The 288358-nt window shown below is 40.8% G+C and overlaps 1 protein-coding gene across 1 annotated transcript; it reads right to left on the bottom strand.

Moving 5' to 3' along the window:
• Window positions 1-88394: 88394 nt before the first annotated feature.
• chd7 (chromodomain helicase DNA binding protein 7) lies at window positions 88395-279860 on the bottom strand. The gene is made up of 39 exons (XM_078397437.1): window positions 279596-279860; window positions 269344-269437; window positions 253827-255659; window positions 223775-224133; window positions 198124-198259; window positions 183435-183551; window positions 178522-178581; window positions 177685-177740; window positions 171975-172092; window positions 165611-165697; window positions 158754-158891; window positions 155217-155338; window positions 152352-152595; window positions 148372-148548; window positions 148060-148203; window positions 145674-145929; window positions 140954-141164; window positions 138131-138326; window positions 137610-137777; window positions 137315-137494; window positions 137052-137162; window positions 136765-136967; window positions 128552-128751; window positions 123847-124006; window positions 123041-123130; window positions 115718-115821; window positions 113243-113372; window positions 113049-113121; window positions 112807-112864; window positions 109016-109244; window positions 107352-107560; window positions 103779-104540; window positions 101772-101932; window positions 100604-100828; window positions 98165-98611; window positions 96295-96519; window positions 93543-93683; window positions 91835-91939; window positions 88395-90971 (listed from the first exon to the last, which is right to left on the bottom strand). Exons 3-39 carry the CDS (start codon window positions 255471-255473, stop codon window positions 90063-90065), a joined length of 8958 nt encoding a protein of 2985 aa, XP_078253563.1. The 5' UTR covers window positions 255474-255659; window positions 269344-269437; window positions 279596-279860; the 3' UTR covers window positions 88395-90062.
• Between the last annotated feature and the right edge of the window lie 8498 nt (window positions 279861-288358).

Genomic DNA, 288358 nt, shown 5'->3' with positions numbered 1-288358 from the left:
TGACATGTTCTACATGCAGTAGATAGGTCCCTTGCGTGCTATAAGGTTGTCATTGGCTGTGTGTTTAGGTGAATATTCATAAGCTAAAGGAAAGTAATAGCTTGTGTTAATTAATTAAACAATAATCATACGCGTTATAAGAGAATTAATAGCCAAGGTTAGTATAGTATGCTATCTATGACCATACATATATTTGCATATTCATGTACCTTTCAGATATCAAGTACTTGTTATTGGGGGATCAGATTGAGTAGATGGACTGTGTTCTTGAGGAAGAGCTGGTGTAAGCAAATTTCAGGACAGAAAGGGAGGGAAGAAATTGCAACAAAGACCCAAATATTAAGAACTTAAATACTCTCACTTTTTTTAATGGGGGCATGGTGGTGCAGAGTTACTGTCTTACAGTGCCTACAGCGCCAGAGACCTCAGTTCAATCCTGGCTACGGGTTCTTTCTGTACAGAGTTTGTATGTTCTCCCCGTGACCTGCATGGGTTTTCTCCAAGAACTTCGATTTCCTCCCACCCTCCAAAGATGTACAGGTTTGTAGGTTAATTGGCTTGGTATAAATGTAAAAATTGTCCCTAGTGTAGGATAGTGTTAATGTGCGGGGTTCCTGGTCAGTGCGGGCTCGGTGGGCCTAAGGGCCTGTTTCTGTGCTGTATCTCTAAACTAAACTAAATAAACTAAACTTTGAAACACCTTGCCACCCTGACCAAAGTTTAGATAATTGAGAAAAGGTTGTTAGTCAGCCCTAATATTCCATTTTGCCAAATAGCTCAAGATGTAAGAAAGGTCACAAGCTAAAACAGTGAAGCTTTTAGGGAAAACAGATTCGCAATTATTGTGTCCCACTGAGTTTTGGTGTTAAAACAGTGTCATGGGCCACCATACAATTAATTGTAAAAGCAACATAAAGAGAGAAAATGTCAATAGCAAATTTTATAGCACAGTAATGTCAATTCTCCTCTGTAACATTGTGCTGAAGCTGATCATATCAATGTGATCTTCCCCACTAACCTGTTGTAAGTCCTTATAACTCAGCTAGTCTAGTCTTTGCAACCAACTCTTAGAGGGATATACCATGATAAAGGTAACAGTCTTGCAGTTACAGGGAAGTGTTGCTACTGAATGAACGAATGAAGATTGTTTCAATGAGAGCATAGTGGGAGAATGCTCCCAAGGGATCCTAGAAGGCAAATAAATAATAGTGCCCACACAGGTATATAATTTGTGCATGGGAGCCACGGAAACCCTCTGGGGCTAGAGTCAGGTGCAACTGGCAGAGCTTTGCCGGGGAGGTCTTTGTAAAAATGTACACAATGCCTGCACTTTGAGGACACCTGCGATGCAGGTGATTACCTGTGTCAATCTGCCTGCTCCTCTGGACTGAAGGAAAACTAGTTGAACTCTCATCTCCCTGAATGCGCAGAATGGCCGGGAAACCTCATTAAAGTAGTTCCAAGAAGCAAACTGTGAAAGCAAACTAATAAACCAGCAGCAGCAACCTGGAATGATGCAGATGCAGTTTAATGTGGATAAATGTGAGGTTATCCACTTTGGTGGCAAGAACAAGAAGGCAGATTATTATCTGAATGGTGTCAGATTAGGAAAAGGGGAGGTGCAACGAGACTTGGGTGTCCTTGTACATCAGTCACTGAAAGTAAGCATGCAGGTACAGCTGGCAGTGAAGAAAACAAATGGCATGTTGGCCTTCATAGCGAGAGGATTTGAGTATAGGAGCAAGGAGGTCCTACTGCAGTTGCTTAGGGCCCTGGTGAGACGGCACCTGGAGTATTGTGTGCAGTTTTGGTCTTCTAATTTGAGGAAGGACATTCTTGCTATTGAGGGAGTGCCAGGTTAATTCCCGGGATGGCGGGATTGACATATAATGATTGGATCGACTAGGCTTATATTGACTGAAATTTAGAAGGATGAGAGGGGATCTTATAGAAACATAAAACTCTTAAGAGATTGGACAGACTAAATGCAGGAATAATGTTCCCTATGTTGGGGGAGTCCAGAACCAGGGGTCATAGTTTAAGAATAAGGGATAGGCCATGTAGGACTGAGATGAGGAAAAACATTTTCAGCCAGAGAGTTGTGAATCTGTGGAATTCTCTGCCACAGAAGGCACGGTGGCACGGTGGAGCAGTGGTAGAGTTGCTGCCTTACAGCGAATGCAGCGCTGGAGACTCAGGTTCGATCCTGACTACGGGCGCTGTTTGTACGGAGTTTGTACGTTCTCCCCGTGACCTGCGTGGGTTTTCTCCGAGATCTTTGGTTTCCTCCCACACTCCAAAGACGTACAGGTATGTAGGTTAATTGACTGGGTAATGTACAAATTGTCCCTAGTGTGTGTAGGATAGTGTTAATGTGCGGGGATCGCTGGGCGGCGCGGACTCGTTGGGCCGAAGGGCCTGTTTCCGCGCTGTATCTCTAAATCTAAATCTAAAAGTGGAGGCCAATTCATTGGATGTATTTAAGAGAGAGTTAGATATCGCACTTAGGGCTAATGGAATTAAGGGATATGGGGAAAAAGCAGGAACAGGGTACTGATGGCTGTGCTGGTTCAAAGGGCCGAGTCGCCTACTCCTCCACCTACTTTCTATGTTTCTTTGTTTCTATGTCCTGAGGTTACGAAGCTGAGAGCACAGCACTGAACTCCCATGGTAGAACATTCTAAACACATGTCTGAGTTTGTATTTAGTATTGTACAAGGTCACAGATCTCATTGACGACAAAGAATGTTGTGTGTCCGTCAGTCCTTTAAATAGCACCATCGCAAGGTTACTTGAGAGTAGTTAATAGCTATTGTTTTCCAGAACATTGATGTTGAAAATCACATTGCAGATGAATTTCCATGTTGCATTACTTTTGATAATATTTCGGGCAATTTTATGCCAGTAAAAAGATGCTGAGATACATGAAAAATGTAGTGGGATAGTCAGATGAATTTCCTGATGGATATTCATCACCCAGAACCACGCGTAGAATCGCTCTACCCTAGACGAAGCTGATTTTCATCTACACGTTATTTTTGTCAGGCTTCTGTGAAAGAATTCTTCATTTGTGGAATATCGCAGGACATCAGAGCATTCGTCTCATTATGTCTCTCTCTGCCGCTCCTTTGAGAGAACAATCTAATCATGCCCATTTTTTTTCCTATCGGCATGGAAATTATTTTCCTTCAAAAAAATGGTATTTCAGTTCAAATGAGGATTGGAGAAGGCACATTCTTGGGAGGAGAACCAACATTACATCTGCAGAACAGAAGATAAAATGGGAAAATACTATATGCGACGACTACTATACAATTACACAAAAATAGGCTGATTAATGTATGGCTAATAAAAGCAATTAAATACTTTATTCCAATTATATTATGCATAGCGTCTTAGTACCATAGAAACGTACAGTATAGAAACAGGCCTTTAAACCCGTTCTACCCACGCCATCCATTATAGAATGTGGATATAATATGATTACATAGATTTGTATTAGACAATTCTATGACCATTATTTATCGGCCTGGTAAACGTAGTTTTGCACATATATCCTTGACAAACTGAAGACATTTTCAGTACACAATTTTGCACACTTCGCCGCAAATTGCGTGTCCGCCATTGTCAAGTCAGTCAAATCTCCTACGCCCGTCTAATAATAACTGGTAGGTACTGTCATAGAATTGTCCAATCTAAACCTATGGAATCATATCATATCTACTTTCTAAAATGGATGGCGTGGGTATAGTGGGTCTATGTCATATATCTTCATTGAACAATGTTGCAGTACGGTCATCTCAGCCTACTGCCATGGTGTTCACCTTAAGCAATAAAGTGACTCCCCCTCCTCTTTCATCCTGACCTCTATCTCGCCCATAGCAAGTGTACCCCAGAACATTAAGCTGACAGTCCTGTTCCTGCCTTCCCCAGGTTTCCGTAGTGGCTGTAACATGCCAGTCACATACACCTATCCATGCCTTGACTTCATCTGCCATACCTGTCAGGCCTCTAGCATTGAAATAAATGTAATTTTATACAACTATCTTTCCTTGCTCCTTGCTGTGCAAAAAGCTCAAAAACATTATGAAATCTCATCTTCCTGTAACTTGATCATCCCATCCTAAGGCTTGGGTAATGTGGCAGATTTTTGTGAGCGGTTTATGGATTTTTTTTCTGCTGGATATGACAATATTTTAACCTTCAAGATTCCTCTTATATTAGACATTGTGACAGCCTGTGATGTTGATTTTGAAGGCCTGTATCCTGAACTAAATGCCTTTCCATCAAGAGCAACATCTCCTTTGCAACCTGTGAATCAGGCTGGTACACTCATATTTGAGAAATATTATTCCCTGTTAATTATGGACACAGATGGTACCCAAAAACACATAGTTCAGGAATTTTGGAAAGAGTTCAATATTTATAATACTGTTACATTGATTGATTATTCCTGGGATGAATTATCTTGTGAATAATTGGCGATATACTGTTTACTGTGTGTTCTTTTACTGGCTTTGACAAGGTTGGTTCTCATTCTGCCACAGATCATGGAGACACCGTACAACTGTCAAGGGAAGCGGGCTTCAATAAAGTTGAAGAGGATGACGTTCATGAGTTGTTGGAACTGCATGGTTTGCTTCACACCAATAAAGATGGTGTCGTAATACACTTAAACAGACCCTTCAGCCCAAGTTGGCCATGCCAACCAAAATGTATATTTGTACATTTACCTTCTAGTCTTTGATATTTCCACCCAGAGAAAAGAAGTTTCACAAGGGAACATCCCCACTCTGACCTTATGAAGGAGGGAAGGTCTTCAATGAAGCTACTCAAGATGGCTGAGCCAAGGACACCATCCTGATGATCTCCTTTTGTCTATCCTATCTGTGGCTCTCATAACTTTATATACTTCTATCAGGTCTCTAGACAAAATAATCCATGATTGTACAAAACCCCCTTTTTGCTAATACCCTCTAATTCAGGCAGCTTTCTGATAAAGCTCTTCTGCACCATTTCTAAAGTCTCCACAAGCTTTGTGTAAAGGGACGACCAGAACTTCACGAAATACTGCAAATGCAGTTGAGGAAAATGGTATTTGAAAATCAAGACCTCAAACCTGGTACAAAACCCAGTGATCCTGCCCTCCTATAAATTTCCAAAATTTGGACTATCTGCAGCAGACGTCTCAAGGCACTGGAAAAATACCACCACGATCTCCATAAAATGCTGCAAACTCACAGGAGAATAAGCAAAACAATGTCAGAACCCTGTCCCTAACATTGAGGACCTGTTTAGAATCAGCAGGCTATGTTGGGCAAGCCACATCACTCTCATGGCCATCAGCTAACTACTGAAACAGACACTTTATTCCAAGCTCTCTGAGATTACCAGCTGAATAGAAAGAAAAGTGTCAAGGATATGCTTGAAGCTTCCTTGAAGTGCAACGTCTCCACTTACTGCTCAGGCTCAAAGTGGAGAAGGAGCATTCAGAATTGTATAAGGAACCTCGAGAGCAACAATTGGAGCAAATAGAGGCCTTGAATAGGGGGTGGAGGATACCACTCATTTGCCTGCACTGTCAACCAGGTCTGCCCAATATGTGGAAGAGTCTGAGGAAGGGTCCCGACTGAAACATCATCCTACCAGATGGTCCTGACCTGCAGTGTTCCTCCAGTACTTTGTGTTTTTCTCAATATACCAGCATCTGCAGTCTATTGTGTCTCCATGTGGAAGAGTCTGCAGTTCCACAAGCTATTCCCGATCCCAGGAGATTGTTCCTACCTTGCTGCACGGACTGCTTGATAACATGAATGGAATTGAACATCAAGCAATCACAAGGGAACACCCTCACTCTGACATGAAGGAGGGAAGGTCTTCAATGAAGTTACTCAAGATGGCTGAGCCAAGGCCACCATCCTGATGATCTCCTTTTGGTCTTACACCATTTTTCGTCTTTGATTCTCCACAAGGCATACATTTCACCAGTGGATTGCAACAAGCTTCAATAAAATTCTACACAAACGCATTAGAGCACACCCTTCTATATTGTGCACACTTCCCTAAAGATAAGACAATAACAAAATCAACTTTGGGGTGCTGATTGGCTGCACGTCTCCTTTGACCACATGTTTTCAATATTTTTTCCTTCAATCCCTTTAGGTTTGAATTGCCTTTAATGCACAATTGTCATGGTGAAATCACACAGAGTGAAACCTTTGTCCAAATCCTATAAAGATTAGTTTGGAGATACAGTATGGAAGCAGACCCTACAGCCAACCAAATTCACACTGACTGTTGATCACCCATTCACACTAGTTATAAGTTACCCCACCTCCTCGACCACTCTGTACACTCTGGGGGCAATTTACATAGGTCAATTAACCTACAAACCCACACGTCTTTGGAATGTGGGAGGAATCCAGAGCAGCCGGGGGGAAATCCACGCGGTCACAGGGAGAATGTGCAAACTCCACACAGACAGCACCCAAGGTCAGGATCAAACCCGGAGTCTCTATCACCATGAGGCAGCAGCTCTACCAGTTATGCCACTGTGCCACCCAGTGAATTACTTTTGCCCCTAGCCTTTAACTCCATGCCAAACACATGCCTAAGAGAGCTTCTATTAAGAAGTGATTGCCACCAACACACAAGCTAAAATACTGGTCGTGCAGAGATGGATGGTTCTGTGCATAACATTCGGTTTTAGTCAGGATATTGGAAAATACATCCTGCTTTGCCCATCAAAGGAATATATGACTGCCCATTCCGAACCTAGTTTAGTACAAGCTTAACAGAAAATGGATGCTGAGGTGTCGTGGCTTTGAAGCAATATATGTGACACCTGAACAGTGTGCTTAACAAGTCTTCTTATAATTTACAGAATGGTAAACAAGAAGTTTGCACAACTAGTTAGAACAATCATGTTAAAAGTTGTCGGGTCAGGCAGCATCTCTGGAGAAAAGGAATAGGTGACATTTCAGGCCGAGACCCTTCTTCAGACTGAGAAGGGTCTTGACCCGAAACGTCATCCATTTCTTTTCTCCAGAGATGCTGCCTGACCCACTGAGTTATTCCAGCATTTTGTGTCTATCTTCGGTGTAAACCAGCATCTGCAGTTCCTTCCTATACATGTTATACACTGTTATATACTCTTCCTATACACTGCTGCTGCTAACCTCCTGTCCCCCCCCCCCCCCCCCCCCATCCGGACCAAACTCAGATCCTGGGGGGACAGGGCTTTCTCCATCGCTGCTCCCACACTCTGGAACTCACTACCCCAAACCGTCAGAGACTCCTCCTCACTCACCACATTCAAAACATCACTGAAGTCCCACTTGTTCAACACCGCCTTCAATCATTGACCGTCACTCCACCTTATTCTTCCTTTTCTGTTTGTTTATTTATTTATTTTTATGTTTTATCTAATATGTAAAGCGTCTTTGAGTTTCTAGAAAAGCGCTATACAAATGTAATGCATTATTATTATTATCATTATTATTATTATTATTATTAAAAGTTGTCCATAATAAGACATATGAAAAGTTCAAAAGAAGAACTGCATATCTGAGCAAAAGATAGATACCAGCATTGCATAGTTTAGTATATCCTTGGTGCATTCATATATTCAGCTGCATAAGTTTAGTAGCCAGTTGGCGTTATGCATATATATCCTGGAGATGACAGTTAATATCACCCACTGATTACTCAACCAACAGACATGGCAATGATATACTTCCTTCACTGGCAATAGACGCAAAATCAGGAAAGTCCTGTAAATCCATTTATCAAAGCTATTGTAAAAAAAGACAGTCAGTTTATTGACTCTTGCACTGAACTGGAAATAAATGATTATTAAATCCATGCAATGTGTGCTGCGAGTTTTACAAGCGTTTTTTACTCAGCCGTGCAAAGGTGTTAGTTTTACAAAACCAATACGGATGGTATGCTGCAAAGATATGCAGAAACAATTTGAAATTTCTTCTGATATAAATGTTCTTTAATATTTTTAGAGATACAGTGCGCAAATAGGCCCTTCGGGCCCACCGAGTCCGCACCGACCAGTGATCTTTGCACATTAACACGATCCTACACACACTTGGGACAATTTTACATTTATACCAAGCCAATTAACCTACAAACCTGTACGTCTTTGGAGTGTGGGAGGAAACCGAAGATCTCAGTGAAAACCCATGCAGGTCATGCAGAGAACGTACAAACTCCATACAGTCAAGCTCCCATAGTCAGGATCGAACAAGGGCCTCTGGCACTGTAAGGCAGTAGCTCTACCACTACGGGGGGGAAATCCTGTTTAAAAAGTAACCAGGTTACAATATAAGAAAAATAATAATAAAGATGTATTCCCTCTCTGTAACTGTAACGCTATATTCTGCACTCTCATATTTTTCTCTACCTGTTGCACTTGTGAAAGGCTTGATTATACTTGTGTACTGGACAGTTTGACTGGATAGCACATAAACATCTTTTTTCATTGTAGTTCAGGACACGTGATAATAATAAACCAATACTATCTCCCAATCTACCTCATTGCGCCCTTGCACTTTTTTACTTTCACTGTAACTATAACATTATAGTCCACACTCATTTTGCACTGCCTGTTGTACCAATGAATAGTATGATTTGTCTGGATAAAATCTTAATGTATGTGACAGCAATAAACCAACACCAGTCAGAGTAGAGGTTGAGACCATTCAGCATTTGATGTATAATTGTGGTTTCTTCTGCACTACAATACAGATCAACTCACTAGTCGACACGGCCATTTAATAGCCTGAGAAAGGTGAAATAAAAACGATAAAATCCCATTAGCATTTGGAATATTTTGCTTTTGAATTAAAAACCTAAGCCAATTGCAGAGATTGAGACTTTTGGAAGGTAAACCAGGAGAAAAATGTTCACCTTCTTGGTCATACAAATAGATGAGGATATCACGCTGGCCCTGACCAAGATCACATAATGCAGTAAAGAAAATGCATCATTGCTTGTTGAGCTTTATTGTTTGGGAATCCAAAAATAGTACTTACTTCTGAATTAATTCACTGCAGTCCCACACTCAATGCACATTTACACAACTGATAAAAGACAACTGGTTTTCCTCAGAGAGTGAAAATGCCTCATTATAATATATTCATATATAACTAATCTATTCAATTATGAAGATAATTAATAGAAACCATCTGGGATATTTCTTTAGACAGTATTGTGTGTAATGAACTCAGCTGCTAAGCTAGATGCAAAATTGAATAAATTATGATGCATAAGTTTAATTCTGACCTAGAAGGCCTATAGTTTTTTGTACTTTACCAGATATACAATAGAGGTCTCTATTTTTACTCTTTCTCATACAGCTTTATATATGTCAGCATGATGTATGTGTTCTTTTATGCTTTGTTCTTCTCTGTGAATTCTTAGCGTTGCTGCTGGATGCTTTGATGTAGATAGTACAGTGAGAAAAACTGAAAGTCATTAATCAATCCCTGCAAGTGCATTGCAGCAGCTTCCCTGTGTTTTATCCACTGACCTTCATTACCTCATTGACTTGATGCTATTTACACACTCACAAAATTGATAATCCTTGGAGGAAGTGTAAATTTACATCAAAGAAATGGTTAGCAATGCTGCTCCAGTTGGGAAACAAAACAGGAAAACTGAATTTAAAAGATTTCTGTTTTAGTTAAACTAATTACAAGCTCAGAGAGAAAGCAGATTCAAGGTTATAATTCATTGCGAATCAGTCAAAAAAAAAAGTCTGAAAAAGGTTAATAACCTTTCACAGCAGCTCCGGGATACAACTCCATAATGAGTGGGATGACAGAGCTCACACGTGCCCATCCTATAGGCTGGGAGGTGACCTTGAATATCAAACTACAAATCAGCCACCAGCACTTGAAGGAGATGGTGACAGAAAACAAGGGTACATGATCATAACGGAGGAACTTAAAACAAGCAGTAGTATCAAATATAGAGGAGTCATTTTACCATTCATTTTTATTGTTTTCCTAACAACATAACCTTATGGTCTCCTGATGCCCCAGATATCACATCTCCGCACTCAGTGAATCAGCTGAATCCTTTCGTACTCAATTAAATCTGATCTTTCAGAAGCTCAGAGTGCATGTGAGAACTTTGAATTCAAGCCATTTATTTTAAATTAACTTAAGGAATAGTTTAGTTTAGTTTAATTTAATTTAATTTAGTCTACCAGGACGATACAGTGGCACAGTGGTAGAGTTGCTGTCTTACAGTGCCAGAGGCCTTGGTTCGATCCTGACTATGTGTGCTTTCTCCGGGTGCTCCAGTTTCCCCCCACACTCCAAAGGCCTACAGGTTTGTTGGTTAATTGGCTTCAGTAAAAATTGTAAATTGTCCCTAGTGTGCGGTGTGTGCGAATGTAATGAGGATCGCTGGTCGGTGCGGACTTAGTGGGCCAAAGAGCCTGTTTCTACGCTGTATCTCCAAACTAAACTAAATCTCTAAACTAAACCAAACTAAACCAATTACTGGGATGATTTGAGTGATGAAATTTAGGTGACTGTTAAGAAAGTTGATATGGGCAGAGGAATGCCGTGGCCCACAATGCTTGAGATGAGGAAGAGACTGTAGGTTAATTCACTCATATTTTTTTTCTCATTTTCATTTTCTGGGATAATGTCTTAACTAATTACCTCCACCATGATAAGTCACTGTGACTCAAAACTACTTTTGCTGGTTGTACCTTGTTCCCCTGATCTAGATGGACAGAAAGTAGACTGAAGATAGGTAATACACGAAGCACTGATTATTTAACCTCAGTTGTTTGTATTTTTCGGTGGGATTGTTGAAATAATTTTTCCTCATGTTGTGCGAAGCAAGGATGTGCATCCAGGCAGCATTTTCACACCCTCAGCGCATCCAATAGTATTTTACAGCCCAGAAGTCCTTTTCTATTTATAGTCATTATTGTAATATAGGAATTAGGCCAACAAGTTTAGACACAGCTCAATCGCATAAACAGGACAGCATCAAAGGTGCAGAAGTGGAAATGGTTGAGTTTTTCAAGTTCCTTGCCGTTAATATTACCAATGATCTGTCTTGGACTAACCTCAATGGCCCGACAGCCAAGAAGTCACAACAACGCCTCTACTTCCTGAGGCGATTGAGGAAATTCAGCACGTCTCCAGAGACTTACAAACCTCTATAGATGCAGGCTAGAAAGCATTTGGTCATTCCTTCTTTCAGCCCCACCTCTCCCCTTGCAGCACTTTTCCTGTTCCTTTTCCTCTAGAATATTTCTGGATTTCTGCATTTCTTTTTACATTTGTTACTCGTCTTTTCACATGCTTTCTGTTTGCCTCTCTTATTTCCTTTGTAACTTTGAACTCACTGTTCAGCAAGCAGGCCCTTGGTTTATCAGCTTTTTCAAAAGACAAGACAAACAACAGCTCACGTGCTTCTCAGCACTTCACCAGCATTAACCTCAAACGTCATTCTTCAATGTCCAATATGGGAAGTGAATCCACAATCATTGAATCCACAATCATTGCTGACTTGATTGAAAGGCCCCAAAAAACTGCAGGTACTGGAAATCTGAGGTAAAACTTGCAAGCATCGAAGATAATCTGCAGAGTAGGCTGCATAATTGCAGAGAGGGATAGGGTTAATATTTCAGATGAGTGAGTCATTTTTCTAAACCACAGGTGACATTTTCATTTATGTGGTAACAATTGAGAACGGTTGTTTAGATGACGAAGACATGTAGTTTAGTTTAGTTTAGTTTAGTTTAGTTTAGTTTAGACATACAGCACAGAAACAGGCCCTTCGGCCCATCTAGTCCGCACTGACAAGCGATCCCCACACATTAGGGGCTGGAGAACCTAGGGTGATGGAGGAACTGAAGGAAATCCACATTAGGCAGGAAATGGTTTTGGGTAGACTGATGGGACTGAAGGCTGATAAATCCCCAGGGCCTGATGGTCTGCATCCCAGAGTACTTAAGGAGGTGGCTCTAGAAATAGTGGAAGCATTGGAGATCATTTTTCAATGTTCTATAGATTCAGGATCAGTTCCTGTGGATTGGAGAATAGCAAATGTTATCCCACTTTTTAAGAAAGGAGGGAGAGAGAAAACGGGTAATTATAGACCAGTTAGTCTGACATCAGTGGTGGGGAAAATGCTGGAGTCAATTATAAAAGACGAAATTGCTGAGCATTTGGATAGCAGTAACGGGATCGTTCCGAGTCAGCATGGATTTACGAAGGGGAAATCATGCTTGACAAATCTACTGGAATTTTTTGAGGATGTAACTAGGAAAATTGACAAGGGAGAGTCAGTGGATGTGGTGTACCTCGACTTTCAGAAAGCCTTCGACAAGGTCCCACATAGGAGATTAGTGGGCAAAATTAGGGCACATGGTATTGGGGGTAGGGTACTGACATGGATAGAAAATTGGTTAACAGACAGAAAGCAAAGAGTGGGGATAAATGGGTCCCTTTCGGAATGGCAGGCAGTGACCAGTGGGGTACCGCAAGGTTCGGTGCTGGGACCCCAGCTATTTACGATATACATTAATGACTTAGACGAAGGGATTAAAAGTACCATTAGCAAATTTGCAGATGATACTAAGTTGGGGGGTAGTGTGAATTGTGAGGAAGATGCAATAAGGCTGCAGGGTGACCTGGACAGGTTGTGTGAGTGGGCGGATACATGGCAGATGCAGTTTAATGTAGATAAGTGTGAGGTTATTCACTTTGGAAGTAAGAATAGAAAGGCAGATTATTATCTGAATGGTGTCAAGTTAGGAGGAGGGGGAGTTCAACGAGATCTGGGTGTCCTAGTGCATCAGTCAATGAAAGGAAGCATGCAGGTTCAGCAGGCAGTGAAGAAAGCCAATGGAATGTTGGCCTTCGTAACAAGAGGAGTTGAGTATAGGAGCAAAGAGGTCCTTCTACAGTTGTACCGGGCCCTGGTGAGACCGCACCTGGAGTACTGTGTGCAGTTTTGGTCTCCAAATTTGAGGAAGGATATTCTTGCTATGGAGGGCGTGCAGCGTAGGTTCACTAGATTAATTCCCGGAATGGCGGGACTGTCGTGTGTTGAAAGGCTGGAGCGATTGGGCTTGTATACACTGGAATTTAGAAGGATGAGGGGGGATCTTATTGAAACATATAAGATAATTAGGGGATTGGACACATTAGAGGCAGATAACATGTTCCCAATGTTGGGGGAGTCCAGAACTAGGGGCCACAGTTTGAGAATAAGGGGTAGGCCATTTAGAACGGAGATGAGGAAGAACTTTTTCAGTCAGAGGGTGGTGAAGGTGTGGAATTCTCTGCCTCAGAAGGCAGTGGAGGCCAGTTCGTTGGATGCTTTCAAGAGAGAGCTGGATAGAGCTCTTAAGGATAGCGGAGTGAGGGGGTATGGGGAGAAGGCAGGAACGGGGTACTGATTGATAGTGATCAGCCATGATCGCATTGAATGGCGGTGCTGGCTCGAAGGGCTGAATGGCCTACTCCTGCACCTATTGTCTATTGTCTATTAACACAAGCCTACACACACTAGAGACAACTTACACTTATACCATGTATACAAACCCGAGCCAATTATCTACAAATGTCTTTGGAGTTTGGGAGGAAACCGAAGATCTCGTAGAAAACCCACACTGTCACAGGGAGAACGTACAAACTCCGTAGAGACAGCACCCGTGGTCGGGATTGAACCCGGATCTCTGACGCTACAAGTGCGGGAAGGCAGCAACTCTACCGCTGCGCCACAATCAGTTGTTTTTGAGCAATTTGATGTTACATTGGCAATAGTCTATTTAAAGTTAACAAAAACAATGGACATCAAATCTGAACAGTGGCTTACCTAAAATAATGAACTGTAACAGGCTGCCGGTATGAACATGCACTACTGTGTATGGACATGCACTACTGTATATGGACATGCACTACTGTATATGGACATGCACTACTGAGCACACAGCATGCTCATCCCCACTCTGCGAGACACTTTCAGAGCTGACAAGTATCAAAGCTCACTTCTATTCAACTGTTCGTCTCAATTCTCAACTTCACCCTTTCACTTGTAACGTAGGATACTGAAATGTTGTTTACATGATCAAATTTACACCCATGACTGGATTTTTTTTAAATCTCTTTTGATTTTACAGAGGAAAACGTGACATGGTCTTTGATATTGTCAGAGATTGTGGGAAGGGTCAAAAACTGAGTTACATCTCCGTTTTTCAGCCCGGTAACCTGCACAGTTCAAAGCAAACATGTTCTTATCTGTAGCCAGAAGGAAACCATAGTGTGTGTAAATAAATAAAAAGCCATGGTCAGAAGAATGTAAATCTTTCTCATGCAAGATTTTAACTGATTTTTCTTATATAACTGGGACCACCCTATGTCTACTAGATATAAATGATACAAAATTACAGTCCTAATTCATGTCACTAGATAGACTACTCATGGGAGTCAGGCAAAACAGAGGAAATGGTGGAGATACTCTACAGGTCAAGTAACACTTGTGTGGACAGAAATAAGTTACACTCTAGAACCTTGCATTAGAACATGAAAAAAAAAGAAATCTAAAATATTTTAAGCTGGAGGGAAAGGATGGGAGCAGAGGGGGACTATAAAGGGAATGTCAGTAATAGGGTGGAGACCAAGGAAGTATGAAAGACGTAGATGGTCTTGGTGTGGACAGTGGGAGGCTGAGGGCAGTGAAGACCTGTTAACTGCAGCTGCTCTTGTCTGGAGGGAAAGCAAATAGAGAAAAACGAAAATAAGGGAGAGGGAAGAATTGTGTAGGAAGGAACTGCAGATGCTGGTTTACACCAAAGATAGCCACGGAATGCTGGAGGAACTCAGCGGGACAAGCAGCATCTCTGGAAAGAAGGAATGGGTGACGTTTCGGATCAAGGTCTCGATGCCTGTCCCTCTGGGTTACTCCAGCATTTTGTGTCTATCTTTGAGAGAGAAGAGCTGCTGTAACTGTGAGACACAAAACGTTGCAGTTGTAAGAAATCGGAAATGAAAGGGAATGCCAGAAATATCTACCATTTCAGGCAGCATCTGTGGAGAGGGCTATGCAGGATGCATCGTTAAAAGATGAGATGTAGTTAAACAGAGAATACAATATAATGTAAACCTGGATACAATTGAACTGAACTTAGGAATGGCCAGAACTGCACAGCAACAAATGTCCTCATTGGATAACTAATACATCGCAATTACTTAATAGTGATTTTTGTTTAGTTTAGTTTCATTTATCATTCTGTGTGTATAATTTGTGTGTATAATACAGTGAAAAGCTTTTGTTGCGTGCTAACCAGTCAGTGAAAAAACAATACACGATTACAATCGAGCCATTCACAGTATACAGATACATGATAAAGGGAACAATAAAGACATTTCAATGCACCTCCTAAGACAATCATAATCAAAACAAATGCAAAGTCAGGAAGGTAAAGTTTGGGAACTACAGAAGCATAGAGTTATAGAATAGTGAGAGCACAAAAGGAGGATATTCAGTTCATCAAGTCTCTGCAGACTCTCTATCAGTGCAACTCATTTGTTCCATCAGCCCTGACCCTTTACCCAGAACCTTGTAAATTTTTCTCCACCATATATTCACGTAATTCTATTTCATAAATATCTTTTTTTAATGTATTAACTATTGAGTACTGTGTTTGCAACCAGTTATGCTGTTGCTTCAAGTAAGAATTTCATTGTTCTGTTTCGGGACATATGACAATAAAACACTCATGACTCTCTCTTGACTCTTTTGTCATTCCATCTCGAAGGCCACCATAAAACCCAACTCTATCACACTGCAAGTGCTTTCCACAAACTGCATAATAAACCTTATTCCCCGTGTCACTCATAATTCCTACTCTTCATTTCATGACTGCGACCTTTGGTCCTCGACGCTCCATTAACAAGCTCAGGCTTCCTCTATCCACACTGTCCAAACCCCTCATCATTTTAAATACTTCTATCAAATCTCCTCTCAGCTGTCCCTTCTCTGAAGAAGCATTTCTTCTATATCGTTGTAAATGTAGTCACTGATCCCAGGAACCATTATTGACCAAAAAAAGAACCAGGAATGAGTAGGTTAACCAATGATGAGCGTTTATCGGCACTGGGCCTGTAGTCGCTGGAGTTTAGAAGAATGAAGGGGGACCTCATTGAAACATACAGAATAGTAAAAGGCCTGGATAGAGTGGATGTGGAGAGGATGTTTCCACTAGTGGGAGAGTCTAGGACTAGAGGTCATAGCCTCAGAATTAAAGGAAGGAGATGAGGAGGAACCTCTGTGGTGAATCTGTGAAATTGATTGCCACAGAAGGCTGTGGAAGCCAAGTCAGTGGATATTTTTAAGGCAGAGATAGATGGATTCTTGATTAGTACAGGTGTCAGAGGTTATGGGGAGAAGGCAGGAAAATGGGGCTAGGAAGGAGAGATAGATCAGCCATGATTGAATGGCGGTGTAGACTTGATGGGCTGAATGGCCTAATTCTACTCCTATTCCTTATGACCTTATGACCTTATAACCACCTTTTTTGGACCATCTCTAATCTACTCTCATGTTCTTCCTATAATGGTGGTGACCAGAAATGGACACAAATTCCAGCTGCCACTGTACCAGTTATATAAAGGTTCAACGGAATGTCTCAATTTTATATTCTATGCCTATATTAATGAAGCCCAAAACCATGTATGTCTTATTAACTGCTTTCTCGACCTGCCCTGCCATTTTAGATACATGCACCCATACTCCCAGGTTCCTCTGCTCCTGCACCCCTTTCACAACAGGAAGGCTAACTGAAGGTGATAGGTTAAAAGGAGATTTTTAATAAATGGACAAAAGTGGCAAGATTTAGCAAGTAAGTTCCAGATAGTCTACTGGGACATCTAAAACTGGGACATAAGTAGAACTGCAGATGCTAGTTAATACCGAACATAGACACAAAATGCTGGAGTAACTCAATGGGTCAGGGAGCATCTCTGAAGAAAAAGAATAGGTGACGTTTCTCGTTGGAACCCTTCTTCAGACTGAAAGTAGAGGTAAGGAGGGAGGGGGAAGAAGAAACTGGAGGCGAGAGAAGACCAGAACTTCTGGGAACGTCACCTATTATTTTTCACCAGAGATGCTGCCTGACCCGCAGAGTTACTCCAGCTTTTTGTGTCTAAATCAAAATGATTGACGATAGGTCACGGGGAGGGATCAACGTTATGTTCGAAGTTAGGAAATATAGCTAGTAGAGATTGAAGATATAGGAGCCTAGAAATGCAATAATAAGCCATCCCAATATTTAGGTGATACACAATCTAATTTTGATTTTATCCAGAGTATCTTGCTCTGAAATTAATTTGAATGTGAAATCACTCCAGAGATAAAATTGGATTATGCATTTCCTCGTGCTATTCACATTGCTTGAAATGTTAGGGATGAGATCATCACTCATCTATTTCTGGAATGAGGGTGTACCAGAGATGGAATGGTCTGGAAAGTGATGCCGTTCTTATTGCGTGTTGATCTTCATCCCAGACAGATGAGGGTGAGAGGACTCTGGGCTGTCTCCAGACAAAAAACACTGAAGAAAAGACTGACTGATGGAAGGCGACTGATGGAAGATCATCAACTCAGTGAAAGTTGTCCCTGACCTGTCTGAAATTAAATGGCCTTCCAATGTAAAGAACTACCCAAAGAGTATTGTGGACTGGCAACTTCCATGTCCCTTGACTACATGTTTGTGTACACAGCAGCAGCAACTGCCACGAAGGTTTCACAGAGTGAAGAGCCTGCTGCCTTTGAGGGACTGGAAACCATGTAAAAACTCTTCAGACTATATGCCCAAGGAGCCCATGCAAAAGGAAAATTGATCTTATGTTGACATATGCTATTTGGAAAATAAAAACATCACTTTGCATTATATGTTTGAAGATGTTATGAAAAAGTACTATTTTTGAAGAAGAAATCCCTGTACGTGTTAAAAATGAGCATGAAGAAAGACAGCAGCTCGGATTCAATCTGGCCCCTTAGTCTCTCCTGCGGAACATGTAGAGATGTTCTTCAGGGCAAGCAAGGTTGAGGATGAGAGCAAAGAGATAGATCATTATCTAAATGGAGAGTGGTTGCAAAAGAAAGGAATGCAGAAGGATTTAGCTGTTCTTGCGCATGAAACTTTGGGATCAGAAGGTTGTAATATTATTTGCCTCCGTAGGTTTCTAATCTCAAGCGAGGTAATGAGGAGTGCGCAAATTAATACAGGAAGCAAAGAGAGCCCGAGAGATATCTGGTTCATCTGAGGTTCTCACGATAACATGATACACACATGGTCAAAACGTCATGCAGTGATATCACACTTACTTATATATACCACAATGCATTCTTCCCTTAAAATATGTGAAACTATGTTAATATTACTTTAAAAAGTGAAACGTTTAACTACAAAAATGAATTTTGATCTCTCTTCAACCTAACAAACTGTTTTTGTGTTGTTTGCATGGGTCTTGGATACACAAGAGCATGAGAAGAAGGAGCTGTGGTAGGTCAATAGACAATAGACAATAGGTGCAGGAGGAGGCCATTCGGCCCTTCGAGCCTGTACGCACCGCCATTCAATGTGATCATGGCTGATCATTCTCAATCAGTACCCCGTTCCTGCCTTCTCCCCATACCCCATGACTCCGCTATCCTTAAGAGCTCTATCTAGCTCTCTCTTGAATGCATTCAGAGAATTGGCCTCCACTGCCTTCTGAGGCAGAGAATTCCACAGATTCACAACTCTCTGACTGAATTTTTTTTTCCTCATCTCAGTTCTAAATGGCCGACCCCTTATTCTTAAACTGTGGCCCTTATTCTGGACTCCCCCAACATTGGGAACATGTTTCCTGCCTCTAACGTGTCCAACCCCTTAATAATCTTATACGTTTCGATAAAATCAGTTCACCCTTACTGTCAGCTCCACCATTCAGTATAATCACAGCAGAGTTCATCTTGACCTCAGCACCACCTGCCTGCTTTCTTCATGCATGTTACCAGCAAGAGAACTATCTGCGTTTTAGGTACTAACAATCCCAGATCCCTTTCATGCCAATAAATTAGTCTTTTTCCATTTGTCCACATGTTTTGTCCACATGGCTTGCCTACAGTCCGTCTGTCTTTTGTGTTTTTTGTTGTTTTTGTCTGAATTGTAGTTTTAATATGATGTAGTGTTGTATGTTATGTTTTGGGGGGGGGGGGTGGGAGGGAACGGGAACTGTAAAATTCTCTCTCCCGAAATGTCTTTGTTCTGTGTCGAGTCTCCGTTCCCGTTGCGGCCTACCACCGGCCATGCACCTGGGACCACCTGGGGCTCTGGTTCGCAGAACCCACGGCCCGGACTCACCACCTGCGGCGCTGGCTGCCTGCGGATGCTGTGGGCGCGGCTGCGACTCGTCTCCGGAGGCTCCGGCGCGGGCCGCGTGGACGTCGGAAGCCCGCAGGCCCCTGGATGGGGGCCGACATCGGGAGCTCCGGCAACGGCAGAGGCAGCGTGTTCGCCCGCCCCGAATCGCAGGGCTTGGGTCGGCCCCCCGCGGACCTTTCACCCTCCGGCGCGGCCTGAAATAGGCCGCGGGATTTTTCACCGCCCAGCGGGGGCTTCAATATCGGGAGCCCCGACCGCCCCGACGTGGCAACTCCAACAGCCTGACCGCGGGAGAAGACGGCAGGGAAGAGAAAAAGACATTTTGGCCTTCCATCACAGTGAGGAGGGACTGGAGGAGACTCACTGTGATGGATGTTTCTTTTTGTTTGGTGTTAGTTGTGATTGTATGTGTTATTGCATTTTTATTGATTAATCTTATTGGTCTTATTGTTCAACTGCGGGTAATGTTTCATTTCACTACACATTTATGTGTATGTGACAAATAAACGACTATTGACTATTGACTATTGACTATTGATCCTGTGATGAGGGATTGACCAATGTAAAAAGACTGACCCACACACGCCTTGCAAGACAACAAGTTTTCCTTTAGCTTCAAGATGAATGCCATTTTCCAAATTCGACATGTCTCCAGTGAGTCATAGATAGAGTCATAGAATCATAAAGTGATACAGTGTGGAAACAGGCCCTTTGGCCCAACTTGCCCACACCGGCCAACATGTCCCAGCTACATTAGTCCCACCTGTCCGTGCTTGGTCCATATCCCTCCAAACTTGTCCTATCCATGTACCTTTCTAACTGTTTCTTAAATGTTGGGATAGACCCAGCCTCAATTACCTCCTCTGACAGCTTGTTCCATACACCCACCACCCTTTGTGTGAAAAAGGTACCCCTCAGATTCCTATTAAATCTTTTCCCCTTCACCTTGAACCAAGGTCCTCTGGTCCTCGATTCCCCTACTCTGGGCAAGAGATTCTGTGCATCTACCTGATCTATTCCTCTCATGATTTTATACACCTCTGTAAGATCACCCCTCATCCTCCTTTGCTCCAAGGAATAGAGGCCTAGCCTACTCAACCTCTCCCTATAACTCAGACCCTCTAGTCCTGGCAACATCCTCGAAAATCTTCTCTGAACCCTTTCAAGCTTGACAATATCTTTCCTATAACATGGTGCCCAAAAGTGACCACAGTCCTCTAAATGCAGTCTCACCAACGTCTTATTCAACTGCAACTGCAACTGCAAATACAACTGCAACATGACTCTTATGACGGCACCATAGAATGCATTCTATCTCGTGCAGCTTGGCTTGGCATCTGCTACACAAAGATGGCAAGAAATTCCATAGAGTTGTGGATGCAGCCTTGTCCACCGCAACTCCACTGTCCCCTCCCCCTCCCCCCCCCCCACCCCCCCATCAACTTCATTTACATTGCAGGCTCCCTCTAGAAAGCAGCCAACATAATCAAGGACCACTTACTCCCAGGTCATTCCCTCTTCTCCCCTCTCCCTTCAAACAGAAGATACTAAAGCTTGAAAGCAAGTATCCTCAGTTTCAGGAACGGCTTCTTCCCCATTGTGATCAGACAATGGAAAGGGCTTCACATAAGCTAAGGGTGTGGTTCAAATCTCCCAACCTACCTCATTGTTGCCCTTGCACCTTTTTATTTGTATTTTCTCTGCAGCTGTGACAATATATTTTGCACACTGAACATTTTTCTCTTTGCAGCACCTGTTGTTTTTTGTGTATGGGATGATTGTAGTCATGCATAATATGATTTGACTAGATAGCACACAAACAAAAATTGTTCCACGGTATCTCAGTATACGTGACAATAATGAATCAATACCAAGACCAATTCGACTGTAGGCAACCTTTAAACAAACCTGTCCCACACAGACATACCAAAGTAAAGCATCATGTTTCCCAAAGCAACCAAGTGATGATCTGATTGCAACACAAAAATCTAACGTTCATTGTGGTAAACAAGTTGGGAAGTTTTGTCGCAACTTTATCGGGAGCTGATGATGATGACACTACGTCTGGTGTATTTGGGTAAAGTAGTGGTGGGAAATATATAAGGTTTGGAGGTAGATTGAATGGCTGCCCATTTCAGGCAGAGTTGAGGAGAAGTGTCGACTCTGAATGTTTGGAACTCTCTACCCCAGAGAGCTGTGGAGATGGGGGGAGGGTCATTGAATATATTCAAGATGGAGATAGACAGACACTTAAATTACAAAGACATTGAGTAGTATTGAGAGAGTGCAGGAAAGGAGTTTTGAGACCAAGGATGGACGGACATAATCCTATTAAATGGGGGCCACCTGCTCAAAGAGCTCACTGGTGTACGTACCTCTGTCCCGGTCTCTTTTTTCTTGTGTATGAACCACCAGCACAAAATGAGCATCAAAAGAAATATTAAACAAAGAAAGAAGGGTCAATTCTGGGAAGGAAATTAGTAAAGTTTGCCTTCAACTGGCTAAGCTGTTGTTTTGGGAGTTTTAGGAGACTACAGTAATGATGAGGTACATTATCCACCATTCAACCATCTCTTGCACAGTACCAGCATCCAGTTTCAGGAATTTGGACCATTGGCTTTTGAACTTTTGCCAAACCTAAGCCAGAGGTTATAAGAGTGGAACATTCTTCCAATGTTTGACTGCCCTCTGCAAAAAGGGGGTAAAGCCCCCCTCACATTCAAAGTAGTATTTAAATAGGTACATTATACCTCAACTTCTCCTCCCCCCTTGTTCTCCATCACGGCAGGCTACATATTAGCTAAGAGTTCATTTACTGGCTTTACACTGGAAATTCTCCATCAGACCACCTTTGCTTGCATCCCAAACACACCAGATTTCTCCACAACTGCCCATCCACAGTCTTGTGAGAATTGCCATCATTGGACATCAATGGTCTCTCTGAAATGATAACCTACTCCACCATCACATGACCAATCAACCGCTTTGTTTCTACCTAGCTCCTCCCACTTCAGTTATATTGAGTTTGAGTCTGAGTTTAGTTTTTGTTGTATACAGAGGTACAGTGAAAAGCTTTTGTTGTGTGCTAACCAGTCAGTGGAAAGACAATACATGATTGCAATTAGCCATTCACAATGTGCAAATACATGTTAAAGGGAAGAAAAGTAAGAAATGTTGCTGTTGGAGTAGACATTTAAAAGAGTGGAGCAAAAGTAATGCATGATTGCAGATCCACATCTGTGACCAGCACACAAAGAGTCACTTGGCTTGGGTGCCATTTTGGATCTTGGTTCATTAATTTGAAACCTCATCCCCCTTCTCACTAATGACTATACATAGTCTTCCTTCCTCGGCAATGACCTGAGGTCTGGATCATGATATAAATTAGGCAGTGTCCAATTAGCTGCTCATTAAATGTCACATTCAAATTCCTTCTGAAATAACTGGAAGGAACAGATGAATCAGTACATTAATAGAATGGTAGGGCAATCCATTGCTTATAGTTAAATTGATTTCTTCTGTATGAAATTCCCTGGTAAATTAGCTCCCATGGTAAGAAATATGAATAATGCTGTGGTTATTTATTTAGCCTAACATGGGCTAATAGAGCTTAACATAGCCTAATAGAATTATGAATTATGCTGTGGTTATTTATTTAGCCTAACATGGATGATAAGAAATGCTTGTTGTCCACAAAATTATATATTAGATCATTTACTTCAACACAACAGTTTACTTGAACAACGCTGATGATTCTTCCAATTAACAAGTGTATAGTTTTCATTTAAAAAACAATCATCGTTTTCAGCTACTTCAGTTTGACTAACAATTTCATTAACTACTTATAAATTAACAACATTAAATATTCTTGAGAAAATCAAATTAAATTCACTTCTGTGTGCTTAACTCCAACATCAGAAATATTTTATGACCCCTAAATGTGCTTTTATATGGGTAATGTTTCACCACACACCAACATTAATCCATTAGATTTATTAATTCTTAGCCAGACGTGAATGCAAGGGAAAGTAGCTAAGGTGGTAAAGAGACCAAAGGTGAGAACACCTTGAAATAATTTTCTAATAATTATTTATTTTTAACCGTAACTCTGACTGCTGTGTCCTGCTATCTTTAACTATTATACCATTCAGACATTTATGATCTTGCCCTGCAGAAATGGTTGAATGATAGTAAATGAAACATATTTGCAAGAGACCCGTAATTTAATTTGGTGATAGTAAAAACCAGTAAGTCAAATTATATCAAAGTTCTTTCTATGTCCATACTCCAGGAAGAAATGATTACATCAGCGGTGATGGATTCCATCAAATGTATCCTGGTTCTTAATGTGTCCCCTTGGTTACATTAGTCATCAATGATATATAAAGATGATATCAAGTTATGTAACCAAATAACTGGTGTAATGTGCTGGCATTCAAAAGAATCTGTATAAATTTAGCAGTTAAGCCAAAGTAGTGTGGCTAACTGTGAGGTAATGCACACAGCAGCAGTATGGGGCATTGAAAGCTATGAATTGCTTTCAGTGTTGACAAGAAATGAGTCGGGAAGATATTATTTGGGTATTTATTAGGTCTAGTGAATGTAAAGCTGTTGCCATCAAGGATTTTCAAGTGTCAAAATACGTCGAGGGATTCAGATGAAACAGGAAACTCATTATTGTAGTTCTACAAAATTATTTAGAGTATTACCAACAATATTTTACTTCCTTCATTGGTTGAAAGGACAATATTAGCTAAAATGCCTCGAACTTGCACCCCTAATTTTGTGGAAAATCATGTGGAACAAATAATCTTCACAAAAAAACACATATCATGTATGACAGGATTTAAAAATAATGGTCTGGTTATGACAATGTTTACTTAAAACACCCTTACTTAGTGGGCAGAGGTTGGGAACATGTTAAAAATAACAGACTTTAATGTTTTCACCTGTAAAGTTTTATATATCTCAGGATCTTCCTACAAATCTAGCCAATGTTCTACACACTGAAAATAAAGTTACATAGATATAATTTTAAGATTGAAGTTGGGAATTGTTTCTGCCCCCAAAACAGATATACCAGCGTTTTACTAATGAAATAAAAACTCTGTGTGACCTCTTTTGCTCCCTGATTAATTTTCCAGTTCCTACAAATAAGAAATAATAAGGGATAGAAACTGAAAAAGCTGTAAATACTCAGTGGATCAGGCAGCATCTGTGGAAAGAGAAACAGAATTAACGTTTCAAGTTCAAGACCCAACTGAAATTTCATTTACAGCAGAAAGAAATATTATTTATTTTGACTTTAATTCAGTCATGCATTGCTGGTGCTTCTGACAGGTTAGCATTCAATGATTATTCCTAATTACCCTGGAGGTTATTGGAGAACATGTTCTTGATGCATGGCAAAGTGTCTGTTGAAGTCATGACAACTGCAGTCAGGTAGGAAGTTGCAGGAGCAAAACAAATATTGATTGATTGAAAGATACAGCATGAAAATAGGCTCTTCAGCCCACCAAGCCCAGGCCAACCATCGATCACTAGTTCTATGTTATCCCACTTTCACATCAACGAGGGGTTATTTACAGAGACCAATTAACCTACAGACCCATGTGTGTTTCAGAAATATATTCTCAAATCATTACAGTCCATGACTTGGAAGTGAACTTACAGGTGGCAGAGTCTTTGTGCAATTGCTGCTCTTATCCTTGCAGATATAGTTTGTAGACTTGACAGATTCTGTTAAGGTCATACGGTCATAAGTGATAGGAGCAGAATTAGGCCATTTGGCCCATCGTGTCTACTCCTCCATTCAATCATGGCTGATTTATCTCTCCTTCCTAACCCATTTTCTTGCCTTCTCCCCATAACCCCTGATACCCGTACTAATCAAGAATCTATCTATCTCTGCCTTAAAAATATCCATTGAATTGGCCTCCACAGCCTTCTGTGGCAATCAATTCCACAGATTCACCACCCTCTGACTGAAGAAATTCTTCCTCATCTCCTTCCTAAAGGAACGTCCGTTAATTCTGAGGCTATGACCTCCGGTCCTAGACTCTCCCACTAGTGGAAACATCTTCTCCACATCCACTCTATCCAAGCCTTTCACTTTTCAGTAAGTTTCAATGCGGTCACCCCTCATCCTTCTAAACTCCAGCGAGTACTGGCCCAGTGCCGTTAACGCTCATCATATGTTAACCCACTCATTCCTGGGATCATAGGAGGTGAGATTGTGTATTGCATATGGTACATTGCTAAATACAGTTCCACCACCGATTTCCCAGCACCCTTGGTTCCAGAGCCTTGCTGGATTATTCATTTTGCCAGACCAACAGAGGTCATAGCCTCCGAGATGAGTCGAATGGTACAAGAACTGTCCGCCTAGGCCATGTATATTAAACACAAAGAATAATCGTCATCGTGGCCAATCCTCGAGGTCGAGGATGATGGTCTATGTTCCGTTGTAGCGATGGAATCAAGTATTCACCACTTCCATGCCGGTTCTTGACCAGGAGCTTCCAGCCATCACGTAGCCTGCTCCCGTCACCCTTCCCCGATCGCCGAAAGTCTTAAGTGAAGTTTTTTGCTGATCACAGAACGAAGACGCCTATGCCTGTGTTTGTTTAACATGTACTTGATGTTGCACTCAAGAAACACTTTATGTGTTAATAGCTCTGAGATCTTTAAGATGTCTAATGCTGTGGTCATTTCAAAAACACAGTCTCAATTTAGTGTGTTGTCCTAAACACTGACGTATTTTCAGAGCCCATAACTAAGATATGCATCTGGATTTATCCTTCTCTTCAAGCAACCTCACAGGTCACTTCTGAGCCCACAAGCTGCCACTAACTTTAATAGATGTGCTCCCCCCCCCCCCCCCCCCGGCCCCACCGGGAGCACCAGCGCCCATCCCAGCGTGCCCTGAGCCTGACCTTCCTCCCGTGGTGCAGCGCAGCAGCAGAGGCTCCAACAAGATCGCCGTCGCCACTGTTCGTCGCCAATCGCCGCCGTGCTGCAGGAGAGGTTTTGGGTCCACGGCTCGCTCTGACTGTAGCGGTCTACAGGTGGCACGGGGCCGAGGTGAGTGGCTCCCTCTCCCCTTCCCTGTCCCCCCACGCCCGCCCACGGCCGCGGGGGACTCCCTGCCTGGAAACGGGCTTCGTCAGTTGGGGGAGGGTTTCCCCAGGAGAGGCCCGCAGGAGAGATTTGGACCCAAAGGGGTTCAGTACAGTCAACGGGATCAAGTCTAGTATATTTAAAAGTCATAGAGGACTTAAAGCAATGTGCTGAGGAATTGTGAATTCAATTCTCAAGCAACAGATCCTAAGTGATAGGAGTAGAATTAGGCCATTTAGGCCCATCAAGTCTACTCTGTCATTCAATCATGGCTGATCTATCTCTCCCTCCTAACCACATTCTCCTGCCTTCTCCCCATAACCTCTGACACCTGTACTAATCAAAAATCTATCTATCTCTGCCTTAAAAATATCCACTGACTTTTCCCCCACAGCCTTCGATGGCAAAGAATTCCACAGATTCACCACCCTCTGACTAAAGAAATTCCTCCTCATCTTCATAAAAGAATGTCCTTTAATTCTGAGGCTATGACCTCTAGTCCTAGACTCTCCCACTAGTGGAAACATCCTCTCCACATCCACTCTATCCAAGCCCCAAGTCCCCAAGTATAAATCACAGGGCCACATGACGAAGCTCATGCAGCTTCAACCGGATCTCTGATGCCCTTTCCTCTTTCCTCTTTGTTCTTCTCTCTAAGCCAAATGCCTTCGACCCCTTCCAGTGTAATTCAACTATTCTCTGTGGTTTACTGATAACATATCTTCTCAGCTTGTCATAACCATGTTAACATTTTCATGTTGTTCTTCTGTATTTCTTTAAAATGGAGCAGGTTAGCTCAGCAGCCTTGAAGCATTCACAGCGTGTAGAAAGGAACTGCAGATGCTGGTGGATACTGAAGATAGACACAAAGTGATGGAGTAACTCAGCGGGTCAGGCAGCATCTCTGGAGAAAATGGGATGGGTGACGTTTCGGGTTGGGTCCCTTCTTAAGACTACTCTTCAGTCTCATGAGCTATTTCGTGTTCTCAAACTCTGGGATAATGACGCAAATTGTTCCACATTTAATGACCGTACCATCAAATGCCAAGCTCTAAGGCTTAAACCTCCCAATCGTAACCAGTCTACCAGCCAACCTTGCTCTCCTCTTTTCAGAGCCTCCTGAAACCCCAGCATTTGACAAGACCATTGTCATCTATTCTAACTGGCTCAGTGCCACCTTTTGTATATAACCTTGTAGTAAAATACCATGGAACATTTTGCTTCTTTAAAGTCGATGCACAAATGAAAATTGTTGAGCTTTTCATGACATGCAATTGAGAACTATTTAATTATGTAATCAATCTCTACAAATGCCACTGTTAGTTTTCCTGAAGCATTTTTGTTAGATCAATTATTAAAATCTATTAATTAATCAATGCACAATGGCCTATTAACCTATATTTCAAGTCCAGTCATTCAAGGTTGTCATAATGTCCTGGAGCTTGAGGAAGGTTCTTATATTAAATTGATATATATTCGTATATATAAATACACTGCTCAACTGAATGCAGAAATTATGAGTAAAAGAATGTCAATAGGTATGACACAGAATGGATTTGTTTCACTACTTCAATCTTCATGACACCAACATCTCTACTTCCTCGGAAGACCATGAAGATTTGGCATGTCTCCAACGATTCTTACCCAATTTCTACAAAGCATCCTATTAATATAAATATTGTGATAGTACCTGCCTTAACTACCTCCTCCAGCAACTCATTCCATATACCCACCACCATTTGTGTAAATAATGTTGCCCCTCAGGTTCCTATTCTTGATTCCTCTACTCTGGGTAAAAGACTCTGTGCATTTACCCATTCTATTCCTCTCAGGATTTTGTACTCCTCTATAAGATCACTCCTCATCCTCCTGTACTCCAAGGAATGGAGTCCTAGCCTGTTCAATCTTTCCCTCCAGCTCAGGCCCCTGAGTACTCACAACATTCTCTAGATCATTTCTGCACACTTTCCATCTTAACAACATCTTTCCTATAAAAGGGTGACCAAAACTGAACACAATATGTGTGGCCTCACCAATGTCTTGTACAATGGCAACATGACCTCCAAACTTCTATACTCAATCCTCTGACTGATGAAGGCTAATGTGCTGACAGCCTACTTGACAGCTGACTATCTACTTGTGATGCCACTTTCAAGGAACTAGTATTTGTACTCCTAGATCCCTCTGCCCTACGGCACTCTCAGAATCCTGCCATTCACTGTGTAGGTCCTGTCCTGGTTTGACTACCCAAAATGCAACACCTCACACTTCCCTGTATTAAACTCCTTTATTCATTCCTTAGCCCACCTGCCCAACCGATCAAGATCATGCTACGATTTTTGACAACTGTCTTCACAATCTACAATACCACCCACTTTAGTGTCATCTGCAAACTTACTAATCATGCTGTGTACGTTCTCATCCAAATCATTGATATAGATGACAAATAGCAATGGGCCCAGCACCGAACACTGAGGCACATCACTAGTCACAGGCCTCCAGTTTGATAAACAACCTTCCACCATCACCCTCTGCTTCCTTCCATGAAGCCAATTTTCTATCCAGTCAACTAGCTCTCCTTGGATCCCATACGATCTAACCTTCCAGAGCAGCGTACCATGCAGAACCTTGTCAAATACTTTGCTGAAATATATATATATATTGAGTTTTATATATAAAACATCTACAGTTCTGCCCTCATCATCCTTTTTGGTCACATATTTGAAAAAACACAATACGATTTGTGAGGCACAATCTCCCACATAGAAAACTATGCTGACTATCGCTAATCAGACCCTGTCCATCTAAATACATGTATATCTCATACCTCAAAATACTCTCGAGAAACTTTCCGACCACAGACGCTAGACTCACTGGCCTGTAGTTCCCAAGCTTTGCCCTGCAGCCCTTCATAAACAAAGGCACAAGATCTGCCAACTTCCAGTTTTCCTGCACCTCACCCTTATTTAATGATGTCTCATAAATCTCAGCCAGTCGTAGTAAATAGTAATATAAAATAAGTTAAAGGGAGCGGTGAGACAATAATATTCACAATACTATTGTTTTTTTTCCTTTAAAAAACTGATTTCACACTCTTATGGTGGGAACTTGCTGGCAGCACACAGGTAGGTGGGAAACAAAGAGTCTGCAGAGAGATAATGACGTTAATTGTGTGGGCAAAAAATTGGCAGATGGAGGACAATGTGGGTAAATATAAGATTATCCATTTTGCTGGGATGAAGAAAACATGGGAATTGCAGAATGCTGTTATTGAATGTTGTTATGCAGAATACAGAATGCGGGTTGCGTGGTGGCACAGAAATAGAGTTGTTGTCTTACAGTGCTTGCAGCGCCGGAGACCCGGGTTCGATCCCGACTACGGGTGCTGTCTGTACGGAGTTTTACGTTCTCCCCGTGACCGCGTGGGTTTTCTCTGAGATCTTCGGTTTCCTCCCACACTCCAAAGGCGTACAGATTTGTAGGTAAATTGGCTTGGTGTAAAAAAGTGTAAAATTGTCCATAGTGTGTGTAGGATGGTGTTAATGTGCAGGGATCGCCAGTTGGTGCGGGCACGGAGGGCCAAAGGGCCTGTTTCCGCGCTGTATCTCTAAACTAAACCTAAATTAAAAGACTTAGTTCCACTCATATATAAAACAGAAAGTTAACAACAGACTAGAAAGGAATGTTGGCCTTAATTGCGAAGGGAATAGCACAAGTTTTGGTAATCTTCTAACTGTGCAGGGCATTAGGGAGATCCCTCCTCATGGATTGCATTAAGTTATCTTTGTGTTATTTAAAGAGGAATTCACTTCGCATTGAAGTCATTTCAGAGAAAGTTCACTGTTAATTACTGGAGTGAAAGGGTTGACTTATGAGGAAAGACAAAGCAGGTTGTGTCTACACTAAATGGAGTTCAGAAGAACGCAAGCTGATAAGGCATATATGATAATGGCTTTTAAGAGACTTTTGGATAGGCACATGAATATACAGGGAATGGAGGGATATGAATTATGTGCAAGCAGATAAGGGGAGGTCTTGGCATTGTGTTCAACACAGGCATTATGGGCCGAAGGGCCTGTTCTTGTGCTATACTGAATAAATATTCTAGTTTAGTTTAGTTTATTGTCCGAGATTCAGTGAAAAGCTTTTTTTACATGTTAACCAGTCTATGAATATATAGGGTGAATGCACAGAGTCTTTTACCCAGAGTAGAGGATAATGAACCAGAGGGCATAATTTTAAGGTAAGAGTCGAAAGATTTAATAGGAATCTGAGAGGCAACTTTTCACACAGAAGACGGTTCTGGTTCTGGTTGATTACTGTGCAAACACCTCATAAGTGGTTATCTATCTCGCGCAGGTCGGAGTGAGTAGAGTAGTGCTTAAATTTTGAAGTGGGCCTTTTTGACCAAGTTGAGGAGATCTGGTTGCTTAATCCCCTTTTTAAATGACTGAACATCGGGAGCGGCACGTGTGTGTTGGGTGGTAACATATTCCATTTCCTTATCGTCCTTGGGTAAAGGGAATATTGGTAGCAAAGTTTATTGAGATTTAGCAAGTTGATGATATATTTTGTCTTGTTTCATGGCGGTTGGTGCTTGGGATGACGGAAGATTTGATGGCGTGATTTTGTGAATCTCCTTGTAAATTGCAATAAGTCTTAGTCGGATTCTGCAGAGCTCTAAGGTATCCCATCCGAGAGAAGTCAGCATATTATTCATGCTTGATTTGTGCTTGTGGTCATTACAAACAAAGCGAGCTGCTCGGCATTGTACTTTCTCCAGGGTGATCTTCTTGTTGTTGTCGAAAGGATCCCATACAGCTCCACAATACTCCAGTTTGGGCCTGTCAAGGACTTGTAGGCGTTCTCTTTGACGGATGTACTACATGCGTGGAAATTTCTTTTAAGAAGGCTGAGCGTTCCATTTGCTTTGTTAGTCACTTGACTAATATGCATCACCCAACTTAAATCTTTGCTTAATTCGACTCCTAGATATGGGTGATGGTCGGCAGCAAGCAATGTATGGCTACCCATGTTGTATTCCAATAAAAGTGGTTTAGTCTTGTGTGAGACATGCATGATATGACATTTGGTTGTATTGAATGACATCTGCCAGGTTTTTCCCCACTCACAGAGAGCATCCAGATCCTTCTGTAAGGACAAGCTGTCTTCTGGTGTTTTAATCGCTCTATAAATTATGGCATCAACTGCGAAGTGTCGAACTCTGGACGAAACTGCATTTGGAATGGTGGGCATATGGAACGAGCTGCCAGAGGAGGTAGTTGAGGCAGGTACTATAATAACATTTAAAAAGACATTTGGAGAGGTACATGGATAGGAAAGGTACAGCGGGATATGGGCCAAGCACAACAAGGTGGGTCTAGCAGAGTTTGGGCATCTTGATCAGCATGGGCAAGTAGGGCCGAAGGGCCTGTTCTTGCAGCTGCTGGCATTAACCTAGCACTTGCTATCATTACAGCCAGTTCTTAAGGAGGACTGTTCACAATATAGGCAAACACTCTTCAAACAATAATGGAATATTGTTATTTACTGAATGGGTTTTCTTTTTTGGTAGTCCCTTGGGACTGAGGATGGGCTGTTTCCACTGTGGTTCTGTGAGTTCTGAGGAGACTTATGAAGCCAATGTGGGCACTGGAACATTATGCACAGATGAGGCAGTGGGTGCCTGACAAGGTGTCCGGAGGAGACACAGGGAAATGCAGATGCTGGAATCTTAAGCAAAGCACAAAGTGTGTCAGGTGAGTAGTTTGTAAGGTGTTGGGCAACTTCCATCAGTTACAGAGGACTTCTATATGCTTCCAATGCAAAATCGTGTCCATTTCAAAATCAGGTCTCAAGAGCCAGTGAAAATGCTGCAATTTTTCCAAGGAGACTTGGAAAATGTGGAAGAGCACATTCTTAACTCTTTTCCCATGCCAGGGTTCGAAAAAGAGTGCTAGACAAAACGTGCTGGTATAACTCAATGGGTCAGGCATCATCTCTGGAGACGAAGAAAGGTCGTGACTGGAAACATCGCCCATCTTTTTTCTCCAGAGATGCCGCCTGAGCCGCTGAGTTATTTCAACACTTTGTGTCCATCTTTGGTGTAAACCAGCATCTGCAGTTCCTTGTTTGTACATTTTGAAATAGAGTGTCTGTTTGGGAACCTGTAGTCAGGCATGCCCAACAGAAGTATCTGAGGTGTATGAGAAGAGCTCCACCTTGCTCAGGAGCTTGCCGTTACTTTTTTGCTATCGGAAAGCAGTGTGCTGCAGTACAGCTGCTTAGAAGAGGATGTTTGTCTTGTAGCTGTCGAGTGCGAGATCCAACCTCTTGTATGTTTCAATGAATAAATTTGGCTTGGAGCTTGGCCAAGTGTCTGTAAAAACTAGCATCATCTAGACCACTGTAGCTCAACGACCAAGGTTGGGTTGGGTGCTGTGACAAAGGGAGGCAGCAAGGAGAGTGCTCTCGGAGTTTCAGAGAAGCTGGACCAGGATGTTTAGTTTAGTTTAGTTTAGTTTAGTTTAGAGATACAGAGTGGAAACGGGCCCTTCGGGTCAATGCCAACGAGCGATCCCCACATATTATCACTATACTACACACATAAGGGACAATTTTTACATTTACCAAGGCAATTTACCTACATACCTGTACGTCTTTGGAGTGTGGGAGGAAACCGAAGATCTCGGAGAAAACCCACGCAGTCACGGGGAGAACGTACAACTCCGTACAGACAGCACCCAAGGTCGGAATGGAACCCGGGTCTCCGGCGCTGCAAGCGCTGTAAGGCAGCAACTCTACCGCTGCGCCACCGTGCCACCCTTGAAGACTTGCCTTGGAGAAATGGCCTTTGTGAAAAGGAGAGCATCAAGTCTCTCCAACATCACCGCCCAGCTCCTAGGGTTCTGAAAGAACACAAGTACGTTTTATTATGTCTGCAAGCTGGGACACCATGCAATGCAAACCAGTCCCTCTCGCTCACTCTGCCTGCTCCTGTAGGCTGACGAAAAGGTCAATGAAGCCCCCTACCTTTCAATGAGGAGTTTGATTGTCCTCCCCAATTCTGCAGTGAGCAGCAAACTATAAGACTTGGAAGGGAACAGCGGCAGCAGCCTGGTGTGCCCCTGAGGCTAGGAAGCTGGGAATGAGGCAAAACATTCAAGGCACATTTATGAGGCTGTATTTGAGGTCAAAGGAGGTCACAGGCCTCAGTCAGGACAAAGAATGCAATTTGAGTAATGTGTATTTGAGTAGCAGAGTTTCACGGTAAACGGAGTGAGTAAAAGCTGGTTGTTCTGTGAGTAAACGATCGGAGGGGGTTTGACCGTGCTCAAGAAACAAGAGTCAAGAGAATGTTTAATTGTCATGTGGACCTAAAATGGAATAATGGCATTCCTACCTGCAACAGCATAACAGGCCGGAAAAACACAATACTCAGGTTCAGACAAGTGTGGTTGAAAGCCTTTGAACAATATACCACTATTGAATCCATGTGGAGGAATATTACATTGGAAATATCCGCCAGGTCCACGGAACTCCCACCAACAAGTCAGGAGTCACATTTCCAACAGCGCCACGACACCCAGAAATGGGCAGCATGTTGTTCTAATCCAAATTTTAGGATATTGCACAGCATCTTCCCTCCTTTGTGTCGGAAGGAACTGTAGATACTGGTTTGAACCGAAGATAGACCCGTTGTGTTACACCAGCTTTTTGTGTCTATCTTCTGTCCTATACCTTCAATTAATTTATTGCACTGGGATTAATGGGCAGCATGCTGAGGAGTAAGACTGCTATTTGAATAGTGTTCATGAAACCTAATCTCACAATGGAATCCTTGAAACACAGATTAATTTTTCTTCTAACCTCTCCACAAAGTATGTGAAAGTAAATATGACGTGTCAGTAATGTGTCTGCAGAAATTAGGTGGCTTAAGAAAGGTCCCGACCCAAAATATCACCTATCCATGTTCTCCTGATGCTGCCTGACCCACTATATTACTCCAGCACTTTGTATCGTGGTTTCTGCTTCTAATAAGTAGAAGTACTCAGTGGATTCTTAATCTGCTGTGCACACTGTTTTGTTAGTCTTCTTGGGATTCTACAATAGTGTATATTATCTTGCTGTGTTCTATCTGCCCAATGCATTGCCTCATTTCTCTGAATTAACCTTTTAACACCTAACCAAAATATTGATAAAGACAAAAAAAGACTACAGATGCTGGAATCTTGAACAAAAAAAACATTGGAATAACTCTGTGGATGAAGCAGTGTGTGTGGAGGCAGAAGATGCAAATCAACACTTGGAAAGTCCATCAGGCCTCTCACTCCAAGGATCACAGCACAACCCTTCTGGGCTGCCATCAGAGCCCAGTAAAATGAAGCCACCTCCATCTTGTCTTGCACTGCCATGCTTGGTCACATGATGCATGGAAGTCAGAGGCAGAGGTATAAACAGCCAAGAGCTGATGGTTCTCTACAGAACAGTCAGCTATCAATCCGTACATTGCCTTGCAACAGATAGATAGTGAGAACTTAAGTTGCTGTACACTTGGGAATACACATATCTCTTGGGAATACTACTTATCACATCTTGCCAATCAGAAACCATTCCCTTTATCCCTGCACACTGTCTCCTAACTCCCAACAGTATCAAAAGGTTATCTTCAATTCCACGCATTTTCAATTTTAGGCCATAAGGTCATAAGGTCATGATAGGAGCAGAATTAGGCCACTCAGCCCATCAAGTCTACTCTACCATTCAATCATGGCTAACCTATCTCTCCCTCCTAACCCCATTCTCTTGCCTTCTACCTATAATCCCTGACACCCGTACTAATCAAGAATCTATCTATCTCTGCCTTAAAAATATCCACTGACTTTGCCTCCACAGCCTTCTGCACACAATGGCAATGAATTCCACAGATTCACCACCTTCTGACTAAAGAGATTCCTCCTCATCTCCTTCCTAAAGGAACATCCTTTCATTCTGAGGCTATGACCTCCAGTCCAAGATTCTCCCACTAGTGGAAACATCCTCTCCACATCCACTCGATCCAAACCTTTCACTATTCGGTACATTTCAATGAGGTCCCCCCTCATTCTTCTAAACTCCAGCGAGTATAGGCCCAGTGTCGGCAAATGCTCATCATATGTTAACCCACTCATTCCTGGGATCACTGGTGTAAACCTCGTCTGAACTCTCTCCTGGGCCAGCACATCATTCCTCAGATATGGTGCCCAAAATTGCTCACGTTACTCCAAATGCAGCCTAACCAGCGCCTTATAGTGCCTCAGCATTACATCCCTGTTTTTGTATTCTACCCCTCTTGAAGTAAGTGTTAACATTGTGTTTGCCTTCCTTACTACCAATTCAACTTATAGATGAACTTTATGGGAATCCTGCACCAGCACTCCCAAATCCCTTTGCACCTCCGATTTCTGGATTCTCTCCCCATTTAGAAAATGGTCTACGCCTTTATTTCTACTGCCAAAATGCATAACTTCACACTTTGCTCCACTATATTCCCTCTGCCATTTCTCTGCCCACTCTCCCAACCTGTCCAAGTCCATCTGCAGTCTCTGCATTTTCTGCACTGCCTAAAGCTAATCCGCTTTTCTAATCATCTCATGTACAAACCCTATCAAATGTCTATTGGAAATTGACTTCATAACAAGATCCACAGGATTCCCCTAACCAGATAACTTCTGGCAGGCGATTTTTCAGCACCTGTTTAGGTTTTAGAGATGCAGCAAGGAAACAGCCCACCGAGTCTATGCCAACCTATACACCAACACTCTCCTACACAAAGGAATAATTTACAATTTTTACCGAAGACAATTAACCTACAAACCTGTATGTGTTTGAAGTGTGAGAGGAAACCGGAGCACCCGGAGAAAACCCACGCAGTCAAAGGGAGAACATACAATCTCTGTACTGACAGCATCCATAGTCAAGATCGAACCCGTCTTTGGCACTGTAAGGCAGCAACTCTACTGCTGTGCCACTGTGCCACTGTGCCAGCACCCAACTACAAATTTATTGTAGATTTTGCAAAACAAAAATACATTCAGAAGTTTTGAGATAATTGTACTCTAAAACTGTACTCTTAAAAACAAAACATCTTGCTTTATTTCATTAATATCCTACAGTAAAGAGAAGATCCAATTATTTATATATTTCACAATCCAAGCTTAGTTTATTATTGCATGACTCATTACATTTTGATGTGAATGCTGATATAAAATGCATTTTAACGTTATTGAAGCGGTATAATTCATCATAAGGTAGCACAAACTTCTTTTTAATTATGTGTTAATGTATTCAAAATCACAGATCCAGAACGGGCTACCCAATTCTAAATTGTGCAAAATGGTGCACATTACAAAGAAGGGATTACTGTCACTAGAGGGGGCGGGGGGGGGGGGGGGGGGGGGGGGAGAGGTTTCAACAGCTGTGATGTGGCTCTAGGATTAATTTCAGATGAACAAAGAGCACAGCTGTGACTATGAAGCCTGTACAATAGTCTAGGACCACTATCTTGTATTCCTCTTGACAAATAAAAAAAGAAGCCATTCTGCGACTGGATTTTAAACCAGCAATGAAAATGTTAACATCATAAATTTTGACTTTGACCGTCACAAACAAGAGCCATGAAGCTAGTGCATTGTGGGTCCTGCAGCGGCACAGTAAGTGCCAGATGTATTATTAATAATTGTGTTTTTCAAGTAGCCCGTTGTTGAAGGTTTCCTCGAAAGGTCAAAAGGTGAAAGTATAACCTTAGGTCAAAGGAACAGGGTGACGACAGCTTGTTTTTGTTCCTCTCTTTGGAAAGCAGATTAGTGTCACAGTGTGCTGTGAACTGTCAGTTTGAAAGAAAGAAACCCTCTTGAGAGCTCTAACCCTCTGAGAGAGGGTTATATTTTCAAAACTTGCTGGTTCCGACTCCCTCTTGTAGGGTAGTATTCTTATTTCAAATTGTAAACAAGCACTTTTCATTTTAAATTCTGCTCGATATTTCCAGGTTTCGTGTCGTGTAGAACTTCTTGAAAATATTTGTCTATTCTCCGGGCATATTCTTGGCTCAGAACAAACAGTCGGATCAATTTCCTTAGTTATCTGTTCTTGCGTTTGCCAGCAGCTTTCTGTTGTGACAGTGAATACTGATAAGAAGCTGAAATATCATAAGAAACGAAACTCTTTCGGAAGCTGTGCCACGTCGATCGATTTTTCTTTAGTCGTTGTAAATGTGCTGCGCAGTTATTAAGGAATTCTTGTAGGTGCTAGACAGTGTTAAAAGCTTCCCCGTGTACAGATGCACTGAGGCACACGTGGAATAAGGAAGCTTCACTGCTGACCTCTGGTCTGCTTTAAATTAGCTGACCTAAGCTCGAGGTGCCAACAGAGGAGTTACAGTTGGACTCAAAATACCAAAGCAGACTGAAGAGAAAATGTAGCGAGCTGTCTTATTTGAAGGTGACTTCTGTTGGATTGGGCCTGTCCGAGAGCTGATTTTCTTCTAGTTTTACCGTGAACTTTCAAGCTGGAAACATAGAGAGCCAGACAGATAAAGATACCATGCAATGTGTGTTTTCTCTTAGCACCGGATGGGAGGAACACCAGTGCATTCCTGGCATCCAGCAGAGCAAGAGCTACACGTACCTCCCTCCCAAAGGACCAGTAATTACTTGTTGGTCGTTTGACCTGGGGTGAATTTTTTTTAAACTAATCCCATTGTCCTGTAGGTATGGCCTTGAGACTTGAAGTCCTGCCTTGGGCTGTTGGAGGTACTGGAGAAGGCCTACTGCTGTGAACTGCCACTTTATCCCAAAACAAGATCCCCATTGTCTGAGCTCTTGAAACAGAGCTCGTCCCAGGAAGCTGGCTGAAATCATTGATAAATCCCCGGGGCAGGGAGCCACAGGTAGGAGCCCTGCCTCGATCACCGTTTAAGCAGTGCCGAGGCCTGCGAGGAAAATTCCTGCCCCTGGAAGACGGGGTAAAGCTCAGCTGTGTCCCGCCAGCAGATAAATAAAGCACCGGACGCCCACATAAAGAGTGGTGACTGTGGCGTGATCTTGGAACATCGCCAGTACCAGTGGAAATGTTTTCCTGCTCGAGTCACTGCCAGGAGTGGCAAGGGACATAGAATGGCGTGGGGGAGGGGACGGAAGATGCGGAGGGCTTTGTCTGGTCAGCTATTGACAGCTCAGAGATTTTGTGCGCCTGAAACGTCTCATGAAAGCCTTGCCGTTTGCTGAATGATTGAGTTCCCCACAATCCGGGGAATAAATAAGGAGTTAGTTTATCCTTTATGGATTGGTATTGATTCCAAACAAATATATTGCACTTTTTATCCAGTCTAGGATGTATATGGAAAGAAATTTAAAAATCCTTCCAGGGTTGCAACAGGATATCACCAATGCAATTCATTAAAGATTTTTCTTTACTGAGAACAGTTATCTGTTACAATTATTTCTCCTGGAGACTTCCGATAAATCAACAGAAGAGAATGGAAACTCCCCATTATTGTGCAGCTTTTGTCGGAATGCAGACAGGAATTCAGCAATCCCCTCCCCTCCATCCCCACCCCCCACTCCCAGAGACAACTGACAGGATTGTTCAGCCCCCTGACACCCTGGTTCCACCTCCTTTACCATGATTGACCTGTTTTGTGCGACTGTAGCCTTATCGTATAACTTCATAATGGTCCTTGGAGACAGTTACATCCATCCTGAGTGCAGCCTAGTGACTCTCAATCACTGCAGAACTACAAATGGTTAGTTTAGCGATTCCTTAGCATAAGAGAGAATCTGTGCGATCCAAAAACAAGCTCAAGATGGTCCGTTTTTAAATGGCCAAGTACTGTAGTATTCTGCCAGGCGGCCTTTTTTAAATTGCCAGTCTCTGTGCAGAAAATGTCAGTTAGTTAGCTTAAATCTATCTGGAATCCGCATGCCACTTCATCAGAAGTAAATGATTTTTATCAATTGATTAATAAAGATAATTGAGCCTATTACTGGGTGGTAGAGGTGGTGCATTGGGCAATGGGGGCGCAACCAATCAACCATTGCGAATTCAACTAGTTAGAAAATCACACTTCAATCAGATCTTAATCTTAATCATCATTCAGAAAAGGTAAGAATGCGGGAGATTTGGTCAAATTCTCAGTTGAACAGCGAGTCAAATCATTTCACCGCCATCTGAATCTCTCCAAAGGACATGAACAGCTGTGCCTGAGGTTTTGACTGCATTTGTATTCTTTGGTGTTAAGTCACTCTTCATTAACAATGTTTCTTCTCTTCCTCTTGGCAGCCCCTTGGATGGAGGTCGGCATGCTTCCACTCTGTTCCTGAGGAGAGGATGATGCTGGTGTGTGAATTATTTGACATGGGCGACACGGTCTTGACTGAACGAGAGCTTGATCCACTGGGAAGGTGGTCTGATAGTTGCATATTTAGCTCATACGTACTGGAAAGCAGGACAAACACGCAGGCTACAGGAGGGAGATTAATAATCTGATTGAATGGTGCCAGGACAACTATCTTGCTCTCAATGTTAGCAAGGCCAAGGAGCTGCAGGGAGCTCCCTGTTGACTTCAGGGAGGAATCGCAGAGAATCCATAAACCAGTCTTCATCGAGGTGATGGTGGTGGAGAGAATCAACAGCTTCATGTTCCTAGGCCTGCATATCTGTGAAACATAGAAACATAGAAACATAGAAAATAGGTGTAGGAGTAGGCCATTCGGCCCTTCGAGCCTGCACCGCCATTCAATGTGATTATGGCTGATCATCCAGCTCAGTAACCTGTACCTGCCTTCTCTCCATACCCCCTGATCCCTTTAGCCATAAGGGCCACATCTAACTCCCTCTTAAATATAGCCAATGAACTGGCCTCAACTACCTTCTGTGGCAGAGAATTCCACAGACTCACCACTCTCTGTGTGAAGAAATGTTTTCTCATCTCGGTCCTAAAAGACTTCCCCCTTATCCTTAAGCTTATCCCCAACATCGGGAACAATCTTCCCACATCTAGCCTCTCCAACCCCTTAAGAATTTTATATGTTTCAATAAGATCCCCCCTCAGTCTTCTAAATTCCAGCGAGCATAAGCCTAGTCTATCCAGTCTTTCTTCATATGAAAGTCCTGCCATCCCAGGGATCAATCTGGTGAACCTTCTCTGTACTCCCTCTAAGGCTAGAATGTCTTTCCTCAGATTAGGAGACCAAAACTGTACACAATACTCCAGGTGCGGTCTCACCAAGGCCCTGTACAACTGCAGCAGAACCTCCCTGCTCCTATACTCAAATCCTCTTGCTATGAATGCTAACATACCATTCGCTGTACCATACCAGGACAAAGATCTGTCCTGGCTCCAGCACATCGATGCCATCGCAAAGAAAGCCTTTACTTGCTTGAGAAATTGGGAAGATCTAGCATGTCACCATTGGACTTCTACAGGTGTACAGTGGAGGCAGACTGACTTATGGAAAGACATTAAGTGCTGGAGTAACTCGGGAGGCGAGGCAGCATCTGTGGAGGATATGCATAGGTGCCATTATGGGTCAGGATCCATCTTCAAAGGTTCTTCTTCAGACCCTTTTTCTTCACAGGGGGACATAACCCCTGACACCCGTACTAATCAAGAATCTATCTATCTCTGCCTTAAAAGTATCTATTGATATTGATTATGAATATGTTGAAAAATATCCATTGATAAATTAGTAGACGGAGCCTGGGTACTGACCTTCCCAGCATTAAAGGGATCTACAGGAGTCTCTGCCGCAAAAAGGCAGCTAATGTGAAAGACCCACACCACCCTGGCCATACTCTTAGCTTGCTATAACCAAAGGGAAGAAGGTACATGAGCAGGAAAACCATGACCTTCAGGATGAAGAATAGGTTATAAGGTCATAAGTGATAAGTCCTAGAATCCTGTAGGTCTTTGGAGTGTGGGAGGAAACCGGAGCTCACGAAGAAAACCCACATGGTCATGGGGAGAACGTCCAAACTCCGTAAAGACAGCACCCATAGTCGGGATCGAACCCGGGTCTCCGGCGCTGTAAGGCAGCAACTCTACCATTGCACTGCCTGGTTTGGCCTTTCCACAAATAGCTGGCAGAGAGAAGTGCAGGGTCAGTTACTCAGAAACAAAGTTTGTACGTAGAAAAAGAACGCAAAAAAAATTCTTCATGCTGGAAGGAAATATCCCTTAAAACACCTGACTTAGCTTGCAGTCTTCCATCTTGAATTAATCACTCAGCTAGCTACATGTTTTAAATACTTGGAATCAACATGTGAATCCTTTGAAATTTTGGAGCTGAAATGAGTTGTTAATTAGATTGTACAGTTAAATAACAATAATTGTGGTGAACCAAGTAGACTACAGAAATTGCAACTGGAAAGCTACATACCTTTGTATATTTTTGAGTAAAATAATCAGTGGCTATCAAGAAGCAAAATTCCACAGACAGTTCAGCAAACTCAGAATTGTTTCTTGCCCGACCCCGGGCTTTGGCATCTGAGATGGAAAAATTCCTGGGCTGGAACTTTCTCTAAAGGTAATTTCCACAGCATCGGCTTTGCATGGTTAAGATTGGAGATCAGTGCACAAAATGAGAAGAAATGCCTCGGCTTCTTGAAGGATAAAATGATGATCAATATCAGCATCCACATAAAGAAACATCCAATTAATTGCCTTCGGAGGCTCCGGCCGCGGGCCGCGTGGATATCGGAAGCTCGCAGGCCCCTGGGTGGGGGCCGACAACGGGAGCTCCGGCAGCGGCAGCGTCTTCGCCCGCCCTGAATCGGGGGGCTTGGGTCGGCCCGGATATGCATAGGTGACATTATGGGTCAGGATCCATCTTCAAAGGTTCTTCTTCAGACCCTTTCTCTTCACAGGGGACAAACTATTGACCGGTGCTGCTCTCCCACACTGACTCAGTGCCTTGTTCAGTAACTCAAACACCCAGGAATGAAGAAGGCTCCAGAAATTCATGTTCATATGAGTTAGGAGCAGAATTAGGCCATTCGGCCCATTAAGTCTATTCCGCCATTCAATCATGGCTGATATATCTCTTCCTCAACTCCATGAAAGGCGGACCTTTCATCGTCCGGCACGGCCTGGAACCGGCCGCGGGATTTTCTCCGCCAGGCGGGGGCTTCAATGTCAGGGGTCCCGATCGCCCCGACGTGGCAAGTTCCACAGCCTGACCACCGCAGGGGAAGAGAAAATAAATTCTGGCCTTCCATCACAGCGAGGAGGTGACTGGAGGAGACTCACTGTGATGGATGTTTCTTTTTTTTTGTTTTGTGTTGGTTTGTGATTATGTGTGTTATTGCTTATTTTTATTGCTCTTATTGTTGGACTGTGGGCAACGGAATTTCGTCCAAAAGACTTGTTTTTTTTGGATGACAATAAAGGTTATTCTGATTCTGATGGGTGGAGCTGAGAAACAAGAAAGGGATGATCGCCTTGTTGGGGGTGTATTACAGACCCCCGAATAGTCAATGGGAATTAGAAGAACAAATGTGCCAGAAGATTGGAGACAGCTGCAGGTCAAATAAAGTTGTTGTAGTTGGGGATTTTAACTTTCCCAATATAAACTGGGAAAATCATAGTGTGAAGGGTATAAATGGGGTGCAATTCCTCAAAAGTGTTCAGGAGAGTTTTGTTAAGAAGAATGCAAAGGCCCCCACATGTGAGAGTGCAACACTGGATCTAGTATTGGGAACTTGGGAAGGGCAAGTTAATGAAGAGTTTGTGGAGGAGCCTTTTGGGACCAGTGACCACAGTTCACTACCTCCTACCCAAAATCCACAAACACAATTGTCCCGGCAGACCCATTGTCTCTGCCTGCTCATGCCCCACCGAACTTATCTCTACCTACCTCGACTCCATCCTATCCCCCCTGGTCAAATCCCTCCCCACCTACGTCCAAGACACCTCACACGCTCTCCATCTCCTGGATAACTTCCGGTTCCCAGGCCCCCACTCCCTCATTTTCACCATGGATGTCCAGTCACTCTACACTTCCATCCCCCACAAGGATGGTCTCGAAGCCCTCCGTTTCTTCCTCGACCGTAGAACCAGCCAATCCCCATCGACCAACACTCTCCTCCGCCTAGCAGAGCTGGTTCTTACCCTCAACAACTTCTCCTTTGACTCCTCCCACTTCCTCCAAACCAGAGGCGTAGCTATGGGCACTCGCATGGGCCCTAGCTACGCCTGCCTCTTTGTCGGGTACGTCGAACAATCCCTGTTCCAGACGTACACTGGCCCCATCCCCGAACTCTACCTCCGCTACATCGACGACTGCATTGGTGCTACCTCTTGCACCCATGCAGAACTCACTGACTTTATACACTTCACCTCCAATTTCCATCCTGCCCTTAAATATACCTGGACTATCTCTGACATCTCCCTCCCGTTTCTGGACCTCACCATCTCCATCACAGGAGAAAAATTAGTGACGGACATTTATTACAAGCCCACCGACTCGCACAGCTATCTGGACTACACTTCTTCCCACCCGGTCCCCTGCAAAAAGTCTATCCCCTACTCCCAATTCCTCCGTCTACGCCGCATCTGTGCCCGGGATGAGGTGTTTCAGACTAGGGCTTCCGAGATGTCCTCGTTTTTCAGAAAACGGGGCTTCCCCTCCTCCATTATAGATGAGGCTCTCACTAGGGTCTCTTCTACATCCCGCAGCTCCGCTCTTGCTCCCCATCCCCCCACTCGCAACAAGGACAGGATCCCCCTCGTTCTCACCTTCCACCCCACCAGCCAGCGGATCCAACATATCATCCACCAACATTTCCGTCACCTACAACAGGACCCCACCACTGGCCATATCTTCCCATCCCCTCCCCTCTCTGCATTCCGCAGAGACCGTTCCCTCCGCAACTCCCTGGTCCACTCGTCCCTTCCTACCCAAACCACCCTAACCCCGGGCACTTTCCCTTGCAACCGCACGAGATGCAACACCTGTCCCTTTACCTCCCCCCTCAACTCCATCAAAGGACCCAAACATTCTTTCCAGGTGAGACAGAGGTTCACCTGCACCTCCTCCAACCTCATCTATTGCATCCGCTGCTCTAGATGTCAACTCATCTATATCGGCGAAACCAAGCGCAGGCTCGGCGATCGCTTCGCTGAACACCTGCGCTCGGTCCGCATTAACGCCACTGATCTCCCGGTGGCCCAGCACTTCAACTCCCCCTCCCATTCCCAGTCTGACCTCTCTGTCATGGGCCTCCTCCAGTGCCATAGTGAGGCCCGCCGGAAATTGGAGGAGCAGCACCTCATATTTCGCCTGGGCAGTTTGCGGCCCGGTGGTATGAACGTTGACTTCTCCAACTTCAGATAGCTCCTCTGTCCCTCCCTTCCCCTCCTCCTTCCCAGATCTCCCTCTATCTTCCTGTCTCCACCTATATCCTTCCTTTGTCCCACCCCCGACATCAGTCTGAAGAAGGGTCTCGACCCGAAACGTCACCCATTCCTTCTCTCCCGAGATGCTGCCTGACCTGCTGAGTTACTCCAGCATTTTGTGAATAAAAAGGTTTAATATAGTTCTGGATAGGGACGGAAAGGGTCCACGTGTTAAAATGCTCAACTGAAGGCCAACTTTGAGTGTATGAGAGAAGGTCTCACTCAAGTTGACTGGAGCAGGTTATTTGAGGGGAAAGGAACATCGGCCAAGTGGGATGTTTTTAAACGTATGTTGATGAAAGCTCAGGATATATATACTTTCCCATTAGAGTGAAGGGCAAAGCAGGCAAACGTAAGGAAGCTTGGCTGACTAGGGAAATTGAGGCGTTGGTCAAAAACAAGAATGCATGGGACAGGTATAGGCAGCTGGGATCAAGTGGATCCCTGGATGAGTTTCGGGAACTAAGGAGTAAACTAAAAAAGGAGATCAGAAGGGCAAAAAGGGGCCAGGCAATAGCTCTGGCGGGTAGCATTAAGGACAATCCCAAAAGAATTTATAAATACATAAGGAGGAAAAGGGTAACTAGAGAGAGAGTGGGACCCCTCAGGAATCAAAGTGGTCACCTCTGTGTGGAGCCGCAGGAAATGGGCAAAGTTCTCAATTAGTATTTCTCCTCTGTATTTACCGAGGAGAAAGACAGTAGAACGGAGGAACTTGGGGCAGTCAATGGAAGTGTCTTGAGAGCAGTCAATGTTACCGTCGAAGAAGTACTGAAGGTACTGTCCTGAATGAAGGTAGACAAATCTCCCAGGGCCTGATCAGATATATCCGAGGACATTGCGGGAAAGTAGAGAGAAAATTGCGGGAGCCCCGGTTTAAATTTACGAGTCGTCCTTAAATACAAGAGAGGTGCTGGAAGACTGGAGGGGGGCAAATGGTGTGCCTCTTTTCAAGATGGGCTGCAGGGAAAATGCTGGGATCCGTAGGCCGGTGAGCTTAACATCTGTAGTTGGTAAGTTACTGGAGAGTATTCTGAGGGATAGGTTATACAGGCATTTGGGCAGGTCAGGGCTGATTAGGGATAGTCAGCATGGTTTTGTACGTGAGAGGTCGTGTCTCACAAAACTGATTGATTTTTTTGAAGACGTGACCAAAAAGGTCGATGAGGGCAGAGCTGTAGATGTTGTATACATAGATTTCAGTATGGCGTTCGACATGGTTCCGCATGGTAGGCTGCTCTGGAAGATTAGATCGCATGGGATCCAAGGAGAGATAGCTGAATGGATAGCAAATTGGCTCCATGGAAGGAAGCAGAGGGTGATGGTGGAAGGATGCTTCTCGGACTGGAGGCCTATGATTAATGGTGTGCCTCAGGGTTCGGTGCTGGTCCCATTACTGTTTGTCATCTAAATCAATGATTTGGATGAGAACATACAGGGCAAGATTAGCAAGTTTGCTGATGATACCAAAGTTAGTGGTTTTGATGATAATGAAGATGGTTGTGAACGATTACGGCAGGATCTGGATCGATTGGCCAGGTGGGCGGAGGAATGGTTGGTGGAATTTAATACAGAGGTGTGAGGTGTTGCATTTTGGGACGTCGAACAAGGGCAGGACCTACACAGTAAATGGTGGGCCTCTGGATAGTGTTGTAGAGCAGAGGGATCTAGGAGTACAGGTGCATGGTTCCTTGAAGGTCAAATCGCAGGTTGATAAGGTGGTCAAAAAGGCTTTTGGCACTTTGGCCTTCATCAGTCAGAGTATTGAGTATAGAAGTTGGAAGGTCATGTTGCAGTTGTATAAGACGTTGGCGAGACCGCATTTAGAATATTGTGTTCAGTTCTGGGCACCATGTTATCGGAAAGATATTGTCAAGCTTGAAAGGGTTCAGAAAAGATTTACAAGGATGTTGCCAGGACTAGAGGGTGTGAGCTGTAGGGAGAGGTTGAGTAGGCTGGGTCTCTATTCCATGGAGTGCAGGAGGATGAGGGGTAATCTTATAAAAGTGTACAAAATCATAAGAGAAATAGATCGGGTAGATGCACAGTCTCTTGCCCAGAGTAGGGGGATCAAGGACCAGAGGACATAGGTTCAAGGTGAAGGGAAAAAGATTTAATAGGAATCCGAGAGGTAATTTTTTCACACAAAGGGTGGTGGGTGTGAGGAACAAGCTGCCAGAGGAGGTAGTTGAGGCTGGGACTATCCCATCATTTAAGAAAAAGTTAGACAGGTACATGGAGAGGACAGGTTTGGAGGGATATGGACCAAGCGCAGGCATGTGGGACTAGTGTAGCTGGGACATTGTTGGCCGGTGTGGGCAGGTTGGGCCGAAGGGCCTGTTTCCACACTGTATCACTCTATGACTCTATGACTATAACTCTTACTCACCTGGGCATTCAATGATGTTGTAGGAAGGAACTGCAGGTGCTGATTTAAACCGAAGATAGACACAAAATGCTGGAGTAACTCAGCGCGCCAGGCAGCATTTCTGGATAGAAGGAATGGGTGACGTTTCGGGTTGAGACCCTACTTCAGTCCTAATCAGGGGAGAGGGAGATACAGTGATAAGGAAATGCAAGGTGTGAAAATGAGACAAAGGGGTTGTAGATCAAGGAAAAATGTAGAATAGATCATTGAGAGCTAGGAGAAGGTAACAGCAAAGCATACAGAGATAAACTTTAAACAAGGATAGTCGGACTAGTCAGAGAACTGGGAAGGGGGAGGGATGGAGAGAGAGGGAAGGCAAAGGTTACTTGAAGTTAGAGAAGTCAATATTCATACCACTGGAGTGTAAGCTGCCCAAGCAAAATATGAGGTGTAGTTCCTCCTATTTGCCCTGGGCCTCACTCTGACAGTGGAGAAGGCCCAGGACAGAAAGGTCAGTGCGGGAATGGGAGGGTGTGTTAAAGTCTTTAGCGACGGGGAGAGCAGGTAGGTTTAGGCAGACTGAGCGGAGGTGTTCAGCGAAACAATCGCCGAGCCTGCGCTTTGTCTCAACAATGGCGTTGTTTATCAGCCCTCTTCAAAGAGAGCTGAGCCAGGACTGCTATGTTTGCTTGGAAATGCTGACATTTGCCTAGAAAGCTAATGATCAACCCCTTGAATTAACACATGAGTTTATCACTTTGTCACTTTGTCGTTGGCTAGATCATTAGATTGTGAGGATTGAGCAGTGAGCACAAGAGATTGTAGAAGTTCCAGCAGAAAATACTTTGACGATCTTTGTCTTCCTATGAAAGACTCAATGAATATGATGATGTATATCCAGCAAATACTTATTCTCGGTCTGCCAAGGCCTACCAGATCTCCCAGCTGCTAACCATTTTAACCCCCTCTTCCAATTCTCATACTGAGCTTTCTGTCCTGGGCTTCCTCCATTTCCAGAGTGAGGCCATACTCAAACTAGAGGAACAGCACATCGTATTCTGCTTGGGTAGCTTACAACCTAATGGTATGAACGTTGAATTCTCCAACTTTAGGTAACTAGCTTCTATGCCTCCCCCCTTTCCCTCCCCTCTCTTCCCTGTGTCCCACATGGACATGCCTCTATTTCTCACCTCTATTCCTTCCTCTGGCTTCACAATTTGTCCATCTATCCTAATCTCACACCTTTTGTCTTTTCATCTCTGGCCTTTGTCCAACCATCTCCCTACCCCCCTCCTATGTATCCATGTATGACTCGCCAGGCTTTGTGCTGCCCCTCCTCCTTTCCAACTCTCTCTCCTGCCCCCCCCCACCACAAACCACAATTAGCCAGAAGAAGGCTTCTGATCCGAAACGTCACCTATTCATGTTCTCCAGACATGCTGTGTTGACTCACTCCAGCACCTTTTGTCTTTTTTTTGGCACCATCATGTGTTTCTCCAACATATGGAAGACAATGAACATGTGCACAGTCCTTGGTGCAACAGCAAACTTCCTGCTGCACCCTAACTGGACCCTAACCGGACTCACCACCATAGAAGCGATCTATAGGAGACACTGCCTCAAATGTCTGCCGATATCATGAAAGAACCACATCACTCTTATTTCACTCACTATGGAGAAATAGGTATAGGAGTGTGAAAACCATGATGACCAGGTTCAAGAATAGCTTCTTCTCAACAATCATCTGTTTCTTGAACACAACACAGCATTAACCTCAACTATGAACTTCTATGGACTGTCTTTGGTTGCACTAAGGACTAGGAGTTTCTTGACACTAGTATTGTGGTAATACATTGATTGGATCTTTTTTGTTTATTTAACATTATCTGTGTGTATTGCGTTTACAGGCTTGTTATGCTGCTGCAAGTAAGAATTACATTGTTCCCTTGTCAATACACATGACAATTAAACACTCTTGACACCCCCACCCAATTTAACATCCAATGCTTCAGTTCCCCAGAGCCAGCAACACTCTAAGAAGCAAGGGCACCTCTGGATGAAAGAAAGCCTTGCATTGCTAAATATTTTGCAGCACTGATCAGAGAGACGAGAGCCTTCTAGAGATGAGAGACACCCATACTCATCCAGAATCTATCAATTTCTGCCTTAAAAATATCCATTGACGGCTTCCACAGCCTTCTGTAGCAATGAATTCCACAGATTCACCACCCTCTGACTAAAGAAATTCCTCCTCATCTTCTTCCTAAAGGAAGGTCCTTTTATTCTGAGGCTATGGCCTCTGGTCCTAGACTCTCCACTTGTGGAAACATCCTCTCCACATCCACTCTATCCAAGTCTCTCATTATTCGATAAGTTTCAATGAGGTCCCCCCCTCATCTTTCTAAACTCCATGTATATGCGAATCTCCATAACTTCACAGGGAAATATTTGTCTTTGCATCCAAAGATTTACATTATGGATATTTTTCAGCTGATTTTTGGGAGCAGCAAGCCCTGCTTACAAATACAACCACTCCCCCTGCCGCCCCACTGTCTTCTCCATTCTATTTACACATTGAAGCCCTGTCTTCCACATTCAGAGGCTCTGGATTTAAATTGTTCATCTACCTAATGTGCTCAGCAAAACAACTGCAGTTCAGTTCTTGGATTCCATCCATTTCCCAGTAGAGACTGGCTGAAGTCTAATCTGTATTTAGAACTGGAAGGCGCAACTGTTCTTTTTAGATGCTAACGTCAGTTGGGTGAAGGGTGAAGTCTTATTATTCAAATCATTCGCATCACCCGGAAAGAGATGACATTTCACTCAAAGGTGTAGCGTTTCATTCAACAGATGGCAACAGGAACAAAGGAACTCACCTTCACTAAAACTGGAATATGAACTTAGATTGAATACATGCTGAGGTCCTACCTGTCCTTGATATTGTGAAGTATGCATCTGGCTTTGTCATGTTCAGTTTAGTGTAGCTTAGCTTAGCTAAGTTTAGCTTAGTTTAGTTTAGTTTAGTTTAGTTTAATTTAGTTTAAAGTTTCAGCACAGAAACAGGCCCTTCGGCCCACCGAGTCCACGTCGACCAGTGATCCCCGCACACTAACACTATCCTACAAACAATAGGGGCAATTTACAATTATGCCAAGCCAAACAGCCGACAAACCTGTACGTCTTTGGAGTGTTGGATGAAACTGGATATCCCGTAGAAAATCCACGCAGGTCATGGGGGGGGACACACAAACTCCGTATAGACAAGTAACCATAGTCAGGTTCGAACCCAGGTCTCTGGCACTGTAAGGCAGCAACACTACCGTGGTGCCACTGTGCCACCCAGTCCACCAGTTGGACTTTCTGCACTACTTATCCTTCCCAGGAAAGTTTCTGCAGACAAGTACTTTTGTCCCGAAGTCCATGAGGCAATGATCAGCATGGAACATCCTGCAGCCCCTGTGGATAAAGGACACCATGAATCCTATGGGATAGTTCCCTGAGCAGGCTGTCAAAGCCATTTGGCAGAATCCTTCATTACCAGAACATACAAACAAACAGTAAGACCTTGCTTGGCTGGTGATGAGAGGGGGCCTCCTCATCAGATCTTTACTGCACAATTAGAGTCCCACTTTCAACACATGCTGTCCTCAGTAGAGTTGTGGTGAAGATGAGACAAATGTACACCTCTCTGTAGACTGTACTTTTGTCAAGAAGATCAGGATAAGGATGCAATGGTCCTTGTCGATGTTCATTTAGAGCAACTGCAGAACAGAGGAGATACACTGTTTTTATAGGCCAATACTGAGATAAACATCAATTTCTGCTGGAAGATCATCAACTCAATGAATCACACATATGGACTGCCCAAAATATATTGGCCTTCCAGTGCAAGAAGATATCCTTGACTGAATGCTGTGACTGGCTTATTCCAAGATGCAGGAAGTTTGGTGCAGCCACAACAAAGGATTTGTGAGGAAGGATGACAGTCTACAGTTACATAGAAAATAGGTGTAGGAGTAGGCCATTCGGCCCTTCGAGCCAGCACTGCCATACAATATGATCATGGCTGATCATCGAAAATCAGTACTCCATTCCTGCTTTTTCCCCATTTCCCTTGATTCCTTTAGCCCTAAACTCACTCTTGAAAACATCCAGTGAATTGGCCTTCACTGCCTTCTGTGGCAGAGAATTCCACAGATTTACAACTCTCTAGGTGAAAAAGTTTTTCCTCATCTCAGTCCTAAATGGCCTACCCTTTATTCTTAAACCGTGACCCCGGTTCTGGACTCCCCCAACGTGGGGAACATTTTTCCTGCATCTAGCTTGTCCAATCCCTTAAGAATTTTATATGTTTCTATAAGATCCCCTCTCAGCCTTCTAAAGGAGTTCTGCTACCAATGGACACCAAGAGACAGGGCCCTATGTAACAGCCTTTCGTGCACTTTTAATTTAGTTTAATTCAGTTTAGAGGTGCAGCACTTACATTTTTAAACCTTAGAGAAAATGCGCGGAAACATGCCCTTCAGCCCACCGAGTAAAACCCATACGGTCATGGGGAGAACGTGCAAACTCCATTCAGACAGCACCTGTAGTCAGGATCGAACTGGGTCTTTGGCACTGTCAGGCAGCAACACTACCGCTGTACCACCGTGCCACCCCTTTATAAGTATATTGTTAATAAAAGGAAATGAGAGTGGCATTGATGCATTGTAAATAAATATATTATTTTGACAGCACAGTGAATGTAAAGAAAGACAAGCACTGACTGTATTGTAATGCCTGCATATATTTTTTATGAATAAAGTTTATTTTTTGCAATTTAAAAGTTGTGTTCAAACCCTGGTGTACAAGCTTGCACTCATCAATGGTTCAATGGTTCTTTATTGTCACATGTACAGATGTACAGTGGAATTATTTTAATGCATACAGTTCAGTAAAGTATTGCCACACCTGAGCACAATCCCCGATTAGTAGAAGGTGCATAGAAATAATTCACTGACACCAGATGCATGAATTGGCACCATTTTCAAAGTGCAGCGCTTGGTCTTCTGGAGCGGCGTCCGATTCAGGCGAGCCCCAGGCTGCTGCAGGGCCTCCAGCCATCACCTCCGTCCGTATTGTCCAGCGAACCGTCGTCCCTCTCCTCACCCGGCCAGCTGCAGGCTTTGTGATCCGGGGACATCTCCCACAGTGGAAGGGTGTGGAAGATAAGGGCGAGGAAGATAAACCCCATTTTGTTCTCTTCTTCAGATTCAAAAGGAAGGAAGCAATCACAAAGGCAAGTGATGGCTACTTATATAGTTCCATATCATGATGGAATAACAATCCCTGCCTGTCCTAAACATTACAATGACTGGGTATTTCCTATCAGTAATTCCTACTCCATTGCCATACCTTAAATAGAAAGTCTGTTTGCACACGGATACTGATTTCCACCAAACTCTAGATTTCATTTTATGTTTACAATGGTGACTCAGTACTCTTCAGCCAAATGTCCCACTGCTACCATATTCCTGCAATTTATTCTGCCGTGTGTAATCATTTTCTCCACAGGCCCTAAGCTTGAGTTGTAATCTTCCTTTCCTTGTTTACACCATGGGTATTTAGCTGTGTAAAATATAGCTTTGACTCAGTTTCCTGCATAACCACTATCTAAAACCTCTGTCACCCCTTCCTTTTCCCACAGATAGCAAGTCAATTTACTTCCTTGTCTTGCTATTCCTTTTTTTATCTGCTCAAAACAGTTTGCTGAGATATGCAAGCAGGAATGCTGGATCTGAATTATGTTGTTTCTCAAGATCTGTAATTTTCAGCACACTGCAGTGAGGTCTATTTATATGACACTGTTGAAGTAACATTTTCCAAAAGGTTTCACGGCGGCAATGATGCACATTCTGAGAGCAGGCATGAAAAGTGAAACACCGATAGATCACAGCTCAAAGGTTTGAAGGAGGTTTCCAAAGGAGAGGGATCACGGAGTGTCAAATGGATCTCAGTTTTGCAATGTTTGAGAAGGTGACAAAGTTCAGGAGGATTCAGTCAGGATCCAAAAATTTACACAAGACTTTTAAAACACTCTGCTTTTCTTTAACAGTCAAATGCCGCAGTTGTGCGGCACGGTGGCGCAGGGGTAGAGTTGCTACCTTACGATACTTGCAGCGCCGGAGACTGAGCTCGATCCCGACTACAGGTGCTGTCTATATGGAGTTTGCACGTTCTCACCATGACCTGCGTGGGTTTTCTCCGAGAAATTTGATTTCCTCCTACACTCCAAAGACGTACAGGTTTGTAGGTTAATTGGCTTGGTAAATGTAAAAAACGTGGACCCGGTGGGCCGAAGGGCCTGTTTCCACGCTGTATCTTTAAACTAAACCAAATACTTCCACAACATCTAAAATTCACGTAACAGTGTTATGTTTCCACCATCCTGTCCTAACAAGGGATTTAAATGTAAAGACAGATCGACACAGATCATCAGTTCCAAGCCACATTCACTCAACATCTTCTCATTTAGATAACTGCTTGAAATTGCTTCCTTCCTGGTTTATACGGGCTTTGTGAATCTTCTCACAACCACACATCCAGCATTAAGAGATATCCAGTTCAAACACAGGTACCATTCTTGAAACAGTTCACCAATGAAGAATCAGCAACAAACTACTGGCACTTTCATAAGCATGAATAGAACATATAACATGAAACAAAGAACAGTACAGCACAAGAACAGACCCTTTGGTCCACAATGTCTGTACCGAACATGATGCCAAGACCGACACTTATTTACCTGCACATAACCGGTATCCCTCCATTCCCTGCATATCCATATGCCTATCCAAAATTCTTCTAAATGCCACTTGTAAATGTATTTGCTTCAACCACCACCCCCAGCAGCACATTCCAGGCACTCACCACCCTCTGTAAAAAAAACTCCCCCTTCAAATCTAAGCATAATTCTGGTAAACCTCCACATCCTTCCTATAATGAAGCGGCCAGAACTACACACAATACTCCAAATGCGGCCTAACCAAAGTTCTGTGAAGATGCATCATGATTTCCTGACTCTTATACTCCATGCTACGGGCGCCGTCTGAAGGCCACGGGTGCCGTCTGTGACCTGCATGGGTTTTCTCCGAGATCTTCAGTTTCCTCCCACACTCCAAAGACGTACAGGTTTGTAGGTTAATTATCATATATCATATCATATATATACAGCCGGAAACAGGCCTTTTCGGCCCACCAAGTCCGTGCCGCCCAGCGATCCCCGCACATTAACACTATCCTACACCCACTAGGGACAATTTTTACATTTACCCAGCCAATTAACTTACATACCTGTAAAATGTAAAAATGACTGGGTAAAATGTAAAAATTGTCCCTAGTGGGTGTAGGATAGTGTTAATGTGCGGGGATCGCTGGACGGCGTGGACCCGGTGGGCCGAAGGGCCTGTTTCCACGCTGTATCTCTAAATCTAAATCTAAATCTAAATCATGCCCTGTTTTTTCACAGAGAATTTGTAAGAGCGAATTTTCATAATATATCTCAGATTTTTGGTAATGATTTATGTATTCCGTAAGGGCACTTTTCCATCACATGAACTGCTGCAATGTGCACATAACTCCATCGTGCCATATTATTAGACTAATGCAGAAAACATTGGAAATTATGCAAGCTGTGAGCATCTGTAACATGTCTGAAATCAGGATGGAAATCAGTTGGTGAAAGAAAAGATTGATCAAATCAGGTTCGTGACAGGACCTGATTTCTGTCAAGTGGGGAGTTAATGGGTTAATAGGTATATTAACAAGCTGGAAAGAAATGAAAACTGGCAGATGGTATGCAAATATCATTTCAATGAGGCAATGAAAAGCAATTAAAACAGCAAAAGGGCATGAAAACTGCCAAAGCAAGGAAAAGGCAGATGAAATAATGACATGAGATTCTAAACTCTTGTTTAATATGGAAGAATTAGGAGGTATAAAACCATCCTCAGTTATTTGCATTAAATATGCAAAGTTCAGGTAATTATTTTTGTGGTCACATTAAGGTGTGATAGTCAAAGACAGCATTGATGTCAAACGCAGTTGTTCTCACCTTTCAGCTCCATCTGCATCTGGATTTTCAGAAGATAGTCAACAAGTAGCTTCAGAAAAGGTTATTAAACTCTGAGCACACGGAATTGGGATATTGTACATATACAGATCGGTTAAAGGGCTGAAATAGAGAGTGGGAATAGATGAGCTAGTTTTGCATTGGGAGGTTGTGAATAGTAGGCTACCATTGGGATTAGAGCACATGATATTGGGGGCAGGGTATTGACATGGATAGAGAATTGGTTGGCAGACAGGAAGTAAAGGGTAGGAATAAATGGGTCCTTTTCAGAATGGCAGGCAGTTGAGAGTGGAGTGCCGCAAGGCTCGGTGCTGGGGCCGCAACTATTTACAATATATATTAATGATTTGGTTGATGGAATTAGAAGTAATGCTAGCAAGTTTGCAGATGACACAAAGCTGGGTGGCAGTGTGAACTGCGAAGAGGATGTTCAGAGGTTGCAGGGTGACTTGGACAGGTTGAGTGAGTGGGCAGATGCGTGGCAGATGCAGTATAATGTAGATAAATGTGAGGTTATCCACTTTTGCGGCAAAAACAAGGAGGCAGATTATTATCTCAATGGTGTCAGGTTAGGTAAAGGGGAAGTGTAACGAGACCTGGGTGTCCTTGTATACCAGTCACTGAAAGTTGGCGTCCAGGTACAGCAGGCAGTGAAGAAAGCAAATGGCATGTTGGCCTTCGTAACGAGAGGATTTGAGTATATAAGTAAAGAGGTCTTTCTGCAGTTGTATAGGGCCCTGGTGAGACCACATCTGGAGTAATGTGTGCAGTTTTGGTCTCCTAATTTGAGGAATGACTTCCTTGCTATTGAGGCAGTGCAGCGTAGGTTCACGAGGTTAATCCCCGGGATGGCAGGACTGTCATATGAGGAAAGACTGGAAAGACTGGGCTTGTATTCAGTGGAGTTTAGAAGGATGAGAGGGGATCTTATAGAGACGTATAAAATTATAAAAGGACTGGACAAGCTAGATGCAGGAAAAATGTTCACAATGTTGGGGGAGTCCAGAACCAGGGGCCACAGTCTAAGACAGTTTAAAACTGAGGTGAGAAGCCACTTTTTCACCCAGAGAGTTGTGAATTTGTGGAATTCTCTGCCACAAAAGGCAGTGGAGGCCAATTCACTGGATGAATTTAAAAGAGAGTTAGATAGAGCTCTTGGGGCTAGTGGAATCAAGGGATATGGGGAGAAGGCAGGCACAGGTTACTGATTGTGGAGGATCAGCCATGATCACAATGAATGGCGGTGCTGGCTCGAAGGGCCAAATGGCCTCCTCCCGCACCTATTTTCTATGAAACTTTCCAAAACTATGCCGAAATGTGACTTTGAATTATCAACACCACAAATATGTTTTTCCAACAAAGCTTGAGTTGTTTTAGCCAGTCCTTTATGAAGAAGGGTCTCGACCCGAAACGTCACCCATTCCTTCTCTCCCGAGATGCTGCCTGACCTGCTGAGTTACTCCAGCATTTTGTGAATAAAAACCTTTATTAAATGCTTTTGTTTTCATGTATAGCTAAATTGATGGATGGCTGTTGCATTGCACTCTGCACCCCATTAGACCATTGGGCAGAGAGGGATAGATTCGTGAATCGTAAGGGTGTCAGAGGTTATGGGGCGAAGGCAGGAGAATGGGGTTAGGAGGGAAAGATAGATCAGCCATGATTGACTGGCGGTATAGACTTGATGGGCCGAATAGCCTAATTCTGCTCCTATCACTTATAACCTTATGACTCTAAGCTTTCCGTGTGGCACTTGTTCCGTGTGTCCAGTCAGCAGTGTGTTCCTGCTTGTTATCGAATAGTCCATAGCAGTATCAATTCACATGTCAATGCGCTGGTCGCTACTTGACACCTTCAGTTGCGAGTCTGTCTGTTTGCTATTGTTACTGCTTAGATATTGTACAATCATGGTTCCTCGCCGTGAAGGCCTCTATCTGGTGTCATTTCAAATTGCCATTGAAATTGCTTTTGTTGCATGTCTTAACCCGAGATCTGCAGGCTGTCAAATTGTGACCTTTCCTTTGGCAACTGAAACAATCGGCTGATCTGAACCAATGAGATTGAGGTGACTGATGGCCAATGCCATGACTGTGACTGACCGATGAATATGATGGCAGCTTTGACAGCTCTGGCCGGAGTTTAGAAGGTTGAGGGGGTCCTCATTGAAACATACAGAATAATGAAAGGCATGGATAGAGTGGTTGTGGAAAGAATGTTTCCACTGGTGGAAGAGGCTAGGACCAGAGGTTATAGCCTCAGAATTAAATGGCGCTCTTTTAGAAAGGAGGTGAGGAGGAACTTCTTTAGTCAGAGGGTAGTTAATCTGTAATCATTCCCACAGAGGGCTGTGGAGGCCAAGTCAGTGGATATTTTTAAGGCAGAGATAGACAAATTCTTGATTAGAATGGGTGTCAAGGGTAATGGGGAGAAGGCAGGAAAATTTGATTAGGAACCAGCAATCAACCATGATTGAATGGCGGAGTGGACTCAATGGGCCGAATGGTCTAATTCTACACCTATAACTTGTGAACTTGGGATGCTTCAGTCTTGGTTTTATGACCTTGAACTTTGTTACTGATCTCTGACTATGGCTTCGACAGTAGCGTGTGGGCGGCCTCCCATTTGAGCATTCCTGGACGCCATCTCCATCAACTGAACATTTGGATGTCTGGTCTTACATACTCAACACAAAAATGCATCAACATAAAAGGCACCAGAACTTTCATGAAACCACGAATTCACTACTTATCCCATAGGGCTTCTCACCCCTAGTTCCAAACTTGTAGCTTTCATCTTTGAATTAAAGTCATCTTTCGTTTTCTTCACAATATTTTTTAAGCAAGATGCTTTTCACCTTGACATGAAAAGACCTGTCAATGTGCCACCTCTGTCAGGAGTGCTGCCTTCTTGCGCTGACATATTGCACTGTTTTCACAGTGTCAGTTTTGCCTTCAAACTCCAGGACATCACCAGGGACAGCATCCACGTTGGCCCTCCCATTCAACTGTGGAAGATAAACTTGGTGTGTGCACTACGGCTCGCTGTCTGATTGATTGAAAGAAACAGCATTCAAACCGGCCCTTCAGCTCACTGAGTTCACGCTGATCTTTGATCACCCCTTCACACTCATTTATGTTATCCCATGTTCGCAGTCACTCCCTACACCCTGGGGGCAATTTCACAGAGGTCCAATTAACCTACGAACCCGCGTGTCTTTGGGATGTGGGAGGAAAGCGGAGCACCCAGGAGGAAACCGACGCGGTCACGAGGAGAATGTGCAAACTCCACACAGGCAGCACCAGAGGTCAGTGTTGAACCCGGGTCTTTGGTGCTGTGAGGTAGCTGCTCTGCCACTGCACCACTGTGCTGCTGGGGGTATGGGGAGAAGGCAGGAACGGGGTACTGATTGAGAATGATCAGCCATGATCACATTGAATGGCGGTGCTGGCTCGAAGGGCCAAATGGGCTCCTCCTGCACCTATTGTCTATTGTCTACATCCTGTGGGAGTAATGTGTTGGTGATAGATGAATGGAACCAGGTGGGGTTGGTGCCAAAATTGGGCAAGGAGGGACTCGATAGATTATAGCAAAAAAGGATGGGAGAAAAAAGGATGAGAAAAAGGAATAGGAATAGGAATACTTTATTGTCACATGTGACTAGGCACAGTGAAATTCTTTACTTGCATACCCAATGTGTACAAATAGCAGCCACCTACGGCGCTGACAAAATTACAAAGCACGCCGGCTCCCCCTTTTGTTTCCCCCCCCCCCCCCGCCACAGCAGTCCCCCACGCCGGGTCCCCATTGTCCTTTGTCCCCCCCCTATTGTCCATTGCTCTCCCCCCACCTCACCCTCATGGTGGTCCTCCATGCTCCCATCTCAAAGAGTGGGGGGTGGGGAACACATAGGTTTAAGGGTTATCTGAAGTTGAAAAATCCAATGTTCTTACAATCGCGTTGTAGACTACTCATGCAGTCATCTTCAGTTTTGAATGAGGTCTCACCCTGTCAGTGGAGAAGGCTGAGGATGGACAGGTCGGTGTGGGAATGAGATGGGGAGTCTAAATATGAGCTCTGGATGGCCATTGCAGACAGAGCGCAGGTACAGTCGCCAACCCTAGCCATGGTATCACAAAATAACACCAGCATCTGCAGTTATTTTCCAACCCTAGCCTTGGTCTCTCCGACGTACGGGAGTCCACAGGTATATCTATTTTCATTCAAAGCAATAGATTAACCATGGTACACATATGCATTTATCCATTTTAGTTCATGTCACAGATGGCTTTTAATCAATTTCAAACTTCCCCTCTTCCCCTTTCTGTCCCTTGGAGCCATCTGCAAAGCCAATAGATTCCAATACCATCAATAAATGCAACTAAACAAAATATGGATTATAATTCCACTATCACTAAAACATATGCATATTATGTTTTTTACTAGAAGACTTTAATGCACATGATCAATCAATGAAAAGATACCAAAGAGAGTGATGAAGGATTCTCAGGATATTATACATGGTAATAACACCAGGGTTAGAAATTCAGACCAATGTAAGGTTAATCAACCATTAAATTGACATCCAAGATGGTAGAGAAGCAAAACCTTGTTTATTCAAGACCGTTTTCCATTATTAGAAGGATAAATAAGAGAGCCACATACCTCTCCTTATATATCTTGTACACGCTTCAGCTCTGTTTACAGTGATTTTGCCAAATAGCTGGAAAAGGTTCACCCATTTGCTTTACCTGCCAATACATTTTTCATGGAATGAGTAGGAAAACATAGACAGGATCGGAAGATTGAGATTTAGATAGAGCTCTCGGGGCTAGCGGAATCAAGGGATATGGGGAGAAAGCAGGCACGGGTTACTGATTGTGGATGATCAGCCATGATCACAATGAATGGCGGTGCTGGCTCGTAGGGCCAAATGGCTTTCTCCTGCACCTATTTTCTATGTTTCTATGTTTCGATGATTGGATTGGTTAAAGGTTGAGCAGGTAAAATAAAGCAGATCAATCCAAAACGCTTCCTGTTGTGGAAAAAAACAATCAGCTTTCAGTGGATTTGTGTTTCAGTCCTTCAAGGGAGAAAGGGTTAATACTATCCGTAATGAATATTTTGGGGAAATGTGAATATATTTTTGCATCAGTGAAAGCAATCTGTCAAAGTCAAGTGAGTCGTTGAACCTCAATACAACTCACTTTCTTTTAAAATATGCGATTCTCTTTGCCACATATTTTGCATGTATGTTTTGTTTCATCAGCATCCAGCAGGTTCAGGCCATCTGCATTCATGCTGATGATGAATAATGTTATTGATGTCTCCAAGAAATGTATGCGTGGACAGAACAGTTTCTCCATCTATTAAGTTTAATCACCTGATAACATGTCTAGTCTATCCATGTTCTTCACTATTTTAAAACCTCTTATCTTTTTCAGGAGAAAAATATTAAAGTAAGGATTTTTAAGAATAGAGATGCCATACCAGTTAAGAAAAAATAGTAATGAAATGAGGGGATTGTGTCATCTGTCTTCTAATCCAATTGATTTAGTCTAGTTTAGAGATGTCACATGGAAGCAGGCCTTTCAACCCAATGAGTTTGTGGCGACCAGCGATCACCCAATACACTAGTTTGGTGCACCCAGAGAAAGCCCACACAGTCACAGGGAGAATGTGCAAACTCCATACAGACAGCACTCATAGTCACGATTGAACATGAGTCTCTGGCATTGTAAGGCGTTGTCGTTTAGTGCCCCAATTTAGTATATCTAACGTCTTTATTTTATCTTTACTGAATATTTAATTCTCCTAGTCTTGCACCTCTTCCCATGGTCTTCACCCAAGCAAACAGAGCCACAGGAGCCAAATTTCCTTGGACATTTTTGTACCAAAGTTTTTCTGGAGCAGCATAAAGGAGTGATTGAGACATACTTTCACCAAACACATAAATCCAGGACCCTCGAGGGAATTTGGAGCTGAGATCCTTCATCTCCTTTTCTGAGGTTTGGCATGATTTTGGTTGGGCATGATGTGATGTTACAATTCCCATCATCTTACATCTTTGGATGGTGTAGCCCATTCATGTTTTTTATTTTCAAATCGCAAAATAATTTATTTTCTGAATTTATATTGTCAAATTCTGTCATTAATTTTGCTGCTGTGCGAGTCCTCAGTTCTACTGAAAGAAAAATATACTTTTGGTCAAAAAGCAAACAAAAAATGCTTCTTCTTCTATTGTGTCCATCATTCAAATGTTGAAAATCTGAAATGAATAACAGAAAATACTGGGAATATTCAGTAGGCCAGTCAGTATCTGTGAAGAAAGAAACAAGGTAAGGTTTCAGGTTCATGACTTTTCACCTAAACCAACATCAGACACCAGTAATGTTAACCCTGTTCCTCCTTTTCCAATTATGCTTATTATCTCTTAAACTCTACTAATACTACATGGTATTACTTTAATAATGTAGAATGAAATGTTTGATGTTATTTAATGGCATGTTATAAATAAATGTCTAAAAAGCATAAATGTAGGGAATGGCCAACATCTCTGTTTGAATCAAGAGGACATGTCTCACAACTATATCAGAATCCTTAAGGAAGTAACTAACTACTGTGCAACTATAAGCAAAGTACATCGTTTATTGGGATTTAAAAGAAAATGAATAATAATAAAATAGTTATTGCATGCCTGGAGGCTATTTGGCCCATCAAATCCATGCCAGACCAAAATTTATACATAGAAACATAGAAAATAGGCCATTTGGTCCTTCAAGCCAGTACCGCCATTCAATATGATCATGGCTGATCATCCTAAATCAGTACTCCGTTCCTGCTTGCTCCCAATATCCCTTGATTCTGTTAGCCCTTGGAGCTATATTTAACTCTCTCTTGAAAATATCCAGTGAATTGGCCTCCACTGCCTTCTGTGGCAGAGAATTCCACTGGAGAAATTGAGTGGTTCTGAGCATCAGCTTATTTAGATGGATTGAGAAACATTTTAGCAGCGAGAGAGCACTGATAAATGAGAAGAATATGAATAGTTCTGCCCTACATTGTTTCACAGAGGTGTGAACAACGCACAATATTTCTGAATCATCTAAAGCAAAATTTCTGGAATCACAGAATTAATCTTGCTGTTTGCACTCAACGCTGATAAGTTATGAATAGATTATCTTCAAAGCCTGGATCAACCGTGTAAGTGGTCTGAGAGGTAGAATGTGGACGAGTGTAGAATTTCACATAAGGAATGAGGTGTCAGGCAATATGTGCACAAGATGAAAGAGTTTCCACATGCAGTAGCTGAAAAGAGAAAAGCACTTGGGAAAGAGGGTTGGTCACATATCAATTTTTTTACCACTACGAAAATTAGTTACAAGAACAAAACGGGTATACAGATTGTTACATCTTGTTACAATGTCCAGAGCACAGGTAATAAAAGAAAACTTGCAGTAGTACTCCACAACTCAGGTTTGGTTGTAAGTGACAGTCTGCATCCACAGCATGCCACTGCCTCACTGGTATTGTGGTAGCTATCATCTTTTCCTCCTGTTCTCTATTTCTGTTCTTGTATCTAGAGCCTGCACTGTAAAAGTTCCATCTTACTGATGTGAAAGCTTTCGGCAGGTCTAGATATGATGATCCCCAAATGTCTCAATCCACTAACCTTTCACCCACTTCCCTAAAATTGTACTTACGACTGTATTCCCATTCTGTGTATGGAAATCATCAACAAGTTCATTATTACCTTTTTGAAAATCGTGTCAAGATTTTAATTTTTGGCCTCATGCATTTACCAGTCATTGAAAATATTTTTTTTTCTCTCCTGCCCACCAGCTGGATGTAGTTGACCTTTTACTAATCACTCATCCCTTTCAGAAATAACTTTTCATTTCTGATTACATTTTCTAAATGTCTTCACAATGCTATTGGATTCCTATTCTATTGTAAAATTGAATTGTGCACAATAACCACTGTCATTTTCATGCAAAGGTACAGAGAATCGTCACAAGCTAGTATTGGTTTTGTTTTAAAATTCAGCACTTGCTCATGTGGTACAGCTGTTATTTTTCTTATTCACTGAACTGTTAGTTTGTTTTCTGGAACACTTGTTAATTAGATTCCGTGACTCAGATCTGTGACTTCACAATGGATTTGTTCTTCCAAAGTCAGGCCATGTGCTTGCTAAGTGTTACAGGGTGTTATAGCGCAAAGATTATAGTGCACCCTGTGAATGATACAGAATAACAAGTGCGAAATGGCGCATCTACACCTGGTGACATTTTATGAGCAAGAGAATTTGTGTAAAATTGGATGGCACAACATTCTCCAACATCAGTGCGGACAAAGCATAAGTGTGGACCGGAACGTGGACAAGTTTCTGTTATGTATAAGAAACTACCAATGATCCAAATATGAAATTTCAGAAAGGTTTAAATAAAATGAATATCACCATTCAAAAGAGCAATAATCTTTACTCAACCTCACGTAACTCAACGTTACTCAACATAACATTTGCATGGATGCCACTAGAACATACTGAATGTAGAAAGATACAGCTCCAGAGAATTATATCTAATTTTGGTCACATTATCTCAAGAACCAAATAGATGCATCAAAATCACCAGGATTATTCCATGCTGCATATGATTTTGAAAAAAGAATCACCAGAATTATGCACGGTGTATATGCCTTTTATCAAAGGAAAAAATCGGACTGCTAGAGAAAAACTGAAGAAATATAATGGAAATGTTTATGAAAAAGTAGAGGTCTTAGTATAAAGAGATCAGCATAAAGAGGAGAGAGTATAAAGATATGTGGAGCAAGAGGTGATGAGAGGTTGATTGGTCGATGGAGTCAGATGGGGAGGGAAAAGTGGAGATGGTGACAGAGCCTGGCAGGGGATGAGTGAAGCCAACAAAAGGCTACAGATTATGGATCTAATAAAAAAGGAAGAATGAAACCAAATAAGAAAGAGATCGTACTCAGATGCAAACAGTAAAGGGGAGAGAATAGGGGATTCACTGGGAGGAGGGTGTAGGTGATGGGCAGAGGAGGCACCCAGGCAAGGGGGAAATAAACTGGGAACTGGGTGATGGGGGCTGGGGTGGGGGGTTTGGAAAAAAGGGTGTGTATGTGAAGGCTTGGTTAGATCAGAAAGAGCAAAGGGATTAAAGGGCAGCAAGTAACCTAAAATTAGAGAATTCGGTGCCTGCAAAACAATCACCTAGTCTGTGCTTGGTCTCACTGAAGAAGAGGTCAATGTGAGTTACTGGAAAGTTGCCTGTGACAAATAATGCATCAAAACTGCATTACAGCTGTGAGGAATTTATCCCTCAAACTGCCCCCAACTACAAAGGAGCAAAAACGAAGTATAGGCAACATTTATCCCTCAGCAGACACGACTGAAACAGATTCAAGGGCGGCACGGTGGCTCAGCAAGGCGGCACGATGGTGCAGCAGTAGAGTTGCTACCTTGCAGCGCTCACAGCGCTAGAGACCCGGGTTCGATCCTGGCTATAGGTGCTTGTCTATACAGAGTCTGTACGTTCTCCCTGTGACCGCATGGGTTTTCTCCAAAAACTTCGGTTTCCTCTCACACACCAAAGATGTACAGGGTTGTAGGTTAATTGGCTTGGTACATATGTAAAATTTGTCCCTAGTGTAGGATAGTGTTAATGTGCGAGGATCACTGTTCAGTGTGGACTTGGTGGGCCGAAGGACCTGTTTCTGCGCTGTATCTCTAAACTAAACTAAACTAAACTAAACCTATCTGGTGCGTTATCCATTGCTGTGTGTGAGGAAATGCTGTGTTATACTGGCTGTTGTGTTTCGCTAGGAAATAAAATGTGACACACATTGTAATTGTTTAATAATAGGATATGAAGCACTTTGGTATATCCTCAGGTCACTGAAAGAAGTACACAAGTATAAAATTGCCCTTCAGTCCTTCTAAATATTAATGGCATGCTGAATCATTCTGGTCACTTTAATAATTTAAAGTTGATCAACTGGCTGTCTGTCTGGCTGTCTCTGTGGTCACTTCTGAAGTGAAACTTTAAATTGAAGCTTGATTGACATTTGAGATCCCCTGCTTATACTAGATGCATTTAACAATTTGTTAATCAAGTTGCTGTATGGAGCAGAAAAATATATATATATATATTTATGGTGGTTCAGACGCACATAGTTAGAAGAGGCTAAACAGAGAAGACAGAATTTTTAAATTGTTTTCTTAAAATCAAACTGGGTTATTGAGTACCTTTAGATATTGAGAAGGGGATTAGTTTATAGAGAACATAGCAACCAGTATTGTAACACAACTGAACTAGTGACGTTATCACATAAATGATTAATGCTTTCCTTTGCTGAATGGTGAGTCAATATTCACTAATATACAAAACAATTTCTCCTACGCAATAGGTTACAGATCACCCACTACTCAGCACATTTGATGAAATGGGAATCAGGGTTTGAAGGTTAACCCATTCAGTTCAATAGATCTCATTTCTATCTCTCATTTATATTATTCTCTGTTGCTCATCTCAACCACCATCACTCTTCACATATTTCCAGCATGATATTCTACCCCGTGACTACAGTATTATGTTTGCCCTTTTATCAATGTAAACTGATTATGTCAAAGGTGGAACACTGCGGGCTTTGATAGATTATTTCTTGGATTATTTTTCAGGTTCACACTTGCTTTATATTGGAACCGTACAGCACAGGAACAGGCCCTTCACCCCACAATGTCCATGCCGACCCCAATGCCAAGACCACCTCTTATCTGACTGCTCATAATCCACATCCCTCCATTCCCTGCATATCCATATGCCTACACAAAAGTTTATTAAATGCCACTTTAGTATCTGCCTCAACAACCACCTCCGGCAGCGTGTGTTTCAGACATTCACCACCCACTGTGTAAAAAACTTGCCCCGATCATCTCCTTTAAACTTTCCCCTTCTCACCAGAGAAAACAGTCCAAGTCCGTTCAATCTCTCCCTGTAGATAATACCTCCAAATCCAGGCATCGTTCTGGTAAACCTTTTCTGTGCTCTTTCCAAAGCCTCCACATTCCCATAATAGGGCTACCAGAATTGCACATAATACTCCAAATATTAAACTCAGTGCAACTGTTATTCCGTTTCACAGAGGATTTTCATGTCACCTCCCCTGTCTGGGAGCCACCACTAGACGTCTGCAGCAGTAGATGCATCTGTAGGTGGTATTGCAATAGAAGCTTTCGGTGTTGTAGGTGGCACACATTGCGTTCCACTGGTTACGGACATGCTTATTTTTAAGCTGCTTTCCAAGGGATTGGTGATTTTCGCTAACTACTGTGTTATCACACGTTTGCATTTGCTCCCTACACACCACCTACGGAGGCCAATTAACCTACAAACCCACACGTTTTTGGGATGTGGGAGAAAACCTGAGCAGCCGAAGGAAAACTATGCTGTCTCAGGGAGAACAAGCAAACTCCTCACAGACAGCATCGAAGATCAGGAATGAACCCGAGTCCCTGGCGCTGTGAGGCAGCAGCTCAACCAGCTGTGCCACTGTGCTGCCCTGAGCTTTGTGGGAGTTTTCACAAGTTTTGTGCTCCTTTGTTTGTATTGTCACTTCCTAACTGCCCTTATCATCGCTTTTCTTGCTGTTTGTCTGCTCTCTCTCTCTCTCTCTCTCCCTCTCTCTCTCCATCCCTCCCTACAGAGGTGCTACCAGAACCACTGAGTTGCTCCAGCACTTTATTTTTCTTTGTAAACTTGCACGTGCAGTTCCTTCACTCCCCGCCACTCTTATGGTATCTGCATTTTAATGGAGGCTTTGGGTGCCATGCAGAAATCTCAGGGAAATACCCAGTACTGTATATATGTAAAAGGAGAGGAAGAGTTAAGGGCTACATCTCCTGGCTGTTTTGTTCTATTTATTTGCAAGTTACTATTTGTGTGCTTAACCTGGAAATGCCAAACCTTAGGTTTGACGATATATCAGAATGTAGAATGGTGGACCTGTGGGACATTCAGATAATTTTGAATATATTCAACAGTTTTTAAAAAAATCTCCAAGTCTGATTAAATTTATCTGATTATTTAAAAACACACTTGGGCTCCTAGAAAGCACGATGACTGCATATGAAGGACGGATAATGCTGAACTCACAGGCAAGTTCTAGTGCTAATACTCGAGCATGATTTAAAGTCTTCAGCCACTTCAATCAATTATTATTGACAAAATGGCATCTTGCTCCTCTTGTTCCAGTGCTCTTCCTCTGACAGACAGGAGCCCATTATGGTGAAGGTGAATTCCTGTGCAGCAAGGTCACTGTTTATTTCTTGTCTTTGGAAATAAATGGGCATTTGGTGTGATCACTTAACTGTGAGTTTATAAGAAGCTGATTCTCAACGCTATCCTTTTGCCAGTTATAATGAAGACTGCAATGTTCCAATGTGTTGCAGCTGCAGTTTTGTAACAGTCTCTGGTAATTTAACTATTAAGTAGTTGCTATTTGGGATTGATTTTCAAATAAATACCAGATTTTCACATAAATTACGAGGTATATTGAGAAAATATTATCTAAATCCAATAAATGTGTTTGTGTGAGCCAGTGACACACATGACACCCTTGCTCTATATTGGCCAGATTTCAATTTTTGTTAATACAACAGTTAGCAAATAAATCATAGCCGAGCAGATGGTGAGACTTCAGTGCAGATCTCTGCCCAAAGTGGGTTCGGAATTGTGGAGTAAATGATATTTAGCCAAGAAAGATGATCCACCTACTTTTTGTCATGAGATTCAATCCTAAGTCAAGGCTCCAAAACAGGAAAAATAAATATACATTTGTTATTTTAAGGGTTATCATGGTCATTTACAAGGCCGCACACCAACAGCCTGGGATTTCTGAAGTTTCAATCTAATCGAGTCGCTAATCACAATGTGGTACTCATTACCATTAATTCCTTGAAGGTATTTATTTCACAAAATGCTGGAGTAACTCAGCAGGTCAGGCAGCATCTCAGGAGAGAAGGAATGGGTGACGTTTCGGGTCGAGACCCTTCTTCAGACTGATGTCAGGGGGGTGGGACAAAGGGAGGATATAGGTGGAGACAGGAAGATAGAGGGAGAACTGGGAAGGGGAGGGGAAGAGAGGGACAGAGGAACTATCTAAAATTGGAGAAGTCAATGTTCATACCGCTGGGCTGCAAGCTTCCCAAGCGAAATATGAGGTGCTGTTCCTCCAATTTCCGGTGGGCCTTACTATGGCACTGGAGGAGGCCCATGACAGAAAGGTCAGACTGGGAGTGGGAGGGGGAGTTGAAGTGCTCAGCCACCGGGAGATCAGATTGGTTAAGGCGGACTGAGCGAAGGTGTTGAGCGAAACGATCGCCGAGCCTGCGTTTGGTTTTGCCGATGTAAAGAAGTTGACATCTAGAGCAGCGGATACAATAGATGAGGTTGGAGGAGGTGCAGGTGAACCTCTGTCTCACCTGGAAAGACTGTTTGGGTCCTTGGATGGAGTTGAGGGGGGAGGTAAAGGGACAGGTGTTGCATCTCCTGCGGTTGCAGGGGAAAGTTCATATGTTCTAGGAGCAGAATTAGGCCATTCAGCCGATCACGTCTACTCCGCCATTCAATCATAACTGATCTATCTTTCCCTTTAAACCCCATTCTCCTCCCTTCTCCCCATAACCCCTGACACCCTTACTAATCAGGAATTTGTCAATCTCCGCCTTAAAAATATCCACTGACTTGGCCACCACAGCCGTCTGTGACAATGAATTCCACAGGTTTACCACCCTCTGACGAAAGAAATCCCTTCTCATCTCCTTTCTAAAGGTACATCCTTATATTCTGAGGTAATGGCCACTGGTTCTAGACTCCCTCACAAGTGGAAACATCTTCTTCACATCCACTCTATCCAGGCCTTTCGCTAGTCGGTAAGTTTCAATTCCAGCGAGTACAGGCCCAGTGCCGTCAAATGCTCATCATATGTTAACCCAATCATTCCTGTGATCATTCTCATTTCCTATCCATGTACCTGTCCAAATATCTTTTGCTATTTTAAATGTTGATACTGTACCTGCTTCAACTACATCCTAATAATAGGCAGCTCAATCCATTTACCCACCACTCTCTGTGTTAAGAAATTGCTTTTCGGGTTCACATTAAATCTTTCATACTCACCTTAAACCTATGCCCTCTTGACGCCCTTATCTTGGGAAAAGAAACTCAATGCATTTACCCTATCTATTCCCCTCATGATTTCATACACCTCTATAAAATCGCACCTCAGCCTCCAGTGATCCAAGGAATAAAGTCTTAGCCTGCCCAACCTTTCCCTGTAGCTCAAACCCTTGAGTCCTGGTAACATCCTCATAAATCTCTCTGCTCTCTTATACCCATTCAAGCTTGAAAAGCTGTTTCTGTCAAAACTTTTTTCCCCCTTATTTCTTTCTATCTCTATTGTGGGCAATGCATTTGCGATTATCTGATAGTCTGAAGAAGGGTTCCTTCCTGAAGCGTCACCTATCCATTCCTTCAACAGATGCTGCCTGCCCCACTGAGTTACTCCAGCGCTTTGTGGTTGGATTCAGATTCCACATCTGCAGTTCCTTGTATTACATTGGCCTGGATATCCTATTATGTAGAGGTTATATCGCAGCCAATCCACATGGAAACAGGTACCTGTTGTTCATGGTTTTCCCTTGCAACAATTTATCATATCAATAAAGATTTACTTACATACAGTATGATGGCTTGGGGACTGATATTTTTTCATTTAGTTTAGAGTTGCAGTGTGAAAACAGGCCCTTCGCCCCACAGAGTCCATGCCGACCAGCGTTCCCAGCACACTAGTACTACCCTGCACACACTTGGGATAATTTACAATTTCACCAAGCCAATTAACCAACAAACCTGTACATGTTTAGAGTGTGGGAAGAAACCGGAGCTCCCGGAGAAAATCCATGCAGGTAACAGGGAGAACAAACAAATTCCGGACAGACAGCACCCATAGTCAGGTAGACACAAAACGCTGGAGTAACTCAGCGGGTCAGGCTGCATCTCTGGAGAGAAGGAATGGTTGACGTTTCGGGTCGAGACCCTTCCGAACCCGGGTCTCTGGCGTGGAAGGCAGCAACTCTACCACTGCTGCACCGTGCTGCCCCAAATGCTGATATGCTGAGCTTATGCTGAGCAATAGGCAGGCAGCTCAGCTGCATTTCCTTTCCTGTTATTAGTAACAGGCCTCTTGACAGGATGCCATTGTAATAAAACATGTGGAGGAGTAAAGGATAATTGAGAAACACATTTCCATATCCTACCGTAAATCTGTGGACAGTGGACACTGCTTACTAATGTACCCCTTTATAGGAATGGGCATGATATCCTCACCAATACCGTTACTGAAAACCTGTGCTTTATCATTGTCCAGCCAGGCACCAGGGGAATTACCTTTGATTAATTTTAGCAAAGGATATTTGGAAACCTCCCCAATTTACCCTCATCCTGGTAACGTCCATTTCCTTTACTTTGTAATTACAACCCGTACCTGCCCCCCCTCCCCCCACATGTCCCCCCCCTCCCCCCACATGTCCCCCCCACCCCCACCCCCACCCCCACCACCAAAAGAAAATCCAGAACAGGAGTTTTGAATTTATCTTTTAAGCTTGGGTTAATTGTCACACCTAAATCATTTTCTTTCCCCAGTGTCATTGAAGGATAACCATCTGCCATTACTCACGTCATCTAATTAAATTGTGCGGAGCCCTGTAATTATTATAAACCTGATCAAGCAGCAACAACGGCTGCAATTCGATATGACTAAATCTGCTTTTCTCCAGATGTTTAGAAACAATGTACTCTGCGGAAGACCAAAGACATACTACTATAGAATTACATTGATCTTTACTACCAGTCTTTTAATGATTTACCTCACACTCTCTACCGATAAGCCATCCGTGAATGCAATGGGTTAATTTGCCCTTTATTCCATACAATTGTTTGAAACCTCACATGCAGAACAATAAATGCCCTCCATAAATCAAGTATATTATCCCCGCTGCATATTTGTCAACCTTTAATTTGGACACCCTGCTTATTGTTTCTCGGCTCACTATCCAAGATAAGAGAATGCTTCTGAGAAATGTCCTCACTGCCACTGTTCAACTGACTGGTTTGCAAGGTCCTGATTTACTGGCCCAGTTGGGTATCAGGGTGATTAGAGAGGCCTTAAAGATTCTGACATCCTCACACCAGACTGACAAAGCACTTGGGATCAGACTGTGCCCCAGCCCACTGCAAGACAGGCCCTTTCCTGACGCATACTGAACATACTAACGACAGTTTGTTCGTCGTTGGCACCATCTCTTCGCCTGAATACTTTGCGGTGATCTGGGTCAAATTAAAGAGAGGATAGACTCAAAGTGCTGGAGTAACTCAGCGGGTCAGGGAGCATCTCTGGAGAAAAAGGACAGATGACGTTTCAGGTCGGAACCTTCTTCAGAATCGATGTCTGAAGATTGAAGACTTCAGAGCCAGAGTCTGAAGAAGGGTTCTGACACGAAACGTCAACCATCACTTTATCTCTAGAGATGCTGCCTGGCCCGTTGAGTTACTCCAGTACTTTGTGTCTATCTTCGGTATAAACCAGCATCTGCAGTTCCTTTCTACCCACTTTCGGTCAAATTAACCTTTAGTAAGTGGGGATCGGACTCCCTGAGCCCACGATAATAAACAAAATACCCAGCATAAGCTCTGCCTGTTGCTACAGAGTTAATCATGGGGCTGTCACTTACCAGTGACACTCCAGGCTGCTGATTTTAAATGGACAGAGCCTGCTATCAAGGAATGATGTGAAATTGCCATTTGCCACCACCTGCCCTCAAAGCTACCCCATCCCCCAAGCCAGCCACCTCTGTCCACATGCACCAGTGAGCCAAGGACATACTAACTGAATCATGCAGCTTGCCTGCTGAATAGGCAGAGCTGACGTTCACTGCTCAATAGCAACAGAACTGTCTTTAAAGCTAAGTGCTCCCCAATCATTTTGATATCATCTTTGACAATGGTGTGAAAGGTCTGTTGTGCCACTTTACACTTAGTCCGCCCTGATGTCAAACTTTGCCTTAACCATACTTTCCTTGACTGTTTTTTTGTGGAAATGCTGTCAGTGTAATGTGCTGCAATTGCACTGCGAACCTGGAGGTCTGATGTCTAATTCACCACGAGCAACATTTGCAATTGCACAAATATTTGTTCTTGACTCCCATTGTCAGGTCATACTCATCACGAGATCCTTTGGCTTATTTGCTTTGCCTATCATTCTCATACCGCATACTGCACTGGATTTACAAACTTTAAACATTCTGAAACACAATTTAGCATTTTTATTATGTTGGCTTTGTCATTAGTTGTTAAGGATGATCTACAATCCTAGGCCTCGTGCACTGCCAAAGCTTTTAAAAGACGTCCCATGATATGTGTATTCATAATTCACGATCACAAATCCAAATCTATAAATTGTAGCAATTGTTTATTCTTCCAAACTGCAGTGAAATTTTAGATGTTATCAGTTATCGGCTTTAGTTTCTTTAATCATCTCTGGACCTTGGACTCATCATTTCCCTGCATATTTAATCAAGCAGATGATTAAATTGAATAATAGGCAGTAATATGACAACTGCACTAAAAATTAATTGTGACACCTATACTCCAGCAGGGACATCAAGCCTCTGCATGCATGGCTCCCAAAGTCAGTCACTTCTAAAGAAACTCGATTGCCGAGATATTAGATCCTGTCATACAAGGGTTTTTTTTCGGTATAATGGCATCAAAAATGGATTGGTGACTGACAAAATGGCAGCAGGTGCTTTCTTCCCCCACGTTTAGCACAATACCAGAAATTCAATTGAGTACTTTCAGCTAAGAATGACCTCACTTAGTTCAGTTTAGAGATGCAACATGGAAACAGGCCCTTTGGCTCACCAATTCCACACTGACCATCGATCACCCCTACACTATTTCTTTGTTATCCTACTTTCTCATCCTACACACATGGGGCAACTTATAGAGGTCAATTAACCTATAAGCCTGCACACCTTTGGAATGTGGGAGGAAACCGGAGCACCTTGAGAAAACCCATGCAGTCACAGGCAGAACTTACAAACTCCGCACAGACAACAGCCGAGGTCAGGATCAAACCCGGGCCTCTGGCACTATCAGGTAGCGGTTCTATCGTTGCACCGCCCATGTACTTTAGTGCCATTTGGAAAAGAGGGTGACATTTTTGTCATGTTGGAAGAGATTGCAGATCAGGCAAGTTCCTCTATTTACCTTTGTATGCAGACCTGACCTTATATGGAACAACACACTCCCAGCACCCACAAACCCTGACACCAGATCCCTCCAAATCCCTGACCACTTACTGACACTTAATCATCTCCTGACTCTCCAGTCTCCCCTTGACATTCCCATCATTGCCCAATCAGCCGATCACACTACAATCCCCATTGCCCCCAACTCCTCAATCATTCCCTGCTCTCTGATTACCCATGAGCATTCAATCAACCCCTGACTCCCCACTCTCTCCCCAAATCTCGAACTATACCTCAACTGCTTATCCTCTCCAACTCCATCTTCACCATGCATTGCTTCAGGAAGGCCTGGAGTATCGTTGAGAATTCCTGTCACGCTGACCACTCATTTTTCTCTCTTCTACCTTCTGGGAGAAGATATATATGGGTCCACAATTTAAACAGTTGTGGGCCAATTGTATGCTCTGATTGTATATCATTAGTAAGGCATTCTCCAATAATTCAATGCTGTTCTTTGGTTCATTGATGTCCATGAGAGACTGATATCCACCACCCTCATCCAATGTGGCCGATGCATGATTCCTGACCACAGAGTTGTGCTCGGCTTTTAACCACCTTTGGAACGCATTGCTTCAAGGGGTGGTTACTGAGTATATTCAAGACAGAAATTGAAGGTTTGTTGGATGCCAAAGGAATCATGGTAAATTTGGCTGGGGCAGGAAAGTGGCACTGAGGGAAAATATATCAATCATAATCTTATTAAACAGCAGAGAAGCTGCAATGTTTGAATGATCCACCTTTGCTCATTATCTCCTATATTATGGGCAATTCAGTATGGTAAATCGTGCTGGTGGAGTCTGAATTGCCACGAGTGAATAAAAACATGAAATATTTCACTCATTTGCTGCAAAATGCAAGTCAGTAAGAGAATGCAACTTATACTCAATAATGGACCATGTGGCACTGGTTTCAGTTTTAGCCACTTCCCAATAGTTTTCCTCACAGGGCTGCTGCACCTCAATTATTATACTAACATTGTTCTTTTATATTCATGTTTGGAAACTGTGTCCATAAACTGTCCCAGCATGTTGTTACAAGGAATTAAAGCAACTTATTCACAGTGTGCTGGCTAACACCAATTAACAAAAGCAATTTACACTTGTACATCATTTTCAAAAATGGTCGAAGGTACGTTACTGAGAAATGAAAACTTAAAATAGAACGTGAATGGAGCGAGAGACAATAATTGATCAAAAGCTTTGCTGAGTAGATGAGGCCTAAGAATAAATTTTAAGAAGAGGGAAGATGGAAAGGTTTAGCAAATTAGTTTCAGAGAAAAGACCACAATATTTTTCCTTGTCTGAATCTGGATGGCATTGGTTTAAGATAAAAGCGAAAAGATGTTTTATGATGACAATGTTTAAAATATACCAGTACAGGTACGGGGATAGGAATAGCTTGGAGGGATATGGACTAGGCTCAGGCAAGTGAAACAAGTTCAGTTGGGCAACTTGGTCTGCAAGGACCAGTTGGGCCGAAGGGCATGTTTCCCTACTGCATAGCTCTGTGACTCTGAAACTCCATGGCAGTCATCAACATGGGTGCAAAAACAAGACGATGCATGGATTGGTGAAATTGTTTTGAGAGCCAGCATAGACTCATTGGGCTGAACGAACCCATTCCATGTTGTACAGAAATGTAAAATTCGAGGAAATATGGGAAGTCTAGGAATGATACTTCCAGGGAGTTTCGTACAGCTGAGGAAAATGAAAGATAAAATTAATCTGTGGAGGATTTCTGAAGTGAGTATGCAGGAACAGAGGAAGAAACCATTGTTGGGGTCACCTAAAGTGTTCAGAATGGACCAGTCAGGAGCAGTGCAACAAAATTATCACTTCCACGCCATTTAGTGGAGAAACATATTGGATAAGCATAACATTCTATCATTACCTCTGAAAACAGAAAGCACTCTATCATACCACCAGATCTATGCACACACACAAATGTTCATTGGGAAATAGATTTTTGATGGTATTATGGTCAATAATTCATTAGCACTGGGCACTGAGGCATGCTGTTTGTCTGACGTGTGCACATCATCCAGTGTTCCATGTTGCGTGCCAGCTTCATTAAGACACCAAAATATAAATAGATTAGAACAATACACGCTTAAGTGGCTGAACCATTTGAACAGGGTTCCAGATGTGTTCAGCTCGGTATAGTTTAGTTTAGAGATATAGCGCAGAAACAGGCCCTTCGGCCCACCGAGTCTGCACCGACCACGTACACTACTATCCTCGGGTTTTTGATGTTAAAATAACCTCATTCCTTTGGAGTAGTCACTATTGTTAGCATTTAGTTTATTTTAGTTTAGTTAAGATATATAGTATGGAAACAGGCCCTTCGTCCTACTGAGTTCATAACGAGCAATGGTCATCCATGTACTAGTTCCATCCTACACACTACGGACAATTTACAGATGTCACAACCTACAAACTTGCACGTCTTTGGATGTGGGAGGAAACTGGAGCACCTGGAGAAAACCCACGTGATCACAAAGAAAACGTACAAACTCCGTACAGACAGCACCCATAGTCAAGTTCGAACCCGGGTCTCTGGCGCTGTAAGGCAGCAACTCTGCCACTGTGCTGCCCCAGATTCCCCCAAATGTACTTTTACTTAAGGTCTCCAGCACTTGAAATTTTTTACTTTTTTTCCTTACCATGCAAGAATCTTTTATCAAGATGTTAACGTCTGAGAGTACCATATATTTCTCCAGGAGATTGAGATATTCAGCTGCATTTGTGCAAGGTTCAAGAAGAGGCAAGAATTAATTATAGAATATAATTAACTTGTTGCCATATGCCCCAACCTCAATACTTCCCTTCAATCATTTCCAGGACCTGGACAGAGTAACCGTGAAGGGTTGCTTAGCATTTGCCAACCAATGTGTGTGAAGAGTAAGATAGTGAGGTGAATACTGCATGTGACAATACAACTCAGAACTACTTCCACATCTGATGATAGCCTATGTACTGCATGCTGAAGAGAGTAGACTATCACATCCTGAAACAAACGTTCAGATACCAGGATGATTTGTCATGAGAGCATCAGCAGAGAATGCCAGGATTCAAAACTGTTGCTGACTACCATGCCTCTCATGAAAGGGCTTTGCCATGAGCAACTAAGAGGTAGCTCTTAGTTGGCTCTTGGCTCTTAGAGAGATTAAGAGGTGGCCATGCGGTCACAGGGAGAATGTGCAGACCCCACACAGACAGCACCCGAGGTTAGGATTGAACCTGGGTCTCTGGCATTTGAGGCAGAATCTCCACCAGCTGCACCACTGGTCTTTCAATCTACCTCACTGTGGACCCTGCACTTCTGCTTATCAGCATTTTCTCTAATTGAAACACTATAATGTGTACCACTTGATTGTACTTATATATAATATTTGATTAGATAGCATATAAACAAGCTTTTCACCGTGTCTCCGTACACATGGTGTTAATAAACCAATACCAAACTCAATTTAACACTGGCGGTCAGTATTGAACCGGGGCTACTGGAGCTGGAAGGCAGCAGTACCACAAGCTGCACCACTGTGCATTATCTGCAATACATAAAGATTTTACCTCATCCTTCCTTCCTGTAACAGCATCCATTCTGGTTCCTTAATCCTTGATGCAGTTTGCTTAACACTCCTTTTCTCTTTCTGACACTTTTAGGAATTCAATCAGAGTCCTCACATCATTTCAAAATGCAATTGATGGTGGGCGATGAAGACTTGACAATGTATCCAACAAAATGCTTCTGAATTCTTCATCAAACATCCAGCAGTAAATGAACAATTAAATGTGATATATATTTATGCAACTTTCAATATTCTAGTTACTGTTAAAGATAATTAGGTACAGGGCTATCCACCAGGAAGGCCTCCAAAAAACTTGCCAACAGGCAATTTAATCGGCAATCAACCAGTTGACCTTTTTCGGAACACATGCTTCAAGGGGATTGTGCATGAAACACAAGATAACAAAGTAGTTGAGCTTATGCCCCCATAATCACCATCTTGTGTGCTCTTTATCACCAATAGTGTCAAGATAAAAAGTGCTCTCATAGGATGCACCTGTATAGTGGATAGCGCCTCCAGCAAGAGTTGTTCATCACACTGCAATACATTCTACTAAGGCCTGAAAGATCTACTGTTTAACAGACATCTGCACGGTTTCATGACACATCCCAATACATTTGCCAAACAAACCACATCTGTACATCAACGTCCAATGATAGAGTACAGCAACTTTTCCACAATTTACTTTATTCTGTTGCATCACTTAACCCAAATTTTATTTCCATTAACAGGGTGTGATCCAATCACACCAATGTATTTTGCTGTGTGTTTTCCCTTAGGGTGTGCTAAGTGGTCTAAATGAGAGGAGAAAGCAGAGTGGATGGCTCTCTCCTGGGATGAAGGTCCATTAGCAGCTTATTCTGGGCTGGTAGCTTATTGTGCAACTGCAGGTGTCATGGGTATTGAGGCGGTGGCTGCTTGTGTGATACAACCTGAATGGAGCAGATGGTTATCACGGATGTAATATTGTCCTGAGAGACATCACCATCATCTGTGATCACTGAGGCACGGCTACAGAAAAATCAGAATTTTGAATGAAATTTTGTTGGATTCATTTTGAGAAAATTGGGAAGGCAAAAAGTGAGTTTGGATAGTTGAAACGACTGGTGATAATAAATAGTCATGGCAAAGAGCCATCGGAAAGGCAGAAATTAACAGAGGTGAGAGATAAGAAAATTTCAAGTAACAGACGAACTAACCGTGAGAGGTGGAGGAAGAAATGTAGAAATAAATTAGAAAAATGAATCTCATCACAGAAAATAAAAATAATGAGATGTCTCAAATTTACTTGACCAGAGGAAAGAATTTCAAGCCCTTTAGCTGCAACGATGATGTCTGAGAGGTGGAAGGACCAAGTAGAAAGCACTATTAGATTGAACGTTGCAAGGTGGATTAGTATGTAATGTGGCTGACAAGAGAATTTGGGGAAAATTAATTAACATGATGGATTTAGCATTTGGTCAATTACGTTTACCAATGTTGAACTTGTGTGCATGTATATGGAAAGATTATGGCATCGTTTTATAAGTGCAAATGGCTTGACTGATTGTATGAGATTATTTCTTTTTAAAAGGGTACTAAATGGTGTATATATGTGGGGGACCTATCAGAACCAAGTGTACTGCATGCTCTGATGCTAATCAGTTGAGGATTTGTCTTTAAACAAAATGTTCTGTTTTCACTCTCTCTCAAATGTAATTGCTTCTATTTGCCACAGCATAAAAGGAATTTCCTGACACCATAAATCTCCCTGTGGAGTTTTACAAGGAAATGGTTGGAGTTGGAAAGTTTTAGTTCTGAGGCTAGGGTGGGATTGATTTCTGTGGAACAAAAGAGGCAGAGTAGACTTTTCATCATTTGGGATGTTGGCATTCTCAGGCACTTGTGTAGTACAATGGAAACTTGCTTCTAATCACCACAATTTTGTTGTAAAGATTCTGTTGCAGGTGGATACAGACTGCCCACCTCACCCTGGTCTCCTTCAGATGCAGCGGATATCAGCTGCAGCCTGGAATGTTCCAGGTCACTGATTCAATAATACTTTATTGTCACTTGTACCTAGGCACAGTGAAATGCTTTGTTTTGTATACCACCCAGTAAAATCATATAGTGGTCCTCACCCATGCAGTACACAAGTATATACAAGCATACAGTATACGCAGTATACTAAGAAGTTCAGGGTTATTGCAACTGTAGTGTGATGTAGACGATGTCAAGAAAATTGTCATCAGTGATTTTATAGATTCGACTTACTTGATTAACACCCTAGTGCAATGTGTAATCAAGGTTGTTAGAAACATTGGTGTGATAATGTTTAATGTAAACTGCTTAATGATAGCTTGTTTGCATAATGATTTTCGATTTGAGAGGAAGGGTATGTCATGTGACAAGAAATTGGCTGATCATGTACATCAGAAGATTTTTCACAGAGGGGAGAGCTTCACCTTTACACTGGCATTGTGAGATAACAAAGGCCATACATGGAGAACATGAGCTTACAATTTGCTGTTGCCAGGAGTCTTGAACAGCAGAAGGAATGTGAAGACATCATTTTACTGGAGGACTATTTGTTTCTTGGATCAATTGAGTAGACGTCCCTTTTGAAATGTGACCATTAAGGGTCATTGATGGCTCTTGCATTTGCTATTGTCAGGGAATCAAAGATGAAGGTTGTGTTTTAGCAAGCATTCCAGTGGAGACTGGAATGAATACATTTGTTATCATGGTCTGTAGCTTAGTCAGGAAATTATGGACTCAAAGCAGGCCCACAAATTCTACAGGTTCCTTGGCACACTCATGGGATTGTGAAATGCTGAAGTGTTAAACATATTTGCATTCAGTGATTGTAAAGAAACAAGCTGCACTTTGAGTTGCAAGGTTTCTTTAGCATCAGATTGTACTTCTGCCGCCTACCATAGGTTTCCCTCCATTGTTATGGACAATTTGATAACTGAGACAGGACTGTGCCATTAGATAGTTTGACATGTTTGCTTGAGGCTGGTTATTGAACTCTGGCATTGTCTCCTCTTGAGCAAATGGAAGACAGGAAGATGTTCATGTTTTGTGAATAGCATACATAGTATTTGTTGCCTGCAACATTTTATAGGCCATACAGCAATTACTACGTATTGCCAGAAGTACAATGCAAACATGGGATGGCAGAAGATGAACAGTTAAGTATCATGTCAGACAGTTAAATGTGGCAAACATGGGATGACATAGATGAATTAAATATCACATTAGACTGTTAAATAACAAAATATGAGCATTTTTACTTTAGAAACCTTATGCAGTCACTACCAGCAATTTTAAACGAAGGATGTTTAACATTTGTTTGGCGCTTCTGCCATCTTAACCAGTTGGAGAAACATACCATGGATAATCGGGATTTTCATAGGAGGGAATCAAAATATTTTACAGGCAGATAAGACACAAAATGCTGGAGTCACTCAGCAGGACAGGCAGCATCTCTGGAGAGAAGGAATGGGTGATGTTTCGGGTCAAGACCCTTCTTTAGCCTGTATCCTACAGGCAGACCAAGGAACCAAGATGGCACCACTGAATTGGGCCCACACTTGCACCAATGTGAAATGTAGAAACTTTGATTGAAAAATAAATGACCACAACTTGCTTTCTTTATATAGAAGATATCTTGAGGTATTACAAAATGTAAATTGTTCCAAGGAAAGAGATTAGGAAGGAGAACAGTAAAAGATTGGATTAAAGGGATGAAAGAAAGAGCAAAGGTACGATTGTTACAGTTACTGTATCAACTTGCTCTGCAAAATGTCACCGCCTTAATATATTATTAAAAATTCTGCATGTGCACTCTGTGTCCACAGACATTAGTTCCTGTAATCCATCTTGTGTCAACATTTATCATGGAAACTTTAAGCATTTATAATGGACTTCACTACGTCAACATGTTTTCAGGGGAAAACCATATGTAAACATTTGACCGTAATGGTTTATTGATGAAATAATCCAATTACCTCATGATTTAAAAATCATTACTATTTTTTCTGGGGGAACTTGCACCGTTTAAATTTGAATTTAGATTTTTTTTTGGAAACACGATCTCTAAATTACATATTTCAGAACATGTGGATGTGTCCCTTATGTCCCTATTTCCATGTTAGTGTTTGAAGGCTTCAGCCCTCTCAAGTTGTAGTTTGTACTTTTGTCCAAAGTGATGGCGTAGTTTGAGTATGTGCGGCCTGTATAATTCCCATGAAATCTGTGGTATATAGCCAGAGAGGTGACGTATTAATTAGAGAAAAGCTAGAAGGTAATTTTGCAGAGCTTTATTTATATTGATTCAAAATAATTATTGTGAATACATGTGCATCGATGATGATACAAAATGATGATCGAGGGTGAAGAATAGGCATGGAAAATAATATTCATAAAACAAATTGTTCAATGTTCAGGTTATCAACAAACACTTCAGATTATGGCTTTCTGAAGAACGCATCTTCACCATTTACATTATTTTGCATATGCTTGTTCCTGGTTAATGGTGAACAAAATAGTTTATTCAGTGGATGCAGGGCATTTACATTTTCAGCAAGTTTTTTTAAGACACAGCAAAATCAGAGCATGTGAATAGGGAATAATTGGTTTCAGAATTAGTTAATAGATGAAGACTGGGCATAAATGTATTTATCTCACATCGGTGAGTCTTTGGGTATTGACTCTTGAGGCTCAATTATTCACAATCTATATATCAAAGCCATGGCTGATGGAACTAAATGTCACATTTTCAAGATTGCTGATGGTACGAAAATTAGATGGGATTGTGTATATGGAAGAGAATGCTAAAAGGGTAAAGGAATGTAGACTAGCTGAGTGAGTGGGATTATGTGGAACCTGGTGGTGTGGGGCTTCAGGTTCCTGTACCTCCTGCCAGATGACTGTAGTGAGAAGAGGGCATGGCCCCAATGGCGGGGATCCTCGATTCGTAGATGCTTCCGATAGAGGGGAGGGCTGTGCCTGTGATAAACCAAGCCAAGTCCACCACTCTCTGTAGGCCACGTGATGGACGGTAATCATTATTGCAGAGGAGCAAGGGATACAACACTGCTTCATCCTGGTCTTCATTTGTTCAGTCTTCACCATTTAACCTTTTACCTTGGGGTTAACAACCAGGAGAACATTTTTACTGCTTTGCTCAAACAAGATAGGTTATTACCTGAACCAGGGTTTCTTAAACAATTCCTAGACTTGAAGCTTCCAGTTTTAGTTTCACATTGATCCCAGGAACTTCTTCCCATGAAGTTACAAAGCTGCAGTAGCTTTCCTGTCATTCATTATTTTAGCAACTATAGCGTATCACATTTTAACAGATGAACTAATTTTCCCAGTAATGTCCATGTCTTCACTTTGCCAATTTCAGAACTGAAAAAGTGATTATGATAATCTGCATGTCTACCCACCAAACGTATTAAAATGGCACGTGTTTAGTTTATGACGGACATGATACATTAAAAAAAAAAATTCAGATACCTGGAACTCATCACCTGGAATAAATAGAAAGTCAAAAATGAGGCAGTGTTCACATTATCAACCAGGATGCTACATGGGTCAGTTATGCTCTATCACTAAAATCATCCAGGAATCTGTTAGAATCGTGCTTATAATCTGCCACTAAATTTACTATGCCAACACATGGAGTATTGTTCAGTGGTGGGCGGGCATAATGTAAATGCAGTAGCTTTGAATAAGTGACATGTTGGGTCCCAATCCAAATGTCACCTATTAAAGGGTTCTGTCCTGAAACGCACTTATCTACGTTTTTCAGAGATGCTGCCTAACCTGCTGAGTCACTCCAGTACTTTCGTGTTTTTTTTGTAAGCCAGCATCTGCAGTTCATTGTCTCTCCAAGGCAAAATATATTGTTGTGATGAGGAAACAAATTATTGAAAAAATCAGACATTTACAAATTTATTGCTGCAATTTACTTGCACCAGGTCTTGGACTTGGTCAATATCTTTTAACACTAGCCAAGTAGAAATGAATGAATTCATGCCTGACATGCAATTGTTTACACACTTTTTCAGAAAATAGTTTAATGACTGAAAGTATTACAAGATTTTGCCCAGCTCATCAAATGGATCACATCTGGTTTCATTGCAGTTAGAGCTAACTTAATGCAGCTATTATTATTCAATAGAGAAAGGAACTTGAAGCGTCCATTGCTGTTGAAAAAAAGTAACTTGAAGCTCTGCGGTGCTGTTTTGTGCAAGAGAACAGTGGCTTTCAACATATAAAATACTGTTTATTACAAAGGGTCAAATTGGCTGAAAGGCAGCGAGAGGTCCCATGGACATAGGCAGTGGAAAACAACATAAATGCTGAAATGCTATTTGACGTGTACCTATCAAATACTACAAATCAACTTCTAAACACGAAGAGAACGCAACACTTTTAGCCATTTTCATTCTTCATCCCACTGATTTGTACTTTCGCTGTTAGTACAGCCTGACACTAGTCATATCCCATAGTCCTTATTTGCCACATCGCACAAAACCGTGTAATCACTTTCTAATTGCCCCATTAAACCTGGTCTTAGCTCTTATACATATTCCCTTGCCCTACTCGCTCTCCTGCACTTTCTCTGCCACTTAACTTTAATCTCTCCCCCTCTTAAATGGCCCGAGGGTCTTTAACTTAAAACACATTAGATTCATCTATTTCCACAAATGTTGCCTGACCTGCTGAGCCTTTCCAGCATTGTTTGAGCTATATTAGCCTAAGCATTGCAGTAATTTCCCTTGTATATGACAGCCATTCTGTTCATTATGACAGAACGATGAACAAGTGATTAATAGATGCTTTACTTTATCATGAAGTATGTAGCCTCCCGAGGAATCCAGACATTTGGTATCTATGAATATCTACTTTGGATTTGCAACCTTTTAATGAGAGCACGAAAAATACACACATTTCCAGCAAAATATTTACTCAGTGGTCCACATAGCAGGGAAAAAGTAGCAGTTATGGGCCAATTAGTAATTTACCTTTACTGGAAAACACTGAAGATCAATTCACGAGCAAAAACAAAGTGCTGGAGGAATTCAGCGGGCCAGGCAGCATCTGTGGAGGGAATGTACAAACGATGTTTTGGATCGGGACCCATCTTCAGACTGATAAGGGTAGAAAGGAGAAAGACTAGAAATGAAAATGAACAAACCTTTTGTCTCCTTTACACCCCCTGCCTTCATCACTTACTCAACCTATCTGGCAATCAAATATCACCTATATCCACCCGTCACTTGCCAGGCTATGTCCTACCCCCACCTATTTTCCAGCTTTCTCCCCTCTATCAGTTTGAAGATTCCAACCTAAAATGTATGTTAATTCCCTCCAGATACAGCCAGATCCACTGAGTTCCTCCAGCATGATTTTTCTGCACACGATTCTAGCATCTGCAGTTTCTTGTGTCTTCAAGATCAGTTCCACGTTATGTTCTGAGGCTTTCTTTATCCTCACTGCTGGTGCTTAGTGTCAATAATAGTACACATGCATTTTGGGTGGGACACAACAGTAGCTCATTTCATATGGCACTGAGGTGCTGTTCCAATTACTGCTTATGTGGCAAGGCATAAGCATCATCTGGACATTGCAGCATAGAGCTGAAGTACATGACTGAACTAGTGATGAAGGCATTCATACAAATATTCTATTGACCATATCTCAGTTATTGGTCATAACTACAATAAGCAGGTTCTGAATATAGTGATTTCATTTCATATTCTAAGGTCTTCAATAATTCTAATTGTTCATTAAAAATGTCTAATGATTAAATGTTACTTACAAAGTGAGTTTTTAAAAATTATTTTAAGTCAATTATTTATTATTTTAGAATATTCAGCTAAATTCCTTTTAAATTTCATTCCTAATTGAGTTTACTTCTATACATGAATTATTCAATGTACTTTTACTGATTATTTTCATGATCCCAGGTGTGGGCCAAAGTATCCACTCCCTTACTCCCAAGTAACTCTTGCTTTCCCTCACTTTCCGTCCCTCCCCATCATAGTTCTCAGACTAGTTTCACTGTCCTCCTGATTAATTTTACTGTTTGTATGCCTATTTGTCATTTTCACGATAGCCAACAATGAACCATGCTACATTTCCTTGATTATGTCTGCTTTGATCTGTTGTTTTCACACCTTGCCCTTCCATTTCTCTGGTTTCACTCCCCGCAGTCTCGACCCGAAACTTCACCCGTTCCTTTTCTCCAGATACTGCCTGTCCCGTTGAATTACTCCAGCATTTTGTCTATCTACTCCTTCAATTGGTTCCGCTTCTAGACAAGACGAGGAATGAGTGATTGGTGCATTGCAACTTTCATATAGAAATGAAAAGCTTGCACTCTGCACGAATGTTGGATTGGATCAGTTTGAAGAAGGGTCTAGACCCGAAACGTCAGCCATTCCCTCTCTCCTGGATGCTGTCTGACCTGCTGAGTTACTCCAGCATTTTGTGATACCTTCGAATGTTGGATTTGCTCAGTACCAGGTGACCAAAGGCCTTCACCGTCAAATTCAAGGCCATTTTTTGTGATCACTCTTCATGCCAAGTCATTTTTCCTGACAGCTGTTCTTAGCCATTTCCTTTCTTAAAAACTAATTATCTTGGACTGCCTTGAAGTGGCACACTCAGGTTACTCAGTCATTATCGTAGCACCTTGCTCGTGAAGAAATGCTGCTCCCCAATGCCTCTTTTGAAGTTTTAGTTTCTCTGGAGAACAAGACCAGAAACATTGTGGCACTGGACATATTGCATGTTTGGGGAGGGGAAGGGATAAAACCCAATAGCCCATACCACAGCTCTAGTTTCATTATGTTGATATTTCTTTTAGTATTACTTGCCACACTCACACAGAACTCAAAATAATTCAAAGCCTTCACTGCCTATTTCCACCTGTCACTTTCCTTTGGCTCGTTTAATTCTTTCTTGACATGTTATTCCCCAGATTTGGTTACCAAATTTGCATTATAAGCCCACAGCAACTTTGAAGACCTACTCCCACACTACATTCGACAAAGACTCCATTCTATTCTCGCAGTTTCTCCATTTCCATAACGTGCAAGCTGAAAAGTCTTTAGGAGTCTTTTCCTTTATCTGTGGCCACCACGCTACCAGAGTCCACAGGGTTTTCACCTGCATCTCTTCTATTTCCTTCACTTCCATGTTCTTCCCCGAGCCTGAACAAGGACAGTTCTTGTCATCATTCGCATCTTCTACTCAACCAACATCCACATTCAAATGTTTTCATAATTTCCACCATTATCAGGAACTCCAACACTGGACATATCATCTTTCTCCCAGCATTTTGAGGGGACTGTTCTGTCAGAGATTTCCTGCTTCACTCCTCATCACATCCTATATTCCCAGGCAACATCTGCTCTTTTACCTCTCCCCTTCAAGCTTTGAGATGGAGTAGCAATTCAATTACACCTCTTCCAATTTAATGTATTTATTCATTATTTACAACGTGGTCTCCACTACACTGGAGGAACCAAACAGATCAGGAATCACTTTGCAGAATACTTCCTTTCAGTCTGCATGATTCTGAGCATCCAATATAGCCTATCACTTTAATTCTCGTCACTTCAAGCTGCCGTTATTCTGCTTTATTCAACCATTTCTTAACACAAGCAGGATTGCGGGTTAACTGTTTATATTTGATTGATCTCCAGTGCAATTAACACTAAGTCTAGAATTTATACTGTAACGGCTGCATTGTAAGCTCCAGTACCAAAATTTGACATTTTCTCAACCTTTACATTTCCATGGCTGAAAGGAGCCGAATTCAGAGGACAACTTGACTAAACTTAATATTTTAATCTTAATCCAACACTAGTAAGTGACCTCAAGATGCCACATAGAAACATGTTATAGATCAACTGCGATCTAACTGAATGGGACCAAGCTTGAAAAGGGCTACTCCTCTGTTCTCACGGCACGAGGAATCACCTTAACCTAACTTCAATTATGAGCATGAACAAAGTGTTGGCAGAGTTACATCTGCTCCCATCGTCACCTCATGGCTACAGATTCCAGCAGGAAGTCAAAAGCAAGTAGGGATAGACACCTTAATTGATGTGCTCTTTTCTTGCTACAGCACATTTGATTCTGATCAACAAATCCAGCAGGTATTAAGTATCTGCATGGTTTATTCACCAGAAATCCAGTATAGGAATAAATCACATACATTGACGCAGCATTAACATTTCAATTACTGCTGATAATGACAAACAAATATACAATCCAAAAAATGAAAAACACCAACTGCTGGAAACTGGCTCTCAGAACCAGCCACAGTTGAGGATAATTATTTAAGACATTCTTGAAAACATCTACAAACTAAATGCTGCTAAGCTTTAAATTGCAAGTTGTGAAAATCAAAGGAAATTCTTCCCTAGTGTGCTAAGCCACAAGACCAGGAGAAACATGCAATAAAATGTTATGGCTCCAAGCAGCTCAAAAACATTAGGGGAGGCATTGCTAGATTTACTATTTGAAACAGAAGACATTTTTTATAGTTTGGGTAAAATAACATGAGAAACTGTACTTGCCTGTAAATACTTAACATATAAATTAGTGACTAATGTGTCTTTTTTTCAGGGCTGTTTATTACATTTGAGGTTGAACTGTTGAATATTTCTTTGCCTCTTTAATGTTCTCCTCTAACCATAACCAGAATAATACAGTTTGAATAAACTTTTAAATTCTTAGTAGTAAATCTTCAGGTGTCCAAGTTGCTGAAGAAAGTGATGAGAAGTATTGACAATAACTGAAAAATAAGTGATGATAAATGATTTACGGTATTTACTTCAAACGGCACAATAGTTCTCCAATGCATGACATTGTGAAGTAAATAAAAGGGTAGATTTGCCAACCACTGGGGAAAACAAATTATACTGGATATCAAACAAATTAATTGTCTCTAGTTTTCCTTTAATGTATACCTGAACAGCATGTTTTCCAAGAAATGGTTAACAGTATACAGAGGGACAGATTTCCAGAGTGAAAACCCAAAACTTCACACTTCCAAACAGAACAACTTCGCTTGAAAGCTGCAATACTGGATTTATTATTCACCGATCGTGGAAAAACTCACATCACACAAGAAATACTGCATTACAATTTCATAATTTCTGCAAGCAGGTTGTTGTCGGTATTGAGTTACATTGTTGGAAATTTGGCTAAGGCTAGCCAAATATAACAATGCTAATTCCATTGCAGTTTTTTTTTCACTACCTGAAATGAATAATTCCACCAGCTGTAATGTACAAGTATGGCATTACAACATAATTAAGTGTTGAAGTGTGGATTCTCCTCACTCCATTTAATTTTGTTTTTCCACCCTAGCTCATCCACAGTTTACACCACTGTTGCTCCACCAGCTATGCAACGTGGCACTTGCTCAACGAAAAAGACTTTTAATTTCTGTTGCTACCAACATAATGGTTACAATGATGCTGTGCAGTTTTCCATCAGCATTTCTAATAGATCAAGAGAGAACAGAACATAATGAAACCAGGATACCTAATACTGAATTGGTTTAATAATAAAGCTAAATTTCTTTGTATTTTAAGTACATGTATTGTCCATTTGTAAACATTTACTTCACCAATAAACCAAAAATCTCTCCAGGATCCAGAATATGGTATGTGTTTCTATTGCTACTAAGCAATATAACTAGTGAACACCAATCATAATTTGGTTTCTCTAGAATTTTGCTTTTTCTACAGTACATGTCACTGCATATCATGGGTCACTTTTATTAAAAGCATCGTTACTACAGTTGGCAGCAATTTACATCTTATCTTACATGATAGCAGTTTTCAAATTTTTTTAAAAAACATCACAACAAAGAAAACATACATTTACAAAGTCATGTTTGTAAACTTCAAATGCTAGTAGAACTGAGGTAATGCTGTTTAGCTTTGTGGCTAAAGTAACAAAGTCCTTTCTTTAGAGAAATGTACCTGAATTTTGTTTACAACAGTGCATTACAAGAAAAAAAAAATCATGAGACAATGCAAATCAACTGTAGTTTATGTCAGAAATTGTGTCACCCTTCAGGCTTTTTATTGTCCAGATTTTTTTTTAAAAACATTCAACAGCTGCCAAGTTATTGCTGTGCCTCCAGGGTGAGACCTTCACACTATCGTGGGGATTGTCAGTGTGGACTCTTTATATACAGTCAAATCTATAGGCAAGATATGTTCTACAATGACTTTTGTCCATCTGTGCTCTTCACAGCAATGTTAAATATACATCTTCATTATTCCTTTATCAGCAGAAACTGCTTCGGTCACTAACAATCACATGCCATGATTGACGTTTGTTGCGTATCACAAATTACCATTGGTGAAAAACAAAAAGCAGAGCATTTATTTTAACTTCATTCCTTAAATTCAGACACAATTTTGAACTTGATATCGCTTCTAGGATAATAAATAATGCACTGCATAATACTTATGACCAAGACATCTTTGACATCTGCATAACATGACTTGGAAATTTGCTACACTATGTTACAGAGATAGCTTAAAAAACTATTTGTGGACATTTAATGAATATGTAAACAGTAGGACTACGACTTGAAGAGTTTTAAAACACTTAAGTAACTGGAAATGTAATTAATCCTCATCTTCCTCATCTTCTCCCTCAATTGAGTCCAACCCTGTAGCTTGTGCCAATTCATCTTCACCAAGAGAAGAATCTGCTGGTTTACTGGGGCTTCCCGCAGGATCACTGTCATCTGAGTTGGCTTCTCCTTCAATAAAACTGCTGTCTTCAGTTTTGCCATCAGTTTTATCCTCCTTGTCATCACTTGAGCTTACTGTGCTCTGCAGTCCAGCCAGTGCAGTGTGAGGAAACCCAGACAAGGTCATTCCCAGACCAGGAGGAAGAAACATAGATGGGTAGAATAATCCAGGAGCCATAGTGGAAAGCAGGAATGGGTTGAATGCAAGAGGATTGTTGGATAGTCCAGCAGTTGCCGCAGCTGTGAAAGAGCTTGAACTTGCACCATTAGAATCAACAGCAGATTCTGCATTGTTTATTTCCTTATCTTCATTTTCTTTATCATTTTCTTTATCATTTTCTGTCTTAGTTGAAATACCACTTTCTGTTTCACTTGCACCCGATGCTGCTGAAGTACTAGCGGTCGCAGTCAAGGGGTTGCTTAATAAGCTTCCTAGTCCAAACATATTGGGCAGTCCTGCCATGCCTGGGAGCATCAGTGGTAGTAAAGAAGTAGGGTTTTTTGCATCTCCTGTAGCAGCTGTAGCAAGGCCTGACGGGAACCCCATCAATCCAGCTAACTGAAGACTTTGCAGGTTTTGTAAGTTTTGGAGGCTTGCAAGGTCCATTCCAGCAAAAAGACTGTTCATCAGTAGTGGGTTTATACCTGAAGCCGAAGCAGCAGCTGCCACAGCAGCTTTGGCAATCTCGCTCTTCGGCCGTCTTCCTCTCCTACTTGCTCCCTCCTCTCTAACAACTGGTCCAGTGAGAACGCGGTCAAACATAGACTCTGGTAAAAAACCCTGGAAAATAAAACAACAGGGTCACTGCAAAGAACCCTAAACTGCACGGTACACTTGATCATCGATTTACAGTTTCAAAAACAAATTTTGATTACATATTAATAGCACTAAAGGTATTGAAGACGTCTACATTATCTATTCAAATTTCCAAATACTGTGCACCCAGAGATAAATGCTTCAATGCTGCAGTAACAAGATAAGGTACAATTTCAAGTCTAAATTCTGCCAACATACAACAGTGCCAACACTTAGGGAAAACCAAATACAGTCAAGATTTGATGGACAACTGCCAAATTAATACGCCCTTCCATCATTGGGAGCATTATCACATACGAAAATAAGAAAGCATGGAATACTTAAGAAAACTGCCATTCATAAACCACTCAATTTTTACCAAACATGATAATGTTTCACATAATATGATTTAATAATGACATTTTAAAGTGATCTTACAACTTGGTCTTACAACTTAAAGTAATCAATTACAACTTGGTTCAAAAAAGCAAAAACACATCACTTCATGCAACCTTAACTGATCTGTCATAAAAGCTGGGTGCCCTATTATTAACCTTGAATAGAAATAAACTCCATTTCCAAAATCAAAAGGGCTAGGAATTCACCCACTGATACTCATACTACTTGAACTCTGGGACTCCACTTCTACAGTTCATCCTATTAACTTCAAGGGAGCCAAGTGAAGAAGGGCAGAACAAATAAACGTTACTGTGTTTTATTTAGTCCTTGTGGCTATGATTTCTGCCCCAAGAGAAATTAAATCCGCAAATCTTACATTATTTTACACAGATTCTCAAACATAATTTTAGTTTGTGAATGCTGACTATGACAAGGCAAGCCACACTTACAGATTGCTTGACTACGTCAGCCCAGTCGGGTGCAACAGCAAACTCAGGATTTTCTTCAAGCCATCTAGGTAAGTCTTTCATTGGTGGGGCCATGGCACCACCCATCTAATAAATATGGAAAACGTGTATTAATAACTTGCAGGAACAGTTTTAGAGTCAAGTCAAATTCACATATTTAGAGTTGAAGCCAGAGTTCTTTCACCTACCATGCTCATCTCAACCATTACCAATCTACACTAATTCCAGTTACCAGTACTTGGTATGTGCCTTCAATTATTTAGCAATTCAAGTTAATGCCTGTCCAGATATTTAAGTGATACAAGTATACCATTTCCACCACCCACTTGGAAGTGTAATCCGAACTCCAATCATCTGCTGGGTGAAAAAGATCTTCCTCAAATCCACTAAAACCAAACCTAAGTTTTTGACAACTGTGCTATGGACAGAGGTTTCTTACCATCTACCCTACATATACCTCTCATAATTTTCCATAACTTTACCTGATACACTCCTTTGCCTCCTCTGTTCCAAGGAAAACAAACCCACTCCACCTCAGGGAACATTCTCATGGACGTTCTCTGCGTTCTCCTAATGCAATCTCATCCTTCCTATGAAGTAGTGATGAGAACACTACTCCATTTGTGACCTAACCAATGTTCTATAAACTCTCTCATAACCCTTCGGGTCTTACCTGCAATGTCCTGGCTAATGAGGGATATTATCTCGTTAATGAAGGGACGAGATAGTCTTTCAGAGGAAAGCAGTAGCAGCAGCCAGACTGGCTCTGATGCACAGCAGGGAAGGGAGGAGGTAGGGATAGCTATAGTGAAAGGAGGCTCAATAGTTAGAGAGGCAGACAGGAGATCTAAAGCAGTAGTGAGGTAGATAAGGTTAAGGCACATACATAAGTTAGAGCGCAAATATAATGTTTAAGTAGGAGTACACCAGAGGTAATTTCAGGAGGGCAAAAAATGACCAGGAGAAAGCTTTGGCAGATAAGGTAAACGAAAATCCAAAGGGGTTCTATAAATATATTAGGGTAGTAGAGTAACTTAGGAGAGAATAGGGCCCTTTAAAGCTCAGAGGGTATCTATGTGTGTAGGCATTGGAAATGGGTGAGGTGTTAAAATGAATATTTCTCATCTATATTTATTGAGAAAGACATAGATGCCAGAGAACTCAGCAAAATTAATGGTGATATTTTTAAAGAGAGTCCACATGACAGAAGTGGTGGTGTTTTTAAAAAAAGGTAATAAATTGTTGGGGAGCTTCTGCAGAGTAGGAGCTTCTTCAAAATAATCTCTTCAAGACTCTAGTGCACGGGTCTTTTCAGCAACCGCTTTTGTTTTGATCTTTAATTTCTTTTAATTGCCCCAGCCAGAACAGTTCTACTGTTGGAAAGGGTTATGGATTTGCAACTTATTTAAATGTTAGTCATTGCTTGTCTACCGTCTCAATATAGTTTTCTAATCTACTTCAACCAACTTGCGTCTCATAATTTTGGAATTTGGTTTGTTAGATTCAAGATCCTGATGTCAGATGGAACTAATTTATTTTCAATTTTAAGTCAAAATCGTACATTACAACCACTTTGCAAGGCCTTGCATGTACGAGATTTAATGAACCCATTCTCATTATACAAAACTAGATCTAAAATTGTCTTGTTCCTCAGCATACAATTACCAATTTAATCTTCACATGGTCATACCTTTTTCCCATTTCTTTTATTAACAACAGGTACTCTTTCATCTCCTGTCAAAGTGTTAACGTCCAGTTTGTTAGGATTTCTGCAGCGATGCCGTTTCTGTTTAGGCTTCTGAAATGGACTCAACAGCACTTCTCCACTCTTCTGTGGAAAGAGAAAAAACTTATATATTCACTTATCATTTTAGAACATGCATGGTTGAACAAAATATTCCAGTAAAAAAAAATCACATGATTAAAATTTCTATATATACCATTTTGGAAATTGTTTAAATAGTTTTTTTATTCCATGCACTTATTTGATGAGAAATTCAAACATTCCCATTGAGTACAAATTCTGTTCTGTGGAATTACCATTTACATAAATATAGAAGTTCTGGCTTCAAGACAGCCTGCAGGTACATAGTCTCAACACATCCTTGCAGTGTAGATTTTGGATAATTTGACTTAATTTTCTAAAATAATTAAGGGAAGGGAACAGACTGCAGACAATTCAGTTGCTACTATTAAATTAGACTGAGGCCTATGGGAACAAGTGAGAACAAAAGCCTTTTTTGGCTAGGATTGGGATCACTTCTTTCCAAAGATAGATGCTGCATAGAATTCCTGCGCAGAGTGATTTCTTGCAATTGTATTTCTAACGATCACTGGCAAGGACCTTTCCAGATTCGATTTTACGAATCATCCCAACTGCATACCACCCAAGTGCCCAGTTGCCCCTCTCACATTCCCAATTCTACCTCAGTCTTTGACCTATGACACATGACACGTATAAAATTATAAAAGGACTGGACAAGCTAGGTGCAGGAAAAATATTTCCAATGTTGGGAGCGTCCAGAACCAGGGGACACAGACTAAGAATAATGGGGAGGCCATTTAAAACTGAGGTGAGATGAAACTTTTTCACCCAGAGAGTTGTGAATTTGTGAAATTCTCTGCCACAGAAGGCAGTGAAGGCCAATTCACTGGATGAATTTAAAAGAGTTAGATAGAGCTCTAGGGGCTAGTGGAATCAAGGGATATGGGGAGAAGGCAGGCACAGATTACTGATTGTGGATGATTAGCCATGATCACAATGAATGGAGGTGCTGGTTCGAAGGGCCAAATGGCCTCCCCCTGCACCTATTTTCTATGTCTATTCCAATGCAAGTTTGAGGAACTGCATTTCAACTTATGACTAGTTACATTAAAATCCTCAGCACAACATGGAATTCACAATTTCAGATAATCAGCCTTTCTGATTTGAAACAAAACTGATCAGAAGTGTGTAATATTAACTATTTTTTTCCTCTCTCCGCAGACTTTGTCTTACCCGTTGGGTATTTCCAGCTTTCTCCTACCTCAGATTTTCAGCAACTACGGTATTTTACATATCAGTTGTAACATTTTATCCTGCTCTGTCCTGACCTCCTTTACCTCCACTTTCTTACATTTCTTCTGTTCAAATCACTCCAATTAAAAGTCTAACATCCACTGCGCTGACACAAATGCCCTTTGTGTCAGTTTCTCTATCACAGATATATCCTTTGTTCTCTCCACCCCTCCCCCCTTCTCTACAACTTAATTCTAATTTCCTGGTTCCAATGAAAGGTCATTGATCTGCAACATTACAGTTTATCTCTTCACACGAGTTGCCTGACTTGTGAATGCTTTCAGCATTTTCTGTTTTAATTTCAAATTTTTAGCATGTAAAACTTTGTTTTTGGAATTGTGTTTCCAACGGATTGACAAGGAGTTTCCCAAAATACTCTCATTCAATGCCCTTCCTAAGGTTGCACATTAGCATTCTGGATTTCTAAATTTTGGCTCTTCTTGATAATGTTTGGGTGAAGAGTACACAAATGGCATCACAATTGGGTGAAATTTGTTCTTTGGTCATTAGATGTGGAGCACACCGATTAGGCATGCATTTTTAATCCCTCTCCAAGTAGCCCTTGAACTAGTGACTTTGAGGGCAAAGGGTGGTTCAGAATTAACCACATTGCTAAAGTTAAACATTGAAGGAAAATGACAGAAATAAAACACAGAAATAAAAACATTAAATGAGAAAATACAAGTAAAAGACTTGTTCCTTTTGAAGTCAATGGGATCACTGATTTTGAAGTGTTTAACCTGTATAGGGTCAGATCCATTGGAACCACCTATCCAACAAGCAAACTGAGTCCCATCCCAATGTCTAATGATAATTGTACAGAGTACTGTCAAAAATCTTTGTATTCTATACTTGTTCCTAATGTCATTGGCACATGTTGTGTTATATTAATAACTGCTGTGCATTCTGAAAATACTTTCATTTGATCAATTATTGACAGCTTTTGAAAACTGACAGTAATTCCAAGGAGAATATTATTTGCAGCTGATTTATAAAGATAACATTGGAAGAAAAATGTTACAAATGCAACAAAAACACTGGCGGGGAGGAAACAAATCAAAAAACAGTTTCAACTTCCATCAAATTAACGAAGTACTGAATAGTTTCTTAGATCATGTTTGGAGCTATCTAGATAAAAACAGAAAATTTTAATTTTATGATTTTTTTTATCATCCAAAAATAGGAAGCACAAAATCAGTTATAAATATAAAAACTAGTTATAATTTGTAAACTTGTGTTTTGTCATTCAGTCCATAATATGGTGCTGGGATAAGCTTGAATGTTTCAGCTCTTGCTTCATGAAGACTGGCTCAACGTTTTTAATAATAAATTGATATTGTCTTTCCAACACAATATCAGGTAACAGTTGTACTACAGTACTTACTGGTACATAACTAGGCATATCCACTGTATAAGCTGGGTGAATTTTCAGCCATTCCACCAAATCTTTATTTTTAGGGGCAGCTTCGCCTACAAGCCTGGTCCCATCTTCCAAGTTAACAACAGGGACGTGCGCCTCTGGGTCCAATTGACCAGGAGATGGAATGTTTCTTAGTTGTGATGCTGTCTGCATGCTCTCCTCAAAAGCTTTGGTCACTTCTGCATCATCCTGCATGTAAAAATGCATCATTACTATACTTCGAACAAATAGTTGCTTGTCTACACTAATAGACCCTGTACACGAAAACTTGAAGACAAGAAGAAAATTTGGTCTTTTACAAATTGGGCAAAGGGCAGTGGCTTTAATCAGTTTATGGGATTTTACTTTATTGTATATTCTAATCAAATAGTTCATATTTAAATTTCCTATACACCGTCACAGACATGTCTGCACCTAGGGCTTAGGTTGCATTAAAACATAAATGACTCCAAACATCATGGAGAACACCAAAGGGGTGAAGTACAAATCCTCTCCAGAAGGCCATGAATCACTAAAAGTACTGGGTCCATGCTTAAGAGAACATTAGCTCAAATCCACCAAGTCTGTTTGAGAATTAGAATTTATTTTGGAAAATAAAATTTGGAGGGAAAAAGCTGAAACCAAGCAGTTAAATTTATTACGTTTTGTGATTTGAAAATATGCAAATATGACCGTGCGGCAAAAGCTGAATAACATTCAGGCTTGGGGTAATGTGACAAATAGGATTATATCAAATAAGTATTGTTAAATGATTACTCCCAACAAGTCTATCGACCTCCTCTTGATATTCAATGATAATCAACCATCACATCAAAATTTTAATGATCAATGTGGACTGTTATACATAAATTCTGTGACGGCAACAGTGGGATTTTTTGCAAGACCTGCCTTCTGTCTCTTCAAATCTTTGCCACTTTCTACAAGACATATGAACACAATGGGATACTCTATATCTGTCTGAATGAGTACAGCTCTAAAATACTCATGAAGCATGTCTTTCTGCACAAAACCATTGATTTGACTTGTAACCTAATGCATACTAAAACCCTAACTCCTTCCATCACCGTACAGCAACTCGCTGACATCTTCAACAAAACACCCACTTCAAACCATCTATTACAATGCAAAAATAAATGATTTACAAAGGAGGATGGCAGTATAAAATTGCACTCTCTGTTGCTTCCAGCTGCCATCCCAAGAGATTGGTAATAAATGCCACAACCACCATGGATGTTGCTGTGAACTTCCATATGGAGTGAGGTAAATTCTGCCACTTACTTTCAAATGAGACCTTAAACCAAGATACCACATCTGCTTCCTGATGCAGGTAAAACAACCGATGGCACTATTTTAAGGACTACTTCTTGTGCCTTGGCCAATATTTATTGGTGACTTTCAAATAACTGTTTGTGGGAGCTTGCTGCACACACAAAGTGCCATGTTTTCTAAGACTCCATAGCAACCACAATACTCAACTACTTTATTGGCTTTGAAGCACTTTGGATTGTCTATGTTTTTATCCTTTCAAGCCACCAAACAAATGCTCTTTTGAGTATAATGCCAAAGGCGTTTTCTGCATATGATCTTCTCATATTTACTATCAAATAAATGAAAAGTCTTGCCTAGATCCTACCTGATTTCACTCAAGATGTGGGTGGATCAGAAATTATAAATTAATTTAAAAATAGCTTTCCCCTTTTAAATCAGTCTGAAGAAGGGTCTGGACCCGAAACGTCCCTCCACATTTTTCCTCCTTCTCTCCTGAGATGCTGCCTGACCTGCTGAGTTACTCCAGCATTTTGTGAAATAAATTCCCCTTTTAAATGTTACTTACTGCATTTAATGATGTCCGTTTGTTGTTCATAAATAAGAGATCAAGTCCCTCCACATTTTTCCTCCTTCCTCTTCTCCTTTTTATTGGCATTTCCCCATCAACTAGTGAACCATTTATCATAAGTCCAGTTGGTGTTCGTGAAAGGCCTGCTTGCAGCATTTCCACATGGGCTTTATAGGCATCTGATACTGGCACAGAGGCATTCGGCAAAACATACTTGGGATTAACTGAAGAGTTACTGACTGAGGTAGAACTTCTCGCCTCTCTGGAGGCTTTTGATAAATCCACAGCTCTCTCCTGTCCACTATCTGAGGCTGCCTGGGACTCACGAAGCTGAGCCACCATCTCCATCAGGTTTCTTCGCCTTGCAGCTCGCTCGGCTTCTATTTCAATCTTCTTTCGTCGTCTCCTACGTTGTCTTGGAACTGATAAATTCATTGCATCATCCTGCAATGAAAAAACATATAGGGTTTAGACACCAAATCAAAACTAGTTCCATTCATAAGCAAATTCTATTACTTGTATTTAAACCTTGAAATTCCAAGGGCCCTCCGATTTATTATATATTTGGGTTTCAACAATTAGAAAAGTATGAAACAAAATTTAACTGCATCTCCCTTTTTACACATAGGCAAATAAATAGAAGTCAAAAGTCCTGAGTTAGACTCAGTGCGTCAGGCAGCAGCTGTGGAGGGACAGTCAATGTTTCGAATTGAGACCCTTCCTCTAATCGAATAATATCTAATCCATTAGTTTATTTCTTTGCTCGAAACTCCATAATCTTTAATCTTCAGTCTCCATTCACGCATTAGCTAATTATTATTCTAAAAGAGAACAGAATGAAAACTCAAAGTTTCAACAAGATATTGGCTATAATGGATAGTGAAACTAATTTCTCAAGAAAAAAAATACTGGTTTAAATGTATCCAATGGAATAGGTCCGACACCGATAAAACATCATTCAAACTATATAACAGAATAAAACCTTAGTCATATGCCCTGACATTACTACCTTGTGCTGTTGTGCAAACCTTGTAACACAAATTCCTGTATACACCCATGTTACTGTGCACACAGAAACTTGCCAGAAATCTTACCTCCTTCCGCCAATTACTAGTTTTATTCTCCTAACACCTGACACTGGTGTAAACTTATGTTTTATCCAACTTAACTGGTCTTCAGTATTAGAATAAACGCTGACATAATGAACAGAACCCTTATTTCTAGCAAGAGGAGTCTGCATCATATCTTTCAAAAGATGAACTAGTTGAAGGCAGCAACACTACCATATAACATATAACAACTACAGCATGGAAACAGGCCTGTCCGGCCCTACCAGTCCACGCCGACCATTCTCCCTGACCTAGTCTCATCTACCTGCACTCAGACCATAACCCTCTAATCCCCTCCTATCCATATACCTATCCAATTTACTCTTAAATAATAAAACGAGCCAGCCTCCACCACTTCCACCGGAAGCCCATGCCATACAGCCACCGCCCTCTGAGTAAAGAAGTTCCCCCTCATGTTACCCCTAAACCTTTGTCCCTCAATTTTGAAGCTATGTCCCCTTGTTGGAATCTTCCGCACTCTCAAAGGGAAAAGCCTACCCACGTCAACTCTGTCCGTCCCTCTCAAAATTTTAAAAACCTCTATCAAGTCCCCCCTCAACCTTCTACGCTCCAAAGAATAAAGACCCAACCTGTTCAACCTCTCTCTGTAGCTCTCTCTGGCTGAAACCCAGGCAACATTCTAGTAAATCTCCTCTGTACCCTCTCCATTTTGTCGACATCCTTCCTATAAAGTTCACTATCTGATTAAGTGCTTATATGTCCTCAACCAGAATTAAAAGCCACAATCTAACTTTCAATTATGCCTTTCCTCTCTCCCTACCAAAAAAATTGATTTAGAGCCATAGAGTGATAAAGTGTGGAAACAGGCCCTTCTCTAAATGTTGCCTCATGTTGCAACATGACCTCCCAACTTCTATACTCAATGGCTGATGAAGGCCAATGTGTCAAAAGCCTTTTTACCTGCGACCACCTTCAGGGAACTATGCACCTGCACTCCTAAATCCCCCTGCTCTACAACACTACCCAGGGCCCTACCATTCACTATGTAGGTCCTGCCCATGAGACCTCACATTTTTTTCTGCATTAAATTCCATCAACCATTCCTCAGCCCACTTAGGCTATTGATCAAGATCCTGCTGCAATTTTTCACAACTATTTTCACTATCTGTAAAACCACCCACTTTTGTATCATTTGTATAGCCTAGGGCAAGAATGACAGCTAAATTTTAACCCCCACAAATATTGGGGTATGATCACTAATAAAATGGGTTGCAAAACCATTTTTCTTTTGTGCCTCAGCCAAGACTTGTTCCTCTTTACTTAGCGTGATATTCAACACCTTATTGCAGTAATATTCAATACTTACCCTCGACACCTGAGGAGAACCTGCTATATCTTCACAGGCACTGAAGCTCCCTTGGCCAACAATGGAGAGTTCAGTAAAACTCCTCCTTTGCAGAGGGCTTTCCACTGAAGTGGGGGTATAGTTGATAATACCCTGGAAATCAAATGGCTGACGCCTGTTGATGGGCCACTTTCCCTTGACCACTGTTTCACATATGTTATCCAAACGATTAATCATTACACGATCCTGGAAAGCAAATATTCATCTGCTTAAGTATAAGTAAATTTGCAACAGTGCAATCATGAGGATTTTGGTAAATATTCATTTATACACAGATGTATCTTTGTCATATTTAAATAAGGATTTTTAAAATGAAATATAATATGAGCATTTTTAATACAAAAAAATCCACACAAATATAGATTTTTGATGTTTCTAATGACTGTATCTGGGAAGAGTTTACATAAACACTAGACTGAGACATTCAAAAGTAAAGACCATTCATTAATACACTTCTGTTAAAACATAATCCCACAGGACCAGTATTCTCAATCAGTTTATCTCTATACTTTATAGCTGCCATATGCAAACTTACCAGATTTTTTGATTTTCAGATCAAGAAATTATTTGAGACTTATGTATTCAGGCAAATGAATAACTTTTAAATCATGCAAATTATTGCAAGCATATTAAAAATGTAATCAGCATTTTTTGGAACTGAATAGGAAAGCTAAGTAATCAGGGTGTCATGGTCGAGATGTTACTGTCAACATTAAGGTTCTGGTCTACTCAGGATTGATATGGGAGGGGCCTACAATGGGGAAATTGAAGGAGGCAGTTCAAACTGAGAAATAACTCTTACATAGCACCAACTGATGATATACTGAGGACAATCATTTAGTTGCTTGCCTGTATTGAACAGATTTGTTTTGGACAGTGGAGGAAAAATGCTGTACTAGCTCAATATGAAGACTGCAAGAGTATATTTTAAATTAAAACTATTTGCTTTATTACATGAATGTCATGTGCTCATTGTGAACAAAAAAAGCACAAGCCTCTATGTTTTATTGAAAAAACAAAAATCTGAATGGATTTTAACAAGGATTTTCCAAAGACATTAGAACCAGTTTCATTCTTCTCAAATCAAAAAATAATAAAATTGGAAAATATGGTTTGAATGCACACAAACCTTGGGCCAGAATGAGAAGGAATAAGTTCTTTCATGAAGTAGCTGAGCTACTGTGGGCTCACTATCTTCCATAAAAAAGCCATCACGAGTTTCATCACGGGCCGTGCTCAAAGAAGCATTGCTTTCTTCATCAAAATGTTTGCCTTGAGAAATAGTGCAGGCTGCAAAGAAAATTATGCAAGTTTAATACAACTTCAACTCCGCGATCTTGTTACTGAATGAAGCATAAAATTATGAATGGATGAACATCCCTTTATTTAGTTTTGTGCAAAGTTCAATAGCAAAATACAAATATAATTTATCGTACAATTATTCAAGGTACCTTGACATTATAATTCTCCCACTAGATGGTTAGACTTGCATGTCATCTGAAGAACTGTTACGTCCTAATGCAGTCACATTGAATCCGTTTAAAGGGAATTACCACTGTAAATCATCTTATTGCAGATTACTGAGGTATACATGTGAAATTAACTGAAGGACATTAAAATTGAAAGCTAAACCTGCAGTTCTTCATATTTTTCATATTATCTCACATTTCCATATAATGGAGGAGGCCATTTTGATCATTGCTGGTTCATACATTAACTCCATTCCCCCATAATTTTCCCCTAAGACTTGTCCATTCCACATCTACATACTAAAACTCTTGTTTGTTTGTTTGTTCCTGAACTATAGCCAAAACGGTACACGATAGCGCAACAATTGTAGGCCCATCTTACTCACCGTCGTCCCTTTGGTGCTAAGGAAGACGTTTCATTGAAATCGGTTATATTTTTAAAGTTATTCACAAGTTTAAATCTTTCTCCTAGGAAGGGAGGGGGAGGGTAAAGGGGGAGAAGGGGGAGGGGAGGTGGAGGGAGGGGGAGAGGAAGGGAGGGAGAGAGGAGGAGGAGGAGGAGTGAGGGGAAGGGAGGAGGGGGGCAGGAGGGGGGGGGGGGGGGGGGGGAGGGTGCTGCACCAATGCAGGAGAGGCTTCGGCCCAACGGGTCCACTTCATCTAGTTTCCATTAAGTTTCTCCATATTTTACCACTCCCGATACACTATTGCCAATTTATAGTAACCCACAAAGTCACAAGAAGAAGAAGGAGAAGGAGAATGTGCACAGTCGGTACAGACAGCACTAAAGTTAGAATTGTACTCATGTTCACTGCATCTGCAAGGTAGCAACTAAATCACCTGCACCACTGCCATCCAATCCAACAAGCTGGTTTTCACTCATGTTGTGATTATTGAATTTTAACCAACAGGAATAATATTATCACATAAATGCTTACACTGCAAATAACCTGATTTTATTCATCACTAAAAACATTGAACATCGAACTGAAGCAACATTCGATAGGCTCACAACACCGTATACGTAAAAAACCCACTAATATTCTGATGAGGCACTCTTGGTCTTTCACTTGGGGATCTTTGGCTTGTACAAACACTGAAAAGCTCACAGCCACCTTGCATGATGCTCTGCTATTGACTGCTTTAATATTGGAATTTTCTTTACAGGTATCCGTAACTCTGAGAAATTTAAAAAAGTTACCACGAGTACACAGGATGGGAATCAGCATTCATTATCATATCATATCATATACATACAGCCGGAAACAGGCCTTTTCGGCCCTCCAAGTCCGTGCCGCCCAGTGATCCCCGCACATTAACACTATCCTACACCCACTAGGGACAATTTTTACATTTACCCAGCCAATTAACCTACATACCTTATTCAATCACTTTAGTATTTTGATTGCAGTCATAAAGAAGTTCAATGTTTCAACGCAAATTTTTAAAACTGATTTTTGTGTATGAAACATCATGTTGAACTTTCTTAAAAATGCAAATATAGAAAACCCTTAAGATTTATTGGAAGACAACTTTCTTAATTTGCCTGCAAGGTCAAAATAATCCCAATTGAAATAAATTACAGGGCCTTAAGAGCAGAAGGCATTTGCACAAGCAACCAAATTATGCGTTAGGGACTCAGATATTGTTCATTTTACACAAGGTACCTTCAGGTTGAGATGATTCTTCTGACTTATCATCAATATCATCGTCATCATCCTCATTGTCATCATCATCTTCTGACCCTTTCTCAAATAGTAATTTAGGTCTGAATTCCTTTTCTTCAGAATCAGCAAGCATTTTGGTACCCATGGCTGAGGTATCATTAGCATCATGCTCAACTTTCACAGACAATAGCTCAGAGGTATCCTGACAATCAGAATCAATTTGTGTGTTCTCTGCACAATTTGTTTCCCCATCTTCCTTAGAAGACTCTGCTACTTGCTCATCCTGAGCTGTTGGTACAGGACTTTTCCGTTCATTTTCAGTTTGACTGTTATCATAATCAGCTTGTTCTGAAGATTTTTCTTCTTGGACTGGTGTGGCCGGAGCAACACCAACAGAAGGTATTTGGCTCGCGCAGGCAATAGGCTGGTTTTGGAAAGGTGTACTGGTCCGCTGACTGGCCCCTTTGCTTTGGGCAAAGTTTTTATGGGCCTCCAGGAAAGATAGTTCAGGGTCATTTAGAATATGATAGTCTGTCCTGCTAACTCCATGCTTTGCAGCACCAACTAATAAATCTTTGTCATGTTTTCCAGACTCCCACCATTCAGGCAGGTCCATGCTTGGCTGACAGAGCTTGAATCGCTCATCCAGTTGAGCATGGAGCAACACTTGCTCCCGAACTTTCCGGAGAAGTTCTATTCGGTACAAGGTTCGAGAAGCACGCTCTTCTGTGATGGGCTCAATGAAAATAGTAGAATCTGCTTCTTTAAGATAAAAAAAGACAAAACTGATTCAAGTCTCCACATTGTTTTCTTCCTGTTGTGCAATTCATACAATTCAACTTTTATGCAGGTCACATGTAGATCAATAAATATCCTGAATGCAGTGATTTCCCACACAAATTAACACAGATATAACCTTGTATTCAGGTTGCTGATTAAGGAGATTTATTTATATTTTTACTGATCAGATTATTGGGGTTTCATATCTAAATGACTGGGATTAACTTTCATGCAAGTTTAACTGCCTTAAAGCCAGTTTAGAGTAAATGGATAGACTATTTGTGTCGGGACACTTCTTCACAAATGTCTTTGAATCTGAAGAAGGATACTGACCTGAAACGTCATCTGTTCATTTCCCTCCCCAAATGCTGCCTGACCCGCTGAGTTCCTCCAGTATTTTTTTCCTATTATCCTTTGTGGCTCATACTAATTTGGGGTGCCATAACTCACTAGTTTGTCTTTTAGATGAAAGTATGGGTGCATATTTCCCGCAGTACCTGGGAAAAACTCATGCAATCACAGAGAGAACATGCAATTTCCATATAGATAGCATAACAGGATCAGAATCAAGCCCGCTGAGGCAGCGATGCATTGCCTTAAAGCCAGTTTAGAATAAAGCATATTAAAGTGTTCGTCAAAAGACGACAACATTTTGGGCTGGATATCAACTCTCAACATCCTACCATATCTAGTGCTAAAAGTGAGAGAAACCTCCTTTTTCTAACATCATGCATCTAGTGTATAGATAAAACCATAATCTGCTTCTGTTTCCACAGTAGGCTAATACAATAAATAGATCTGCTTGAGGTCCCATCTTTGCCATGCTTCTGTCATTAATCTTAAAGATGACAGTGGATCTCAAATATTCATAATAAATTACAATTGTGTTCCAGATTTACAAAAATGAAAATTTGCAACCAAAATACAGTAGGATATTAAATATGGCTGCAATTATTTCAAAACAAGTCAAAACATTACTGTGCAGAAATACTGGAGAACCAAGGGTCCAATGGGAGTAAAAGGAAAAGTAGTACAATTAGAGATGTCCATGACCATGAAGATTAATACAATGTTAAAATAAATCTACAGAGGCAGCTGCAGAAATAGAGGATGGTCTGATTATAATATTCCAAATTCTGGAAATGCTAGGAGAAAGTAACCACAGCGATTCTGTGGTATGAAGATACATTGAAAATAATTCAATTGAGCAGAATCCGCATTAATTTATTGAAAGGAAATCTGGCTAGATTAACTATTGGATTGTGAGCATGTACCCACTACAGCAGATGGAGGAATAAACAAATGTGATGAATGTAATTTGATTTTCAGAAGTTTTTAAAAAAAATCTAAGATTGGTGATTAAGGTTAAAGCACAAGGAATCAATGGTATTATACTAACGTAAATGATGTGTAGGCTAACAGAGAGAAAGATAGGAGTAAAACAGTCCTCTTCATGTTGTCAGGCTATGACTAACGGGGTACTTGGATTGGTACTCTGTTCTTAACTGTTCATCGTCTACATTGACGATTTGACTGAGGGGGCTAAGTGCAACATTTCCAAGTTAGATCATAATATGAAAACAATGGGAATGCAGGTAGACACAAGGATGCAGAGGGGCTTCAAGGGGATATATTCCAGCTAAGTGAGTGATAACAACATGGTATGTGAAATATAATAAAGGAAAGTTATTATGTTGTCCACTTGCTGCAAAAAAATATTGTTTTGTTGTTTTATATGGCAAGGGATTGGGAAATGGGTGTCCTTATAGAAGTTAGATCATATAATCTTGTTAATGACAGAGCTGCCTTGAGGATCACGAATGGCCAACCACTGCTCCTATTTATTATGTTCTAGAGGATTAAGGCCATTTATCACTTCAAGCCTGTATCTTAACACTGAAAAATCAAAAAACAACTGCAGATGCTGGAAATCTTTAATAGAAACAAAATGCTGGAACACCCAGCACTTTAGGCAACATCTATCTGTATAGGAACTAGCCATTTTTGACCCACGACATTTCTCCTAGCCCACATTGTCTCAAAACTGACCCATACTGTCTCAGTTTTCCTCACTCTATTAACAGCCCTGCTATTGATATAGCAAAAGCATAATCCCTTTCAAATTAGTGTAAGAAAATAATTGCAGATGCTGGTACAAATCGAAGGTATTTATTTCACAAAATGCTGGAGTAACTCAGCAGGTCAGGCAGCATCTCAGGAGAGAAGGAATGGGTGACGTTTCAGGTCGAAACCCTTCTTCAGACTGATGTCAGGGGGGCGGGACAAAGGAAGGATATAGGTGGAGACAGGAAGATAGAGGGGGAACTGGGAAGGGGGGGTGGAAGAGAGGGACAGAGGAACTATCTAAAGTTGGAGAAGTCAATGTTCATACCGCTGGGCTGCAAGCTGCCCAAGCAAAATATGAGGTGCTGTTCCTCCAATTTCCGGTGGGCCTCAGAGGAGGCCCATGACAGAAAGGTCAGACTGGGAATGGGAGGGGGAGTTTAAGTGCTCAGCCACCGGGAGATCAGGTTGGTTAAAATCCCTTTCAAATTGGCCTGTTCATATATCTGACCAAGTTTCACCTGATCAGATAGATATTTCATCTCTCCCAAACTTAAAAACTTTAAACTAAATTCTGATGACGGGTCTCCAAACGGAAATATTAACTATTTCTCTTCCACCATTTGCTGCTTGATCCTTTGAGCGTTTCAGTATTTTCTATTTTTATTATACTGAATATTGTACCTTATTTCTATCTGCTTGCCATAGGTCAATAAAGCAGTGTCTTACCTTCATCTGGATTAGGAGGCATGTGACACACCTTTCTACACATTGTCACAAAAGAGTTGAAGTACTTTTCCAAACTATCATCAGACTTTTTATCCAGTCTAGCAAAGGCACGGAATTGGTTCCAGTCAAATTGCTTCTTCACAGGATCAAACACTATACCAAAGGTTGATACAACTCGGTAGAAGTCTGCCTCCTCCCTCCTGGTCCACCTAGATAACAAAAATGTATTGATAAAAATATCATTAGGCGAACCACAACTACTTTTATATTGGTATAGCGCAAAACCCTGATTGCGCCATGAGTTTGAGCTGTGAAACTTCAACCATACATAACTAATACACAACTATAATATTAATCATGAGATGGTGAACTTAAGAATTGATAATGTAATCAAGGCTTAAACTAAATTCAACCTCTGTTGGTGGTGCCACTATTTGAATGTTAAAAAGCCCTGCACGCCTCGATTAATGTAAAAGAGCACATTGCAATGAGGTAGGGTAGAGTGTTCTTGGTCAATATTAATTCCTCTGAGCAAAAAATTATGTCCTTAAATCAGACTGTAAAATCACATTATTGGATCATTTATCAGCTTGCTGTTTCCATACCCTTGGCTACAATGTTGTTAAACTTCAAAAAGCAGTAAAACTCCTTGGAGAATCAAGATCAAGAAATTTACACTGATTTTTTTTCTATACAAGGCAAAACACAAATGGTTTCAGACATTGTATCCCTGGGACTCGTGCTTCCCCAATCCCCAAAGTGACGAGTTTTTAAGTTCACAATACAAGACTACAAACACTTGTCCATAGACTAGTCATTCATTGCAGAACATTATTGGGTGTGGATTTAAAATCAACTTGAATTTGAATAAGATTACCATCTGATGTAACACCTTCCATCTAGTACAAAAAAAGGCTGAAAATAATAAACCAACATTCAATGTGAAAAATCAACACAATTTCAAGAAAAAGTTTTAAAGCCCACAACAGGGCAAAAACATTAAACAAAGGCTTAAAACTGAACCAAATGTTACACTCAGAACCAGAAAGAATAGCATGTACCAAGAGAAAACCACATGATCTGTTCTGTGGAAGAGATAATAGCTAAAGTAAAAGTTGGACTTTAGTCAAATGCAAAGACTTTTCTCAGCAATTGAGTAGATTCAAGGAACGAATGGTTTACAATTGCACAGGTACTCTGTGTTCATAGAATCCTAAATGTCAACTATTTTAAAACTTATTATTCCCATTAATAAATAAATACCAGATTTTTTTTTCTGTCCTAATTTGTTTTGATTGCTTACACAACCAATTTCTACTAAGCCCACAGGGATAGGTATGATTATTTTTCAATTTTGTCCAAGGTATCACTATACCTTGGATCATAATTACATTATAACTGTTCTGCATAATTTGTTTTTGTGATAGCCAAATACATTTGTGTTCTTTATTTGGTCTGACTTTTTCAAGCTATCGAATAGCTTTCCTGGAAATATAGCCTAGAGATCATAGAGACCTGAATGCCTCTTTGGTTCAGGTACTCCCTAACAAATAATTTACTATCAGTGCATTTCATTATTTAAGTATGCACTTAAGATAAGTATTCCAAAGCACAACTTATACATTAGAAATACTTACAGTAAAGTGTACAATTCATGGCATTACCTTTGACGCTTCTCAGATATGGCTGCGTTTCTCTCTGCCTCCCGAGCTCTTACTTCATCTCTAGGCCGGCGCCTGCGACGGTCACTTTTGCTCAGTGCTTCTAATTTCATCTGCTCCCTCTTGTAGCTGCGCTGATAAGCTGTGATCAGCCGGCGCAGGCGTGTTGTGAGAACGGATGTGCTAGGCCAATAGAGTTTATCTGATTCATCTTCTTGATCGGGTTGTTTGTCTGGAAAAATGTTTCATTCAATAATGCTACTCATGCCTAATCCTTCAAATTGCTTAAATCCTGCATTATCAGTCTAAAAACGTACAACCAAATCCTTTGTATAACCCAAATTCCGTTCTATTACTGTTCACATAATTTTGCCTCTTTTGTGTTGGAACATTTAGATACTCCAAAAATTTATACTAATATCAAAGTACAAATGATTCAAGCACTGAATTTATAGAGTTTTAAATACTTCTTTGCATATTTTATTAGAAACATTTATGTTTAAATGAATTAACACAAAAATAGTAAAACTAAGCAAATTTAAAATAAAAAAAACACGTGCGAGTTCAACTTTGATTAATGGATAGAATGTTTGTGCTCAATTGCACCAATCTTGCACTGTGTTGCAGCATTTATCCTTTATTTGCACACTGTGGACGGTTTGATTTGTTTTCATATATATAGTCGTTTCCCTCCTCCATTATAGATGAGGCTCTCACTAGGGTCTCTTCTACATCCCGCAGCTCCCCCTCCCCCCACTTGCAACAAGGACAGAATCCCCCTCGTTCTCACCTTCCACCCCACCAGCCAGCGGATCCAACAAATCATCCACCAACATTTCCGTCACCTACAACGGGACCCCACTACTGGCCATATCTTCCCATCCCCTCCCCTCCCCTCTCTGCGTTCCGCAGAGACCGTTCCCTCCGTAACTCCCTGGTCCACTCGTCCCTTCCTACCCAAACCACCCCAACCCCGGGCACTTTCCCCTGCAACCGCACGAGATGCAACACCTGTCCCTTTACCTCCCCCCTCAACTCCATCCAAGGACCCAAACAGTCTTTCCAGGTGAGACAAAGGTTCACCTGCACCTCCTCCAACCTCATCTATTGCATCCGCTGCTCTAGATGTCAACTTATTTACATCGGCGAAACCAAGCGCAGGCTCGGCGATCGCTTCGCTGAACACCTGCGCTCGGTCCGCATTAACCAAACTGATCTCCCGGTGGCCGAGCACTTCAACTCCCCCTCCCATTCCCAGTCTGACCTTTCTGTCATGGGCCTCCTCCAGTGCCATAGTGAGGCCCACCGGAAATTGGAGGAACAGCACCTCATATTTCGCCTGGGCAGTTTGCAGCCCAGTGGTATGAACATCGACGTCTCCATCTTTAGATAGTTCCTCTGTCCCTCCCGTCCCCATCTCCTTCCCAGATCTCCCTCTATCTTCTTGTCTCCACCTATATCCTTCCTTTGTCCCGCCCCCTGACATCAGCCTGAAGAAGGGTCCCGACCCGAAACGTCACCCATTCCTTCTCTCCTGAGATGCTGCCTGACCTGCTGAGTTACTCCAGCATTTTGTGAATAAATACCTTCGATTTGTACCAGCATCTGCAGTTATCTTCTTATACTAGTCGTTTCCCTGACTGGATAGCAAGCAAATAAGTGCTTTTCACTGTACCTCTGTACGTGACAATAATAAACTAAACTAGGATATGGCAAAAAAATTAAACACACATCTTGCACCAGAGCACCATCCTGCAAATATCTCTCCTGTCATTTTTCAATATCTTCGGAGCCTTTTTCCCCCATTTCTGGAAGTAGCTACAAACCGCATTAAAATGTACAGCACGGGAACGGTCCTATTGACCCACGATGCCTGTGCAGAACATGCTAACCTTCTCTGCCTGCATGAGATCCATACCACTCCATATACATGGGCCTATCTAAAAATCTCATAAAGGCCACTATCATACCTGCCTCAACCGACACCCCTGGCAATACATTCCAAGCACTCACCATTCCAAAACACTTGCACTGCACATGTTTAAATTTTATAAAGTTATGCCCTCTAATCTAACATTTCCATCCTGGGAAAAAGTTTCCAACTCACTACCCCTATCTGATGACATTTTTCATAGAATCTCGCACACGTGGTATTTGCTACATCATTTTGCCTTTATTTCTTATTTCAAGATTTAATAATGTTTTACTATTCCATTTCACTACCATGAGAATACATACCACTATTTCATTTATTTTTAGTACATTTCTCCAATTAATATTTACTCAAACCTATTTTTATATCATGCATTAATTAAATTTATTGCAGGGGAAAACTTGCTCACAATCTTTTTGAATTTGCTAGAAATAAATTATTTTGGTCTACTAATTCAGCTTTTGGCTCGTGTATTTGGACATGAAAGTAACACTAAATTCCACAATCTCTACATCTCCAACAATAACAATAGTGTGATGTTAACTCAATTACCTATTTTAACCTAAATGCTTATTTTACACAATTAGCCTATTAATGTTTTTCATTTTCTTTACAGTTCTTTTTTGTTAACCCACATGATATTTTTTCTCCTTGATTCCTCTCCTCGTTGTTCTACTATTTGTTTCAGCCTTCCATGTTTGAGGTTACCACCAGGATGGCATATTATGAAAAGACACAAAGTGCTGGAGTATCTCAGCAGGTTAGGCAGTATCTCTGGAGAACATGGATAGGTGACGTTTCAGGTTGGGACCCTTCAATAGATAATAGGGCAGGAGTGGGCCATTCGGCCCTTCAGCCTGCACTGCCATTCAATGTGATCATGGCTTATCATCCACAATCAGTACCCCGTTCCTGCCCTCTCCCCATACCCCCTGACTCCGCTATCATTAAGAGCTCTATCTAGCTCTCTCTTGAAAGCATCCAGAGAATTGGCCTCCACTGAGGCAGAGAATTCCACAGATTTACAACTCTCGGAGTGAAAAAAAAATCCTCATCTTCTTCAGACTGATCGTAGGGGGGAGAAGAAAGATGGAAAAGGAGAAAAAGTGTAGCAGGTAATAGATCAACACAGGTGAGAGGGATTTCTTGACAGGCAGATAGTTGGAACAAGGGCCAGAGATAAGTACAATAAGTGTGAGACAGGTTTGAATTGTTTTGGATTGTGAAGTCAGGGGGAGGAAAGGAAGAGAGAGGTGGGAGTTGTGGGGGCGAAAGAGAGGGGGGTTGTGTGTTAGAGGTTACCTAAAATTGTCGAAGTTAACATTCATATTGTTAGATTGTAAGCTACCCAAACAGAATATGTCACGTCTGATATGCCTGCATCAAATTCAGCTCTTTGCTGAATTAAAGCATTAAACTCCTTCAAATAAATTAAAAGACTCCAGTAAGATGGCAGGAAGGAAATTTACAATGAGTGCAGCATAGTTTTGAAGTTTAACTTTTAATCATTACACCACCTTTATCTTGCAATCATACAATCCAAAATCAACTGTGTGAAAATGTAATTTTAGTAGTAGTTTAGTTTGCACACCAAACATTTACATCCAAGTAACTCCAAGTGACAAGTTAAACTGTAAGTCTGCCTGGCATTCAGTTATAGATTTCATATAACTGTATGTGGTTTCTATAACTTAACATACTAGGTACGAATATGTATAAGCAATGGTTACAAATTCATGCATAGGTCGGATGCATGAATACTTAAAGTTCATGATGACAATTCAAGTAGTCTAATGGCTGGAAACGGAGCCATGCATTAACAAAACTCCATTAACTCCACTCCCTTATCATAAGGCCTCACCTGTATTCACAGTATCCATACATTCTTCTTTGTCATCTTGTGGAGAATTCACAAATTCCTGCAATGAATTAAGATCATTGGCAAAAGATTTCCTGATAGATCATTACACAAGTTTATGATCAAATGTTCTCAGAAATATTTTCAAAATATTAGATTGTGCTGTCATATTAATAAAAAATGGACAAATCAGATCATTTAAAGTCAGATTTTTCAACTGGAAGCTTGGATACTGGGATACTTACATCCATTTCATCTTTGAATGGAATTCTGCCTGGTTTATATTCTGGATCTTCCTCCTCTCTGTCAAAATCAACACTGAAAGAACATCTTTAATTAAAAGTTATAGTCTTGATTCATCTTATTGAATGGTGTAGCGGGTTATCTGGGGGGTTGGGGGAGGTATTAGATTGTAAAGGGTCTCAAAGGCACAACTTACCCATCACTAACATCTGCCAGCACATCTGTTCCCCTCTGTTCAGCAGCCATGGCCTTTGCATCAGGCATTCCGACTCGCTCCAGGAAACAGAATACAGGATCTGCCCTTATAGAGTTGTACTTTTCATAACCTACACAAAAGAATCAAGGATTTCTGAAAACATCTTTTAATCTGTGAAGATAACTCTTCAGGTCAACTTTTACTTCCACACAATAAACCATTGCTTTATATACTGATGCACTTGCACATGACAACATACTTCCTGGAAAATGGAGAAATGTAAAAGTTAGAAGATTTCAGTAACTCAATTTGCTACAGCCTGATCATAATTTCTCGAGCTGAAATAGTTATTTTCCAAATTATAATTTAATACAGAAACATACATGTAATACTTTGCAGAATGTTTAAGTCTATCATTAATTACTTAATGAGAACAAAGGAGCAAAATCGCACTGTAAGAGTTTTACTTTTCAATAATCCATATATAACCAATTAACAAATATAATTAAAAGATATTTGGCTGCAAAATTTTAACGGAATTAACCAACCAATAAGACATCAAAATGAGGGGAAATTATCAGTATCTTTTGAGATAGTTATAGCACTTCCATTAATATAGAATATTAAAAAATGCAAGTTCCAGAAATAACTGAGAAAATGATTGTCAGGCTAGACTCGCTTCAGTTGGACCACGAGCAATACTGCCTCAGTCAACCAAAAACAGCATAATTCAATTAGGTTCTGCACTGTGACACATTGTTCTTAAGTACTCTTGAGCCTCAAGCCAAATTGTAATCATGAAAGGTTTTATAAGCCATCATTCTACCCCCCTAGTCAGGACACACACTAGAGAATTCCACTGTGACCTCGAGTGAATTTGGATTATGATTAGGAACTGCTCTTTGTTTCCATCATGGCTGTTCTGCATCCCACTGGTTCAGAGTTAACAAGACAGCATTCCACAACAGGGAACGGGAAAGTCTCAGTGCTGACATTTGTGAAATACTACTTGGAAAAAAGCCCAGGAGGCACTTATACAGATTAATAGCGAAGGTTAAGCTACTAGTCACTCCAAAGCAAGGCTACAGCACAGAAGCAGAACAAGAGGAGCAGTGGTAGAAGCAAAGATAGTGGCAGTTTGATAAAATAAACATGCTTTGAGTTTAAAAAACAAAATAGGTACACCTTGCAAATAATTTTACAATGCCCATTTAGAAAATAATTATGATAATATTCCAAAAATATTATGTACAACATCCATGTAATTAAATTGCATTCAAGTGTTTCAACAGGACTTAAACAAAACAATCACTCACTAGCTTGTTAACTGTTAGCAAAAACACTAAAATATTTGAACTCCAGTTGCTGGTTTACAAAAAAAATGACACAAAGTCCTGGAATAACTCAGTGGGTCAGGCAACATTTCTGGAGAACATGGATAGGTAACGTGAAATGTCACCTAAATATGTTTGGAACTTGGCTATTTTCCCTAGAGTAGGTTAATTTGGTTCAAAATAGTCTTTTTTTCATTAGTTGAGATGACCCGCTTTTATAGATTATTGTTCTAACAGTCAGTTTCATTTCTTGCACTTCTTGTTCTCAACCCAGTTCCTTGCTGACTCGGAGTATTCCCCACTTTACACCAGAGTTTATGGCCAGAGCATATCTGCCCTTCCTCTACAGCATTTTGAAGAAACCATTCTCTTCAGAGCACACCAGTTCACTCCTCCAACATCAATATCCTCAGATACCTCCCTTTGCAGCCAGATGCTTCATTCATTTGAGGGTCTAAAACATTTTACATGTAGTTCTGTCAACATAGTGCATCACTCATGTACTTCGTCCTCTGCAAGGGACATGCCAAACAGCCCTGCTAAACAAATCCATTCAGTTTTCAAAGTTGGCTGTCTCACTTGTTATCCCATCTAATCCCCAGATCTCCCTCTCTGCATAACCAACCTGAAATCAACTCCATTTGCCTTTCCACAGATGCTGTCTGACCTACAGAGGATTTCCTGTTTTCTGCAATTTCTATCTGATTTTCAAAAATAATTTACCTTTAAGTTTTTATATTTTGACAAACAAAACTGCATCGGGATAAATTACATAAGGAGTCAGTGAACAATTTTGCATCTGATTATCTACTGTTCAATCCTCCCCCTCCCCAACTGTTATATCTAAGCTATTTCAAAATGGTGTTTCAACCTCTCGTTAACTTACTCATAACCCTTGCACCCTGAATATGCAAGCCTTTCTGTACTAATTGCTGAACAGCATTGTGCAAGGGAGACTATCTTGTATTTCTCTGTATTGCAAAAAAACATGTTTTCCTCATAAAAATTCTGGCTATGATTAGTTAACTTACACATAACTTGAATTGTACTTACTGCTTTGGTCTGTGCACCACACCATATATTTGCCCATTGCACTTTGAGTGGGGTATTTATCAATTATATCAGAAAATAAATTACATACCATGCTTATAGACACCGATAAGAAGGCATTTATCAGCTTCCCGATCCCACCAATCCGTAGGAAGTTCCCCATGATCGATTTCTGGAATCCAGATATCTACATCGCTAAATAAAAAGGTGACGTAGTGTAAATTAAAGTTGCATCTTAAAAATAAAATGAAACCATATATTATCATTTATTCAGGCCAGAAAGAGGAATCTCTACAACGATACACAAAAATGCAAGCTTGGAAAGGCAAATACAATTTTCAATAATATTAATGTCAAAACTTAAATGCAAAAGCAAAAAATTAAGAATTCCAATTTTAAAATTTCCGCCAAATGAGATCAAGTTTTAGTATAACAGTTAAGACGTTTTATTCCCACATAACTCACAACTTTTGTTCAATGGAATCCAGCTGCTTACCAATAAAGTTAATATTAAAGCTTTAAATGTTTTTTTAATTTCTAAAACTATTTCAACATGTTCGTGTCATTAAATTTAACCTAAATCTTCAAGGATGTATCCCTACCTAATCTATGAAATTGAGAATAGATCCCTAAAATCTTTTCCCAAAAGGAATTATGCTTTAAATTGGATGTTTTGGTCACAGTATTAGATCACAATTGCTTCTAAACCAAGTGCTACAAATTAACTGCAGTAACCAGATGCAAAATAATCCTTAATTATAATATTGAGAAAATATACGACCCGAACCATCGCCTATTCCTTCTCTCCTGAGATGCTGCCTGACCTGCTGAGTTACTCCAGCATTTTGTGAATAAATACCTAAGATTATACATTAATCTTCTCTCTAACTATCCTATCGAATATTTTAATCTCAAAGGCTTAGCATAACCTCTTTCCTAGAGAAATAAGTTCTATCCTATTGAATGTTTCCTGATAAAATGATTCAAAATGTCTTACAAAAATCTAAAAACATTTTTGAAACATTATTTCATCTAAAATCCCTCATGTAATAGTTACATTATAGCATCACTAATTGAGATAGAGACAGGTTAAGCATAGATTTAGAGTCAAATTGAGGACCTCTGTTACATTAAGTATCGCATGTACATTTGATTGGAAGCAGCTCTGAAAGGTCAAGGAAATATTTGACGTTATATTCAGCTGAACTGTGGTAAAGGCTGATAGAGGTTGCAGTTTGGACTCTTCTAGCACAGATTAAAGGCTTAGCAGCCAACTCTCGAGTCAGCTCAACCTCCAGTGCCAGAAGTCTGGCACTTGAGTCACTGTCACTTCATCTCCACCAGTTTTTTTTCACAACTGAACTTAAGTTATGTGAAATTTCTTACTTAAAAGTAGTTGCATCCTAAATACACATGATTGTGATTGCAACAGATCTTTTTTGTATTGATCTCTTGTTTACGATAATAACTATTTGCTCCATGCATGATTCAACCAGTTACAGAGAACTTTAACATTAATTTTCTGCTTTTTGGTTTCTCTCGCTAGAAATTAATCACAATATTCCATTACATACACCTATGTCTTTACTAACCAGTGTTGACACTTTTTATAATGCACATCTCAATATCATAATTTCTCTAACCAACTACTCTTTCAAGGAGCACCCGACCTTATTTTTCTCCTGAAAAATATACTTCACATTTACACTCTGAATTTAATTTGCTGACTGCATGCCCATTCTAAATGTCTATTAACTATTCCACTATTTTGATGCTGTGCTTCTTAATATTAACTATGTATCACATTTAGGAGCTATCCACAAATCTTAGAATTGCATTTCCAATCCAGAGTTCATAACATGTGTGCAAATAATGAACAACAGCAATCCCAGCAGCAATTACAGAACATGCTTCACTACTATTTTCAAAATACAACTATTCGGCCGTGTGAAAATAAAAAAAAACTGCAGATGCTGGAAATCTGAAATTAAAGTAGAAATTGGCTGGGTAATATGTAAAAAAATTGTCCCTAGTGGGTGTAGGATAGTGTTAATGTACGGGGATCGCTGGGCGGCACGGACTTGGAGGGCCGAAAAGGCCTGTTTCCGGCTGTATATATATGATATGATATGATATGATATGATATAACACATGAAACATTCAGCTGGTCAGGCAGCACTTGTGGAAAGACAAGTAATGAACACTCAGATCAAAGACTCATTAGAACCGAAAGAGAAAATAAGTCAGCTTTAATTTGCAGAAAATATGGGAGAGAAAATGGACAGGATAAATAGAATCTCTCTATTCAGGCAGTGCCAGGGTTGCCATGGGTTAAGTTATGGACTTCAATATTTCATTGAGCATCATTATCACAGTAAAGGAGGCCACAAACAGGTCAGTGTGGGATAGAGAATTAAAACTGGCAAGCAACCGAAGGCTTGGAGTCATTCTTGCGGACTAAATACAAGTGTTCTGCAATGCATTTGCTGGCATTTGGTTTGTCAAGGTATAGAAGACTATATGATGAATGCAGTTCACTAGATTGAGTTCAGTGGAAGAAAATTACTGCTTCACTTGGAAAGATTGTTTCAGTCCATGGATAGTGCGAAGTGAAGAGATAGGACGGGTATGGCAACTGAGACCACTTGGGAATTTTAATAAGAGGTTGGTGGGAATGAAAAGTTGATCCACAATTCAGACGGTTCCTTCAAAATGTTGAAAGAGGAAAGGTGTATTGAGTAATGAAATCTTATTCAATCAACAGAAATTGCAATAAATGATGTATTGAATGTGAAGGCTGATACAACAGAAAGTGATTGCTGTTCATGAGGTGAGCAAACATGAGCAGAAATGTGCACAAAGATGAAATGCTATCAGGATGGTCTAGTATGATAGAGGGAAAGCCATGGTCAAAGACAGAAATTTCAGAGGCACATCTGTGGGAAGTTCTGTCAGTGAAAATATGGTGGAGGGGAGAGAGACTGGGAAAATAAAAGAGACAAGCTTAATGTCAACGTTGGGGAAGATACTGGAAAACCTGAGGGGGAGGATTAATGATCACATGGTAAGGCAAGGGAAAGTTGGTAAACTGTCTCTTTGGCAATAGGAGACATTCATAAGGGTATTGAATACTAAGGTCGGGTAGTCGTTTGCTCCAATTTTATAAAACCTTGGTCACACTGCAACTGGAGTACTGCATGCAATTCTGGTCACCAAGGTATATAAAAGATGCACGGCAGGACGTGTTTGGGATGAAGTAGTTCCGGTCTGAGGAGACACTGGAGAATCCAGGTCCGGTTTCTGCTGAAGTATCAGAGATTTAGAGGGGACGGTGCTGAGGTATATAAAATTAGAACGGTTATGGGCTGCAGGAAACTGTTTCTCATATCAGAGGGAGATAAAACATAAGGACATGGGTTTAGGGTAAGGGAGAAGAGACTACAAGAAGGACCTTCTTCACCCAGAGAGTGGCAAGTACCCGAGAGAATAGTTGAAGCTGGGCCATTGACAGCATGGCACATGAAACAATTTAGCATGGAGGGTTATTTATTACATGTTGGGTGATGGATTAATTTAGAAAGGTGCCTATTTGGTCAGTGTGGATGATTTGAGCAGAATGACCTATTTCTATGCTGCACAATTCAATGGTTCTGTGCCGTCGATTCTGAAACTTGAATGAATGAATGAATACGTAATACTTTATTGTCACATGTGACAAGTCAGTGAAATTCTTTGCTTGCATACCCAAGGTATGTAAATAGTCTCCACAGCCACATAGACGGCGCTTACAAAGTTACAAAGTACCCCCACGCCAGGTCCCCCTTTGTTCTTCGATTCCTTGGTTTGTCTTTGCCCATGATTCCATTGTGGAAACGAAAAATTTGAGAATCCAAATAGACTACTAGTACTACATTATGCTTGCTACAAGGTTTGAAATAGGTTTACATATTTTATTTCATTTGCAAGATGATTATCCTCTTACACTTTTAAATTCAATTTATTTTCTGCCATTGGTATCATATGGCTAATTATGGTAAAGCTACCTATCAGGTTACTGAAACCCACATAATTTAAAATAGATAGGCAACGTTAAAATCAGTTGGTGAGAAATCTGTAAGATCTAATTATTAAATTTGGATTGGATCTTATATTGCAATTTTAATTGAGCACAGAGCTCCAAAATGGCCACTAATCATTAGAACATCCATGCTACAGGATAACATGGCCAAAGAGACAAAAAAAAGGATCAAAACAATCATTACCATATTGAGACTTGGAAAGTTTAATTTACATGTCTAAGTATTTAACAAATCAGTTATCAATATGATTAAAATGAATTTTGAATTAAATCAATATGAGCAATGCTGTGAAAAATTAGCAACCCTGGCAAGTACCTTTTAGGTGATACTACACTTCGTAACTAGCTACAACATTTCTATTTTAAAATCTGGAAGCTGATTGTGTTAACATAATATGCCTAATAGTAATAAAATAACATGTTTGGGACAAAGACCCATCATTTATTTATTTGCCTCTGTACTCCACAATTTGAGATTTGCAATAGAACAAAATCACATGTGGTTAAAGTGCACATTGTCAGATTTTATTAAAGGCCATTTTTATACATTTTGGTTTCACCATGTAGAAATTAAAGCTGTGTTTATACATAGGCCTCCCATTTTCAGGGCACCGTAACGTTTGGGGCACATGGCTTCACAGGCGTTTGTAATTGCTCAGGTGTGTTTAATTGCCTCCTTAATGCAGGTATACGAGAGCTCTCTGCACCTAATCCTGCACCTAATCTTTCCTCCAGCCTTTCCATCATCTTTGGAAACTTTTATTGCTGTTTTTCAACATGAGGATGAGCAGGTAAGCCTAAGGTTTGGCTGATGTCTCTAACAGTTTTATTCTTGTTTCTCAGTCTCATAATGGCTTCTTTGACTTTCATTGACACAACATGAGATAAAGGTCTTGTGGACATATGAGACGAAGATTAAGTTGTATCAGAGTGATGGCAAGAGCAAAGTATGGAGGAGAGAAGGAACTGCCCAAGATCCAAAGCATGCCACCTCATCTGTGAAACACGGTGGTGGGGGTGTTATGGCCTGGGCATGTATGGCTGCTGAAGGTACTGGCTCACTTATCTTCATTGATGATACATCTGACGATGGTAGTAGCATAATGAATTCTGAAGTGCATAGACACATTCTATCTGCTCAAGTTCAAACAAATGTCTCAAAACTCATTAGCCGGCAGTTTATTCTACAGCAAGACAATGTCCAAACACTGCTAAAGCAACAAATTAGTTTTTCAAAGCTAAAAAATGGTCAATTTTTGAGTGGCCAAGCCAATCACCCAATCTGAACCCAATTGAGCATGCCTTTGAAATGCTGAATAAAAAACTGAAGGGTACTAGCCCCCAAAATAAGCATAAGCTAAAGATGGCAGCAATACAGGCCTGGCCAGAGCATCACTAGAGAAGACACCCAGCGACTGGTGATGTCCATGAATCACAGACTTCAAGCAGTCATTGCATGCAAAGGATATGCAACAAAATATTAAACAAGACTACTTTCATTTACATGAGATTGCTGTGTACCAAGCATTATGGTGCCCTGAAATGGGGGGAACCATGTATAAACACTGCTGTAATTTTCACATTGTGAAACCAAAATCAAAAAAATGTTTTTTAATAAAATCTGACAATGTGCACTTTAACCACATGCGATTTTTTTCTATTTCAAATCTCAAATTGTGGAGTACAGAGGCAAATAAATAAATGATGGGTTTATTACATTATGGAGGGCACTGTATATTAATCAACTAGTAGAATTAAACTATTTAAGGATGAAACGAGATCTAAAAGACATGTTAGAAGGCACCATCCAGAAAGTTGAGTTTGCAACAACATTCAAGTCAGACCAATAGAAATTACGCGGTGACATAGAAATTTTGCATTACCTGCCGGCACAATCTTTTGGATGAAATGGATATCGTCTAGATGAATCAGTAAACATGCTCTGGATGAAAATTGCCAAATTACATTGTTTTTTTTTTTGTAAAGATCAGATTTGAAAAGTAATTAGAGCCAAAGGCCTTAGTTCTTTGGAATTTCTACAGAAACTCTTTTCCCCAATTGTTATCGTAAGGCAGACCTCCCAACATTTGATTTTACAAATTCAGAATTATGATGTCCAAAATTCAGAATTTTACATAAAAATCCGTAATATGGCACGTAATGCAACTTTTCAGCAAAACAAAGTATGCACGCCAAATGCGCGTACGCATTGCGCTACATTCACGTGTGAAAAACTATTATTATTTCCAACTATCTGTAGTTCTTGGACTACATGTACAATGTCAGGCCTATCATGATATATTCTACTATTATAGAAAGGTTATTGAACAGAAATACTTTTTACAACAAAATAAAAAATGGTTTTGTTTTTTCTATTTTGCTTTTTCCTTACACATCCCAATTCTCTTGGTATTGAATAAAAGAACAATGGTTATAAAATGTATGTCTAAGTTATGAAGAAAGAGTTAAAGTTTCATTAAAAAAAACTGCACATTCCTAATTTAATTGAAGACATACTTGCTCCAGTGGTCTTCAACAGCAAATCACAACGGTCCATGTCCTCCCCAACCCTACTCCCCCCACCCCACCCCTCCTCTCCCCAACCCTCACCCCCACCCCTCCTCCCCTCCCTTTCCCCCCAAATTCACTCTCCCACCCCCACTCTCCTCCTCCCTTCCTCCACCCCTCCCGACCCCCACACCCTCCTCCCATTCCACTGCACCCTAACCCCCCCGCACCCTAATCCCCCCCCCCCATCCCCTCTCAACATCAACGGGCCTCACGCTCCGCAGCGAGGCGAGGCCAGCGGCGAGAGGCGAGGAGAGGCCAGCGGCGAGGCGAGGCCGGGCCAGCGACAAGGCGAGGCTGGGCGAGCGGCGAGGTGAGGCCAGGCCAGCGGCGAGGCAAGACGAGCGGCGGGGCATGTGTTTTGCAGAACAATGCGAGGCGAAATCGGAATTGCGGAAATGAAATAAGCGGAAACTTTCCGCCAAATTGGGAAGGGTTGGGAGGTCTGGTAAGGGCGCATTGACAGATCTCGTTTATCCTGCGTTTTGTTTAGTTGTTGCTTTCTAAACTTGAGCCTCTAAATTTGCTCGAATTTGCCTCAAAAAAACTCTTAGATAACCGTTATATCAATAACTTGCCATCCTTATTTGTTAAAGACTTCAGGCTGAATAAGGCACCAGATTCAAATTTAAATACATTCAACTATTGGGAAACCTTCCTTTAGATAAAACTAAATATGGGGGCCTATTTTAAATGAAGGAACTATTTTCTACGTATCTTCACACCAACTGAAAAATCACAATGTATTCCACTGACGCATTTACTGACCTTGCATCTGCACCATCAAATATCTTGTCTGCTACATCTCCTATCACTTCCTGCCTCAAATAATACAGCATCCGTACCCGCAGTAGGACTCTGTAAAGGAAGAAAGTTTGAACATTAGTACTGTTTGCCAACACTAGCTTTTGGCAGCTGCTTCTGTTCATCCATCATTCTGCCAAGGCTGATTAGCTGTGCTGTATGGTAGGCTTGAAGCATGACAGATGGTGGCATATAATCACCTCTGTGTGGTGCTTTTGCTGGCTTTCAACAGCCATGCTTGGCAACCACTTTCAACATACTGAGCACAGTGTTGTGCAGCCCAGACACATTTCATTCAGTAATGCCTAATTCAGTTTGTGAAGTTTAACGTGCATGTTGCCAGTGCTTCTGAAGTGTTCAAGTAAGTTTGTAAACAACTGAGCAGATGGCTTGCAGTAGGCGTTCTGCTCCATTATCTCATGCAATTTCCTCAGCTGTTGCTTACTATCTTCTGAAGCAGCTTTATGTTTAGAATAATGAGCAGCTATATTACAGGCTGAAACAGAAAGATATGCAAAATCTAATTTCAAGTGCCTCGGTACAAACAATGGGCTATTTTATACTTTTATTGAAAACACGAGTTTAAGCAAAAATCTAATGCATATTTCTGAAGTAGTTTCAGAAGATCCTAAACACGAAAGCACTTTTTAAAATACTAATCACAAGTACAAATGGCTGCACAAATCAATTTAAATAGTATTTTTTAAAATAAGAAATAAAACTAAGATTTAAGATTAGCTTCGCTTGCAAATTGTACAACTAAAACTCACTTGTTGCAGTGGTGTTTAAGGTGTTTCTTGTACCCATCATCATGCAGCAAGGTATCTGGGTTGCAGCTTGCAAGCCAATCAGCATTTTTCATGATTGGCTGAGTAGACTGGCTTTTAACTTTCTTTCCTTTCCTCCCTCTAGGCACTGGTGCAGACAAACCTATTAGTAGAGCAAACATACAAGTTATAATCACCTTAGCACAGAACACGCCAACCCACAAACTTAACAATTAGTGCAGATAACATAGTTTTCAACTTACGGAAATGAGACAATCACTGCACCTTTTTTGCTTCATTCTCCTTTCCCCAGTGTGGCTGTTGTAATATCTTTCTCCTGATTTTTCCGTCTCTCTCCATTGATATATGTACTTTAATGGTGAGATGGGCATGTTTCAAAGCTATGTGTCTGCCTTTTCTTATATTTGTTTCTTTATCTTTAGATGTCGTGCTGATTTCAGTTTTTTCCTTACCTGTTCTTAAAATTCATATTTTTCCAGCTATCCAAGTCAATTTTGGTGCATATATCATGACATCTCTTGCTCTTTTTTTTCTGTGATAATCTCTGCGCTTCAGCCCTCTTCTACCTGTTTTCTTCCCCTTTCATTTGATATTCCACCCCGCATTCTCTCGACTTTCCACCACATCATTCGCACTCCCTTTGGTCTGCCACTCTTTCAGATGCATGTCTCAAGATGAAGATAACAGGCCAGTGAAAGATATGAGAGCTTAAGGAAGTAGCTGATAACTGAGAAAGGCCATTGGAAGAGGTTACAAATGGGTGGGTGAAGATTTCAGCAGATGAATCAATGTTTTGGGCATGAAATGGCCTTGGTGGTGGGCTCAATCTCATCTCAGGACCGAATGTGACACCAAGATTGCCACAGCCTGGTTCACATTTTAAGACGGCTGCCAAAAGAACATAATCACCAACAGGAATTCAGGACTTTAGCTTCATGCTTCAGAATACTTAGTTGGAGTTGACCTCATCAGAATACAATGTTGAGGTACAGTATATAAGCAGAGATCAAGAGAAGTGAAGCAGACTTGGAGGTGCCACAACATGCAAATAAAACACTTTTATCAGATATGAAATGTAGGATAGAGTAACTTTTTTGATTGGGACTCATCCAATCCAGATAGAACAATGAAATTCTTACTTGCAGAGGAAATATAGTATAAATTCATGGCAGACAGCATGGTTAATGGCAGAGGAAATATCATGGAAGATTATCTAGTTACATCCAGATAAGAAAGTGTGGGCACAACCAGCAAGATTACAGTAAACATGGCCCCAAACATATACGGTAGAAAACCTAAAACAAACATCGCTATTATGGATAGACTAAAAGTAGTAAAAAACTAAATAATCGTAGAAATCTGTGGCATTAATCTTTATTACAGTGCCCTCCATAATGTTTGGGACAAAGATCCATCCTTTATTTATTTGCCTCTGTATTCCACAACTTGAGATTTGTAATAGAAAAAAAATCACATGTGGTTAAAGTGCAGATTGTCAAATGTTAATAAAGGCCATTTTTATACATTTTGGTTTCACAAGGTAGAAATTACAGCAGTATTTATATATAGTCCTCCCATTTCAGGGCACCATAATCTTTGGGACACAGCAATATCATACAAATTAAAGTAGTCTTGTTTAGTATTTTGTTACATATCCCTTGGCATATCCAATAACTGCTTGAAGTCAGCGATTCATGGACATCACCAGTTGCTGGGTGTCTTCTCGGGTGATGCTCTGCCAGGTCTGTATTGCAGCCATCTTTAGCTTATGCTTGTTTTGGGGGCTAGTCCCCTTCCGTTTTCTCTTCAGCATTTCAAAGGCATGCTCAATTGGGTTCAAATTAGGTGATTGACGTGGCCACTCAAGAATTGACCATTTTTTAGCTTTGAAAAACTCCTCTTTGTTGCTCCAGCAGTATGTTTTGGATCATTGTCTTGCTGTAGAATGAACTGTAGGCCAATGAGTTTTGAGGCATTTGTTTAAACTTGAGCAGATAGGATGTGTCTATACACTTCAGAATTCATTGTGCTACTACCATCAGCAGTTGTATCATCAATGAAGATAAGTGGGCCAGTACCTTCAGCAGCCATACATGCCCAGGCCATTACACCCCCACCACTGTGTTTCACAGATGAGGTGGTATGCTTTGGATCTTGGGCAGCTCCTTCTCTGCTTCATACCTTGCTCTTGCCATCACTCTGATATGAGTTAATCTTCATATCATTTGTCCACAAGACCTTTTTCCAGAACTGCGGTTGCTCTTTTAAGTACTTCTTAGCAAACTAACCTGGCCATCCTATTTTTGCGGCTAACCAGTGGTTTGCATCTTGCCGTGTAGCCTCTGTATTTCTGTTCATAAAGTCTTCTGCGGACAGTGATCATTGACAAATCTACACCTGACTCCTGAAGAGTGTTTCTGATCTGTCGGACAGGTGTTTGGGGATTTTTCTTTATTATAGAGAGAATTCTTCTGTCACCAGCTGTGGAGGCCTTCCTTGGCCTGCCAGTCCCTTTGCGATCAGTAAGTTCACCAGTGCTCTCTTCTTAATGATGTTCCAAACAGTTGATCTTGATAAGCCTGTTTGACTGATGTCTCTAACAGTTTTAGTCTTGTATCACAGTCTCCCAATGGCTTCTTTTCGACTTTCATTGGCACAACTTTGGTCCTTGTGTTGATAAATAGCAATAAAAGTTTCCAAAGGTGATGGAAAGACTGGAGGAAAGACTAGGTGCTGAGAACTCTTATACCTGCATTGAGGAGGCAATTAAACACACCTGAGCAATTACAAATACCTGTGAAGCCATGTGTCCCAAACATTATGTGCCCTGAAATGGGGGGACTATGTATAAACACAGCTGTAATTTCTACATGGTGAAACCAAAATGTATAAAAATGGCCTTTAATAAAATCTGACAATGTGCACTTTAACCACATTTGATTTTTTTTCTATTACAAATCTCAATTTGTGGAGTAGAGACAAATAAATAAATGATGGCTCTTTGTCCCAAACATTAAGGAAGGCACTGTACTCCCATGAAACAGGACTTTAAAAAAAGTAATATTTTGTCATGCAGCAGAAGTCTAAGGATTTGGATCTTTACATTGGACCAATGTACCAGCATACGTGCTTAATAAAGGTACCTTTTGGCAATCGTAATTAAAAAAATATTTTGAATAATAAAACATCTTCACAGATCACTCCCACAATTGCATTAAATATTTGTTTTTTGATAATGTTTTTTCAAAAAATCTGATTTAAGTTATTTTTAGGCAATAACTTGCATATTTCTAGAAATAAGAAAAGCAATCGGCCATGATGAAATGGCGGAACAGACCCGATGGGCCGAATGGCCTAATTCTGCTCCTGTCTTATGAACTTACAAAGATGTGACTGTTACCCAACAATTGGAAATACCTGCATAAAATTTGGATTAAAAAAAAAACTGCGCTCCTGATAACTGCCAATGAGTATGCTCTGCATTAGCCTCATTCCACCTCACATTTAACCTCATCAGAATATATTTATCTTTATTGGTTTTTCTCCTTCTGCCTGTGCTCTCTCCTTGGTACATATGCACTATTTTCTTCAACTAATCCATGATATTTCATGACATAGCCACCTTCTGATTATGGAATTTCATAACTTATTAACTTTACACAATTTCAAAAGTTTTCTATATATGGCCTATCACTTAATAATATTGACTTCACCAGTGTGTTTGGCCTTTCGTAACAGCTGCATTTGACACCATAACCACTTCTGGTATTAATCCGGTTAATCTGTTTTTGTACCTTTCCCAGTACATATACCTGTAATCATATAGGAGCAAAAGTACTGAAAATCCATGTGCCGAGGTTACAGGCTGATCTTGTGGATTTTTGCATCGCTGATTTATGTTTAAAAATAAATAAAAGCTACTGCACACACTAAAGGTGTTTTTTTTAAAAACACAGATTAGCAACACAAAATTCCATAAGATCAGCCTGTACACTAGGTGGTCTCTCTCAAGAGAATGGGAATTAAATGTTGAGGTTATTCTGCTTCAGTCTTGTCAGACCCCACCTGGAGAACTGCATTCAGTTTTTATTCACTGAAGCATAGGAATTACATATTGGATGTGGGAGGAAACAGCATAGATTTATCATCATTATGCCATGACATAAAAGCTTAAATTGCAGACTGGATGCATAAGCTTGGAAGTTTTCCCAAGTCAAAAAGGTTAGTTGTCTTATTAGCGTTTTTAAAATGCTAAAGAGATCTGATTTCTGCGGTGAGAATTCAGCAAAGAAGGCATAACCCTGAAGTTGAAATAATGTTATTTTTGGAGCTAAGTAAATAAGAACTTTGACCTCCAGCACAAAACTAAATGAACATTTGTAACTCTTCACCAAAAAGATTGAATACGGTATCAGTTGAAATTTAAGCCCAAGGCTGTCAACTTTTCATTAGCTAAGAGTATCAAAGGTTGTGAACTAAAGGTGCGTAAATGGAGTAGAGATGTTTCAGTAGTTGTTTAATGAATCAGATCAAGGGGTAAATAGCCTAGCACCCGTTTTCATTACTGCAACTGAAATTTATGAAGTATTCTCTTCTGGTTTTAACTAAAACGTACAATTATTTTTAACTCCTTGGCATTCACAAATTTTCCCAAGATCAATATATGATCAAAGTAATTTTAAAATACCCGAGTGGTTTTGCAGAGCTCGAGTCTGTCCATCCTCAGTAGGAGTAATCAGATCCCATATAAATCCTTTGATCTTCTCATCTCCTCTGTAATGGTTCAAGCAGTACACAAGGATAGTGCGGCAGATGGTCTCCACATCATGTTCTGTCAACTGCCGTTTAAAACGACCATGTGATAGTATGTCACTCCATCGGCCCCAACTGAGAAAAATAATATGATGGTAGTTTGCATTAGGCATGCGCACATAGCAAGAAGATTAAGATACAAATTTGATAGGTGCAGGAATCAAGGGGCTCAGTGAGAGGGAATACCAATTGAAAAATGCAGCCACTGTAAAGTAGGAGCAAAGAGAATGGGTAGACTGGGGCATCAGGAACAAAATTAAAAGTTTTGGTGGCAGTAATGGTAGCCATAGTGGAGGTTGGGCAGGAGATAATAGCAAAAGCAAGGTAGAGAAGGCAAAAGGAGGCAGTAAATGAGAATGCAGCAGAAAGAGACTGCAGTGAATGCAAGCAGGGCAGGAGACGGCAGCTAGAGCAGGTGAAGAAGAGCCAGTGAAAGCCAATGGGGGAGGAGATAGAAGCAAAATTCATCAGGATGGGGAATGAATAAAAGCAGGCAAAAGAGAATAGAAAGGAGGGGGAATTAATAGGTCTAAGTGAGGCAGGTATTGAAGCAGAGGGTGCAACTCATCAAGCAAATATGACAGCCAATTTATACAAATAAAAATTCCATAAACGATTGGGTAACGTATTGTAAATGGTCTTTATCTGGAGGACTGTTTGCCAACACACTCAGTTCATTCCTGCCGTCATTTGTCATCTTAGGATCTTGCACACATCTACATCGTACTGACTTGGTTTCACAATATAAAATAGGACAATGACGCAGTTCCTACGCGGAGATCAGAAGTGATAGCTATTGAATTTAGCCTACAGGAGTATTTGCAACCACACATCTAAGTTGTACAATAGATTGCAGAGTTCATGTTGTGGTTTGGGAGGTTTAGTGGATTGAATGAGTCTTTCCACGAAACAGCTTGCTTATCTTATTGCATTTTGTACCAATATAAAATTATCAGGTCAACTCGCATGTTGGGGTTCCCTGACAAAAAGAGATTTACTCTACACCAGTCCAATTATGAAACATAAATAACGTTAGTAATTTTGTGATACTGAACTAATAACTTGTAAAATACATCCACATAAAAAGGATTCTTGCTTCTAAAGTACAAGGGTACAATGAGCCTTAAACTTGACAATTAAGTCTCAAGATATTTTTTTAAAAGAGGCATCCATATTGCATTGTACAAATGCCAACATGGATGCCTCTTCAAACGATTCTGTCCCATATGATCCCCAAAGGCTCTGCACTCTTTGAAGCAGAATACTTGATTTCCTCACCTTCAGCAGCTCATTCAGCTGATGTAAATACATTAAAAGTTAATGCCTTGTGATTAATGTTGCCTGTAAGTGGCAGAAGTGCAAAACATTTGGTACAGACTCAAATTGGAATCAAAGACGGCAGCATATTTTTCAAAGCAGCTCTTTTGGCTTTCTCTCTTCACATTCCAACAAAGAATCCCCGCAAAACCCCAGTTATCTCTCCTACAAATAATCTCCTCTGTATCCACTCTACTTCCCCCACCTATCTGCCATCTACCACCATACAATCTTAAATTCCTCTTTTTCAGTCTTTGTATCAATATTTTCTATAACTTGTGTGCCTCTACCCAATTCAGTGTTAGCTCTTATTGTTCTATAGCTTCCAATATGGAGATAGCGCTCCCATGCAGCATCATCTGGCATATTTACTGCACTTACTGAGAACCATCAAAGCAACAGCCAATTGTGTCTCCTTCCACCCATATTAATCTTGCCCCATTTCCCTCTAAGAAAACAAATCTCTTATCTTCTCAATCACCCCTGCCTTTCCCGTAGATTTCTCATTGCCCATTCACTGTAAACTACTTTTTAAAAAGACCGCACCTTTGAAACCAATTTTGCACAAGTCTTCCATTAACTGCAAAATCTGACATTGTGAAGATCTCTACATCTCTATGGCTTCAGTCTTTGATAACATACTCACAATCTGCTTCAAGTTTCAGTTCAAGGTTAACTTTTAGTATATATCACCCTGGCTCTAACTTTCATGGTCTTCTAAAGAACTGACACCGATTTTAAAATCTAGTTAATATTTCAATGACATTTTCAGGATTGTACTTCCTGGTATCACTTTTAATTCAATTAAGCAGTAGAGCTACTGTCTTACAGCGCTAGAGACCCGGTTTGATCCTGACTTGGCGCCTGTACGGAGTTAGTACGTTCTTTCCGTGATCTGCATGGGCTTTCTCAGAGATCTTCGGTTTCCTCCCACACTCCAAAGAAGTACAGATTTGGAGGTTAATTAGCTTGGCTATAAATGTAAAATTGTCCCTAGCGTGTGTAGGGTGGTGTTAATGTGTAGGGCGTGTGGAGGGGGGATCACTGGTCGGTGCGGACTCGGTGGGCCAAAGTTTCTGTGCTGTATCACTAAACTAAACTAAATTTATTTCTTACACATGTTGATATTGCCAAAGTTTGCTTTGACAAGTTTCTCCAAATGGTCCACGCCAATCAAACATTATGTATATGAGGGATTTAACCACAGCAAGATCAAGACAAACTTCTGAATTCCACCGAAACGTTCTGCATCCTACCCCAGTCTATAGTTTGCTTCCTCTTTTGATAGTATCTGGATTAGATTCTTCATGATGTGAAAACTCATTCCACTGTCAATTAAATTTCTCATCAACATTACCCACTTCCACCCCCATTGAAAAAGAACTTATATTTACATAGCGCCTTTCATCATCTCAGGCTACTAGTGTCAGACATACTGCATGGAAACAGGGCTCCAGACCATTTTCTTCATGTTCGTCCTTGTTTGCCAATACTACCAAGTTTTGTATCATTCACAAACTAAACATTTATGGCTTGCCACTTCCTGCTTAAGTCACTAATACAGATTAAATAAATAGCTTTTTGTTAACAAATGGACCTCCTACAATAAAGTGGAAGTTCTGCTCAGCTGATCTTTGATCCCAAGACAACTGCTTGCATCCCAAGACAACTTATTCTGTTGGACGGCATGTTGTCAAGGGAGGAGGAACTCTAAATGTTTTGATTTCCCAGCCTTCAATGAAGAAATCTGCCTGTTTGACTTGTGCAAGACTAACCTGGTACATGTCCAGTTGGCCTATCATTTCAACTGGACAGGAATGTCACTGAATTGTAGGTGGTAATGTCATTTTAACTAAAGTTGATTTAACATGTGTTTAACTGCTTATTAGTGTATTAAAATTATGGTTTTAAAGAAACAATTACATTTTTAAATAGTGCTTTTATTTTTAACTGTTTGGGTTTTTAAGAACATCTGATTGTTACATTCTTTTAATCCCCATGACAGCCGATCAGCCTAGTGCCATGGTTTAACTGATTCCTAAAGTAACTCAGGAAGTGGAGCCAGGCAGTTTCACATGGAAAGTGCATTGTTCAGATGGGACTTGGCTTGCTCATGGAAGATTGCACCCTTGATATCTAATCAAGGTATGAACAGGCTGTGAGATAAGGTAACCAGTAAGATCAGGCACATTACCGGTCAGTAGGAAGACCAAGAACATTGCCTATCTATTCCTTCAATGTATATAACTTCACATTTCCTATATCATTCTCCAACTCCCTCATCTTACAAGCTCATTTAACTTCTCTATATCTTTACACTTCACTTTTTTGCTTGGCTTCATAACATCAATGAGCTTACAAAAATCGTAATACTTCCAAACAATCAATACAAGTTGTCGGTATTTGAGGGCCCAGTCTTTATGGTCATGGAATCACACCAAGAACAATTTTGCTAGCTGAAAAAGTTGTTCATAACAAAACCTTATTGTTAAAAAGACAAAGTGCTGGTGTAACTTAGCAGGTCAGGCAGCATCTCTGGAAAACATGGATGCAATGACATTTCTGGTCGGAATCCTCCAGACTCAAGAATCTGAAGGATGAAGGGCCCTGACCCAAAACCTCATGATCTTCAGAGTTACTGCCTGACCCTTTGAAGAAGTAAATAGCAGAACAGACAAAGGAGAGTCTGTGGATGTTGTTTACTTAGATTTTCAGAAAGCCTTTGATAAGGTGCCACATGTTAGGCTGCTTAGAAAGATGAGAGCCCACGGTATCAAAGGGCAGATACTAGCATGGACAGCAGGTTGGCTGGATGGCAGAAAACAAAGAGTGGCAATAAAGGGGGCTTTTGGTTGGCTGCCAGCGACTAGCTGAGTTCTGCAAGGGTCGGTGCTGGGGCTGCTACTCTTCACGTTGTATATTAATGATTTGGATGAGGATTGAAGGCTTCGTGGCAAAATCTACAGATGATACAAAAATAGGTGGAGGGGCAGGGAGCGTAGAGAAAGCAGGGTCTCTGCAGGAGGTAGACACAAAAGTTGGAGTAACTCAGCGGGTCAGGCAGCATCTCAGGAGAGAAGGAATGGGTGACGTTTCGGGTCGAGACCCTTCTTCAGACTCTGCAAGAGGATTTGAATAGGTTGGGAGAGTGGGCAGAGAAGTGGCAGATGGAATATAGTGTAGCAAAGAGTGGAGTCATGCATTTTGGTAGTAAGAATAAAGGTGTAGAAATCGGAGGTGCAAAGGGACTTGGGAGTGCTGGTGCAGGATTCCCAAAAAGTTAATCTGCAAGTCAAATCAGTAGTAAAGAAACCAAACTCAATGCTACAGTTTATTTCAAGAGGGCTTGTGTACAAAACAGGGATGTAATGTTAAGGCTCTATAAGGTGCTGGTAAGGCCGCATTTGGAATATCGTGAGCAATTTTGTGCATCATATCTGAAGAAGGATATGCTGGCTCTGGAGAGGGTCCAGAGGAGGTTTACAAGGATGATCCCAGGAATGAGTAGGTTAACCTATGATAAGTGTTTGTTGGCACTGGGCCTGTTCTCGTTGGAGTTTAGAAGAATGAGGGCGGGACCTAATTGAAACATACAGAATAATGAAAGGCTAGGACAAAGTGGACATGGAGAGGATGTTTCCACTTGTGGGAGAGTCTAGGACTAGAGGTCATAGCCTCAGAATTAAAGGACATTCTTTTAGGAATACGAGGAGAAATTTCTTTAGTCAGAGGGTGGTGAATCCTTGGAATTCTTTGCAGCAGAAGGCTGTAGAGGCCAAGTCAGTGGATATTTTTAAGGCAGAGATAGATAGATTCTTGATTTGTACAAGTGTCAGAGGTTATGGGGAGAAGGCAGGAGAACAGGGTTACGAGGGAGGGATAGATCAGCCATGATTGACTGGTGTAGCAGACTTGATGGCCTAATTCTACTCTTATTCCTTATGACCCGCTGAGTTACTCCAGCACTTTGCATCTTTCTTTAAAACCAGCATTCGCAGTTCATTGTTTCTGCAAAAATAATTCTTATTCGGTCCTTTAACCAATTCCCTATTAATGCCAATGCAAACCCACGAGGTATTATTTCATTTAACCTTTTACTTTGCATCTTTGCAGACAGCACATTCACTGGCACCCCCTTAATCATCAGCTAAGGTGAAGTTGAAACAGTCCTTCATACAAAGTTAAGTAAAACAAAATATAACCTTCTGTAGGTATGCAATTAAAAAAGACCAAATGTTCAAGCAAATTGGTGAGTGGAAGATTATGGTAATAAATTATTCAGCATATTTTAAAGGAGCATTTCTAGCTACCTTAGGCACAACAATGATTTACCAAAAATGATTACAATACCAAAGTTATTTTCTCTAGTCCTGAAGATAATGGATCTACTCTTCTTAATTCTTAGTCCATTTCACACAGATGATTTGTTCACTATAGTTAATGACTAAAGGTGTCTAAATGGGAAAAACAAACATGAGGGGGTAAGATCATAAATGTGAGGAAGTAGGCACCAGAGAGGGGAAGGCGGTGTAAGATATAGTCAATATAATTTAACAAAGCACCCCAAATGTTTCTACATGCAATTGAAAAGTTAGTGTGCATTAGGAATTAACAGAGATGCACCAGAGTTTTCCGCAGATGATGATGAGGGGGACAGCAGAGAAAAAAAGGCCAGGACTTGGATTTTAGAAGGTGAGCTAATGATCAGCAGAATTAGGCAATGCTATGAATTAGTGTTGGTGGGCCTTGTGATTTACAGTGCCATCCATAATGTTTGGGACAAAGACCCATCATTTATTTATTTGCCTCTTTACTCCACAATTTGAGATTTGTAATAGAAAAAAAAAATCACATGTGGTTAAAGTGCACATTTTCAGATTTCAATAAAGGCCATTTTCATACATTTTGGTTTCACCATGTAGAAATTACAGCAGTGTTTATACATGGTCCCCCCTTTTCAGGGCACCATCATGTTTGGGACACAGCAATGTCATGTAAATGAAAGTAGTCTTGTTTAGTATTTTGTTGCATATCCTTTGCATGCAATGACTGCTTGAAGTCTGCGAATTAAGGACATCACCAGTTGCCGCGTGTCTTCTCTGGTGATGCTCTGTCAGGCCTGTATTGCAGCCATCTTTGGCTTATGCGAGTTTTGGGGGCTAACCCCCTTCAGTTTTTTCTTCAGCATAAAAAAGACATGCTCAATTGAGTTCAGATCAGGTGATTGACTTGGCCATTCAAGAATTGACCATTTTTTAACTTTGAAAAACACCTTTGTTGCTTTAGCAGTATGTTTGGGATCATTGTCTTGCTGTAGAATAAACCGCCGGCCAATGTGGTTTGAGGCATTTGTTTGAACTTGAGCAGATAGGATGTGTCTATAAACTTCAGAATTCATTATGCTACTACAATCAGCAGTTGTATCATCAATGAAGTTAAGTAAGCCAGTACCTTCAGCAACCATACATGCCCAGGCCACAACACCCCCACCACCTTGTTTCACAGATAAGGTGGTATACTTTGGATCTTGGGCAGTTCCTTCTCTCCTCCATACTTTGCTCTTGCCATCACTCTGATATAAGTTAATCTTCGTGTCATCTGTCCACAAGATCTTTTTCCAGAACTGAGGTTGCTCTTTTAAGTACTTCTTGACAAACTGTAACCTGGCCATCTTATTTTTGCGGCTAACCAGTGGTTTGCATCTTACAGTGTAGCCTCTGTATTTCTGTTCATGAAGTCTTCTGCGGACAGTGGCCATTGATAAATCCACACCTGACTCCTGAAATGTGTTTCTGATCTGTCGGACAGGCGTTTGGGGATTTTTCGTTATTATAGAGAGAATTCTGTCATCAGCTGTGGAGGTCTTCTTTGGCCTGCCTGTCCCGCTCTCTTTCTTTTTAATGATGTTCCAAACAGTTGATTTTGGCAAGCCTAAGGTTCGGCTGATGTCTCTAACAGTTTTATTCTGGTTTCTCAGTCTCATAATGGCTTATTTGACTTTCATTGGTACAACTTTGGTCCTCGTGTTGATAAACAGCAATAAGAGTTTCCAAAGGTGATGGAAAGACTGGAGGAAAGTCTAGGTGCTGAGAGCTCTCTTATACCTGCATTAAGGAGGCATTTAAACACACCTGAGCAATTACAAACACCTATGAAGCCATGTGTCCCAAACATTGTGGTGCCCTGAAATGGGGAGGGGACTATGTATGAGCACAGCTGTAATTTCTACATGGAGAAACCAAAATGTATAAAAATACCCTTTAATAAAATCTGACAATGTTCACTTTAACCACATGTGATTTTTTTTTTCTATTACAAATCTCAAATTGTGGAGTACAGAGGTAAATAAATAAATGATGGGTCTTTGTCCCAAACATTATGGAGGGTAGTGTATATTTCATGCCATTAAATATCACAAAAAAATTAAACAAGTATGAAAACACATTGGCTTAGTTGAAGTTGCCAGGAGTATGGAGTTGGATAGATTTGCAGCGATTAGTTTTGATCTGAGTATTTAACAAGGAAATTTCTCTTACGTTACAAGACTTGAAGTTAGGCTTGTAGTCTAATAATTCTGAGACAATGAAGGCATGAATTGTGGCAGTGCAAATTAGATTTATACTGTGCAGTGAAGGAAATCAGAACTTTACCAAACAGTTTGTTTACTTCCTATTTAAATTTTTAAGAAGTCCCTCCTTAAAAGAAAATCAAAGGTGGGAAATAACGTTCAGAGTTTAATTCCAATTTTACATAATGCATTCTGCAACTCACCCATATACCAATAAGTTTTTCTCCACCCTGAAGCATTCAGTCCTTGGATAACCATGGGATCTGTCCTGTGGTCTACGCGGCTTCCCAGTCTTTTCTTCAGACTCGCTTTCCAAATCGGAAAATTCCATTAGTTCATCTTCCTTGATAGCATTGTAGTGTCTTGTTTGTTTCCTTACTCTTGGTGTATCAATCACCAAATTGTTCTATAACAGGAGACAGCACATACGAGGAAAAATATATTTAACAGTTTTCTAAATTTAAATTTACAGGACACAAATGCTGCTTACCCTTCCATTTATTGCATCAATATCCAATTCAGCTTTCTTTGCCCACTTCTGCCAAAAGTTGGGATCATCAAGGGAAATATCTGTTCTATTCCCAGAAGTCACAAAGCTAGCCTGAATAGTTTTACAAAGAAACAAACTAATTGTTAGGAGAAATCTATATAATTTACTTCACAACAATATTAAGTTGATATTGTGATTTTTGTATTGTCTCATTTGGTGTATACGTAACATATACATATTTATTCTTGTTCAAATATATTCACCTTTGCAAAAGTAGAGCCTTTTCCTTCAGACTCTATAGTAATTGTATGAGTACGTCTTAAAAGAATCTGGTCAATATCTTCCTCACAGAATTTGGAGCCTTCATCCTCTTCATCCATCAGGGCACCATATGCTCCTTTCCTCAGAAGATCCTCAATTTCCTTTTTAGATAGTTGCTGGACCTATACATTTTGAATTTTAATATTGATCGCAACATTAAGTATATGTCATGTATGTGAACCAAATAGCTTGAGAAATTTAGTTTGATTTAGCAACACATTATACAAAAACGCATACCCCATTGGCACTATTTTCTCTTCCACTCATTGATTGTAGAACAGCTTTGTCCAACCCAAGTTTAAGACTGGCTTTATCAAACATTTCTCTTTCATAAGAATTCCTTGTTATTAATCGATACACTTTTACTGCTTTACTCTGTCCAATTCTGTGACAACGAGCTTGAGCCTGTTGGTGTAGAACAATAAAATAACAGCATCAACCTATGTTCAATGGAGACACAAGAAAATGTTGATGCTGGAATCTCGAGCAAAACACAAACTGTTGGAGGGACTCAGTTTGCCAGGCAGCATCTCTAAAGGGAATGGGCAGACATTTTGGCTGGCACTCCTGCTTTACACTGTTCTTGTCCTCAGTAGGGTCCCAAACCGAAAAGTTGTTTGTTCATTCCATCAACAGGTGCTGCCTGACCCACCGAGTTCCTCCAGGACTTGTGTGTGTTGTTCAATCAATATTCAGGTTACTGCATCTTGCTGAAATATAATTGAAAACACAGATGGAAATTTGCAAAGAGTCATCACCTGGAGATCATTTTGTGGATTCCAGTCAGAATCAAAGATGATGCAGGTGTCTGCGGCAGTAAGGTTAATCCCCAAACCTCCAGCACGAGTGCATAGCAGGAAAACAAAACGATCTGAGTCAGGTTTTGAGAAACGATCTATTGCTGCCTGCCGAAGATTCCCCCTCACTCGACCATCAATGCGCTCATACAGGTGCCTGGAAAGTAATTTTTGTATTTAAAATATTTTTACCTTCAGCCAATGAAATCCATCAAAATGCAAATTACGTTACTTGCCAGATTTTGTTAATATTTATCAAGTAGGCAGCAGCAGTTCAAGGCAGATCACCACCTCCTCTCAGCGCAATTAGAAATGGGCAAGACATTGTTTACTTACCAGCAGCACCCAGTGAATGATTTAAAATAAAATAAAAATTAAAGCTCTTTCAAAGGGAAAAACTTTGTTCATGATCTGATCTTTACATTTTGATGATAAAGATTTTTTGGCATACCCAAATTCAACTATCAAGCACCCTTAGTATCTTCGCTTGGGTAATTTACACTCCAGTGGTATGAACATTGACTTCTCTAACTTCAGATAGCCCTTGCTTTTTCTCTCCATCCCCTCCCCCTTCTCAGTTCTCTCACTAGTCTTACTGTCTCCGACTACATTCTATCTTTGTCCCGCCCCCTCCCCTGACATCAGTCTGAAGAAGGGTCTCGACTCGAAAAGTCACCCGTTCCTTCTCTCCAGAGATGCTGCCTGACCCGTTGAGTTACTCCAGTATTTTGTGTCTACCACCCCGAGTATCTTCTCAATATAGCATTTAAACATTAAGACATCAGCTTTTCTTGCAATTGAATTGAAAACTTTAAAATGATTAGGATGCAAATGCACAGCCAACTAAATGATGATTATCAGTTAAGTCACTTATCAATGAATGGAAAGCAAACAATGACAAATGTTGGAATTAATAACATTGAAATGCTGGAAGAACTCATCCAGTCGAGCATCATCTGTGGAAAGAGGATGTTTGTAGGAAGTCACTGCACCTAAACATTGACCGATTTCTCTTTCCATGGATGCAACTTAATTATGTGTATTTTTTCAACATTTATTTTTGTCTCTTAACAATAAAGCCTTGTGAGTTGCACGCAATTTATAATCACCTTCCACAAAATTTACCCAGCTATGTCTTCCGTTTCCTCAGCCTTTTAAATAGAATTTGTTGTGAGTAAATTGTGGGTTTTTTTAAAGACACTTTGTTCTGAGTCATAGCCCCACTCCATCTTAAACTCACTGACTAAAACAACCGTCAACAATTTAAAAGAAAATTGGGAACAGGGGAAGTAAAAAATGCAACATTACATATCCCTAAAAATTAATTTGAAACTTTATTGTACTCTCATCTCATAATCAACTGAAAAATGCATTTCCCCCTGTTTAGGCAATCAACTAGGGCATCATGGTGGCGCAGCAGTAGAGTTGCTGCCTTACAATGTCAGAGGCCCGGGTTCGATCCTGACTATGGGCGCTGTACGTATGGAGCTTGTATGTTCCCCCGTGACCTGTGTGGATTTTCTCCAGTTTCCTCCCACACTCCAAAGATGTACAAGTTTGTAGGTTAATTGGTTTGGCATAATTATAAATTGTCCCTAGTGTGTGTAGGGTGGTGTTAATATGTGGGGATCGTCGGTCGGCATGGACTCAATGGGCCAAAGGACCTATTTCCGCGCTGTATCTCTAAACTAAAAAGTAAACCGGTTCCAAGCTGCCAACATTGCTTGAACCAGCCACATAGTAGACTTTCTCACACCGTAGTCTTTAACACAGCAAAGGGAAAAGGGTAAAATCACAAATGGGATCTCGGTGCAATTTTGTACCAAGGTTAAAATATTAGTTTTGTGACTTGAATAAGGTTGAGCTCTGCAACCCCATTTGTCCATTTTGCCTCATTTGGTTTAGACCATCTTGATAGTTTATTGTAGATTTTGCCACATGCTGTTGGCTATCAATCTTGTATTAAATTAGCATTCCTCTCTCAAACTACAAACCTAAGCTGTTCTGCAAGCTTTGAGCATCCATCAGTCAATTTCATGCAATTCTTAGTGGTTTCCTGTTTTGCAACCAAACAAGAAAAACAATTATTTTGCCCACAACATCAAAAAACAATGTTAAGAGCATTGAAAATTTTGAGTTGGGGCATATATTTAGAGAAACCTTTATCATTCACTCACTCATTTTATGCTTAGTACACTATGAAAAACAAAAATCAGTCTCATGATGTATTTTAAGAACAATTAAGTATGATTTATAGAAACTTAAATTTCATCAATGGAAATGTAGAGATTGGAAGTTAGGTAATGAATATCCGAAAGTTGTGTTTCTTATAAGTAACATCAATCCTACCGTAAAATATCAAAATTTCCATTCTCCACTCAAGTGCCTTGCTGCTAAATTATAAAACTGGCTGTCAGTCATGCAATGGCATCCTTGCTTTCCTGAAGTAGCACTGGAGAAGGTGATAGAGTCAGAGCATGGAAACAGGCCCTTTGGCTCAACTTGCCCACACTGCGCACGATACTCCATCTGCACTAGTCCTACCTGCCTGCTTTTGGCCCAAATCCTTCTAAACCTTTCCTATCTATGTGGCTGTCCAAGTGCCAGATTTATTATTTTTGAATTTCCTCTCCTCAACAGCACAGATCTGACAGTTGGTTCTTCCATTCTAAATGCAAATCCACAATATCCTCTTCAAATTAACAGCTTATCAGAACATTTGTTTATTGGGTGAACACACAGGCATCAAATAATAACTTACACATTGAACACTGCTGGCCTCACCTTCGCTGAATGAGGTAGTCCTCAAGAATATCCAAGCAGCGCACCATCTGGGAAAATATAAGCACCTTGTGGCCACCAGCCTTCAGTTTTGGCAGCAGCTTGTCAATCAGCACTAATTTACCAGCAGCTTGGATCATAGCTTGAAGCTGAAAATCTGGTATATCAGGATTGTGAGTTTCTCTAAACTCTTCCAAAATCTTCTCTTCAGCACCTACCCAAACCAAAAACAAAACTATGAAAAAGCCCAGAATCATACCAGAACAATTTTTGAGTTGTCAAAAGATTAAATACAAATTCTTGAGACCAATTATAAAGCACCACAGCGCACGATTAGCTCAAGTTTCCTTATTTATAATGTACAAGTGGAAAATAATTGATCTACAAATTATCAGTATAATTTAAAGACCTAAATATAGGGAAGTTTTACACCTGGAAAATGGCTGGTGGATGCTTTGTCCACAAACAAAGGAGAAATTATGAAGTAAAATTTTCACTCATAAAGGTACCAATGCAATTTACCCGTTTAATTCAATTCAAGCTAACATAAAACAACCTAAAATTTAAGCTGTTTTTAGCACTATAAAATTATGTAACTGTTAATGAAGTTAATCAATAGCCTAAGCACAAGAAGATTCAAATAAATTGTAGGCAGTTTAAAAAGTCGAAAAGAAAGTGGGTCAAGAAGCAGTCACTACATGTCTCACATGTTGGTTTAGCTTCAAAACAGGACAAATTGTGTTCGCTATTGAACCCATTAAAATCCATTTTTTGTGCTTTATGGCTAACTCCAACACACTGCAAATTATTGGGAAACTTCAGTGAGTTCTGAAAGCACAGCTTTTGCCCTGAAGAAACTAAATCTAAAATTTCATGCTACTTATGTCAATTTTTCCTGGTGGTTTATTTGACTTCACTGTCAATTTCATACCACATAAATCAATACCGCTAATTCCAAATAATAGAATTTCAACAGGAAACTTGTTATGCACGAGTTCTTTTGACAGGTTTATGGGATATTTAGGAAAAAATGACTAAAAGTTCAGTTGAAAAGATGAGTTTTGAGAAGGAATTGGAGTGGAAATGGACAGAGAAATTAAAGCATTAGTCAAGAGTGTTACGCAGAACTTGCCAAAAATAACAGAAGATTCTGCCAACAGTGAAATAGGAGTTGAGTTAGAATAAACAATTCAAAATGTCAACTTAAGGCTTTAAAGAACTCCTGTAACCTTTAAAAGTTGCCATGCACATTTTAACTGAGGCATGGAGTGACATGCTGCACAAGGGGGTTGCCACAGCCTTCTGGGACTCCGCCCAACATAATTAATTGACTGCACCCAGTAAAATTAGGATGGAAGTATTTTAGTCTCAACCCATTTCTAACAGCAACTCTGCTTTCACTCTTACCTCCCTTCTGCAAATTAACCAAGGGTTAGGAGGGAGAAAATGTTAAGTCATAGGTGCTCACATTCTCTTGTACGTCAAACTATAATTTAGAAAAAACAAGATCTTAACTCAAGAATGAGCGGTAGAGTTGCTGCTTTACAGCGAATGCAGCGCCGGAAACACAGGTTCGATCCTGACTACGGGTGCTGCACTGTAAGGAGTTTGTACGTTCTCCCCGTGACCTGCGTGGGTTTTCTCCGAGATCTTCGGTTTCCTCCCACACTCCAAAGACGTACAGGTATGTAGGTTAATTGGCTGGGTAAATGTAAAAATTGTCCCTAGTGGGTGTAGGATAGTTTTAATGTACGGGGATCACTGGGCGGCACGGACTTGGAGGGCCGAAAAGGCCTGTTTCCGGCTGTAGATATATGATATATATAATGCAGGACTGACACGGTATTGTTATGCCATGCCTACCTTGAGATATTGGACAGAAAGCAAAATGGCTACATTCTGGGATAACATAGACTTTATCAGCTGAGGCATTTGCCCAGGCTCCAATTATTGGCTCAGTTTAATAAAATAATATAGGTCTCATGGTACTATTTTCTGAAGGAAAGTAGTAGCTCTTGCATCATAACCATTCATTCATTGCACACTCAAGAGGATATCCAGTCATTCAGCATGTGCAAACTCTCTGCTGTAATCATCTTTTTTAGACTTTAGAAATACAATGTGGAAACAGCTCTTCGGCCCACCGAGTCCATGCCGACCACCAATCAACCCGTACATTAGCACTATCCTACACACCAAGGACAATTTACAATTATAGTAGAAGCCAATTAACCTACAAACCTACACTCCCACACTCTTTGGAGTGTGGGAGGAAATCAGAGCACCCAGAGAAAACCCAGTCACAGTGAAAACGTACAATCTGAACAGACAACACCCAGTCAGGATTGAACCTGGGTCTCTGGCACCAAGGCAAAAACTCTACCGTTGCACCAATGTGCTGCCTGATTAATATTGGAATGCACCTCAAAATTGGCTGTGAACTTCAAAATTCCTTAGTTCTGGAGTGCTTTGAAAAGCCCTATGAATATAAATGGTGCTCAAAGAATGCACTTATTTCCACCTTAATGTTCATAATGCCAGTGGAAAAATAAGATATAACAAGAATATGCACGCACTATTTCTGAAGACCCTTTTATTATGCTTTTCTCTGCTACACAATTCTTATCCACACACCCAGAGAATCAGCCTGCAAACTAGGCAAGAGTTTAGCTCACTCAAAGGTTGAATACAGTTTCCTCTTAAATTGGCAAAATCATCTCTTGAATTAGCTTTTGATTTTATTGGAAAGATTACATTAGTATAAACCCATGTCGTAAAATGAATTTAAATTGCTACACATTAAAGAAATAGGCTCCAAGTAACAGAGAACACATTTTAATTTCAGAGATCATCGAGCAGACTCAAGGGACTGTTATAGGGAGGTTGGAACTTTATTCCTCTCTATCAGACTAAAAGGTGATCTAAGAGTATAAAATCATGAGTGACATAGTTGGAATCAATGTACTTTATTCCCACGGTTGGGTAATCAAGAGACCATAGGTTTAAGGCAATAGAGGAAAGATTTTATAAGCACTGGAGGCGCAACTATTTCACATAGAGGGTGGTACGTAAATAGACAATAGACAATAGGTGCAGGAGTAGGCCATTCAGCCCTTCGAGCCAGCACCGTCATTCAATGCGATCATGGCTGATCACTCTCAGTCAGTACCCCGTTCCTGCCTTCTCCCCATACCCCCTCACTCCGCTATCCTTAAGAGCTCTATCCAGCTCTCTCTTGAAAGCATCCAACGAACTAGCCTCCACTGCCTTCTGAGGCAGAGAATTCCACACCTTCACCACTCTCTGACTGAAAAAGTTCTTCCTCATCTCCGTTCTAAATGGCCTACCCCTTATTCTTAAACTGTGGCCCCTTGTTCTGGACTCCCCCAACATTGGGAACATGTTTCCTGCCTCTAATGTGTCCAATCCCCTAATTATCTTATATGTTTCAATAAGATCCCCCCTCATCCTTCTAAATTCCAGTGTATACAAGCCTAATTGCTCCAGCCTTTCAACATACGACAGTCCCGCCATTCCGGGAATTAACCTAGTGAACCTACGCTGCACGCCCTCAATAGCAAGAATATCCTTCCTCAAATTTGGTGACCAAAACTGCACACAGTACTCCAGGTGCGGTCTCACCAGGGCCCGGTACAACTGTAGAAGGACCTCTTTGCTCCTATACTCAACTCCTCTTGTTATGAAGGCCAACATTCCATTGGCTTTCTTCATTGCCTGCTGTACCTGCATGCTTCCTTTCAGTGACTGATGCACTAGGACACCCAGATCTCGTTGAACATCCCCTCTTCCTAACTTGACACCATTCAGATAATAATCTGCCTTTCTATTCTTACTTCCAAAGTGAATAACCTCACACTTATCTACATTAAACTGCATCTGCCATGTATCCGCCCACTCACGCAACCTGTCCAAGTCACCCTGCAGCCTTATTGCATCTTCCTCACAATTCACACTACCCCCCAGCTTAGTATCATCTACAAATTTGCTAATGGTACTTTTAATCCCTTCATCTAAGTCATTAATGTATATCGTAAATAGCTGGGGTCCCAGCACCGAACCTTGCGGTACCCCACTGGTCACTGCCTGCCATTCCGAAAGGGACCCATTTATCCCCTGTCAGGGGAACACGCTGTCAGAGGAAATGGTTGAGGCAAACACAATGACAAAATTTAAAAGACATTTGGGTTGATATGTGGATAAAAAAGGTTTAGAGGTATATGGATCTAACAAAAGCAAATGGGGCTAGTGGATACGGATATCTTACTTAGCATGGGAGAGTTGAACTAACGGGCAAGCTTTGATGGTCTACGACTATGTATCTGATACAATACATTTCTAATAATCAGGCACCCCTAGAACTTTGATGGTGCTGGACTTGATTTTCCATACTTCTGGATGCAACTCTGATCAAAACCCAAACACTTATTTCATTCTATTTTTATAAATATTCTACACAGTAGTATAATACATTTTCCATTGAGTTCAAAGAGAGCGAGAAGTTTACAAGTATTTCAAGACCCTGCTGTGGTTACAGTCATGCATCTCACTCACCCTACACCTCCGGCTCATACTCCAGACTAGTACGGAGACATCAGAATTTCCAAATAATTGGAAGCTAGATTAAATTTTTACCCTATTTGATGTGTGAATTTAACCGGTTACTCTACCAGAATAAACCTGCCACCAGTAAAATCGAACTTACCATTAATTAGGTATGGATGATTACAGCATTTTCTCAGTTCCATCATGGTATTCAGAAGGTTGGGCACATTGGTTTGACCAGCTCCTTTTGAGAGGAAGGCAAAGTTTCTCTCCAAAATAGCTCGGTAATATTTCTTTTGAATATTTGTCAGTTCCACTTCAATGATCGTTTCTTCCTTTGGAGCCAGATTTTTCTCCACATCTTCCTTCAAGCGTCTTAACATCATTGGTTTCAGAATAGCCTGAAGTTTTTGTACCTGTCATAGTTATTTAGAAAAAGCAGAATACCACTTAATAGACACTGGGGGAAAAACATGACGAGAAACAGGATGTCATTAATCTGGAAGGGTGCAGAAAAGATTCATCAGGATGAAATATAAAGCAATGAAGAAAGAAATCAAGAAGACGATTAGAAAGGCCACAAGGGTCTATGAAATGGCCTTGGCAAGTCGGATTAAAGAAAATCCCAAATATTTTCATACCTACATTTAAAAACACAAGGATAACTAGGAAGAAGGTAGGACTTCTCAAGGATAAAGGAAGGAATTTGTGCTTGGAGTCAGGGGATGTAGTCAAGGTACTAAACTAGTACGATGCATCTGGAGAAGGACAATGTGGAAAATATGAATATACAAGGCTAGTTTGAGATTAAGAAGGTGGTATTGGGGCTATTAAAGAGCATAAAGATGGATAAATCCACAGGACATGAAGGATTCCATCCCAGGTTATTGTGAAAGGCAAAAGAGGATTTTTGGATCTTCTCTTGCCACAGACGAGGTCCTGTAGAACTGGAGAGTAGCTAATATTCCTTTGATTAAGAAGGGAAGCAAATTATAGCAAATCCAGTGAATTACAGAATAATGAGTCTCACGTCAATGGTGGGGAAGCTATTGGAGAGGATTCTTTGGGAGAGGATTCTTTGGGATAGAATTGACTTAAGAGTCAAGAGTGTTTTATTGTCATTTGTATGGAAGCGGAAGAATGAAATTCTTAGAAAAATAGAAAATGGATGCAGGAGTATGCCATTCGGCCCTTCGAGCCAGCACCACCATTCAATATGATCATGGCTGAACATCCAAAATCAGTACCCCGTTCCTGCTTTTCCCCCATATCCCTTGATTCCATTAGCCCCAAGAGCTAAATCTAACTCTCTCTTGAAAGAGAGAGTATTCTTTGAAACTCTTACTTGTATTTGGAAACGAATGGGCTAATTAGGAATAGCCAGCATGTACATGGTCGGTCACGTCTTTCTAACTTAATTAAGTTTTTTGAGGAGGTGACAAGGTTGATCGATCTTGTTGGATGTTGTCTACATGGACTTTAGCAAGGCATTTGATAAAATCCTCCATGGGAGGCTAATCAAGAATATTAAGATGCACAAGATTAATAGTGATTTGGTTGTATGAATTAATAATTAGCTTACTGATAGAAAACAGAGGGTTGTGGGGTGAAAGGACTATATTGAGGCTGGTGGTCTGCAATTAGTGGAGTTCCGCAGAGATCTTTGCTGGGACCTCCTTTGTTTGAGATACATACGAGTGACTTGGACGTAATGTAGACGGGTTGGTTAGCAAGTTTGCAGATGACACCAAGACTGCTGGGGTTTGCTGATTGTGAGGAAGGCTGTCAAAGTATGCAGCAGGATATAGATCAACTACAGAAATGGGAGATGGTGTTTAATCCAAGAAAGTTTGAAGTGTTGTATTTTGAGACAAAATGTACAATTAATGGCAAGATCCTTAACAGCACTGATTACGGAGGGATCTTAAAGTCCATTTTCATAACTCCCTGAAAGTAGCAACACATACAGAGAGTGGCATCATGTTCCACACAGACACTGTGGGTCAAAGCAGCTTTTCCTGTGCTGTACTTTTCTATGTTCTGTATGACCAGAATTCTAGGATTTGAGTTATAAGGAAAGGCTGGATAAGTGGAATCATTTTTCCTTGGAATATAGGAGGCTAAGAAATGACACTGGAGTATACAAAATCATTAAATGCATAGACAAGTTAAATGATCAGTCTTTTGCCCTCAGAGAGGAATTGTCAAGAATTCCCTGAGAGGGAAATGATAGAAAAGATACCAGAGGAGCAATTTCTTCACCCAGACGGCAATATGTAAAAGGGCAAAATGCCCCAGGAAGCTGTTGAGGCAAGTACTAATACAGGGTATGAAAGACATTAAGACAGGTACATGCATAGGAAAGGTTTACAGGGATATGGGTCAAATGCAGGCAAATGGTACCAGCTCAGTTCTAAAACTTGGTCAGCATTGACATGTTGGGCTCGAGGGTCTATTTCTGTGCTTTGCAATAATGAATATACTATAATTGACCTTTCTAGAGGTCAAATTTGAAAGTTCACTTTATAACTGAAAGAATCGTATACCTGCTCCTCAGTTTTCAGATCACCAAATTCTAGCAGGAAGTTGGTCTCTGATGGGAATCGAGAGGGCTCCAAAAAATTCAGCAAACTGAAAAGTTCTTCTACAGTGTTCTGTAATGGTGTCCCCGTTAGCAGTACCTTGTGTTCCTGCAGCAAAAGAAAAACAATTACATATAAAGATCATTTGTTAAATAACTGGAAATCCAAACTGTACTGTGGTTATAAATGTGATGTCTAATAAACATCAAACATCATAAGCTAGATATCATAATTCATTAACAACACGCAATTCATTATTGCAAAATACATACTGACCAGATCCATTAGCTTTAGCCCTTCCAAAAGTTTGCAGTTTCTGTTCTTTAGTCTGTGGGCTTCGTCAATTATCACACAGCGCCATTTAATACTGCGCAGTTCCGGACAATCCGTTAAAATCATTTCAAATGTTGTGATGATGGCATGGAACTTGTATGCTCCCTGAATTATCCGGCCCTTAAGACAGGAAATCTTCAATTAATTTAGTTTCCAAATTGAACACTAATATAAAACGGCTTAAAATTATTAACTTAATACATTTTGAGCAAATGAACACACAATTAGGTTATTATTCATCCATTATTCATTAAAGACATTGGGGGCAAAACAGATCTTACTTAACCGTGCTATTTTATTAAGTGTGTCAACCATCCCAAATTGATGCATGCATAATTATCCACCATGAATGCTTTAAGGCCAGATATAAATAAAAAGCCCAATCATGCAGAAATTAGATAAATATTTTCTGGTGATGCTTGTGCAAAAAGTAATCACAGCAGCAACTCAAATGTTCTTCAACATGTGATAACAATATTTTAAATGCTATTTTAATCCACATTAACTAGCAGTTATTGCCAGTCCCATATACAATATCACCAATGACAAGGGTTTTTTTTGGGGGGGGGTGAGAGAGGGGTGTAAAGTCTGTAGGCTGTTTATGATAAGCATCAATTATAAATATGAATATAATAATTAATTCGAAATGAAGAGTTGAATCTACATATTTTCCTCAATAATTCTGGCTAACCTCGCTTCATCCAAGGATATTAGATCATTAATTGACTGAGGTTCGGCAGGCAGTGGTGGGTGACTCCATTGTCAGAGGTGCAGACAGGAGATTCTGTGGCGACAGGTGAGACTCGAGGAAGGTGTGTTGCCTCCCCGATGCCAAGGTCCAAGATGTCTCAGACCGACTTAAGAACATCCTTGTGAAGGAAGGTGAACAGCCGGAAGTAGTTGCGCATGTAAGCACAAATGACATGGGTAAGAAGAAGGAGGTTCTGCGATGTGAGTATAGAGAACTAGGTAGGAGGCTGAAAAGCAGAACTTCTAAGGTGGTTATCTCTGGGTCGCTTCCAGTACCTCCTGCTACTGAGGGTAGGAACAGGGAGATAGGGGATCTGAATGTGTGGCTGAGGAGTTGGTGCAGGGGGCAGGGATTTAGATTTCTAGATCACCGAGTTCTCTTGTGGGGTAGGGATGACCTGATGGGTTGCACCTTAATTGGAAGGGGACTGACATTCTGGCAGGCAAAATGCTTGAAACACTCAGCAAGTCGGATAGCATTTTTGGGAGAGAGAAATAGTTAACTCTTCCAACGTTTTCTGCTTTATGTCAGATATCAGGTATCTTCAGTTTCAATTATTTTAATTTACAAATTGCCAAATATATTACTATAAGAAATATAAAAATTAAATCAAATAGACAGATGTTCACTGTTCCAATTATTGAGTGTCCTCCAGCATAAAATTAGGAAGGAAAAAGCCATTCAATTAGATCACAGCTATTCTGCATCCCCTTGCATGTGTTCTTCATTGAGACAATTGCATTGTAGAATGTAAGACAGAAGGCCAAAAAATATTTATAATCTTGAAAGCTCCAACCTTCCAAGTATCTGCGAGCTTTTGGGGAGAGGGGTTATATTTCAATTGAGTGAAGTGCTCTCTTCTTGCATTGGCCAGATTTATTCATTTTTAATTCCTCCAACCAAAATAAGTTTTTGTATTTTTCCTATTTTATAATTTCACTAGTTTAAACAACTGAGCATATTCCCCATCACTCCAAAACCTCTACACTCAGGAATGTTTATTTAAACTGCCCATTTGATTTAATGTAAGCCCCGATATCATTCTAGTAAATTTGCACAGCAATTATTACTTTTAATAATTGGTACCCAGAACTGAAAGAAATAATTCAGGCTATCTGACCATGCAAAGGTTTGTGTCTGCAACACAACTACTTCCCATTTAAATCCAAATCTTCTTTCCCCAGAGGGCTACAGTTGACTATTTTAAATAAGCAATGCTCTCAAAATTCCATACACCTGAAAACTTACTTTCTATCATTTGTATAAAAAAACAGGGATGTAATGCTGAGGCTCTATAAGACGTTGGTCAGGCTACATTTGGAATATTGTGACCAGTTTCGGGCATCATATCTGAGGAAGGGTGCGCTGGCTCTGGAGAGGGTCCAGAGGAGGTTTACAAGAATGATCACAGGAATGAGTAGGTTAATATTTGATGAGCGTTTGACGGCACTGGGCTTGTACTCGCTGAAGTTTAGAAGAATGAGGGGGAACCTCATTGAAGAATAGTTAAAGGCTTGGATAGAGTGGACGTTTCCACTAGTAGGAGAGTCTAGGATTAGAGGTCATTGCCTCAGAATTAAAGGAAGGACATGAGGAGGAGTTTCTTTAGGCAGAGGGTGGTGAATCTGTGGAATTCTTTGCAACAGAAGGCTGTGGAGCAGTCAGTGGATATATGTAAGGCAGAGATAGATAGATTCTTGATTAGCACAGGTGTCAGAGGTTCTGGGGAGAAGGCAGGAGAATGGGGTTGGGAGGGAGAGATAGATCAGCCATGATTGAATGGCGGAGTAGATTTAATGGGCTGAATGGCCAAATTCTGCTCCATCACATGATAGTACCCACAATAAGTTAATAGACTGCAGTCAGCTTCATGAAATTCAATTGCTTAAAATTTGAAATTCCTTTACTTTTTCTGGGCATATTTACATCTTTCATTACTACGAATGAAACAATTATGTTCCCCAGCGATGTAAAACTTTAATATACATGCTCACAGTGAACTCATCTTTAGCCTTTCATCTCTGGGTTCAAATTCAATAGTGCAAAAACAGAGGACAAAAATGTTATGAAAAGAGAATATACAATCTTAACTTATTTCCCATAATCCATAAACCTACCGCAATAATTAGTACTCAACTACCAATTGGAAGAAAATGTACATTAATCATTAGCATTGGAATTCAAATAAGAAGTTAGTACAATTGAATCTAAGCATGATGCTCCTAGTAACTGCACTAATGCCGACTTGGCAAGGCTTCATGGGCAACTCAGTACAGAAATAGAAACCACTTTCATCTATAAACTGTTAACTTTGTTCACAGTGATAAGTATTAAAAAATTCCAATGCACAAGTGGAATGCTCCAATTCTTAAATGCATTAATACGTCTCAAACCAATCACATGCAAAACCTGCTTTTTAAAATGCCTTTGCAGAAGTTTAACAAATACAATGTAATTTATGTATTCCAATTGGTGGATGGACCTAAAAATTTCACAACTATAAATACACGCACAAATCCATGGATGTGGAATAAAGGCAAAAGTAAATTTGAGGACTTGCAGACTTATAAGCGAAATATGCCTTCTCAATTAATGCCTACTTTAGTAAAATATACTTGTAACATGCAAGAACAAATAAATATTCCAAGTAAAAAAAGTTTTCGATAAAATAATGTCATGTGACCTACAAGTAATCTCTGCAAAAAATATTTATAAAACTATGAACAGCGGAGGTTAAAAGCAAAAGCAAGATAAATCATTAAATATTGAAAGTTGTAAATTAAGTCACGGCTCTTGGGGAAAGGGCACAACTATAAACTTCAGGACTGATATCAGGAAACACAAAGCAAAAAATTAAACATGCTGACAAGGGTAATTGACGCCAGTAAAATTCAGCAGTAACATTCCTTTTTTGTTAACACCAGTTTGTCTGGAACTAGCAAGTGAGGTACAATTATAATTTAAGTTTACTAATACATAAAATCAATTTAATAGAAATTAGAACGTATTAGAAACCAAATTCAATGAACGTATGTAAATATTTCCAATAGACGAGAATATTACAAAATCATCATTTAAAGTAATTATGCCCTAAAATTCCATTGCAATTTAACTATTTACTTCAGATAGAAAGGTAAACATACTGAAAATTTTCTTAAACTGTCTTCCTTACCTCAGCATCCCGGAAATACATCTCATATGCCTGAATCATTTGGCGACTAGCCTGGCTGCCATGGTACACTGCCACATTCATTGCTATCCAAGTGCGGAACTCCCTCTCCCAATTGGTGATTGTGGAAAGGGGTGCAATAATCAGGAAGGGGCCATGAATTCCCTTCAAATACATATCATATAGAAATGTAATAGACTGGATAGTCTTGCCTAATCCCATCTCATCTGCCAAAATGCAGTTTTGGCTGAAAAAAAGAAATTATTATGTGGATATAAAAATAATCTTATAGCATCTACCTCGCACAAGATAGAAGTTTAAAATGCCTTTCAATATTGTACTACAATGCAATGCTAATACCCAATTTCCCAACACTTATTTTCATTTTTCTAGACAGAAGCTAAACTTTATATTATCAAAGGCATTATATTTATTATACTTAAACTAAACTTTCAGTCTTGGCATATTGTCACGTCTACCATGATACAGTGAAAAACTGTACTATCCAACCAAATCAATCTCCAGGAGTGCAATCCTTACACAAGACCAACAGGTAGTGCAAAGATAAAAAATACCACAGTGCAGGATCAGGTGTTATTGCATGACCATTACAGAGAAAGTCCAGATAAAAAGTGCAAGGCCTGCAAGGAATTTTAAATGGTACAAAACTCTGTTCATATCGATGCCCTTCCAACATGTAGTCTACTATTCTATTTTCATAAATGTGGATTTCTGCTTTTAATTGCACTTGCATATTTGATACAACAAGTGTTTCATTCCAATTCAATTAAAACAAAAAGGGAGGGGTAGAGGGGGGTTTAACCCTGGATGACTGAAAGCTTTTAACTGCCAAGTAATTTGAATATTACTCTTTCATGGAAAGATAATATTATTATATTCTGAGTTTATGGTCCCCTCTCTCACCACATTTTGAGTCCTGGGACTTTTTTTCTAAAAATAATTGAATGCTTTATAAATGCGTCTAACCTTCTGCCCTGATACTGGAATCAACATGTCTGACAGCTTTTTGTTTTTGAACTACAAAATACAGTGCCCTCCATGTTAGGACAAAGACACATCATTTATTTGCCTCTGTACTCCACAATTTGAGATCTGTAATAGAAAAAAATCACATGTGGTGAAAGTGCACTTTGGCAGATTTTAATAAAGGCCATTTTTATACATTTTGGTTTCACCATGTAGAAATTACAGCAGTGTTTATACATAGTCCTCTCATTTCAGGGCACCATAATGTTTGGGACACAGCAATGTCATGTAAATTAAAGTAGTCATGTTTAGTATTTTGTTGCATATCCTTTGCATGCAATGATTGCTTGAAGTCTGCGATTCATGGACATCACCAGTTACTGGGTGTCTCCTCTGGTGATGCTCTGCCAGGCCTGTATTGCAGCCATCTTTAAATTATGTTTGTTTTTGGGGCTAGTCCCCTTCAGTTTTCTCTTCAGCATATAAAAGGCATGTTCAATTGGGTTCAGATCGGATGATTGACTTGGCCACTCAAGAATTGACCAATTTTTAGCTTTGAAAAACTCCTTTGTGGCTTTAGCTGTATGTTTGGGATCATTGTCTTGCTGTAGAATGAACCGCTGGCCAATGAGTTTTGAGGCATTTGTTTGAACTTGAGCAGATAGGATGTGACTGTACATTTCAGAATTCATTATGCTATTACCATTAGCAGATGTGTTATCAATGAAAATAAGTGAGCCAGTACCTTCAGCAGCCATACATGCCCAGGCCATAACATCCCCACCAACGTGTTTCACAGATGAGGTGGTATGCTTTGGATCTTGGGCAGTTCCTTCTCTCTTCCATACTTTGCTCTTGCCATCACTCTGATATAAGTTAATCTTCATCTCATCTGTCCACAAGGCCTTTCTCCAGAATTGTGTTTGCTCTTTTAAGTTCTTGGCAAACTGTAACCTGGCCATCCTATTTTTGCAGCTAACCAGTGGTTTGCATCTTGCTGTAGCCGCTGTATTTCTGTTCATGAAGTCTTCTGCGGACAGTGGTCGTGACAACTCCACACCTGACTCCTGAAGAGTGTTTCTGATCTGTCGGACAGGTGTTAGGGATTTTTCTTTATTAGAGAGAGAATTCTTCTGTCATCAGCTGTAGATGTCTTCCTTGGACTGCCAATCCCTTTGTGATTAGTAAGCTCCAGTGCTCTCTTCTTAATGATGTTCAGGCCTAAGGTTTGGCTGATGTCTTTAACGGTTTTATTCTTGTTTCTCAGTCTCATAATGGCTTCTTTGACTTTCATTGGCACAACTTTGGTCCTCATGTTGATAAACAGCGAGAAAAGTTTCCAAAGATGATGGAAAGACTGGAGGAAAGACTGGGTGCTGAGAGCTCTCTTCTGCCTGCATTAAGGAGGCATTTAAACATACCTGAGCAATTACAAACACCTGTGAAGCCATGTGTCCCAAACATTGTGGTGCCCTGAAATTGGGGAGGGGGCAGAGGACTATGTATGAACACAGCTGTAATTTCTACATGGAGAAACCAAAATGTATAAAAATACCCTTTAATAAAATTGGACAATGTGCACTTTAACCACATGTGATTTTTTTTCTATTACAAATCTCAAATTGTGGAGTAGAGGCAAATAAATAAATGATGGGTCTTTGTCCCAAACATGATGGAGAGCACTGTAAGAGTCTAATCCAGGTAGCAGTTATAGAAATCAGTTTTTCATGATACAACAAATCTACTGCTGTACGAGAGATGGGCACAGAGGTCACTGTTGTGAAATCTGATCTAAAACTTGCACCAAAAAAATAATTTTACACATTTCCATGAAATAGCTCCATCTTTTACTCAAACTATTTGGAAATCAGAATATCCCACCTGTTGTACCAATTGAAGAGTAGCCAGTTTACGCCCTCCAGTTGATAGTCCCTGAGTTGATTGCCATTTCTATACGCTCTCGAATGCTCCAACTTGGTCCAAAATTCTGGAAGTGGCCGTTCCTTTCAAATATAAATCAATGTTAGCAAAGATATATTTATCCAATATGAAATATTACCAAACTCAGCTCTTTTTCATCAACATATACAATTCTCTAATCATCTTCTCAACAAATTGCTTAATTTTCGAAATATAGATCCATTGCCTCTGGTTCTCTCTGGCTTCCTGATATCTTTCTCAAAATTTGCTAAAGCCTCAAAATATTTCTGCAATTTCAGATTTACTTTCTTTTTTCTTTCTGCAACCGCCGCAAAAGAGATTTGTATTATGTCACGTCAATTCCTTTTTGCTGTCATGGGATAGGAATTTTACAGGCAAGTGATTTCTTTTCAAAATTCATTCTGTTATTTGGAACCTGACAGTCTGCAAGAAAACAACAGTTAAGATTCAGTAGTTCCAAAAGTTATTTCCTGAGGCATTTTCTGTTTTCTGTTATTTTCTGTTATAGGAGTTGTAAGTTGCAGTTGTATGGGATTACTTTATATTGCACCCCAGTTGCATTTTACCAGACTGTTCCACCCGTGGGGGGTGAGCCATGTCTCTGTGAAACAGAGCACACAGCATTCCCTCATCTCTCTTTAATAAAGCAGCCTTGCCTTAGTCCTCAGCTTTATTCTCTAGGGACTGTACATTGGATAATAGAATGGTAGGGTGGGGGTGAGTGTGCATAGACCTCTGGACTTCAGTCTTACTCAGAGGCTGCCCCGTTGTCTATTCTAGTGAGGAATTCGCAAATGCATGCAGTGGCAAGATGTTTCCCAACCAGAAGTTGAGCAGTTGGTCTTCACTGGAGTTTTTTGCGCCACCTTAATCACCACTCTCGCAGCGACTGTTTCTAACAAGTTTTATTTAAATTGGTCTTATATTTTTTACGTTAGAGAGGTTTTAAAGTTAAAATATTTCATTCTAACTGATTTCTTGAAGGTCTTCAGCGTGTGACGTCACAATGGGACCCGTGCGACAGTGAGACATGAGCGACTGTTTATAACAAGTTTTATTTAAATTGGTCTTATATTTTTTAAGTTAGAGATTTTAAAGTTTAAAACTTTCATTTCTAAACACATTTTTTCAAAGTGCTGTGTGTATGACGTCACCATAGGGCATGTACGGCCTCTCTCCTCACTTGCAAACAAGATAGACGCCATTAGTGGAGCCGTCCGCCCGCAATCAGGGGCTCCCCTCTCCTCTCGCTTCTCCCCCACTCTCTCACACCCGGGGGAAACTCCCGAGCAGGAGGGAGATGGTCGGACTGATGGTCCACTCATCCTTCCCTTCAACCCACGGTGTCCTTGAGTCTCCCCTCCCGCACGGGCCCAGCACCCCGAGGGGAGAGTGGGTGGGGGCAGAGAGTGGGGGTTGGGGGGGGAGCGTGGGGGTTGGGGGGGGGAGAGTGGGGGTTGGGGGGGGGGAGAGTGGGGGTTGGGGGGGAGAGAGTGGGGGTTGGGGGGAGAGTGGGGGTTGGGGGGAGAGTGGGGGTTGGGGGGAGAGTGGGGGTTGGGGGGAGTGGGGGTTGGGGGGAGTGGGGGTTGGGGGGAGAGTGGGGGTTGGGGGGAGAGTGGGGGTTGGGGGGAGAGTGGGGGTTGGGGGGAGAGTGGGGGCTGGGGGGAGAGTGGGGGCTGGGGGGAGAGTGGGGGCTGGGGGGAGAGTGGGGGCTGGGGGGAGAGTGGGGGCTGGGGGGAGAGTGGGGGCTGGGGGGAGAGTGGGGGCTGGGGGGAGAGTGGGGGCTGGGGGGAGTGGGGGCTGGGGGGAGAGTGGGGGCTGGGGGGAGAGTGGGGGCTGGGGGGAGAGTGGGGGCTGGGGGGAGAGTGGGGCTGGGGGGAGAGTGGGGCTGGGGGGAGAGTGGGGGCTGGGGGGAGAGTGGGGGCTGGGGAGAGAGTGGGGGCTGGGGGGAGAGGGGGCTGGGGGAGAGTGGGGGCTGGGGGAGAGTGGGGGCTGGGGGGAGAGTGGGGGTGGGGGGAGAGTGGGGGTGGGGGGAGAGTGGGGGTGGGGGGAGAGTGGGGGTGGGGGGAGAGTGGGGGTGGGGGAGAGTGGGGGTGGAGGGAGAGTGGGGGTGGAGGGAGAGTGGGGGTGGAGGGAGAGTGGGGGTGGAGGGAGAGTGGGGGTGGGGGAGAGTGGGGGTTGGGGGGAGAGTGGGGGTGGAGGGAGAGTGGGGGTGGAGGGAGAGTGGGGGTGGAGGGAGAGTGGGGGCGGGGGGGAGAGTGGGGGTGGAGGGAGAGTGGGGGTGGAGGGAGAGTGGGAGCGGGGGGAGAGTGGGGGTGGGGGGAGAGTGGGGGTTGGGGGGAGAGTGGGGGTGGAGGGAGAGTGGGGGTGGAGGGAGAGTGGGGGTGGAGGGAGAGTGGGGGTGGAGGGAGAGTGGGGGTGAGGAGGAGGGCAGGGTGGGGAGGAGGGCAGGGTGGGGAGGAGGGCAGGGTGGGGTGGGGGAAGAGGTGAGGATGGAAAAGAGGGGGTGGGGGAGAGTGGGATGCAGGCAGGTTGAGTGGAGGTGGGGAGGAGGGCAGGGTGGGGAGAAGGGAAGGGTGGGGGTTGGGGAGAGAGTGGGGTGCGGCCAGGGAGAGTGGGGGTAGGGATGGGGAGAAGGGAAGGGTGGGGGTTGAGGCAGGGCTAGGGGGAGTGGGGGTAGGGGGAGTGGGGGTAGGGGTAAGGTGGGGGGGGCAAGTGGCTGAGGGGCAAGTTGGGGGGGGGGCAAGTGGCTGAGGGGCACGTGGGGGTGGGGTGTGCGGGCGGGGCAAGTGTGGGTGGGGCAAGTGGGGGAGGGGCAAGTGGGGGTGGTTAGGGGGAATGTAGTGGGTCAGTGGGGAGAGAGGGGGGGGATAAGCGGGATTGAGTGGGGGGGGTTTCAGGGTGCTACAAAACAGGAGAGGCTTTGGGTCCAGGGCTCACTGACTCACACCCTCTCCCCTTACCTGTCGCCCCTCTACGAGGAATGGGCCCCAATGGGTCCACTTGGTCTAGTATTAAATAAGATTCCCAATGCAAATGGAAGTCACTGCATAGAATCTACCTAAATAAATGTATCAAAATTTTCCAATCCATACGGTATACAATTTTCCCTGTGCATTAATTATTGTTACAAGAATCTTACCTGGCACATATCAAATACATTCTGATAATTCTTCTTTAGTAAACACCATTTAACTATTTCAAAATATTACAATTAAACTCTTTCGGCATTATCTACCTTTTACAAACATGTTTTAACCCTGCTTAGCTCGCTCGTAAGCATTGAATAAATTCAATTTTTGTTATGAATATAGGTTTAATGATAAAGATGACTAGCTTACGGTCCCAATGACTGATTATAACTCTTACCAATTTCAATGCCCTTTTGCATTATGCTCACCTTTATACATGCTCCCCATTAGCCACTAATCTAGTTATCAGATTTTAACAGCATGAAACACATATTTTTGATCTTACCGTTTGCTCTGTTCTTGGTTTTATGGCCTGTAGCTGGTGAAATTCTTCAAGCTTGCCTTGGTCTGTTTCTAGTTTCAGTTCCCAGGTGCTTTCTTCGTATGGAAGAGAACACCATTTCACCAGATAATGGGTGATTGGCTGTTTTGAAGACCAACACAATTAATCTATTTGGAATTAATAATCTTGATTGCATACATTTAATCTGTCAATATTTTAAAACTCGAATGCTAAACTATTAGATTATTTTGAAACTCACAATAAAGAGAAGGAAACACATTTTTGGCAGAAAATTGCAAATAAATTCATTGTAGTTCAAGAAAACAGAACTTAATTGTCTCAGAACTCGAAAACAAAAAGTTTTTAAATATATACTATTTAATCAAGATTTTCATTTTCCATTTTAAAATTAAAAAAAGATTGTGCATTTTGCTGGTTCTTTGTGGAATCAATTTCTATTATGACTCGCACAACTATCTCGACGACACTTCTTCCCACCCTGCTTCCTGCAAAGACTCTATCCCTTACTCCCAATTCCTCCGTCTACGCCGTATCTGCGCCCAAGATGAGGTTCTCCATACTAGAACATCCGAGATGTTCTCATTCTTTAGGGAATGGGGTTCCCCTCTCCCAACATAGATGAGGCCCTCACTCGTGTCTCCCCGGTACCCTGCAGCTCCGCCTTTGCTCTCTCTGTAGCAACAGAGACAGAATCCTCCTAGTGCTTACCTTCCACCCCATTAGCTGTCGCAAACATATAATCCTTCAAAATTTCCACCACCTCCAACGGGATCCCAGCACTAGCCACATTTTCCAATCTCCACCCCTTTCCGCCTTCCGCAGAGACAGTTCCATTCACAACTCCCTGGTTAACTCATCCCTTCCCACCCCCTCCCCAGGTACCTTCCCTTGCAACCGCAGAAGATGCAACACCTGTCGCTATACCTCCTCCCTTGACTCTGTCCAGGGACCCCGACAGTCCTTTCAGGTTAAGCAAAGGTTCACTTGCTCCTCCTCCAACCTCATCTACTGTATCCGTTGTTCAAGATGTGGACTCTTATACATCGGGGAGACTGGGCGATCGTTTCGCTCAGCCCGTGTGAACCAACCTGATCTTCCAGTTGCTGGACACTTTAATTCTCCTTCCCATTCCTACACAGACCTTTCTGTCTTTGATCTCCTCCATTGTCATAAGCTAAACGCAAATTGGAGGAACAGCATCTCATATTTCGCTTGGACAGCTTACAGCCCAGTAGTATGAATATTGATTTCACTCACTTCAGGTAGACCTGGCATTCCCTCTCTCTCTCTTCCCCACCCGTCGAACTAGCTTCTCAATTTCACCCTACAAACAGCTTACAATGGGCAGTTCCCTTTATCATCGTTAATTTTTTTGCATTTTGTTCATTCATTGTTCTTTATCTCTCCACATCACCATCTATATGGCGGCACGGTAGCGCAGCGGTAGAGTTGCTGCTTTACAGCGAATGCAGCGCCGGAGACTCAGGTTCGATCCTGACTACGGGTGCTGCACTGTAAGGAGTTTGTACGTTCTCCCCGTGACCTGCGTGGGTTTACTCCGAGATCTTCGGTTTCCTCCCGCACTCCAAAGACGTACAGGTATGTAGGTTAATTGGCTGGGTAAATGTAAAAAAAATTGTCCCTAGTGGGTGTAGGATAGTGTTAATGTACGGGGATCACTGGGCGGCACGGACTTGGAGGGACGAAAAGGCCTGTTTCCGGCTGTATATATATGATATGATATGATATATCTCTCGTTTCCCTTATCCCTAACCAGTCTGAAGGAGGATCTCAAGCCGAAAAGTCACCCATGCCTTCTCTCCAGAGATGCTGCCTGTCCCGCTGAGTTACTCCAGTTTTTTGTGTCTATCTTCTATTATGGTCAATTACCTCCAAAAACAGTAAAAAGATAATACCTAAATAACTGTCACCTATATTTTTGACTTGCATTCCTTGCCAGTTTTAAACTAGTGGAAAAAATGGGCAACTAAGAAAGAAAATATCTACTGGATATCCAGTATTGAAGCAAGGAGGGCAGCATGGAAATGGCTCCTTTCCTTTGAATGTTAAATAGCCCTGGATGTTGGTAGAATTGATACGGGGTAATGGAGTTGGCCCACACAAAGATTGGTCCCTAATGTTGCCTATCGATTCCCTCCACAGATGCTACCTAACCCGTTCTGTCACTCCAGCACTTGGGTTTTGATCAGGATTGCACCCATTTGGCGGCAGGGGTAAAATTTCCTTGGTTTAAGATCACTATCAATCAGTTACCTACAACTTGACAGAAACTAAAGAAAAGCTTTGGATGAAAGTTCACGGCCCATCGAGTCTACTCCACCATGGCTGATCTCTGCCTCCTAATCCCATTTTCCTGCCTTCTCCCCATAACCATTGACACCCGTTCTAATCAAGAAATTTTCAACCTCTGCCTTAAAAATATTCACCAACTTGGCCTCCACAACCCTCTGTGGCAATGTGTTCCACAAATTAACTACCCTCTGACTAAAGAAGTTCCTCCTCGTCTCCTTTCTAAAAGAGTGAAAGCGTGTGAAGTAAAGAACCAAAATTTATCTCTGTGGTATCCATCAGAAGTGCTGATCACCACAGTGAAAGCACTTAATCTGGCAATTGGTTCATCCTCATCCAAAAAGCAGTCTGTAAATATTGGGCCAGATCTTGCTTCATCTGCCTGGCGTGCCTTTCATGTTCAGCCTAGCATATCTGGAGCAATACCAACCCTTCTTCTGGATTAGTTCCAAAAATTGAGGACTCTGTCCAACAGCTGTCCTACAAGCAAAGGCTTTGATGCCAATCATGGCAGCCTTAGATGCTGCTTCCCGAGATCCTGCCCCCAGCAGAGCCATGGCATCCCTATTTTACTTTTCAAAAATGTTTTTCATAATATGGAACACAAACAGCTGAAATTGATGCAACACTAAAGTATGTAGTGCAGTGAAATATTGAAACCAAACTTTTTAAAGAAATGAAGTTTGTGAACCACACGCAACTAAAGATATAGCTATGGTAAGGCCAAGGAACCAACCACTTGTCTTATGGAGCATTCACAGACTTGGCATAACCCAGGCAAAGGGTCGCTTGTGCTTCCATTAACCTCCAACATGTTTTGTACTGCTGCAGGGACAAAAGTCTGGATCAATTGAGAAAGTGGGCAAGAGAATGGTAGATCGCGTTTCACTCAGACAAGTGCATTTTCGAAGATTAAATCAAGGCAGGATATACAGTGGATGGTGGAGTCTGAGGGAGTGTTGCTGAACAGACAGACACCTTAGGGTACATGCTAATACAATAATGCTAGTACAAGTACAGAGGGTAGTGAAGAAGGCTTACGAAATGCTTGCCTTCATCGGCAAAATCTCCAAGTGTAAGAATTGAGACATCATGTCACAATTGTACAAAATATTGGTCAGACCACCAGGAATAGTGCGCACAGTTCTGATCACCATACAATAGGAAGAATGTGATTAAGCTAACGGGTACAGGGAAGATTCATTCGGAAGTTGCCTGAATTCAAGGTCTTTAATTATGAGGAGAAATTGGATAGGTTGGGACAGCTCTTCATTGAGCAAAGGAGATTGCAGAATGAAATCCATGTAGAATTATGAGGGGTAGATACCCAATGTCAGTTTCCCCTTGCAGCGATGTTTAACATTGGGGAGCATAGCAAAGGTGAGAAAATGATTATTTACAAATGCTCTGAAGGGTATATTTTTCCTTATAAAGTAGTGCTATCTGGCATAAGTTGCCAGCAGAGGTTTTGGAGGCAAGACCAGTAACAATATTTAAGAGACATCAGTGGGTAGATACAGAATTAAACACAGGTAAATGGGATTAGTATAAATGCATAGACAGAGGGATGGGACTGGGACGCCTGTTTCTCTATACTGTAAAACTATCGGCTGCCACACACACACATATATATATATGTGGTAGTTCTCAACAGAACCACAATCTAGCCATTATCATGATCCGAGCCATTACTTGTGTGCGTTTCCATTTAATTTCTGAAACTGCAATCCTCTAGGTGTAGCATAAGCCATTTACACATTTCTCCAATACTCCCATTTTTAACTAGTTAGATTTTCAGCATCTATAATTTATTATTTGACCTCATACTCATGGTCTCTGGGAACAACGTTCTTAAGCCAGAACCCAAAGTCTATTAATAGCATCATTCTGGCCAAAACATACAAGCCTCAGATTGATGTTTTACAAATCGCACTCATCAAAGTGTTGGCTAGTTTAATATTGTGGCACTTTGCTACTATTTTGAAAGTATTAAACAATTAGAATTTATCAATGTTCAGTAAAGCTGTCGTCTCAATAATGATTTTCATAAAAGAATGATATGGTATACAGATAAATGTCATATGCATCTTTAATATTTATAACCACAGAAATGTGACAAGATGGAAGATGCCCTTTCAGCCCAGGTAGCTCCAACATCTCAATCTAATGTCAACTGTCAATCTGAGAGTAATCTACAGGCAGTCTCCAGGTTACTTAAGAGTTCCATTCCTGAGTACTGTCCGTAACCTGATCCTTTTTTTAGAACTATCCATATATCACTCCACAAACATTTCCTTTTATTCTTTCATTTAATTGAAGATTCCTCTAACACTAATTCTGATTAAAATAATGGAACATGTTGTATGCAGTTGCTAATGTATGTCACGATTCACCATTACCGTCTTGAAAATTTATTTCAATATAAGGAAATTTGCAAAGTCAGATTCCATAAGTACAGTCTAACATAACCTGGGGCCTCTATATTATATCCTATTTTTCAACTCTAGCAGCAGCCATGCATTTTTCTTTCGTATATTTGTTCAGTTCCTTTCTGAAAGCAATAAATAGCCATTGCCTAACAGTTGTACAGTCCAAATATTTGCCGCAGGCCTGATTATTGTCTGCGTTTGTTACATGGAGTTAAGGATTGTGAATGGAATTGAATATCGGGCATTTCCAAATTCTTCATCGGTATGAAGAGAATGTCATTGATGAGGTATCTGTAAATGGTTCAGCTTGGACATTGACTACCCAGTAACGTGTTTCTCAGGATAGTGTTGGAGTTGAAGAGGCAGTTAGATATTGTGCAAACGTTTTCAGCACCACAGCCAGAGGGTTGTCTGGCTCCGATGTATTTGCAGCATTCAATGCTCTCAGTCATTGCATGCCATCATGAGGACAAAATAAGTGGATAAGGACCACCTATTATTTTGAGGACTTCATGACGAGGCAAAAGATAATTTGCTTGGCAACTCTAGTTGGATTTGGCTACGAATGCTTAAAACCTGATTTTTGATGCATTTTTGCTTGTTTTCTGTGTTTAGGATTGGAGAGATCTTAATTTCCTCAGCCCGCAAGCTGTTTTAACAATCCACCATCATTTGCGACTGGATGTGGCAATACACCAGCTTTCATCAGTTGGGTGTGGAATTGTGGGGTGTGAGATCCATCCATTTTAAGTTGCTGTTGTTGTGTTCACTTATTGATTCAATGCTGTGACTTCCACATGTTGTTATCTCATTCTTTGGTACGCTAGCTGCTGTTGCTAACTCTTTGAGGTCGATCACGTGTTAATGAGAGAGTTGCAGAGACCATGGTGTCACAGCTATCATGGACTACAATCGCACTGGTGCTAACACTTTCCTCCACTTTATCCAGCCGATTCACTACTTTCAGGGAAGCATGCAGCAGTACTCCCAGATCTTCCTGCTCTGCAACACCTTGTAGGGCTCTACCATTTATTGTGCAAGTCCTACCCTGGTTTGACATGCAACACATCACACTTAAGAGTTAAATTTCATTTGCTATTCCTTGAACCACTTCCCCAAAGGATCTAGATCTTGTTGTAAGCCTAGATATCCCTCCTCACTATACCACCGATTGGGTATCATCTGCAAATTTACTTACAATGTTAACTACATTTTACCCAAATTATTAAAAGTATATATTAAAAAAATGAACATTAAAAGTATGCACTCGTCCAGATTAAGTCATTTGAACATGGCACAAATGACCAAGCAAAAGATTGTCATGCTCTTTGCTCATTTATAGGATGTGGATATTGCTGTATAGAGAAATATGCCCGAAACCTCTGACTTCTCCTGAACTGAATAGCATTTCGAAGGACTATTGGGAGTCAACCACTTTGTTATCGGTCTGGGGTCACAAATGCCAAAATATTATACACTACTTCATTGATGCAATGTTCCTTTAACAATAATGATCTCTTTAAACCAACATAGATATAAATAAAGTCCAGCAATGCCATGTTTGAACATAATGAGAGGCATAAGTTGCTGTACATACAAGTAATAAACTGAGTAAGTGTACTATGTTGGAATAATGCTTGTGCTTGAGCCGAGAGAATGGTATAGGGCTTATATTATCAAGAAATTAACATAGAATTCAAAAATAAATTAATCTACACTTCCTAAATAGGATCTTAGAGTAAATTCTCATGTAAATCATCCAGGAATTCTAAATCTGCTTGGCTAGGAACCATGGAAAAATTATGAATTTATGCACAGTATTCAATTTCAGGGGGAAATGAAAGGTTGGTCAAAATTGGTCACTGGTCAACCGCAATGGGAAAAAAAGTGAGAAAATAATAGCCCTTGATACTTCAGTACAGTAAGATAAAATTGTTTCATTTTCTAGGGCTATTATCACTTCAATGAAACTAACCAAACCGTACCCATAAATTCACTGAAGACAAAGAAATGCACGTGAAGTTTAAATAATAGGTGTACTTTTAATTCCAGATTGCTTGCAAAATAACCTTCACAAAAGTCAGTAAATTTCTCACTTACTTCTCCACTATCTTTATCAATGCTATGCGAGATATCAAGTATCCGGTCTACTTCCACATAATCTGGATTGAAAGGCTCGTCTTCAATCTGTAAAAACAGAAAGGGGTGGTGTAAAATAAATAATAGATTTGTTCTCATTTTGCAATGCACATTAGTTTCCAAGAATTTGAACACAACTAAAATTCAGCATTATCACAAACCATGAGATGAGTCATTCTTCCAGATTTGTTTACCACAACACTTCATTACTACGTAAAATCTTCCAAGTGTTTTAAAATATTACATGGTGTGAAATAATCAACGAATGTGCAATATTTGAGAAATTATACAATTAACTCTAAAAAGGTTGAACCCATTAGAAATCAGTGTCATATCAGTTATATTTAAAAGATGCTCTAGTTAATGATTTATTACTGTAAAGAACTGAACTACCATATTTGTAGAGTTTTTAGAAATATGCATACTGCCTGTTCAATTACACAATGATAAAATGTACTCTTCAGGCACGTATATTACAAACTTTGGCAAAGATAGCAACTATGTTGATAAAACAGTTACCATGGAATCTAATTGGCTGAACCATGTTCATATCATATCATATATCATATCATATCATATCATATACAGCCGGAAACAGGCCTTTTCGGCCCACCAAGTCCGTGCCGCCCAACGATCCCCGTACATTAACACTATCCTACACCCACTAGGGACAATTTTTTTAATCTTTTTTTTTTTTACATTTACCCAGCCAATTAACCTACATACCTGTACGTCTTTGGAGTGTTCAATCTAGCTGTCACCTATGCTGTATATAAATTAATAGTTATGTATATACGTGTATGTAAAATAAAAATAAAAATAAATATATACATAAATGCTGCAGATTCTCTTTATTTTAGTGTTTAAAATGTGGTCTCCTTTATGTTGGGGAAAACATATGCAGATGAGAGATTGATTTGCAGAATATTTATGTTAAGTCCACAGGAATGACCAAGAGCCTCCTGTTGCCTACCACTTTAATTGTACATCGCACTGTGACCTGTTTATGGCCTCCACACCATTACAAAACTCCATGCAAGCTTAAGGAACAGCACCTTATCTTTTGTCAATTTGTCCCCTCTCCATTAGTACAGCCTGACCTGTTGGCCCACATTCCCAGAGTCCTGGAATTAGCAGTACCTAATAGACAGATAAGCATAATCACTCTCCAACTGCTCCTTAACGCATTTGACCGGTTCTCTCCTTTCCAGATATTCCCTTTGTTCTATTCCTTCCTCCTGCTTTCTGGGCAACTTAAAACCACCACTCAAGTTCTGACAATGCACCTGATCTTAAACTGGTTCTCTTTACACAGATGCTGCCTGACCAGCTGAGTGCTTGCAACTGTTTCCGTTAATAAGTTAACAGTCTTTGAGGTAAATATAAATTAAATAAACAGCAGACACTGGAAATCTAAAATAAAAGCAAGGATGACCCTGAGATTTCTGGTGCCTGCCATTTTAGTCCTCCATCACACTCTAATTAATCAGTTTAGTTCATTAGCAATTTAGTTAGCACGCAACAAAAGCTTTTCACTGTACAAATGACAATAAACTAAATTGATAAATTGATTTAATTTTCCACCACCCCCTTTTTTTCCTCTCCCAACGTCTCCGATGAATGTTAAATCTGTTTCCCTCGCCACAGCTGCAGCCTGATCTGCGGAGTGTTTTCCAGCATTTCTCTTTTTGCTGGCGCCACTGCAGATTTTCTGATTTTCATCGTTTTAAATGGTGGTGGACAATTAAGTAGCTAAAAGTAGTAAAATTGCTGCCTCACAGCACTAGAAACACATGTTTGATCCTGACCACGGGTGCTGTCTGTACAGAGTTTGTACGTTCTTCCCACGACCATGTGAATTTTCTCCGGGTGTCACGTTTTCCTCCCACACTCCAAAGACGTACAGGTTTGTGGGTTAATTGGCTTCGGTTAAAAAAAAAAAAGGAAAATTGTCCCTAGTGGGCAGGATAGTGCTAGTGTGTGGGGTGATCGCTGGTCAGCACGGACTCGGTGGGACGAGGGGCCTGTTTCCGCGCTGTATCTTTTAAGTCCAAAATGTTCTCCATTTTGTTTGGATGAATGCAGTTCCAACAATTCCTTGGAAGTTCAACATTATCCAATACCACATGGCTGCCAGCTTAGTTTCCAGGTCACTTGCCAGGCTTTGTCCTGCCCCAACCTCACTTCTAGATTTCTCCCCACCACCACAGTCAGTCTGAAGAAAGATCCCGACCCAAAACATCACCTATCCATGTTCTCCAGAAAAACTGACTGACCCACTGAATTAATCCAGCACTGTGTCTTTTTTTTTTACTATCCAGGACAAAGCCAACCTGTTTAATTGACACCTTATCCACCCTCTAAACTATTTAACCCCTTCACCAGCACCGTGTGCACTGCAGTTATTAGCATGGACAAGTCCAACAGCATCTTCCAAAATACCACCTCTACCATCAAGGTGGACAAAAGCAGGTGGTACATGGGAATAGATTCCCATAGGTTTCCCATGTTACACAGCATCCTGACCTGGAAGTATATTGCCACTCCTTTATCCTCACCAGGTTTAAATCCTGGAACTCCCAACAGAGATGCAGGAGTACAATACAATACAATACAATGCAATATATCTTTATTGTCATTGTACCCAGGGGTACAACGAGATTGGGAATGCGCCTCCCATACGATGCAATAATTTAGGTAATTTAGACAGCAGCAACCCAACGAAACGAACAGTTGTAACAGTTTTGGACAGGGTAAAGTGCAAGTTGATCTATGCGTTGTGGCCATCCGGCTCAGCAGGACCGGTTCATAGCAGCTATGGCCCTGGGGATGAAGCTGTTCCTGAGTCTGGAGGTGCGGGCATAGAAGGCCTTGTATCGTCTGCCCGATGGAAGGAGTTCGAACAGACTGTTGCAGGGGTGTGAAGAGTCTTTGTGGATGCTGGTGGCTTTTCTGAGGCATCGTGTGTTGTAGATGCCCTCCAAGTCTGGTAGCTGTGTTCCGATGGCCCTCTGAGCTCTACCTTACCAGAAGCGCTGCCTTCTCAAAGGTAATAGGAGATGGTAATGTTAGCCTTGCCACACTGCCAGGATCCCGGAAAATGAAGTATTGACCAAGCCTCAATGACAAATTCTGAGACCCACCACCATTCTAATGTTCATTTGACAACTCATGTTGGACATTTAATAGATCTGAAACATTTTAAACTGTTCACAAGGATTTAAATGATGCTATAAATTTAATAAATAAATAAATATATAACCCCCTTTAAGAGCCAAAATATTTATATGCATTAACGTTAAGTAAAATAAAGAAAATACACATACCTGCAGTTCCCCCTTCAATAAAGGGTATGTAGTGCACACCATCTTTGGCATAAAGCTAATGGATGTGAAATGCAGCTGACCCCACAACTCAGGATGCCATGCTCTACCCTGGACCAAATCCAGTGGCAAAGCAATACTTTAGATGTAACAAAATCTGACCTCTGTGTTATTCCCCAATTTTGTGCTGCAAAGCATTGGAAGGGAAGGAAAGAGCTGACCTGCAGTATAACTGGCCAATGCTCTCGACTAAACTGCCAGTTGAAGAGCAGCATTGTCCAGCTCATTAAATTATTAAGGATAAGTGGGCTTTTTCAAACTATACCAAAATTGCACTTACTACCTATTGTAGTTTGTTAAAACATTTTTGTTTCAGATTTCCAGCATTTACATGTTTTTGTCTTTTCAATCTCTGTCCAGTTTTGATTCAACCAAGATTCTCCTTCTCTACAGATACTGCTTGACACACTGGGCTTTCCAAGCATTCTTCTTCATTTCAAATTTCCAGAAACTGCTTTAGTCTGCACCACTTAGTTTCAGCTTTTTATTTCTCTTCTCTATTCTCTTTTTATGCTCTCAAGAAAAAGATTCTTCTCAAGAATACATCTTCAGCGCACGCTCATAGTTGAGGGTCTGTGTCATCCATCTTCTTGGTTTACATTCTATCAGACATTTCCTTTTCTCTTCCTATTTCCACAACACCATCCACTCTCCCATGTTTCTCTGCAAGCTAAACATTATTTTTATAAATGTGATCCTGAAATGTTAATTATTCCTTTATCCACGAATGTCACCTCAAGTATTAAGTATCTCCAACATATTTAGTTCAGCCTCTGCACTCTTCCCCCCCCCCCCTTTGAAGAAGGGTGCTGAAGAACCACAATGTCGTGCCATTAAAAGTGCAGCTAATCCAAGCTAAATTTTAGAAATCTTATTACAATGTCTTCTCACACAGCAGTTACACTGAATTAGCAAAACAACAGTACAAGTCATAAATTGCTATGCGAAGTGAATGCCTGCAACGAAAAAAAGCGCTGGAGTATCTCAGCAAGTCAGGCATTATCTGACGAGGAAATGTAAAGATGTTTTGGGTCTGGACCCTTCAGCACAAAACTAGGTATTGAAATGATCACAGAAAATTACCCATTCTGTTGAATTCACAAAATTACAAATTAAATCCAATGAATCCGATGTGCATAATTATATATATTTTTTTGTTCCAACCTTTCATACTACTGGCACTGGTCCCTGCCACAAGTCATTGCTGTTATTTCGGAAGCACCAAGGAATAGTTGCAACCGTACAGTAATACAAAATTGTAACAAATATGACAATATTTGCAACAGATACAACTTTGATACAGTAATTTGATCATGTGCCTTTAACCTTAATCAGGCACAAAGCTTAAAACAGGATTAAGGTTTACAATGCAATTGATATTAATATAATGCCTTTGGGTTGCACAACTTCCCCAAAATGCACATCAGAATTGTAGATGAAAAAGTAAGTTGAGAGATAAAGTAGTGACCCAAAGTCTAAGAAAAAGAAAGGCTTTTAAGCAAAGTCTTTAAAAAAAGAATTGCAGAGGTATAAAAGTTTGGAGTATGATTTCTAGATCAGAGGCAAGTAGTCTGGAACCATGGGGAGCCACCCTGAATGAAGGCCAAGAACAAGTACAGAATATAAGGTGGAGGTGGGAGGAGTGGGGAGGGGCAGGAGATTTGTAGATGCAGAAAAACTACAAAGATGGGGAGAATTTATACTTCTTGTCAGTCTAAACTTTGTCTAAGTTGGAAATCATGTAGTGTCAGGAGGTAATGTAGGTTAACATGGGTGATGGAAAGTCAGGACATGGTAGGGATAGGATTGGGACAACAGATTTCTAATGGTAGACAAAGGACTAGGTCAACAAGGATTTAGTAAATAATGGAGAATGGAAGTGATGAAAACAGTGTTTCATGAGCAGATGTGCCCAATCAGGGCAAATGATGTGAAATTATGTAATTAGCCACGACTGTAATACAAAGAGAAAGGGGTCAAGAATCCTAGTCTGGATTAAAATAGACTAGGTTGTGGTCCAATTTTAACAGACTGGTAATGGAGAACGGAACAGAAGATTGCCAAGTTCTGCAACATGGGGCTAAGAAAATTACTAAAAGTTTGGAATATTTAACTGGATATGCAAATGCACTTGAAATCTCATAGATCATGGCCAGTTTCATGAACGATCTGGATTAAAACCCGACTTCATAGGGGTTACATTTTTCTTTAGCAATAGCGAGCTGATATCTTCCTTTACACTTTTTTTGAAGTTAATAAAAGAATAAAAATCAGCGAAGGTCCAAAAAGGACCATCAATTCATTAAAGGAATATAATGACTTGCATCTACCACACTGTCAAATAGAAATTGAAAAAACCTGGACCAAGGAACAATTTAAAAATAAAATGTGAGGATTAAAGATTTCTGACCATAGATTTTTAATGTGACTTGACCCTAGACTAACCTAATGCAACAGACGAAGGGAAAAAAAATTGGCTAAATGTCTCAAAGTAGTTATTTAACCCAAGAAGTGACAACATATCCTGGTCACCGAAAGATTATGAATAATTGGATAGATACAATGCCGAGACAAACAGAGAATGCAAATTGTGGAGAGGTGACATGAGGGAAGTAAGAGGCTCAGAGGAGAAGAAACAAAATGGGGGGGGGGGGGGAACCGACTAAAGGGCAACAATGGGAGGAAATGAAAGTGGGCACATGGCATTGACTGCAGACAGGCAGTGCAGTCACCAAATGATGAAATGAACAAAGATAATAAGTTAGAAATGTTTTTAAAGAATCACTAAAAGGAGTGGAGTCGGGAGAAACAGGACAAAAGTCAAAATGACAATGCATTGTTCACCAAGAACATTAAAGTGGAAAAGGCCTTAGAAAACAATCATATAAATGATTTCTGAGCAACACATGGGCATATGTAATCTAAAAAAATAAATTGCTGACCTCTGTAAGAAACTTATTCATTTGTGCCAGCTTTGCTTTGAAGCGTTTAATCTTCTGATGAATTCTCTTGTCCTTTGCCAGTTGCTCCACAGTGGTCCACTGACAATGATGGTAAGAACTGAAGGGTGTGGTTAAGGGCAGGGGGTGGTGAAAGAAAAAGAAACAATATACTCAGTTCACATCACCAAATATATGAATACTTCAATTATTACATTGGTGCAAGAAAAATTAACAACCCTATTGTACTTGCCTTGGGTGGGGTGGGGGAGGGGGGGTTATTATTTTAATTCCTCGGAAATGTAATAGAACAAAAAGGTTAAAAAATATTTGAGTGTAATCAAATTAATGTAACATACGTCTACACAGAATTTTCAGAATTCAATAACTTTTTTTCTTAATTCGACCAGGAGATTGCCATACGACATCAAGGTGGGTTCTGATCGGCCGCATTGATGTGCTGCAATCCACCTGGTGAGTATATTTCCACCTGGTGAATATATTTCAATGGCATTGGGTGGAGTTCCAGAATACTAATGCAGTAATGTATGAAAGATTATATATTCCCAAGTCCAATAGGTGCATGTCTTAAAAGAATTTGTGCCACAGCCAGTATGTCCTTCTCATTGGAAGCAGTTGCAAGCTTGAGAGGATTGTCGATGCATGCTGTAAAGTAACGTACATGCACTGCAGCACACTGAAGCAATAAAAACATTTAATTCCACGTACCCATGAGAGATTAGTGAACAACATTCAAAGTGGGAAATGGGTGCCAATAAAAGAGCTTGTTTCAGAGATTGAGGAACTGGAAAATGTTGAAGATACAATTGTGCAAGAGAATACCATTACATTCTTGAACAGTGCATTCTCGATGGTGGAATAGCTTTGAGGAGTTACAAATTTAGTGAAGTACTTGACCTGTTTTTATAGCTCAAAAGTATGTGCATGTTAAGCAATTGGGTAACATTAATTCTAGATTTTCATGGTGGGAGATTCAGTTTCGGTAATGATATTGAAGGTTACAGGGAGGTTGGTAGGTAATGTGATGTTTGTTGGTTGGCACTAGTTTTTAAAAGTTACTTCCCATTTTCAGACCAAGTATGTGCAGCGTAAAGATGCAAATTGAACTGCAATTATCTATCAAAATTAATTTGTCATTATAACTGAGGGAAGATGATTAATGGCTGTGCAAACACAATATACTGAGCAACTGCAGCAATGTGCTGGAGCTTAAGTGGAATGACCTCCAATTTCACCAATCATCATTATTTTTATTTGGCATAGGCATGACTCCTACTAGCGGAGAATTCAAATTTACTCGAGATCCATCATATTAAGAACAGTCAAATGCTGCCTGGATGTCAAGAACAACTCTCACATTGCCCATATTCAACATTTTTCCTATAATTAAAACTGTGAGCACTCCAATGACATGACATTGACCTTTTTTCCAATCCTCATACCCTAATCTACCCCACCCTTTCCCACGAACTTGTGGGAATTTAGTCACCGATCTGTATTTTGCAGCGAGCTAATGCTAGTGACATTCACTCCCTCGAATCATGAACCCACCGCATCTGGTAGATGGTCATTGATCTCATTTTTTGTATAGAAAAAATGTAGAATGTTACAATCCCACTTGGTACCCATCCAACTCTTCCTGTTTTTATTCCAGTACGTTGACAGCTATATTGCTGCTGTTTTCCACCCCCTCTAACGCAACTCAAATGTTTCAACACCAATTTCCACCCTGGCCTCACTTTCGCATAGTGCGTTTCTGATTCTTCCCCTCGCCTCCATCAACTTCCATCTTCATTTAAAGCGGCAGGTTAGCAACCAGTATCCACTGCATGAATCAGATTCCCACCCTGCTTCCTGCAAGGATCCCATTGCACTTTCCATGCATCTATTCAGACAATAACATTTCACACCGTGCCTCCATAATGTCTTTATCTCAACTGCATCTGTTCCATTTCCTGCAGTTCTGTTGTTCCCACCTAGAATAAAAACAGAGATCCACTTATCCTCAATAAATTCTGCTCCATCAACAGATTTCAGTAATTTTCAGATATCTCCAAGCCAATGCCAGCACCAGACAATATCAACTTCCATCCTCATAGCTACCCTTCATTATCTTTGAGGCAATTGCTGTCAAGGTACATTGGTTTTGCTTTACCTCAAGCAATACACACTTTCCCCCACAATATCACGAGATTTAACTTTCTCTTTCACCTACTCCCTTCCTGCTCCAGAAAATCAAATTGTTTCCAAGTGCAGCAGTGATTTACCTGTACTACTATCAATTTAATACATTGCATTCAGCGTTTATGATACTGTCTTCATTCATGACACACTCATCTCTCAAATACAGAACAAATGCACATTAGGGGGTCCACTGTGCAGAACACCTGGGTAGTTCATATAGAGAATCAGGATTTCTAGTTGCCTGCCATTTTAATTTTCCATTTCACTCTTATCTGTCTTTGGACTCTTGCATTATTCCCATCTTCATCTTCTAACTAAACTTTCCAGATTCAACAGCAAAATTAAGTTTTAGGCAATCAACTTCCAGATTTTATCTCATTTCCAGCATTCAGTTTTCTTGGCTTTCTTCTTCTGGCAATTTCAGATTTCAAATTGTTCTTCTCTATTTGCTCCTGCATTGACAATGTCCATCACTAAGCTTTACCACCCTCACAGTCAGTAACTCCATGATCATTCAATTTAAAGATTTAATATGAATTTGACGGGCGACTTTTTCCCCCCAACACAAAGGTTGGTGCGTATATGAAATGAGCTGCAAGATGAAGTAGTTATGGCAGGTACAATCATGACATTTAAAAACATTTGGACTAGTATGTGCATTGGAAAGGTTGAGAGGGATATGGCCTAAACATGGGCAAGTGGGACTAGCTTAGATGGGGAATCATAGTCCACAAATGCTACCTGACCAGAGTATATTTTTATTTCACATTTCCAGTATCTGAAGTATTTTGTTTTTGCACTGTTTAGATACAGAATCGGAGAATCAATAGGTTGTCTTTGATAAAACTTGATTAATATCTCTAGAGAAATAGTTCTGCCAAATTTTGCTCGTGTACACTGAGCAAAATTAGAACTGACCAACTCCAAACTAATTTGCATAGTACCACCAAACAAACTTTATTTTCACCAATTGTATTTTAGTTACCAATGGAACAGTATACACACTGAAGTCCACATTCAATATTTGATCTGAGCAGAGTTAGCAATTGATGAACATAATTCTACCTCATCCCTTGATAATAATGATGCATTGCAGAAGGATAGAGAATGTTTCCCTATGGCCAATAATTGGTTGTCATTCCCAACTCAAAAAATAAATGAATACCAGGTGGTCTGGACAGAATTCCATCCATATGACTATCAACACAAATGGTACACTGCCCACACCCAGTTTAAATAATTAGTGCAAATAGCAACAACAGAAAATGTCTGAAGCACTGAGATCAGCAGGCATCAATGAAATTAAAAAGAGTTAACATTCCAAGTGCAAGTCTCGTTGTCAGAACTCAGACCATTCAAACAGAAGTGTTAACCATTTCTCTTTCCACAGATGCTGTCCGACTGCTGTGTTCCCAGGATTTTGTCTTTGTCAGATTTTCAGCATCTGAAGTTTGTTTTCTAATTTTCATTTAGGACAGATAACAACCACACTAACAATCTGGTCTTCCCTATTTCAGCACTCAACGAGAAGTTTCAATTATGAAGCTGATCACGTAAGGCTATGGACTGAGTCAGGGGGCCAATATTACATTTGAAAGATACGAGTTAAGTGTCACATTAAACTAAAAAATAATAATCTACCAACACCAATGCTAAGGGCAGCACAGTGGCATAACGGTAGAGTTGCTGTCTTACAGCGCTTGAGACCCTGGTTCAATCCAGACTACTGGTGCTGTCTGAACGGAGTTGGTATGTTCTTCCCGCGACCCCGTGGGTTTTCTCCAAGATCTTCGGTTTCCTCCCATACTCCAAAGACATAAAGGTTAATTGGCTTGGTATAAATGTAAAATTGTCCGTAATATATGTAGGATGGTATTAATGCGCAGGGGTTGGTGGTCGGTGCAGACTCGATGGGCTGAAGGGCCTGTCTCTGTACGTGCTATATCTCAAAACTAAACTCTTAAGGAAGTGTTAGATTCAGCTATAGATTTCTTGTGTACAAGAAGTGTAAGAAAATAACTGCAGATGCTGGTACAAATCGAAAGTATTTATTCACAAAATGCTGGAGTAACTCAGCAGGTCAAGCAGCATCTCAGGAGAGAAGGAATGGGTGATGTTTCGGGTCGAGACCCTTCTTCAGACCCGTCTGAAAGGTCTCAACCCGAAACGTCACCCATTCCTTCTCTCCTGAGATGCGGCCTGACCTGCTGAGTTACTCCAGCATTTTGTGAATAAATACCTTCTTGTGTACAAGAAATCATTCACTTGAAAATAACATTTTCAACCTTTAAGATATGTGTAGCCAAAATGTTTGGATTTGTACAAACAAAACAAAATTATTTTTGAAAATCTAAAATAGACAAGTGAAGGGGTAGAAAGTTGACAAAACTATCAGAAATAATTTGAGAAAGCCTGTGCTGGATATCATGCGCATGTCCTCCATATTTGTAAATTACACCCATATCCAGACATATAAATTTGAGGAAGATATAGATTTGTTCTCCATTGTAGGCACAGAAATTCAGAGCATGATGCACACCCATACTAATGCATTTATATATTAATGGTGTAAATTGCAATTGGTGATGATTGCAGTTTCTGCATTGTTGCATGCCCTACCCTTTCAGACCATAAGCCAAACTGTAATCACCATTCTACCAAAACAGTGGAAAAAGCACTAATAAAAAAATGTCAATATGCAAGTTTAATTTTCATTATTGTATGGAAAATACTGCGAAGAACCCCCCTTCCATTCATGTCACCGTGGAGGAAGTTACATTCATTCAAGCAGATTACCAGGATTTTAGCACTGCTTTCACTTGTTTTGCTTTAACAGACATGACATTCTGGCATTGATCCTGCTCATCATTTGATGTCTCTGCCTTCAGCTTCTCCCCTTTGTTTTTCCTCTTTTTTGCACCTATACTTGTTTAAAACCTGCTCCATCAAATCATCTTACACGTTTGAAGGATACAAAACAGACATGTTGATCTTTCCACACTTGCTGAAAGGTCTGCTAAGCATTTCTATGAAATCTTATGTCATTGGAGGTTGTTTGAATGCACGATCTTTAATACTTTGCCCTCATATGATGGTAGTTAAAAGGAGTCTGAAGTTTAAAAGCACGTTTTTCTCCCTTCAGTGGTCTTCCTTCTGCTCTTTGAAAATTAGAGCTTGCTGCTGTTGCCGTTAATTTTCATTACTGCCATTTAGACAGTTTATTTTTGCATTTTTACATTCATCTTATTTCCTTCCTGTTTGTAAGCAAACCTTTAAATTGTTTATGAAAGTTATATTGTAGATACATTCAGAAGAAGTGTGCAGTTCCTCAGTAAGACAGACTTGAAGACAATATTGAGTGGGACATTAATTTGAGGGTACTTTATTTTGCCACTCAGCACCTTTCAAAAATTATGCTCAGAGCAATAACCCTCATGGGTAAAGTAAGTAATTTTCATCAATCTTTGCACTGCAGTCCACTTCTGTTTTAAAATTAATCCATACTTACTAGTTTTTGTATTTTACAAATAGTTCTTCTACTTCAACTTCTTCTCCAGACTCGGTCTGAAATCACAAGCACATTTTAGAACCCAATGTCGACACAAACCATTTGTCACTTGTCATTTAATTCTCCAGACACTTCACCACCGTGAAGTGGTTAGGGACGCAGTTGTAATGTACTTAAGTAGAATTAGAAAGAAAAGAACACCAAAAGTTTCCTTTGGCGGAGATTACTTTTTTCCCTGCAACACCACTACAAAAAAAAGCTATCAATTCCAACCTACTCTGCTTACTGTGTCAACCAACTCATGAATCATTTTATCTCCTCCTTAACCACCAGCTACTCCATTCACAATAACCTGACCTCGACCTGGCTTCCTGCCAAACCCACAGTGTTAAGCAGATGCCAAATGTACCATTTCCCGAGGCAGCAGCCAGTTTGCAGCTGCACTACTGGAAGCCACAAGTATTATTGTTGGCAATCTTAAAAACTAATCTCAAAATGTACTGGAATTTAAAACAGAGCCCCTATCAGTGAAAATTTAAAACTCAAACAGAAGCTAATAAATCCAGAATTATGTATTCTTTGCTAAGTACATCTCACACCGATCATTTTTCAGTACAAGGTCAACATTGAAACTGCTAAATTGCCGTCAATCCATATAATCAACAGCCGCCAAAAGGATTTTAATACGCTTAAATTCTATGTTGCTACTGTTACATAGCCACCAGCTGTTACTGACAGTTCAAATATCTATGCTAGAGACTGAAAACTGAGAATAAGGAAAAGAGCTCCAAATCAATTACAACCCAGATATTGCACTTTAAGACCTTCAATACTTACTGTTTTCTTCACTGTTCGCATACTCATGATCTTCTCAGTAACTGGACCAGTTGCCATATCCTAAAAAGACAATTTTAATATTAAATTGTGCATACCTTACATATCTAATCATCTGCCCACAAATACATGTGCCCTCCAAGCAACCTCAGAAGCAGCACCTGAACAAATTGGCTATACACCCAGCAAACGCAATACAAGTAGACAGGGGGCAAGGATATTCAAAATTTAGAAAATGGATACAGAACATTTGGGAACAATGGGAATTACAGAACTTCTGAGCTGTGCTCTGCTAATTAGATGAAATTGAGCAGCCAAATTCCAAACATTTTATTTTGCACACATTTGCTATTTAAAACCAACAATACTCATCATAATGCCAACTTGTTTCACTTGTTCGGTCTAGATGTAGATGGCTTCCTTGCAAAATTTGCACATTGCAGTATTTCTTTACTAAGGAAGTGGTTTGCAATGAAAATACTGAATATCTTGTAAACTTGCTCAGCACAATTCTAAGGCAATATAAAACATTTAAGTAGTATTTTAATGAACTACCATGAGCAACTTACGACAGATGCTGTACATTATGTACGAGATTTGATCCCATGAATTAAGCCAGAAATAATGCCTAGAACTCCCACCAAAGCTTGTGAGGAATTACTGTGGATGGTTAATGAGAATCCAAAATAGTAAAAGATTTTCCTAGCATAATTGTACTGCCACCATATCAAAGTTTCATTAGCAGTTAAGATAAACTAAACTTAGCACAAATGCAAAGCATTAATTAGAAACAAATTAAAATATCGTCCCTTCCTACCCAAACCACCCCCTCCCCAGGCACTTTCCCCTGCAACCGCAGGAGATGCAACATCTGTCCCTTTACCTCCCCTCTCGACTCCATCCAAGGATCCAAACAGTCCTTCCAGGTGAGACAGAGGTTCACCTGCACCTCCTCCAACCTCATCTATTGTATCCGCTGTTCCAGATGTCAACTTCTCTACATCGGCGAGACCAAACGCACGCTCGGCGATCGTTTCGCTCAATACCTTCGCTCAGTCTGCCTTAACCAACCTGATCTCCCAGTGGCTGAGCACTTCAATTCCCCCTCCCACACCCAGACTGACCTTTCTGTCATGGGCCTCCTCCAGTGTCATAGTGAGGCCCACCGCAAATTGGAGGAACAGCACCTCATATTTTGCTTGGGCAGCTTACAGCCCAGCGGTATGAACATTGACTTCTCTAACTTTAGATAGCTGCTCTGTCCGTCCCTCCCCCCCACACTTTCCCAGTTCTCTCACTGTCTTCCTGTCTCCACCTATATCCTTTCTTTGTCCAGCCCCCCGGCATCAGTCTGAAGAAGGGTCTCGACCCAAAACCTCACACATTCCTTCTCTCCAGAGATGCTGCCTGATCTGCTGAGCTACTCCAGCATTTTGTGATACCTTAGTTAAAAGGCACTACACGGATGCTAATAGTAATGACAAACATAATTAAGTCCAAAATAAAAAGAAAATAGAATAAACCTATAGTTTTATACAGCATCTTTAACTTGTTTTAAGTATGCAGCAGTCTACTGCATGGATTCAACATCTATATATGACAGGGGGTTCTCTGCCAATTTGTCCACATTATGCCACAATGCCCTCAAACAATATTGGTAACAATACAATACAATAGAACTTTAGTTATCCCAGGAGGGAAATTGATCTGCCAACAGTTATAAAACACAAGATACAAATTAAAGTGACGAGTGGAAAGGATTGGGGATGTGTAATGATAGGAGTGGTGGGGGGTGTAAGACTACAAATAACTGGGAGGCCACTTGCTGCACAGGCAGGTATTAATGATATTCACCAGTGCTTTCAATGTAGCAACACAGCCTTTGGTCAGATAAGGGAAAGTATATATGAAGATCAAGGCATCACATCGAGACTCAGCCTATCAGGAAAGTGACCCTTGGAATTTATATGCTTGTAACCTGGACTACCTTATAGCAGGCACCACCTCAAAGCATTGAAATTATGCTATCAATGCAAAATTATCCAAGTCCACCATATATTCACCCAGAAAGATTGAAAAGTGGACAGTTAAAAAAATAAAATTACAAAGATACTATGGGATTTGCAATGCGGTCTGGTGGCAGGAAAAAGAGAAAGCACGCCTATTTTAAGTGTACGGTAGACACAAAAAGCTGGAGGCACTCACTGGGTCAGGCAGCATCTCTGAAGAGAAGGAATGGGTGACATTTCAGGTCGAGACCCTTCTTCTCGACCCAAAACGTCTCCCATTCCTACTCCCCAGAGATGTTGCCTGACCCGCTGAGTTACTCCAGCTTTGTCTCTACCTTCGATTTAAACCAGCATCTACAGTTTTTTTTCCTACCTATTTTAAGTGTGATCACAGGATATCTACCAATTTATAACAATTTAAATTGTTAGAATTTTGGTTTGTCCAAATATTGATGTTAAGATATTGTAATGTTTTTTGAAGGTAGACCAAAAATGCTGGACTAACTCAGCGGGGCAGGCAGCATCTCTGGAGAGAAGGAATGGGTGACGTTTCGGATCGAGACCCTTCAGTTGTAATTTTCTTTTCCAGTTTGTACTTCAAAATACATTTTAAATATCCTAGCTTCTGGTCAACACATGGATGTTTAAATAGTCAATTGGGATGCAGTATTTGCTATTCTGATTACAAGATAGATGCTAGCTAAAATTACACATACAGATTATAAATTGCAGTGTCACAGTGTATTTTTGTAATTTCAAATGCTGGCCACTAAGTGTCACTGTGGAGTACCATTAACTTGTCTCAACCAGCAGCCATGTTGTAAACAAGTAAACCAATTAACTATTTTAAGGCCTTGATGTAGCCTCTACATCCAATGCCCCACATTTCACTAGGCATATTGCAACTGGTTGGGCACATCCAACCTTTATTTTGGTTAGCCAGCCATGCAGCTTACCAAAACAGAATCAGACTCATGAAATGCCCTATCCCTTTGGTAAGGGACCCAAGTGGTAAGCCATCAACCCTGACCAACACCTTTGTACCCACCTACATAGAGGTTCAGAATCCCCTCTTCCATCGCATCCTCTCTTCCATTACTTTTTGCAGTTTTCCTATTTGCAGTCATCACTATCTTCCTTTCCTCTCCTACCTTTATTTCAAATTCCTTTTAATCCAATTATCTCATCCAATCATTAATCCAAAGTATCAATCAATCAATAATCCTCCATCTGCACATTGTCTTGGCTGACCACGTGCAATTTATTGACAGTTTGAACTGTTAATTTAAGAATCAACTAGGTTTAATACTTCTCTGAAAACCTTGGACCAAAATATCCCAATGAGGTCAGCATTTATTGCTCATCCCTGGCAAGCCCATGAAGATTTCCTACAATTGCAACAAACCCCAAGAATAAACATGGTCTTACTTCAAAGCTAAATGATGCTTGTTAACTCAAAGGAATTTGGCTTTAGGGGAAAAAAAGAAAACATCACTTAATGACAGGAAATTTGCATCGAATGGGTTCATTAAAAATATTAACCTCTTCATAGCACCTTAATAGACATAACGTATGGCTTTGGAGTGAACTCAGATTATTAATCCTTTTGAAAGGGAAAAATGTTTGAGAACCCAGTGCTAATTATCCCAGTTTTCTTGGATCAATATTGGAAGGCGTACTGCAACCTCAAGCAATGTTTTAGATCCACAAAACGTCTTTAAGGAGGAGCAGGAGGTGAATTGGCCCTGCATGCCTTTTCTACTATTCAGCAACATCATGGCTAAAACTTTACCTCAGCATTAAAACCATATCATTCAATTTCCTTAATGCACAAATTTTGGGAATCTGTCTTGAAATTGAGCTCTTATGGGTATAGGATAAAAAAAACATTAACCACTGGGGGAAGAGATTTCTGGTCTCCACCTCGAACAACTCAGTGTTTACTTCTGACTAGCCAGTCTGGGGATTTTAGACACTCCAAATCAATTCCACATCTATTTCAACACTTTTTTATTGAAATCACTATTTTTTCCCAACCTCCAGAATATAGACCCAACTTGTATTTCCTGGAATTAATTTAATCAACCTTCTCTGCAGACGCCTCTATTGCAAATAGCCCATTTTTAATAATTTTTTTAAATATATTTGCAACATTTACATCATTCTCAATTCATATTTATAAAATGCACATCAAATCAAAACACCCTTGTCCAGGATATACCCCAACTCCTGTGGTGCCCAGTAATCCCAGAGAAAGTGCAACAACCTTGGGTAGGGCATACAGAACTGTACACAATATTCCAATACATCCACACCATGGCCCAACATAACTAGAACAAGATATCTCCATAGTCTTACATTCAAATTATCTTCCCGATAACAAGGCAGATCTGGCAAGCAGCCAACTGCTGAGAATGACTCAGTACAAGCACACAAGTCCTTCTGTATGCATTCTGTGCGCACACTCTGACCCTTTGTACCACCCCATCACCAAGTTGTCCACATGCACACAACATTGCAGCTGCATCTTCCACCTAACTAGAGTATGCAATGTAAAAGATCTCTGGGTCAATGAAATTCTACGGTCCAAATTATATCAGGTTTTAACTGTTGCGACTGCCATTTAACTAATTTTAGCTTATATTTGCTACACAATATTTGGAGCATTTACACAAATGCTATTTTATAACTGAATAAACAAATGTTAAGTTAAAGTTCTTAAATGCTATAAATAGTATTATTAGTTAGTTTGACTAATAGGTATAATGCATGACCATTTTTATCCCCATCAATTCACGCATACCAAAGGAATGAAAACTGAAGTACATCTCAATTAAAAACCTCTAAGATTAAAATCAATAGAGTTTAAATTTAAACTGTTAATGGTTAATGACTTAAGGCAAATACCTGCTCTGATTGTGAAGTGTTTAATGGGGAATTTTTTCCTGCATCATCATCAGATATTTTAAACTCTAAATCCTCTGTATAGCGCTTCCTTTTCACTTGTCGACTGGAACGGCGCTTCTGAAAAGAGAAAAAAAAATCAAAAGTTCAGCTGTAATATCAGTAACATTTGGCGAACAATTTCAAATTGACATTAATTCGAATTTAAGAGTTGTACAAGTACAGAAAACTCAAAATTGTGGGAGGAAATTTTTTTCTTGCATTATATAAGAAAACAATTACAGATTAGGGTCAACTGAGGTTACATTATTGAGAAATATTTCATAATATTGGCTTTAAAACAGCTCATCTTCCCAATGAGTGTTTTGAAAACTCAATGCTTTTGTTACTCACTTGCGTATGTACCAAGTTATAAATGAAAGTAATACACACTGCCCTCCATAATGTTTCGGACAAAGACCCATCATTTATTTATTTGCCTCTATACTTGAGAATTTGAGATTTGTAAGTACAAAAATCACATGTGGTTAAAGTGCACGTTGTCAGATTTTATTAAAAGGTATTGTTATACATTTTGGTTTCTCCATGGAGAAATTACAGCTGTGTTTATACATAGTCCCCCCCATTGTTCACAGATGTTTGTAATTGCTCAGGTGTGTTTAAATGCCTCCTTAATTCCGGGCACCATGCCTCCTTAATTTCGGGCACCATAATGTTTGGGACACAGCAATGTCATGTCAATAAAAGTAGTCATGTTTAGTATTTTGTTGCATGATTTTGCATGCAATGACTGCTTGTATTCTTTGCATGCAATGACTGCTTGAAGTCTGCAATTCATGGATATCACCAGTTGCTGGGTGTCTTCTCTGGTGATGCTCTGCCAGGCCTGTATTGCAGCCATCTTTAGCTTATGCTTGTTTTGGGGACTAGTACTCTTCAGATTTCTCTTCAGCATTTCAAAGGCATGCTCAATTGGGTTCAGATCGGGTGATTGACTTGGCCACTCAAGAATTGACCATTTTCCAGCTTTGAAAAACTCCTTTTTGCTTTAGCAGTATATTTGGGATCATTGTCTTGCTGGAGAATGAACTGCCAGCCAATGAGCTTTGAACTTGAGCAGATAGGATGTGTCTATACACTTCAGAATTCATTATGCTACTACCATCAGTAGTTGTATCATCAATGAAGATAAGTGAGCCAGTACCTTCAGCAGCCATACATGCCCAGGCCATAACACCCCCACCACCGTGTTTCACAGATGAGGTGGCATGCTTTGGATCTTGGGCAGTTCCTTCTCTCCTCCATACTTTGCTCTTGCCATCACTCTGATACAACTTAATCTTGGTCCCATCAGTCCACAAGACATTTTTCCAGAACTATGATTGCTCTTTTAAGTACTTCTTGGCAAACTGTAACCTGGCCATCCTATTTTTGCGGCTAACCAGTGGTTTGCATCTTGCAGTGTAGCCTCTGTATTTCTGTTCATGCAGTCTTCTGCGCACAGTGGTCATTGACAAATCCATACCTCACTCCTGAAGAGTGTTTCTGATCTGTCGGACAGGTGTTTGGGGATTTTACTTTATTATAGAGAGAAATATTCTGTCATCAGCTGTGGAGGTCTTCCTTGGCCTGCCAGTCCCTTTGCGATTAGTAAGCTCACCAGTGCTCTCTTTTATCTTAAGGATGTTCCAAACAGTTGATTTTGGTAAGCCTAAAGTTTAGCTGATGTCTCTAACAGTTTTATTCTTGTTTCTCAGTCTCATAATGGCTTCTTTGACTTTCAATAGACAATAGGTGCAGGAATAGGCCATTCGGCCCTTCGAGCCAGCACCACCATTCAATGTGATCATGGCTGTTTATTCCCAATCAGTACCCCGTTCCTGCCTTCTCCCCATACCCCCTGACTCCACTATCTTTAAGAGCTCTATCTAGCTCTCTCTTGAAAGCATTCAGAGAATTGGCCTCCACTGCCTTCTGAGGCAGAGAATTCCACAGATTTACAACTCTCTGACTGAAAAAGTTTTTCCTCAACTCCGTTCTAAATGGCCTACCCCTTATTCTTAAACGGTGGCCCCTGGTTCTGGACTGCCCCAACATTGGGAACATGTTTCCTGCCTCGAACATGTCCAACCCCTTAATAATCTAATATGTTTCAATAAGATCCCCTCTCATCCTTCTAAATTCCAGTGAATACAAGCCTAGTCGATCCAGTCTTTCAACATATGACAGTCCCGCCATTCCGGGAATTAACCTAGAAAACCTACGCTGCACGCCCTCAATAGCAAGAATATCCTTCCTCAAATTTGGAGACCAAAACTGCACACAGTACTCCAGGTACGGTCTCACCAGGGCCCTGTACAACTGCAGAAGGACCTCTTTGCTCCTATACTCAACTCCTCTTGTTATGAAGGCCAACATTCCATTGGCTTTCTTCACTGCCTGTTGTACCTACATGCTTCCTCTCAGTGACTGATACACTAGGACACCCAGATCTCGTTGTACGTCCCCTTTTCCTAACTTGATAACCTCACTTATCCACATAAAATTGCATCTGCCATGCATCCACACACTCACACAACCTGTCCAAGTCACCCTGCAACCTCACAGCATCTTCCTCACAGTCCACACTGCCACCCAGCTTTGTGTCACCTGCAAATTTGCTAATGTTACTTTTAATCCCTTTATCCAAGTCATTAATGTATATTGTAAATAGGTGCGGGCCCAGCACCGAGCCTTGCGGTACCCCACTAGTCACTGCCTGCCATTCTGAAAGGGACCCATTTATCCCCACTCTTTGCTTTCTATCCATGTCAGTGCCCTACCCCCAATACCATGTGCTCTAATTTTGCCCACTAATCTCCTATGTGGGACCTTGTCGAAGGCTTTCTGAAAGTCAAGGTACACTACATCCACCGGCTCTCCCCGTCCATTTTCCTCAAAAAATTCCAGAAGATTAGTCAAGCATGATTTCCCCTTCGTTAATCCATGCTGACTCGGAATGATGCTGTTACTGCTATCCAAATGCTCCGCAATTTTGTCTTTTATAATTGACTCCAACATCTTCCCCACCACCGATGTCAGACTAACTGGTCTATAATTTCATGTTTTCTCTCTCCCTCCTTTCTTAAAAAGTGGGATAACATTAGCTTCCCTCCAATCCACAGGAACTGATCCTGAATCTATAGAACATTGGAAAATGATCACCAATGCGTCCACAATTTCTAGAGCCACCTCCTTATGTACCCTGGTATGCAGACCATCAGGCCCTGGGGATTTATCAGCCTTCAGTCCCATCAGTCTACCCAACACCATTTCCTGCCTAATGTGAATTTCCTTCAGTTCCTCCGTCACCCTAGGATCTCTGGCCACTAGAACTTTCATTGGCACAACTTTGGTCCTCGTGTTGATAAACCGCAAGAAAAGTTTCCAATGGTGATGGAGAAACTGAAGGAAAGGCTAGGTGCTGAGAGCTCGCTTATACCTGCATTAAGGAGGCAATTAAACACACCTGAGCAATTACAAACGCCTGTGAAGCCATGTGTCCCAAACATTATGGTGCCTGGAAATGGGGGAACTATGTATAAACACAGCTGTAATTTCTACATGGTGAAACCAAAATGTGTAAAAATGGCCTTTAATAAAATCTGACAATGTGCACTTTAACCACAAGTGATTTTTTTTCTATTACAAATCTCAAATTGTGGAGTGCAGAGGCAAATAAATAAATGATGGGTCTTTGTCCCAAACATTATGGAGGGCACTGCACATTGTTAATTTCAACAGGAATTTGGGAGGAACGTCTTTATTGAAGTGCTTTTGAAATGGAGTGCCACAATGTCTATCCAAGAACAACATGGCTACATTTAAAGAGGAACATGCATACACATTAGAACACAGAGTAAGGTTGTTCAAAACGAGATACGGTAAATAACTGGAGACCAATTGCATGAAATAATCTGTTACTGTTGTGCCGATGTTACCCAAAGTTTTTTAGTGTGCACACTCAGCCAAGAACAGTGTCCATCTAGTGTATTTATAGGGACAAAGATTCAAGCATGGCAAAGAGAAACTGAAGAGCAACAAAATTCACTTGAACCCTGAAACAAAAACAACATATTTCTTACCCACTTCCTGCTCCTATATTCTCAGCTGTTCAACTCTCCCATCTGTCGAAGGTGACCATTATCCACATCCTCAACCAATGTGATTTATGGCCATCTGCCAGGAGATGCATTAGGTGATGTGACTACTCCTCCATCCATGAAAAATCTGCACTTTTCAAACTAATCCTCCATATCAAACTTCTCTAACCAATCTGAACTGAATTGTACAGAAAATAAAAACTCTTACTACATTTGGATGCAATAAGCATCCATTTTGGTAAACCATCTCAGCATCATTTCCAAAACCTCAAGATCCTTCCTGTAATGGGGCAACCAGATCTGGACATTATACTCCAAATGCGGCCTAACCAAACTCTTATAAAGCTGCATAACTTCCTAACTCCAATACTCAATGGCCCAGCCTATGTAAGCAAGTATACCATATGCCTTCTTTACCATTACTTGCTACATTCAGGGAGTTATAGACGTGGATCCCAAGAACCTTCTGTACATTAATGCGGTTAATTGTATATTTTCCCCTTACATTCGACCTCCCAAAGTGAAACACCTCATACTTGCTCAGATTAATCTCCATCTGCCCATTTCATAGCTCATCTATATGCTGCTATCAACTTTGACAGACTTCCTCAATCTCCGCGATCCCCAGCAATATTAGTGTAAGAAAATAACTGCAGATGCAGATCCCCAGCAATATTAGTATCATCTGCAAACTTACAAACCAACTCAAATACACCGACATCCAAGTCACTGAAATATAGCACAATCATAAGAGGTCCCAGCACAGGTCCCTGTGGAACTCCACTGGCCACAGACTTCCAACCCGAACTACAACCGGATCAACCCTGTCTTCTATCAATAAGCCAGTACCAAATCCATATGACCAGGTGTCTGTTAATCCCCTGCTTCATCTCCAGGATCAGCCTACCAGGGGGTACTTTATCAAATATCTTACTAAAATCCATGCAGACCATATCCACTGCTCAACCTTCATCAATCACTTTCATCACCTCCTCAAAAAACTTGATCAAGGTAGTAAGACACAACATGTCACATACAAAGCCATGATAACTGTCTCCTATTGCCCATTCTCCTTCAGATAGTAAATCCTATCTCAAATAATCCTCTCCAGTAGCTTCCCTACCACAGGCCTCACCGGCCTATAATTCTCTGGATTCTCTCTACTTCCCTTCAAAAAGGAACAGCACTGGCTACTCTCCAGTTCTCTGGGATCTTACCTGTGAGGAGACAAGATGCAAAAATCTTTGTCAAAGCTCCCGCAATCTGCTCTCTTGCCTCTCTCAATAACCTGGGATAGATCTAATCAGGTTCTGTGCATTTATCCACTTTAATTCTCTTCAAGAACCCTAACACCATCGCCTTCATAATCCCAAACTGCCTTTGATATCCTCTACATTGATCTCACTGATCTCCATGACCTTCTCCTTGGTGAAAACAGATGCAAAGTATTTGAATAATACCTCACATACAGAGCAGTTGACGTTGTTCCTTGAATTAGTTTATTGATGAAATGACAAAAGTGATTGATGAGGGTAGGATAGTGGTGAGCTGACCCACTACAATTTGCCTACCGCCACAACTGATAAAGACTGGATATAATTTTGCTGGCTCTCCACTCTGCAATGTGCCACTTGGACAAGTACACATGTCAAGTTGACTACATCCATGCAGTCAATGTTGTTCATTGACTACAGTTCAGTGTTCAACACCACACTACTGAAATAATCCACAGAGGCTGCCCAGGGGCCGAGACACCATCGACCGGTCGACTACAACGTTGGCCTCGGAAGCCGACTATGGCATCTGATGGCTCTGGCCAGGCTGGAGCTCCAGAGCCGCAGTGGGCAAATCCAACATGCTATTTGGCTGCACAAGTCGGTTATGGAAACAGTCCTGCCGGCTCCGGCCAAGCTGGACCAGAGCACCAGAGCCAGGGCCGGGGAGGGGCAAATTCGACCCGCAGATCATCGCGGAAGTCCTGATAAGATCGAGATCAGCCGCGCCACCTCACCTCCGGGAGGTATTTCAAGTGCGCTCCCGTAATTTTATCCGGATTAAAGGAGGTGCTGGACCACCAGTTGCCGAAAAATCAGTGGTGGACCTGAACTTGTTTGTGTTATCGCATTAATAGGGTAGTAAAGCTGCAGTAAGAAAGAATTGCATTGTTCAGTTGCCGGTACAGTGAAGGCAGCTGTCAAGGGACACAGCATGATATGGATCAGATATATATAGTCATTGAGGGCCAAGGAGTTTCTGCACTGCACGTCAATATGATCATCCTCTATCAGTCTCTACGAGAGAAGCCAAAAACATCAAATAGTGCAAATTAAATTACTTGAGAATATAAACGTGCACAATAAGTAATTGCTTTACAACAGACGTTCTTAAATATTTTTTGCTTATGCAGAGTTCAGAAAGATTTGTTGTTATTCTCCAATATTCTTCACGCTAAATTGTATAGACATTGAAGATAAAAACTGCAGCACCCTAGTGAAGGCCCTGCCCCTAGCTTGACTACCTAGTCTTCGGGTGAAAGAATGGAAGTTAATGGAAAGCTTGTTTGAAAATAAATCACAGCAATGTAGTGGGGAACATATATAAATATGTTGAGATTGGAATGGATGAAATTTTTTAATTCTATTTAATAAGTAACAAGGGTGAAAGTTATATGGCTTTAGCATGTTGGAGATTAATAGTTGAAGATGGGGTGCAGGTAAAGACATTAGATGTGATATTAAAAAAAATAGTAAAATGGGTTTCAATGCTGCTGATGGTTATGCCAGTGAGGGTAGAAGTAGTACATCAAGCCTAGGGATTTAATTTGCTACTTGAAAAAGACTGCAATTAGTCATGTTTTTAGCAAATAGTCAAAATCCCAGCCAGCTTTGGTAAATTGTGTAAGTGACCTCATGTATGGCAGATTTCATTGTAAGTAAGGGTTTTCAGGCTCCAATCTGGCCAATTTACTTCCCTGGCCCCATCAATCTATTCTCAATCAGCTGCATGGTAATAGCTGCGTGGTAATACAACGCAAAGGGACCTGGGGGTACCAGTACAGGAATCACAAAAAGTTAGTATGCAGGTGCAGCAAGTGATTAGGAAGGCCAATGGAGTCTTGGCCTTTATTGCCAGGGAGATAGAGTATAAAAGTAGGGAGGTTTTGCTGCAGCTGTATACAGTATTGGTAAGACCGCATTTGGAATACTGTGTGCAGTTTTGGTGTCCATATTTAAGAAAGGATGTACTTGCTCTGGAGGCAGTGCAGAGAAGGTTTACACGGTTAATTCCAGGGATGAGGGGGTTGACATATGAGGAAAGGTTAAGTAGGTTGGGACTTTTCTCATTGGAGTTCAGAAGAATGAGAGACGATCTTATTGAAACGTATAAGATCGTGAGGGGCCTTGATCGGGTGGATGCGCTAAAGATGTTTCCGATGATCGGGGAGACCAGAACTAGGGGGCATAGTCTTAGAATAAGAGGGGGCTCTTTTAAAACTGAGATGAGGAGAAACTTCTTCACTCAGAGGGTGGTTAGTCTGTGGAATTCGCTGCCTCAGGGAGCTGTGGAAGCAGGAACGTTAAATAAATTTAAAACAGAAATAGATTGTTTTTTAATAGACAAGGGAATTAGGGGTTACGGGGAGCAGGCAGGGAAGTGTACATGAGCTATTGTTAGTATAGTAAGACCCGAGTAATCTCCTGGACAAGTTTCGATCGCCTAGCTTGGGGTCGGAGAGGAATTTCCCAGATTTTTTCCCCAAATTGGCCTGGGTTTTTATCCGGTTTTTCGCCTCTCCCAGGAGATCACACGGTTCTTTTGGGTGGGAAGAAGGGCAATAGTGGGAAGGGGGTTGGGGTAGGATCAGCCATGATCGTATTGAATGGCGGAGCGGGCTCTAGGGGCCGGTTGGCCTACTCCTGATCCTATTTTCTTGTGTTCTTGTATCAGTAGTAAAATAATTGGTGTTGTTAACAATGCCACCCGTACCAATAACCGTTGCCTTTCCTTAGTTTGAAATCCACCAGGATCACTCCGTTCTAACATTACAATCTTAGTGTAAACTTAAACAGAAAAACTAATTCAAGTGCCCTTACCACAGAGTACATTTCATTAAATTTGGGACCTGGGAGTCCTTGTAAAAACCATAATCACGACAGATAGGGCTGGAAATACTCCACAGTGCAACACAAAGTACTCAGCAAAAAGATATTCAGTTGAAGCAGTTAGAAGACATTGCATCCCTAGAACATAGGCCATATCATTCCAGGTAATGATCATTAGGCCTAGCAGTAACAGCTTTTATTGTTAAAGATTCGGTAGAGTTGCTGCTTTACAGCGAATGCAGCGCCGTCGACTCAGGTTCGATCCTGACTACGGGTGCTGCACTGTAAGGAGTTTGTACGTTCTCCCCGTGACCTGCGTGGGTTTTCTCCGAGATCTTCGGTTTCCTCCCACACTCCAAAGACGTGCAGGTATGTAGGTTAATTGGCTGGGTAAATATAAAAATTGTCCCTAGTGGGTGTAGGATAGTGTTAATGTGCGGGGATCACTGGGCGGCACGGACTTGGTGGGCCGAAAAGGCCTGTTTCCGGCTGTATATATATGATATGATATGATGATATGATAAGCAGAGATGTCTGGCAATGGCAATTTTTAGTCCCATCATAGTACTCATGACAATCCATACCTGCAATGAGCAAATCTGGACAACACATTGATGTAGGCTGGAATGTCAGACAAATGATCTCTGAAACAATTATATTATAATCATTGAAAACCTTATTAATTGACTAGTGAGGATGTGCAAATGGGGTACGTCTGTATACTTGTGCAGTAATACGAGGAAGGCAGTTCTTAGCTTGCATTACTACAACTATTACAAATACTTAGGATTACAATGGGTCTCTAAGGATCAAAGGATAAAATAACCTTGAATAGCATGGAAAGTATTCCAAAGTGATAGCAAATCTCTCAAGTAGCATGTCTAGGGTGAGCAAAGTTTTCTCTGACTGTGATAAAGATAAAATGAACAAAATATAATGTGCCTCTGTAGACTGAAAGGATAGGTGAGAATGCAGAAGCTGTTGGAACCAAGAACTGGAAAGACAAGCCTGTATTGAAAGGGTGGATAGAAGGATACTTACATTTGTACAAAACATTTAATGAGAGAGCTTTTCGGAATTGTAGTCATTACTGTAAATTAGAAAAGGATTTAAAAGGACTTTGGTAAGACCATATTTGGAATATTGTATATAGTTCTTGCCATTTGTCTGACATTTCAGCCTATATCAATGTATTAGAGGAAGAATGTGGAAAAGATGATGCCTGAATTAGGTGGCAATTATACAGACAGATTATTTTATCTGTAATGCCAGAGACTGCAGAGAGACCTGATAGAAGTGTATACAATTCTGAGAGGCATAGATAGGACAGACCATCAGAACCCTTTTAACTTGAGGGCATAACTTTAAGGTGAGAGGGGCAAAATTTAAAGGAGATGCGCATGAGAAAATTATTAAAAACATATAGGGTGGAAAGTGCCTGGAACACACTGCTGGGGTGATAGTTGGGGCAGATATGATAGTGGCATTCAAGAGACTTTTGGATGTATAGATATGCAGGGAATGGAGGAATATGGATTATGTGTTGCTCTTGGCATCATTTTCTGGACATACATGGTGGGCCGAAGGGCCTGTTCTTGTGCTGTCCTTTTTGATGTTCCAAGGTAGAATAAATATATTTATAGAAACAAAATGAAAACAGGTGAAAATATCTCCTTTTCATAAATTGGCAGAAAAATTAAAAACAATGAAATCCAAAGAGAGAAAACAGAGCACATCTCCAGGTTACCTGACAACATGGATAAAGAAATCCAAGGACTTAAGTTGATAAGTTTAATGCACTGGAGGAAATTTTATGAAGCTTTGGGCTTATTTAAAATGCTGTAAAACAAAGTGTGAATAATAGAGTTTAGATAGGAAGGTACACTAATGCAATGTATAACTTTTGAGATAACCATGGAAGCATCCACCCAATGCTGGATACTAACTCTTAAAAGAAAGTTGCCTTTGGAATGCATTTGAAGTAGCTGTTCAAGTTCTGAGGTTAAATGCAAGGTTGAATTTTAGATGCAATTTTCATTAGTACAAATCAAATTTTCCTATATTTCCTTAAAGGATATCCTTTCCAAAAACCAGTGAAACATAGTTTACATTTGGGTGGAGAAATTATTTTGCCATGTTCAATTGTCTGGACATGTTGATAAACCTCATAAGTATCGTGTTTTAAGTAAAAGTGTAAGTAATCGTGCTTGGTGCACTTTAGTGGAGTTTAGTTTAGAGATACAGCGTGGAAACAGGCCCTTTGGCCCACGGAGTCTGTACCGACCTGCTATCCCTGCACATTAACACAAGCCAACACATACTGGGGACAATTTACACTTATACCAAGTACACAAACCCAAGCCGAATAACTTACAAACCCGTATGTCTTTGGAGTGTGGGGGGAAACCAAAGATCTTGGAGAAAACCCACAAGGCTACAGGGAGAACGTACAAATCCTGTACAGACAGCCCCCGTAGTCGGGATCGAAGCCGGGTCTCTGGCGCTGCAAGCACTAAGGCAGCAACTCTGCTGTTGTGCCACTGTGCCGCCCTTATGAAGACGTGTGAATGGAGGTTTCAAGGCAGACCCAACAAGCTCATAAATGCAGTTAATGGGATCTCTCATACTATCTTGATCAGATTAAAATTAAACAAAATGTTATGAAACAAATTGTAGCCACTGGTATCACCAAGATATTGCCCAACTATGAATATTTCAGCATTATGTTTTATCCAAGATTTCCAGAAATATTTTACTTTCATTATTCTAAACACTAGGTTCCCACCAATATCTGCAGCACCTATTAATCCCAGTAGCTAAATGCTTTTACCTAATAGTCATAGAGTGATAGTGTGGAAACAGGCCTTTCGGCCTAACTCACCAACAATGTCCCAGCTACCATGGTCCCACTTGCCTGCGCTTGGTCCATATCCCTCCAAACCTGTCCTATCCATGTACCTATCTAACTGTTTCTTAAACGATGGGATAGTCCCAGCCTCAACTACCTCCTCTGGCAGCTTGTTCCATACACCCACCACCCTTTGTGTGAAAAAGTTACCTTTTGCATTCCTATTAAATCTTTTTCCCTTCACCTTGAACATATGTTCTCTGGTCCTCGACTCCCCTACTCTGGGCAAAAGACTGTGCATCTACCCGATCTATTCCTCTCATGATCTTACACACCTCTACATGACCACCCCTTATCCTCCTGCGCTCCATGGAATAAAGACCCAGCCTACTCAACCTCTCTCTAGTCCTGGCAACCTCTCTCTAGTCCTGGCAACATCCTCGTAAATCTTTTCTGAACCCTTTCAAATTTGACAATATCTTTCCTATAACATGGTGCCCAGAACTGAACACAATATTCTAAATGGGGTCTCACCAACATCTTTAACAACTGCAATATGACCTCCCAACCTCTATACTCAATACTCTGACTGATGAGGGCCAAAGTGCCAAAAGCCTTTTTGACCACCTTATCTACCTGTGATTCGACCTTAAAGGAACCATGCACCTGTACTCCTAGATCCCTCTGCTCTACAACACTACCCAGAGGCCTACCATCCACTGTGTGGGCCCTGCCCTTGTTCGACATCCCAAAATGTAACACCTCACATGTCTCTGTATTGAATTTGATCAACCATTCCTCCACCCACCTGGCCAGTCGATCCAGATCCTGCTGCAATCGTTCACAACCATCTTCACTATCAGCAAAACCACTAGCTTTTGTATCATCAGCAAACTTGCTAATTTTGCCCTGAATGTTCTCATCCAAATCATTGATGTAGATGACAAACAGTAACGGGCCCAGCACCGAACCCTGAGGCACATCACCAGTCACAGGCATCCAGTCTGAGAAGCAACCTTCCACCAGTACCCTCTGCTTCCTTCCATGGAGCTAATTTTCTATCCATTCAGCTATCTCTCCTTGGATCCCATGCGATCTAACCTTCCAGAGCAGCCTACCATGCGGAACCTTGTCAAACGCCTGACTGCAGTCCATGTACACAGCATCTACAACTCTGCCCTCATCAACCTTTTAGGTCACGTCTTCAAAAAAATCAGATTTGGGATTAGGTTAGATCGGTGTTTGTCATCTACATCAATGATTTGGATGAGAACATACAGGGCAAGATTAGCAAGTTTGCTGATTTGTGAGACAACCTCCCACGTACAAAACCATGCTGACTATCCCAAATCAGCCCTTGCCCATCCAAATGCCTGTACATCCTATCCCTAAGAATACTCTCCAGTAACTTACCAACTATAGATATTAAGCTCATCGGCCTGTAGTTCCCAGCATTTTCCCTGCAGCCATTCTTGAAAAGAGGTACAACATTTGCCACCCTCCAGTCTTCCGGCACCTCTCTTGTATTTAAGGACGACTCGTAAATTTCAACTAGGGCTCCCGCAATTTTCTCTCTAGTTTCCTCTCTGGATATATCAGATCAGGCCATGGAGAAAATTTGTCTACCTTCAAATACGACATACCTTCAGTACTTCTTCAACAGTAACCCTGACTGCTCTCAAGATACTTCCAGTGACTGCTCCAATTTCCTCCGTCCTACTGTCTTTCTCCTCGGTAAATGCAGAGGAGAAATACTCATTTAGGACCTTGACCATGTCGTGTGGCTCCACACCGCTTTGATTCCTGAGGTGTCACACACTCTCTCTCTAGTTACCCTATCTCCCCTTATGTATTTATAAAATCTTTTGGGATTGTCCTTAATACTCCCCTCCAGAGTTATCTCCTGGCCCCTTTTGCCCTTCCGATTTCCTTTTTAAGTTTACTCCTTAGCTCCCGAAACTCCTCCAGGGATGCACTTGATCCCAGCTGCCAACACCTGTCCCATGTATCCTTCTTGTTTTTGACTAACGTCTCAATTTCCCTCGTCAGCCAAGCTTCCTTATGTTTGCCTGCTTTGCCCTTCACTCTAACAGGGACGTACACATCCTGAGCTTTCTTCAGTACACTTTTAAAAACATCCCACTTGGCCAATGTTCCTTTCCTATCTAATAACCTGCTCCAGTCAACTTGAACGAGACCTTCCCTCATACCCTCAAAGTTGGCCTTACCCCAGTTGAGCATTTTAACACCTGGAGTTTAGAAGGATCAGAGGGGATCTTATAGAGACGTATAACATCATAAAAGGACTAGACAAGCTAGATGCAGGAAAAATGTTCTTAATGTTGGGGGAGTCCAGAACCAGGGGACACGGTCCAAGAATAAAGGGGAGGCCATTTAAAACTGAGGTGAGAAGAAACTTTTTCATCCAGAGAGTTGTGAATTTGTGGAATTTTCTGTCACAGAAGGCAGTGGAGGCAAATTCACTGGATGAATTTGAAAGAGAATTAGATAGAGCTCTAGGGGCTAGTGGAATCAAGGAATATGGGGAGAAGGCAGGCACAGTTTCCTGATTGTAGATGATCAGCCATGATCACAATGAATGACGGTGCTGGCTCGAAGGGCCAAATGGCCTCCTCCTACACCTATTTTCTATGTTTCTATGTTCCTCTCTATCCCTATCCATAACTATCTTAAACCTAATCGAACTGTGGTCACTAGTCCGAAAAGACTCATCTGCACACACTTCATTAACTTGCCCTTCCCAATTTCCCAATACTAGATCCGTCTCACTAGTGGGGGCCTCCACATACTGCTTAAGAAAACTCTCCTGAACACTTTTGAGAAATTGGACCCGATCTGAACCCTTCACGCTATGCTTTTTCCAGTCTAAATTGGGAAAGTTAAAATCCCCTACTACAACAACCTTATTTGACCTGCAGCTGTCCGCAATCTCCCGGCATATTTGTTCTTCTAATTCATGTTGACTATTCGGGGGGGGGGTCTGTAGTACACCCCCAACAAAGTGACCATCCCTTTCTTGTTCCTCAGCTCCACCCATATAGCCTCACTAGACGAACCATCCGTAATGTGACCTCTGAACACAGCCATGACATCCTCCCCAACCAACAATGCAACCACCCCCCCCCCACCCCCCTCTTTTTCCATCACCCCAGTCTCTCCTGAAGCTCCTGTACTCCGGAACATTGAGCTGCCAGTCCACTCCCTCCTTTAACCAGGTTTCAGTCATGGCTGCAACGTCCCAGTCGCTCGTACCTATCAATGCCCTAAGCTCATCTGCCTTACCCATCAGGTCACTTGCATTAAAATACGTGCAGTTTAAACCAACCCTCCTTCCTCGCTCTCCGCCTTTCACCTGCCTATTTTGTCCATTAACCTTTCCCACACCATCCTACATACCAACTTCTAGCCTCTCTCGTGCCTGTCCTGCACGAGATCCCATAAGCAGGTGTAAAATCCGACTACAATGGAAAGCAGTGCACCAATCATTTTATTAAAAGGTACATCATATGGAGGTTATAAAATTCAAGTAATGTATTCTATGTGCAAGCTTGGGAAAAGAGGTTTGAGACCAAATTCACCTGTACTCCCAATTCATCATCTTCCTGTGGAGACGGAGGTGGTGTTTTGTCCATATCTGAATTTTCAGGAGATGATTCATGTTTCCGTTTTCCTTTTTTCTTTCCAACTGCTGATTCTGGCATGTTTTTCTTGTTGCTACAAAACATAGATTTGTGTTAATATGAAGCAAAACAGTAAATAGAACTCAATGTTACAAATAAGACTTAAAGATTTCTTTAGTTTTTAGCAAAGCGTGTTTCACAAGGAAATCAAATCCCCGAATTCAATCACTTCATGATCATGTAACAAAGTTAAATCTCAAAAGCAGTATACAATGTTAGTACCGAGGTAGAGATGGTCGGAAGCTTTAGTTTCTTAGAAATAAGTATCACCAGCAATTTGTCTTGGTCCAGCCACATTAAAGCAACAGCGAAGAAAGCACACCAATGTTTCCACTTCTTTAGAAGGCCTACTAAGTTCGGCATGTACCCAAAAACCCTCACCAACTTCCACAGATGCGCCTGAGAAAACATTTTATCGTGATGCATCACAGCATGGTTTGGGAATAGATTCATCTAAGACTGCAAGAAATTGCAGAGAGATGTGGATGTAGCACAGATCATCATGCATACCAACCTCTCTTCCATGGACTCCCTCTACATTTCATATTGCCTCAGCAATGCCACCAGCATAACCAAGAACCAGTCCCACCCTAGACCCTCTTCTCCCCTCTCCCATCAGGCAAGAGGCACAGAAGTATGAAAATGCATACCTCCAGATTCAGGAACAGTTTCTTCCCAGCTGTTATCAGGAAACTAGACCACCCTCTCACCAATAGAGTGTGGTACTGACCTCCCACCTACCTCATTGGAGACCTTTGAATTATCTTTAACTGGACTTTATCTTGCACCATATGTTATACCCTTTATCTGTACATTGTGGACGACTTCGCTGCAATCATGTATGGCCTTTTCTTTGACTGGCTAGCACGCAAAAGCTTTTCACTGTACCTCTGTACACGTGTGAATAAAAAACTAAACTTTAAAAAAAACACTCAAGCATGAAACCCACGTAATCATCTCCTATAAGAGGCCCAAAACACGTACCGTTGCAGTTCAAAACATTAACAATGCTGACATCCTACAACAATCAAACTGGGGAGTCACTAGTCCATAGCAACTTAGACTCAGCCATACAGATATAATAACTTGCATTTGAATAAAAGATCCTTAAACAGCAGTCAATTTTTTAAAGAAAAATGAATACTTAAAACAGAAATCAACTAATTCAATGAGAATTTATTTAATTGAATGTAAAAACATGACTGGGTTCACACAATACTCCGATTCAAGCTGGAAAGGGTTCAGAGAAGATTAATGAATGATGTTGCGTCGACTAGAGGGTCTGAGCTGTAGGGAGGGGTTGAGTACGCTGGGACACTATTCCTTGGAGCGTAGGAGGATGAGGGGTGATCTTTCAGAGGTATATAAGATCATGAGAGGAATAGATCAGGTAGATGCACACTCTCTTGCCCAGAGTAGATGAATCAAGCACCAGATGATACAGGTCTAAGGTGAAGGGGAAATGATTTAATAGGAATATGCGGGGTAACTTTACCACACAAAAGGCGGTGAATAAGCTGCCAGAGGACGAAGTTGAGGCAGGGACTATCCCAACATTTAAGATACAGTTAGACAGGTACATGGAATGGACAGGTTTGGTGGAATATGGACCAAATGCAGGCAGGTTGGACTAGTGTAAATGGGACATGTTGGCCAGTGTAGGTAAGTTGGGGCCAAGGGCCCATTTCCACACTGTCTCACTCTATGACTATAAATAGGTATTATTCATTATTTTTCGAATGAAAATTCTTCTGGGTTCTCAAGTTAATATCACCACCTCCTGACTAATCCAGCCTAAACAATACATTTTATTCATATATCAACTGTAAAGCAGCCAAATGAATTAAATTTGATCAAAAATTGGTTATGAGACCAAGCACACAAGACAGAAACAAGGAATTGCAGATGCTGGTCCACATTAAAAAAAAGGGACCAAATGCTGGAGTAACTCAGGGGGCCAGATTGCATCCCCGGGGAACATGTAAAGACGCCCCGGGTGGGGACCCCTCCCCGGACTGGGGGAGGGGTCCTGACCTGGGCCGTCATCTGTCCAGTACATCATATAAAATCCATAATCTTCAGGGCTGTGAAGGATACAAGACAGTTCATCAAGTACTTAAGGGTACTTAAGGAGTGGCTCTAGAAATTGTGGACGCATTGGTGATCATTTTCCAATGTCCTATAGATTCAGGATCAGTTCCTGTAGATTGGAGGGTAGCTAATGTTATCCCACTTTTTAAGAAAGGAGGGAGAGATAAAACAGGAAATTATAGACCAGTTAGCTGGTCCACATCAGAGGTGGGGAAGATGCTGGAGTCAATTATAAAAGAAGAAATTGCGGAACATTTGGATAGCAGTAACAGGATCGTTCCGAGTCTGCGTGGATTTAAGGGGAAATCACGCTTGACTAATCTCCTGGAATTTTTTGAGGATTTAACTAGGAAAATGGACAACGGAGAGCCAGTGGATGTAGTGTACCAGGACTTTCAGAAAGCCTTTGATAAGGTCCCACATAGGACATTAGTGGACAAGATTAGAGCACATGGTATTGAGGGTAGGGTACTGACATGGATAGAAAATTAGTTGGCAGACAAGAAACAAAGAGTAGGGATAAATGGGTCCCTTTCAGAATGGCAGGCAGTGACTAGTGGGGTACCGCAAGGCTCGGTGCTGGGACCGCAGCTATTTACAATATACATTAATGACTTAGATGACGGGATTAAAAGTAACATTAGCAAATTTGCAAATGACACAAAGCTGGGTGGCCGTGTGAACTGTGAAGAGGATGCTATGAGGATGCAGGGTGACTTGGACAAGTTGTGTGAGTGGACAGATGCAGTTTAATGTGGATAAATGTGAGGTTATCCAGTTTGGTGGTAAGAAGAGGAAGGCAGATTATCTGAATGGTGTCAAGTTAGGAAAAGGGGAAGTCCAACAAGATCTGGGTGTCCTAGTTCAAAAGTCACTGAAAGCAAGTATACAGGTACAGCAGGTAGTGAAGAAAGCTAATGGAATGTTGGCCTTCATAACAAGAGGAGTTGAGTACGGGAACAAAGAGGTCCTTCTGCAGTTGTACAGGGCCCTAGTGAGACCACAGCTGGAGTATTGTGTGCAGTTGTGGTCTCCAAATTTGAGGAAGGACATTCTTACTATTGAGGGAGTGCAGCATAGGTTCACGAAATGGCGGGACTGTCGTATGTTGAAAGACTGGAGCGACTAGGCTTGTATACTCTGGAATTTAGAAGGATGAGAGGGGATCGTATTGAAACATATACGATTAAGTGATTGGACAAGCTAGAGGCAGGAAACATGTTCTCGATGTTGGGGGAGTCCCGAAAAAGGGGGCACAGTTTAAGATTAAGGGGTAGGCCATTTAGAACGGAGATGAGGAAAACCTTTTTCACCCAGAGAGTTGTGAAGATGTGGAACTCTGCCTCAGAAGGCAGTGGAGGCCAATTCCCTGGATGCTTTCAAGAAAGAGTTAGATAGAGCTCTTAATGATAGCGGAGTCAAGGGATATGGGGAGAAGGCAGGAACGGGGTATTGATTGTGGATGATCAGCCATGATCATGGTGAATGGCGGTGCTGGCTCGAAGGGCCGAATGGCCTACTCCTGCACCTGTTGTCTAAGAGGCTGGCTAAGGAAGTAAAGTTTAAGGAACATATCACAGAAGGAAACAGTGGCAGCCCGTGTATTATTTGACATGGAAAGACCAAGGAAATTACCGATGGTGGAGCGATTAATTTGGATAGGAGTGTGAAGGGGCTGGGAGAGATTGCAGAAGATGTGAGGGGTAACCCCATAGAGGGATTCAAAAGCAAGGATGAGCATTTTTAATTGAACCATTGCTTTACTAAGAACCAAAACAGATCACACAACAGCGATAAAGGGTTAAAAGGCCTTCGCAATTTTGAATAAGTCAGCAGTTGTCCGATTTCAAATTTACAGAATGGAGGTTATCTCAGTAATGTGTTTACATAGATAAGTCCAGAAGAAACAAAATTATGGATGATTTCAGCAAAATGAGTTTAAATGGGAAGAGCATCAACACAAGATGGAAACATCAGAAAAATGTGGCAGCACAGAAAAACTAATATTTTGGTGCCCTTGGACAAACAGATTTTATGTACTTATGAATTTTATATGGAGCCCAGTAGATGTAAATGGAGCAAAGGAAACAGGGCCCCAGCAAGTCTAAACAGAGGAAAGAGAACTGGTGAGGGAGGTGCTAAACCATTTTGTGAACAATGGGATGAAAGACAAGTGTGTGCAAAACATAATGAAAATGGAGATAGTTTATTTTTTGCTCTGCAAATCTCTTCATATCTCCAATATCCTTTGAATCTAGGGTTCATGACCATCATTTATTATTATATGAACAATTTAACATCATACCAAGCCGATTTATGACATTCAGTTCAGCCGTTATCTGCAGCCATTAAACTCCAAACAAAATAGAAAATAGGTGCAGGAGTAGGCCATTCGGCCCTTCAAGCCAGCACCGCCATTCAATATGATCATGGCTGATCATCCAAAATCAATACCCCATTACGGCTTTTCCCCCAAATCCCTTGATTCCCTTAGCCCTAAGAACTAAATCTAACTCTCTCTTGAAAACATCCAGTAAATTGGCCCCCACTGCATTCTGTGACAGAGAATTCCACAGATTCACAACTCTCTGGGTGAAAAAACATTTCCTCATCTCAGTCCTTATTTTTAAACCGTGACCCCTGGTTCTGGACTCTCCCAACATCAGGAACATTTTTCCTGCATCTACTCTGTCCAATCCTCTAAGAATTTTTCTATAAGATCCCTTCTCATCCTTCTAAATTCCAGTGAATACAAGCCTAGTCGACCCATTCTTTCATCATATGTCAGTTCTGCTATCCCGGGAACTAGCCTGATGAACCTACGCTGCACTCCCTCAATAGCAATAATGTCCTTCCTCAAATAAGGAGACCAAAATTGCACACAATACTCCAGGTGCGGTCTCATCCGGGTCCCTGTACAACTGCAGTAGGACCTCCTTGCTCCTAAACTCAAATCCTCTCGCAATGAAGGCCAACATGCCAATAGCCTTCTCCACTGCCTGCTGTACCTGAATGCTTATTTTCAGTGACTGATGTACCAAGCACACCCAGGTCACCTTGCACCTCCCCTTCTCCTAATCTGACACCATTCAGATAATAATCTGCCTACCTGTCTTGCCACCAAAGTGGTTAACCTCACATTTATCCACATTATACTGCATCTGCCATTGTTCTGCCCTCTCACCCAACCTATCCAAGTCACCCTGCAGCCTCATAGCATCCTCCTCGCAGCTCACTGCCACCCAGCCTTGTGTCATCCGCAAACTTAGAGATTTTACCATTTAATTCCCTTGTCTAAATCATTAATATATATTGTAAACCATGGGGTCCCAGCACCGAGCCTTGCAGCACCCCACAAGTCACTACCTGCCATTCTGAAAAGAACCCATTAATTCCTACTCTTTGCTTCCTGCCTGCCAACTAGTTCTCTATCCATGTCAATACCCTACCCCCAATATCATATGCTCTAATTTTGCACACTAATCTCTTGTGTGGGACCTTGTCAAAGGCTTTTGAGTACAGATACACCACATCCATTGGCTCTCTCTTATTCATTCTACTTGTTACATCCTTAAAAAAATCCCAGAAGATTAGTCAAGCATGATTTCCCCTTCATGCATCCATGAATTCAGTCACTGCTTTCCAAATGCGGTTATAACATCTTTAATAATTGACTCCAGCATTTTCCCCACTACCGATGTAAGGCTAACTGGTCTATAATTCCCTGTTTTTCTCTCCCTCCTTTCTTAAAAAGCGGCGTTACATTGGCTACCCTCCAGTCCACAGGAACGGATCCAGAGTCGAAAGAACATTGGAAAATGATCACCAATGCATCCACGATTTCAAGGGCCCCCTCCTTGACTACTCTACGATGCAGACCATCAGGCCCTGGGGATTTATCTGCCTTCAGTCCCAACAGTTTACCTAACACCATTTTCTGACTAATGTGGATTCCCTTCAGTTCCTCCCTCCCACTACATATAGTAAGTAACCTTGCTCTAAACATGGACCAAAGAACTGAATTCCAGAGGTGAATTGAAAGTGACTACACAAGGCCACCACGTTACCCAAGCATGCTGTTCCTAAGAACCATCCCGTACTCAGTAGTAGAGTTGCTGCCTTACAGCATTTACCGCGCCAGAGACCCGGATTTGATCCAGATTACAGGCGCTGTATGCGGGGAGTTTGTACGTTCTCCCCATGACTGCGTGGGTTTTCGTCTGCGGTTTCCTCCCACACTCCAAAGACATACAGGTTTCTAGGTTAATTTGACTTTGTATAAATGTAAAATTCGCCCCAGGATAGTTAATGCGCAGGAAACGCTCGTCGGTGCAGACTCGGCGGGCTGAAGGGCCTGTTTCCACGCTGTATCTCTAAACTAAACGCAAGCAAATGGGATGGGATCAGAAAGACTCCTGGATAGGCATAGAGTTGGGCCAAATGGCCTGTTTGTGTGTTGTATAATTCTGACTCTAATAAGCTGCACTCTTCAGAATAGTTTTAGAACACTTGGCCACCTGCAAGTGTATCTCGGTTGCGATTTCTGGTTCCAACATGTGTTGTTCTCTCTTGCAATATGTCTTTATGCTTCTTTGAATCTTTCTCAAATCAGGCCACCTTTCATCTTTTCCAGAGCAATGCTTCACTTAATTCCACTTTCTTTGTCTTGCAACCCTCCCCCGAGCCCTACCATTCACCGTGTAGGTCCTGCAACATTTGTTTTCTTTGAAAAAGCCAAATAATATCAATAACTTGATAAAATGTAATCCCCAAATACTTATTCACAATCCAACAAAGAATAATACCTCCAAATATATTCATTAATTGTAAACAGACAGGAAAAAAAGAATAAGTAAATGCTCTTTACTCTCAAATAGATGAAGCTTGAGAGTTTACGATTTTTACTACCTTTGCATTGAGGATAGGAGTTGACATGGCATGCTTTTATTACCCTTTTTCCAAGTACATTAAAGTCATCATAATCTGACATTTGAACCAATGCAACCTTTTTGCTGATGACATTCCTTAATGTTATTGCATACAGAGTCCAGGGCATAAACTCAACTAAAGAACAATGAAAGATGTCCACATCTGGATGGCATGATGTTTGGGTGAGGAACAGTTGGGATGGACTGAAGTTTAGATGCATTTAATATCAAATTCCGTTGACATTACTTTTGGGTAGTGTATAATTTCTTGGTTCAGTTACCAGTTTTCAAATGAGCACATCTACTGGAGAAATACTGAAAAGGCAAATGTAATATATAGGAATGCAGGAAAACAAATTGACAGCACTGTCGTCAAGTATGTAAAAAAGTTATACAATTCTATCAAATGCTGTGAAATCAATCTAGTTTAGATCAATGAAACAAAATTTGCAGCATGCAACTGGTCACCATTACATTGGAGGTGGAATATTAAGTTTTCACATTAATTTTAGTCAACAAGAATTTTACAGAACTTTGTTTCAATTATTCATTTTTCAAAGCAGATTAAATAAGAGATCAATTTATGTGCAAATTAAACAGGATAAATTGTTAACAAACTTAGAACAAAGGTAGGCCAATCGGCCCCTCTTGCCTGCTCTGCTTCAGTAAGGCCAAGACAATTTTTCTACATTAGCTTTACTTTCTTGCACTAGTCCCATATTCTTCAATGGGTTGGAACTTCAGTATTTAAGCCACAAATATCAGCCAAAAACATTTAAGTAACCTTGTTCGGAGTGTAATATTTCTTTTCAAATAATTTACAGAAGTACCAGACTGAAACCAAATTATCTGGATATATAATACGGTAAGTTATGTTTGTGCCAGATCACCAAGTTTACCTATAATTGCACGTGAAGTAAGCAAATTTGCACTTCCAGATGAGCACTTTATAATCCTTCTGTATTCAGTGAGTTGTAGATTCGACAAGTGAAGATAACTTCCAGGTATGACCGAGCACAATGACCAAGTGACTAACACGAGTAAGTGGAATTCAAAAACTGGATTAAACACACTTTACTTTTAACAGAATAATGTTTTCAACAGGAAGACGGTAGGGATTGTTAAACAAAGCTAGTGTGCAAACTGAGATCCACCAGTCTATCCAACTGCCCTAGAATTGGTTGAATCCTCTTGGACAAAGTGTTTATAAAATAATTAACTGATGGGAACCATGCACATGTTCAAAGAACATAAATTCCCTTATTTACATGTAATGTAGATGTAATGACAAAAAGATTGATATAAAAAGGCATGCTGAACCATACACCAATCTGATATAGCTATAATAAAAAAATCACTTAATTTTCAGCCCTATTGCCACACCAATTATTTTAGTATTTACTAAACACTGCCATCAGCTTCTCTTGCCATGAGACTCCATTTCCAGCATTTATTTCCGCTCTAACGGCCGCAAATTATACAATACTACAGCTGAACACTGGGGCCCCTTTCCTTTCATCTGCACGCCAAGAGCAATAAGATTACCCTGGTAACCAGCAGTCACGTGACCAGCACCTGCTCTCTTGGCTTGACGCCACCGACTAAAGCCATCTGCTTCCCTCACTCAGCCATCAAAATTTGCAACACCTGCGCGGCAGCAATTTTGCGGTTTCTTTTAACAAATCAGTGCAAAAGGTGTTTTAAGACCCTACACGTTTCCCAAAATTTGCTTAAATCAAAAAAGAACGGCTAACCGTTTGATCCCTTGCCAAAACCACGTTTTCTATAAGCAAGCTAATCATCGTTTCAAAACCACACTCAATTTGGAGTTTAGGCTACACTGACCAAAATAGGAAGCAAGTTCTGAACTACTTTTAAAAAACAATAAAGTAGATTATTAGCAAAGAACAATCACTATGGGTGGCCTTGCATTATAAATCAAACATTTTCAGTTTAATATTAAGTCAAATGTCATCTAAGTTATTTGCCACTTCACTTAAAATAGATGCACAAATAGCTTCCTTTAAATCATTAGGAAGTTTTAATATTAGAACACATTTTTCAAACTAACATTGCCAGCATATCACGCAGTAAAGAAAATTGTTGAGCCACGGTGTAGAAGCAGGCCCTTCGGCCCAACTTGCCCACATGAAGCCCAGATCTACACGAGTCCCATTTGCCTGCTCTTGGCCCATAACCCGCTAAATCCAAACGTCTCTTAAATGTTATGATCGTACCTGCCTCAACTACCTTCCCAGCAGCTCGTTATACACCCATCACCCTTTGTGTCAAAATGGTACCCCTCGGGTTCCTATTACAATCTTTCCCCCTCACATTAAACCTGTGTCCTCTGGTTCTCAATTCCACTGTTCCTACTCTGGGCAAAATACTCATGTATTTTGCGGATTAATTCCTTTCATAATTTTGTACACCTCTGTAAGATATTCCTTGAAGCGCAGGAGGATGAGAGGTTAAAGTCCTAGCCTGCTCAACCTCCCCCTATAGCTCAGGGCCTCAAGTCCTGGCAACATCCTCGCAAATTTTCTCTGCACCCGTTCCAACTTGACATCATCTTTCCAATAATATGGTGACCAACACTTTGTTACTGACTTTAATTTTTTTTAAATTCCCCTACCACAGATGGTGTATAGTAGACCAGAATATCACTATACAATATGGCTGCATAATGTTTCCATGCCTTCAATGCCCATCCATTTTCTGCACAATTATTTTCTCTTGAATATTTGGTATCAATATTCTCCCATCACCGTCCCTCAGAAATATTTCAGTGTTAAGGGATTTTCATTGTCTTTTTGAACCTTCCAAAACACACCTTCCCATTCATAGGAACTGGAAGACTATTAATTGCTTTGAATGTTTTCTACACCATAATTAGTCCAATTTGTGTGATAATAATTCCGGAAACTTAAAGCCACATTTCACTGTATGTTAAACAACATAGAAGTATGTCCTTATGAATAGAATTTAACATATAAGCAAAATCAAGTATCCCCAAAGTTCACAATTTTAGTGCTAATTCAGTGTGTATTACCTTAACACAAATAAATGAACGTTCTTAACAATTCTTCTGTTTGTACCAGTGGTGCTTCCTCACCAAAACAGGTCTGCAATACCATTGATGACCAAGTATATTTAGTTGCCTCTTAATGTCACCCAATTAGCACTCATTGAAAATCAAAGGCATTGACAACATTCTTGAGAGAGCTAAGACCTATGCCTCAGTACTGCTGCACCCTCTTCCCAACAAAATAGTTCTTGCTTCTGTTTGTTATGAACAAGCAAAAATTTGTGTTCAAACATCCTGCAAATGCTTCAGTGCATGAAAATACAAAACAGGATATACAGTGCCCTCCATATAGTGCCCTCCATACAGTGCCCTCCATAATGTTTGGGACAAACATCATTTATTTATTTGCCTCTGTACTCCACAATTTGAGATTTGGAATAGAAAAAAATCACATGTGGTTAAAGTGCATATTGTCAAATTTTAATAAAGGCCATTTTTATACATTTTGGTTTCACCAGTATTACACCAGTATTTATACATAGTCCCCCCATTTCAGGGCACCATAATGTTTGGGGCACAGCAATGTCATGTAAATGAAAGTAGTCATGTTTAGTATTTTGTTGCATATCCTTTGCATGCAATGACTGCTTGAAGTCAGCGATTCATGAACATCACCAGTTGCTGGGTGTCTTCTCTGGTGATGCTCTGCCAGGCCTGTATTGCAGCCATCTTTAGATTCTGCTTGTTTTGGGGGCTAGCCCCCTTCAGTTTTCTCTTCAGCATATAAAAGGTATGCTCAATTGGGTTCAGATCGGGTGAATGACTTGGCCACTCAAGAATCAACCATTTTTTAGCTTCAAAAAACTCCTTTGTTGCTTTAGCAGTATGTTTGGGATCATTGTCTTGCTGTAGACAATTGCCGGCCAATGCGTTTTGAGGTATTTGTTTGAACTTGAGCAGATAGGATGTGTCTATACACTTCAGAATTCATTATGCTACTACCATCAGCAGTTGTATCATCAATGAAGATAAGTGAGCCAGTACCTTCAGCAGCCATACATGCCCAGGCCATAACAACCCCACCACTGTGTTTCACAGATGAGGTGGTATGCTTTGGATCTTGGGCAGTTCCTTCTCTCTTCCATACTTTTGCGGCTAACCAGTGGTTTGCATCTTGCAGTGCAGCCTCTGTATTTCTGTGCATGGTCTTCTGCAGACAGTGGTCATTGACAAATCCACACCTGACTCCTGAAGAGTGTTTCTGATCTGTCGGACAGGCGTTTGGGGATTTTTCTTTATTATGGAGAGAATTCTTCTGTCATCAGCCGTGGAGATCGTCCTTGGCCTGCCAGTCCCTTTGCGATTAGTAAGCTCACCAGTGCTCTCTTTCTTCTTAATGATGTTCCAAACAGTTGATTTTGGTAAGCCTAAGGTTTGGTTGATGTCTCTAACAGTTTTATTCTTGTTTCTCAGTCTCGTTGACTTTCATTGGCACAACTTTGGTCCTCATGTTGATAAACAACAATAAAAGTTTCCAAAGGTGATGGAAGGTTGGAGAAAAGATTAGGTGCTGAGAGCTCTCTTATTCCTGTATTAAGGAGGCAATTAAACACACCTAAGCAATTACAAACACCTGTGAAGCCATGTGTCCCAAACATTACGATGCCCTGAAAATGGGGGGACAATGTATAAACACAGCTGTAATTTCTACATGGTGAAACCAAAATGTATAAAAATGGCCTTCAATAAAATCTGACAATGTCCCAAACATTATGGAGGGCACTGGATCATCAGAATGGGAAAAGCAAAGGGTATACAGAAAGGTCTCAAGGCAGGAGAACAAGATGGAATGGCTATACTTAATTGTTTATGGTTCTGCAAATGATACCTGGAGTCATGGTTACCAATAGCAGGCAGATGAGAGTGAAGAAGCATCAACAACCACAATTAGAGTGTTGCAGAATTCGTTCAGAGCTGGTCATTGATGCAGTATAATGTGGATAAAGGTTATCCACTTTGGTGGCAAGCACAGGGCGCCAGAATTGTATCAGATTAGGAAAAGGGGAGGTGCAACGCAATGTCCTTCTACATCAGCCACTGAAGTAAGCATGCAGGTGGAACAGGCAGTGAAGAAAGCAAATGGAAGTTGGCCTTCATAGCAAGAGGATTTGAGTAGAGCTGCTTGCTAGGAGGTCCTACTGCAGTTGTACAGGGCCCTGGTGAGACCACACCTGGAGTATTGTGTGCAGTTTTGGTCTCCAATTTGAGGAAGGACATTCTTGCTATTGAGGGAGTGCAGCATAGGTTCACCAGGTTAATTCCCGGGATGGCGGGACTGACATATGATGAATGAATAGATTGACTGGCCTTAGATTCACTGGAATTTAAAGGATGAGAGGGGATCTTATAGAAACATAAAATTCTTAAGGGATTGAACAGGCTACATGCAGGAAAAATGTGCCCCACTACCAACCCCCCTCCCACCCCCGCTGCCCCCTCCCCGTCCCACTCTCCCTCCCACCCCCACTCTCTCCTCCTCCCCCCACTCTTACTCTCCCCACCCCCACTTTCCCCACCAGCCCCCTCTCTCCTCCCCCACCCCCCACCCCCTCTTACCCCATCCTCCCCTCCATCCACTCGCCCCCACTCCCCTCCCCTCCGCGGACCCGTTGGTGGCGAAAGCCACTTGCAGTGAGGAGGAGGGAGCTCCGGAGTGCGGCCGTTACTGTGGTCTGGGCGAGCCCGGACTACTGGAATCGGATAGGGCGGCAGCGCGCTGGGCCCAGGCGATAGCAGGGAGAGCATCTCCCTTGTGCTCAGAGTGTCCCCCGGGTGAGGGAGAGTGGGGAGAGTGTGGGGAGAGAGGGGAGAGGAGAGGGGAGACCCTGATTGCGGGCGGATCCGCTAACGGCGTCCATCTTGTTTGTGTGAGTGAAGAGAGAGGTGACGTCATACACACAGCAGCCCTTGGGAAAAGGTGTTTAGGCGCGAGAGATGTTGGGAAAAATGTATGGGCTCTGCGGTGGGGAGGAAAGAGTCATATGTGCGACCAAGTGTAGATGAGGCAACCATTTCGCCAAATAAGCTCTATCTGCTAAAGCCTGCTGGGGCTTCTGATTGCTAACCATTAAGTCTCCACAACATTCCCAGACTGACCTTTACGTCCTTGACCTCATCTATTACCAGAGTACGGTCACAAGGAAACTGGAGGAACAACACCACGTATTCAACTTGGGTAGCTTGCAACCCAATGGTATGAACATTTAATTTTTATAATTTCAAGTAATATGCCACCCAAATCGCTCCCTCTACCATCACCCCCACCCACTCCAGTCACCCCTTCTCCCATCCACTAGAAGGCACAAGCTTTAATGTGTGCACCACCAGAGTCAGGAACAGCTTCTTCCTTGGTTATTACGCTTCTCAATGGTCCATCCATAAGATAGGGTTATGTCTGATTCACCTCTATCCCATTGTGGCCATTGAACTTGTGTATGGAACTGATACGCTTCAGTGCTGAGAACTATATTCCGCACTATCTTCTTTGCTCTATTGGTTGTACTTGAGCTTGACTTAATTGCATTTGTGTTTGGTATATATCTGTTTGGATAGTTTCTGTTTGTTTGTCCCCCCCTCCCATATCCCTGCATCTGGCTTCACATTTTAATCTCCTAACTAATGCCCTTGATCTCCTTTTCACCAGGCTGTGTCACTTATTCCACCCATCTGCCAAATGCCCCCATCTCCTGTATCCACCTATAACTTGCCAGGCTTTGTCCCATCTCCACTTTTTTCCACTTTACTCCAATGAGTCCGAAGAAGCATCCCTACCCGAAATGTTTTTTACGCATTTCCTTCACAGAATCAGCCTACCCCATCGAGTTCTTCCAGCACTTACTGTTTTGCTCGTTAAGCCTCAAGTTAAGTGTCAGATGCATGGCTAAGAGTTTTGGCAGCACATTTGCAGTACCAAAGTTGTAGAATTCAGAACTCGTCTTTGTGTGGAAACCTCAGCTCATTGTAAAAGAAAATACTGAGATCAGAAACAGTCTGCTTCAACATGAGAAAGATAAGGCTGTAGTGTGCCTACAGATTTTTGACTTCCCAATGTTTCTTTTAAACTGAGAGAACACTGATAAAACCTAGACCCGTTATACAACATACTGAAGACTGCTGGAATTATGTCAGAAAGTGCAGGTCTACAGCTTAATATTGCCAGTATTTAATAGTACCAGACACTTCTGTGTCAATGAAGGAACAGATATGGCCAAAGGACTGTACAGGGGAAAGTGAATAAATAACAGCTGGAGGTGTTCTGCTTCCATGGCAAAGCTCCAAAACCCAATGTAAGTCATGGTTAAGGTATTGATAGAGGATTTGCAATTGGTTGTGTCTGTGTACAAAATTGTTCATGTTTTATTAAAACGAAAATTTTGAGAATGCACAGTGCACTCCCCAAATCATTGAAGTGATGGAATTATCTAGTATGATACACATTTAATATCTGAACTTGCACTAGGTTTCTGAGCTTCTGGAAACATAGAATTTCAGGACCTAACTAAAGTCTATTTTGGTGCTGATATTACAGTCCTGGTAGTACGTTTTAGGATCTCAACTTAATTTTTGTTATTTCGGATTTTAAAACGAGTATTCTAACGACTCAGTACCTCACTAGGTTTACACTCACATCTGTTTTTGGTCACTCAATACAAGGTGTCTGAATGCAACCATAAAATTCTGCTATAAACAACAACTGGCCTATTGGTTGTCAGGAAGGAATGCATGCGATGATCAATTCAAATTGCTCACAAAACAATATCATGAAGCTGCAATTTTAGGTGAAGCGGAATACAATTATTTGATTGGGTAGCACAAGTTAAAAGAAACATACGTTATTAAGGTATTAAGTCATTGAGTATTTTGCAAAATGAAGCACCACATTTAGATAGCAACTATTAAAATCAAGCATTTAATTCTTGCCTGCAATACCACATTGACAACACTATTCATCGCAAGCAGTGGATTATTTGGTTCAGCTCATGTGATTTTTCAGAATGTGCTAATTATTCTAAAAGGTGACTTCTCAGATCATATCTTTTCATCTCAGAACAGGAATATGCAAAGTTTTACAGTAATCTTCAATCTTACACATTTAGAAACAAAACATGAGTTGAACCATTATTTTCCCCAAACCTTTTGAGTAGGTGGGGGATTTTCCATTTCCGTTTAGGCAAACCTCCTTTAAACACCAACATTCATAATTCACCTACAAACTCACCTAGTCTTACCACAAATTGGATCACAATAAGTTCAGAAAAGCCAACAACATAAAATTAGTAATTCCTTAATGGACACTTTACATTTGTTTCAATTCGCACCAGACTATAGCCCGACTATCCTATCCAATCATAGTTCCAACGTGGAACTATGTTATCAGGTTGTCTCAAGTAGAGTTGTCATGCTCGAGTTAGCAAGTATTCATGCTCGAGTTAGATCCTGATTGGCTGCGATTAGACTTGATTTTAATTTGTATTTTACATGCATTCAGACGTCATCACTAGGTCGAAATGACTGGATGACAACTTTGCATATTGGAAATGCTTTCAGGTTATTTAATGATCAAAGTTCATTATTCACATATAAACCACAGGAGGAACCTGGTAGGTCAAACAGCATCTGTGGAGGGAAATGGACAATCGATATTTTGGGTCAGTGCCTTAAATCTACACTGGAACAATGGAGGGGGATAGCCAGTATAGAGGTGAGGGGTGAGGAATGGAGCAAGAGTAGTCAGCAAGGTGGATCCAGGTGAGGAGAGGTTGTTTGGCAATTAGTGTCAGGTGGAGAAGAGAAGGGTGGAAATAATGACAGAAGCTGGAAGGCAACAAAGGGCTACAGATAATGGAATGCCATTGGAAAAGGAAAAGCATGGAATCAAATAAGAAAGGTAGGTCGGGCAGATGGGAACAGTGGGAAGGAGAGGAGACCAGGAAGAGAGGGCTGTAGGAAACGTCGGAAGCTGGAGGCTAAACAAAAGGAGACCAACAAAAACATCTCAGATGCTTTGGGCTTCACAGTGGCACAGCAACATAGTTGCTGCGTTACTGCGCCAGAAACCTGGGTTCGATCCTGACTATGGGTGCTGTCTTTACAGAGTTTGTATGTTCTCCGTGACTGCCACACTCCAAAGACATGAGGGTTTGTAGGTTAATTGGCTTCTGTAAATCATCGCTGGTGCGTAGGGTAGAACTAGTGTATGGGTGATCGCTGGTCAGCGCAGACTCGGTGGCCGAAGGGCCCGTTTCCATGCTGTGTTGACAGCATGCTGGACAGATGAAGCCAGTGAGGGAGGTGATTGAAAAGATTGTGTGAAAGGACTTGGTAGATCAGATGGAATGAAAAAGGGACAGAGAGCACAGCTTACCTTAAAATAGGGAACTCAATGTTCACGCCATCAAATTGTAGACCACCCAGATGCAATACGAGGAATAGGAGTTGGAATATATAACCCAGATGTTCCTCTAGTTTGTGTTTGACCTAACCCTAGCAGCAGAGGAGGTTGTGGATCAACAACTCAGTGCAGGAATGGGATGAGGAATAAAATGGATAGCAATTGGGAGCTCCAGATGGCCATGGCAAATAGAGCTCGGCAAGTTAGGTGCCCAGTCTGCACTTGGTTTCGGCAATGTACCCACAGACTTCCTCCAGCAGATTGTGTTTTACTCCAGATTCCAACATCTGCCGTCTATTGTCTCTGTCATTTCCCATATTTGTTCACTCTCTGCCAATAAAACTTAAGTAAATAATGCAATCCGAGCCAGCAGAAGGGTCCTGACCCAAAACGTCACCTGTTCTCCAGAGATGTGTGTTGCCAGACCCGCTGAGTTATTCTAGCACTTTGTCCTTTTTAATATAATCTGAACGTTAATTTCTCATTCCAACTTTCAGCAGCTGATGATGCAAAAATGGGGAAATTCCTCTCTTTAATTGTCAAATGTCAGACCAACGTGAACTTTGGAAATTGTCCATTGAAATGGGAGACAAAAGATCCATTATTACATTGGGAGCAAGTCAATAGAATTCGTCCTCATATATAGTCTTCTCCTCTCGTTTGTTATTGGGGATATAGGAGCACAATGGCTGATGCAAAGAAAATAGCAAAAAATATTTTGGTTTTAATCTGATATAGATATTTGGGTAGGAAAAAAAACTGCAGATCTGTTTGAAGAAGGGTCCCGAGCCGAAACGTCATCCATTCCTTCTCTCCCGAGATGCTGCCTAACCCGCTGAGTTACTCCAGCATTTTGTATCTACATAGCTATTTGGATCGCTGGTACACTCGAATGATTACAGGACACCTTTCAATGTGATCCACAGTTTAGTTCCAACCTCACAAAATGCACACACCTAAGTTAGGGACCAGTAATCAGGTAATTCACTGCAATTTTGCTGCCTCGCCGGCAATTGTGCATAGTTGTTGGCAGCAGATTTAAAATACAAAATTGGATGTATTGTTTATGGTTCAAACTTTTACAATCAGAAGATTAGCTCCAAGTGCAGAATTCTAAGCCTATGTATACTGCACAAATAGAAGTTTAAAAAAAAGTAAAACTGATAATTTCCTGCAAAGCACTGGCCACAGTGGATATCTCAGGAACACATAATTACTACTCAACTGGGCATTAGTTGCAGTTTAGTGCTTTCCATGACTTCCAGACATTCCAAAATGATTTACTGCCAATGGCAGGTCCATTTCCTTATAATTCAAAAAGGGGATCAAAAATTACTTGCTTTCTCACCGCTTCTGAAGTAGTTAAAGGGGACAATGTGGGATGTGCAGACTGGCCACAGGTGGGCCAGTTGTGCTAAAGATGGGTATTAAGGGTGGTGATAGCTTTCTTCCATCATTTTTACCAGATTCTGTGTGCGCTCAATGACAAGGTTCTCAGTACCATCCTCAATGTTCCTCCTCCATTTTGACCAATGAGCCAGGGCTGATGTACTTAGTTTTTCACGGCATTTTTAAAAACATTGTTGAAGGGATAATTTGCCCTATTAATCTTTGATGGAGCTCCTATCAGAGCACCTTTTAGGGTTCTTGCATTAGGAATGATGTGGACTCGCCATTAGAGCTGACAGTACTTTGTGGATGCCAAGTGAAAAGGCAGTTGCGTTGCAGGGACAGTTGATAGATAATCTGTATTTTGGGCATGCTTAATATGAAGCCCATTCTTCTCTATGCTACAGCGCAAAAAGCGATGTTGACTATAGAAGTCCAAGAACTCAGACACTCAAATGGTGACATCGCTGCCATGTCTAAGACACGGCCAGCAGGAGACAGCCAATTCAAAAGACAAGGTGTATATACTTTTTGAAAGAGTAAATCGGAAGAGTAGTGCCATCTCAATGGGTGGTATTGCTTTCAAGTACGAGTTAACCTAGCATCTCAGTGGAATAAGCAAATGTCATATGACCCCATGGCTCATTCTAATGCAGAACTAGCTTGCTGCAGTCAGTGTGTATGCCCAAAACCTTGGAAACTATAAATGATTCCTACTATGCTGCAAGGAGTAGCTACAAGGATCCAAAAGTAAGGCCAATTAATCCTCCTAGAAACTTTTAGACTGGGATCAGAAATGTAGAGATTGGGTTACGTGCGATGATTATTTTCCCCTTGAGGCACATGGCAGAATTTCCAGTCCTAAAATGCCATTTGTTTACAGGGAATTAGCTTTTGGTCATTCTCATCAAAGCAACCCTCCATTTTCTGATAGAAAAACCAAGAGCCTCTTAACAAATGGAAAGTACAAAGAACTACAGGTAACTGTCAGTGATTATCATGATTTGGATGAAGCTGACATCCCTGCAGAATGTTACTGCAATGATAATGCAATGTAAGTTCTTGAGCCTTGAATGGAACCACTGTTGCCAAATGGTCTTGTAATAATCTGTGGAAATTGGCTGTGACAACGTTATGCTTCAAACAGAAGTAAAGTCCCATTGGATTTGGTATTCCCAACTCCTTCCTTGTGAATTACACCCTTCTGGTAATTTGACAGTGGAAAGAATAGGACGTTAATTGGCTGTCTCATGATCACTAAGTCACTTATCATTCCCCAGTCAAGGCAAGATTATTTCTGGACTCTAGTTGCGCCATGTGTCAGATTTAGTTGGTCACTTTAGTCCTTTACACTAAGGAAAGGTTACACATAGAAAAGTGCAAAAATAAAACAAAAGGTGGTTTTATGGCATAATAGGCTGATGTTCCACAGTAGCACTGATGCCTAGGCATGGGAGCACACCATTTTAACCTAGTAAATACATGCGATTATAGTGATTATATTGTTTTATTTTTGATACAATGATTTCGTACTATTTATCTTTCACAGCTGTATGGTCAATCTGTTGTATTGTATTGACCGAAAAAATAAATAAAATATAAATAAATAAAACACATCAAGTCAAGAACTAAACAAAGAAAAGTAGTGTGAGGAAATTGGTTTGTGGTCCATCCAAGAGTCAGCAACTTATCATTTTTCCTGCTTTCATGACTGACACACGAGTCACATCAGTAAAAATTCACATCATGCTGTTGGAAGTTGCAGAAGCACATCTTTTCTTTGTGCAGCATTGAGAAATATGCTCATGTCCTGCTCTAATATCACCCAACATTTATATGGGCACTGTGTGGATGAAGGAACTGCAAATGCTGGGTTACGCCAAAGATAGAAATGAAGGGCCTTGACCCAAAACGTCACCCATTCCTTCTCTCCAGAGATGCTGCTTGTCCCAGAGATACTCCAGCATTTTGCGTCTAGCTTTTATATGGGCATTGTTTGGCAGAAAGGCAAAATTAGTTATGACAAAATTAAATCTATACCGTATAAGCTTTTGTCAATACATGCTGTTTTACTATTCACTGTTGAAGCTATGGCACACAAATACATTTAGAAGACAAAGAAAGAATTAAACATATAATGCTCTAAAACAGGGGTGTCAAACAACTGGCCCGCGGGCCGCATCCGGCTCACGAAGGGGTCCAATCCAGCCAGTGGGATGATTTGGGGGGAGTGGGGGAAGTATATTCGCGACCATTTATTATGTATCTGTCGGGCAGCCGCGCTCTCTCCCTCTCAAGCTCTCGCTCTCTCTTTCAGGACAGGCCATGCAATGACGCGGGCGGGAAGGGGCCGTGCTGGGGAAAACTCAGAGCTCTCACCCTGGAGAGCAATTCAGATTTTGGATTGCTGCCTGCAGCCCCATTCAGTGCGGCGAATTCCCAGCAGCCTCTATCCACAAACTCACTGGGTCTCGGGTACATGGTAGTGGTTAGGTGGGATGTGAAGACGTGCTGGTAGTTATGTAGGAATAGGGAGTAGAAGGGAGAAGGTGGTGGTAAAGGAAGGGGAGGGGGAGCAGATGAGGGAAGGGAGGGTTTTTAGGGATGAGGAAGGGAAGAGAGGGTGTCGAGGGAGGGGAGTGGGGGAGTAGGTGGTAAAGAAAGGAAGTAGGGAGTAAGGGAGTGACGAAGGGAGCAGATGAGAGAAGGAATGGCGTTTAGGGATGAGGGAAGGGAGGGGATTTAGGGACGAGGTAAGGAGAGAGGATGAAGTATGGGAGGGAAGGGAGTGAGTAGGAAGGAAGTGGGGATGAGAGAAGGGATAAGCTGAGGAAAGGAAGAGGGCAGATGAGGGAGAAGGTGAGGGTAGAGAAGGACATGAGAGGTGAGGGGAGAGGATGTGAGGGGAAGGAAGAAAGACACGAGGAGAAGGATGGGGAGCGAGCCCTTCAGGTGAGATGATGGACAGACCATCTTTCACCATGCCAGGTAGCTGCTGTCAGCTGTTCACCACCCAGCCAGCCCATTTTGGGAAAAACATAAACGCTGTAGGAAGACTGTGAGACAGGGGAACAGAATTAGGACATTTAGCCCATCAAGTCTACTTTGCCATTCAACCATGGCTGATCTATTTTCTCTCTAAACCACATTCTATTGTCTTCTTTCTCCCTATAAGCTAATCAAGACCTATTAATCTCTGCCTCAAAAATACCCAATGTCTTGGCATCCACCGCTGTCTGTAGCAATGAATTCCACAGATTCCCCACCCATTCCTCCTCATCTCCATTTTGAATGCATGACCTTTTATTCTGATACTGACCTCTGGTCCTAGACTCTCCTATTACTGGAAACATTATTTCCACATCCACTCTATCTAGGCCCTAGATATCAATCATAAAAGTAATGCTTGCTAGGCAATCTTCTTCATAAGAAATGAAATTCGTAAAGTGAAACACTTTGTAGTTATAGCAGAGACACATGAGAGCAGATTGAAAAAACGAAGGCAACGAAAGGTGTGGGAGCACGGGCGCGTGCGTTCGCGCGCGCACAACTGATGCGGCCTGCGTAAAGTCACATTTTGCCCATTCCGGCCCATGGCGTAAAATGAGTTTGACACCCCTGTTCCAAAAGATGCCATCCAATATTTATTTTCGGAACTCCACTTGGCCAAAAGTTTCATTTTTTTAAATACAAAATTATCTCTTGTCCAACTCATTGCACAGCAGTAACAGAAAACTGAACACATCAAAATGGCATTACCCGATAACTTGTGGTTCAGATCAGAGCACCAACTGATGAGTCACCCAAACTACCACTCCCTGACAAAATACTACAATGTCCTGCAATTAGCATAATTCTGCAGTAATTATGTTGAAAATGTCAAATTAGATAGCATATTGAAATATAGAGATTTTAATGAACCATCTACATATATGGCAAAAGCAAGCAGTTCAAATACACTGCTGTCATGACAAAAAATCCACTCTGTTTAAGAATGTGTATTAGTTCAAGCATATGTTAACCATAATCAATATTAAAGCCAACATTTTTTGAATGCAGTTAAAAATACCAGTAGTACCTGCTGGAAACAATGAGTCATTTTTACTTCACATGCTGCCACCACTGTCTAGCAAAACCTCATGTCAGTTGTACAACCTTATCCACCTAACCAAAGCTATGAAAACAAATTATACACTGGCTACAGTAACGCGGCATTAAAAATTTCCTGCAATTTCCAAAGAAAAATTAAATTGTGCATATATTCCCAAAACACAATTCCTTCCAAATCCAAAAAGGTAATATTGAAATGTAGATTAATTATTCACAAGAGGGGATTTTAACAGTGTCCAGGATTCTGACAAAAGGAGATAAAACAAGAAAGTTATTTGTTTGATGGAAATTCTGGTGACTTGGTCCTTTTCCTACAAAATTTACCAATATTGGATCATGCAGAGTAAGCAGCAGAGGATGCATAGAATGCATAAATATTTTTTTACAATGGTGATAAAGTACACTAATTTGCAATGGTTTGGTGGGGGGGATAGAAAAGGAGTAAACATGCATGTAAAAGCTGGTTAAACAGCATTCTCCAGAGAGAGCAACTGGACCAAAATCAGGCAAGGAGCACCCTAGTTAACATAGAAGCATCGTCGTGGGAACATCCACGCGTAAATTTATTTTACCAACTCCGCAGGTTCCTGGTTTACTCATCTCTTCCCACCCAAACCACCCCCTCCCCGGGTACCTTCCCCAGCAACCGCAGGAGATTTAACACCTGTCCCTACACCTCCTCCCTTGACTCTGTCCAGGGACCCCAACAGTCCTTTCAGGTTAGGCAGAGGTTCACTTGCACCTCCTCCAACCTCATCTACTGTATCCGTTGTTCAAGATGTGGATTCTTATACATCGGCGAGACCAAAGGTAGACTGGGCGATCGTTTCGCTGAACACCTTCGCTCAGTCCGCCTGGACCTACCTAATCTCCCTTTGCTAAACACTTTAATTCTCCTTCCCACACTTGCCTTTCTGTCCTAGGTCTCCTCCATTTGCAGATTGAGGCTAAATGCAAATTGGAGGAACAACTTCTCTTATTTCACTTGGGCAGCTTACAGCCCAGTGGTATGAATATCAATTTCTCTCACTTCAAGTAGCCCGGCATTCCCTCTCTCTCCAATTATCTCCCACCCAAGGAGCACCAGCTTCTCGTTTTCACCCAACAAACAGCTAACAATGGCCTGTTTACTTTATCATTACTTTTTTGCATATCTTTCATTCATTGTTCTTTATCTCTTTACATCATCGTCTATATTTCCCATTTCCCTTTCCCCCCCCCCCCCCTCCGACTAGTCTGAAGAACGGTCTCGACCTGAAACTTCACCCATTCCTTCTCTCCAGAGATGCTGCCTGTCCCACTGAGTTACTCCAGTTTTTTGTGTCTATCTTCGGTTTAAACCAGCATCTGCAGTTCTTTCCTATACATTAGAATTCCTCACTTTGATTCATGGAAACTAGGATATTTAGGTTTTTTTACATCGTACTTTGTAATTGTACCCTTTCACAGGCTATTCTTACTTTTAAGGGCAGAAACTCACCAGCACTTTGATTATCATGCAATTCTGAACTTTTGATTGCACTGGGGTTAACTCTTATTTATGAAGATATCAAAATGTTGAAACCTCTATTGTATGCTGTCTCAACAGTTTTTATTTCTGATAAAATATTTACACTATATTATACGTTTCTTCCGATGCCCAAGTACAATGGCAATATTTTTGAGCAATGAATGAATAAGTTTATTGGCCAAGCGTGCACAAGGAATGTGCCTTGGTGCTCCGCTCACAAGTAACACGAACATACAGTAAACAATTAAGAATAAAGCATAAAACATTAAGAATACATTACAGTTTAAACATGAAATAAACCAGTGCAAAAAGAGACTACAGACTTTGGGTTATTGAGTTGAGCTATGACTTGTGGAAAAAAGCCGTTTTCATGTCCGGCTGTGGTGGCTTTGACAGTCCGGAGTCACCTTCCAGAAGGAAGTGCTTCAAAGAGTTTGTGGCCAGGGTGAGGGGTCAGAGAAGATCTTGCCCGCTCGCTTCCTGGCCCTTGCAGTGTACAGTTCGTCAAAGAGGGGAAAGGTTGCAGCAAACAACCTTCTTGGCTGATCGAACAATTTGTTGCAGCCTCCGGATGTCGTGCCTGGTGGTTGAGCCAAACCAGACCATGATGGAGAAGGTGAGGACAGACTCTACGATGGCAGAATAGAATTGGACCATTATTGCCTGAGGCAAATTGTGTTTCCTCAGCTGCCGCAGGAAGTACATCCTCTGTTGGGCCTTTTTGACTGTGGAATCCATGGTGGCCCCCCATTTAAGGTCCTTGGAGATGATGGTTCCAAGGAACTTAAATGACTCCATAGATGTGACTGCGGTGTTGTTGATGGTGAGTGGGGGGAGGGGAGGGGGAGCTCTCCTACAGTCTACGGTCAGTTCCAGTCTTAAGAGCATTGAGCTCCAGGTTGTTACGAAGGCACCATAACAACAGCTGTGTCACTTCCTGTCTGTAGGCAGATTCCTCCCCGTCCTGGATCAGTCCAATCAGGGTTGTGTCATCCACAAACTTGAAAAGCTTGACAGAAGTCTGTGGAGGTGCAGAGCAAAGATACTAGAGGAGCAAGATGAACCACTCCACTGAAATTGCGTACACTGAAGTGTAGTACGCAAAAGAGCGGAACGTCTGCCATTTTAGTAAGCAAAACCCGCCGTTCGCTATGCCTCTCGCAGTGTAATCAGTGTTTTGGGGAACAGTATGTGTACCATTAAAGTGCAGAAAATATCTCATCTCCCAATTCACAGATTTTTGTTATTTTTCTTTTTAAACGTTTCCGCAAGTTTCTGCCTACTAAAATGGCACCATGACATACTACGGTTTTTAGGGTCGAGTGGTCTATCTTGCTCTGCTCTATTATCTTTGGTGTAGAGTGAGTAAAGGAGAGGGGAAAGTACGCACCTTTGCGTTCGGTGCTCCTATGCTGAGGGTCTGCGGGTCCGAGATGTGCTTTCCCAGCCTCACATTAGTCTGTAGTCATTAAGACCAGTGATCCGTGTCTTTTTGGGTACAGGGACAATAATGGATACTTTGAAGCAGGCAGGAACAGTACAGGTTTCCAGGGACTGGTTGAAAATGACTATGTAGACCGGTTGTTTGACACAGAGCTTGAGAGTAGAGGAGGAAACATTATCCAGCCCTGGAGATTTCCGGCTTTCTGTCTCCTGAATAGTGTCCACTTCCTCAATTTCTATTGTTGGAGATAGAGAAGTGACCAAACTGATATTCGGCAGCAAGGAGGGGGCAGTAGGCGACGAGGGCCCAGTCTTTGCAGACTAGAGTCAGGGTGCAGGTGGGTGTGAAGTGGCAATTGCAGAGGGTGGGGAAGGGGCCAGTCTTTGCAGACTGGAGTCAGGCTGTGAGTAGTTGTGAAGTGGTGATTGGGGGGGGGGGGGGGTCCCAGGGTTATGTTTCTGTTTCTCCAACCTGCAGTAGAACTCCCCCCTACAAAGTACAAACCAAACATCTCAACAACTTCTAGATATGACAAATTCAACTTTACCATGAAAAAGATCAAAAATTTCTGTTAGTAATAAGATATTTACTTTCCTACCTTGCATTTTTGTTATTTTTGATCTTAGCAGTTGCTGTTGGCTTTGTTTTTTTTTCCGTTGCTTCTTTGGAGTCCTTGGGGTCTTTTTTTTCTTTTGGTTTTTTCTTTTTCTTCTTCTCCTCAGTTGAACTATCCACTGCCGTGTCAGAGATTACCAGTTGGTCAATCACTTTGGGAATATTCTGCTCACCCCGAGCTTTAGCCTTGGCAATGGCCTCAGCCACAATACGATTGGCTTTCTCTTGCATCCGTTGTTGATCCAGTGACTTCTGTCGCTCTTCTCCACTTGCTAATTGAGAGTTTTGTCCACTCATCTGAGTCATGTCTGACTGAGTATCAGCCAAAGTATTTGAAACCAACTAAAAAGGGTGAAAGAATTTTAAAACGTCAGTAATTTTGCTTGAAATAATCAGATAACATTGTACTTGTAATCAGATAAAACAACACTTTTAAGGAACACATGATCCCATAATTTTCATTGTGTGTATGGTGACTTTCACATCACTTGACATGTTTGTCATAAACAAAATATTGCTTTTGGTTAATTTATCAGTGCCAAATCATGAAAGTAACATAGAAACATAGAAAAATAGGTGCAGGAGTAGGCCATTTGGCCCTTTGTGCCAGCACTGCTATTCAATATGATCATGGCATTTCATCTAATATCAGTACCCCGTTCCTGCTTTTTCCCCGTAGCACTTGATTCCTTTAGCCGTAAGAGCTAAATCTAACTCTCTCTTGAAAACATCCAGTGAATTGACCTCCACGGACCTCTGTGGCAGAGAATTCCACAGATTCACAACTCACTGAATGAAGAGGTTTTCCCTCATCTCAGTCCTAAATGGCCTACCCCTTATTCTTAAACTGTGACCCCTGGTTCAGGACTCCCCCAGCATCTGGAACATTTTTCCTGCATCTACCCTGTCAATCCTCTAAGAATTTTATATGTTTCTATAAGATTCCCTCTCATCCTACTAAATTCCAGTAAATACAAGCCCAGTCGACCCATTCTTTCATCATATGTCAGTCCCGCCATCCCGGTAATTAACCTGGTGAACCTACTACGCTGCATTCCCTCAATAATGTCCTTCCTCAAATTAGGAGATCAAAATTGCACACAATACTCCAGGTGCAGTCTCACCAGGACCCTGCAGTACAACTGCAGTAGGACCTCCTTGCTCCTAAAGTCAAATCCTCTCGCAATGAAGGCCAACACGCCATTAGCTTTCTTCACTGCCTGCTATTTCTTCTCTGCCTGCTATACCTGCACGCTTACTTTCAGTGACTGATGTACCTAGCACACCCAGGTTGCACCTCCTTTACTATACAAATAAAATTGACTTGACTTGACCTAATCTGACACCATCAGATAATAATCTGCCTTCCTGTTCTTGCCACCAAAGTGGATAACCTCACATTTATCCACATTATACTGCATCTGCCATGCATCTGCCCACTCACCCAACCTATCCAAGTCACCCTGCAGCCTCATAGCATCCTCCTCGCAGCTCACACTGCCACCCTGCTTTATGTCATCCGCAAACTTGGAGATGTCACATTTAATTCCCTCATCTAAATCGTTAATATATATTGTAAATAACTGGGGACCCGTTAATTCCTTCTCTTGGCTTCCTGTCTGCCAATCAGTTCTCTATCCATGTCAATACCCTACCCCCAATACCATGTGCTCTAATTTTGGAAAATGACCACCAATGCATCCATGATTTCTAGGGCCACCTCCTTGACTACTCTGGGATGCAGACCATCAGGCCCTGGGGATTTATCTGCCTGCAGTCCCAACAGTTTACCTAATACCATTTCCAGACTAATGTGGATTCTCTTCAGTTCCTCCCTCCCACTATATCCTCAGTCCCCTAGTATTTCTGGAAGATTGTTTCTGTCTTCCTTAGTTTAACTGTTCTGCCATTTCTTTAATCTAAAATCAGATGTACTTAAAGTGGCTATTTTACACCAGCATTATGACCTGAAGTAGTGTCTATGGTAATATTGATGCATATTACTTCTTAAAGCACTGATTAAGAGTCACATTTGTGCATTACTGTTCTCTCTTGAAGATACTCACCTAAATCTTTGATTCTAGAAGTTCAAAAAACAAAAAACGCCATCACTACAATTTATAAGCAAATTTGCTGACAGTTATATTACCGAGTCACCTCTTAAGTTTTCATCTTAATTTAAAATTCTTATTGGTTTAATGCTTAGAAGAATGATTCACAAAATTGTAATAAATAAACTTGCAGATGAATACTTAACACACAAGAAAGCGCCTTTAGACGGCAGAACTGAGTGAACTAATGTAAGCCAACTACTCATTCACATCAATTATATCCCTTCTTAAAAGTATTTTCTAGAAACAGGTGGCAAGGAGGGAGAAGGGAATAGAAAAGTTTAAAATGGAATACAGCTAGGTCACAGAATGGAAGGGTACTATCTCAACTTTTTCAGTTATGCTGGTTCTATATAACAAAGCTGGCCCCACTCTTAGCCTACTCCCAATTACCATGTAATTATTTCCTTTAAATTACTTACTAGTTTATTTTTGAACGTCAAAAGTTAATCTCTACAGCTATTCACGACAGTGCATTCCAGATTCCAACTATTCACTGCTTAAAGGTTATCATACTACAGTTCTTTTACTGATCATCCGCAATCCACAAATGCAGTCTTTGCAGCTTCCACCAAAGGGAGCAGTTTATCTCCATCTCCATCTAATCTGACTATATGATTTTAAGTATCTATCAGATTTTAAATATTTCTATCAGATCTTTGTTTATTCTGCTACAACTTTGTCAATCTGCCATGCCACTTTCAACCAAAGTGATATATACCCTTATATGCCTCTGCTCCTACACCTTTATAGAACACACATTTCCTATTAACAGTCCTCTGAAGCCTTATGATCAATCTTTTGATCAATTTATCACTTCATATCCATGGAAGTATTACATAATTTTAACAGCAACTTTACCCGAATCCCTTTCTGTCAGATTATGAATGTTTCAGAGTGGAGATCTTCTCAAAGCAAAAAAATCACATAATAAACAGATGGTTAAAAAGACCAAAGTATGCATGATACAGGCATCTTTAATTGCATGCGATTCCATTTCTTAAGTCACTTTTTAATCAGCTTCTGCACCACTGAAGTGTCCATTGCACACTTCTGTTAGTTTCTGGTGCCTGAGAGTTAGATAGTTAACATATAAATCATAAAGAAGCCTGTATATCTTTCACCAGCCATGCTGCACCTCGAGAGTTTCTATTGCTGACCATAGTGGGGAAATCCCTAAATTTTAATTATTTGAATAAATTTATACCGAGGAACATAAAGTTCCTGGCATGGAGTTTCCAAACACTTTAGTATCTTGATTTAGTTTAATTTGTGTTTTTACTTACATAGAAAACACTGAAAAACATAATTAAAAGTAGAAAAATCACAAATGGGTTAATCCTGTGCTCCGCATGTCTTAATTGATAGGAGGAAATAAAATAAAATGGGATCGATGCCTTTATTGCTGCAATGACCTACACATTCAGCAAATCCAGACAGTCTTTATATTCCCTCAAAAAAAGAGATACTAATGGGAGATGGTTCATTTCCAATCACATCGAATGCATGGTTGGTTCTCAATGTACAATTAGCCAAACGGTATGTAAAAAAAAATAAAGTGTACAATTTGGTGTTGATACAGTATCTTTTTCATTAAATATGATTTTGTAAAGACAGGATTTATCCATTTTTAAAAATTAGGTCTTTATCTCACCAGAAACTACATCTGAAATTCAATGGTCACTTAGACCATAGTTACTTTGAGTCCTTCACTAACTTGGAAAATTTAAAAACTGCAAAAGAATATCTTGTTCAATTATAGAGGAGAGATTTCTGCAATTTGAAACTGTAACATAACCAAAGGTGGAAGAAGAGAAACACATACCCACTGTCCCAATTCAGAGAATTGCACAATATTGTAACATACTTTTAATCATACCTAGTTGTAAAATTAATTGAAAAGGGCACCTATAATGAAGATTTAATATTGTAATTAAAGACAAGACAGATCTAGCACCATCAAAATTCAACTATGGACAAGTAACCCTACTAAATTTTCTTTCCTCCCAACTATTTGCAAAACAGTTTCACATAATCTGTCTTAAAACACGTAGTGGCTTCGAATGGGCTATGGGAACAAGATTTCAATATACTTCCTGAAACAATTCAACTTCACCGCAGGATTTTTTAATTCATGAATTAGATATGAGAATTTATAGCCCATCAATAATTTCCTTTTATGGTGGTGATAGTGAATCATCTTAAACCTCCCTGCTGTTGCACATCAATTAATTTTAGAAATGGTTGTTTGAATTTGACTGGATTTAGTTTATTCGATGAGCTGCCCGAGATAGTAGTTAATGCAGGTACAATAACAACATTTAAAAGACATTTGGATAGGTACATGGATAAGAAAGATTTAGAAAGATACGAGACCACGTGGAGCCATTGGCCCCAAACCTCTCCTGCATTGGTGCATCACCCTCTCCTCCCCTCCCCCTCCCCTTCCTTCCTGGTCGGCATGAATGAGCTGGGCCGAAGGTCCTGTTTCCATGCTGCATCACGATGACGAACATTCTAAATGTACTATTTCCTGTTATTTCATACCCAAATGATTCGAATGAATCATTTAAATAAATTCAAAATGCTCTAACTTTAATTACAAGGGTTACATTTACACCTGTATGGAGAAGAGATGCAAATTAAAAAACAATAGTCGTAAAGCCATTTGTAAATGGTGGGATGTTTAAAACCTCTAATCTAATCAAGTATTTAATGCCACGGCCATTTTCCCAACTAGACCAATTTATACCAAACAAATTAAATAAAAAGATAAATAATGTATTAGGTAATAGTTATCAATTAACAGTCAAAACTGCCAATCAGATACAGTATCATTGCGTGAGTCAGAGAATGTAGGTGAGGTACTAATCATCTGCATTCACCGAGGAAAAGAACTGAAGGATCGTGACATCAGTATGAAGAATATAAATATGCCAGGAGAGTTTGAGATCAAGGAGGTGGTGCTGAGGCTCTCAAAGAGCATTAAGGTGGATAAGTCCCCAGGGCCTGATGGGATCTATCCTAGGTTAATGACGGAATCAAGAGAAGATCAGCCATGATCACATTGAATGGCGGTGCTGGCTCGAAGGGCCGAATGGCCTACTCCTACACCTATTGTCTATCACGGGGGGGGGGGGGGGGGGGGGGCATGATGAGGATCCAGCCACAGGCGAGGTCCCGGAGGACTAGAGAGTGGCCAATGTTGTTCCTCCGTTTAAGGGAAGTAGTGAGAATCCAAGAAACTATAGGTCAATGGGCCTCAGGTAAGTGATGGGAAAACTATTGGGAGAGAATTCTGTAAATTCATTTGCAAAAGCAAGGAACAGGCCAACGAACTTTGTGAAACCCTACTGCTAACAACTTGCACAATACTCAACTTGGCACAAAACCAATATTGGTCCAATTTGCTGCTTTTCCTTGGAAATCGTGTGCTTTCACTTTTTAACCATTGGGAAATAATTCATACAAACACAATAAATTAGGCAAAGGACACATTTTAATCCCAAGCTTTCACTTGAAGCTTTTTCCTTTCAGAGCTCATGGCAATGCGTTAACACTGCAATAGGAGTTTATAATGCATGAAGTCAAATCTTGCCAGTTACAGATTAAACCACACCAGACATCATAGATAGCTAGTAATGTGTATACAAGTAAATAATGTTTTGTTATTGGCTGCTTAGTTTAAAAGTAGCTGTGCTTTCCAGAATCAGTTTGTTGACTTGAAATTCTGCATTTAAATGAGTAGCTGCATGGCCTGGCGACAACTCATGTTAACAGATTGCAACTTGCCACTGTTCAGTGTCTTTCAGCCATTCCCTCATAGGCAAGCTCTGTTAGACTTGCAACTACCATAGCTCAAGGAATCTTCTTGATCTCATTCTTCTCTCTTCTCAAATGTGTTCTTCTGTACCAAACGTAATATCTTCCTCTCCCCTTCCTCTGCAGATCCACTTTCAACCAGCTAGCAAACCCATGAACAAAATCAGGACCAGGTGGCGAGCAATAAACACAGGCGTCATGCAGATTAAGCCACAACATTGCACCTCGTGGTAAATATCAGTAAATACCAACAAAATGCCAACGGATGAAATGCACCTTTTTAAGTAAATGGCACTTCAACTTCCATTTGCTTGGAGAGATTAATTCTGTATTAAAGCCAGTTTTTTTATATTCTCAAAAGCAAAGCTTCCTGTAATTTTTGGCACAAAGAATTAGTTTACTATTAGATCTTGGATTCATTAGATGATGCCCATGTTTAAAAGGTGCATAAAACTTCTCCAGGTGCCTTTATTAGCCTCTTTTTGTGAATTTAAGAAAATCCTTAATGTTATCCCATGGCATCAAATACTTGTTTAGAAAGTAACCAAGTCTTAGATAAACCTGCCATCGATAGGGACGAGGGTGCTTGACAGAGGGGTGGGTGGGTTTTTGGATATATTCTGCTATTTCCACCATTTGCAATTGGACCAGTGTTCCTGCCACATGGATCTGAGATGCCCAATGTCTTTTACAATGCTTCTCTACTTTTGCCAGGAACATTCCTATTTTGCGGGAGGGAGAACAACTCCAAGGAGTTTTCTCTGCTACCCCTGGAAAACGTTGGCCTGGCAGATGTATGTATTTCAGGAGTCTGCTGCCAAGTAGACTGATGAAATGGACAGCCTCGTGGAGTAAGTTGCACTTAATCAGAAGCTTAACACGGGGGACATTGGCCTGAGTACACATATTTTTCATCTATTCTGGTAACCCACTTGGAGAATTGTGCAGAGATAACATATATACTTCACCAGTGCTTTGAGATGACCAATAAGATTGCCAGGTCTCCGATACAAACAGGAGACCATCACTGCTCAGTAAAACACATGGATGGTGCTGGATTTGAGATCTTGGCATCTCACACTTTACCTTAATCAGATGAAGGCAATGGAGAATTTCAACACCAATGTCTGTCTGTGCTGAGAGAGGTTATGGAGTCAAATTTATATTTTCTGGGGACAACAGATCTCAATTATTATGGGTAGAGTTGTGCAACAGGGCAGATTGGTGGAGGACTTTTGACATTGTATATTTAGTAAAACACCCATTTCCTCATATGCATCACAGTCAAGTCAATGACCTGAGGCTCGCCCATTGAATTTATTAGTGTTTGATAAGAGGTCAGGATGATCATGATTTTAAAGTGGGAATGAAAAGGCTGAATGTCTTCCAGTGTGGCCAATAGATCAGTTCTACTCTAGCAGTGAACTTGTTTGAGATGACGTGCAGATTTGCAAGGAACAAAATTGGTGCAATTGCACTGCCTTGTTTGGCACCACTCCACTCCAAGACTGGGTCAGTGATAGCTTTATCTGGATCATGGTTTTTATGTCAATATCTAACATATGTAGTACATTCCAAGTTCTGAAGACATCCAAATGAATTCTCTAGAATTCCTTCAGCCAATCAATCGGCATCTTTGGTTGATTAAAGGTCAAGTACAGTGGCTACTGCTGCTCTCCATGTTTTTTTTGATGTTGGATTTGTTGTGCAATGAAAATCTTGCCCATTTACCACTTGGTGGACTAAGTCAGCACCACACTGGATTGAAGCAATTGAGGAGCTCAAATGATGGTTTTTGCTCTAATTTCCATAAATTAGACCAGTCTTCTTTCTTGAATGTGGTCTGTTAATATTGACTTCAAGCTTCCCTTGCAATCTCATCTCTCCCGTTGGGAAGGTGATGAATTTATGCCAGAAGTGGTACTTTGCAATGTTTTAAGAGTTCAGCAGGGATTTTATCCACTAAGGACCTTGCTCTTCAATTATTGAAATTAACGTTTAGTAGACTGGGCAGCACCAAGATCATAGCAGATAGTCTGCTGAAGCATAGAATCAAAAACTGGATTTTCATTAACATCTCCAAAATGCCCCTTCTGCAGCCAACTTCCTCAATTCTGAACTTGATAAGCATTGAATTTTCAATGTAATAAATTTAACAACTCTACCCATAATCTGGAAAATTATCAATGGATTTTTATATCACATTAGATGGCATTTAAAAACACCCTCATATGGTTGTTAGCCAAAACTAAAGCTCTTGCAATTCAGTAAATTACTGACCAGTTCAGGAAATAGGCTGGGGAAACAAAATAGGTAGGATAACTGGCTGAATCTATAAGCAAGTAGAATATGACTAGTGGTGGTAATCTGTAATTAGGTACATTGTGGCTTCAAACACTAAATTTATTAAAGACAGATGATAGATACAAAGATGTACATTAAGTATGCAAATATAATGCCAGATTTGGCAAAGTCCTAGTTGGACTAAATGTAGGAACATGAGCAGCTCTGGGCATATCTTGTGGGTGTAATGATCTTTGCAGGACTGTACTGTAGATTTGTCACTAACTCGATTTCTGGGTCATTAGGAATGATAATACAAATTTATTCCCTACTTTCTGGAAATGGCAAAATTAAGGAGTGATATGTTCAAGTTCAAGATAGCAAGGGAAACTAATGTTATGATTGAAAAGAAACCACTTTCACCAGGCTAGACAACCTTCTACAAAATTCAGGGTCAAGTCTTTCGAGAGGGAATTTTAAATTATCCCCAAAAGTAGTTTTATTTTGGGGGGGACGGGGGGAATCACACGAGATTTCACGAACATTAATTGAAGTCAATTCTTGATTTGAATGCAAGATTGTAATACCTTTGATTAACACAATCTTCAGTTAGCATTATAAAGTGGGTATGTGGATTTAGATCAAGTGTCAACCACAATCTTATTTATTGGCTGAAGAGCTTGAAGGCCTCAAGTGGCAATGACAGGAGGGGCAAGGGGGAAATACTGCTGCTCGTCTTGACTCAGAAACTGCCAAAAATGCATTTAACATTAACAATTCAGCACATTTTGTCCACTTTCAGTTGCTGAGCTGCCTGAGGCTTGCAAATCCAAACACCTGTGGTTACAAGCAAAATGAGTTACAATGAAAACAGGTAGTCCCATTTAAATGGCCATACCATGTTCTTCAAGTGAATGTGTGACAGGTTTGACCTCTTTTCCAGATGTTCTTCATCCTAACCTCTGACCCCCCCCCATTTTCAGTATAGTATGACGCATCCGTAGGCGACAGGGTTGTGGAAACGTAACTTGGAAGGTGGATTATCAGTAACCATTTAAATAAAGCCACTCGGTATTATAAACCCACTGACTCCCATAGCTATCTAGATTACACTTCCCACCCTGCTTCCTGTAAAGACACTATCCCCTACTCCCAATTCCTCCGTCTAAGCCGCATCTGCCCAAGATGAGGCATTCCATACCAGGTCATTGGAGATGTCCTCCTTCTTTAGAGAACGGGGCTTCCATATAGATGAGGCCCTCACTAGGTCTCCTCGATATCCCGCAGCTCCGCTCTTGCTCCCCCTCCTCCCATTCGTAACAGGGACAGAGTCCTCCTTGTCCTTGCCTTCCACCCCAGCCGTCGCATACAGTATCCTCCAACATATTTGGAGATCCCACTACAGGCCACATCTTCCCATCTCCACCCCTTCCGCAGAGACCGTTCCCTCCTCAACTTCCCAGTCAACTCGTCCCTTCCCACCTAAACCACCCCCTTCCCAGGTACTTTCCCCTGCAGCCGCAGGAGATGCAACACCAGTCCTATACCTCCCCCCTCGACTCAGTCCAAGAACCCCAACAGTCTTTTCAGACAAGGCAGGGGTTCACTTGCACCTCCTCCAATCTCATCTAGTGTATCCGCTGTTCCAGGTATGGATATCGGCGAGAGCAAGAGCAGGCTCGGCGATAGTTTCGCTGAACACCTCCGCTCAGTCCGCCTAAACCTACCTGATAACCTGGTTGCTCAATACTTTAATTTCCCCTCCCATTCCCACACTGACCTTTCTGTCCTGGGCCTACTCCATTGTCAGAATGAGGCCCAGTGCAAATTGGAGGAACAGCACCTCATATTTCGCTGGGCAGCTTTCACCCCAGTGGTATGAACGTTAACTTCTCTAACTTCAAGTAGCCCTTGCTTTTCCTCTCTCTCTCTCCATTCCCTCCCCCTTCCCAGTTCTCGGACCAGTCTTACTGTCTCCAACTACATTTTATCTGTTTGCTTTGTTGTTACTTTCTCAACTACCAATGATCTATTCTACATTTTCCTTGATTCACATTCCCTTTGTCCTGGTTTCACACCTTACACTTCCTTATCTTTACACTACCTTATCTATGTACCGCCCACTCCCGACATCAGTCTGAAGAAGTGTCTCGACTTGAAAAGTCACCCATTCCTTCTCTCCAGAGATACTGCCTGGTACTCCAGCATTGTGTGTCTATCATCTAGATAAAGCCACTATTGCGCAGTTGTTAATTGTAATCTTGTTGGTATTATTCACACATCATGAAATGCATGGATCCATGCCCTACAGAGACAAAGGTGGGATCCTGGTGACACTTAAACTAAGGCTGGAAAACCTGCATTGGTAGAACTGCAGGTATTCACGCAAGATTACTTCTGCTCCCTGGCAGATGTAAAAGAACCTACAGAATTAATTTGAAGACCAGTCTGATGCTTCTCTATAGTATGTGTAGGAAGGAACTGCAGATGCTGGTTTACACCAAAGATAGACACAAAATGCTAGAGTAACTCATTGGAACAGGCAGCATCTCTGGATAGAAGGAATGGGTGATGATTTGGATCATAGAAAAAACAGGTGCAGGAGTAGGCCATTCGAGCCAGCACCACCATTCAATATGATCATGGCTGATCATCCAAAATCAGTACCCTGGTCCAGCTTTTTTCCCCATATCCCTTGATTCCCTTAGCCCCAAGCTAATTCGCTTGAAAACTTTGAGACCCTTCTTCAGACTGAGTCAGGGAAGAGGGAGACAGAGATAAGGAAGGGTAAGGCATGAAAACAAGACATCAAAGGGGTCAAAGCTCAAGGAAAATGTAGAATAGATCATTGTTAGCTAGGAGGTGACAACAAAGCATACTGAAATAAAAATTAATTGGGGACAGTCAGACTGGAAGGGGGAGGGATGGAGGGGAAAAGCAAGGGTCACTTGGAAGTTAGAGTAGTCAATATTCATACTGCTGGAGTGTAAGTTAGTCAAGCGAAATATGAGGTAATGTTCCTCCAATTTGCACTGGATTCCACTGACAGTGAAGGAGCCCAGGACAGAAAGGTCAGCACAGGAATGGTAAGGGGGGTTAAAATGTTTAGGCGGACTGAGCGGAGATGTTCAGCGCAACAATTGCCTAGCCTGCGCTTGGTCTCGCTGATACATCGGAGTCCACAGCTGAAGCAGTGGATACAGTAGATGAGGTTCACGGAGGTTCAAGTGAACCATTGCCTCACCTGAAAAGTCTGCCGGTCGGGGTCCTTGGACGGAGTCGAGGGAGGTGGTATAGGGACAGGTGTTGCACCTCCACTTAAAACGTCACCCATTCTTTCAATCCAGAGATGCTGCCGCTTCCCTATTGTATCCTAATATTTGTTGTCCACTACTAAAATCAGAACGCTGTATTATTCTCATAAATTTGTCTAGCCATTCCCTCCACAAATGCTTCCTGATCCGTTGAGTTCTGTCAGCATTTTTTTTTGCTCAAGATTACAGCACCTGCAGTCTCTTATGTCTCAATTTTAAATGCAGTTTGCTAACTCACCATGGATTCCATGTGATCTAAATATTCCGGATTAGCCTACCAGACATTTTCAAAGACCTTGCTAAAGTCCACAAAGGACAAAGGGACAACCGCCATACACTCGTCAATCCTCTTTGTTGGCTCTTCAAAAAAAAAAGAATCAAATTTGTAATACAGTTGCTCCTCAACTTCCAATAGGGTCACGTTCCCGATAAACCCATCATGAACTGAAATATCGTAAGTCGAAAATGCATTTAAATACACCCAATCACGTGACCGGAAGCGAACTGCCGCTCGCTGGCGTTGCCCAGCTTTTGCACCATCGTAAAGTCGAAGTATCGTAAGTCAAAGCATCATAAATTGAGGAGCATCGGTATTATTTCCCACGCCGTGCTCACCATCCTCACTCAATCCTTGCCTATCCAAATGATTGTAGTGCCTACCCCTCAAAATCCTCTCCAGTGATTTACCCACTATTGATCACAGGCTCACCACCCTTTAGTTCCCCGTTTTGTCCTAGCAGCCCCTTGTTCATGAACCATTCTCCACTCTTCCTGCACCTCCCCCCTTAATTAAAAATGACGCAAATATAGCTGTTGATCCTTAAAGGGACCTATTCTCTCCTTTGTTATCCTTTTGCTCTTAATAAACCTGTATAATCTCTTGGGATTTACATTTACTGTGTCTGCCAACTTCAAGGTAAGAATGAATGCTAATGAATTCTCTTTCTCAGTGGGCCTAATCACATGTACCAATTTAAAAGTGCAGCACAGACTGGCACAGGAGATCTTTTCCCTGTGGTTATCAAACTGTACAACTCCTCCCCCTTCTGCCGTAGGATAGACTGACTCCACCCCAATCTTTGCACATCCCAAATGCTGAACTTTCCACACGTCACTTTAATTTAATGTTTCATGTATCTTGTTGTTTTTTTTTATGACTGTTGGCAAACCAATTTTCCTCCTGGGATAAATAAAGTTCCATCGTAAGGTAATGAATGTTGGGAAAGGCTGAAAGCAGTGTATGGACTAATCCAGCTTCTTAAAAAAGTTTGAAGACAGTTTGCAACCAGGATACTGGCAAGGATAAAGATATATCTGGGAGCATAGTCAAGTCAAGTCAATTTATTTGTATAGCACATTTAAAAACAACCCACGTTGACCAAAGTGCTGTACATCTGACTAGGAAAAAAAAGAAACATACAGTGGCAGGCAGCCAAACACAACGGCGCGGCATATAGCACTGTGATGACACAGATGAAGGAACAGATAATTGGTCATGAGCTAAGAAATAGAGATTTGGAAAGGCACGCAAATGACCACCAATTTGACCCCGAGATGGTATCTCCGAGATTGCCTCCCTGCCAAACAGGTCAAAGGTATCAAAAAACGACTGTGGAAAATACCGAAAGTAGAAAGCAAAGAATCAGAAGTCTTGGTTCACGTTGTAATTAATGATGCAGATCAGAGGGAGCGACTGAGTAACACAAACATTTTAGGGATCGGGACTATAAAAAAATGATTTCAAAGTTTACCATTGTAGCGTTACTCTCAAAGCCCATATAAACAATTACAGAAATAAAAGATAACAAATGAATGCTAGAAAATAGTCGAAGATGAAGGATGCAAGATTTCTGAAATTTGTGGACCATTTCTAGGGCAGGGGAGGCATGCTTTTAAAAAAGCGGGAGGATTAGTGAAGCGGCTGCAGAGGGTTGGAGAATAGACGCACGAGTATAGCTCTCCCTTGGTTAACAAAAGGGATTTATTCTGAAAGAACTAATGCAAAATGTCATTGCACTGGAGGTAGATTTCCATTATTTTGTATGGAGGATTTTCATCTTGGGACTCAGTGTTAAGATGCTGATCTCCTTTGCTCTCATATTGTTCACCCTACCAAATCATCACTTATGGGATGAATGCATCATTGCCAGGGCCAGTATTTACAGCCTCCCTGAGATCAATTCAAAACAAAGTAATATCACAGAAACCATTAATAATTTTAATCATTTTTCTTCATACAACTTCCAGTGACAAGGGATGCATTACTCAATACTATGGACAACTTTCATTAATTTTTGGATCATTATCTTAAAGACTTCCACACTATCATGAAGGCTTAACTTTCTTCTTCCTCGTCGGCTGTTGCCTTCTCCTTTTATCAGCTCTTAGATACCCTCAGTTGTCAATTTTACAGGTGAAGCAAGGAGTTCCTTGACTCCTTTCATGATGATGCCATCAATGCTTGTCTAACTTGCCGGCACAATACTGCTCTTCTTGAGAAGTCTTTCACACATACGACTGATCATTTGCTTCATTTCACCCCAACCAGTTGTTATAACATTGACAGCACCTTTTATGATGTAAATTCTTCCATATAACAATGAGTGTTAATGAATGATCTTTTCTCCATTTCCCTAATCACAAAGGCAAATAAGCATTGCATGTTGAAATAACACCTTAGTCCAAAGGCTGCAAGATGCTAGTAGTACTTGGCGGCAAAAATACCAACATGGATCACAATAACTGGGATTATTGAAGACTAATGAAGCCCTATAATCCACATTTTTCTCATTTTATTGTTCAATTGCTCAATTATTGTAGCCCTTCACGTGGTCAAGCACTTATAATCTCCACTTATATTGCTTCGAAGAGCAAAAGTCATCCGTCCTAGGTTACTTTAAATACTCTTTAAAAAAATGTTTTTAACACTTACCATTGCCTAAGACCCATTTTTACCCACAAGTAAAATTATTTTGTACTTTGTATTTTGATCATATGGTTATCGCCATAGATTAAATGCAAATAGGTGACTGTTCAGAAGCACCTTTTCTCAGTCCATAATTATAACATTCTGCTCACTTTTCACATTAATTTTCTGTGCCATTCAATTTGATTTCTCATACGCTGCTTCACTGAAATTGAAGTTGAACATAAGCTTCAATCTATCATTCAATTATGTTGTTTGTTTTCATAGTCACATTTCCGATCTTTACTAATATTCCCTTTTTACCAAAAACATCTGTTCCCAGTATTTTTGTTGCTTGGCTTTCAGCTCGAGACCCATCCTTTGCTCCGTTCATTTTGCTACATTCCACCTTTGCCGTACACATATTTCTCTCCCCTCTTCATCCCAACCACTGATCATCACTACCAACGTTTAAAAACATCAAATCTTTGTTTAGCCAGTTCTAATGTCTCTCCACAAATGCTGCATGATACAAGTTCTGATTTTTAATTTCAGAGTTCCAACAATATTTTGCTTTTGAATCCAAAGGAGATTGACTTCTCCAAGCACTTCAGATTCTTCCGAAATCAATTATAATACTGATAAACTATTACCAATTCTCAGTTTGCAAACTTATTGTAAAAAAAACTCCCTTAGATCAGAATACATTTGACAGATACCTGGAGATAACATTCTTAACACCTCAACAGTCGTAGAGCTGCTGCCTCAGTGCCTCAGGATCGAGTTTGACCCTTACCTCAAATGCAGTCTACATGGGGTTTGCACATTCTCCCTTTCGCGACATGGGTTTCCTCTAGGTGTTTCAATTCCCTCCCATATCCCAAAGACCTACAGATTTGTAGGTTATTTGGCTTCTGTAAACTGCCCCCAGTGTGTGGACAGTGGATGTGGAAGTGGGATAATAGAGTTGGTACGAATGGGTGATCGATGGTTGGCATGGACTTGATGGGCCTGCTTCCATGCTGCATTATTCAATCAATTCGAAGTAACCTTGTTCAGAAAGATTATCTATATTTCAAGTATTTTTCTCTTAAAACACCAAATCAACACTTCAAATGGCGACACAATACAAACAGTTGAATGCGCAAACATCTGAACCATTTCCGCAATAATAAAATTAAGCATCTGTTAGAAATAATAAATTAGACAACGATGAACAGTCAACAGGACTATTAGTTTGAGCTCAGACTCATTCACAAACCTGTCAATTTGGAAGAATTACATTTCAAACGATGTAAAAAAACACTACATGATTGAGCTATGAGAAGGGGGGAAATTGCGTACATTACAGTCAGGACTATCCTTTTTTAAAAAAGGGTTCTTTTCACCAGAAGACAAATTCACGTGGATAAGATGGTATGTTTAAGCTCATTTTTGTTTAATCCAGTCCCTTCAGCCCATTGAATCCACACGAACTAACAATCACCCATTACACTAGTTTTATCCTACACACTAGGGACAATTTACAGAAGCCAATTAACCTACAAACCTACACTCCTTTGGGACGACAGCACCCGTAGTCAGGATTGAACCCGGGGTTATGGCACTGTAAGGCAGCAACTCTACTGCCGCGCCACTGTGCTGCCCAAATTGATTTGCATCTTCTGAAATTTTAAATTACAGTTTAAATAATATACCTTTTATTACAAGTGTCAGTTAAGTTTTTCAATTTTTCCAATTCACCAATCGAGGCTATCTGAAAAGGAGTACTGCAGATGTCAAAATGGAGGCATCCCCTGAACTCCATGTTCCCTTTGATTCAGATTTCTGATTAGTAATAAATAGCTCAATGCGGCACTAAATTATTTGAATAATTTGATTCTCTAGATATCTAATTTTCTTTTGATGTGGGAAATTTGCGATGCTCCAATTCAATCTTCATCTATTTCACTCAAATTCCTGGTTTCACTCATTTTCTACTGGCTAAACAACCAGATCTTAGAAATCAAATACAAGTATCCCAAAAGGGCACATTAGAAAGCTATACAGATTTGCAAAATAATGGTTTGTAATGGCCTCAAAAACAGAGCCAAGAAATCTCATATACCAAATAGATTTTTTGTTCCCAACGGTCACAAACTTAAGACATTGTTTTACCCAAAGACACAAAATAGGAATAGCCCATTGTCGTCTCAAGCCTGCCAGCCATTCAGTATGATCGTGGCTGATCTATCCCAAGCTTCAACTTTTCCTCTATGCCCGATCCCAAAAACCTTCAATAGCCAACTCTTTCACAAATTTATCTCCACTTTAAATGCTACTGATTTTTTTTTTTTTGTTACTGCAAAAATATGAACTATATTACATTGTTTAATGAAGTATCCTTGCGTGTATCAAGAGAGGCAATTGCTTGTCAATTTCAATTCCCACTTGTGGTGGAACCATCGGGCCAGACTGTTGTTAAACTTCAATGGTGTCCGATTTCTATGGGGAAGTTATACGAAAAGTTATTTTTTGCCTAGACACTTTCTCCGAAGGCAGCTTTTTTTTCTGCTTTTCAATTTCCAGTCGTTCTCCAAATCTCAATCGAAATCATGAAATAATTAAGGGTCTCGACCCGAAACGTCACCCATTCCTTCTCTCCTGAGATGCTGCCTGATCCACTGAGTTACTCCAGCATTTTGTGATACTTTCATGAAATAATTAATTCAGTCCACATAATAGAAATTGTATTCCCTAATTCAGTTGCATTGTATCCAATTACCAATAGGGAAACATCCATTCTAGCACAACTGACTGCAGTACTGCAGCAAACGAATTGACACAAAACTACACTTTCTTACAAAATCATACCAAGTTTGGCAATCTATTTCTCAAAAACATTTTCTAAAAATAAGTTTAATTTATCATGAAAGATTTAACAAGACATTTTGATATCCAACCTTAAAATATTGAAGGTTCATTGATTCCCCCACCAAAGATTCCCATACTGTACAATATCAGTTGTGGGAACTTTAGGGACAATTTGTGCGCATTAAGTCCTGTAGAAAACAGCACTTCAATCTAGCCATCATGTGCTATTACTGACCGCCATTGGTGTAAGATTTCAGTTTCCTGTATTGTGCAAACGTCTAAACTGTCCAAATATTAACAAAACATTTCTCATACTTACAATTTTTCATTAGAAGCGCCTGATACAATGCCCTATTGGACACAGCAGCAACAAAACGTCACTCACAAATCACAATGTCAGATTCAATACAAAGACCATCCCTGGCAATCTGTACCAGTGCCAGCCTACAATACAATACTAACAGTCAAAAAAATGTCTTGCCATTTCACAGACTCAAACAGAACCTCTATACAATACTGAATTACCCAAGACAGATCACCAGGCTCTGCCATTTAGGATCACAGCAGCACCTACCGGGAAGTCAATAACAGAAATCAATTTTACCACATAGATCAGTGAGATATGTTGCTAGTTTGTTACTGATGTCATGGTCTGGCCCAAAGGATCAATTTGAACCTTTTGATTACAATTACTATCACATAATACAATAATGCATGCAACCAAATTTCCTACGTAAACCTATCCTAGGCAATCACTTGCTTCCACTGCAGTTTTACAGGTTCTGAAATGATTGGTGAGGTCAATACAAGACCCATAGATTCTTCCACACAAGGGAGATGGTGTTTGAAAAGATGGCAAGTGAGTGGTGTAGGATTTGGTGTTAGTTAAGCAGGATATCTGCATTCGGATAAAATCGGTCTTCAGGTTCTCATGGCTATCTGAATGTTGTTCATACATGTTAAACTATCTTGGGACAGGTGGATTTATACTTTTTACAAAGAGGCTCTGAGAACATCCTTGAACCACTTCACCTCCTTGGTTCTTCCTTGTTGTGACGGGCCTTGAAAAAAATGTCAGCTTCAGTGTAGCATTAGGCATGCAAATGATATGGCCTGTAAATCGGAGCTGGGCGAACTGTAACTGGAGATTTAATGCTGGGGATGCTGGCCTTGGACAGGGTGCTGACATTAGCTTACTTATTTTACCAGTAGATTTTATAAGCCTACAGTATGGCAAAGTAGCACTGAGGCCAAAGGTGAATGTAATCACCTACACTGATCTTTGCAAGAAGGTAGCCCTTGAGATATAGAAAGTGGTCCACATTTTCCAGGTTCTCGGAGGCAGTGTCGCAGGAGTAAGATTGACAGATGACTTTAGCTTTGCAGAGTGGAAGGGCCTTTCCCTATATGAACAAGTCACACAAACTGAAAATAGACGCATGTTCCATGATGCAACATAATCATAGCTGATCTGCTATTTCAGTACTTCATTCCTATCTTTTCCAGCATTCCTCTGGCATCAAGGAACAACTCCATGACTTGTAGCTCAGTTTCCAAAGGTGCACATGCACTCATTTGTGCACTGCAGCTCAGTGAGGGACTTTAGGCTTTAACGATACAATGCAGAAACAGGCCCCTCGGCCCACCAGAGTCCACGCCGACCACCGATCACCCCGTACACTTGAGCACTATCCTACACATTAAGGATAATTTACAATTTTATTTTATACAGAAGCCAATTAAAATACAAATCTGTACGTCTTTGGAGTGTGGCAGGAAACCGGAGCACCCGGAGAAAACTCACGCAGTCACAGGGAGAATGTACAAACTCCGTACAGGAAGCACCTGTTGTCAGGATCGAACCAAGATTGGAGTAACCTTGGTCCTGAAGCGGAGACAACAGATTCCCATTTATCCTGCAGGCCAATATGCTTCCCAACAGAGTAGAGTTAGCAGAGGTGCTGCATTGACACAAGAAAGGTCAGGTATTAGCACAATGATGCACAATTAGCACAGCCTTGCATGATACCAAACTGTATTCACATTGGACTTGCTACATTCCTGTGATTAAAATCACAGCATGCATAAAATGTAATAATAAGAATAAAAATTTGACTCTCAAGGCAGTCAAATACAAGGGTATTCCAGCATTCCTGCTCAATTGTAGGGAGTGAATGGTTTAAGTGAAAGAAAATTCACAAAACGTTATTACACGATGAAAACATCTTCAAAATAGAATCTTTGGCCACAGATAGGAGGCTCCTTAGGATGACATGGCCTGAATGTAAGACAGTAAGAATCAGTGCAGACAGCAAGCTGACCCTGTCGCTGCCACAATCTAATTCCTCGCATTTTGTGAAGATGTTCACAATTATAGCATCTGTTGACCCCTAGCATATCCTCTTCTCAGACATGGGAAAATGAGGACATGAACCCCTGTCCCCAATTTACCTTTTCCATTTCTTAGAACTTCAGCAGGGCCTTTGTAGGCAGATTGCTTCCTTGACTGTTTTCTGCTGACATGGCCCTTTTAATCTTGTCAGCAAGTGAGGACTTTATCTTTGACTCCATTCTCCAGCAAAATAACTCACAATTGAATAATTCTTTGAACTGCTCCTTCCAGCAAGCATGAACTGGCCCTTTATTCTACATAGCACTGCTGTGTTCTTGACTCTCAGCAGGACTGACGCATAAGCATTTACGTCATGGATGATCATGAAAATGCTCAAGAATGTGCATGCCATAATTAGGAGTTGCTGGATTTCCTGCGCCTTTCCACTCACCAGCTGCTCTTCAGGTCAAGAGTTAACCATCATCCACAATAATTCTCAACAATGGTGCCACACAAGGATGCATTCTCAGCCCATTACAATGCTCCCTACACACAGGACCAAAATTGGTAAGAGCTGTGGACAACGTGGATGGTTGTCAATGGAAACAGCAGAGTATAGATCAGTTACAGAAATTGGCAGATGGAGTTTAATCCGAGCAAATGTGAGCTGTTGCACTTTGGGAAATCGAAAGCAAGGGGAACGTATAGAGTTAATGGCACGAGACTTCAAAGCATTGATGTACAGAAGGATCCTGGAGTCCATGCCCATAGCTTCCTGAAAGTGGCAACTCAAGTAGATTCACTGATAAAGGCAGTGATATTCTTGCTTTTATTGGTCGGGGTATTAAGTAGAAGAGTCAGGAAGTCACGTTGCAGCTTTATAGGACTTTGTTAACCTGCATATGAGGTACTGGACACAGTTCTGGTCAGCCCATTGCAGGTAGGATGTGGAGGCTTTGGAAAGGGTTCAGAAGTAGGTTACCAGAATGCTGCCTGGATTAGAAGGCATTATCTACAAGGAGGGGTTGGTCAAACCTGAACTATTTTCTCTGGAATGTCAGATGCCAAGGGGTGACCTGATAGAAGAATATAAAATTATCAGCATCGATAGGATACCGTCAAATCCTTTACGCCAGGTGGAAATTTCAAGAACGGGAGGGCATAGCTTGAAGGTAAGAGAGAGCAAGTTTAAAGGAGATGTGCAAAGATGCCTGGAATGCACTGGCAGGGGATGGTGGTGGTAGAGGCAGATTTGGAAGTAGGATTTGAAACTTTGGTTACTTTTCTGAGGCAGCATAAAATGTAGATAGAATCAATGGTAGAAGTCTGGGCTGCGCAGTGGACAGGGCTAGGTCTACAATGCCCTGCAATTTATTGTGGAGATCTGTTCCCAAACAAGCTGTGGCGCAACCCGACAATATGCTTTCTATGGTTCAATGGTTCATTTATTATCATTTGCACCAAGGTACAGAGAGATTCAATTTTTGCATACAAACCAGTAAGATTATTGCCATACACAAGCGCAATCCCGTTAAGTACATAATGCCTAGAGACAGCCCACTGAGTCTACATGCTAGTTACCAAGTTTTGCCACCATTTCACAGTTCCAACTGCAGCTGGAGTTCCAACTGGCCTGTGATAATCATCCCCTCCATCTGGTTGTCCCTTGAACCATTGTACCTTGTTGCCCAGCCATCTTCAGGACGCCTCCCACAGCCAACCATTTTGAGCGTGGAAGGAAATACCCCTGCCCTATAGTGTGTCTGTAGGAGTTTGTCAGTTATTAGAGATATGCTGAATTTCTTCAATCTCCTAAGGAGTTTTCACCACTGTCTACCTCTGATACCACTTTGAGATACATGTATTTTACCTCTCCGTTTCTAAGCTATGACACCCTCCAGGGCCCTGCTACTTACTCTGCAGTCCTGTCCTTTAACTTCCCAAACTTGTCCAAGTTAAATTCCATCAGCCATTCCTCAGCCCAATTTCTCAGTTGATCTAGATCCTGCTGTAACTTTACATAATCCCCTTCACTGTGCCAAGGCATGTCTTAACGGAGGATGAGTTGGTTGGAACTCTCTTCCCTTATTCCCTAATACTCCAATAAAGCTCTGAAATTCAAACCCCAATTTCAAACAGTAATGCAATGGAGTGCAGGAAGGGAAATAGAGCGCCAAACCAATGGCAAAAGACAACAACCTCTCCCTTAATGCCAGCAAGATGAAGCAGCTAATTACTGACTTCAGGAAGCAAAATGGTGTACACAGCCCAGTACATGGTGTGGAGGTGGTCGAGATCTGGGTTTCACACTTGATTAATGGTGCACTGACAGAATGTTCTGACACCTGATTTAATCAAGGTACAGGAAAGAAACAAACAAATTTGCAATTATGCCACAGAATTTGAAATTTGCCTTTTAATAAAGAATAACTTGTTGATTTAGAATCTGTTCTAAAGATATTTTGCAGCGATGTCCAGAAATAAGAATTAATGGGTTGCAAAAAAATATTAACTCAATACCACCTGGCACAAGTAATACCTAATATTTTGGAATCAAGCCATTTTAATAGCATTCTCTGACTCTCAACATGGTTTTCATTTGGGAGGAAAGCCAAATGACAAACTTCCATGAATACCTTCAGACAATATTTTATTCGGCTAACATTGAGATTACAAGACAAAGTCAGTTCCACCTTCAGAAGACAGAAAGTTACAATTATTTGAAAATAGTAAGTCTTTCTGACAGCGCGGAGATGTAGCCCATAACTACCAGAGTAATTCAAAGTTATTAACATCAGACATTTCTAGCTGCAAAGGTTATGGCTATTAAATCTGTCAGATTTCATGTTACATTTTTTGAGATAAAATATAATTTGACTTAAGTAGAACATCTCACAAGTGAAACAAAAACCGTTAAAGAGCAATAAATTAACTACTTAACTAATCAGTAATAATGTGATGACTTATTAATGATCAGATAACCAAAGCACACCCACCAGCCTTCCAGTTTCCAGCATTTAGTAAAAATAATCAAGATGGGAAGCATTGAAAATCTTGCTCCGAATAAAAACAAGATCTAAGTGCCTTGCAAATAATTAGGTACTCAATAACAAATGCAATTTTGCATTCAAGTATAGCAAAATACACCATGAAAAAGGAACAATGATCAGGCTTAATTTATAGAAAAAATGTAGATATTAGTTTAGTTATTTCAAAATGCACAAGTGACACTTGCAGTCATAAGATTATGTAAAGCTATAGATCACAAACATGTTTTAAAATTTAAATATTAACACCAGCTCAATTTTCTCACACTCAAACATTACTTCAAGTATTGGTAACCGTTACATGGAAAATACTTAATTTTAGATTTGTTTGGACAGACTGAAAAATTTGCTAGGAAAAGAAAACATCCTTACCACATTGTTGCACGAAAAGTAGCGTCTTGCTATCGAAAACCAGGTTATGAGAATCTGGAGAGGACCAGTTAACTAACTTTGTCAGAATTCAACATATAGTGTGCCATCTAGTGTTTTTGCTTAACTGAAGTATTCAAGAGGGAAATGAATCAATTCTGGAGTTGAGAGAATAGTCACCAGAAATACAATAGTTTTGACAGGAGACATAAACCAAAACTTTTCCTAATAGCTCATTCAAGATATTTTAATACTATTCAAAGAGTAAAATCTCTCAATGGCTTGCAGATTTATAATTTACTGTGACTGAGACAATTCTGTGGCAATTCAGAAGAACTGTGACTGAGATGAAGCAGTTTTCAAAATGGCTGCTCTATTTCTCTACATCACAGTCACAGCCCTTTAAAGTGATTAACAGCATGTGAAGTGCTTTAAGGGAATATTATGCAGGATTTATTAAGCGATTCAATCAGGTTCCAAAACAAGCAGTGTGAATAATCTTTTCCCATAGCTACATTCTACAGTGATAGGCGAAACAAAGTAACGAGGCTTTGATTGGCGATGAGTCAGTTAGTAGAGAGAAAGGTGGAGATATTAACCAAGGCTGGAGGCGATGTGGAGAAATAAAGGAAGCAAATTGCAGAAACTGGTTAAAAACAGAAAGAGGGGAGTGAAATGTAGAACCAAAGGGGACCAGAGAGGAGGGGTGGAATGGGTGATCCTGAGTAGACAAAGGTGGGTCATGAGCAGATGGAGGTAGAGGAAGAGGGGAAAGGAACTGGGTGAGAGGGCAAGGAAGTCAAAGGGAACCTGACGCTGGAGAATCTAATGTTCAAACCATTGGGTTTTAGGCTTCTCAAAACAGAACATGGGGTGCTGTTCTTCTAGTCTGTAGTGGAGGCAGTCATGGTCAGTGGAAAGAGGAATTACAATGTCTAGCAACCAGCAGCTCCACAGATCCTGGCAAAGGAAAAGTGGTCGCCAAAGCAATCATCTAGTCTTTGTGCATGAGGTTTATTTCTCATGATTCAAGCATCTTGTGTATTTAAATGGTCTGGTGGGTAAAACAACCAGTTGGTAGAATAGCAACCTCTGTACCCATGGGTGGTAGCAGCTAGCAAGAATGACTACACATCCGAGGAGATCAAATCTTGCTCGCCACACTTCTGAAGTGAGCTTTCAGGTGTGCTTGGAAGAGATAGGACTAGTTCCATTTTGTTTTCTCCTCTGGCTTGCAAATTCACCAAAAAGATTAATTTGGCACACTGTGCAACAGGCAATGGGTGCTATTGCCCCATGAACTTTATCTTCCATTAATTGACTGGGGGAAAATCAGTAGCAGTAGCTCACCTGGAAGAGTCGTATATTAAACATATTTGTGAGAAATAATTACATGAAGCATTCAATTTGTAGCCAAATCTCTGGGAACAGTAAACTTTTTATTTTGGAATGCCACACGATGGAAGGAACAAAAGCACAATTCCTTGCATTTGAGCGTTTAATTTTACCTGTACCATTTTGGGGAGGAGCTGCAATACAGATTGTTCCTTTCCAAAAACAGTTCTTAGACACATCTGACAGGTAGTTTATGACCAAGACTGGCTGCTATGAAAGCCTATGGGCATGCATGGTCAAGAATAAAATCAAATTTCAATTAATTTTCTCCTATTTTAACACCACTCTCACTTCTAAATAAACCAAATGTGTTCTTCTATGTCTGTAAAGAGTATTTAGCAGGTCCGTTTGGCTGCCATGTAAACCTTCTATACTGCTATTGCAGGAGAGTTGCATATCCAGTCATTGACAGTAGCTGCAAACAACTTAGACTTTAACTCAAGATTATTCTGAAAAAATTCCATTCTGGGATTTCCTGTCTGTTCATGCTTCTCAGTGTTTACCTCCAAAACTGCCATTTCCTGTCAGGCAGTAGTTATAGTTTTTTAATTAAAACACTTTCACAAAGATCTGAATGTTAATATAGAAAAGTAACCCCTTTCAAAAAAATGAACAGGGGAATCTTTCCACCATTCATCTTTTCATATCCAGGATTAAGGACTAGCCCAAAATACATCTTGTAATTTTGTTCCCATAGTACATGCAGTTTTCATTGGAGTAGGAAGAGTCAATTGGGGAAATTCACAGCACATCAAATAATTGTGGGAAAAATATTTTATAATCATTGAATGATTTGGTTTCCAGCATAACTAATGATAGCTAAGGTAGCATAGGTAGATAGGTAGCATAATCAAAGAACCGAAAATGTTGACCGACTACATTTTATGTTTTATGTTTACCGTTTCCACAAGTACATACATGTAGGCTCAAGGGATGGACTTTATGATGACTTTCATGTAGTACAAGTTTGTCATATCAGTACATTGCATTTTGAATACTGTTTTAGAAACTATTTAACTCCACAAATTTTAAGTTGCATCTTGAAGTTATATTTTGCTTATTAATAAAACTTGCAAAATACCAATGTTCTTGGAAGGGTGAAAAATATATATAAGAGAATTAGGTCTAAACCATTTAAAAAATAGGATTAATTTCAAAAACAACCCCATTCTGCAACAGATTCCCAAAACGAAACACAAATTACTAAACGTTAGAGGCAGGAAACATGTTCCCAATGTTGGGGGAGTCCAGAACAAGGGGCCACCGTTTAAGAATAAGGGGTAGGCCATTTAGAACTGAGATGAGGAAAAACTTTTTCAGTCAGAGTTGTGAATCTGTGGAATTCTCTGCCTCAGAAGGCAGTGGAATGCATTCAAGAGAGAGCTGGATAGAGCTCTTAAGGATAGCGGAGTCAGGGGGTATGGGGAGAAGGCAGGAACGGGATACTGATTGAGAATGATCAGCCATGGTCACATTGAATGGCGGTGCTGGCTCGAAGGGCCGAATGGCCTCCTCCTGCACCTATTGTCTATTGTCTAAACTATTTGAAAAACAGACACCAAACACTGCTCATTCTGAGCCTGCATAAGCATCACTAAAGTAAAAAATTAAATATATAAATTCAGAATGTTACCAAAACTACGATTATAGTATCTCAAATTCACTAATTGTCTCACTTCACTTATCATTGAAGAAGGACATTTCAGCGCACAACATTAATTAAAAGTTACTCTCGATGGTACGACAAAACTGTTAACATTGTAAGGCAGCAACTCTACCGCTGCGCCACTGTGCCATTTACCATTTTTGAACACACCGAGAAAGCTGTCAAATAACAATTTTAAGCCTTTGACTGTTATAAAAAATACTTTTCTATTCTTCCTGTTGAAGTGCATCACCTCTCATTGTTTCAAATAATAATTTACCTGCCACTTCTCACTTTCACTTTGTCAATACACTTCTGCAAACCATACATCTTCTTCATAGTTTGCTTCCATAGCTTTCTGGTCAGAGATACTATCCTGTGACACTGTTCAATGATGCGCAGATTTATTTTTAATCATTCAAAGCACTTTGAGTTATTACTCGCAAAATTACTTTTATGGGCAGATTTGACTGTTTGACTGAATAGTTTCCATATTCATTCATATAGCAACAATAGCTACTCTTCCAAAGAATGACATTATGAGGCTGGACACCACATAAAACAAAATTTGATCTCTCAAAATAATTCTAAATTTGGTATGAGCTAATGTAATTATTACCATCCTGTGCACACTAAGATGCAAGTTAAATTCAATGCGAAGTCATTTCTCTCGTCAATCACTGGATACAACAAACCAACACACCATAAAATGCAAGCACCTGGTGTGCCAGAAAACAAATTCTCATTTCGTTGTCTTTGTGCCTTTGATGGTTAGTGTATGATTTGGTAGCAACAACACAAATAATTGGCCAATGTGCCAAGAGATAAGGAGAGGCTGAAGTTCTGCTTCAGTAGAATTTCACCAGATTCAATTTATTAACAGATTTCAATATATTAGAAACAATAAATTTAAGTTGCTGGAAATCAGAAACAGTAAATGCTCGAAATATTCAACAGGTCCATCGAGAGAGAAGAACCACCTCAACCCAAAACGTCACCAATTCCTTCTCTCCAGAGATGCTGCCTGTCCTGCTGAGTTACTCCAGCTTTTTGTGTCTATCTTCAACCTAATTAACATTACAGATTGCATTGGAACTGACCAGTTCTGGTACAAACGGGAAAGATAGCCTTTCAATGGGCTTTCGAACATCACGATAATTGAATTCTAATGGAGACACAAGGAACTGCAGTTGTGGTTTTACAAAAAAAACACAAATGCTGGTGTAACTCGGTGGATCAGGCAATATGTCTGGAAAACATGGACAGGCAACATTTTGGGTTGGGATCCCTCTTCAATTTGGTTGTCATGCAAGGTCAACCACCTGTAATGTTAAACCAATTTTCCTTCCCCCACTGATGCTGCCTGATTTGCTGAGCATTTCCAGCACTTGTTAGATTTTCATTCACTACTGTGTTCTGAAAAGTAGCATTGTTCACATTCATCTCCATTTATACTTTTTCCAGAGACCACCTGCAATCAATATACTTCATGTCTTCACCAACACATCTAAAATGGCACCAATACCATTTATGTCACTCAAGTACCCATTCTATTACTGCTATGACCTCTAGGGTCTTCAACCCACCCTCTTCTCTGCATGAGAAACTTCCTTTGACTTTTAACTCTTCATGGATCCAATAGAACATCACCACTGGCTGTATTCCCAGAATTTTCTGTTACTATTGCAAAGTTTTTCTTAAAAACAGCATCTAACACAATAGCAAAAAATTTAGAAAAACAGCCAAATATTTAATATTGCTATTAAAGTTTGAACATTCAAGTCCAATGATATTTAAGTGTAACGGTAAAAGATTAATGAAACAGGTCACAATATTAAAATAAGTATTTAGCATTATATAAAATTACAACTAGATTGTGGTAATACAACTAACACATTTTAAATAGAACATTTTAATTAGCCATTGTTAAAGAAAATCAAATTCAGTTAAGTCGATACTGCAAAACAGCATTAGAAATAGAAATAAACAAGGAGGCCATTGTGCCTACTTAAAAAATGTTCAATGATATCCAAAGCTAACCAAATCTCAAAGAAAAAAAGCATTGGATTAAGTAGTTATCTATGGTTAACAGATGCACAAGTAATTCATTGTTTGGAAAACAGATACCAAAAGGTACAGTATATCATAAATGGATTTGAGTTTTCAACCAATTATGAGACGGCATTTTTCTTTCTCCGGGGTGTTCATTTCTTAAAACTCACCAAATTATGCTCTGAACATTCAAGTGAACATAGATGTCAGGAAAATATTCACTACAGCAGAAGGCATTTGTGCAATGTGGCTTTTGCAGGCACCACTAATGCTGTAATTTTAATTTTGCATCAAGACGATCAATGACTCAAAAGTTATTTAAGATACAAAGATTAAACCTTTTCAAAGCATATTCGACTTTTTTTTTTAAATGGCAATGTTCCTCATTAAGAAAGCTTTAGGTAACAATAACTCCCAAACATTCAAGAACATTGCAGTATACCAAGAACTAAAATTGACATTTTGTCATCCAAATAAAGCCAAGAGAAGCTACCCATTCTAGTTACTCCTAACGTATTGGGAAAATAAAATAAGAAGCTTCTTAATATTTTAAGTCCTAACAAGAGGCCAAAGAGGTTACTCTGGAGACAATTTTATAAAACCAGCAGAGAGAAGGTACAACAAATTAATTTGATAGGAAGCTTCAGGCGAGGTAAAATAGAGCTGGTAACGGAATAAGCTATTAAATTATGACACAAGAGCATTATTTGAAAGCAGTAAACAGAGTGAACAAGTTTTCTTTATGGCATAAAAGTGGTAAATGCCATGACCGAGCCAACGCAAGGTTGGAAGAAACCAATTATTAAGTGTGGAATGTAGCACAAAAAATCCACCACAAGGTAAGCTCTGCAGATGCCACCTTCTTATTCAGCCAAACTCCTCCTGCTGACAGTTCATTCGACACCAAGGCAATAAGCTTCAGACTATTGCAAGTTAGTGAAAAAAACATACAAATACAACCCTCGAAGTATCTTGAGTAAAAATGTGATTCTTATGCTGCATCATGTATTAGATGAAGAATCTGCAGATTATTGAAACAACCAGTATTGTTGATGGGATAGGGCAAAATAAAATGACTAAGCACAGGAAAAAGAATGTCATTGATGACATTGACAAATGGAACATTGGTAATGTAGGTGATACAACCCCAAACAGATGGAATAGATGGGATAATCTAACAGAAGGTCACTGAACCCTACTCATGGGGTTATGATGCACAGAAATGTTTCAAAGGAAAGGGAATATTGGAATGGGAGTCACTATCAATCTATTTCTGAGGAAAATAAGCACCAAAGAAACCCACCGACTGATGAAATTTAAGTAGAACCAGAAACCGAGATGGGAAAGAAATCAAGGAAACAAATAACAAGATAGAAATGAATTTCAGAATTGGTTGAACAAGGGATAATTGCCAGGAAAGCTAAAACTGAAGTTCAGTAAAGAGGATTCAACAGTAAATTAGTAAAACATCTATTATGAACAAAAACAATTTTAAGCATTGAAAGGCTAGCTTTACTTCTGTCCAAAGAGACATGAGCAATGAGGCAATTGCATGAATACAACTACAGACCAAGAATATTGTTGAATACTGCTGCAGGTGAAGCCAAGTTCCTTATTGTCTGTCCTAATTAATGGAGCATTGAATTGACCTGGGATTTCCAGGCTGAAATAAATATTCTCCATTTTAACAAAATATTAACATGTTGAGTTTCTTTAATGGTTCTTAAACACATGAATGCCAACAGCATGCAAAAGAAAATTTCAAGCAGCAAAGATGGTAATTGTGTTAATCTATTATAAATTCCATGCCATTACATCCACGGAAATGTTGATAAGCTACTATACTTCATCAGCAAGGAGCACATTTTGGTCACTCAAAACCATCGTAATTTAGATAGAACACTCACCTGTTGGGCAGACACTTGCTGCGAAGTGGCCTTGGGTGATGAATGCTGTGACTGTGCCCATGGCTGATGTTGATGAGGTGAAGGAGAAGTTTGATGATGCACCGTTGGATGCTGTTTCACAGGTGGACAAGTTGGCAACTGAGGCTGAAAAGGCTGATTTGGGTGCTGTTGGCCAGACATAATGCGTTCTTGCATCACCTGATCTGCATGATTCCCACTGGGACCCAGTGCGCCGACTGGTCTTGGAAGACTCCCAATATCCCTTGGCACTGAAGGGTTCATGTACTGTGGTGTCTGCATGTTTCTGGGACCCATGCTCCTCTGTCCAAGTCCCATGGTACCTGGGGATTGATGTGGTTGTTGCGGCAGGGGCATGTTTGGATAGCTTCCAACTTCAAGCTGCATTCCAGCACTGCCTGGCCTAACCTGGGGTGGAGGGGTACCCGCTGGGTTATTCATAGCTTTCATGGGTGACATTGGAGATGGAGAAGCATATGTTCCCTGAGACTGTGTTGGGTGCATAGTTTGTGCATTAATTTGGTTAAGTGGACCACTTGGATGTATAGGCTGCTGGTGCATTAATCCTTGGCTAGTTCCAGCTGGGAATCCCACAGTATTTGGATAGCGGGGTATTGCCTGATTCACAGATGGGTTATTATTAAGGCCTAGGTTTTGATTGATCCCTGTATTACTGTTAACTAATCCCTGATTAATGTTACTATAAGGATATTGTGAATACTGCCCTGAGCTACTTACAGACTGTGAAGGTACTGCCTGGCTACGTGAAGTAAAATTTAAGTTTTGCTGCCTACTGCTAGCTTGCTGAGAAGGACTGGGGGAGAATCTAGGACTGTGAGCAATGGAATCTCCATGGAGAGTATTAGGCAGAGGGGGGTGGGGATGGTATTGCTGTGATGGAGTGTGACGTAAGGAAGGGCCCATGTTGGGGGTTTGCTGTGGCATGCGAGATAAGTGACCTGGCCCTGAAGTACCCATGAAAGGATTTCCCTGACTGAGGACCTCTTGTGCCTGAGTGAATTGGTTCACCCTCTGCTGTTGAGACTGGTTGTGCTGTTGCAAAGAATAATCACTACGTGTCAGGTAAGTCCCCATCTGTTGCATATGCTGAGCATGCCCTTGCCCCTGAGGTGGTGGCTGTTGTTGCTGCTGTTGCTGGAAGGCAGGTCGGGTCTGTTCTGGCACCTGAACAGCACGTGGTCCCCACATGGAGCTGCTGTCCACAAACTGTTGTCCACATCTTTCATTCTGCATAGCTGGGTATACACCCATCTGAGCTCCACTGTGAGGGACTGGTGGAACCGAGGGATTGTGGTATTGTGAATGAGGCGATGCCATGCCATTCCCAGGAGTATTACCAATCATTCGGTTCGGCTGATCTACCAGATGAATTTTCTGTTGTTCAAACGGACCAAAATGATCATAATGAGTCAGCTTAGTTTGAGTCTGAGTAGGTGGGGGATGATGGAGGGGAGACTGCATGGAGCCAAATCCTTGATCCATGGGTAGTTGTTGCCCAAGGGCATTCACTGGATTCTCTGAAAAACCACATTCGCCCAGACCTTCAAGCCCTTCACTGAAAATGTTCCCATCATCACCAAACAAACTCAGCATACCAGGATCTGCCATCTTCCTTGAGTCTGTAGCTCTCCTACTGGCAAAAATGTGTACTGTTCTCTGCTTCACCTCAATCGCTTCCCTTCGAGGTGTACGTCCTGAAATCCTTAAATCCTATGTCTAATCTCCTGCATGTCACTCCATATTTCCTTAATTCTTTTGGGCAATTCAGTGTCAGGCAAAGTCTGGATAGAGGTCCTAGGGAGAAAATGAAAATAAAATAAAATTGGGGACAAATGGAATGAATAACGTGATACAAACATAGACAATCATTAAGGCCGCGTTAAAATGATTCTTTCCTCTGTATGGTCTGACATAAAGCAGCACTAAAAATGTAAAACTTTCTCGAATGATAACTAGAGTACCAAGTTAGCTTTCATTCTTTTGCAAACAAACTCCCAAGCACATACTACACAATAGATTATTCAAAACCAATGAAAACTCTAACCTGGCCCATTAATTAATTCTTCATTATATTCAATTCTACATTCTTGGTTGCAAAACAACAAAAGAACAGAAATTGCAGCCACAGCAGCTGCCACCACACCAGGCAAGCAGCTGTATGAATACAGCAGAGGCCTCCATCTGCTACAGTAATGCCTACAAAATGTCCCAACCTCTTCCAGTGTCTTTAACCTTTTCATTCCTGAAAGCAACATGTTCAGATATTCAAGCAGAATTATAGGTGATAAAATTCAACTACTCTGCAGTATCACATTTTTGATAAATGTCTAAAGAATACATGCCAGACATATGAAAGCAGGAACAGCATTTATCCATAATCCACACCAAGTTTAGAATGCTGAGCATAACAAAATATTTATCTAAATTTATCCTTGGTTAAATTCTTATACTTAGTTATAATTGAGTTTATTTAAACACAACTGCTGCTAACACCACGATTAGATTCAGCATATTTCATTTGTAGACATTTGACAGGAATACCTGAAGTTATACAAGTACAGAGAAAAAACAATTTTGCCTTTCCATACAGACAATTTTATAACTATTCAATACAATGTATTTACAAATTCCAGACCATATTTTTGAAGTGATCCTGACAAAGGAAGCTCAGCCACAGGGTTCATCACTCACCTCGAGGCAAACAGATTACCAGTGATGTAACAAGCTCCATTTGTGACTAAATGCAAGCGTACTCCATCTGGAGTCTCTAGCCGATTATTCTTTAACTACTACTTTACCATTCAGATAAGTGTAAACAGGATGACCACTTATTAGTGAATGCTAACCTCCATCGAGTCATAACTGTAACAACTGACCATGCTGAACCAGCAAGAATTGAAAAGTGTTCGAATTACTCTTCGTTTTGTTTTACAAAACATCCACAACCTCACAGCCAAGTTGGTACTTGTAGCTTCACTTCAATGAATCTCAAATAAACAATTTGAACAGAACCAAATATTTATTCTAGACTTCACTAATTACTTCCCTCCCCCACCCCCCCTACTTTAAAAAACCCAGAATGGGGTTGATAAACACTGGTTTTCTACTTTACCAATAGTTTGAACAAAGAGCACCATCTTTCAATTTGACACTGTACATTGCTCAACATCATTTCAGAATATTCTGGTCCGCTCTGACATTCACAAGTACAATTACACAGCATGAAACAAAACAGCTTCAGAACCATCTGCCCCTACTGACCCATTTCTTTATATTCAAGTGCAATTATCCTTAATCGCTCATACTGAAGGGGAATGCCTACGCGTAGAAAAATGAGCACAAATCTGGAAAATACACTTTTTTGGAACACCAATTAAAAGGCGAAGAATTAACTAAAAAACAAAAAGTCTTTCAACTCATTATTTATACTAAGCCAGCAACCTAATCATAATGTCTTTTAATATGTCAGTGCAATACATGAAATCGATAGAGGGAAGGGTGGAGGAGGCAATTTCACTACCAATATTCTAGTGACGGCCTGAACCAAGTGATCTCCAGGCAATTATATTTATTTAAACCAGAGACTAAATTACTAAGGCACCAAGGGGTGGATCCCAACATCTACAGGCTGAGGCACAGGGGAATTATCCACAATTGACAATTAATATTTTTTCCAAGTTTGTGCAACTGACAAACCAATCCTTTCAATGTACCAACAGGATGTCTCAAGGGGTTTTAATTTATGTGAAAGGGCCATTCCACTATATCATGGGGCTCAAACTCAAATTAGCTTCCCTTAAACTCATCAACACATTCCACTTTATTTCCTCTCAAAGTGCCAACTGCAGTTGAAAATAAATTATCTGCTTTCTTTCCCCAAGAATACAGCTTACATGATAGAGAGCTACACTTATCCGCCATGAATAAATGGCAGTACAAAGACCAGCTGAGTACCAAATGACACAGGTGGACAAAGGTCATCACAGTAAACTGGTTTTGCATTCGCCTCTGGCTTATGTATGAGCATATGGCAGCCTCTTTCTGGCTAGTTATGTTGTAACGGATAAAGAAAAAACTCACGTATATATAATATACACTACTAAAACGCAGATCTTGTATATATTTATATATATAAATATATCCGTATGTATCTATGCATTTCTGTGATTTCACCAAAATGGTAAACCATAGCACCACAATTTTTGCGCCACCTTAATCATCACTCTCGCAGCAACTCTTTATAACAACTTTAATTTAAATCGGTCTTATATTTTTTAAGTTACAGACATTTTAAAGTTCAAAAATCTCCTTTCTAAACACCCTTTTCCAAAGGCTGATGTGCGTATGACGTCACCATATGGCACGCACGGACTCTCTCTTCACTCGCACAAACAAGATGGATGCCGTTAGCGGAGCCATCCGCCCGCAATCAGGGGCTCCCCTCTCTCCCCCACAACCGCTGCAAGTAATCCCAACTCGGCTAGGCCACAGCTGCCGCCGCAATGCCCAATAGTCCGCCGCTCCGGGAGAGTTAGAGTGGGGGGGACGGGGAGGGTGGGAGGACGAGGGAGAGTGCGACTGGGGAGGGGGGACAGCGGGGGAGGGGGGTTGGTGGTGGGGGGGGAAGAGAGAGTGGGGGAGAAAGTGGGGGTGGGGGAGAGTAAGAGTGGGGCTGGGGGAGGAGAGAATGGGGGGGGGGGGGGGGGGGAAATGGGCCCCATCTAGTCTACCTTAAAACTCAACTGGATACTGGGATGCCTTTTTGACCGTAAACTGTAATTGTATATAAAATGCAGTGATTACTTTGTGGAATTTACACAACTACATTCTCTTCATCATCCCCAAGTCCCCCTGCCCCCTCATAACTCAACTGTTCCTGGGCCTCAGTTTCTCTCAAGGCAAAGCATTCAACAAGTACAGACAATGAAGCTTTCTTGGAAACTTCAATCCTTCCTGTTTTCTGCCTGATACCTACCAGAAATATTCGAGTACTAAAACGTATGCAGCCTTGACTCATTCACACAATATTAAAACTCACTCACCCACTTCAAGAAATGTCATAAATATCATTTAATGTTGTCCTTGAACCAACCCAATAAAACAAATGGAAACTAGATTAATACAGACAAAAATATCAGTACCCGTCATATGCAGTAGTCAACATTCCTGTTGCTGAATAGAAATCATTTAAAAAAAATCATACATTGAAAACTTACTTTCATATCATCAACTGTTTCATATGAAAAGTATATTTTAGAAGCTTCAAGCTTAAAATATAGTAAATGTCAAATTCATATCTATCAAACAATACTATGACACAAATCACATGATACCCAATGTTCATATTATAAACTATGACATGAATACATACGCATGTAGGATGCTTTTTTAACCATTTCTAAAATAAGCTGTGCAAATCTTAAGTGCCGAAGGAACTCAGTGGGTCAGGCAACTGATGCTACCTGACCCACTGAAGTCATTTATTCACAAAAAGCTGGAGTAACTCAGCAGGTCAGGCAGCATCTCAGGAGAGAAGGAATGGGTGACATTTCGGGTCAAGGCCCTTCTTCAGACTGATGTCAGGGGGGCGGGACAAAGGAAGGATATAGGTGGAGACAGGAAGATAGAGGGAGAACTGGGAAGGGGGAGGGGAAGAGAGGGACAGAGGAACTATCTAAAGTTGGAGAAGTCAACGTTCATACCGCTGGGCTGCAAACTGCCCAGGCGAAATATGAGGTGCTATTCCTCCAATTTCCGGTGGGCCTCACTATGGCACTGGAGGAGGCCCATGACAGAAAGGTCAGACTGGGAGTGGGAGGGGGAGTTGAAGTGCTCAGCCACCGGGAGATCAGGTTGGTTAAGGCGGACTGAGCGAAGGTGATGAGCGAAACGATCGCCGAGCCTGCGTTTGGTTTCGCCGATGTAAAGGAGTTGACATCTAGAGCAGCAGATGCAATAGATGAGCATCTGCAGTTATTTTCTTACACTACCTGACCCACTGAATTCCTCCAGAACTTTGTGTATTGCTCAAGACGCTAGCATCTTGTCATCTTGTCAATAGCGTGTCACCCTGGCAATATTTTTTTGTGGGAAAATAAGCCAACAAACTACAATTTCAGGAACTAAGACGGAGCAATGTTAAGTTACCACAATGAAGTATTTGGCTTAAATTCTGCAGAAAATTGAAATTTCACATTTGACATTTGCCAGTCTGATCAAACGTCTCTTCACACACTTAAATCAAGTCGGCGAATAGGTTAACAGACGAACATTTTAAAACTCAAATTAAGTAATTTTAGTGCAATGATTCATTACAATTGAAATGCAAGCAATCTAAAAAATCTGAATCTATTTCTTAAAACTAAAAAAAATGCATGCATTTCTAATTGATTACACCACTCGATAGATACCAAACTCCCCCCAAAAAGGTGGAGAGTTCTTTTGCAAGTGGCGCTAAATTTGAAAAGCCCACACCAATTTATTAACTTAAAATTCACTATTTCTTCTCATTTAATGTTACGTTCTTCTTTTCTGAGTTTAGAGATATAGCCTGGAAATAGGCTCTTTGACCCACCGAGTACACACCAACCATCGATCACCTGTACTCTAGTTCTAGATTATTCCACGTTTGCATCCTACACACTAGGGGAAATTTACAGAAGCCAATTAACCTACAAACCCTTTCTCTTCATACTGATATGGCCTTATGCCATTCAGCAATGTTTAAAAAAAACAATTCCTTCCTTAAACTGCATGCAATGTTTTCCAGTACAAAGGCAAATCAAGGTCTTTAGAACAGAGTGGTGACTGGTAATGTTCTCATCAACTTCCTTTAAAATGCAAGGGTAGAAACCATCAGGCCTTGGGGATATGTCTTTTTTTTGCACCAACAAAGTTTTGCCCCTTATTCAGTAATAGATTCTATGGGCTACCAGTCATTCTTTACTATTGAGAACACAGGTGCAACCTAGCTATTCAACACGTCTACCATTTTACTATTTATCTATTCTCGAGTATAGAAGGAAAAAGAAAGCAATGGAAATACATCACATAGCCCTACATCTGCATCAGGTGTTTATTTAGGCCTACAATTAAAGATGAAATGACTGAACGCCTTTAAGTAGTTTCAACTAAACAGACATCCAGATCAGATTTGGAGAGGATAAGGCATGCATAAAACGAATAAAATTTTGAAGAACTGTCTAAAGTACGAGACAGTGGCAGAACAACAAATGTTTATGGAACTTAAAAGGAATTCCAAAAGACATTAGATAAAGTTCTTTATACGAGTCAACTTATTTAAGTTAAAGTCCTTTTAATGGTGTACAGGAAAAATAACTGCAGATGCTGGTTTAAATCGACGGTAGACACAAAATGCTGGAGTAACTCAGCGGGTCTGGAGAGAAGGAATGGGTGACGTTTCGGGTCGAGATCCTTCTTCAGACTGAAGATATTTATGAACGGATTAAAATATCATGGATAGGTACAAAGAAAAAACAGTAAAGAGCAATGATGATAAGAGTTACACTACAGCAATGCAAAACCTAAGTTTAATGATTCATTCAGGTGACCACAGAGGATACAATTGGCCTTGGGAAGTATGCAATATAGATTTATCAGACACCTGGACTCTTAAGAGTTAAATTATGAAGAGATTAAAAAGATTATTGTTTAATATCCAGGTATTAAGAGAAACTGTCGACATGGATGAAAGGACAACATGCCCTTCGGGCAAGAGTGAAACTCAGAAATACTCGTACTGAAAGGTGGCAGTAGCTTGGAATTTTATAATGGAAATTTATACATGGTCAATTATTACATTTAAATCTGAGGCTGGAAGGTGGGCTATAGTTATACAAATTTCTGATTAGGATTATCTAGACCAGTGTTCAGAAAAAATCATAGGTAGTCGATTTAGAGGCAATGCTAGGAACAGCTCTTCACAATAGTAGTAGAATAAATCAAACATTCTCTCCAGGTTGCCATAAATGTATAATTTCACACTTAGTAACTTTGGTGAAAAAGATTAATGTAAGTATTATGGAACCATGTCAGATAGAGTGAAGAGATCAACCACAATCCAATTGGAGGGCAGAGCAAACTCATGGGACCAACTAGTTAGGAACTGAGGGGGAATGACTAGGTTGATATGGTCAGAGATAACAAAGACTCCTTAGTTTAAATAATAGCGTACACTGTACATCTCTCTAACCATTCAAGTTTTCTTCAAAACAATTTGCCAGTTATTTTCATCAACAGTTGCGGCACCGCGATTTGGGGACTCACAACTATCCTTCATATGCTGCAGCAAGTTTAAGTTTCTAAATCTGCTGCAACCCTGGTAGAGCACCCTAAAGGATTTCCCCCAAAATCATGTTACGCAGATAGCAAGATGAATGCTTAAGGAACAATCTAACACAAACTAATGGAAACTTATCGGTTTAAAGGTATGTTTAAGAAGGTAGACTCAAAATAGATTTTGAAATCTGCAGACATTACAAATAGAAGCAGGGAGCTCAATGCTTGCCAATAGACGATGAAATAGTATTTTAGGCAGTATCAGGTATGCAACAGGTCCAACAGCTGAGTTTAGATTGGTGCATGGGGAAATGCTGATCAAGTACATCCGTCTGGTCAGCTGAAGTTGCTTCAAATATTGGCAAGACAACTATGCTTTCACAAAAATTCTAATAACCCATTTTCCAATTATTGTAATTTATGGGGTTGTGGATGTCACTGGAAAAGCTAACATTTATTGCTAATTCCAAAATTTCCTCAGTGATTTGACAAGCCTTTTGAATTAAGTGTTCACCCTATTTCTGTTTCTGGAGTCACAAGAGAGACCAGATGCAAGGACAAAATTTCCTTCCCCAAAAGTATGGAATTCAATCAATCTGCAAAGGGTTCAATTTATCTTTGTGCTGTGGAGTTTGCTTTTCAACATGGGTGAAAGTACTGGCTGTTACCTGTTTTTCCAGTCAAGACCACCAACTGCTCTAGACACCTTATAGAAAATGCTCCATTTTATTATCCTTCCTAAAAAGAAATATATTTTGAAGACAACACAGATTCATGGTCACTATTACTAGCTTTTTGTTCCAATTTAGCTCAATTTTAATTCAGCCTCCCAAGGATGGGATTTAAACTGTTTCCAGACCACAAGTCCTGGTGTCAATTACTAGCTCACCAACTTAAATACTCGAATAAGGAATTACTTAAGATTTGGTTTTGGAAAACAAGTGCATTGTGATAGATCAATAATTTAATTTTACACAATTTGCAAGAAATGGCAAATTTGAAATTTTAGAGAAATTACATTTCCCCATAGAAGTTTTGAATAAACTTGCCTATTACTCCAACAATCACCTTTTAAACATATTTTCTTCATTCTACTTCAAGATGATTGTAATGCAGAAACTGAACATAGCAACATTTAATGTGAACTGACATATATCAATATGATATGTAATTCACCAAGTTATAAAACAACCAAATCTCTGATGTAGTATCAGATATTGACATTGTCTTAATACTTGCTCTGATCCATGTAGAGAAATTGGAATGAACTTGTCAGGCGAAATACTGCTAAATTTTGCAAATGATAGCATCAGGCGTTGTCAAAGAATAAACAATCCTTGCAAGAAGCACAGGGGGGCATTGAGTATAAGAGTAAGGAAGTCATATAGCAACTTTCAGTAGGCTGAATTTGTATGCAGTTCTTGTCACCCCAGGTGTTGCCTGCATTCGAGGGTATTAGCTAGCTACTAGACCAAGTGGACCTTTTGGGCCCAAACCTCTCCTGCATTGGTGCAGCACCCTCTCCTCCCCAATCCCCCCTTCCCATTCCATCCCTCTCAACCTCCTTTATCTCCCCCCTCCTCCTCCTCCTACCCCCCCTCCCTAGGAGATAGATTTAAACTTTAAAATATGAATGACTTTAAAATATAATACTGATTTCAATGAAACCTTCCATTAGCACCAATGGTGCTACAATTGTTGGGCTATAGTGTACTGTTTTGGCTGCATTTCAGCAACAAACAAACAAATTAGAGTGTTAGTATATAGATAGATAGATAAGGAGAGTTTAGACAAACGTAGATTGTTTCCTCTGGAATGGAGGTTGAGGGGAGACCCGACCAAAGAATATAAAATTATGAGTGTCATCGATATGGTAAACAGACAGAACCTTTTTCTCCCAGGGTGGAAATGTCAAAGACTAGAAGGCATGGCTTTAAGGTCAGGAGTACTAGTTATGGAGGCAGATCAGATTGTGGCATTTAAGAGGCTTTAAGATGGGCACATGGATATGCATGGAATGGAAGGATATGGATCAAATTCAGGCAGAGGAGTTTAACTTGCCATCACGTCGGACAAGACATTGTGAGCCAAAGGGCCTGTTCTTCTGCTGTACTGTTCTGTGTTCTATATGCATTTTAATGGTAAACTGTTATTTAGTGGTAAATAAGATAGGATTCAGTTTATGTTAATATCAATTTCACTTTATTCCAAATCTATAAAAGTACAAAATTTCCCTCTTATTTGTTGAAGTCATAAACGTAATAAAACATACACGGCTTTGGAAATGAACACTGGTACAATAATTTTTTTTAAATAGGGCAAAGAGATGGAGCAGCTTTAGCAACGCAAAAGGCAAACCTCAAATGTCGGCAACATTTAGCTTAAAGATACTGCGCGGAAACAGGCCCTTCGGCCCATCCGAATCTGTACCAACCAGTGATCCCCACACACTAACCTACACACTGGGGACAATTTACATTTACACCAAGCCAATTAAACTACATACCTGTACGTCTTTGGAGTTTGGGAGGAAACCAAAGATCTTCAAGAAAACCCACGCAGTCATGGGGAGAACGTACAAACTCTGTACAGACAGCACCAGTAGTTAGGATCGAACCCGGGTCTCCAACGCTGCAAGGCAGCAACTCTACCGCTGCACCACAGTGCTGTGGGAGGAAAACGAATATCTCGGAGAAAACCCACACAGGTCACGGGAAGAAACTACAAACCTCTCTCAAACATATGAGAAAACACCTTTCTGTTCTAATCTACCTGAACAAAGCAGGATTTTTTTTGCTAATTAAGTGTTTCAGACCCAATTATCTCCCTACCAAATTTCCTTTGTTCTCTTTGCACTTTCGGCCCTGTAAGCAAGAACAGGCTAACCAGTAATTTAGACATTCATTGTCCCTGAGAATTGCCTGGTCATAGCTTCTGCCTCTAAAACCTAGTGGTAGGCATTCACCTTTAAAAAAACAGACATGGTATTTTCAACTTGTGTCAATCCTTAATATTTGTAAAATTAAATTTATAAAATGTCACGGCCTTCAATTTACTTAAAAGGATGTTGAACCATAGATGGAAATGGAGACTAAAGTTCAATTCAAAACACCTGCTGCCGCATGGGTGCCGAGGTCAGGCATCTATCTATATGCTAAAACTCTCATTTGTTTGTTCCTGAACTACAGCCAAAACGGCACACAATAGCGCGACAATTTTAGGCCCACCTTACACACCGTCGTCCCTTTGGTGCTAATGGAAGAAGTTTCATTGAAATCAGTGTTATATTTTTAAAGTTATTCACATTTTAAAGTTTAAATCTATCTCCTAGGGAGGGAGGGGGAAGGAGGGAGGATAAGGGGGGGGGTTGAGGGGGATGGAGTGGGGGGAGGGGAAGCGGGAGGGAGGATGGGGAGAGGAGGGAGGGTGTGGGGAGGGAGAGGGGAGGAGAGGGTGCTGCACCAAAGCAGGAGAGGTTTGGGCCCAAAAGGTCCACTTGGTCTAGTTTTAAGTTAAAGATGGAAAATGGTACTAGTTGGCTAATGGAAGCAAGGATAGAATGCAGTTGCAGCTCTTGCACACCAGGCAAAACGTGTAGATTGATTTTGGTGTAAGATAAAGATGAGCTCAAGTAAGCTGCTGAGATATTAGAGCAAGCAGAATTTATTTTCAAACGTGTCTTTTAAGAAATGTTTTTTATTTACATATTTTCTTTTTGTTCACGATACAACAGTTTTTAGTACCTCCACAAAGCTCGATGAAATATAAAGCAATAAATTCATTAACTAATTCCTCATTATAGAATATATCACTCAGCTTTTAGAATCAGGAAATATACAGCATAAAAAAAGGCTACTTAGTCAATCAGGTTTGTATATTAAGAAATTACATAGTCATGTACTTTACAAAATACAATGCCCTGCCCACCCAAATGATTAAACATGGATATCTATCATATTCATATTTCATATTGCCTTACAGTATTCAGCCTATCAAGTTTATGCTTACACTCAGAATCTCATCAATTCTATTCCCACGCATCAATATAACTTGACTATTAATTTGCCTACCATCCACCAAGGATAATTTACAGCAGCTAATTAATCCATCGACCAGCATGTCTGTTAGATAGGAAAGTAAACCAGAACACTTGGGGAAGTAACTTAGGTGACAAAGTACCAGGTAGAATATAGCACCGACAGCACTGGGCTCAAGATCAAAAATAGGCAGCAGAATTAACTGCTGCACCTCTGTGCTGCCCTATTCTTGGGTGAATTCAATAGGTTATGGTAATAAATTCCACTGCAAACAGCATAAGCAAGCAGTCACTGGACGTACAGTTAACATCCAAGGAGGCCAACAATGGCTCATCAGATTAGAAAATCTCCATAGCATCTCATCAGTTCTCCTGATAGTAATCAATTCCAGTTAACACTTTACAGAACAAAACTGGTTACAGAAACCAAAGTGCAATCAAACAGATGCAAAGTAAGAGTAAGGTCAGTTTAGCGGACACCACAAACAGAAAATGATGAAAGTGCAAGGGAGGACAAAAGCAGAGAAGAAAATATTTCTAAATTGGAAGCAGCAGAGGATTAAAGTTATTTACACGAGTTACTTGGTTCTTTCCTTGCCTTGGGAAAGCAGCCAACATAATCAAGGGCTACTCACACCCACCAGTCATCCTCTCTTTTCCCCTATCCCATCAGGCAAGAGGTACAAAAGCTTGAAAGCACGTACCACCAGATTCAAGAATAGCTTCTAACAGACTACTCGTACGCTAAAGATGTATCTTCCAGACAACCTCGTGGCACCCCTTGAAATTTTTATTTCAAATCTGCACACTTTGTTTGTGTAGTCTCCTTTCCCATTTTGCACTACCTGTTGTACGGATAAATTGCCTGGATAGCACCCAAAACAAATATTTTCACTGTGTCTCAGTACACATGACAATAGTTAAACATTTTAAACTGAATATCACCTATTGATTATAAGCACCTTTTAATACACAAGTTTGCTACATTAAACAGCATGGAGGAAATCCTGTTTTTCAAGTTAATGACAAATAAGATACCCAGATCATCTTGCACCAACTAGCCACTATAAAAAAAATTGGACTGGGACAGTCATTGCAATGTTTCATACTTTTAAAGGTTGAAGTTTTGAAATTTGCATTTGAATAAGTATACTGGATTTACTATCCTGAAGGTGGCAGTATAAATGGACATATTATGCTGATACTCATTTGGGTTTTCTGCAATGAAAAGAGCTACGCAGCACTTTAATATGTTTGGCAAGAACTAAGTCTTCATCCCCAATTTTCCCCTATTCTTCAGTCCTTTCCTAGGATGTTAATACAATTTAGAGACAATGGACAGGCCAAACTAAAGCCACGAAGCTAACCTTTGGCATCATGATTAAAAAACAATGAAGAAACAGCAAAAAACTGTCCTTCAAAAACAGCAACTGAAGACTGTAATCAAGCATATCACAGTACCTTTCGGAAAGGAATCAAGAATGAATTGAAGGAAAAATTGAGATGAATACACATTTAGTTCTTGCCAACCATTTTAATGAGCTTTGTACGTCTCTTTATTCCAAAGAGCCCAAACACGCATTGTGAAAATCAGCACAATATGTCCATTTATACTGCCACCTTCAGGGTAGTAAATCCAGCATACACATTCAGATGTAAATTTCAAAGCCTTAACCCGCAAGAGAAATAAATTATTACCAATATTGCTGACCCAATCCAAGTAAATTCAGATTGAACCTTCCTGTAAAATGTCACGATCAGCACTTTCTGAATTAGCGCAATTGCAATTAATTCATACTTTGGGGAAATTTTCTGCTGTTGGGTCACATACCTGAATATAAACGTGGTACATGTTTATTTTCCACAATTAACCTTTCTGGTGGCAGAAGCACCAAATAAGACCGTTCATATTTTCATTATTTAACAATATTCCTAATTTATCCTTTTCTGCAACAAACATTCTAGAAACTGTCTGTCCCATATATTTTTATTAAAATTAAAATACACAATTACCTTTAAGGCTTTCTACATTTTCTCACATCTTCAAATTTAAATTATCCATTACGCCATGTGCTCCTGCTGCTACACAGCCATATTTTTCACAACTTGGTACAAAATTTGTCTAAGATCAAGAAAGTAATCATATTCAGACACCCAAGTTTGAGAAATAAATGGTGCCAAAATTCTTACATTAGATCACATCCAATAACTTGGAGGCGTATTTCCAGATATCAATGCAGGAACAGTACCAAGCTTGCTAGTATTGCTACCTCTCACCCTTCCCAATGTCGAATGACCTGCTACTTCCAATGTTTAAAGTGGGAATTATTTGTTAAATGGTGGGGGACTAAATCCCAAATTGGGATACAATAATATCTTGCGTTAAATAATACTAAGTATAAAACAAAGCTCAACTTCACTAACTTTCAACACAAACCATTTATTTAGACACCTGGTTGAAGCGGGAATAGTCGAGAGTAGGGAGGAGCTGTCACCTGCCTCCAATAAATGGCTTGTTTAAACTACAAAATATTAAAACCTTTCTTAGTGTTGTAGTGCTTAGTGGGATCTAGTGGTTTAATAAAAATTAAATTAAAAAATATATTTAATAGTTATTTGACAAATCCCACTTCCCAGCTTTTTCCATATCACTGTAAACTACTTCACATCATCTTCATCCAGGTACGCAAGTCTGAGAATTATTGGTTCAACCAGTGAATGGAGTAATAGTTACACCACACATGTCAAAACCACTCTCGCTAACTTACTGACCTCTCAGCCAAGGGATACTGTTCCAAACAACCTGTCTGGTTAATCTTTCCTCATGGTCTTGTATTCCACATCATAAACAAAGCACAAGGTACGGCCCAACCCACCCAAGCCTATTGCAGACTGAGGGCTCCAGTTGGGCACCTGGCTCCAGGTTTAATAACAGCAGTCTTAAACCTCTTGACAGTCTCATTAAGCTGAAACCACATCCACCAAAATTGTCCCTAGGTTTCAGAGTTTGCACAAGACTTTGATAACTTGTACAGGGATGCAGGTTCAGGAGGAGTTCACACAACTGATAACAAATGGACCAAAGACAATCCAATGCAAGGACCTGCAGAAGCATCTCCTGGGCAAAGCAAACAATGTACTTACCAATTCAGGATAAAGAATATTTCTGTAGAAGTATCACCAGAGCAGGGGTCTGCCCAAAGGATTGTTCAGGGGGGAGAATGCTGCAAGTAGCAAACTACAAAACAAAGATTGTATCCTATCACTGATGAATGAGGTAGCAAAGACATCCAATTTGCATCTATTAGTAGCAAAATAAACAATATCAAAAATTATGATCACTTGATTAATATACAAATTATATGAATATTAGCATAGTTTTAAACAGATTAAGGAGAAAAGAGGTGAAAGGGTTAAGTGGAAAGAAGCATAATTTCTTCAACAATGTCATCAGAACATTATTCAAAGGATAGGGACTGGGCCCTATTTGGAATGGAGAAACATCATAATTGCAATGATTCAGTTACTCTGGTTCAGTCTTGAATTGGGTTGGGTTGTGGAATGGAGAGCACAGGACCACAAAGAAATCCTGAGAAGATAGTATTAACATTTTTGAACAAATGAAACAATTGGCTGAACAATTTCCCCAACCAAGAACATGATGGAAATCAACAATAAAAACAGACGAGAGACCTAAATAATTTAAAAAACAGAAATAAACTAAATAAACAGAAGGGCCAATTGGAGAATGTGCCCCCACCCCCCCAAAAAAAATCATTTGTCACACAATGGGAGGCAGGGTGGCACCCTTACACACTAGAGATCCAGGTTCAATGCTATTTGTATGGAGTTTGTATGTTCCCCCTGTAACTGGGTGTTTTTTTCCAGGTACTCCAGTTTTCTCCCACATCCCAGATGTGCAGGTTTGAGGGTTAATCAGCTTCTGTCAATGGTCCCTAGTGTGTAGGATAGAAGAGGTGCATGGGTGATTGCTGGTTGGTGTGGACTCAGTGTGCCAAATGGCTGCTTCCGTGCTGTATCTTTGTACTTAAAGTATAAGGAATAAACTGAATTGCAAGCACAAATTCACACAAAGCAGACGGATTCTGACAGCTACACCTGGGACTGTAAAAAGTCGATCATGAGCAAGGTTCAAATATAAAGTCCACAGGAAATAAAGTCCATGGTTATAAAGTCCACAGGATAAAAGGAAAACAGTTGGGGCCGGGTGCCTGTAAAGACAGCTCGTCAGAATTTCATTGTTCTGGTCCTGGTACATATAACAATTATACACTCTTGACTCTCAAGTTACTTCGACAATGATAGATGACATTTTAAGCAATATACAGAAAATGAAGACCATGGGTAGAATGGATCTAGAAATTAGACAAGCACATAGCTCAGGATAGTTAATAATTGAGATAAGCAGACCAACTTATCTCTGAAAGACAGTGAATTTCAGGAGTGTGCTGCAGTTTCCTGCAACAATATGCTGTAGAATCATACAACAGAGTAGTCACAATGCATCTTGGACTGTAATGAGCCATATTTTGTTAACACAACCATTTCGCTAATAGAGACAATGGGAATGTCTTTTTTAAAGAATCTCTAAACCTTTACAAAGATTCAATATTTGGGTTTGGTCGACTTCATGGGAAAGGTACCAGCAAATTTACTTGCAGGCAAAAACCAAGAGTAGATACAGAACCAGCTTGTGCCAAAACTGACAAATGCTCAACATACCATAATTGAAGAGATAGAGAAAATACAGGGCTAAATTTTGTTAAAATACTGGTGATCGGGAAATATATCAACAGGAATCGAAATGGAGACCAAAGACTAGAAAAATGACTGGAAAGAAACGTGCAAAACTCAAATACCAAAATGTTTACCAAAGCAAAGGGGCGACTCACTCTTTGGACCTACAATAAATGAAATAAGGAAATGACAAAAATGTTGAATAATAGGTTTGATTCATCACTTACAGCAAAAGGAAGAGAACAGCACCACAGACATTGAAAAATACTGAAAAAGGAACTGTGATTCATCAAAAGTCAATAAAGGGACTGAATGGTTAATACTCAATGGCATAGACTTTCATCCTAGCATTTTAAGATGGGCAAGAACATCGCAAATGTAAATTGTCAAGATGATTTTGATTCAACAAGACTGGTCAATTCAGAACTATTAAGAGAGGAGAGAAGGGAAAATATTGAGGAACAGGGAGAACATAAAAACGCCGTAGACAGCACCTGTAGTCAGGATCGAACCCGGGTCTCCGACGCTGCAAGGCAGCAACTCTACCACAGAGCCACCGTGCCGCTCCGATTACTTGATGTAATATTTATTACCAAACCCCTTAATTTTCAGTTGATCAGAGAGGCTCATGAAGTCTCTGGATGTAATATACATAGATTTCCAGAAGGCCTTCAGGAACCCAAATTTAAAACTTATGCCATGCGGACACATTATTGAACATATCTGCACAAAGAATGGAATTGCAATCAGAATTTGGAATTGTTAATCAACTTCCTACAAATCCTAGTTGCCTACATGGCACTCTATTTTGAGTCAATCACTAATTTTAGATCAGAAAATTGTGATAGTTAGGAGGAAGTGATTCAATTGCCTCCTGTTCCAAGGTTCAGACAAGATGAGGGTCGAAATCCTTCTTCAGTCTGAAGGGTCACGACCCGAAATGTCACCCATTCCCTCTCCCTGCCTGACTCGCTGAGTTACTCCAGCATTTTGTGTCTACCTTCAATTTAAACCAGCATCTGCAGTTTTTTTCCTTCAGACAAGAAGAGTTTGATTCAAGAATCTATCATTAACTACTTGATTATATCTCCATTAGATATCAACACCATCTTTAAGAGTGCACAAAAAAATCCCTAAATGTACCAAATTCAGGTCTAGTCATTTTCTATTGTATTTCAAATTCCAACCAACCAAAACATTGAAGATCAATGTGCCATAAAGACTGCACATATAAACACCGGTGCCAGTTATACTGCACAAATCTTAAATAATCCTGCATTAAAGTATCTATTTTTACTTTTACCAATTAAAACACAAACACATCTCCAGTATAACTGAAAACCCACTTAAAGTATTCCCAAAAACAATTCACACTTCTAAAAAGCATTTAAAAAATAAAAGTGATCCCAAGTCCATCACAAGTCCTGAAAAATCAATGGTAGCAAGTGGAAGCAAAAGACACCATCTTTCCCCAACTTAAGGCGACACAAAACATTTTATCACCAATGAAGCACAATCATTGTTGTAATCGAGGAAATGCAATGATCAATGTGTGAACAGTAAGCTCCAGCAAACACCAATGTGATAATGACAAGACAATCTATTTTAGTGATGTTGATTGAAGGATAATTATTGGTTAGGATACAAAGGACAACTTCCTGCTCTTCAATGTAGTACCATGTGGTCATTTGCATCCAGTTGAGAAAGCAGATGTGGCTTGGTTGCCCATCTCAACTAAAATTCCACGTTGCCAACTGTGCTGCATTCCCCTAATATATTACTAGTATCATCCTACATTGTTGTGCTTCGATCTTTGGAGCAGAGATTGAACTCAAACTGACTCGGACGGGAATGTCTACAAATAAGCCACAGCCAAAGTTGACTTCAGGAGCAAAAGGAAATCAAGTGGAATTGGCAGAGCTTGTAACAAACAATTGCTGCAGCAGAAATCAAATGGAGTAAAATTAAGGGGGGGGGGTGGCTAAATAATAGTACACTGTGATTTTGAGAGGGGACAACAACATTACAACTGAATTAACTGAAAGTGATCCAGTAAAATTCTTAATGAGACATGATCCTGCAAAGCTTTTAGGAGAACGTAGTAATGGAGCAAGCTACAAGTATGCATAACTTCCCAAGTGGCAAAACAAAAAAGTGAATAGACACAAAAAAGGTCATAGACTTAGTAAGATTTGATACTCAACTCAAAGTTTAACAGGACATAAAATGGATTCTGTCAAATTCAACTACAGGGACCAGCCAAGGATGTGGAACTTGGGCATTGAGCAAAATGAAGACAATTCTTCCACATTCGGTTATATTTATCAACCAGACAACATAATAGCCAGCTGTGGAATTAGGTCACAACAGCAACATTGGACTATATACAACAGGCACTTGTAAAAGTTAAGGTGTCTTTGGTTATTCAAATGATACAAGCATTGCAGGCATGGCCAGCAATTACTGTTCATCCCTTATTGCTTAAAAAAAAGCATGGCAAGTCACCTCCATGAAAGGTAAAAGTACACCCACATGGCCGTTTTGTTGGGACTTTAATCTTGGTCCTGTGCTAACGTGCCTGCGTATTTCCCATGCTCTTAACAGCTTCTCTTTCTACCCAGTAATGGTCACTGACATGGATGGGTGTTGAAAAAGAACTTAACAAGTAATGCATCTTAAAGAAAGCACTCATTGCAGCCAGTGGCAGAGAGGATGGAGAATGAGATACGGGGTACCTAACAAGCAAGACCTGGTCTGAATGGCATTTAGCATAGTATAATTGGAGCTGTATTCCTCCTGCAAAGAGATGAACATTCAATCCAACTCCCACCTTGTACCATGTGTGTTGGATGGGCTTGGATAGTCAGGTTGTGCATCACATGCCCCAGAATAACCACCTTCTGACTTATTGCTGTCAGGATGGAGAAAAGGAGGAGAAACTAAGAATGACAAGAATATGGTCATCTGTTTGAAGACTGCAATGGGCAAGGTTAACAAGCATAGAAAAAGTGTTAGCATAAGTGTTTGGAAACTCCCTATTTGTTATATCAATTCCAAATTCTTAAGTATTATAATTTACATAGAAACACTAAATGCACGATAAAGCAAATTTGTAGATCAAGTTTAGGAAAATCATTGACATGCATTGACTGGTGTCAGGATGCTAAGTTTACTATATTGACATGAAGGAATGGGCGATGTTACGGGTCGAGATCCTTCCGAAACATCACCCATTCCCTTCTCTCCAGAGATGCTGCCTGTCCCGTTGAGTTACTCCAGCATTTTGTCTACCTTCAATTTAAACCAGCATCTGCAGTTCTTTCCTACATATATTGACATGAAGATTGTTTAGTGCAAAGATGCAATGAACTGAAATATTTAAGTGCTCCATTAATTACTTCAGTATTAACCATAATGCTTAACTGCTTTTTGTGATACACAGAAATAATCACTGTCATCCATAAAGTATTATGTGGAGAGCCAATCCATTGAGAACCTTTGTATGTTAAGAGATTGTGTTTTTTTTTAAAAATTGACATTCTCCATGTCCACTACGTTTGTTTTAAGGTAATATATATATATATATATAGTAAATAACATTATTGGATGTAAAGATAGGGTAGACAGTCATAACCTTTCCCCCCCCACAATGGAAGCATCAAATACTAGAGGCCAGAGCTTTAAGTTGAGAGGGGCAAAGTTTAAGGAGACTGTGCGGGGCAGGGGTTTTTTTCCCTAAAAGGCAGCATTGAGTGCCTGGAATGCATTGCCGGGGTAATGGTAGAAGCAGATACGATAGTGGCATTTAAGAAAATTTTGGAAGGGACTTGGATATGCAGGGAATGGAGGGATATGGATTATGTGCACGAAGGTAAGAGTTGCTCTTGGCATCATGTTTGGCACTGACATTGTGGACCAGTGTGTCTGTTTTGTGCTGGATTGCATAATATAATTATGTGCATTTCCTAACTAGCAGAAAAGCACAATTTAGATATTTCTGTAAAGGTAAAATATGAATTGTGTTATAAAACACCTACCTCATTCAGATCAACAAGTTACTCTAAAGTCATGATCATACAAGAATTCAATAGGCACAATCGGAGCACAAAATTGTTCTACAAAGTATTCGATACGATATAACTTTATTCGTCCCCAGAGGGAAATTGGTTTTCCAACAGTCATAACACACAAGGTATACGAAAACTTGAAATTAAGTGAAAACAAAAAGAAAAATAAAGATAATCAGAATAATAGCAAGTTCTAAATTAAGACGTCATTCTGAAGGTTCAAAGCAGAAATTTGTGGACATCTAGGACAGTGGTGCATGTTCGGTTGAGCGGTGCTGTCGCTAGGTTTGAAAGTCATGCCAGTATTTACATGGTCTCTCTGTGACTACATGCGTTTCAGAGGTGTTCCAGTTTCTTCCAGCATTAAGGCACATTGGTTGGTAGATTAATTGCCTACTGTAAACCACCTCAATGTAAGTAAATGTTCAGCGAATCCAGAGTTGATGGACATCCAAGTGAGAATGGGTTCCAGGGTGACAAATGAGGGAATGGGACTTACGACTGAGACATCAGATGCTAAGGGCTGAACAGCCTACTTAGTGAGAAATAAATATAAATCTGAAGTCTAAACTTTCCAGATTTGTAACCCAAACTTGGATGAAATTTAAATTCTAGATTTTCTTTACCTTCTACTTTTAATTTTCAGAATCCACAAGACAGCCAACAATAGTTCACTTTATCTTAAAATCAGAAAGCAATACACTCTCCGAAGTACCTTTACTTGATTAGGTTCTCCAATATTTGAATTTTATTTGAATTCAGCGCATTCTGCAACTGATTAACATGGTCAGTAAGTGCATAAGTGTCGTCACCAAGATTATTTTTAGTTCAAAAGCAAATTGGAATAACTTCATAAAGTAGCTTTATACTCCAGTTTTAATCCACGTTAACACAAACATATAGATCAGATATGCCAACATTTCTACTCTACACAAATAATCCACCCCCAACCATTTTTCCGAATGTATTCCTTCCTGTCACATCTATCCATTTCGCTGACTTCTTCTGTGCAACCTTGAAGTGAAGATCATAAAAGAGAAGTTTGAATGGTGAAGTAAGACGACCTTATCTTCTTCTTTCAGCCTATACCTAAATCATTCCCATTCACATTTCTGAAACATCAGCCATAATAGCACACCCACCTCAGAAAATTATGCATCTGCTCTTCTTCGGAAACACGAGCTCTAAACCCGCGACACTGCAATATAATCCAAACCAAGTCCGCAACATGTCAAAGGCTAGGTCTTCTGAATGAGATTAAATCGAAGGTCCATGTGCTCACCAGTTGAAATAAAGATTCCAGAGCACTACTGCGAAGAGCAGTAAGAACTACTTACTCTCAAATCAACTGCACAAAATCAGTTTCACTGTTCATTATGACATTGTTATTTATGAGAGATTGGTGTGTGCAAAACAACACTTTCTATATCACAATGTTTACTGCACTTGGTAAAAGTACAGTATTACTATTTAATGCTACGATATCCCATGACTCTGAATGGCACTACACAAATAAGACTTTCAGCATAAAAAAAAGAAAATAATTTGAGATTTTACACAGGTATAAAATAGTACGATTCATTACAAAGAAAAATGCAACAATGAATCCTCTTTTTCTGGTTCTGATGCTTCAAGAGTAATGCAGATTGACCAATGCATCAATAACATCAGTCATAAACTGGTTAACAAAAATGTCACATGCAAGCCATGTAAACTATAATCGACCCAAATATAATCCATTAACCCATACAAATCTTTAATAACTCCTTAAACCATGCTTGCCTGTTGCCTGGATCCCTCAATCTCAGTTTAAATCTTGGTCTTGATGGAAACAGCAGGACTTTGGGATAGATTATTTCAGTTGATTACAAAGTTTTTGCATAAACAAAAAATACATAATCAAATCTCCTGTAACAGGTAACATTTTAACGGTGCTTTAACTTTAATACCCAGCACGAATAATACAAAACTCTAAATAGAATGGGTATTTCAAAGTCTTTTGGGAAATTAGTCATTAAATTCATTTCTTAAAGACTATGTTTCTAATTTGACATCTATTTAAAATGTATCTTGTCAATTGGAAAATTTTAACCAAGGTTTATACACAGCTAACAAAAATGGACTTAAAAGTTCCCAAACCTTCATACCACACCAGAAGACTGAAATCAAATTCTAAATGTAGATCACTAATAAATGACAAACATTGCTCACTTAATACTTCACAAACACTAAGGACTTTTATAAAGGGCCAGTCAGTGCCTGTAACTAATACAATCCTTGTAGTATCACTTTTAAACACGAAAGCTTTTCAGAAAGTTTAATATTTTATATTATATATCAACATCCAATTTAGCATTTGGTAACTTATTCTAGCAAAGTATGACCCATGATTTACCAAGATTTAATACAACAGTTTCCAAATCTGTTATGGATAGATACAACATTCACAGCGAATCATTTGCAGATTACTTAAAGTAATTTATGATACAGGTTTCTACAAATCCAACACTATGCTACATATCTATATTTCTAAATATAGAGTACAAACTTGACATACCAAGTGATTAGCAAGACAAAAACATTTTCAAATCTTAAATCTAGGCATTGTCTACAAAAAATCTAAAAGGTTTTAATTAAAAAACTTCAAACTACAAACATTCCCTATCAGGACCACTAAATATTGAGGATTTTCCACATAAAACATAAATGGCTGCTCACGCTCATTCTTTAGACCCATGGATCCATCCAGTTGTCAGATAATAAATTCCACTTGGTCAAGTTTATCTAACCCAGCATTACGATTAAAGTCAATTTCCACTCCGATTTCACAATTCCTATATTACAATATTCTCAACTTCCATAGATGGAAGCGAGGCACCTACAGCTTCGCACGGTAGCTAGTTAGGCAGGTAGATTTCTCCAAGAATGCCACTCATTCAATATGTTAACAGACTATTTCCAATTCACAAAGTCACTTTCATAAAACAAAGGATTATGTTTTTTTTAATTCGCTGGTTATTACACCGCTAAGAGAAAAATGACGCCCCCTCCCAAAAATATCATCCAGTCTTAAATTCACCAGGACGGTGGGGGCTTGACGGAGCCTATGGACGGGATAGCTTCAGTCTTTCTTATAATTACTGTCAATGACCGGAGTCAAATTAAGCTGCCATCTTAGGTTAAGAGCGATTCTTTGTGTACAGCCTGTCCAGAGAGAAAACGCTGACCAAACAAACGACTGGAGAGCTCCCAATCTCCTCATGGTAAAAAGTTAGCTTACTGTGAAAGCTATGGGAATAGTTTGATAAATCATTTAACATAGTGGATGAAAAAAATCTGAAAGCTAACCTGCAAGTTTTTGTATTTTTTTTAAAGTCTGCGCGCATGTCTGTGCCCCCCCGCCCCGAACAAAGAGGTTTTACAATGTGTGAATGTGTGTGTCCTTGCCGCCGAAGACAACGACAAACATGGATGATTAAGCCTTGATGATTGTGAAATGTTGTGCCAGTGCTCGAGTGCCCAGTGGGATCTACCCCTCCCCTTACAATCCCTATTGCCCCCTTCCTCTTGATTTTTCTCCTCCTCACGCTTTCACAAATGCACGTGTTTTCAGTTCTCCTGAACTCAGTTTTGAAATATACACAAACACACGCGCACACTGGAGGATTTTAAAATAAACAATCGGCTTATATCAAATGAATGAATGAAAAAAGTCCATCTACAGTTTCACGCCTGGCTTAGGCTTTACAGTAGCGCAAAGTGTCTTTCAATCCCAGCACACCGACAACACACACTCGATTATGTTGCTAAAGACCCGAGGTCTTCTTTCAGACCACATTCTTCTTCAGACAAATCACAGGCTGGTCCAAGAGACAGCAACAACCAGGACTGAAACCGACCACAAAGAGAAGCGCCTTTTTAATCTCAGCCTTTTGGTGGTTGTTACTCAAATACGACTGGCAAAGGAAACAGTAACGGAAACATTAAACACGCAGTTTGAGCTTGAAGTTGAACAGTTCACTCTCCACCAAAAAAAAAGCTAGAATTATTTTTAAAGCCTCTTCCCACCTTATCACAGCGCTGCCAAGCCCCATTATCTCGCAGTCTCTGGCCCTCTCGGTGGCCAGCGTCTCCCCCACCCCCGACCTTCAGTGGCGGCAGCGGTGAGTATGTGTGAGAAACTAGTTCAAACCATTCGCGTCCACTACGGTGACCTGTGGGAACCACGAGCGCCCAAACCACACACACACACACAGCGAGAGAAAGAGAGAGAAACTTAAACTAACCCCACAATCAGAGCACACAGAACATGACGGGACACCGACACTCAGTCATTACAAGAGAGGGACAGTAAACTCACTGCTGGCTGTGATGAGGACAGCGCTGCTCTATTAATGAAATGTTAATGGCTGCTTTTGCCAGCGGCAACGCACTCTCTCCAGTAGTGGTAGTTAGTAATCTCGCTGACCGCCTGCCCCCACCTCCTCCTCCCCGTCCTTTCATGTTTATTTACAGTCAAATTTCCTCTAACTCGACCCAACCGCCGACTCTCACACACTTTCCGTACTTACTTTGTTGGTGTTCCTTTTTTTTTAAACAAAAAATTAAATTGTTTCTCCACTCTTCTTTCGCTCGTGCCTTTTTTTTTAATGAAATCGTTAATTAAAATTGTTTTTATTTTTTTTTCAAGCAGTTTATTATAGTCTTTTCCCCAGCGGCGCTTCACTCGTGTTTTATAGTTGTGATAATCTTCTCGCTCGCCGCCTGTCCTCACTCACTCACTCCTTTGTGTTATTTCTCTCTCACTAGAAGTTGGAGCCCCGGCTTCCCCCGCGCGTTCTCGCCGCTCTTCTCCTCCTCCTCCGCCTCTTCTTCTCCCCCGCAACGCGCTCCACGCTCTGCGTGCGCGCCCCCGACGCCACGTTCACGTGCTCAACGCCGTCGCGTCAACGAATTTTATTTGCATATTTCTCTCCCGCCTTCCGATTGGACGGACGTCAACGCAACCCCATCCCCCCACCCCAACACGCGGCCGCCAACGGGGAAAAACGGCCCGAGACTAAACTAATTCAAACGTCAAAGGTTTGGACTTTTAACGGTTCTGCTCACCCGCCCAATGTGGAAAGTGCTTTCACTTCTTTCCAACCGAGCTTGAGACTTTTTTTTACAAAAATCTTTCGGGCTCTTCAAAGGAGGAGGAGACAAAATAGAAATGTGTAGGAACTGTAGATGCTGGTTTACACCGGATTGCCACAAAAAATACTGGAGTAACTCTCAGCGGGACAGGCAGCATCTCTGGAGGGAAGGAATGGGCGACGTTTCGGGTTTTCGACTTTTCTTCAGACGCGAGTCACTCCAGCATTTATGTCTATATATCTTTGGTGTAACCCAGCATCTGCAGTTCCCTCCTAAACATTTCGTCGCCCATTCTTTCTCTCCACAAAATAGAAATGTGTCCTGTGCGACGTTTGTCGACGGGGCGGATGGTCGGTGAGGTGATGGGCGGGCAGATGATTAGTTCATGAAGCGAAAGGAGGGCGGATGGTTAGTGAGGGCGGACGGTGAGTAAGGTGTAGGGCGGGCGGATGGTCAGTGAGGTGAAGGGAGGGCGGACGGTGTGCGAGGGGAAGGGCGGGCGGATGGTCAGTGAGGTGAAGGGAGGGCGAACGGTGTGCGAGGGTAAGGGCGGGCGGCGGTGTGTGCGGGGAAGGATGAGCTGAAGGGAGCCCCCGAGGGCTCTGAGCCAATCGGCCCTGACGTATGTCCACGCGCGCACCAAGGGCCCGGATCTGCCCCCGTACCCGTGATGTTACGTAGATGAGTGCGAGGGGATCCTGAGGTGCGGCCCTCGCTTGCGTGTTACGCAAACCATCCGGGCGTCCATTACCGCCTGCCTCACCCCCGCGCTTACGCGAAACAACAACAAAAACAGCACAACAGTGCCATCAAGGTCGCGCATGTCGCCTTCTCTTCTTTTTTAAACACAAAAATCCGGGTTGTGTTTAAAAGCACTCCCACTTTGTGTTGTGTAACCATTATTGTTTGTTTCGGCTACCGACTGACGCAAGTGAACAATAAAATGGATCCGCTTCCCCCCACACCCCACCGTCGTTCCGCACAGGGAGCCGGAGGCGCGCCTTGTGCGGTGCCGCCACCACCCCTCTTCAACATCACCCTCCTCAGCTACACTTTAATCCGAGCTGGTTGATTTATGTGCGCGCAGTCAAGTGCGTTTGAATTAAACTACGAGTTGAATGTGCAAGGCAAAAAAAGTGTTGTCTTTCTCGACAGATGCGGAGCACTCCTGCTGCCGCTTTCTCCCCAGGACAGTCCTACAACAAGAGACGCGGCATCCGTTTTAAATCCACCTTTTTAAAAATTTGACGTAAGTTAACGTGGCACAAGGTGCAATAACCTTCGTGTAGCAGGTGCATGGTACGCCTTGGGGCAGCCATTTCCAAATGTGCGCAGTACAAAATATTCTTAAACTACACTCGCTTCTATTTACAGACTAAGCAATATTTTTTTCGGCTACTATAATTTATAAGTAGGATTTTGTAAACTTGCGCTTAAGATAACATAACTAATCAAATTTAAGTAGAAAGTTACGGTAAATGTTTAACTATTCAAACAGCTTCTGTGGAGAAAAAAAAATTAGTTTCGAGAAGAATGATATTCACAAAAATCATCCAGCCAAAATGTTATCCTGAGTCCGTCCGTCACAATTGCTGCCGCACTGTTTAGTATTTTCGGGTTTTATTTCTGACTTTCAAACGCTGCGGTATATTTGATGTTTTTTTTAAACTTTATCAAAACTGCTGTAGAATCAATGTATTTTGGTGAAAATGTGTGTATGATCATGTAAATTAAATTTCCAAAACTAATAAGCTTTATATCTTTTTTATTTAGCTTTGTGATAATATTTACATGAATAAGTGGATGAGGCAGATGAATGGGCAGTTGGAGAAACTGTACAGATGGGAGGGCAAAAGATTTCTGAACATTGAGAGCAATGTGTGAAACCTTGCCCTTGGTTGATGGCATCCCACATTTTATTCTGATGCATTAGGACTGTTTCTGGAATAAGTATATCCAGAACACTTGTATGGGGTTATACATCAGCAGAACTGGGACCAACATACTCTTGGTGGAATTTGCTAGTCTTATTGGCCAAGATCTAATTTAGCATACCAGTGGATGGGAATCCCAAAGGGAATTCTGATAGGACGGAAAAAAGAGGGAATTAACCTACAAGTGAACATTGATTTCTCCAATTATAGGTAACTGACCTACAGTTAGGACATCAGATTTATAGGAATATGGTGGATGGCAAATTCATGGGATGATTTGGTGCTCGTCAAAAGAGGACCAAGAAAGGCAAGAGAGAATATGAGTTAAAAAGTCAAGAAAGATAAAAAAGTCATTTAAATTTGCTATAGCTGAGTATTGAGGGAAAGAAAAAACAAAGATAAGATAAAGTATAAGAAAATAACTGCAGATGCTGGTACAAATCGATTTATTCACAAAATGCTGGAGTAACTCAGCAGGTCAGGCAGCATCTCGGGAGAGAAGGAATGGGTGACGTTTCGGGTCGAGACCCTTCTTCAGACTGATGTCGGGGGTGGGACAAAGGAAGGATATAGGTGGAGACAGGAAGATAGAGGGAGATCTGGGAAGGAGGAGGGGAAGGGAGGGACAGAGGAGCTATCTGAAGTTGGAGAAGTCGACGTTCATACCACCGGGCTGCAAACTGCCCAGGCGAAATATGAGGTGCTGCTCCTCCAATTTCCGGCGGGCCTTACTATGGCACTGGAGGAGGCCCATTCCCAGTCTGACCTTTCTGTCATGGGCCTCCTCCAGTGCCATAGTGAGGCCCGCCGGAAATTGGAGGAGCAGCACCTCATATTTCGCCTGGGCAGTTTGCAGCCCGGTGGTATGAACGTCGACTTCTCCAACTTCAGATAGCTCCTCTGTCCCTTCCTTCCCCTCCTCCTTCCATGATCTCCCTCTATCTTCCTGTCTCCACCTATATCCTTCCTTTGTCCCACCCCCGATATCAGTCTGAAGAAGGGTCTCGACCCGAAACGTCACCCATTCCTTCTCTCCCGAGATGCTGCCTGACCTGCAAAGATAAGAAAAATGTGGTTACCCTGCAAACTGACAGCAGAAAGAAAATTAGAGTGGAATTTAGCAAGTACTTTGTGTACTTGCTATAAAGCATGAAAAACTTCCACAATTATATGAGAACAAAGGGCCTGATAAGAATGGGGAATTGAAGGAAAGAAATATGTGAGGAAAAAAGAGGTTGGTGTCAGAAGCTGATGAAATCTAGTGAGAAATTTTGAACGGTTTGCCAGTGGAATTGGTGAATGTTCTGGGTATCATTTCACAAAATGTTATAGATTCTGAAATAGTTCTTGTGGATTGAAGGATAGAAACTGAGCCAGCTAAGAAGAGAGAGAGAGAGAAAATAAAGTTACAGTTAGCCTACTGCCCGTAGGAAAGGTGTTCGTCCATGGTGAAGCATGTATAATACAAAACCATGAATTGTTTTTAAAAATTGAACAGAATCAACACGGATTTATGAAAGAAGAATCATTTATGACTAATCTACTGATGTTCTTTGAGACGGGGAATGAGTGGATGTGGTGTATGTTGATACCCCACTTGGTGCCTTCTCTAAAACATGATTTGTTCTAATGTTGTTAGATCTTAGTCTGAACTCTCACCAGTACTTACTCTACTGAATGCAACTCCTTGTGTGCCAGGAATCTGGAGTAATTATCCCTGCTGCTCTGCGATTTAAAAAAAAAAAGTCTCTGATGAGAAATGTTGAACAGCCAAAGAAATGGTGAGATAGCCACTATAATCACATCCAAGAAATCCCCCCACTTGTCATATTGGCCAGATGCAGCTCTGAGCTGCACATTCCAGTACTAATTGGCTGTTCTGTTTGTTTCAACCTTGCCAATGCCCACTCCCAAAGACACCTTCTTACCTTGGTGGTTCACATCACACTGAGCCATGTGGAGATAAGAACACTTTCTCTGTATTCTATAAGAACACCAATAGAGGGTGGGGATTGATGCACCCAATCCCAGCATAACAACACTATCATTCACCACTACAGTTATAATGACCACTTGTATTCTACCAGCGTGGTGTGCAATATATTTGTATTTTCACACAAGATAGAACACATGGAATTCAGGGTAATATACTGCCAAGGATTGAGAATTCTTCATATATCAGGCTGTTCACCGACTGGGTCTCTGCTCATCCCCATGCAATTAGATGCTTGACTTCAACCTCAATCAGTACAAATTGGCAGCAACACATCCTTCTCAATGACCATCAACACAGGATCATCTCAAGGCTGTGTGCTCAGTATCCAGCTCTACTCTCTATACGTATGACTGTGCAGTCAGACATAGCCCAGCACCATCTTTAAATTTGCCTACAATATCTTTGTTATTGGAGGAATAATGGGTAATAACGAGTGGAGTACAGGAGGGAGATCTGATTGAATGGTGCTATAACAACAATTTTGCTCTCAATGTTAACAATACCAAGGAGGTGATTGTTAACTTCATTACAGGCAATCCAAGGATCCTTGAACCTGTCTTCATCAACGGGACATCAAAGAAGAGAGTTAACCCTATTCAAGTTCTGGATGTTCATTTCTCTGAAGATCTGGCCTGGGCAAGTGTGTTGATGCCATCACAAAGTTCACTTATGCCTCCACTTCCTTGGAAGATTGAAGAGATTCAGTGTGTTGCTGAATATACCAAATTTCTACAGGTTTACAATAGAGCGCATACTGACTGGTTGCATAGCGGTCAAGTTCAGTAACTCAAACACACAGGAGCAAAAGAGACTGCAGAAAACAGTAGACGTTGCCTGGTCTGTCATGGGTATTGACCTTCCAACCAGCAAAGGAATCGACAGCTCAAAAAAGCAGCTAATAACATCAAATACCCGCACCACCCTATCACTCATCCTGCTTCTACCATCTGGAAGAAGATACGGGAGCCTGAGAAACATGCCCACCAGGTGTAAGAACAGTTTCTTCCCAGCAACCTTCAGACTCACGAACTACATTGCACAACCATTACCGCGATCCTACCTCAGAAATGATCTGCTATGAACTTTGTTTTGGTTGCACTGCGTTCTGCGGGGTCACAATGTTTGGGCCTGTTTAACTCTTATTGCTGATTATTAATATATTACAAAATTTATTTGTAGTTTCTTAATATACTGTCCTGAGAATTTTCACCATTTGCTGTTACATTTCCAGCATTTGCAGTTTTTTAAAATTTGATTTTCATGGATTGATTATTGGAATTGTTTAGAAAGCGTTAAAACAAATAAATCATCCTCGGGTGGACAAGCAGTGTACTGATGGGTTCAGTACTTGGGGCCCGGGCTATTTGCAATCTAAATAAATGATTTGACTACGGGGACAAATAACATATTTTCTAAACTAGATACGATTGTGAGTAGGAGGCAAATGTAAAGAATCGTCACGAGGGTACATATGCTGAGTAAGTGGGAAAGAATGTCGTAGATATACACAGACACTACAGAAATGTGTTTTTCCATTATCGGACACAACATAAAAATAATATTTTTAATAATAGAAAGCGATTGCATATCATTGATGTTCAAAGATCCCTTTGTCCTTGCACTTCTGTAACTCAAAACTAGCATGAAGACGCAACAATCAAATAAGAAATGAAATGGTGCTCTGGTCTTTATTACAAGATTAGACATGTACAGGAATAAAGATGTTTTACTACAATTATACTGAGGGGGCACAAGAGACCAGATACTGGAATCTTGAGCAAAGTAGGTCTGAAGAAGGGCCCCGAATTAAAACATCACCCTCCACAGATGTTGCCTGACTTGCTGAGTTCATCCAGCAGTTTATTTTTTTGCAATTATACAAAGCTTTGGCGAGATTGCACTGAGAGTATTGTGTGTAATTTGTTTTGCCTCTTTAACTAAAATAATGTACTTTTAGTGCAGTGGAGGTAGACTGGACTAGTTGTAAGGATGGTGGCATTACTTGGCAAAGAGAAATCGAACAGACAAGGCCTATATTCTCAAGAAGCCCAAGAGAATATCTCTTTGAAACGTAAAAAGTTGTTACATGGTTCACAAGAAACTTAGTTTAGAACCAGGGGACGTAGTCTCAGTATAAGGAATAGACCATTTAGGATGGAGATGAGGAAATTTTCCTTCACGTTACCAGTGAATCTGCGATTTTCTGCTGTGAAGGGCCATGGTCTCAATTATTGAATGCATTTTCATATATGAAGGGAATCAAATGAGATGGGGAGAATGCAACAACAAAAAATGGTATTGAAGTAGAAAATCAATCATGATTTTGACAAAAACTGAAGCAGGCTCTCAGGCAAATTTGCTGCCATCATTCGTTTATTATGTTCTAAAATATTGGATGCAGTATCCAGAATATATTCTTTGAGAACACAAATAGTTCAACATCTCAAAGGCAATTATGGATGAGTATTAAATGTAAATCTTGCTACTAATGCCCAAATTCCACCTGGGAATTTAAAGCAAAAGGCAAAAAACTTCATTCACTCTTTAGATTAAGATACAGATGGTAAATTTTAGATCACGTTGTCAAATCAAAAATCTAATTTATGCTGGGTGTCATTCTAATTCAATGTTTCATTTGATCCTCCTAAATCCAACATATGTTTTAAGTTTTATTAGATAGTGAAACCGAATAATATTTTATTTCTTTGGCATGAAGCAGGGTTTACCCTCAGAACAAATGGTGCTTTGTCCTGGATACCAACACTAAGGGAAACATCCACTCTATTGTTTAATCACATTCAGAATCTTTAGTTCAAGAAAGCAAATTCACTTTGCTAACTTCCAAGAGTGTAGGTCCAATCTGCTCACCATCTCATGTCAACTCTTTTATCCCAGGAATCGACACAATGAACCTGGAATTGCCTCCAACACATGTGTGGCTTCCGTCCATCTGCAAGAGATGATTTAACCCATAGTTGGGACCTGGTTGATGGACGTCAGCACATTGCATCTCTGGGGGCCAGAGTTCCTCCTTGATTCCCGTGCAGTTTAGCCTGGGACTGAAGGTGGCCCCAGTTACCATGTGTTGCCACGAGGAGGCACTGCAAGAGTCTTGATGATGCAGAGGTTATGTACTGGCAGGGGGAGGCTTACGCACCCAGCTCCCTTTTTCGCAAAAATGCTACCCAGCGGCATCTGGATTTATTCCAGGGCACTAGACACATGTAACACCCTGTGGCTTGTGCCACCAACACACTAAAACAGCACAGGTGCACCCTTAAATATATATAAAAAAAATTAAAACTACTTTGACTATCAATTCACAGGTGGTTTTCGAAGATGTGTCAAAACTTCCACTTTTATACTCCATGCCGTGTGCAATGGTCAAAATTCCATTCTATGTTGAACCTGCATGCTAACCTTATGTTTCATATATTTGGATCTGTGGGTCCAATTGTACCACAACATTTTATAGTCTTATTGTTCAAATAATATTTGCTTTGTTAGTGGGCAACCTCACATTTTCTTACATTGTACTTCTTACCTATCTGTCTCTTTGCAGGCATTTTGTGCCCCCCCCCCCCCCCCCCCAATTGGCAAATACAACCATCTCTGTATTATCAACAACTTTGCTTACAATGCACTCCGCTCTTCAACCTAGTTATCAATATAGATTGTAAATAGTTGAAGCCCCAGCATTGATCCCTGTAGTTAAACTCTACTACAGTTAAACTGATAATCCAATTGTTCAGAAACCTTGATGGATCAGCATTAACCACCGAATTCCTGTGCTCCCTAGACATTTAGTAGGGCCATGTTTCCCACACTTCCTTAAAACATACTGGGTTTGCTGGAAAATCTATAAGACTGTGATAGGTTTAAAAAAAATGAATTGGAAGTATGTTGGAGAATTAGTTGTCAATAACATCCAAGTGTCCAGTAACTGGAGTCCTGCACTGCCAAAATCTCAAACATGTCAACTTAACCATATACAGTGCATTCAGAAAGTATTCAGACCCCTTCAATGTTTCCACATTTTGCTACGTTACTGTCTTATTTTTAAATGGATTAAATTCTCTTTTTTGATCATCAATCTACACACAATACCTCATAATAAAAAAGCGAAAACAGGTGTTTAGAAATGTTTGCAAAGTAATTAAAAATAAATAACTGAAATATCACATTTACGTAAGTATTCAGACCCTTTACTCAGTACTTTGTTGATGCACCTTTGGCAGCGATTACAGCCTCAAGTCTTCTTGGGTATG

This window comes from Rhinoraja longicauda, chromosome 4, assembly GCF_053455715.1.
Source record: "Rhinoraja longicauda isolate Sanriku21f chromosome 4, sRhiLon1.1, whole genome shotgun sequence".
Taxonomy (NCBI): domain Eukaryota; kingdom Metazoa; phylum Chordata; class Chondrichthyes; order Rajiformes; family Arhynchobatidae; genus Rhinoraja; species Rhinoraja longicauda.
The sequence above is the reverse complement of the archived record's forward strand: the minus strand, read 5'-3'. Positions and strand labels throughout refer to the sequence as shown.

Excerpts from the sequence above, each read along its gene's own strand:
- chd7 (XM_078397437.1), bottom strand. The coding sequence starts at position 255,473 with ATGGCAGATCCTGGTATGCTGAGTTTGTTTGGTGATGATGGGAACATT. Across the intron at positions 96,520-98,164 it reads AACGGACATCATTAAATGCA|GATGATGCAGAAGTGACCAA; the intron begins GTAAGTAACATT and ends TTTTACATGCAG. Across the intron at positions 93,684-96,294 it reads ATATGCCTAGTTATGTACCA|AAGAGTGGAGAAGTGCTGTT; the intron begins GTAAGTACTGTA and ends CTCTTTCCACAG.